This window comes from Rhinolophus sinicus, linkage group LG07 (genome assembly GCF_036562045.2).
Source record: "Rhinolophus sinicus isolate RSC01 linkage group LG07, ASM3656204v1, whole genome shotgun sequence".
NCBI lineage: Eukaryota > Metazoa > Chordata > Mammalia > Chiroptera > Rhinolophidae > Rhinolophus > Rhinolophus sinicus.
The window spans coordinates 64,633,344-64,904,918 of NC_133757.1; the positions used below are offsets into that span (position 1 = coordinate 64,633,344).

The following is a 271,575-nucleotide window of genomic DNA, read 5'->3' on the forward strand; positions in this document are numbered from 1 at the left end:
CTGTATACAGCGTTGCTGAAGGAATCCTAATGCCAATCTAATATTTATATCTTTGCTATTTAGTAAGGTGGGTTCTTTTGGTGGTTTGTTTCTAAAGACTTTAAAGCTGTTTCTCTTAGGTTGTGGACATTTGATATTTCATTGATTTTTATCCATTTTCTTAATATTAGGTGTGTCTATTTTTTCGGAAGTCTCAACATTTTCTACAGCTCAGGGATTTTTTTCATTAAAAAAAATCGATCTCTCTATTGCCTCTGTTCTATTATTATGGAAATTCTGTTAGATGTTTGGTCCCCTAGAAAGATCCTCCATTTGTGATTTTTTTCTTATTTTTAACCATTTAAAAAATTCCAAATACACATGCAGTAAAGTGAATATGAGGTCGGACAATTAAGTTCCCGAACTCATCCTAGAAAAAGTGCTACATACCTCATTGCTGAATATCACTATGGTCACCTTCAAAGTTCTCCCTTTGGGAAGCTATGCACTGACGCCACCACCTACTCCACCCTTCAAAGCAAGTTTGGAACTCTTTCTGGAATGGCCATCAGAGCTGTCGTTGTATTACCCTTGAGGTCCTGAATGTCATCAAAATGTCTTCCTTTCAATACTTCCTTTATCTTTGGGTAAAGAAAGAAGTCATTGGGGGCCAGATCAGGTGAGTAGGGAGGGTGTGCCACTACAGTTATTTGTTTACTGGCTTAAAACTCCCTCCCAGACAGTGCCATGTGAGCTGGTGCATTGTCATGACGCAAGAGCCATGAATTGTTGGCAAAAAGTTCAGGTTCTCTAACTTTTTCATGCAGCCTTTTCAGTACTTCCAAATAGTAAACTTGGTTAACTGTTTGTCCAGTTGGTACAGATTCATCATGAATAATCCCTCTGATATCAAAAAAGGTTAGCAACATTGTTGCAACAAGTTGGTGAACTGAGTTGTCAGACCTCGTATACACAAAATATGTACAGCTTCGTGACTTACCACAAAAGCAAATCTCTGTCACCATTGTTCAGGTTAAGAAATATGAAACATTGCCAGCACTCCAGAAGCCATTCCTGCCTCCTCCCCTTTCCCAGTCACTACTCCATCCTCTATGATGGTAATCACCGTCCTACCTTTCTGTGATAGTTGTGTTTTTTTTTCCAATTCTTTATGGTTTTATGACCTAAGCATGTATCCCTGCAGTTTTGCTTTACAAAACGAAAACCTTTACCTATTGGAATTGTATAGTATGTATTACTCTTTGTATGGCTTTTTGCATTCAGTGTTGCTTGTGAGATTAATTTGTGTTGCATGTAGTTGTACTTAATTTTTATTGTGGTATTGTATTCTTTTCTATGGCTGTGCCACTATTTATCCCTCCATCCACTGTTGATGGACATTTGAGTTGTTCCTAGCTTTGGATTTGCATTTAATGCTGCTGTGCTGTAAACATTTGTGCACATGCTTCTCAGAACATGTATATACACATTTCATTTGAGTCTATACCTAAGAGTAGAATTGCTGGATTACAGTATGATCATTGTGTTTGTTTAGCCTATAAGATAATACAAACAAATTTTCAAAAGTGTTTTTCTTTTTACCAACTTATCTCTACCCATAACAGTTTAAGAGGCTTCCTCTGTTTCACATTCTTATCAGTACTTCTATCTCTAGTGTAGTCATTCCAGTGACTGGCTTTTGTTTACAACTGCTCACATGTTCCTGCCCTCTTCAACCTCTCTCCTTACCAGCTCCAAGGTGGCTTTTATTTTTTTATTTTATTTATTTTATTTTTTTTTGCAGTTTTAGGGGTTGGGGAGTGGAGTAGGATCCTGGCTTTGGGGAGGAGAGGGTCTCCCTTGAGTGACATTGAACTTTGATTTCTGTCTCCCTGGCCCTGCCAGGCCATCAGAACCAAAGTTCCTATCAGCCTGGTTTGGCATATGCACTTAGTACAGACAGGGTTTCTGTGCTCTGCTTACCCCTTTGGAGGCATGCTTTCACTTAGATTTTAGCTGTGATTCTTTAGCATCTTGCCAGTTCTTTGGTTCTTTAAGAATATATACACTTTAAAATTTTTTATCCAGTAGTTTCAACTTGAGGAGTGGCTTAAATAACCTAGTCAGCTTTATTTCTGGAAACTGAAATTTTTGTTTTTAATTGCATTTTTTTCAATTCATTTCTTCGATTATTTGTCAGTCTTAAATCTCTTTCTTTTGTGCTGTTGATTTTCTACAACTATTTGATGATGTTGTACATGGCTAAGAAGAATGTGACTGATTAGCATGGGTAGGGGCCAAGGATAATAGTGGAACTACTGCTTAATGTATGTGTACGTGGCCATTGTGCTTTATGAGATAATCCTCTTTTGCAAACTCATTCATTCAGATATTCATTGAGTGCCTCCCATGTGCAAGGAATTATAATTAGTTGTTTGGAATATAAGTGAACTAGACAGGGAGAGTTTACATTGCAATGTAGACAGACTTTAAACAACTCACCATGCCATTATTATAATTTTGATGAATAATATAAAGGAAAAGTGCGTGGAGTTGTGCAAGTATGTAACAGGCCACTGATCGAGCCCAATACTCTTTTAGGTGAAACCTCTCAAAGAGTAACAAATGATAAATAGCTAGGGAAAAGGGGAAGTGATGAGGGAGAGGCCTAGGAAAATACACATGTATACATTCGCACAAAGATGTTCTTTTCTAGCGGGATTTTACCTCTTTATTCAGGAAGGGATGTCCTGCTTAGAGACGTTAGCCTACATTTCATTGACTAGAAGAACCCTATTACAAGACTAACTGGAAGATCAAGGTTTCAGCCTTTCCATTGTAGCAGTTTCAAGCAAGGAAGAAAGAGGTTGAAAAATGGAGATTTGGGTCAGCTACACAAGAATGATTAGATTCCAAAAGGGATGAGAATTTAAGCTTTGTCGGGATAGAAGGAAAATATAAAGGACAAAATCCTAATGAAGAGAATTCATGTACACTAGATCAACCCAAAGCTCATATGTAATCTCAAGAAGAGAATCAAATATTTTATTATACACCTAGAATAGGAAAAAAGAATAAGGTTGAGATTTTAGTCTATATATTTTTTGTTATAATCACATCCTTAATGTTAAATATATTCAGTCCTATTTTACCAAAACCCGTGTTTACCAAACCAATGTTTACCAAACCAATGTTTACCAATACTTATAGCAGGCGTTTAAAACAGACATTAGGGGAAGAAAAGTTGATAAAGGATGGAATGAATACTAATAAGTCATCAAAAGGAATATTTACAAGTAGGATCAAAAAGTAAAGTTCAATACCTTGCTATATAGGAAACACCTGAGTAGAAAGATACAGACAAATACTAGGTCAATCTTTTACTTTTAGCTCATTTCTTTTTGCTTGATATTTCGTTGCAAGGATATATTTCATTACTCTGTCAGCTGAACAGGCCTAGAAGCAACAACATCCTGGTAGCAGTAAGTACACTTAGCCCCCAGATCTTCTTATACTAAGTGTAAAAGGATGATCCCATACTTCCTTGGAGAAATGGCTGATTCTAAGATTGGGACAGGAGATTTCTTGTAGTGCCAGAAAGTAAGGAAGTGCTAAACAAATAAGCAAAAAACAAGCACACTAAAAACCTACAGTAACGATATGTCAGAGGGATACAGCAGCCAACTAAGAGTTCCCAATGACCAAACCTGGAACAATTTGAGCAATAAGATATGTATTGGATTATAACTCAAAGTGCAAAGTAAATATCTATGAGTCTACATTTATATAAATAAATAAATAAATAAATAAATTTTGAAACGTCAGGGAAGAGCTATCCCCCTTGAAGAATTCTGTAGATAGTCCTTCAAAGAGGGTATAACTCCCCATGCCTTAATGTAGTCTGTGCTTACTGATTTCCTTCAATGAATACTGTATGGAAAGAGTAACTTTATAATGGAGAAAACTGACAAACACTACCTCAGCTAGGTGATCAAGGTCACCATCCACAATGATATGTCATGTTGATAATATGTAATGAAAATGGCAGTTTACCTCTGTGGTCTTCCTCTCAAAAACCCACAACCCCAGGCTAACCATAAGAAAAACATTAGGCAATTTCCAATTGAAGGACATTCTGCAAAACACCTGCCTTGAACTCAAAATTGTCAAGGTCATCAAAAACAAAGTCTGAGAAACTGTCACAGCCAAGAACAGCCTGAGGAGATGTGGTGACTAAATGTAATGTGGCATCCTGGATGGGATCCTGGAACAGAAAAGGGATAAAACTTAGGTTAAAACTAGGGAAATCTCAGTAAAGCATGGACTTTAATATACCATTCTAATATATTAATATAGGGAAAACTGGGCGTGAGCTATATGGGAGCTCTGCACTATTTTTGCAAATCTTCTGTAAATCTAAAGCTAGTCTAAAAAATAGTTTATTAAAAAAACTGAAAAAAAGATATGCAAAAAGAAGTAGAAGAGACTAGGTAGTAAACGCCTTACTACCCACTGTAAACATAATATAACAAGTCAAGAGTGAAAACCAAGATGGATTTAACGTTTTTGTAGAGAATAAAATGAGCCGCATAGCAGGAATGTATGTTTTCTCAAGATCAAGTATTGATTCCTTTATAAAAAATTCACTTGGGGGAAAAATCCATGTAAAATATAAAAAGTAAAAATTTTAAACACTAGTAGAACTATTGTAAAATGCTGTCATTAAAATGTGTAACAATAGAAGACTAAAATTATTCACACTTAAATTTTAAAATTCTAGACTATATTATTTTATACATCAACATTTATAAATAGTACTTATTAAAATTTGCACAACATAGTCAAAGATGTAATTTACCAGAAAAAGTGCTGTATTCTTTATTCTAGCAGAAATGTCTATGTTACCAAAAAAGAAAAACACAAACTGGAACTAATGTAGGACTTGGGAAAAGAACTCAGAAAATCAAAAGAAAAGAGAAAATGGAAATCGGGAAAAGAAATACTGGAAATTGAATAAAATTGCACTTATCCTGAAATATTTCAACCAAATTCATATCAATATTACCTTAAGAAAGTAAAGCAAATCAGCAAAATTAGAAATGAAAAGGGAAGGTTAATTCATAAGAATCTAGAAAATATAAGGGAAAGTTAGCAAAATGAGTGGAGCCTCAAAGATTTTCTTATTTTACCTTAATTACCTCTTTAAAAGGCCTATGTCCAATACAGTCACATTGTGAGGTCCTGAGACTTAGGACCTCAACATATAAATTTTGTGGAGACAAAATTCAGACCATAACACAAGCTATATTATGCTGTGGTAACAAGTTAACCCCCAAAGCTCAGTGGTTTAATACAACAACATTTATTTCTCACTGATGTAAAATCCAATGAGCCAGGCAACTTCCCAGGGCAGCTGCCTGATGAGGTGACTCAGTGATTCAGGTTGTTTCCATGTGTGGCTTTGCCAAGGCAACATGTGGTCTGCAAGATTGCTGCAGCAGGAAGGAGAGAGCTGGAAGGTTGCACATTGGCTTTTAAATGCTTTTGCCTACAGTGTATATGCACCCTTCTGCTCGCAGCCCATTGGTCAAGCTAGTCATATGGCATGGGGCTGGGGAATGCATATTTAATGAGTTGTAAATGTCTGTCACAGATGGTAATAAGTGCTAAGAACAAAAACCAAACAGAGTAGGGTGACACAGATAAGACTGTTGTTTTAGAAAGGGTGGTCAAAGACAGCCATTTATGAGAAAGTTACATTTCAGTAAAGTCACAAAGAAAATGAGAAAATGGGGAAATGTGTTTGTCACGCAGAGTGTCAAGCGGGGTCTCTAGTCCCGCTCCCCGCACAAGAACGCAGGATATGGCAAGGCCAAAATGGAACACCCACGGAGCCATAGGTAGGGGAGTCACACCACTATAGTCTCGCTGGCAGCTGGGTTGGAGACACAGGAAGCAGGAGCCACACGATCCACAACCCGCTGTCCACTTGTCTCTGCCAACCAACCAATCCCACTTGCTAGCTGCAATCCGCCTCTCTGCAATCAGCAATCCACACTTCGCCACGCCACGACACCACACCTTGCCAGCTTAGCCATGGCAGTTATATCAATGGCTAATGGCTAACCAGTAACACCCGGTGGCCAACTAGGCACAGCTGATGACCATCTATTACCTGAGCCAGCACCTTTCCACGTGAGGCCGAGAGCCTGGAAACTGCTCTCTGGGGCTCTGTCCCCACAGTGTTATATACCTGAGGAAACCAAGAAATAGCAAGGAAGCGAGGTGGCTGGAGCAAAACAAGTGAGGGGGACTATAGGACATAAGGGCAACATCATAGATGTGAATTCTTTATAGACAATAACTTTGGATTTTATTCTGAATTGGGAAATATTGGGGGTTTACATAATTGAACTTAAGTTTTGAAAAATTGTTACTGAAACAAAGGCCAAAACTCAAAATATCAGAGATTGGAGTAAGGAAAAGTTACTATCATAGAACGTGCCAACCAACAAGATGGGTGACCTAATGGTGCCACAGATCAATCTTACTCGCTGGACTAGGTTAGGAGTTTTAAGGGGCCAGGGGAACCGGTATGCAGAAATGCTGGTGGGGCAAGTCTAATTGGAGGACCTTGAACTTGGCCATTTATGGTAAAGGGGTGCTAATACCAGATTCCTGGACAATGGACCCTTGGCTTCTGAAAGGGATCTGGTGTTCAAGTTCTGGTTATGTTCTGGTCCTTTGGTTCGGGGGTGGTGGTAAAGGGGGGTTAGACTTTGATTCTGGGTGTAGCTAGAGATCAAAGTTCTCTCCTCTGCATATGTCTTGACTGCCTGACTTGTGGTTTTAGTCTGTTGTCTCTGAAAAACAGCTCAGTATCTCGTTAAACAGGATAGGGCCATTTTGAGCTGGTTCTACAGTTACAAAATCACTCTGGTGATTGTGTGGGGAAAAAAGACTATAGGAGACAAGGATGGAAGTCAGGAGACAGATACAGCGATCATCTACGTGTGAAATCATGGGGCTGGGGCTAGGGCTGGGCCTGGGATGCAACACTTTCCGAGATGATTTTCATCCTTTCTTTCACCTCCTCAAACTACCAGCAACTCTCTCCCTCTCTTCATTCTCAGCTTCTTATTTTATTAAACTATGAACAATTAAAAAAGAAATTCCACATGCATTTGTTGCCGGGAAATGGGTTCTTGGTATCATTACAGGAAAGAATTCAAGGATGCACCAAATAAGCCAAGCCAAGCAAGCACCAAATAAGAATTCAAGGATGCACCAAATAAGCCAAGGATTTATTAAAAGAAGATATTATACTCCCAAAATAGTGGTGGGAGTGGGCAGGCCAGGACTACAGCAACTGCCCCAAAGAACAAAGAGGCTTAGGATTTTATTAGAACTAGGGTGTAAAATATGCAAGATCTAGGAGTGTTATAGGCCTTCCCAGGCTGTCCTCACTGACCACTCCTTCCCATCGGGAGATGGGATTCCTTTGTCCTTATCTGGCCCTTGTCAGAACTGTCATGGCGACATGGAGGTGGAGACTTTTCCCTGCCTGCAATGCTAGTACTATAATTCATTACAATTAGTTAAAGTTCACCTTGAGGGGCAAGATGGCCTCCTGAGTCTGTTCTTGGCCACCAAAATCGAGTTCTGGTGAGTCCGGTAGCTGCACTTTTTCTTTAGAATGATCTCATCTCTTCTCCTTCATCTCTACTTCCTTTCTCCTTCCTTTCCACTCCCCTCTCTCCCCAGGCCCTATTCTTCTTGCCTATGATAACATAACAACAAATCTGCCACACTCTGTATCGGGTGCCGGCCCACTTCCTCATTCACTTATCTATGGATGACCCCTCCAGCCTACTCACGATTTCCTTCTTATAGTTGTCACTCTCTATTTCGCCAATATTTTCTCATTACTGGACCATTTCTATTAGCATATACATATTGAAACAGAAAACCTACCCCCCCAATCTCTTGCTTGCTGTTGTCCCATTCCCCTGCTCCTCTTTATAGCAAAAAGAAATGTACCTATTTGCCGTCACCATTTATCTCTATAATCACAGTTGTATCCCCACCAGTTTATCTTACTCTGTTCTCAAACTCTCAACAATCTCTACACTGCCAAATCGAAAGGTCAGTTCTCATTTTACTCAACCTCTCAGTAGCAAATGACACACTTAGACACTACCTTCTTTAGGACTTCTCTGTTTTGTTTCTCCTCTTACCTCTCTGGCTGCTGTTACCGTGTTTCCCCGAAAATAAGACCTAGCCAAACGATCAACTCTAATGCGTCTTTTGGAGTAAAAATTAATATAAGACCCTGTATTTAGTATAGTATAGTATAGTATAGTATAGTATAGTATAGTATAGTATAGCATAGCATACCCGGTCTTATATAAGACCCGGTATTATATTATATTATACCTTGTCTTATTCTAAAATAAGACCAGGTCTTATATTAATTTTTGCTCCAAAAGACGCATTAGAGCTGATGGTCCGGCTAGGTCTTATTTTTGGGGAAACATGGTAGTAAGTTTCCTTTGCTAGGCTTCTTATCTCTGAAGTGCCCCATGACTAGCCCTTGGATTTTTTTCCCTGCAATTATGCAATTAATGTTCTAGGTCAGCAACTTTCAGTGATTTTCAAATTGTAGGCCACAACTGGTTACTTGGTTAAAAAAATCAATTGACTTAGGAGCAGAAGTTTTTAAAAAATGAAATGGATTAAGTAGGAGAGAAAGGAAATAATGCATTGCGTACAGGGAGGGTAAATTTGCTTCTTGAACCTTTTAAGTTATGTACATGTATTTGGTCAGTATGCAAAATATATTTTGTATCTTGTATTGAAGTCAGAAGGTTTGAAAGTTACTGCTCTGTGTGATTTCATTCCATCCTGTGGCTTTAAATACCACTGACCAATCTCTCTCTCTCTCTCTCTCTCTCTCTCTCTCTCTCTCTCAGAATTCCAGTGTTTTCTATCCAGTTGCTAACAGTACATCTTCATTTGGATGTCTAATAGGAATGTAAAATTTAGCATGTACAAAATCAGATTCTTGATTCCGCCCCTCGCCCCCAAACAACACACATCCCCTTTTCTTCATCTGAATGACAATTCCATTGTTTTGGTTGTTTAGGCCATAAAACCTTACAGTCGTCCACCCAAATCAAGATATAGTCAGATATAATGGAACTACATCTTTATGATTATTAATAAAAAGAAAAAGGCACTTAGACTTGGAATCAAGAAACATAAATTCAAGGCTGGCTCTACCATATTGTAGCTTTATAGCACCTTAGTAGGCTATTGTTCACTTATTTCTTTGTTTGCAAGTTCCACATTACTCCTGACATTTGTCATTCTAGTGGAACACTGGGTTAGATGAAATGCCACTATAGAATCAGACATTTTCAGTACATCTTATCATACATAACAGTACATTTTTTTTTGTTTGCAGTGAAACTCTAAAAAACAAAAAATGGCTAGATATGTTTCATCACTTGGTGGACAATTTTGTCTGGCTCTTGGGGTAACACTGGTTGCTTGGCTCAGGCCTGACTTCTTTCTTTCCCACAAACTCTAGGAGAGGGCAGGCACTTTCCCTATGTGGGCTGAGGCAATGGAAAGGTAGTACATTAGTTGTCCCCAATCACCACAAACGGGATTTAGAATTAACCTGCTGCTATAAGGCCAGTGCTCCCCTTGAAGTGACCAATTCCCTTCCTGGCAGCCTTCCATTCTAAGTGCAAAGACTTCCCAGTTGTGCTTAATTCCCTTGCTGGTAATCTTATCCTCAACTCCAGTCCAGGTGGCAAGAATCCAGATCTGGGACCTGGACACATTCCAGTTGTCAACTCCCTTTCCCTCCGGACTCTGACTTCCTATCTACCCTCTTGCCAAAGGCCATATATGATTAACATTTATTGAACACTGTATATGTTGGGCACTTTAAAGTGTTGTGCCAGTATTATTTCATCTTCATAACTATTCAGTAGATATTATCTTTCTTTTAGATAAATGAAGAAAGAGGTTCAGAAAGGTTAGATAAATTGCCTAGATAGTAATGGCTGAGCCAGGACCACCCCCTAGCGTTGCCTCTATGAGTTCTGCCTAAACTCACAGATCCTTCTGGATCTGTGAAGGTTCTTTGCCATTTCCTACAGAAGGATGGCAGGATTTTACATCCACAGATCAACTTTTTGCTTCCCAGGCATGGTTTAGGCATAAGATATAACCAATGGAAGATACTGTTGCTGCCTTCATGGATCATCTGCTGCCCAAAGCAACAGAAGAAGTCAACCAGGTTGTGGCAACTGGCCTTGTAGCCTATTTTCCACAGTAAAAGATGAGCGTGGAGAAAATTCATCACTGTATTTTGTACTCTACATAATGTTGTTACATTCTAGGTGTGTTATAGAAATGAAGAGGATGTTTAACCTCCTTGTATTGATTTAGAGGGTATGCTGAGCCCACTGTTTTGAGCCTGTCAATTTGATCTGATAGACAGCCAAGAATGGAAAGTGATCAGAACTGTATGGAGAAACCCAATTCTCCAACAGATCACTCCTGGGTAACAGAAAGATTCTGGAGTATTTGCGGGTATTTGCTCACAATTCACTCATAAATTTACTAAGAAATAATACAAACTATTAGTGTTTTATGCAACTTATAATGAATAGTATGGGAGAAATTGGCAGTGGCTGAAAGTTCTGCAAAGTTTGATCTGGGAAAACTGGACTTGGTAGAAATAGTCACTAAAAATAAAATGACAAAGTTTAACAGGGACAAAATCTGAATGCTGAATCAAATATTTACTTAGATATGTTTGTATTGACACATACAAAGTCTAATTCCTATAAAAATTATAATAAAATATAATTTAAAATAAAAGTTGAAAGATCCATAAGCCCATCCTTACACCCTTTCCATGATGGGGGTGGGTAGACTTTGCACGTAGCTGTTCACTGCAGATTAGCGAGCGAAAGCAAACGAAAGTGTTCGTTAAGGCAAAGAAAACTATTACTGTTTATTACCTTGCTCTCCCTTCATTTGCTAGCTTTGGGTATTTTCCATTTTTTTCTTGAAGTTCTACAATATACTGCTGGAACAAATTCCCCCTTCTTCCGAAACACTAATAACATATGCGCTCAGGCCCAGGAGTCACTGAAGGACGAAGCCCGGGTGGTGGGTGCCTTCCCCGTCTTCGCCAGGGCTGAGCAGGGCGTCTGGGTCTCGTCCCGGCACCCGAGACGTGCGAGCGCAGCTCCAGCGCGCCGAGGCTGCCACCTCCGCCAGCCCCAGCGCGCCGTCGTCGCTGGGCAACGCCTTCCCCCAACCCCGGCGAGCACGTGACGCGCGCGTCACGTGACGAGCCCGTCGGCGTCCTCCTGCAGAGCCGTGTAAACAGGCCCGCAGCGCTTGATGCGGCCCTGCTTGGTCCGCGTCTCCGGCATGCTGCAGGCGGCCCCGGGCAGCCTGGTCGCGAGCTCAGCGCCCACCTGAGGTAACTCCCGCGGCGTCGCGACCGCTGGATCTCACGCCGTGAGCAGCCGCCGTCACCCGCCGCGGACGAGGCCGGCGGAGCCCCTGGCCCCGGTAGGGGGTGTGGCTGCCCGCTGTGAGGTCCGCGACAGGTGGGCTGGGCGGGGGCGGCCGTCAAGGCCTGGGTTCTGTGCTGTCCTGGGCCGGGGTCCCAGCTCCCGGCTTCCAGCCGGCGGAAAGGCTGCAGCGACCTCGAGCCGTGGGCCCTTCCGCCCCCGCGCTCGACGCTGCGCTGGGGGCCCGGTCAAGCCAGGGGCCGCAGGATCTGTCGGGCGCCGGGGCCCGGTGGGCTGCCTGCGGGGAATCCCAGATGAAGTCCTGCCCCTAACGGATCCTGAGACCTAGGGCAAGTCAGCCCTCGCCCTTGGTCAGAGTTTCCACATCTGTAAAATGAAAGTCTGGACTAGGACCTTCCACTTCTGACCTGTGTGATCTGGAGAGACCTGCATACATTGGAAGCTGCCAGAAAAAAAGCATAGGTAGATAATTTTCTTTTAATTGCTCAGTTTTTGTTCGTCCTGAAATCTTTCATCTGACAATGTATGGATTCTTGATCACCTCGGTGAAGTTTTTCATAGAAAATTTAAGAAAGTCTTAATGGTTTATGTTACTGTTTTGTCAGGCTTTTGTTTTTTAATGCAATGTAACCTCCTTTCTTAAAACCTCATTTAGAAGCCCAATTTGCAAAAAAGATCAAAAGAAACCTTTATCTACCTCACTGTCTCCTCTCCTCCCCATACTCCCTAAGAGTCCCTAGAGATCACAGATTGAAAAGCGCTGTTATATAGAGTTGAGGAAAGATTTTGTGTTTTTGTTAATTTGATGGGATTCGGAACATGAATCCTGGGCGTATTTGTTCGACTGCATGTCATGGAGTTAGACAATATTTCCAATATATACTGGAAAAAGGCCCCAAAATTTCCAATAAAGACTTTCTCTTTACATCTTTTTTTGCACCCCAGTCCCAAGAGAAGTAAGTGTATGCTTATAATCGTGAGACCTCAGACCTCACTGCTGGTTTAGTTTAGGCACAGAAGGGGAGTAGAAGACTTTTTGCAAGTCTTTTATTTGAGACCAACTGAATGGATTAATTAGAACATTTCCACTGAAAAGTGTGAAAGGTGGGAGAGTCTGAACTAACATCGTTAGAGTCATGGAATAATGTGAATGTTTCCAAATTTTGAGACTCGAGCAAGAGAATGTGGGGTTTGAGAGGACTGGCTTTAGGAGAAATGGAGGTCCTGCTTCATACATGTAAACAAAATGTGAGGTGGTGGTGTGTAGGCAAAAAAATTATCAGTAGGATTTTTTTTTTTACGTTAAGAGAAATGCATAGTTTCCTAATTAGTTGGTTTTTTAATACTAGAGTTGATAAGAGACTTACTGAAACTTGAAGTTAGATATTGAAAGAGGAAAACCATACACTTTTACAGCTTGTCCACTTGGTGCTTCTGTGAGGTGAGCCAGAATTGGGGGTTGAATGGACTATGAGTGGATCCCAAGGTGAGCTAGTAAAGTATGTTTTCTCTCTTCAAAGCAAACTCACTTCCTTGACCCTTTTTTTTTTTAATTTTTAAATTTTTTAAAAACTTTTTTTTATTAGTTTCAGGTGCACAAAGCAATGTAATAGACGTTTATCATTTATATCCCTCACACAATGACAACCTCCCCCCCCATCCACTACCCCTCTGACATCGCATGCAGCCATTACATTTCCATTGTCTCTATTTCTAATGTTGTACTCCGCTTCTTGTAACTATGTATATATAAAATTGACATTCATTATTGTTCAGCTTTAGCTTCAGGGGTACAGTGCACTTCCTTGATCTTTGATTTAGGTTTTGGCAAGTCACTTCCCTTCCTCTAGTCTCAGTTTCTGTGACAAAGTTAGGAAATTGGATTGATCACTGCTCCACCTTTTGGCTTCAGTTAAGGTTGTCAGGTAAAATACAGGAAACCCAATGAAGTTTGAATTTCTGATTAACAGTAAATAAGTTCTTAGTATAAATATTGCATAGAGTGTGCTTTACTACATAAGAACATTCATTATCTGAAATTCAAGTTTAACTGGGCCGTTTTTATTTGCTAAATCTGACAACCATAGCTCCAACATTTTTGACTTTTTCAAATTAGCTCCAGAGAGAAATTATGGAGGCACAGACAGGAGTGAATTGATTCAACCAGTCAAGACCCCATATTTGTTAATAGTAGGAGTGTCTATTTCTTGAGGAATAGCTGTTTTACTTGTGGTCTCTCTCTCTTCTCCCATTTACAGCAGTTCCTTTTCTGCCATAATTACATAATGTTTAGATTTATACTTTTGGTGCTAAACAATTTAAATATCTAGAAGGAAAAGAAAGGCTGCCAAATGTCTAAAAGTAACAAATTTGAGTCTTGAAGTGGTATGTGCCACCTACTGTGTTTCCCCGAAAATAAGACTGAGTCTTACATTAATTTTTGCTCCAAAAGATGCATTAGGGCTTATGTTCAGGGGATGTCATCCTGAAAAATCATGCTAGGGCTTATTTTCCGATTAGGTCTTATTTGCGTGGAAACACGTTTTTGTTTTTTCTATAAAAGATGCTTTATAACGCTACTTGTTCTCCAGTTGTGTAATTGATTTTAAGACATTTTCTAAAGCAGTGGACTGTTCTGATGGTAAATAATCTTCCAGAAAGTTCTTATGACTTTTGATTTGGCCCGCTGTGAATATGGAAGATGATCAGTATATGCATTATAAACATTTTATATATTAACTGACTTGTCAATTTTGTCTTTGGTATATTTTGAAGTTGCAGTGTTGAAATTCTTTTTCAAGGAATGTAATTTTAAATTCCTCATTTTTTGAGTTTTTTTTTTTAAACGATGCCAGATCCAGTTTCTTAACTCACTCTGAAATGCCTGAATTTTCTAATTCATTTTTCATTCAATAGTCAACAAAAAACTGAGTGTGCTTTCTATGTACCAGCTGATGTGGTCAGTGTAGTTCATCAGGTGCTTGTCTCATTGAGGATGTAAATTACGTGCAATTCAAGGAAATATGATGAGGGCCTTGAAATGCTATGGAAATTGAGAGGAGGATAAGTGCCCAAGATGGCTGAACTTCCTGGAGTAAGTGGTGTTTCATGCAGTTGTGGTAGTAAAGGTGGGGTCAGAAAGACAGGCTTACAGAAAAGTGGGAAGAAGCAGGAAAGGGCAGGAAAGCCATTTCTCAGTTCTACAAAGCATACACTTGGTTGGATTAAAAATAGTTGATGATAATTGTTTACATGTAGTTTTTGGTTCACTGTGATGCTCCTTATCTGCATTAAGTGTGTTGGAATGGAACTTTTTCAGGGTATATATTAGAAAGACCTTCAGGTGTCATTATAGTACTTTGAAAACATGTTTGTGTCATACATATAAAAATGTGTAATTTGCATATGTAAAGTTCAAAAACTAGAACATTACTCATACTGTTGAAACCTGTGTGCCCCTTCCTGATTAGGCTCCCCTACCTTCCCCTCAGAAGTAACCACCACACTGAATTCTGTGTCTTCGCTTTTCTTGATAGTGTGGCTTGATATATCCCCCTGCAAACATTGTTTACTTTTACATATTTTTGAACTTTATATAAATAGCCTCATACTATGTGAATATTTTTCTGTGACTTTTTTCACTTATAACTAGGTTACTATGTTTCATTCATGTTTTTTTCCCCCAAGGTTCATCCATGTTGATATTTTCCAAGTACAGCCATTTCCTTGAGGTAAACAGCTAGGATGGGAATTGCAGTTTGTAGGGTGTCCATATCTGTGGTTTTACTAAATACTGCCAAATTGCTCTCCTACGTAGTTGTGCTGTTTTACTCTCCTAGCAGCAGGTATGAGACTTTCTGTTGGTATGCTGTCTACATGCTCCCCCATGTTTGGTATGGGCAAAATATATATCTAATAATAATAAACGTCTAGTATCCAGAGTATGTCAAGAACTTTTACAACTCAACAATAAAAAGAACTCAGTTAAAAAACAAAGGATTTGAATAAACATTTCTTTAAACAAGACGTGCAAATGGCCAATAAGCACCTGAAAAGATGCTTGACTTCATTAGCCACCCGGAAAATGCAAATCAAAACACAGTGAAATACCATGTCTCACCCATTAGGATGGCTATAATCACAAAGACATATAATAAGTGTTGCGGAGATGGTGGAGGAATTGGACTCTTCATACACTGTTGGTGGGAATGTTACATGGTACAACTACTTTGAGAAACAGTCTGGCAGTTCTTTGAACAGCTAAACATGGGGATACCAAATGACACAGCAATTTCACTCCTAGATATATACCCAAAGAAAAATGAAAACAGCTATCCAGTCCAAAACTTGTACATAAATGTTCACATTAGCAGTATTCATAATAGCCAAAAGGTAGAAAAAACTCAAATGTATCTCAATGAATAGATAAAATGTGGTTTATCCATACAAGGGAATATTCAGCCATAAAAAAGAATGAAGTACATACTCATGCTGAAACTTAGATGAACCTTGAAAACATTATGCTAAGTAGTAAAAGCCAGTTACAAAGGCCACATATTGTATGATTACATTTACATGAAATGTCCAGAATACACAAATATGAAGAGTCAGAAAGTAGGTTGGTGTTTGCCTAGAGCTGGGGTTGGGGTTGGGGAACATGGGGAATTTGACTGATCATGAATAATGGATTTTTTTCGATGATAAAATGTCTGGTGGCACAATTCTGAATATGCTACAAACCATTGAATCGTATACCTAAAGAAAGCTGTTGGTGGAAAGAAGGAAATTGAAAAACGAAAAACAAAACTACCCTGCTGTGAGAAGCCCTGTGGAGAAGTTCATGTGGTCGGAACCAAGACTTGCTCACTGCCACATGAGTGAGCTCGGAAGCAAAGCCCTCCTTTCCCCCTTGTACACACACAGCCGAGCCTTCAGATGATCCTGCAGCCCAGCCAGCGGCTGGACTCATGATAGACCATGAGCCATAGATACCCAGCTAAGGTGTTTCTAGGTTCTTGATCCTTAATAACTGTGATATAATAAATGTTCATTGTTTGAAACCAGCATCTTGGGGTGACTGATTATACAGTAAATAACTAATATATGGGCGTTAACATTGCATTATATATTGCCTTTAATTTTGGTGTTGTAGAAAACTATAATTTTTTAAAAAAATCCATCATTTGTTCACTATAGTTTATAACTAATAGGTAGTAATACATGTCTTAAAGTATCCTTTAAATTATTGGGGTGTATCTTTAGAATAGTTTAAATTATTTTTTAAAAGTTGTAATTTCTGTGTGATGCATTATGAATCTTTATCAATCAGAACAGGCCATTTCCAGACCATATAGCAGTACAGAACATTTTTCATACTGCCATGATATTCCGGTAACCGTTTTATACTTAAAAGTTATGGATGGTATTAATATAGCTTAGGCAGATTTATTATTTATGACTTTAGCAAAGGTACTCAAAAATTATTATTCAGGCAAAACTTAGTTTCCTAGAAGGCATCCTCTTCTTACTGTAACCATACAGAAGGAAGTTAAAGAAGATTTTTGTTCTTTTCTTTTGAATATTTCTGTATTTCAGTTGAAGAAAGATTGTATGACTACATTAGATGGATAAGGAACTCAGTGAGTTATGAAATTTGATTTTAAAAACGAAGTCACATTTCAAAAGTTTGTAAGGATTCTCTGACCTTTACTTTTTTTACCTTTTTAAAAACAGAAGATGTGTATTTATTAACATACAAAGATACATGTAGTATCATGTATGAAAAAAACAGACCATAGAAGTTTTCCCCTATGTTTTCTTCTGAAAGTTTTGTAGTATTAGCTCTTATACAGAGGGTGCCAAAAAAATGTATACACATTTTCAGAAAGGAAAAAACTATTAAAATTACACTGATGGTAACTACTTTGAGCACCTCTTGTAATTGCAGAAATCAAACGTGACTTGCATTCTTTTGTTATCGGTTTGTATTATTACAATTTTTTTTAAATGGGGTGACAATTGTTACTAAAATTACATAGATTTCAGGTGTACAGTTCTGTATTACATCATCTATAAATCCCATGTGTGTTCACCACCCAGAGTCAGTTCTCCTTCCATCACCATATATTTGATTCCCCTTACCCTCATCTCCCACCCCCACCCCTCTTATCCTCTGCTAATCACTAAACTATTGTCTGTGTCTATGAGTTTTTGTTTCTCATTTGTTTGTTTTGTTGTTTTTGGTTTATATACCACATATCAGTGAAATGGTTCTCCGCTTTTTCTGTCTGACTTATTTCGCTTAGCATTATACTCTCAAGATGCATCCACGTTGTCACAAATGTTCCTATATCATCTTTTCTTACTGCCGAATAATATTCCATTCTGTATATGTACCACAACTTCTTTATCCATTCATCTATCGAAGGACATTTTGGTTGTTTCCATGTCTTGGCCACCGTAAACAAAGCTGCAATGAACATTGGAGCACACGTGTCTTTATGTATAAATGTTGTCAGATTTTTTGGGTAGATACCCAGGAGAGGGATTGCTGTGTCATATGGCAATTCTAGTCGTAATTTTTTTTTTTTTTTTTTTTGCCGGAACAAGACACCTGTTTATTTCCTAGGAAGGGGAGTACAGGGTCTGGGGAGTTCCCGCTACAGTCTCGTCTTCACACTGCGGGCCAGCAGACATCACTTGCAGAAGAGCACATTCCAGAAGAGCAGCCAGCAGGGGTTATTCGTAATTTTTTGAGGACCTCTACACTGCCTTCCATAACAGCTGCACCAGTCTGCATTCCCACCAACAGTGTATGACGGTTCCTTTTTCTCCACAGCCTCTCCAACACTTGTTACTATTTGTCTTGTTGATGATAGCCATTCTGACTGGGGTGAGGTGATAGCTCATTGTGGTTTTTATTTGCATTTCTCTGATAATTAGTGATGTTGGGCATTTTTTCATATGTCTATTTGCCATTTGTATGTCCTCTTTGGAGAAATGTCTCTTCAGGTCCTCTGCCCATTTTTTAATTGGGTTGTTTGTTTTTTTGTTGTTGAGTTTCATGAATTCCTTGTATATTTTGGATATTAGCCCCTTATCGGAGGCACTGTTTGCAAAAATCTTCTCCCATTCAGTTGGTTGCCTCTTTATTTTGTCGATGGTTTCTTTTGCTGTGCAGAAGCTTTTAAGTTTCATATAGTTCCATTCGTTTATTTTAGCTTTTACTTCCATTGCCTTTGGAGTCAAATTCATAAAATGCTCTTTGAACCCAAGGTCCATAAGTTTAGTACCTATGTTTTCTTCTATGCAGTTTATTGTGTCAGGTCTTATGCTTAAGTCTTCGATCCATTTTGAATTAATTTTGGTACATGGTGACAGATAGCAGTCCAGTTTCATTCTTTTGCACGTGGCTATCCAATTATCCCAGCACCATTTATTGAAGAGGCTGTCTTTTCTCCATTGTATGTTTTTTGCTTCTTTGTCAAAAATTATCTGTCCATATTCATGTGGTTTTATTTCTGGGTTCTCAGTTCTATTCCATTGGTCGATGTGTCTGTTTTTCTGCCAATGCCATGCTGTTTTGATTATTGTTGCCCTGTAGTACAAGCTAAAGTCAGGGAGTGTGATACCTCCAGTATTGTTCTTTTTTCTTAAGATTGCTTTGGCTATTTGGGGTCTTTTGTGGTTCCAAACAAATCTGATGATTTTTTTGTTCTATTTCTTTAAAAAATGCCATTTGGATTTTGATGGGGATTGCATTGAATCTGTATATTGCTTTGAGTAATATGGCCATTTTAACTACGTTGATTCTTCCAATCCATGAGCCCGGAATGTCTTTCCATTTCTTTGTGTCTTCTCAATTTCTTTTAAAAATGTCTTATAGTTCTCAGCATATAGGTCTTTCACATCCTTGGTTAAGTTTATTCCTCGGTATTTTATGCTTTTTGCTGCTATTGCAAAGGAATTGTTTTTGTTTTTTTTAAGATTTTATTGGGGAAGGGGAACAGGACTTTATTGGGGAACAGTGTGTACTTCCAGGACATTTTTTCTTTCCCAAGCCAAGTTGTTGTCCTTTCAATCTTAGTTGTGGAGGGTGCCGTTCAGCTTCAAGTTGTTGTCCTTTCAGTCTTAGTTGTGGAGGGTGCAGCTCAGCTCCAGGTCCAGTTGCCATTGTTAATTGCAGGGGGCACAGCCCACCATCCCTTGTGGGAGTGGAACCAGCAACCTTGTGGTTGAAAGGGTGCATTCCAACCAACTGAGCCATCCTGGGGGCAGCTCAGCTCAAGGTGCCCTGTTCAATCTTAGTTGCAGGGGGCGGAGCCCACCATCCGTTGTGGGACTCGAGGGATTGAATTGGCAACCTTGTGGTTGAGAGCTCACTGGCCCATGTGGAAATCGAACTGGCAGTCTTCGGAGTTAGGAGCATGGAACTCTAACCGCATGAGCCACTGGGCCGGCCCAAAGGAATTGTTTTTTGTATTTCTTTTCCTGAGATTTTAGTCTTAGTATATAGGAATGCAATGGACTTTTTGTACGTTGATTTTGTAGCCGCCAACTTTACTGTATTCGTTTATTGTTTCAAATAGTTTTTTGGTGGAGTCTTCAGGGTTTTCTATATATAGCATCATGTCATCTGCAAAGAGTGACAATTTAACTTCTTCATTCCCAATTGGGATGCCTTTTTTTTCTTTCTTTTGCCTGATTGCTCTGGCAAGGACTTCCAACACTATGTTGAAAAGCAGAGGTGATAGGGGACAGCCCTGTTGTGTTCCTGAACGTAGAGCAAAGGGCTTCAGTTTTTCACCATTAATTATGAGATTAGCTGAGGGCTTGTCATATATGGCCTTTATTATGTTAAGGTATTTTCCTTCTATACCTATTTTATTAAGTGTTTTAATCATAAATGGATGTTGTATCTTGTGAAATGCTTTTTCTGCATCAATTGATATAATCATACGATTTTTGTCCTTTATTTTGTTTATGTGATGTATCACATTGATGGATTTGGCGGATGTTGAACCATCCTTGTGCTCTGGGGATGAACCCCAATTGGCTGTGATGAATAATCTTTTTAATGCATTGTTGCATTCGATTTGCTAGAATTTTATTTTGGATTTTTGCATCTGTATTCATCAGAGATATTGGTCTGTAGTTTTCGTTTTTTGTGTTGTCCTTACCAGGTTTTGGTATCAGGGTAATGTTGGCTTCATAAAATGAGTTAGGGAGTACTGTCTCGACTTCAATGTTTTGGAAGAGTTTGAGCAGGATTGGTATTAGATCCTCTTTGAAGGTTTGGTAGAATTCACTAGTGAAGCCATCTGGTCCGGAGTTTTGCTTTTGGGAAGGTTTTGGATGACTGATTCAATTTCGTTACTGGTGATATGTTTGTTTTAGATTTTCCAGTTCTTCATGGTTCAGCCTAGGAAGGCTATATGTTTCTAAGAACTTGTCCATTTCTTCTAGGTTATTAAATTTGGTGGCATATAGTCTTTCATAGTATTCTTGGATGATTCTTTGTATTTCTGTGGCATCCATTGTAACTTCCCCTTTTTCATTTCTGATTTTGTTAATTAGTCTCTTCTCTCTTTTAATCTTAGTGAGTCTTTGTTAATCATTTCAAAGAACCATCTCTTTGTCACAGTAATTTTTTCTGTTGTCTTTTTGGTCTCTATTTCATTTACCTCTGCTCTAATTATTGTTATTTCCTTTCTCCTGCTGACGTTGGGTTTCATTTGTTCTTCGTTTTCTAGTTCTTTAAGGTATAACATGAGGTTATTTATTTGGGATTTTTCTAGTTTCTTGACATAGGCCTGTAATGATATAAATTTCGCTCTTAAAACTGCTTTCGTTGCATCCCAAAAATTTTGGTAGGATATATTTTCATTGTCACTTGTTTCTGTGTATCTTTTGATCTCTCCTCTAATTTCTTCTTTGACCCGGTCATTCTTTAAAAGTATGTGGTTTAATCTCCATGTATTTATGTATTTTTCCTGCTTTCTTTTTGCAGTTGATATCCAATTTCAAAGCCTTGTGATCAGAGAATATGCTTGGTATGATTTCAATCTTCTTAAATTTGCTGAGGCTGATTTTATGTCCCAATATATGGTCTATCCTTGAGAATGTTCCATGTACACTAGAAAAAAATGTATAGTCTGATGTTTTAGGATGAAGTGCTCTATATATGTCAATTATGTCCATTTCATCTAATGTGTCATTTAGGGCTGCTATTTCGTTATTTATTTTCTGTTTGGATGATCTATCCATAGCTGTCAATGATGTATTTAAGTCCCCTAGTATAATTGTGTTTTGGTCAATTTCTCCCTTTAGTTCTGTTAGTAGTTGCTTGGTATATTTCGGTGCTCCCTGATTGGGGTCATAAATATTGATGACTGTTATGTCTTCTTGTTGTATAGTCCCCTTACCATTGTGAAATGTCCATCTTTGTCTCTTGTTATCTTTTTCACCTTGAAGTCTGTTTCATCTGATATCAGTATGGCTACACCTGATTTTCTCTGGGTACCATTTGCTTGGAGTGTCAATTTCCACCCTTTCACTTTGAGTCTATGCTTGTCCTTGTAGCTGAGATGTGTCTCTTGGAGACAGCATATGGTTGGGTTTAGTTTTTTGATCCAATCTGCTACTCTGTGCCTTTTTATTGGTGAGTTCAGTCCATTTACATTTAGGGTGATTATTGATATGTGAGGATTTCCTGTCATTCTATCTTTAGTTTTCTGGTAAGGCTGTGTCTCCATTGTTTCTTTGCCTTTTTGTTGTTGTCTATTATTTCTGTGTGGTGGTATTCTATGATGTTTCCCTCTGTTTCTTCTTTTATTACAGTATATATTTCAGTTCTGGATTTTTTTGAGTGGTTACCCTTAAGTTTATGTAAAAGAAATTTTGATATTTAGAGTATTCCATTTTATTCATCATGCTTACTTTCTCTATTCCCATAATCCGGTTCAAGCCTTTACTCTTTTTATGTTTGGTTGCCACAAATTGTCCCTGTTGATGGTGGTCGAATAGCCTCCTTTAGTATTTCTTGTAGTGCAGGTTGTGTATTAGAAAATTCCCTCAGCTTCTGTATGTCTGGAAAGGTCTTTATTCCTCCTTCATATCTAAAGGATATCTTTGCTGGATATATTATTCTTGGCTCATAATTTCTCTCTTTCAATAGTTTGAATATTTGGTTCCACTCCCTCCTGGCTTGTAGAGTTTCTGCTGAAAAATCTGATGATAATCTAATGGGCTTTCCTTTGTAGGTTACCGTCTTCTTTTCCCTGGCTGCCTTGAGGATTCTTTCTTTGTTGTTGATTTTAGACAGCTTCAATACAATGTGCCTTGGAGAAGGCCTGTTGGGATTGAGGTAATTAGGTGTTCTATTTGCTTCTTGGATTCGAGGATCCAGTTCTTTCCACAAGTTTGGGAAGTTCTCATCGATGATTTGTTTGAATATATTCTCTGTTCCCTTCTCTCTTTCTTCTCCTTCTGGTATGCCCATTATTCTTATATTGCTCTTTCTGATGGAGTCAGAAAGTTCTTGTAGAGTTCTTTCATTTCTTTTAAGTCTCAAGTCTCTTTCTTCTTCCATCCGTGTCATTTCCAGGTTTCTATCTTCGATGTCACTGATTCTTTCCTCCATCTGGTCAACTCTACTACCTAAGCTGGCTATTTCATTCTTAATTTCTTCTATTGAGTTCTTAATCTCCAGAAATTCTATTTGATTCTTTTTTAAAATTTCAGTGTCTTTTGTAAAATGCTCATGTTGTTCTTTGTGTTTCTGAGTTCATTAAACTGCCTTTCTGTGTTTTCTTGCATCTCGTTGAGTTTTTTCAGAACTGCAATCTTGAATTCTCTGTCATTTAAGTCACATATTTCCATATCTTTAAGTTCCTTTTCTGGAGACTTTTCACTTTCTTTCTGAGCTGTCTTGTTGCCTTGGTTATTCATGGCAATTACTGATTTATTATTTCTCTTCCTAGACATCTACAGGAGTGGCTTCTGCAACAGGTTGATAGGAAGAGGTCTTTCTTTTGTTTTCCAGTACTTGTTGGTAGAATGTTTTATTTTCTCTCTGACTGCAGCCTTTTTTTCTCTCTCACACTGTAGTGCTATGTTTTCTCTGCACTATTCCAGCTTCTCACACAATGGGGGGATTCCCTGGGAGACAGGCTTCTCCTCTGTTAACAGTTCACTTGGGTCACAGGGCACAGTGTCCGTGTGGGTATGCGGAGAGCTTTTGAAGTTGCAAAGCTCTTCCTGCACCAGATTCAGAGCCCGTATGTTTCAGCAGTTCTGTTTACTCCTTCAGGGATCTGCCCACATAGGTAGAGATGGGTGGGGTGAGTTGTGAGAGGTGGCCCAGAGCAATGGCAGCGACCACCACCACAGCTGGTCCTACTTCCACAGCTCCCTCCCCTTTGGCAGAACTAGTTGGGCTGCGAATGTGTGTTTGAGGACCACAGTTCTCAGAACAGCAAATATTCTGTTCTTTTGATCTGACACCGCTACCGTTCAGCTTCTAGCACTGGGCTGATGGGGGCATGGTGAGCTCTGGGAGGATAGGGATGGGGCGGCGGCTAGTCTCAGTGCCTAAGGCTTCCGTTCTCTGCTTGGCAGTGAGCGCTTAAACCACCGTTTTCAGCCTTCTTCCCTCAGTCTTTGCTCCAAGGTCTCTGCCATGAGCGTTGGGTTCAGCCGTGTTATATGCTGTCCCTTCAGCCCTGTGGGCCATATATGGAGCCCTAGCAGTCCGAGTCCTTCCCTCTCCCGCAGCTGCGGTAGTTCCTGGATGCAGCAAGCTTGGAGCACTGAGCTCGGTCTGCGTCCTGCGCCCACATGGCTCTGTCTCCACACTTACGCCTTTCCTCCTCCCCCCTCGCATGATTCGCCCACCTTTAGGTGAATTCAGTAGTGGGCCTCTTCGTCTTGCCTGTCTGCTGTGCAGGGAGTCCTTTGTGGAGTTATAGTTGTTCGATTAGTTGTAAATTCCAGGGGAGATTTACAGAGGCTCACCTCACGCCGCCATTTTGATGATGTCTCTCTATTATTACAATTTTAATACAGTTTTTTCCTTTCTGGAAATGTGTAGGCACTTTTTTGGCACCCTCTGTATTTAGGAGTATGATCTGTTTTTAGGGGTTGATAGGATGAGTGGTATGAGATACGTTCATTATTTCTGTTTATTGATACGTAATTCTTTTGGTATTAGTTGTTTTAAATTATCCTTTACCTATTGAATTTTTTGCCCGTTATCCTTTTCCCATTGAATTTCCTTTGGCATTTTTGTTGCAAATCATCTCATACATGTGTGGGTCTATTTCTGGACTCACTCTTCTGTTGATTTATATGTCTGTCCTTACGTCAATATCATACAGTATGTCTTACTGTAGCTTTATGTATGGTTTGAAATTGGTTAGTATAAATCCTCTAACTTGGTTCTTTGTTTTCATAGGTCCTTTGTTTTTTCATGAATATTTTTAAATCAGCTTGTTATTTGAAAAAAACAACAACAAAAAATCTTGGGATTCCAATTGCAATTGTTTTGAATCTCTTTATCAATTTGTAGAAAATTGCTATCTTACTATATTACCTTCTAATCTATAACGAGGCACATACCGTGTTTCCCCGAAAATAAGACCTAGCCGGACAATGAGCTCTAATGCATCTTTTGGAGCAAAAATTAGTATAAGACCCAGTCTTATTTTACTATTACATAAGATATAGAAGAGAATAGAGAATGGGGAATGGGGAATGGGGAATGGGGAATGGGGAATGGAATGGAATGGAATGGAATGGAATAATTTTTGCTTTAAAAGATGCATTAGAGCTGATTGTCCGGCTAGGTCTTATTTTCAGGGAAACAGGGTATTTCTCTATTTAATTCTTTAATTTCTTGCAACTTATTTTTAGTTTTGTAGTATACAGGTCCTATGCATATTTTGTCACATTTACATCTCAATGTGTTTTTTTGATGTTATAAATGGGATTAAAAAATCATTTTCCACTTCTTCATTGCTAATATATAGAAATACAGATGGTTTTGTATACTATGTTTGTATATTGTAGTCTTTCTAAATTGACTTATTTGTTTCAGTTAGGTTTTTAGGATTTTCTTTACCTACAGTTTTTGAATAAAGAGTTTTATTTCTTCCTTTCCAATGAGTGTACCTTCTCTCCCTCCCTCCCTCCTACCTCCTCCTTTCTCCCTCTTCTGTCCCCTCCCCCATCTCCTCTTTTTTCTTTCTTTCCCTTATTGTGCTGACCAGGACCTCAAATCCAACATTATGATAGAAGTGGTAAGCATACATTTATGTTTTGTTCCCACTCAGTGGGAAAGCATTCAGTCTTATACAAAAAGCACTATCTATAAACATTCTTATTTTTTAACTTTTTTATATATTTTAACTTTTTAATTAGTTTCAGGTATACAAAACAACATAATGATTAGACATTCACACCCCTTACAAAGTGATACCTCCCAAGTCTACTACCCCTCTGACACCATACATAGCTGTTACAATACCACTGTTTATGCTGTGCTTTACAAGTTGACATTCAATCTTATTTTATACTAGTTTCAGGTGTACCGCGCAGTGGTTAGGCACTTATGTAATCTATGAGGTGATTCCCCCTGGTAAGTCTAGTATGCATCAGACACCCTACATAGTCTTTTGAACATTGTTGGTTATATTCCCTATACTGTATTTCACATCCCTGTGATTATATTGTGACTACCACTGTGTACTTTCTAATCCCTTCACCTTCTTCCCTATCCCCTAACCCCCTCTCCCATCTAGCAAACATCAGTGTTTTCTCTGTATCTATGAGTCTATTTTTGTTTCGTTTGCTTGTTTATTGTGGTTTTTAGATTTCACATATAAGTGAGATCATATGGTATTTGTCTTTCTCAGTCTGACTTACTTCACTTAGCATAATACTTTCTAGGTCCATCCATGTTGTTGCAAATGGTAAGATTTTATTCTTTTATGTGGCTGAGTAATACTCCGTTGTATAAATGTACCACAGTTTCTTCATCCAATCATCTATTGATGAGCATTTCAGTTTTTTCCGTATCTTGGCTGTTGTGAATAGTGCTGCATTCAACATAGGGGTGTATAGGTGTTTTTTTTGTTTTGTTTTTTTAATTAGTGTTATGGATTTCTTTGGATAAATACCCAGGAGTAGAATTGCGGGTCATAAGGTAGTTCTATTTTTAATTTTTTTGAGGAACCTCCATACTGTTTTCCATAGTGGCTGCACCAATTTGCAATCCTACCCACAGTGTAGGAGGGCTCTCTTTTCTCCACATCCTTGTGGTTTGTTGATTATTGATGATAGCCATTCTGTCTTTACCCCAATGTAAATTCTTGCTTCCTTTGTCATAGATTAAATGACCATATAGGCATGGATTTATTTCTGGGCTCTCTATTGTGTTCCATTGACCTATGTGTCTGTTTTTATGCCAGTACCATGCTGTTTTGATTACTATAGCCTTGTAGTATAATTTGATATCAGGTAGCGGGATACCTCTAGCTTTGTTATTATTTCTCAGGGTTGCAGTGGCTATTCAGGGCCTTTAATGGTTCTATATAAATTTTAGGATTATTTGTTCTAGTTCTGTGACAAATGCCATTGGTATTTTGATAGAGATAACATTGAATCTGTAAATTACTTTGGGTAGTATGGATATTTTAAGGATGTTAGGTCCTTCTATCCATGAGCACGGTATATGCTTTCATTTTTTTCTTTTTAACTTATTTCTTAAATGTCTTACAATTTTTTGAGTACAGGTCTTTTATGTCCTTGATAAGTTTATTTGTAGGTTTTCTGATTTTGATGCAATTGTAAATGGGATTGTTTTCTTAATTTCTCTTTCTGATAGTTCGTTATTGGTGTATAAAAATGCAACCGATCTCTGAATGTTAATTTTGTATTCTGCGACTTTACTAAATTCATTCATTAGTTCTAATACTTTTTTGGTGGAGTCTTTGGGGTTCTCTGCATATAGTATCATGTCATCTGCAAATGATGACAATTTTACTTCCAACTTGGAAGCCTTTTATTTCTTTTTCTTGTCTGATTGCTGTGGCTAGAACTTCCACTAAGTACTATGTTGAGTAAAAGTGGTGAAAATAAGCATTCCTGTCTTGTTCCTGATGTTATGGGGAATGCTTTTAGTTTTTCTCCATTGAGTATAATATTAGCTGTATTCCCTGTGTTCCCACTTTCCTGAGAGTTTTAATCATAAATGGATGCTGGATTTTGCCCACTGCTTTTTCTGCATCTATTGTAGGACCATATGCTTTTTATTTTTCATTTTGTTAATGTGTATCACATTAATTGATTTGTGGATATTGAACCTTGCATACCAGGAATGAATCCCACTTGATCGTGGTGTATGGTCTTTTTAATGTATTGCTGAATTCAGTTTGCTAATATTTTGTTGAGCATTTTTGCCTCTATGTTCATTAGGGCTGTCGGCCTCTAGTTTTGTATTTTTGTAATGTCTTTGTCTGGTTTTGGAATCGGAGTAATGGTGGCCTAATAAAACGAGCTTGGGAGTCTTCTTTCCTCCTGGATTTTTTGGAATAGTTTGGGGAGAATAGGTGTTAATTCTTTTTTAAATGTTTGGTAAAATTCACCTGTGAAGCCATCTTGTCCAATACTTTTGTTTGTTGGTTGCTTGTTGATTACTGATTCAATTTCATTGATAGTAACCGGTCTGTTCACATTTTCTATTTTTTCTTGATTCAGCCTTGGAAGATTGTATGGTTCTAGGAATTTATCCATTTCTTCCAGATTATCTAATTTGTTGGCGCATAGTAGTATTTTTCTAATTTTCTTTCTTTTTTTTTGTATTTCTTTGGTGTTGGTTGTCACTTCTCCCCTTTCATTTCTGATTTTATTATATTTGGGTCCTCTTTTTTTCATGATGAGTCTGGTTAAAGGTTTGTCGATTTTATGTATCTTTTTGAAAAACTAGCTCTTGGTTCATTGATCTGTTGAATTTTTTTTTTAAATCTCTATTTTGTTAGTTTCTGCTCTGATCTTTATTATTTCTCTTTCCTTCTACTTACTTTCGTCTTTTTTTGTTGTTCTTTTTCAGATCTCTTAGGTGTAAATTTAGATTCAGATTTTTCTTGGTTCTTTAGGTAGGCCTGCATTGCTCTGAAATTCTCTCTTAGGACTGCTTTTGCTGTGTCTCATAGATTTTGGGTCGTTGTGTTTTCATTTTCATTTCTCTTTGGTATCTTTTGATTTCTTCCTTGATCTCATTGTTGACTCATTCATTATTTAGTAGAATGTTATTTAGTCTTCTTATGTTTGTGTGTTTTTCAGGGTTTTTTTGGCTTTGTTGGTTTTGATTTCTGGTTTCATACCATATGGTCAGAGAAGATGCTTGCTATGATTTCAGGCCTCTTAAATTTATTGAGACTTGTTTTGTGAACTAACATGTTGTCTATCTTGGAAAATGTTCTGCGTGCACTTGAAAAGAATGTATATTGTGCTGTTTTAGAGTGAAATGCTCTAAAGATATCAATTAAATCCATCTGATCTAGTGTGTCATTTAAGTCCACCGTTTCCATGTTGATTTTCTTTCTGGAAGATTTGTCCACTGATATCAGTGGGGTGTTAAAGTCCCCTACTATGATGTATTACTGTTGATCTGTGCTTTTATGTCTGTTAATATTGGCTTCATATAGTTAGATACTCTTATGTTGGGTGCATAAATGTTTACTAGGGTTATGTTCTCCTGTTGGATTGATCCCTTTATTATTAAGCAATGTCCTTCTTTGTCTTTTATTATAGTCTTTGTTTTAATGTCTATTCTATGTAAGTATTGCTACCTCAACTTTTTTTTTTTTTTTTCATTTGCATGAAATATCTTTTTCCATCTCTTTACTTTTAGTCTGTGTGTCTTTCAATCTGAGGTGGGTCTCTTGTAGACAGCATATGCAAGGCTCTTGTTTTCTTATCCATTCAGCTACTCTGTGTCTTTTGATTAGAGCATTTAATCTACTTACATTTAAAGTGATTATTGATAGGTACATAGTTTTGCCATTTTATTGTTCATATTTTTGATATTTGTTGGTTTGTTTTCCTCTGCTTAAAGCAGTCCTTTTAACATTTCTTGTAATACAGGCTTGATGGTAATGAATTCCTTTAGCTTTTTCTTGTCTGGAAAGCTCCTTATTACTCATTCAATTTTAAATCATAACCTTGCTGAGTAGAGTAATCTTGGTCCTTGCTTTTCATCACTTTGAATGTTTCCTGCCACTCCCTTCTGGCCTGCAAAGTTTCTGTTGAAAAATCAGCTGACAATTTTATGGGAGCTCCGGTGTAAGTAATTAGTTGTCTTTTTCTTGCTGTTTTTAGGGTTCTCTCTGTTTTTAAGCTTTGCCATTTTAATTATAATGTGTCTTGGTGTGGGCCTGTTTGGGTTCATCTTGTTTGGGACTCTGCACATCCTGGACTTGTATGTCTGTTTCTTTCGCATAGTGCCCTGAGAATACTACAGCCAGCCACCACTCACCTCAGGGCAGTTCCTAGCCTGCGATCACTTTGCAAAATGCCCTTAGAATGCCACAGCCAGTCACCACTTGCCTTGGGCTTGCAAATCCTTGAGAGATGCTGTAGAGTGGCTGCGGCACAGGTGTTGGGTCACTCGACCATCAGAAGCTCCCTGGGTTATCATGGGCCTTCTGCTGGAAAGACTTCTGGGGCTTGTAGGGCGGGGCTTGCCACTCAGACACTGAGAGTGCCCATGGCAATGCAGCACTAGGTGGGTGGGGTGTCGTTCCAGGGAGGTGAGGGCTATGGGTAGTAGTTTCTGCATAGTCAGTGCAGTTTCGGCTCCTGCATCGATGCTGGTCCACAAACACCTTGCAAAAATGCCCCCAGAATACCACAGCCAGCCACTGTCCTCCTCAGGCCAATAGGCCCCCAAGAGATGCTGTCACCCAGGGCTTGGGTCACCATCTACCACCAAACATTTCCCAGGCTGCCACAGGCCATCTGCCACTGCAGTAAGGCTTTTGCATCCTCTGGGGCAGGGCCAGCAGCCCAGCAGTCAAGAGTGTCTTGGACAGTGCAGTATCAGCTGTGTGGGATGGGGACCCAGGGTGTCACCAAGGCAGTGTGCACACGCGGATTCCACCAGACCATTGTTGTCCCTTTGGGAAAGGGCTCAACACAAAAGATGGCGCCTTCCTTTAGACTATACATGGCTTATGCTCCACACAGGGCCAGCAATGGCTCCTGACCCTCCAGCCCTCACTCCGAGCCACACAGCTCAGTCCTTCTTGCACACCTCTGGCATCCTCCAATCACTGCCCCTCTGCCAGAGACCAGGTGAGTGTTTGCAAGTGAGTGAGCATGTGTGTGGGCCTCGGTTTTCAGCTGCTTTCAGTCTCGCTGGGAAGGGCAGAGACCTCACTGATTTTCACTTCCAGATGCTGTGGGAACTTCTCTTCCTGGCACAGGATCCCTGGGCTGAGTAGCCCAGTGTGGGGCTGGGGCCCCGTCCTCTTCAGCGGGATCCCCCACCACCGGGTGTCCCTCTTGGTGTTCAGTCACTATCTGTGGGTTTTGGGTCAGCCCATTTTGCATCTTCCCCTCTCCTTCCAGTTTCAATGTGGCCTCTTCTTTATATCCTTAGTTATAGGGGTTCTGTACAGCTAGTGTTCAGATGATTCTTGAGTTGATTGTTTTATAATTTATTTGTAATTTCAGTGTGATCCTGGGATACAATAGGCATAGCATTTACCTAATCCGCCATCTTGGGGCAACTCCATACAATGATTAATTTTTGAAAATTGAACAAACCTTATATCCTTGGAATAAACCTCACCTGGTCATGATTTATAATTCTTTTTATATTTCCTGAATTCTATTTTCCAGTATTTTGTTAAAGATTTCTTTTTCTTTTCTGTTTTGAGGACTTCTTGTAGCCATTCCGTTCTTCTAGGGTATATATTTTGCTGGTGATGCAGTCTCTTAGTTTACTTGACCTCACAATGCCTTGATTTTTCCTTCCTCTCTGAAGGCTATTTTTGTTGTATATAGGGTTCTGAGTTGACAGTTTTTCCTTTTAGTCCTTGTAAGGTAAGGTGTTGTGTGTCTTTGTCTGGCCTCCATAGTTTTTGATGAAATATTTGTTGTCATTTAAATGATTTTCCTTTATAGGTAAGGTGTGGTTTCTCTCTCACTGCTTTCAGGTTGTTTCCTTTGTTTAGCATTCAGAAGTTTGACAGTGATATGCCTTGATGAATATTTCTTTGAGTTTATTCTGTTTGGGGTTTGCTCAGAATTCTTAGCCGTTATTTCAAGTACTTTTTCAGTCCAGCCCTCTTTAATAACATGAATGTTAGATCTTTAGTTACAGTCATACAGGTCCCAGAGGCTGTATTCATTTTTCTTTTTCAGTCTCTTTTCTCTCTGTCATTCAGATTGGTTAGTTTCTATTGTTCTGTTTTCTGGTTCACTGATTCTTTTCTCTGTCCCCACCATTCTGATGTTGAGCCCATCTGTTGATTTTTGTATTTTTGGTAATGGTATTTTTTCAGTTCTGAAATTTCCTTTTGTTTCTTCTTTGTAGCTTATATTTCTTTGCTCAGACTTTTCTTTTCTTTTCTCTTCTCTTCTCTTCTCTTTTTTTTTTTTACTGAGGCAGTGGTGGGGATGAAAGCCCCAGCTACCTACTAGGCCTTCTCAGATACTGTTCTGATGGGCATGTTTAGATGCTTTGTTACATCTTGGTGAGAGCAGGGTCTAGTCTACCCTCAGTGTTTGCTAACATGAGTGGGACCATGGCCACAGTTTTTTCTGGAGTGTTTGACTCGAGTAGGGTGTCTGAAAATGTGGTCTATAAGCTTTTTTGTCTCTCTAGGTTGACCCTTTACCAGTCATTTGTTCAGAAAGAGCAGACTTTTTGTTGTCAGCACCCCTTGGTGTTTCTGGGTTGTATGAGGTGAAAAAGAAAACCCAGGGAACTCAACACAGTATTGTTCCTTCAAGCTTAAGGTCCCTAGCTGGTCTGCCTTTCAGAGTCTTATATTTTATATATAATGTTTTTAGCTGTACTTAGTGGGACAAATAGGGAAAAGTACAGTTAACTCTATCTTCCCAGAAATGTAAGCTGCTTTTTCCTTCCTTCCTTCCTTCCTTCCTTCCTTCCTTCCTTCCTTCCTTCCTTCCTTCCTTGTTAGTTTCAGGTGTACAGAACAATGAAATAGTTAGACATTTATACCTCTCACAAAGTGATAACCCCCCTCCCCCAATTTACTACCCCTCTGACATTGTATATAGCTCTTAAAATTCCATTGACTATTTCCTATGCTGTATGCCACGTCCTGTAACTATATATATATTAAATTGTAGTTGACATTCAATATTATTCAGCCTCAGGTGTATAGCGCAGTGGTCAGGCATCTACACCATCCATGAAGTGGTCTCCCTAATAAGACGTGCTCATTTGACACCCTACAAAATCTTTACAACATTAATTGATTATATTCCCCAAACAGTTTTTCATATCCCCGTGGCAATATTGTGGCTACCAATTTGTGCTTTCTAATCCCCTCACCTTCTCCCTCATCCCCACCCCCCTGCCATCTAGCAACCATCAGTTTTTTCTCTGTCTCTGAGACTATTTTTGTTTAGTTTGCTCATTTATTCTGTTCTTTAGATTCCACGTATAAGTGAGATCATATGGTATTTGTTTTCTTCGTCTGACTTATTTCACTTATAAGCTACTTTTTAAAATATTCTTTTACTGTCATTTTAATAGTCTTGGTGGAAGAGGAACTGAACTTAAGTGTTCAATCTACACCTTTATATTACTCTCAATTGTGTTATTACATTTGTATGATTTAGGCAGATGAAATAGTTTACTTAGTGATTATTTTGTTCATGGTACACAATCTTATGTGGAAGAGCCTTTTGGAAATGATTGAGAGCATGAAACTCTACTTGGCTAAGGTTTCTCAAAAAAAACTCCATGCCATAAATGAATTCCTTCTGTGTCATTCCCAGAAGGATTAAATTGATTTTAGGTGAATTCAGAGTAGTTGATGTAGAGCTTGATGTTTTAGTACTATAGCCTGATTTTTAACTTAAAATGGCCTTTTAGTTTAGGCCAGGAGCCTATATATTGTAAACCTTTACATTTATTTTGATTTGTTAAAAAATAAACATATAATCTCAAAAGGATAACTTCTATATTAAATTCTGTCAAAGCATTAACATTTTAAGGAATTACTGCAAGTCTTTAAGTTTGTTAATTCAGTTGTGAATATGTTAGGAATGTTCCAGCACTTACCCAGGAGCCATACTGGTTAAGAATATGGGCTTTGGAGCCAGCTTCAGTGCTTACTGTATGACCTTGGGCCTGGGTTTCTTCATCCATATAGTGGAAAAGACAACAGTTATACTTTTTCATATCACGGTTGTGGTCACGTGAGTTTTCTTTTAACTTAATACTGTGTCGTGCGGGAGACCCTGCTTGCTGCGCCATTTGTCAGGCAGGGCGGCCTGCGGGGTCTCTGCTCCTGCTCCCCACACAAGAACGCAGGATATGGTGAGGCCAAAAAGGAACACCCACGGAGCCATAGGTAGGGGAGTCATACCACTATGGTCTCACTGGAGGCTGGGTTCACTGGACGTGCGACCTGCTGTCTGTTTTTCTGCCAACCGACTGACGACTCTCCTCCACTCTCCTCGACTCTGTTCCTCTTCTCTCCTCGGCTTTCCTCGGCAGTCCTCGGCTCTCCTCCGTAGCTGCAGCAGTTATTCCAGCGGCCAATCGGCTAACTGGCCACAGCCGACGGCCAACCAGCCACAGCCGAGCCAGCACCTTTCCACGTGAGGCCGAGAGCCTGTAAACTACTTTCTGGGGCTCTGTACCCACACTCCACCCCTACAGGGTCTTGCCTCATAATCTATGCGACAAGCGTCTTCTGCGAGGTTCCCTGTGCCATATTAGCCTACTGACACCTACGGACAAAAAGAAACAGTAGTCTTTGGAACCAACAATGGCAAATCCCTTCCATCTGGGAGGATACATGCTAGCTTTTTGTCCTGGGAAAGGAGGGTCGCTGCCACTGGCACCTTTCCCGGTTTGTGGTACCAGACCTTTATGGCAGTACTTGGGGTCCCTTGCATAGTTTCAACATGTAACAGAACAGGGGACCCCATAATAGGCCATAGTGAGAGCACATAGTTTCCTCGCAAAATCATCCCGGTATCGGGACCTCTGTATACTACAGTCACTTGCGGTGGCCACTCAGCCACCACCCCTGGCGTGACTTGCAAATCATGAGTCAAACAGGCCCCCCATGCGGCTATCAGGCCCAACCATCGACAGTGGGGGCTTTTGACCTGCCAGGGCCAAGTCCATTGCTGCTGTTCCCCTGCTTTCAAGCATGTGGGTGCTGGCAGCAAAATGTTTCCATTTCTGCCATAGCCTGGCTTTAACAGAGTCTCACTGGTGGTAACTTGTAATTGAATGGGAGCGGCCGTTCGATGTAGCAGAGCTTCTACTGGTGCGGGCCCTCCCTTCCGTGGTCTCTCATTCAGGACTCTCAGGACGTCCCATAGACGCGAGGCCCAGTCACGCATCGTGGGAGGGTGTTTTGATACCAGGAGATCTTGCTTCAAAAGGCCATTGTAGCGTTCAATCATGCCAGCTGCTTGTGGGTTATATGGGGTATGAAACAACCATTGCATGTCCATCCTGGCAGCCCAGCGCTGCACTTCTTGCCCTGTAAAGTGGGTACCCCTGTCACTTTAAATGACTTGGGGGCGCCCATAGAGGGCGCACAGCCGTGTAAGGGCGACCACTGTATGCCGCTGATCCGCAGCCGGACAGGGCCAAGCAAACATCAACCCGTAGCAGTGTCCACTGCTGTAAATGCGTATATCGCATTGCAGGCCTTAGACAGGGGTCCAATGTAATCCACTTGCCAGCGAGTGAGGGGCACCCTCCCTCGCATAATCTGCTGTGTCTCCCAGAGGAGCCTCCGCCTTTGGGGGCTGCCCTGGGCACAGACGGCACAGTCATAGCAGGCATCTGCTATCTCCTGCCATTACAAAGGCAGACCCCAGCGTCTGCTCACCTGCCACATGGTTCGGCTTCCAGCGTGCTGCAATTTCCTGTGCAGCCAATGGGCCACATCAGTGGCAGGAGCCCGTTCTAACTATCAGACCCGTGCTAGGGCATCTGCTTCATCATTACCTGGGGACACTAAGGGGGAGTGACCTGTGACATGTATTAAGGTCACCTCCTTTCTCTGCCCTAGGTCCCAGAGGCCCTGCCACATGGCTTGACCCCACAGTGGACGGTGTCCCAACAACCAGTTTTGGTGTTTCCATGTAGGGAGCCACAACGTTAGGCCCCGGAACACCGCCCAGCTGTCAGTGCAAATAACTAGGGGCCCAGGCTCGTGGCTGATTACCATCCACACAGCCCGTAATTCAGCCCACTGGCTACTCTGGCCCATCCCAGTATCAGACCAAATGGTGTCTGTTTTGGGCTGCACACCAATAGCCGTCCAAACAGCTGCAGCCCCTCGGCTAGAACCATCGGTAAACCAGGCACCCTCAGGTACTGGGGACTGTCCTTCTTTGTAGGGCTAGGGCTCCAAGTCCTCCCCTCTAGGCAGAGCACTTGGCTCAGCCTGGGCTACAAGCTCCACAGGCCCCAGGACCTGTTGTAGCTCTGTGCTCAAAGGGCTTGAACTAACGGTGCCACGTTGCTCCAAGTAGGCACCCCACTTGGCGAGGGTGGTGGTCTGTGCCACCCCCGTTTTGGGTCCCTGGGTCCACGTACGGACCCACCCCTGGACAGGATAGTTTGTTCAAACCAACACATGTGCCGTTCCTGTGATGGCTTCTGTGGCCACTAGGGCTGCATACACAGCAGCCAGCTGTTTCTCTATTAGAGAGTAGCAGACCTCCGCTCCTTTCCATAATTGGGACCAAAATCCCACTGGCAACCAGAGACGCTCCTGCCATTGCCAGAAGCCCCATCCGTACCCCTCTTGGGTTACGTGAACATCAAGTTCAAATGGGCGGCCGGGGTCTACTACTTGCAGAGCCTGTGCCTGCTGCACTGCCCGTTTCGTGGCAACGAACCCTTGTTCTATAGCCTCTGTCCAATCCCATGAGGCCCCCTTTTTTATTATATTGTACAAGGGCCTTGCCGTTTGTGCTAAATGGGGTACAAACGCCCGCCAATATCCTAGCAGACCCAAATACGCCTGCATTTGAGAGACCTTGGTCGGCTGGGGAAAGGCTTGTATCTTATCAATGATTACCTCAGGTGTAACCTTTGTCTTACCCGACCACACAACACCCAAAAACTTGATGGATAAGCCAGGGCCTTGGACCTTTTCCTCATTGACCGCCCAGCCGCGTGACTTCAGGTGGCAGAGAAGAGAGGGAGCTGCTTGCTCTAAATCAGAAAGAGAATCTGAGGTTAACAGAATGTCATCAACATAATGAAACAAGGCCACAGAGGGTGGGCGATCCCACCGTGCTAAATCCTGGGCCACGAGCCCGTGGCAGATAGTGGGGCTGTGCAAGTATCCTTGCGGACGGACTTGAAAAGTCCACTGCCGCCCATCCCACGTAAAATCAAACTGCTCTTGACACTCAGAAGCAATGTCAATGGAGAAAAAAGCATTGGCCAAGTCCACTACATAGTGATATGTCCCCAGGCGGACAGTCAGACAATCCATTAAATCATGAATTGAAGGCACTGCAGCGTGCAAGGGTGGCGTCACCTTATTTAACTCCTTATAGTCCACAATCATTCGCCAGGTCCCATCTGGCTTCTTGACAGGCCATACTGGGGAGTTAAAGGGACTGTGCGTTGGCCTCACTATATGTGCCTTTTCCAATTCCAATATTGTACGACCAATCTCCTCCTATCCTCCTGGCAGGCGGGACTGTCGCACTGTAACCACGCGCCAGGGCTGTGGCAACACTTGAGGAGGGTGGTGAGTATGCCCGCGTGTCACCGCTTTCACGACCCGGATCTGGAGACGGAACTCTCCTACCGACATCTGTAAGCTGAGGCCATGTAGCATGTCCACCCCTAAAATATACTCTGGAACGGGGGAGACTTAAACCTTGTAGGTACGAGGAGGAAGCCTTTCTATACCCAGTGGTAAGGAAACGGCTTTCACAGTCACAGTTTTTCCCCCGTAGCCATCAGTGCAGATTGCTGGTCCAGGGAACAGTTCTGGGTTCCCATAAAAGAGACTGCAGTCGGCGCCAGTGTCAACTAGAGCCAAAACCCTCTGTACATTTGAAGGGGACCAATGTATGCACAGTTCCACGTGGGGCCTCCGGTCTCTGCTCGTCCCCTCTGACCGGGTATCTTGGCCCCACCCCTAATCAAGCTGAAAGGAGTCGGCCTCAAGCGGCTGCATGAAGTCCTGGAGGGACACGGGTCGTGCTTTCCCAGACTCCTCCTTTATGCTTCTCTGGAATTGTTGTTCCGGACGCAACTGTTTCCAAAGTTCCAGCAGGAGTGCATTGGGTTGTCGGCCTATTTTCTCCCTATCGACCCCTGCTGCCACGAGATCACGCCACATCTGTGCGCGTGTTACTCTCTGAGGCCCGCGACCTCGCCCCTTTACCTTTGGTTTGGGCTTCCAGGTCTCAACTGTGCGGATCTCTTGTCTTAACTTCCTTCGCCTCCGGCTTTCAACATCCCCTAGGGTGGCCATGGCAGTTGTAACTTCATGGATCCGTCGCCCTACATACGGTGTAAGAAGAGCAACCAAGGATCCAAAAGCACTCGCAGGTGCAGTATCCAAAACCAGATCTCTCATGCTGGCAGTAAAAAGCTCGTCATCTGGTCCCCGCATGTTGAGGTTAAAAATAGCATGTCTCATACCCATTTCACGGATTATTTGCGTAAGTTCTGTATATGACTGCCATTGACTCAGTGTCTGGCAGCTCGCCAGCCTGTTCCCATACGGTGCGTACCGCAGCAGTGAGCCACGCCATTAGAGAATGGTTGCCCTGGTTGTTGGCCAACCTATGGCAGTTTTGTAACCTTTGTTGCAGGGACGGATGCACTGTCACGAAGGCTAGCTTTTCCATCTCACCTGGGGAATAGAGAATGTTGTCTGCTCCCTCATCCCATAAACGTAATAGCCAAGCCGAGACTGGCTCTCCAGGGCGCTGTCTGTACCGCCTCCCCAGCTCCTGCAACTCAGTGGGAGTGTATGGGGTGTAGGTCGTGAACTCAGTCACAGCTGGGTTGCCGGCAGCAACGCCCCCGGGCCCAAAGGTTGCTCATGTTTTACCCTTTGCTTCAAGATTGGCCGGGATTGGGGGTTGGGAGCTACATTGTCTCCACTTGCTTCCTCTGCCTCTGCCTCAGAGTCTCCACCCTGGGGCTCCTTCTCTAACAGGCGGACCCGGGCTTCCAGCGCTTCCAACCGGGACACCTGGTCCAGCACCCGGGCCATTTCATTAAGCCCATTTTCCGTGTTGAGACTCAAGGCCGTGAGGAACATCTAGCCCACGTGGCCGGCTGTAGCCTTCTCCTCCTCCGGCAACCGCTCAGCCAGAGCCTGCAGGGCCCTCTCCACACTGGCCGGAGAACCGTCCATGTCCTCCCACCCCTCCTTGGGGGTCCAACTCCTGAGAACAGTGGCCACCGGACACCATACACTGTGTGGGGGCCACACGTCCTCCTGCCCAGAGTCAGACGCCATTCCTATCTGGTCGGAATCTTGCTCACCATGCCAGGTGTCTGAGTGGGTGGAGACCTCCTTGTAAGATGTCCACCACCCTCGGATCCTAAGGCCGCAACAGATCAACAAAAGGAGGACAATGCCTTCTATAACCAAGTAGGTGGTGTGCCAGCTGGAGGCTTGAGTCTCCCAGGCAGACCGCGCCTCCCGTTCCCAGTGTCGCTCCTCATGGGCCTTCCGAAGCTGGGCCCTCACACGCACAAACCGCTCCACCATGCTTTGGTAGGTTTTGGCCAGCACCGTACCCTGCTCGCTGAGCCATTTGTCGTGCAGGAGACCCTGCTCGCTGCGCCATTTGTCGGGCAGGGCGGCCTGCGGGGTCTCTGCTCCCGCTGCCCACACAAGGACGCAGGATATGGTGAGGCCAAAAAGGAACACCCACGGAGCCATAGGTAGGGGAGTCATACTGCTATGGTCTCAGTGGAGGCTGGGTTCACTGGACGTGCGACCTGCTGTCCGTTTTTCTGCCACCCGACTGATGACTCTCCTCTTCTCTCCTCGACTGTGTTCCTCTTCTCTCTTCGGCTCTCCTTGGCAATCCTCGGCAATCCTCGGCTCTCCTCGGCTCTCCTCCGTAGCCGCAGCAGTTACATCAGCGGCCAATTGGCCTACCGGCCACAGCCAACGGCCAATCAGCCACAGCCGAGCCAGCACCCCTCCACATGAGGCCGAGAGCCTGTAAACTACTTTCTGGGGCTCTGTCCCCACATACTGACTGAAAATATTTTTTTATTTTGTCATGGAACTTAAATGATTATGTCAACTCGAGTACTAATACAGCATCTTATACAACTTAGTATAGTTCTGAGGGCATTAGACTTAAGAGTTAGGAAGTCTGAGTTTCACTCCTGACTTGATTGAGTAGCTGCTGATCTCTGGCAAGCAGCCTTGCTTCATCTCTCTCTGCCTGGCTTTATACCCACTTATAAAAGTGGGGTTTGGTGGGAATTGGTTGCTCTCAAAGATTCCTTCTCGTTCTTCCATTTTGGTTTTTTGTCTCCCACTGAGTCATAGCAGAGTTAGCTATAGCACAGTTCATTAGGAGAGCACATTTTGCAACCTGGAGAAGAAAAACACTTGGGATGGGGTGGGCAAGCTAATTTTACAGAAGCATTGAGGAATGACACATTGGGAAAAGGTTTGTTTCTTGTGATTCTAATCTGGGCAAAACTGACAACAGGAAATGGAAAGGAGGCATTCTTGACTCAGCATAATGGACACATTTCTAACAGTTATTTCTGTTCAACATTGAAATGGGCCACCTTAAGTGCTTTATACTTCCTAAAGGACAAAGGTCAAGGCAAACTGGCAAATGATGTTTTAGTTAGGTCCACTGTTGTTTAAGCCTCAGCTAGGGATGGTGTTGGATAACTTCTCTATAACCTTATGGCCTCCCAGGGGTGGAAATCATGGCATGATAAAGTCGTTAAAATAATCAAGAAAACCCATATTGCAGTGTATGGTACAGTGGTCACCGACTTTAACTGAATTATAATGATGATTCATATACTACACTCTTTTTTATCTGCAACTTTTTTGGTTGAAATGCATACTGAGTACTATTTGCTCTTAAGTCTTGTTGGTTTTGATTATTCATCTGGGAAAAGCAGCACTCTTCTTCATTTTGAGTGATCTTTGAAGGTTTGCTACTTTTCTTTTAAGCAAAGCTGGGAACTGTGAGTTTGGGTTCTTAGGTCCTGTGGAGATACACAGCTAAATTTGTCATCAGCTGTGTGGGTGCATTGCAAGCTTTTCTGGAGATATTTACCAGTCTGGGCGGTTTTGATAGTATTATCTTCTCACAGTTTCTGCTGTGAAGCAGTCTTTGACGAAGTATGTGATATATGGCGGGGAGCAAGCCCTTGGGGAAAAGGTATGTTTATTTTATTAAATCATAATGCTCTTTCCCCCCAGTTTCTGAGGTAGAATGTTGGTCAACGAAGGAACAGTTCTCTCACCCTTTCTTAGCATCTGGTTGAGGAGGTTTTGTGTGTGTGTGTGTGTGTGTGTGTGTGTGTGTGCACATTTCCTAAACTTTCTCAGGTCTTCTTTATCCACTGGGTATCCCGTTTCTGCTGAGTTGGGGTTAGACTCTACTGTGCTAGTAGATAAGTCATTTTATGGCAGGCTTCTCAACCTTAGCACTGTTGACATTTGCAGCTGGGTAAGTCTTTGTCGGTGGGGCCGCCCTGTGCATTGTAGGGTGTGGAGCGACATCCCTGGCCTCTTCCTACTAGTGCTGGTAGCACCCCCAACAGTTATGGCAACCAAAAATAGCTCCAAGACATTGCCAAAAGTCCCCTGGGTGGCAGAATCACCCAGTTGAGAACCACTGACATGGACGCCTCTCAGCTAGTCCTCTGCCACAGTTGTGGTCCTACTCTCATCTGGTTTCCCCATGTTGCCAGCCTTGCTCCCCCCTCCTCCCCCCCACAGCTAATTAGATGGAAAGTTGCCAAGTGGAAGGTGGACTCAGTGGGGAGTAAACAGAGCAGAGCTGGAGTCAGGTGGGGCCCTGCTTAGTGGCTTAGCCTGCAACACACAGATGGGTGTGTGTTTGGGTGGCAGATAATGATTAGACTTACAAACAAATGTTCTTTGACATGAAAGTGAGCTGGTGATGGCATGGTGGTCCTAGCACACAAACCTAATCAGGTATGTAGCGTCGTCTTCTTGTCTGAAGCCTGCCTGAGAGTCTGGGGTTTTGACAGAAAGCTCAGGGATGTTTTCTCCTTGATGTTTTTATTTTAAAGAAGCAAGGAAAAAGAGAAACTGCTTATTCATGAACTTCTGTGTTCGATGTAGATTTCATTTTTGAGGTGACTTCAGTAGCTAGATAGAGTCAGTAATTTTTTTACATGAATTATGTGAGGCGGGAGAGTTTGTAGATATAAAGCAGCAAATATGTAACGAGTGCAACTGGGGATGGTACCATACCCTCAAGAAATGCTCAGTGCTGAGGGAGCGAGGCAGGTAACTGCTCTGTGCTGGGTGGGGGCAAGTGATGGGGGGGGGGCAAAGAGAGATCTCAGACAAACTCAAGACTTGGAACAGGTGTTCACAGGCCTTGTTTATATTTCTTTTCAAACAGTGTTATTAATACTTCTATTCTGGGCTTTATGAATTGTTTTTTACATAGTCAAGGTTATCCTGAATGCCTGTTTTTATAAACTTTATTCTCATCATTTGTTGTATAACATTTCCTATTTTAATTTTACTGACTGTATATTGCATTTCATGGTTACATTCTAATGTACTTAACCATTTCCTTATTGTTTAACATATAGCTTATTTTAAAGAATTTTGCTATTGTAAACATCCTTTGATGGATGTTTTTAGGCATATGTTTATATCCACAGTTCAGATGATTTCTTTAGGAGAGTATCATGAACTCGAATCTCTGGGTGAGATGGTATGGATATTTTTAAGGCTCTTGGTTCTTATTACTGAACCACTTTACTGAACGGTTCTAATTCACATTCCCACTAGCACAGTGTGAGTGCCCCTTTTAGGGCATCCTTACCAAATGTTGGGTGCTATTAAAAAAGAAAAGAATTGATTTAACAGGTGGAAAACACCTCGTTTTTGTCTTTCTTTGCCTGTTTAAATTATTAAGCTGATTTTTTTTTCCTTTAAGTTTGTTAGCTTCTTTTGTAAATTGGCTGTGCATGTCCTTTTCCCATTAATCTTTTGGGATATTACTGCTTTTTTCCCCCGATTCCTTTATACAGTTTCTTTATGTATTAAATGAAGTAACCTTATGTCTGTCATGTTTGTCAAAAACACTTTTCTAGTTCAATTACGTCTTTTGCTTTATGTGTAACTTTTGATGCTCTTACAGAAAAGCTATAAGAGTACAAAGAATTCCCACATATCCTTAACTAAAATTCACCAAATTTTTATATTTTACCCATTTTATCACACTCTGTGCATATATAAATGTAAGTCTAAGAACCAGGGCCTTCTTTTAATAAACATAGAAAAATTACTTGTCAGGGAATTTAATAATTGATCAGTATTGTTATCTAATTCACAGTTCATATTACATTTTCAACACTTGTTCCTATAATATCCTTTATCACACTTTTGTTTTCCCTGCTCACTATCCTACTTAGAATCACACAATTTTTTTCAATCTGCATACATCATTTTTATTGCCTTTGCCAAGAATTACGTGACTGTATGCCAAAATGAACACCACTGTTTGGCATAGGTGGAGATTGCAAACTCTTGTCCATACAGTATGGCCACATGATGTCTGTTTAGATGATGTAAAAATAAGTTAGTATAGTCAATAAAATGAGCTGTAAGTGGTAGTTAAGAAGTCAAGATACCTGAACGAAACATGGCTGTGAGACAGCTGAGTAACCGACCTTGCTTCAAAATGGACTAGTGAATAACAGGCATGTGGGAGCTCACAGTTTTTAGTCTCCTTTAATGTGAAATAGTTCTTCAACCTGTCTTTGTCGTTCTCAATGTTGACATTTTTGAAGAGTACAGACCAGTTATTTTCTAGAATGTCCCTCAATTTGTGCTTGTCTAAAGTTTGTTCATGGTTAGATTCGGGTTATACATTTTAGACAAGGATAACCCAGAAGTGATTTTTTATTTTTCTTAGTGGAACGTATTAGGAGCCACTTGATGGTACTTAGTTCCAATATTGGTGATAATATTTGACACTTGGTTAAGTTGTTATCTGCCAGACTTCTCCACTGCCAAGATACAGTTTTTCCCTTTGAGATTAATAAGTATGTATTGACACCAGATAAATATCCTGTTCCTCATCAAACTTTCACCTACTAGTTTTAGCATCCAGTGATGATTTTACAACTCCATACTTCCTTCTGTTTTATTACTTGGCATTCTGCTGTGGAGAAGAGTCTTTCTTTCTCCCTCCATTTCCCACCTTGCACCCATCCATCCATATATCCACCCATTCATTCATTTGATTCATAGATATATTCTTATCTAGTGTTCTATGATTTGTTATTCTAATTATTTTGATACTCAAACTGTCCCAGATTTGGTCCATGTGACCCTTTTCAAGCTTGTTCCTGTGTCCTTTTTTATATGTCTCCACAATTCTTTGAGCACCTATTTGCTTTCTGGTGCAACAAGATGCTCTGGGCTCATTTTGGGTGCCTCAGCCCTGGAATCAGCTTTTCTCCAAGGAGCCTTGTACCTATTAGTGAGGAACAAGGTCTGGGTGCATGATGTCCTTATCGTGACTGGGGTGTCTTACTTGTAGGCTGTCTTAGTGGACAGAGCTAGGATGTGTTTGTGTGTGTATATATATTTTTGTTGCTAGTGTACACACACATACATGTGTCTGTATTTTATATGTGCACGCGTGTGTGTGTGTGTGTAACTGTGATTTCATATTGATACTACCACTGTTAATCCAACACCATGGGGATACATTGTAGTATCCTTCCTTATGCTGAATTTTGTCAAATGCTTTTACATCTTGCTTACACTCATGGTGCAGATATTCTCCTGTTTATTTTTAGGAGTTTTACAGTTTTGGCTTTTACGTTTAGATCTATGATCCATCTGAAATTATTTTTTGTTTATGGTGTGAGATAGGGGTTGAAGTTCATTTTTTTTTTTTTCCTATGTGGATATGCAGTTGCTCCAGCACCATTTGTTGAAAAGGCTTTCCATAACCCATTGAATTGCTTTGGTGCCTTTTTTGAAAATCAGTTGGCCATGTACGTGTAAGTCTATTCCTGGACACACTGTTCTGATCTATTTGTCTGTCCTTAGGCCAGGACCATATTTTGATGATTACTGTAGATTTATAATAAGTCTTGAAGTCAGATAATGTAAGTCCTTCAACTTTATTCTTTTTCAAGATTGTTTTGGCTGTTCTAGATCCGTTGTATTTCCATTTAAATTTTAGAGTCAAATGGCCAATTTCTATAAAAATTCCTGGTGGGAATACGAATGAAATTCTGATTTGGGCAGAATCAACATCCTTACAGTATTGGATCTTCCAAATTACAAACCCGGTGTATGTCTCCATTTATTTAGATATTTCATTTCTCTCAGCAGTATTTTATAGTTTTCAGTATATGGAGCATGCATGTCTTTTGTTAAAATTATTCATAATCTGTTTTCTGATATTTTAAGATAAAGTCTTTTTCATTTTCTTTTTGGTGCTAGTATATAGAAACAAATGCATTTGAATTTTGTATATTGACTTTGCATCCTGCAACCTTGCTAAATTAGTTTAATCTTGCTAAACTGACTTAAATTTCTTAGACATTTCTTTGTTAGCAGTTATGTAGCCTGTGAAAAGAAACAGTTTTACATCTTCCTCTTTAATTTTCATGCCTTGTAATTATTTTCCTTGTCATATTGCACTGGCTAGGATCTTTTGTATATTGTTGAGTAGATGTGCCGAGAGTGGGCTCTTTGCCTTACTGCCAGTCACAGAGGTGAAATCCTCAGGACTTCATTATTAATTATGTTATTTGCTGTCGGTTTATATGATTGAGGAAATTTCTGTTTTTAGTATGCTGAGGGTTTTTAAAAAACTCAGAATGGATGTTAATATTTTTCAGATGCTTTTGTTGAATCTGTTATTATGTTAAATGACATTGACTTTAAAATGTTAATTTAACTTTATATTCCTGGGATAAACCCCTCTTGGTTATGATACACTACTCTTTTAAAAGTTACTGAATTTGATTTTTCTATTTGCCAAGGATGTTTTCATTTGGGTGCATAAACTATGTTCATGATTTGTAGTTGTTTTTGTAATTTTTTTTAGGTTTTGCTAATAGGTTTATGCAAAGCATCTAAAATGAGTTGGGAAGTGTTTCATCCTTTATTTTCTTTCTCATATGTTTGATAGAATTAACCAGTGAAATAATTTGAACTTTGAGTTTTCTTTTTGCAAAGGGTAGGCTAACCAATTCAATTTATTCAATAGATATATGGCTATTCAGATTTTTTAAATTTCATTTTGTTTCGGTTGTAGAAAGTCGTGTTTTCCTTATTATTAGTGTTTGTATGGTATAGCTTTTTCCATCCTCTTACTTTTAACCTATATCTTCATAGTCAAAATGTATTTCTTATAGACATGATATAGTTGGGTCTTGGTTTTGTTTTTATTTTCTTTCTCCCCAGTCTGACAATCTCTACCTTTCAGTTGGAATAGGTAGTCCCTTTTATATTTAATATACTTACTGATACACAGTTGATCCTCATTGTTTATGTATTCTATATATGCCAATTTGCCTGCTTGATAAAATTGATTTTGTAACTCCAAAATCACAGTGCTGCCAGAGTCATTCAGAGACATGCACAGAGCAGTGAAAAATTTGAGTCATCTGACATGCACTCCCAGATTAGGATAAACAAGTTGATACTCTGCTTTCTTTTTTCAGCACTCATACTGTAAACGTGTCTTTTTTGTGGTCTACTCAGTGCCAGGTTTTTCACATTTTTTCACTTTTTTTGTTGATGATTTCACTGTTTATAATTGTCTCTAAGCACAGTGCTGAGTGTTCCTAAGTGGCTGTTCCTAAGAAAGCTGTGATGTGCCTTACAGAGAGAAATAGTCATGTAGATAAACTAACTCAGGCATGAGTTACAGTGCTGTTCGTCATGGTTCAATGGTAATGATTCAGCAATATGTACAGTTGACTCTTGAACAACATGGGTTTGAACTGGGCAGGTCCACTGATACATGTTTTTTTAAAAAATAAATACAGGTGGCCTTTTGTATCTGCAAATTTTGCATCCATGGATTCAACCAACTGGGGATCGAAAATAGTATTTTCCCATTCCCAACCACGGTTTGCCAACTGTGAATTTTTAGCTTCAGATCAGAACAGTAATTAAAAACAGTAATTTTTGACCCATGGTTTGTTGAGTCATGGATGGGAAGGGCTACAGTCAAAAGTTATATGTGGATTTTCAACTGCGTGGGGGTCGGCATCCCTGAACCCGGTGTTGTTCAAGGGTCAACTGTATTTGCTCAATAAGGTGTCTTTAAACAGAAGAAACCATAAAGCAAGGTTATGTATTCATTGGTTGACTGAGGTGTTGTAACCAGAGACTTGCAGGAACTTAACCCCGTATTTGCCCCAGGAGCAGTAGTTCCATATTCACTAATTAAGGGCTTGTGACAACTTTATAGAACGTAACTACTGCAAATAATGAGAATTGACCGTAGTTGGGTTTAGATCTCTTTTTTACTCTTTGTATTACTCTTTTCCTCCTTTACTCTATAGGGCTAATTGACTATTTTCTTAGTATTTCATTTTACAACATTTTATTAGTGATTGCATTTGCAGTTACAACAGGCATCCTTGATTTACCACAGTTTATCCTACTCTTAGACTTAATATTATACCACTTTCTGTAAAATGTAAGAAACTTGCAACAATGTAAACAGTTTATTTAGCCACTCACCTACTGAAGGACGTTTTGGTTTCTTCCAAGTTTAGGCAATTATGGATAAAACTGGGTAGATACTTATACCAGACAAAATAGACTTTAAAACAAAAGCTATAACAAGAGACAAAGAAGGACCCAGTAACCCCACTTCTGGGTATCTTATCTGAGGAAACCCAAAACACTATTTTAAAAAGATGTGTGCATCTATATTTTCACTGCAGCATTATTTACAACAACCAGGATACAGAAGCAATCTAAGTGTTCAATACAAAATGGACAAAGGAGGTGGTATATATATTCAATGGAACATTACTCAGCCATGAAAAAGAATGAAATCTTAACCATCTGTACAGCATGGATGGACCTAGAGGGTATTATGCTAAGTGAAATAAGTCAGACAGAGAAAGACATACCATATGATTTCATTACATGTGAAATCTAAAAAGCAAAATAAATGAACAAACAAACCAGAAACAAACTCATAGATACAGAGAACATTTTGATGTTGGCCAGATGGGAGGGGGGTTGGAAGGGATGGGTGAAGGGAGGAAGGAATTAAGAGGTACAATTGGTAGTTACAAAATAGTCATGGGGTTGTAAGGTGTAGCATAGGGAATTTAGTCACTAATATTACAATAACTACTGTATTCCCCCAAAAATAAGACCAGGTCTTATATTAATTTTTGCTCCAAAAGATGCATTAGGGCTTATTTTCAGGGGATGTCTTATTTTTTCATGTACAACAATCTACATTTATTCATGTACAACAATCTACATTCATTTATTCATGTACAAAAATCTACATTTTTTCACATACAGTCATGCCATCTTCTGGAACATTGTCATAACGCCCAAACCCCAAATTCTGGCTTGACTTTCTTGCGACTCCATTTCCTGTACAACCATTGGCCCCAATCTCTCATGTCCAGCAATAGAGCTCTCCTTAAATGAGCACTTCTTGTCCATGTAGCCTGCTCGTGGTGCATTGGTAACACAGCTGTCAGTGATTTTATCCCATGAATTCTTCACCCAAGTCACGACCTCTTGCAGGCCAGGCTTCACAAAGTTTCCACGCTGATTTCTTTCCATTCTATTTTCAATATAGTCATTGATTTCCATGTGCAAATGGTCCTTGAATAGCTTGTTTATTGCAATATCAAGAGTCTGGAGATAGGCAGTCATTCCTGTAGGAATCATTATTTGATCTATTCTTCTCTCTGCAAGGAAGTTCTTCATGTCTTTAGCTTGGAGAGTACTGGCTGAATCCCAGACCAGCAGACCTCTTTGGCCACCTTGCAAAACAAGTGGCAGCATTAAATCGACCCACTTCCTTATAACTGCTTGTGTGCACCAGGCTTTTTCGGTTTCAAGAACATAAATGCCTGAAACACGTTCAACCTTATCTTTCTTGCCTTTAGTGATGATTATATCTTTCTTGCCCTTAGAGGTGGGGCTTTCTTTCCATCCAGATGAATTGCCAAAATACAGGTAACACATGAACGTTCATAACCAGTGGAGGGAATGTAGATTGACAAGGCACCCCTCTGATCAATTGTCGTTTGAGATCCTTGGCCCAGAAACACTGCAGTTTCATCCATCGCAATCATGTTTGGGAGTTGGTATTTAGAAAAGTCGATGCCATCAACAAAGGAATTGAAAGCAAGTGCACATTGAATAACTTCAGTATCTTCCAGCTTGAACAGTGTTGTCGATCTTAGAGACAGTTCATATCGCTGAAGGAAGCCATCCAGCCAGTGTTGTGATGCTTTGAATTCTTCTGGGGATATTTCTAACGGGTGCCATTGCAAGGGCAAATGCTTGAATATCAGTCCTGCGCACAACCAAAGCCTTTGCTCTCCTGTCAGCAATCCATTCACAGATGATGTCTTCCAGCTCAGGAAATAATTGTTGCTGACCTCATCCATACTTGCTCCTCTTAGCATTTCCCTTGTCCACCTGTTGACTGAGTTTATCATACTCTGCTCACCATTTTCGGACCATTCGGAGATCCAATTTCTTCTCTTTGCAGAAAGAGGTAAGATTCTTGCCCCAGGAGTCCTCCACGATTCCTTTCTTGTACTCGACGGAATAGCTCTTTCTTTTTGCACTTAACTTGTCTGGGGGTCAAAATATTATTCCCTTTAAATCTACCATTAAATCAAGTTAACTGAAGACTTATGAGACGGAAATAGCAACAAAAATTATGACAGTTAAGATGATGGTCCACACAAAAGCGACGAAAAATTGCAGGCACCAAAATTCAGAAAACGTTTCTTTATTTTACATGAGTGCATTAAGTACATCCATTACAACACATGACGTATTGAATTATGAAGATTCATGTTAGACACAACCATGTCCATTGGTTATCGAGTGCGCACGTTAGTCCTGTGTTGTGTCTGTACTCCGATTGGTCATTCGGCAATAAGTCTCGAGTTCATCTGTTTACATAGGTGTTTATCTCTCGTCCAAAGGCGCCCGCTTGGTATTTACAAATACTTAATTATAATTTAAGTTATTTTAAGTATTAATGTCAACAATATTATTTATTTATATTTAATTATATATTAATATTATTATTTTATAACTCAATACGTCCGTCGTGTGTTGCAATGCACATACTAAATGTGTCCGTCTGCTGACGATCTTAACTGGGGCTTATTTTTTGGGTAGGGCTTATATTACGAGCATCCTGAAAAATCATGCTAGGGCTTATTTTCCGGTTAGGTCTTATTTTCGGGAAAATATGGTATGTATGGTGTCAGATGGGTACTAGATTTATGGGGGAATCACTTCGTAAGTTATATAAATGTCTGATCAATGTTGTATACTTGAAATTAATATAATGTGTGTTTAATTGAAAAATAAAAAAATTTTAAAGTGATTTTGGTTTATTTTATATTATCATATTTTGTCTTTATGTATGCCATATCATCTGTACCTCTAAGAAGATATTGATTGATTTATTTAAAAGGATTAAAATCACTTTAGAAAATTAACATTTTATTTTCCCCAGTTTTCTTTTTGTATGTATTATTTTTGTTCCTTTCATTTGAAGCTCTTGTACATTTGATCAATAAATAAGAAAGGCCAGGAATGGTTTCTGTGAAATGGGGAGCAGATTGAGTTGTGGAAGACGAGAGACGAGAAAATGGATACAATTGTAGACAACTTAGAATGCTTGGTTATAGAGGAAAAGGGAGTAGGAACACTGAAAGCATTTTTATTTTTGTTTTTAAAAGTGGGAAACACATAAAGCACCTTAAAATTCTGTACTAATACAGAATTTTGAAATTTTTTAATTGCATCTAGTGACATAAACTACTTATTCTATGCATTTACTGTGGAAAACTGATTCTGTTACTTTGTTGATGTGAAGGAGTCTTTAGGAAGGAGAGGTTAAAAATCTGGGTAGGAGGATGTCTGCTAATTGGAGGCCCCTGAGTAGTCAGGGGAGGGGGAGGACACAGATCCCAGGTACATCCCCCGAGCTGGAGTTGCCTCTTCCTTCGAATTGCATAATAAAATTTACATAATTCGTGAAAGGATTGGGGGCGGTAGGTAAGTTTATGTGATTGGTTGCAGGAAGTTGAGCTTTTACAGTAAATATTCAAACAGTGAAAGCACCTGATCTCATGGTCAGATCCTGGACACATGGGCTTCTGGCACACGAGGAAATGTTAAGAAAGAAAATTCATTCTTCTTTTGTGGAAAGATGGCTTTTAGTATTTTGCAATAAGAGGTTTCTTTTATAACCATGATTAAAAGAAAATAAAAACATTTACTAATAGCCTGTGTTTATTATTTTCTGTGTTCTGTGAAAGATGGTGGTTTTTGCCATAGATATGTTTCGGCCACAGTACTAGGAACAAACATACTGAAAAAAGGCAATGTAAGGGACAGGTAGCCTCCTAAGCGCTGGGCACTCAGACTTACTGATAATAGACCAGTCCTAACTTCCCACGGTCTGCAATGTTATAATGCTAAGAGTTTCGTGTTCTGAGCCTCCATTTCTGCTGGTGTGTAAAGGCCATTCCACTGCCGTCACTTTCTGTGAGATGTATGCAAACTGGAAATAGTATGACATGAAAATGTTAATAAAGTCTTACTATGTGTGAAATATGAAATAATGTAGTCTCCAAAATCAGTAACTTTGGAATGAAAGTCAGATGTAATAAAAACACCACGAAGAAAGGCAAACTATTTCCAGGATGTGCTATGCTGTTTTTTGAAGGGAAATGATTATCTGTGCAAAAATATTAGAGGAAATGCTGAAAAAATTAAAAAGGAGCATAAAGCAAACACTCGGATGGTTGTAAACATCTGCATCCTGTGAATGCATCCCCTTTATTCCTGTAGTAAACTTAGGCTTAAATTCTGAGGCCATAAGAGTGTTCTCCTCTCAGAAAGTGACCTTTTTTATGGTTTGTTAACATAAAATTATGACTATTACCAACCTATGTGGAATGACTTGAGCTTTTAATTTTAGCTCTTTAAAAATACGTATTTAAACTATAAAAGTAATAGATCATTACTAAAGGTTTAGAAAATAGAGAAATGAAAATTCATCTATACTGCCACATTTTTTAAATCATTAGCATTTTTATGAATTCCCTTTTTGCTTGTGTGTATGTAACATAGTTATAAGGTGTGTATAATTTTATCACCTGCTTTTTATCACACCCATGCTTCCCTTGTGTCTAGTGCCCACCTAAGATTCCTTTGATTGTACTAACACTAGAGTTTACTTAGCTCCTCTTCCCCTATTTGGGGAAATTATGGGTACTTTCTCTTTTGTTTTTTTTGTTGTTGTTGTTGTAAATAATGTTATATTGAAAATCTGGGAGCTTGTAGATTTTTGAATATGTATTTTCTCAGGCTAAGCTTCCCAAAGGTAAGCTCTTCCACAGTTTCTGAGTGCTGTTGCGCATAGGTTTCCCTGGTGGGCATTCTGAGTGTATGATGCTACCATAAGAAGATCGTGAGAACACAGCCTCAGTACATATTGGTCAATGATAGATTTTGCCATATTTTTGTAGAATTTTATAAAATTTAAAATTTTATGTAAAGGAAAAAAATTGTTCCCTGAACTGTTGCCTTTCCTTGATTATTAAAATGTGTTAAGTGAGGATCCATACTATGTCCTCATTTGTGAAGTGGCTGTTCCTAAGCCCTGCCCATTTATCTGTTGGGATTTTAATGTTTTTTAAAAGCTATTTGTCTTAACTTACATAAATAAGATACTAACTTTCTGTCCTATGTGCTACAAATATTTTCCAATCTTTTTTGCCTGTTCGTTTATTTTTGCTTTTAATTACAGAACTGTATCTACAACCCTTTTTCTTTTGTGATTTTTTTTCCCTGTTAATTCTAGGCTCTAAGTCAGTTTCCCTTTAGTTCCTTAATATATTAATTTGCAATTGTATCTTGTTATTGTTTTATATTTAACTTTTATATCCATCAGAGTTTATTCTGATGAATGAAGTGTGAGTCTTAATAGTTATTTTCCCTCCAAATTGTTAACCAGTTATCCCAACACCATTTATTGAGTAACTTGTCCCTTTCTTACAATTTTGTGTTGCTTCTTCTGTTGGTTATAATATGCTATACAATTCAGTCAGTTTCTGGACTGTCTTTTTTGTCTTGTAATTATACCTTCCTGTTTAATAATAATCATTGCTTTGTAATGTTTTTTCATAGGACTCATCTACCTATAGCTTCTTCCCCAACATTTTTATTTGATCATCTCATTCTTATGTATAATTTTCGAATCATTTTGTGATGTAAAAAAATCTTGCCTAGACTTTGATTATAATTACTTTGAATATATGCTTTATTTTGGAGAAAACATCTTATTATAGTATTCAGACATACTCGAAAATCACTGAATGTTTTTCATTAAAATTTCTTGAGTAGCTTTTACATCATTTATCTCTAATTATTTTTTGCTTTTTGTTTTGTTGGCATACAGGAATGTTGGTGAAATTAATATGTTTTGTTGACCTTAAAAATAAAACAGCCAGTTGTTTTACCAGCAAAAGGGGTTTATTTAGGAATAGCAAAGAATTGCAATTAGGGACAAGGAAGCTTTAGGAAAACCTCAGGCAAGTCCCACAAGAAAAGGAGAGGAATGTTACTTTGTAGAGAAAAAGGAGGCGGTTGGGAGGGGTTGTTTTGAAGGAAAGTATTGGAGGAATGAGAGGGTGCAGTGTTTCTCATTGGCTGGGCTTGTTGCTGGGCAAAGAAAATTCTTCCCTATTGAGGCCTGTAACTCACATAGAGTGGTAGTGCATGAGGGCTCCCCTTGCTGGCCTCCCAACTTCATTTTAAATGAGGTTTCCTTAATTCTGTTTCATAGTTTATGTACTTTTTTCTTACACTAGAATACATTACTGACTTTATACAGATGTTTGTTTTTAACTGATTCCAGTAGTTCTTAGAAAATTCCTTTGGACTTTTAGCTCTTCCATTGTACTATAAGTTCTCTTTTTAAGCCTTATCACAGCAGAAAAATCCGTATATTAAATAATAGCAGTGGTAACATGCTTATTTTGCTTTTTAGTTTAATTAGAATGTATCCAAGAGTGTGAGTGTAATGTTAAATTTTGGTTCAGTGAGGTGTGTTTTGTTTTTTAAAGTTAGGGATCCTCATTGCTGTTTTCTAAAAAGTTTTAAAATTGTGTATTATCATTTGTTTATAGCACCTAATGACATAAATGACTCATCCTGCAGGTTTTCCCTGGAAAGCTGAATCTATTTCTGGGTGTTCAGGTCCCGGTGTGCTTGTGAGTCCAGTGCGCACTCTGTGCATATTTTGGGTTTTGAGATGTTACTGGCACAGGGGTCCTTGCCTCTCTCAGGATAGAAATCAAGAGAGTTGGGTGAAACAGTTTTGCAGAGAGAAAGGTTTATTAAAGTGAAAGCTTGATGCACTGAGAGGGTGCACTCCAGAGAAGAATGGATGTGGCTCCCCAAGGTTTACAGGCACAGCGGTTTTATGCGCTCTTGAGGTTGGGGGCCACCTCTTCCTCTTTCCTTTTTCCCTCCCCAGAGTATGTTGAGGTGGGTCCTACACCATGCCAGTGCAGTGTACCTACATGCTGCTTCGTATATTGCACGTCTCATTAGCATCTTAAATCTCCATGCAGGGGTGTGTTTTTCACTATGACAATGAGGAAAAAGTTAACTATAGTTAGCTCTTTTAACTAAATGCACAAGCGTGACTTTAGAAACTTTCCCTGGGCTTGCTTATCTCTCCTGCAATTAGGGTTCTGTTCACTCATTGTGTCTTACTGGCCGAGGGATGTAACTCAAGGTAGTTTTCCCCTGCTGCAAGTTCCACTCCGAGACCACCGACGACCACGCCACAGGCATGTCAAGCTCAGTGTGCCTATCTGTGGCAGCCCCACCTTAGCCCCCGTCCTTGCACTGCGGTCTTGTCAGTGCACAGCTAGAAACCAGGGTGTGGTTTAGACCCCTGCCTGGGTGATGTCAGTCCTCCTTTGCAGATAGTCCCTCTCCTTCCTCCATAGTCGCTGCTTTAAAGCCGGCCACCATCATTCAGTGTTGTATATTAGAACTGGCCTCAGTCCTGCTGCTTTCTTTCCTTCTGTGTCTGCTAACTGCTGTGCACAGGCTTCTCATTTTTCACATGAAACCTGTTTCTCTTAGAAACAGGCTTGACTTAAAGTTATTTATTCTGAGTGCCAGTCGGGGTGTCAAGATTCAACAGCTCACAATAGGGAGGTGCAGGGCACTGCTGGAGCCTGGCACCCTGTGAGCAAGGGTACAGGGAGGCATGCAGACCTGGGGTGACTGTCCCTCAGGGAGGCTGCGACTGGCATCTTTGTCTCCTGGCTGCTGCTTTGTGGTCTCTGTTTGTCCCCAGCATTGTTGGAGTGGGCAGAATCCTTCATTTGTCTTGGCCATCTGGAAAGCACATAGAACAGCGTGACTGTGAAGCCCCGCTGGTCGGCTTAGGGTCCGGGCCTTCCTATGCCTTACAGAGATACCATTATCAGCCTGGTTCCCCTCAGTCATGCTGCTAGAGGCTCTAAGTAAAGGCCAGAAAGCATTGAGGTCCCACTTGTATGACCACAGTGTCAGACAGAGACGTAGGAAGACAGAAAATAGTACTGGAAAGACAAGGCAAACAAACGGGCCTCTGAGGCTGGGACAGGAGTCGCCGCAGGCGCCTGGCAGGGCAGGCACAGACGCCCTTCTGCTTGTGCACATGCGCACAGGCCCGTGGGGCCACTGCAGTGACCTTGGGAATGAGGAGAGGGTCTTACCTTTCTGTTGTAGAGATGAAGAAACACAGTCACTGAAATTTATCAGTTTGCATAGTTAGTATTTAATAGTCAATACTTAGTTTCTGATTGCTGATTTTGCACTCCTAACCTTTCTCAAAACTGGAAGAGTGATAGGGTAACAGTGGCCATCTCTATTTTTTCCAGATAAATAACATTAGGGATAGCACAAAGCAAAAATAAAATTTATCTTAATCCATATCAATTATTTCCATATACTTTTTAAAAACAGCTTTATTGAGATATAATTCACATCCATTATAATCCACTCATTTAAAGTGGACAGTTCGGTGGTTTTTAGTATACGTAAGAGCTGTGTAATCATCACCATAATAAATCTTAAGAACATTTTCATTACCCTAAAAAGAGATACTTTTAGCCACCCCACCTCTATCGCTAACCCTTGGCAGTCATTAATTTTTGTGTTTCTGGAGATTTGCCTGTTCTGGACATTTCATACAAACGCTATCACACAGCATGTCATCCTTCTGTTACATAGTATGTTTCCAAAGTTCATCCATGTGGTAGCATGTGTTTGTACTTCGTTCCTTTTTACTGCTGAATGACATATCATTGTATAGATAACACATTTATCTGTTCATTACTTTATGCACATTTGTATTTCTGCTTTTGGCTATGAACATCCGTGTATATGTTTTATGTGGGCATATACTTTCATTTCTTGGGTGTGTGTATATGTAAAAGTGAAATTACTGAGTCATAAAGTAACTCTCTATTTAACATTTTGAGGAAAAGCCAGACTTGTCCAAAGCAGCTGTGTACATTCCCACCAGTGGTGTATGAGGGTTTCAATTTCTCCACATCCTTGCCTACACTTTCTGTTTTAATTACAGCCATAATTGAAAAGAGTGTTCTTTCCCCATTGAATGGTCTTGGTACCGTGCTGAAAAATCAGTTAACCATAGACAGTTTATTTCTTGACTCTAAATTCTGTTCCATTGATCTATATATCTATCCTTATTCCAGTGCCACACTATCTTGATTACTATTCCTTTGTGTTAATAGTAAGTTTTGAAATTGGTAAGTGTGAATTCTCCAACTTTCTTCTTTTTCAAGATTGTTTTGGATATTTTAGATCTGTTGAATTTCTATCTGAATTTTAGGATTAACTTCTTTAATTTCTATGAAGAAGTAAACTGAGTTTTTGATAGGGATTTCTGTATCTGTAGATCAATTTGGGATAGTTGCCATCTTAACTATTGTAAGTCTTCTGATCCATGAAAATGGGGTATCCATTTCCATAAACTTAACGACCAGCTTTGTCAGTTCAGTTCTTCTTGCTATGGATGTTCATATTAGTTGTTACATTTTGCAAGTTAGCATTAGTGGAATTGAAGACCTCATGCCTGGATTGCCAGGCAAGTGCAGAGGTTTAACTAGTGCTCTTAATTAAAGATGATATTTGGAAAGTATGCAAAGAAAGTTGTATGAGTAACATTTGATTTATGCTTTTCATGTGAACCTTCACATTATTTTTATCCTAAATATATCTGGCATAGGAGAGGGATTGCTTCAGGAAAACTTTCAGGTCTATTGGAGATCAGGGTGCATATCAGAAGAGTAGCCTAAATGACTGTAAGGAGGGAAGTATTTCAAAGCTGCAGAAAAATTAAAAACCCTCTCACATTTGTTTTTATGTGGCGTAAATAGTCCTCCCCAGGCTTGTCATTGACATGTAGCAGTGATGTAATAATGATGATTATGCAAGAAGCAACAAAGGCAGTTATTGACATGATATGTGGTGGGACCAAGTATTCCAAGAGGACAGATGGATTTTTGTCATCTGCGACAGAGGACTTTAATGCATTACTGGTGAAAAACTGCTCACCACTGACTATTATGACCTCCTGGAGAGTGTAAGACAAATTAGCATAGCAGTAAGTGCCTCTTGTCTTATGTAATGTGAACACAAATAGACCGTTTATTGGAAACAGTGGTCCATTTTGTCATCATCAAGGGCTTTGAAATAGGGTAGGTGATGTATAACATCCAAACTTGAACATTTTATTTATTGTACTATTTAGACACTAAGATCACCTACTGTATTTTCCTGTTTTGTTGGTTATCAATGGTTACCCCCATTATAAGACTAGACTTTTAAAAACAGTATTATTTTATTTTTATTTTTAAATTATAGTTGACATTTAATATTATATTAGTTTCAGATGTAAACATACTGTTTAGACATTTATGTAACTTACAAAGTGACTTCCCTGAAAAGTCTAGTACCTCCTTGGCACCATACATAGTTATTGCAATATTACTGAATATATTCCTTATCATGTACTTTACATGCCCATGACTGTTTTATAACTGCCAATTTGTACTTCTTAAATCCCTTCACCTTTTTCACCCTGTCCCTCAACCTCCTCCCATCTGGTAACCATCAGTTTGTTCTCTGTATCTATGACTTTGGTTCTGTTTTGTTTGTTCATTTATTTTGCTTGTTAGATTCCACATATAAGTGAAATCTTATGTATTTGTCTTTTTCTGTCTTATCTCCCGTAACATAGTACCCTCTAAGTCCATCCATGTAGCTGCAAATGGTAAGATTTCATTCTTTTTTATGGCCAAGTAATATTCCATTGTATATATGTAACACATATTCTTTAACTAGTCATATATTGATGGGCACTTAGGTTGCTTCCATATCTTGGCTATTGTGAATAATACTGCTGAACTTAGGGGTGCATATATCTTTTTGAATTAATGTTTTGGATTTCTTCGGATAAATACCCAGAGGTGGACTTGCTGGGTCACAAGGTAGTTCTATTTTTAATTTTTTGAGGAACCTCCATACTGTTTTCCATAGTGGCTTCTCCAATTTGCAATCCCACCCACAGTGCACAAGGGTTCTCTTTTCTCCACATCCACACCAGCACTGGTTTGTTGATTTATTGATGATCGCCATAATGACAGGTGTGAGGTGGTATCTCATTGTGGTTTTAATTTACATTTCCCTGATGATTAGTGATGTTGAGCATCTTTTCATATGTCTACTGGCCATCTTTGGAGAAGATGTCCTCTTTGGAGAAATGTCTATTCACATCCTCTGCCCATTTTTAAATCAGATTGTTCATCTTTTCATGTTAAGTTATATGAGTTCCTTATATATTTTGTATATTAACCCCTTACCAGATGTGTCATTGGTGAATATCTTCTTCCATTCAGTGGGTTGTCTTTCGTTTTATTGATGGTTTCCTTTGCTGTGCAAAAAGTTTTTAGTTTGATGTAATTCCATTTGTTTATTTTTGTTTTGTTTTTCTTGCCCAAGGAGATGTATCCGAAAAAAAATATTACTACGAGCAATGTCAGAGAGTTTATAACCTATATTTTCTTCTAGGGGTTTTATGAGTATGTTTTTGCATCTTACATTTAACTCTTTAATCCATTTTGAGTTTTTGTTTTTCGTGGGGTTTTTTTGTTTTTGTTTTTGGTATATGGTGTAAGAAGGTGGCCCAATTTCATTTTCTTGCACGAATCTGTCCAGTTTTACCAATACTATTTGTAAAGAAACTGTCTTTACTCCACTGTGTATTCTTACCTCCTTTGTCATAGATTAATTGACTGTATAAGCTTGGGTTTATTTCTGGGCTTTATTTCTGCTCCGTTGATGTGTATGTCTTTTTTTATGCCAGTACCATGCTGTTTTGATACTATAGCCTTGTGGTATAATTTGATATCAGATAGCATCAGTGATGCCTTCAGCTTTGTTCTTCTTTCTCAAGATTGTTTTATCTTTGGGGGCTTTTATATTTCCATATAAATTTTAGGATTCTAGTTCTGTGAAAAATGCCATTGGTATTTTGATAGAGATTGCATTGAATCTATAGCTTGATTTGGGTAGTATCGTCATTTTAACAATGTTAATTCTTTCTATCCATGAACATGGTATATGCTTCCATTTATTTGTTTCTTCTTTATTTCTTAAATGTCTTACCTCCTTGGTTAAGTATCTCCTTGGTTAAATTTATTCCTAGGTATTTTATTCTCTTTTTGAAGCAATTGTAAATGGGATAGTTTTCTTAATTTCTCTTTCTGATAGTTCATTATTGGTGTGTAAAAGAACAGCCAGTTTCTGAGTTTTAATTTTGTTCCTTGCTACTTTTATTGAATTCATCTGTCAGTTCTAATAACTTTTTTTGGTGCACTCTTTAGAGCCACGATGCCTAAAATATTTACTATCTGACCCTTTACCGGAGAAGTTTGCCAACAACTGGTGTAGCCAGTCTAGACTTTTGGAAGGTTACACATGGATAATAGATATTTAAATTTATTTTAGACTCCTTAATCTTTATTCTTATTGTACGGATTCAAGGGCAGCAGTTAAGGAAAGATCGCTCCTTATGTCAGGATGAATGCTTGCTTATTCAAGAAAAAACATTTAACTTCATAAATATTCTTATAACAAAGGATGATACTGCTGTGTTTAAAATCTAAGTAGTCAATGCACAATTAGTATCTGATTATATGTGTACCTGATCCACCAACCTCTTTCAGGTGCTCCCATCTTCTTACTACAAGAAAAAAATGTTACAATTTCCCCCATAGGCATTCACCTATTATTTTTGAAGACCAAGTATTTATGCCAGACATTGCAACTTATTTAAATATAAATATAAAATGCTAATTTAACTGTTGAAAATTTGAAATGTTTTAGCTCAGTTATGTCTTGTCTTGTCTTCTTTCTCAGCTGTAAGTCCATGGCCCAAAATGACTCTACCACTGCAGACTGTCTTCTGTGAAGAAGACGAGCAGACAGGAGGCTGTGATGAGCATACCACTGCATCAGCTCTCGGCCATTCCATCCCAGGATGCCACCTCCGCCAGAGTCTACAGAATTAAGACCAAAGAAAAGGAGAGAGAAGAACAGGTAATATTCCTTTTAGTTTCTTACTTTTGTGGTTTTCATTAAATATGGTCTAGAATGATAATTCTGAAGATCAAGGTTTTCTTCTAGTATATTACCGTATACTACCATATATAAAGTATATTACCTACCATATACTAAAAATCATGTGATGTGCTCAGAATTTGTCTTTTTGTAAATTTTGTAGGTTTTCAGATTTTGCTATCAATTTATTCTGCCATGGTTATACATGACATTTATCTTCATTGGTTAAATCTACCTGATTATTTCTGATAATTCACTGAGAAAATGTTCTTTGGATTGTTAGACCATGATGCAAAGGATAAATTTATTTGAACAAAAAAGTATGAACACCTTGTACATACTAGTCTCTGCTTGTTGCAAGGGTATGGTTAACATCACAGAGCCTATCTCTGTCCTCGCGTGGCTCTTCATTTGGCCTGGCAATGAATTAATTATGCATTAGAGTTTAATAAGGTGATGTAGAAAGCTTGGGACCATCTAATCCCAGCCCAGGGAGTCAGGAATGGCGTCTTGGAGAAAACAACATTTACAGGGAGAACCTGAGCAGTGACCTGGAGTTAGCTGGGAAAACGGAAGAGTGTCCCAGTTGGGGGAAATAGTACATGCCGAAAGCCCAAGGGTAGAGCAAGATAAATTTAAGGGATTAAAATATAAAGTATAAGAAATGGAACATAAAGTTTGACTTGGATAGTGGCAAGATGGGGAATGGTAAAAGGAGTTACCATATTTTGCTGTGTATAATGTGCACTTTTTGGCCCAAATTTATAGGGAAAAATAAGGATGCTCATTATTCATGGGTAGTACTAATTCCATATCTATATAAATATTTTTCAGTCTTTTATTTATTTATGCTTATGAGTTAAAAATGTAACTCTAGAAATCAATAACGATATCTGTATACAAAATAATACACTGGAATACGATAATCAGTTTTGTTGCACTTATGACAAACCTGCAATGACAAAGAGTTCTTGGCTTTCTATGATACGTAAATATCATAAATTTGTTACCGGTTCATACAATTTCTTGTACTTTGTATCTATTCTTGTGTTTTGTAATTATTTGTTACATAAAAATTGTGGTACCATAATATGTTAAAAAAATGCTAAAATTCCTTTATAATACAAAAAACAAGTATTTAAAGGTAAACAAATAAAATTTTAAATTAAAAAATTAAAACAAAATATTTTTTCCCTGAAAATTTGGGCCAAAAGCGTGAGTGCACATTATACATAGGAACGCATTATACACGGCAAAATACAGTACCTTCAGGAGTTTGGGATTATCTTTGCAGAAAAATGAATTATCAGATTTGTGTTCTTAAAACTTTCACTCAGGTTGCAGTTTGGAGAATGAATTGAATGGGTGGTAGGGAGACTAGTGAGAGATTATTTAATAGCCTTCTTAGGCCAAGTTTGGCAAACTTTTTCTGTAAAGGGTCAGATAATAAATATTTTAAACTTTGTAGGCTAGATAGTTACATCTCCTCAACTCTGCCATTGTAGCATGAAAACAGCCAAAGACAATATATAAATGAAGGGACATAACTGTGTTCCAATAAAATTTTATTTACAAAGACAGGTGACAGGCCAGATTTGGCCAAATGTCTATATAAGTTTGCTGATCCCTGGCCTAGAAAAGGTGGTAGTGAGCTCGTTTAGGATGGGGTAGTGGGGAGGTACTTAGTTTATCAATCTAGTGGGCTTGCTGAGTGCATATTGGGGGTGGGGGGCAGGGGAGAATCAGGGCTGACTCCTTCCTTCCTTGCCTTTGCAACATATTTTACAAACATTTGTTCTCGTAGCATTCCTCTTTTATAGTTAAACTTAATCTTTGCCCAAGACTCTAAAAAATTTTTTGTTAAGTCAAGAATCAGTAAGTCTTGTTTAAAGTGAAATCATTATAGTTTATGGGATACCATTGTTTCTACTATTTCATAAAGAATTAAGCAGAACAAATTTATATCATAGCTCTTAAAGTATGAGGTGTGATCAAACAATACAGTGAATGTTTAAATAAAAAAAACTTATTACAATAAAAGACACACTGCCATTAATCCCCTTCATAACACTCCTCCGGCTTTGAACACACTTATCCCATCGTTCTTACCACTTTCTGAAGCAATTCTGGAAGTCCTCTTTTGTGAGTGTCTTTAGTTGTGTGTCGCGGCTGCCCTAATGTCCTGAATTGATTCAAAACGTTTACCTTTCTTGATCATTTTGACTTTGGGAAAGAGCCAGAAGTCGCACGGTACCAGATCCCCTGAATAAGGTGGATGAGGACACACCATAATGTTTTTATTTGACATAAATTGCCATACCAGAATCGATGTGTGACATGTAGCATTGTCACGATGGAGGATAATTTACGGCACACTTTAAAACACAACTTCTCTCAACCGTAACTCACATCAAACAAATTGAAACTTGTCACACACTGTTACTAAGGTTCAATGAGTGGCTTCCCATATTGAAGATTCCTGCCTTTCCATTGGATGGCACTCAGCAACAGCATTCACCGTATTTTGTGATTGCAACGGATGGCTGCGTGTCTCACATCACTTCTGGTACAGCAATTTCTGTCAAATAAAAACATTATGGTGTGTCTTCATCCACCTTATTCACTAGATCTGGTACCATGTGACTTCTGGCTCTTCCCCAAAGTCAAAATGACTCAGGACATTGAGGCAGCCATGGCAGCGCAACTAAAGACACTCATGAAAGAGAACTTCCAGAACTGCTTCAGAAAGTGGCAAGAACAATAGGATAAGAGTGTTCAAAGCGAGGGGGAATATTTTGAGGGGGATTAATGGCAATGTGTCTTTTACTGTAATATATATATTTTTTTAATTTAAGCATTCACCATAGTTTTTGATCATACCTCGTACATGGACTATGGAAAATGTAAAGGTACCATATAAATTAAGAGGTTTCTGTATTCTTAGTGTGTGTTTTATTTTCTTCAGTTGTTTGAGTTGTCAGTCTGCACCCTTTCTATTTTGCTGTGCTCTTAGGAGAAGTATAACAATACTGGTTCAAATGCTGACTTGGGTGGTGGTGGGATAGATGGTTTCTGGATGTAGTATGTTCAGTATTTTAGTTTTTCCTCAACTTCTAGGGGATGGGAGAATACCCTAGAATATCTTTCCTATATTCTATCAATTTGCATTTAATAGTCTTCACTTAAGAGTCATTTAAGTTAGGAGTCTTTTTTTGTAATCCTTCTTAGCCCAGATGGATTTTTAAATACCCTGTCCCTAATTTATACCAAGTTGAGGCTGCTAGTTCCTATTTATTGTAGTGTTGAACTTGGACACCAGATGGCAGGAATTTCTTAGAATGTATGTGAGGAAGTTGTAATACTTGTTTGGAACAGAGAAAGGAAGATGACTCAACATTTTAGACCAACAAGAGAGATTCTTTTTGATATAAAATCCTGCTGCAGATTTGTTGGAGGTGAGTATTCAATAAATATTAATCTATTTGATTTGGTTCTTAAGTATTAACCAGCTGTATGCATGAAATTGGGATTTTGATTCGTGTTGTCACGAGGAACCCATCCTGTCCCACTTAGTGTGAAGAATAATTCGAACACCCAATTCCCAGTTCAGGGAATCCTGGTACCAAGTTGAGGCAGCAGGTAATGGAAGAACAACTGAGGTAGGAGCTTGAAGGTTCCAGCACTAAATGTGGTTGTAGGTTTCTAAGCATCTGAAATGTAGTATCAGGATTAGTTTGGAAGGGGAATTTTTGTGCAGTGGAGCCTATTTTCCTTTATCCAGTTTCTCTGGCCCAGTGAATTCAAAACAAAATCCTTTGATACAATTTCTGATCTTCATGTGCTTGGGGAGGAGGAGTGGAGGGAAGAAGAAGCTATGTTGAGGCACCCCTTCCTCCTTCCGTCCCATCCACTGTTCTCCGAACAGCAAAGGGAAATTTACATCACAATCTCTGGGGTAACAGGAGACAATTCATTACATCAGTAACCATTTTATTTCTTCTGAATCTTGTGAGAAGACAGGAGCATTGCAGTTTACCCAGAATCAAATCATCCAACCCTTAACAATGACACTGTTTTACCTGTTAGGATCAGATGCATGATTCTATCTATAGCACTCATGGCACAAGCCCATTTCTACAGTTCTAAGAAGAGTGAATGACTTTTACACAGTAGTTAATACCATTGATGAAGAAATGAATGAATTCAGTTTTGGTGGTGTGGGGACCACTGTGGAAGTAAGAGGGATGTTTTATAATCCATTAAGGGATTTTTGCTGGGTGAATGTTTCTTAAAATAGGATTTTTTTTTCCTTTAGCTCCTTCTAAGTATTGATTCATTGCTGTCCAGACTTTGGTCTGCATTTAGAAACCTGATGTGGTGGTTAGTTGCATTCTTTTAAAAGAAATGTATTCTTTATAGGGTTTTTTTGAGACTGTTTTCTTTTTTTCTTACAGTTTAAGGAGTTATTGGTTAATGTCTTACTAGTTTTACTAGTGTTGGGGCGTTTCTTTGGTTCTTGTGGGGGATTTTAGAGCCTTTCAATCTTCTTTCAATTCTTTTAATTAATTTCTTATCTGGGTTTACTCTTTGTCCTGTGGTTCATAGGTCCCTTTATGTTTTTCAAGATCACATTTTGTTTTAAAATAGCTGTGTTGAGGTATAATTAACATGCAATAAACAGTACATACTGGGGTACCAAAAAAATGTATAAACATTTTAAGAGATGGTCAACATTGCTCAAACAGTACTTTGCGGTAATCAGAAGTGTCTGGACATTGATGGTAACCACTTTGAGCACCTCTTGTAATTGCAGAAGTCAAACGTGACTTGTATTCATCTTTTGTTATTGGTATATATTGAGTATTACAATTTTAATAGTTTTTTCCTTTCTTAAAATGTGTATACATTTTTTTTAGCACCCTCTGTATTTGAAGTGTACATTTTGGCAAGTTATGACATCTGTGTGTATGCACACCTATGTACACACACGTAACGCTTCACAATCACGATTATGAATGCATCCATCATGCCCAAAAGTTTCCTCCTGCCCCTTGGTTATTCCTCCCTTCCACTCCTCTCCCACCTCTTTTTCAAGCAACCATTGATCTGCTTTCTTCCACTATAGAGTATTAATGTACTTTCAGAGTTTTAGGTGGATGGAATCATACATTTTGTACTCTTTTTTTGTCTAGCACTTCACAGCTTAGTTCTTTTGAGAGTCATCTAAGCTGTGTGTATCAGTAGTTCACTCCTTTTCTTGCTGAGTGGTGTCCATTGTTTGGACATACTACAATTTGTTTATCCATTCTCCTGTTGATGGATATTTGGATTGTTTCCAGTTTGGGGTTATTGTGAATAAATAGCTGTGAACATTCGTAAACCCTTGTATGAACATACATTCCTTTCCCGTGGTATAATACCTAGGAATGGAACCATATGGTAGATTATGTTTAACTTGTTAAGAAACTGCCAAACTGTTTTTCAAAGTGATTGTACCATTTTATATTCCTCCCACAAGTATAACAGTTTCAATTCTACACCCTCATCCCCACCAGCACTTGGTTTGGTCAGTCTCTTCAATTTTAGCTATCTAATAGGTATATGCTAGTATCTTCTTGAGGTTTTAATTTGCATTTTCCTCGTGAGTAATTATGTTAAGCATCTTTTCATGTGCTTTTTACCCATATATTTTTGTTAGTCTATTTAAATCTTGTCCATTTGAAAAAAATTTGGTCTTTTATTTTCTTATTGCTGAGTTGTGAGCATTCTCTGTATAGTCTAAGTACAAGTTTTTTATCGGATACATGCTTTGCAAGTATCTCTCTCTCAATGTCTGGATTGTCTTTACATGTGCCTGCCAGTGTCATTCAAAGACCAGTTTTAAATTTTGGTGAAATCAAATTTACTTATTTTTTTTCTTTTATGCATCATACTTTTGGTGTTCTATTAGAATTCTTTGCCTAACCCAGTGTTGCAAATAATATCTCCTATGGTTTCTTCTAGAAGTTTTATAGTTTGGGCTTTACATGTATAAGATCTACTTTGAGTTAGTTTTGTATATTGTGTGAGTTAGACTCCATTGCATTACCTTTAATTAGTTGCCCGTGTGTGTGTGCTTATTTCTGGACTCGCTTTTCAGTTGCATTGATCTATTTGCTTATCTTTACACCAATATCTCACCGTTGTGAACACTCAAGCTTTGTAATACATCTGGAAAATCAGATAGTGTTCTTTTTTTTTTAGTTTTGCCTATTTTAGGGTTTTGTTTTGTTTTTGTTGTTTGTTTTTTTTTGCATTTCCATATGAGTTTAAGAATAAGATTGCCAGTTTTTACACACAAAAAAGTCTTCCGGGATTTTTGTTGGAATTAGAGAATCCATAGTTCAATTTCAGGGAGAACTGACATTTTATTGCAGTATTGAACCTTGTAAACTATGTCTCCTCTTTAAGTCTTATTTAATTTCTCTCAGAAATGTTTCATATATTTCATTGTATAGGTTTTACATATCTTTTGCCAGATTTATGCCTAAGTATTTTGTATTTTTGATGCCGTTGTAAATATTGTCTTTTAAATGTTAATTTCCTATTGTTCATGGCTAGTACACAGAAATAAAATTGATTTTTGTGTATGATTCAGCACAGCTGTGGAACAGCATGACTGTAAAACACCTCAGGTGAGGTGTCCCAAGTGAAGTGGCCCAGGCAAGACGACGCCCAGTGTTACAGATCTGGTATTACAGCTCTAGTGTAGTGAGACTGCTCTGTCTGATATCACTCTGGCAATGTTGCTGCTCCAGCCAGGGAAACACAGTCTTTAATGGAAACTGAAAGTGTGCTCTACCAGAACACAGGGGAGGATGACTTATATAGAGAGAAATTCCTGCCTCTGGTCCTTGATTGGTCCATTTCTATGCAAATGAGGACTCCAATTCCTCACAGTTTTATTGGTTCAAATAGCACTATCCTGAGTGGTCAGAAATGGAGCTGCTCTGATTTGTTGTTGAAGCTGCACAGCTCTGGTTGGACAGGGAAAGTCTCAGTCCTATTGGTCAAATTTCAGTCCTAGTTGCTCTCTTATAAGGGTCAACTCAGAGATAGGAGCCCCGTGCTGGAGGCTTGGTGGCCCAGTCTGTGGCTTTTCCCTGCAATACCTACCATGTGTGTGAGAGTCCTGTAAACAATAACTGCTAGACTGGTTGTGAGTTTGGGCCTGATTAACTGCAAGGAGTCCTTCTTGGCAGGTATATTATTCTCAGGGTCAACAATTAATATAAGGTTATTCAGATTATCTGTTACTTTTTGAATGAACTTTGATAATTTGTGTCTTTCATAGAATTCGTTGATTTCATTGTTGAATTTATTGGCATAAAATTGTTTATAATGTTCTCTTGTTGTCTTAGTCTGCCTATGCTGCTATAACAAAATACCTCAGACTGGATAAATTACAAACAATAGAAATTTATTTCTCACAGTTCTGGAAGCCGGAAGTCCCTGATCAGAGTGCCAGTATGATCAGGTGTGACCCCACTTCTGGGCTACAGACATCTCATTGTAGCCTCACAGGGCAGAAGGGGTGAGTTATTATCTCTGGGGCCTCTTTTATAAAGACATTAATACATTTCTGGGGCTCTGCCCTATGAGAACCCAGTCACCTCCCAAAGGCTCCACTTCTTAATACCATCACATTGGGCATTAGGATTTCAGCATATGAATATGAATTCTGGGGGTCACAAACATTCTTCCTATAGCACTTACACTTTTAATGTCTTTAGAATCTGTAGTGATGACTTTCATTCTTGGTACTCTTAATTTGTGTCTTCTTTCTTTTTTTTTCCTGACCCTCTTGCCAGAGTTCTATCAGTTTTATTGATCCCAAAGAATTCTTTTGGTTTCATAGATTGTTCTCTATTATTATGTTTCCTTTGAGTTTAACTTGCTGTTCTTTTTCTAGCTTCTTAAGGGAGAAGCCAAAGTTATTTATTTGAGAACTTTCTTATTTTCTAACATAGGTGTTTAGTGATTATAAATTTCCCAAGTTCTGTTTTCATGGCCTTTTGCAAATTCTGCTATGTTGAATTTTATTCAGTTCAGAATACTCTGTAATTTCCCTCTGATTTCTTTGATCCATGGGTTATTTTTAAGTGTGTTATTTAATTTCCAAAATTTTGGGACTTTCCAGACATCTTGTTCTTACTGATTTCTAATTTAATTCCATTTTGGTCTGAAAACATATTTTGGATAACTTTAAATCCTTTAAAACTTTGAATCCTTTAAAATGTATCAAAGCTTGTTTCAGAATTTGGTCTCTGGTGAATGTTCTGTGGGCATTTAAGAAGAAAATGTATTTCACTATTTTGGATGGAATGTTTTGTAAATGTCAGTCAGGTCAAGTTGATAGTCTTTTTCAAGTCTATATTCTTGCAGTCTAGTTGGTCTCTTAGTTGCAAGAGTGGTAATAAAATTGCTGACTCTAACTGTGGATTTGTCTCTTTCTCCTTACAGTTATACCAATTTTGGAACATGTATTCGATGCTTGCTCTGTTATAAGCTGTTCATAAACATTTAGGATTGTTTAGACTTGGTAAATTAACCCCCTTATTATTATGAAATGATTATCTTTATTCCTGATGATGATATTCTTTGTTCTGAAGTCTACTTTGGTAGTAATCCAGGTACTCCAGCTTTCTTTTGATTAGGATTAGTATGGTATCACCTTTTCCATCTTTCTACTTGTAACCTATTTGTGACTTTGAAGTGCTCTCCATGTAAGCAACATATGATTGGGTCTTTTATATCCAGTCTGACAATCTTTCCTCTTTATTTAAATGTTCAGACCATTTATATCTAATGAGATTATTGATATGGTTAGGTTAAGTCTTCCTATACTTTTCTATTGGACCCATCTGTTCTTTGTTCCCCTTTTCAGACATTTTGTACCTTTTAAAAAATTGAATACTTTTAAGATTTAATTGTTTTCTTTTTGTTTTTATTTGCTATAACTCTTTATTTTTTATTTTGTTTTATTTTTTTAGGATTTATAGTATACATCTTTAATATTTCACAGTCTACTGTCAAGTGGTATTATACTACTTCAAGCATGCTATAAGAACCTTACAATAGTATACTCTCATTTCTCCCCTCCTGGTCTTTATGCTATTGTTGTCATACATTTTTTTTGTATATATGTGATAAACCCAAGAGTACAAAGTTATTATTTTAAAACACTTTTCAAAGAGATTAAAATAAGAAAATATCTGTTTTACCCATGCAATTATCATTTTTGGTGTTCTTGATCTTTTTGAGTAGATCCAGTAAATCCATTTCATCTGTGATTTTTCTTCTGTATTAAGGAACTTCATTGAACATTTCTTGTAGTATGAGTCTACTGATAGTGACTTGTTTCAGCTTTCTTTTTTTTTTTCTTTCTGTCTTAATTTCTTATGTCTGGGGTTTGTTGAACTTTGTATATCTGTGGGTTTACAGTTTTCATTGAATTTGGAATATTTTCAAACATTTTTTTCTGTCCCTCACTTTTTTGGGGATTCCATTATGCACATCAAATGGCTTGAAGTTGTATTTTTAATTTTTTAAATTTTAATTTTTCTTTCTGTGTTTTAGTTTCGATAATTCTAATTGCTATGCTTATAAGTTTATTAATCTTTTGTTTTGCAATGTCTAATCTGCCTTTAATTCCATTTAGTATATTTTCCATATCAGACATAGTGTAGTTTTTATATCTTGAAGTTCCATTTGGATCTTTTTTTACATCTTCCATGGATCTAATCAACGTTTGATCATAAGATCCAAATAGACCTTCTAAAATTGATTTAAATATTAAACTGACAAGATACAAAGTGGTGGATATCTTTGGTATCTTTGTAGACTTCTTTTTTTCCGATTTCAGTACAATTATAGTATATTGAATACATTTCCATTTGATTATCCTGAGATTTTTCTTCATTTCATTCCCACTTCTCTTTTTCATACAAATAATTTTACCATTTAAAAGTTTCCTGTGTTTTATTTTTCTGTCTCCTTTCCCCATTATTTAATGTCTTTGCTTATCTGTAGGCCAATTTTAAAACATCCTGCTGTGCATTTAAATAGGATTATTACTGTGTATTTTAAAAAGTTGACATAATAAAGGCTATATACGACAAATCCTCAGCTACTATCGTACTTAATGGTGACAAAATGGAAGCTTTTCCTCTAAGATCAGGAACAAGAAATACAGGGCTGTCCCCTCTCACCACTGTTACCAATATAGTGTTGGAAATCCTCACCAGAGCAATCAGGCAAGAAAGAGAAATGAAAGGCGTCCAATTGGGGAATGAAGAAGTTAAATTGTCACTTTTTGCAGATGACATGATTCTTTATAAAGAAAACAACAAAGACTCCACCAAAAAACTGTTAGAAACAAACAAATACAGTAAAGGTGCAGGATACAATTTCAATGTACAGAAATTCATTGCTTTCCTATATACTAACAATGAAATTTCAGAAAAAAGAAATAGAAAAAAACAAAACAGTTCCTTTTGCAATTGCAACAAAAAGAATTAAATACCTAGGAATAAACTTAAAGTATGTGAAGGACCTGTACACTGAAATCTATAAGACATTACTAAAGGAAATTGAAGAAGACATAAAGAAATGTAAAGACATTCTGTATTCATGGGTTGGAAGAATCAACCCAGTTAAAATGGCCATATTACCCAAAGGTATATACAGATTTAATTCAATCCCCATCAAAATCCCAATGGCAATTTTTAAAGCAATAGAACAAAAAAATCATCAAATTTATGTGGAATCACAAAAGATCCCAAATAGCCACAGCAATCCTGAGAAAATAGAACAAGACTGAAAGTATCACACTGCCTGATTTCAATTTATACTACTACAAAGCACCAATAATCAAAACAGCATGGTATTGGCAAAACAACAGATACAGAGGCCAGTGGAATAGAATTGAGAGCCTAGAAATAAACCCACATATATATATATATATGGGCAGATAATTTTTGACATAAACATACAATGGAGAAAACAAAGGTTCTTCAGTAAATGGTGCTGGGAAAATTGGAAAGCCACATGCAAAACAATGAAGCTAGACTGCTATCTTGTCACCATGTACCAACATTAACTCAAAATGGATCCAAGACCTAAACATAAGATCTGAAGCAATAAATTGTGCAGAAAAAAGCATAGGTACTAAACTAATGGACCTTGGGTTCAGAGAGGATTTTATGAATTTGATCTCAAAGGCAAGGGAAGTAAAAGCGAAAACAAATGAGTGGGACTAAATCAAACTAGAAAGCTTCTGCACAGCAAAAGAAACCATCAACAAAACAAAGAAGCAACCAACTGAATGGGAGAAGATATTCGGGAACAACACCTCTGATAAAGGGCTAATCTCCAAAATATATTAAGAATTCACATAGCTTAACAACAAAAAAACTAACAGTCGATTAAAAAATGGGCAGAGGACCTGACCAGACACTCTCCCAAGAAGACATACCAACAGCCAACAGATCTATGAAAAAATGCTCAGCTTCACTAGCTATTAGGGAAATGCAAATCAAAACCACAATGAGATACCACCTCACACCTGCTAGAATGACTATTAACAAGACAAATAATAACAAGTGTTGGAGAGGCTGTGTAGAAAAAGTAACCCTCACACACTGTTGGTGGGAATGTAAACTGGTACAGCCACTATGGAAGACAGTCTGGAAGTTCCTAAAAAAATGAACACGTTGCGTACGGCGGGGTTTAAATCCCTCATACCCCTCTGTTTGGCATGTTTTTAAAAGAAACTACTTTAAAATGTATTCTTCTCTTTAAAGCGTAAATGCTTCTATGTCATTTATTATTTTTCTATAAATAATAGATTCTACAAATAAATTATTCTATAAATAATTATTCTACAAGTAATTCAATAAAATATGCAAAGTAAAAAGAGTCAACAGTAAAAACGAGAATTCTTGTTATCCGTCCTTAACGCATGGCTCAGAAAAAAACAAAGATTCTCGTGATCCGTACGCAACGTGTTAAGTATAGAATTACCATATGACCTAGCAATTTCTCTTCTGGGTGTATACCAGAAAAATCTGAAAACATTTATCTGTAACAATATATGTACTCCTGTGTTCATTGCAGCATTATGCACCGTGGCCAAGACATGAAAACAATCGAAGTGTCCTTTGATAAATGATTGGATAAAGAAGATGTGGTACATATACATAATGGAATATTACTTGGCCGTAAGAAGAGATGAAATACTGCCATTTGAAACAACAGGGATGGATCTTGAGATTATTATGCTAAGTGAAATAAGTCAGACAGAAAAAATCGAGAACCATATGACTTCACTCATGTGGGATATAAAACTGAAAGCAACAAAAGAACAAGACAAAGAAACAAACAAAAACTCATAGACACAGACAACAGTTTAGTGGTTACCAGAGGGTAAGGGGGGAAGAAGGGGAGAAGAAGATAAAGGGGGTCAAATACATGGTGATACAAGGAGAACTGACTTTGGGTGGTGAACACACAGTGCAATATATAGATGATGTATTATAGAATTGTACACTTGAAAACTATATAATTTTGCTAACCAGTGTCACCCCAATAAATTTAATTAAAAAAAAAGAAATACAAATTGTTAGTTACAAAATAGTCACAGGGATGTAAAGTACAGCATAGAGAATATAGTCAGTAATGTTTCAACAACTATGTATAGTGCCAGGTGGGTACTAGACTAATCAGGGGGATCAGTGTATAAATTATATACATGTCTAACTACTAGGCTGTACACTTGAAACTAATGTAATATTGAATGTCAACTGTAAGTGAAACAAAATAAATAAATAAATTCAAAAAACTATAAAAGTCTAAAAGACAACTTTGTATCTGGCCATCAAATTAGTGTTTAGAAATACGTATTTCATTTGACAGTATTTGTAAATTACTTTCCATGTCAGAATGATGTCCATTTTACCGTGTTATTAACAGGGTTCCAGGGTCCACTGTAAATAACAGCATCATTTCCAGTGAGTTGAAGGAGAGGGATTTAATACAGGGAAGTAAGTAGTTGCTTACAAAGTAGTTGGAAGGGTTAGGAGCAGGCCTAAGTTTCCAGGAACAGCTAACTCCCAGCACCCCTGGACTGCTCTGCTGAGATTAGGAGCTGACAAATCAGAATGTTGCTATTGCCACTTTTGGTGAAGAAAAGTCACTTATCTGTACCATGGTTGGCAAAGCTGCCATTGCTGCTGTAGACTTTGCTGAGTTAGGAGGAAGCTGCTGGCTCTAGAACCACATCACTTTGCCATAATCTGGACAAGCCACTTGAACGCTCTGCCCTCTGCTTTTCAAATCCCCAATGTCTCATCTCTAGATCAAAGCTTTGAGTGTGAGGGCGTTGGATTCATGCTACCTAATGTCTGAAACCCAAATTGTAAGGTTGCCTGGAAATTCCATTTTTAAACTTTTGCTCCATAACCTTAAATTTACAATTAATTGGTATGGATATTGAAAGAATCAATTCACATTACTGTATCCCTTGAAGAGGAAAAATTTAAAAGGTACTGTGTTTTCCCGAAAATAATGGGGAAACCTAGCCGGACCATCAGCTCTAATGTGTCTTTTGGACCAAAAATTAATATAAGACCTGGTATTATATTATATTATATTATATTATATTATATTATATTATATTATATTACACTCTGTCTTACATTAAAACAAGACCAGCTCTTATATTAATTTTTGCTCCAAAAGACGCATTAGAGCTGATGGTCCAGCTAGGTCTTATTTTCAGGGAAACACGGTAATTCAGTGATTATCTTACATTTAACCAATAAGCTTCATGGAAAATGAAAGTGGTATTTTCTTTGAATGTTGGCAGCTAATACTGTACTCATCTTTACTTGACATCTTCTGAAAAGATGGCCTCACAATTGTTCAAGTGATAATAGTATTTTGAGGCACAGTCACCATATTTTTACAACTCTTAATAATTATTTTCTTTTCTCTGCTAGATAAATTACTCCCTTTAAAATCATAAAAACCTAATACAGTTGACCTTTAAACAACACTGGTTTGAACTGCGCAGGTCCACTTATATGCAGATTTTTTTTCAATAAGTACAGTTGGCTTATGTGAATTAAACAAAGTAGGAGGCAAATAATTTTTCAAATTTTCTGTCAGTAACCCTCTTGAAAATACAAAAACACCCAAATTTGTTTTCCTAATGCAGAGATTTCAAGAAATAATACTATTGTTAAAATATCCTGCGATAGTTGTTAGGTGGCTTTTATGTCTGATATCATCAATATGACCCCTTTATTTTACACAAATGAAGAAACAGATGCAAAGAGAAATGCCTTACCCATGGTCACTTGAATTTGTTATTTTGTTTCCGCTTAAAAATTACTTTCACGTGACTATAAATATATGGCACACATTTATTCTTTCATTTGTTTATGCATCAAGGAGATACTAACAGTGTATTATGTACTAGAAAGAATCCTGCCCTCAGGGATCCTGTATTCCCGCAGGGAAACATGGAGGAGCCATGTCACAGAGGCTTGGATGGCAGCCTCCCCATGGATTTCAACTGGAACTTTTTTGATCTGTGATGTGGCTAGTTGCGCTTTTGTTTTTGTTTATCCCATTTCTGCTTGGGATTTAGGTGTGCTTTTTCAGTTTTTGAATTTGAGGGCCCATGCCTTTCTTCACTTTTGGAAAATTATCACCCATTATTTCCTAAAATTGCCTCTCCCCCATTCTCTTCATTCTCCCTCTGGGATAACGTTCATTCTCTCTTCTGCTATGTTTTCTGTCTCTTTCTGTGTGCTGCACTCTGGGTGAGTTCTTCAGTATTCTCTTTCTATTCACTAACTCTCTCCTCAGCTGGGTTTAGCCCTGCCATTGAAATTTTAATTTTAATGTCTTCATTTTTTAATTGACATGTAGTTGACATACATTATCCCATGTATGAAGCATTATAGTGATGCAATATATATATACCTTATGAAATGTCCCCACAATAAGTCTGGTTATCATCTGTCATCATACGGTTATTACAATATTATTGACTATATTCCCTATGCTGTACATTACATCTCCATGACTTATTTATTTTATAACTGGAAGTTTGTACCTTTTAATCCTCTTCACCTATTTCGCCCTGCCTGCAACCCCTACCCACTCTGGTAACCATTAATTTCCTGTATCTGTGAGTCTGTTTCTATTTTGTTTTGCTTGTTTGTTTTGTTTTTTAGATTCCACGTGTAAGTGAAATCATACCGTATTTGTCTTTCTCTTTCTGCCTTATTTTACTTAGCATAATTTCCTCTAGATCCACCCATGTTGTCACAAATAGCAAGGTTTCATTCTTTTTTATTGTATGTATGTACCGTATCTTCTTTATCCATTTATCTATCAGTGGACACTTAGGTTACTTCTGTATCTGGGCTATTGTAAATAATGCTTCAATGAACATGGGGTGCATATATCTCTTCCAATTAGTGTTTTGGATTTCTTCGGATAAATATCCCAGAAGTGGAATTGTTAGATCGTATGATAGTTCTATTTTTAATTTTTAGAGGAACCTCCATACTGTTTTCCATAGTAGCTGTACTGATTTACAATTCCACCCACAGTGTCCGAGGGTTCCCTTTTCTCCACATCCTCACCAACACTTATTTTTTGTCTTTTTGGTAATAGCCATTCTAACAGATGTGAGGTGGCATCTCATTGTGGTTTTGATTTGCATTTCCCTGATGATTAGTGATGTAGAGCATCTTTTCATGTGTCTGTTGGCCATTTGTATGTCTTCCTTGGAAAATATATCCTCTGTCCATCTTTTAAATTGGGTTGTTTGTATTTTTGATGTAACGTTGTATAGTTCTTCATATATTTTGGATATTAACTGCACATCGGGTATGTGATTTGCAAATATCTTCTCCTATTCAGTAGGTTGCTTGTTCGTTTTGTTGATAGTTTCCTTCTCTGTGCAAAAACTTTTAGTTTGATATAATCCTGTACATGTTTTTATTTCATAAATTTTCATGTTTTTTTCATAATTTTCTGTCTTTGCATTATGTTTTATTTTTCCTTTACCTCAGTTAACATAATAATTCAAGTTTTTTTCCTTTAGCTTTCGCCTCTTATTAATGCTCTGACTTTAAATTTTTCCTTGCTCATGGATCCTGGGGATTTTTCTTTGTTGCTTTTGATTTGGGCTATATATTAAAAATTATTTTGCTATGTTTTATCCAGTAGTGTTATGTGTTCGGAGATGGGAATGGGGTACTGTATTGTTTGCCACAGCTCAGCAGTTCCAGTTTCCCCAGTGTACTATGAATTGTGTGTATATGTATAAAAAGAATTGTGTTGTAAATATTACCTAAAACTCGAGGTATGAAAATTTCTCACATTTTTCAGTAATATGCTTGATGCATTTCCCTGTAGTAAGTGGAGGTGTGCAGTTGTTCATGAATCAATTATTCTCTTCACATGTGGCCATTTTTATAACATCCAAATAGGTGAAGTGGGGAGAATTCAGATGTATCTGAATCCCTAGAGAGAAATCTATCTAAGCTAGAGATAGATGTTTTGGAGTTGGTAGCATATAGACAGGAAAGGGGACCCTAGGAATAGATAAAATTGTCAGTTAGAATGAACAGCCTGATAAAAAAAAAAGGAGTGTGCCAGGACACTGATGCAGAGGAGTCACCGTTTCACAGATAGCCCTTCTCGTGGCAGCAGGTACCACATGCTGGCCGGTACTTTGGTTGCTTGCAGTATTTTGGAATAGTTTATGTCTTTCTTTCATGTCACTTTCGTGTAAGCAATGGAGTATCACCTTTCATTCAGTCATCCTAGTGCTGAGTTTGTGGGTTTTTTGTGTTTGCTTATGAAAACTCTGTTTATCCCATTCCAGAAGCCTGTCTTTTTTTAAACAGCAGGGAACTGTTGGAGTCACAGTATTTGGGTAATATGTAAGCAACTAGTAGTGGGTGTGGTGATAAGGAGTCTTGATGTCTTTGCTTTGGTTTTGAATTAGGTTTAGGCTGGTTAAGGCATAATGTTTGTGTATTATTAGCTGGGTAATCAGCACTTAGAAGCAGAGTCACACACCCAAATTGTGAAAGACATTCTCCACTGATTCATATTGTACCCGAGATTCACTGATGTCTGTTCCCTGAGAGCACAGGTCTTTTTTTCAGATTAGCTGTGTGACCTAGGATTCTGCTTACCAGCACGGTTCTGTGGTCACTCAGTGTCACCATCCTCCTTTCTTGGCCTCAGTGGCCCTCCTAAACCAAGCCACTGATAGCAGTTGTTACCCCAAATCTAACTCACAGGCACAGAGATTAGAATCTTCTACCAAGTGAACTAGTTTTCTTAGAAGTAATAATGGTACATTACAGGGAAATGTCCTTATTCTTAGGAAGTACCTACAGAAATAGTGAGGGGTAGTATGCATAATGTCTGCAACTTATTTTCAAATGGTTCATCCAGAAAAAGAAAAATAACAAGGAAAAATATATACGCGTGTGTGAATGTGTGTATGTGTGTGGGAGAGAGAGAGAGAGAGAGAGAGAGAGAGAGAGAGAGAGAGAAAGCAAATGTGGCAAATTTTGTAATGGTTGATGCATCTAGGTGTGAAAGATGTAGGGTATCCATTGTACTATTTTTTCAACTTTTCTGTGTATTTAAAATTTTTCAAAATAGAAAGTTTTGGGAAATAAAACAATATGCTGTTGTCTTATGTGAGTAAAGCCAGGGTTGCAGTAAACAGTAATAAACAGTAAATAATAATAAATAATGTAAAGGCCTGTAGTTACCTGGAATGCTTCTTAGGTATTGATACATTTTAAAATCTGATTCTAAATATTTTATATCTTAGGATTATGTGGCATTGGTTGATGTTTATACTCAGTTGTTGACATAAAAAGTTCTGTTTTTAAAATGTGGTTGTTGATCATTGATGATGTTCCTTACCCATGACATTACCAGAATATCCAAAATGAAAGCTGTGACTAAATAAGGTTTCCTTTATGTTGTATTTTAGGAGATTTTCTTCCTTTGTTTATTTAGGTAATTGCAAGTTGTGCTATCAAATATCCGTACTTTAGGTGTTCTCAAATGCATGGCTCACTCTGTGTCCCGTTGCCCTTTCTTCTCTGATGTATTAGGAATAGACTGCAAGCAGGCGTTCCCATGTCTTAGATGTGTGTGCAAACTTTCCAAAGGGCACGAAGCATTGGTAGACTTATGTGCATCTGTATTTGGATCCCTCCCCTTCCACGAGTACTTGAGCCTGAAACTTTTCCTGCCAGTTGTCCACCCGCATCTCCTCTCACAGGAGCTCTCCTTCTACTCTGAAGACAAACATACCGCTTAATTTTATTCTGTTTCATTGTATTAGGAATAAAAATCTCATGTCATCAAACAAAAGGACAATTGGAATTACTGGTTTTGGGAAATCTTTTAATAAGCAAGTCACTGTATACTTGCCTAGGTAGTGAATCTTTTTCTGTCTTATACAAACTGTATTTCTGAAGCTTCAGGACTAAGTTCTGTTGGCCGGTGAGCACGTACTGAATTCAGACCCACAGAGGTTGTTAAAAGTGACTTCACCTCTTCCGTTCTTCAGCTACTATTCTTTTTTTGTTTTTTAATTAAAGTGTATTGGGGTGACAATTGTTAGTAAAGTTACGTAGATTTCAGGTGTACAATTCTGTATTACATCATCTATATCTCACATTCTGTGCTCACCACCCAGAGTCAGTTCTCCTTCCATCACCATATATTTGCTCCCCTTTACCCTCATCTACCACCCAGCTACTATTCTTCAGTGAAGAACTTTGGAGGGAGAAACGTTTGAGAGCTAAGCAAAATAAGTTTCAAGTGATAAAAATGGCTTTTAAAATGTCATTTAAAGATAAGCTAGTTTTTCAGCTCTCCTTAGTTCTTAGTTGCTAGAATGGGTCCTTAGCACCTTTGAACAGCTGAAGCAGTACCTGTTAGTGAAGACTATTGTTTTAGACATGATTTGGGTATTTTTCTGGACAATACAGTTTTTCAAGATATTCTAGGTAAAATATGAGGATAAAAATATTTTGTGACTTCTTTCAGATAAAAATATGTATCATTCAACAAAGTAGTTAATGACTTTTTATTGAATTATATCATGAAGTATTTATTCCAGTTATATTTAATCCTCATAAAATGTTTTGTATTTTCTACCTCCAATTAATAAAAAATGAAATTATATTCTTGCTGCCAGACTCATTTGCTTTAGCAACATAGTAATTGTAGTAGGTTTTGGTAATCTCTCCTCGGTATTTGCTTTACATCCTCTCATGTGGTAGAATGGAATTCATAGCCTAGATAAGTATTTAGAACATAACAAGGCACAGGATTGGGTTCCCTCTGAAACCTGGTGACGGGCTCAGGCCAGAATCCTACTTGACACATATTTTAGACCCTCCTCCATTGTGAGTCTTAAGTCTGACTGCTGTGACAAAACCACACATATCTTCCTTCATTTGTACTTTTTATCCTGGTCAACAATACTTCAGCATTGTTGTTTTCTAGCATTGAAGGAACTTGGTCTGATTATAATTTAGATTAACTATAATATATGTCAAGTACTCAAGGATTGCTTAAATGTTTAAGAATGTTACTATTGTGAATACTGTTTTCCCTTTATTTAAGTAGGTCCACCATAGGTATTTATAAGTTATCTTTCTAGTTTATATGTCCAATAAGGAATCCATTCTTCCTCTCCATTCTCCATTCTCTTGCTCCGTGGGTGGGTGGTAGTGGGTGGATATGTGAAAGAGAGAAAGAGAAACTAACGTCGTGTGTATCTCTGATGTGGCATTTATTTACGTCTATCATGTAGTTGTTACCTGTTAGTTGTTTACTTGTTTATACCCCATAATAGAGTATGAATTCCTTACTGGTAGGGATGATATTTTTGTTCATCAACATAAATCCCTTCCCTTGTAGCATATAGGATGGCAATATCCATGTTTAAATGAAGACATACTCAATCTTTTATAAATGGTAATTGTAATTTCTACTCAGATATTTATATTTTTGTTTCAAAAACAGGTCAAAAAAGTATAAGGTGGCAGTTGGAAAAACCTGGCAAAGGTTTTCTTGTACAGACTCCTGCCAGCACATTAGAGCCTTTGTAGATATGGGATCCCTGATGCTTCTGTTATAAAACTGGCAAGATCCCAGGTCCTCTGCCACGTACAGTGGTTTGAAAGCTAAGTCGTTTTAATTAGTGTATCACGCACACTTTATTAGAAGGATTCTGGTCTAGAACAGTGATATGAGACTGGTAGCTTTGGGAATGCTCTTGAATGTGGTATATAAGCGAGAAGAGGGCTCTCTAGGTGGGTAGCAAACTATCCCAGTGTCTGAAGGTGTGGTTTGCTGCTGGGCTGGGACCAGCAGACCAGGCCAGGACTGGCATTTCAGAGACAATGTGGAGGGATTGGCTAGGTTTCCACAGGGTGCTTCCTTGAGCAATCTGTTAATCACTGAGGAAGTCCTAGGCTCCGGAAAGGCCCACAAAGCATATAGTAAAGATCAGAGCAAACCAAGGTCTCGTCCAGAGTATTGGGCAGCGTTGGAGGGAGCAGGTTTCAAGATCATGGGCAGCTTGAGTTCAGCAGGTCAGGGCCTTGAGAGCAGTGGGCTGGCAGAGAAAATCCATGGAGGGCATTTGACTGCAGGCGTCCAGGCAGGGACTCGGCATTTTCTCGCACTCTCTTCTGCATTTTGTGATCGTAGAATTGAAAGTGTTCAGGGCAGTCCAACTTTGATGCAGAGTTTTTATGAGCGTTGGAAGGACTTGCCTGACAACCATTACCTTGCCCTATTTCAGAATTCTTCCGAAGGCCTGGCCCTGGCCTTTCACCTCAGACACTCAGAAGGAATCAGAACTCTTTATGAGACACCTGGAAGATGGTGTGAGTCCATCGCCTGAGATAGCAGCTGCTCCTTGAGAAGTACCTCTACCAGTACATCTGCAGGCTTTAAGGGCTTCAGGAATGAGAAGTTCTGTCTGTGGGAATTTGAAACCCAGATCACAGACACCCTTGAAAAGAGGATGTAACAGATGACAGTAGTTGAGATACAATAAGAAACAAATTTCAGTTGTAATTTAAAATACAATGTATCCCTGGTTTAAACAGTGCGTGACAGTATATAAAAAGCAACAGATTGATGAGTAAGGTGATGATTGTTTTAAAATTGGAGAATTAGTTTATCACTTAGAATTAATGTATTACCCAGCAATCCCTTATGCTACTCTGATGGTTTGTCATGGAAAAAAATGTTGAGAACCCTTGTTTGTATTACATATTTAAGATGTGTTTACCCCAACTTCAGTCTGCTAAGGAGGGCATGGAAAATCTTCCCTTGCATAATTTTAGTTTCTTACAATAATTATAAGCACTTCTTATAGAAGAGGCTCTCCTCTTACATATGTTCATATTATTCTCAGAGTGGGGAGTGGAAGCAGGCCCTGAATAACACAGGGTGGAATTGTGCGTGTGTATAGTTGGTAAAAAAAGAGTCTGCATCACCTGGCTAAACGCTGATGGGTTCACCGTTCTGCCACCAGCTCCTGCTGCTCGGCGTGTCCATGGTGTGCCTTGTCGATGCCATCACTCTGCTGCTGCCGCCACCACGGTGCCAACCTGCCTGTCCTCCTTTTAGTTTGCTCTTACAATCCAGTGTTCTCATAGACATCCCAAGCCGAAGAATGAGGCTGACAGAAATAAGGATACCTTTTTTCCACAGAATGAATAGAATTGGCTGCCTTGGAAGGTGGCTGGAGAGCTCTCTATTCTGGGATCCCATAGGAGAAACAATAGAAGCTGCAATTTTATATGAAGAATAAGGCTCTGGATTAGGTTGGACCAGATGAGCTTTACGTCTCTGTTAATTCTGAGAATCACTGGTTTTTTTTTAAGATCGTAAGACAATAATCAGTTTGAAGTTCTATGTTAATTTAAAAAATATACATGCTAACATAAAAGGGCTTAATATTGTAAATAGATAGTACACAGGCCACCTGTTGGGATGCTTTCAGCTACAAGTAACAGAACATCAACCCAACCTGCCTTAAACAGTGAAATGTTTTACTAGGTCATGTAAAAGGCAGTCCACATGAAAATGAGGAATGGGCTTGGGGTGGGAGCTGATCCAGCATATCAGAGACATTCTCAAGGACCCGGGTTCTTCATGTCTGTCTGCTCCACCATTCATGGTGTTTGCTTTATCTCAAGGCGGATTTCACCTAGCGTGGTAGGTAGGCAGTTGTCAGTAGCACTCAGGGTTTGTGCAGGGAGCAAGAGGAAGACGGGCTTATTTCTGTCTCTGAGGGGGGAGGTGTTTCCTAGATGCCTCCTGCAGAACTCAGGAGCCACAGGTGAGCTTTTGCCAGTAAGCCTGCTCCAGCGACAGGGGAAGGTCAGCATCCTGAGATAGGTGGTAACTCTGGGGAGAGGAAGACTGAAGAGAATTGGGGTTCGGTTGCGTAGGCGGAAGAACAACCAACAATATCCACTGTAGTCATTTTGCTACCATTTTGCCATCTATTATGCCAAAAGTCACTATTTTTAATGTGACTGATATGTCAGGTTTGTTTTTTTGTAAGTAGTGTGATTTCTGTTTTAAGATGGCAGAGTGAAGCCAAATTTCAAAATATGCATCCTTTTGTACCTAATGATATGAACAGCAAATGGATAAAAACTGGCAGATATATACCAACAGCAAATTCAAAGGAAAATAGCTGATGGTCAGTGAGAGAAATGAAGGTTTCCAAGACTTCAGATGCTCTATGAGAGAAAAGAATGAGGGACAAGATGCTGAAAACTGCCTAATGGCTGTGGCTGGAGAGTGGGTCCTGAGGGAGACTTGGGGATTCCAAGTGATCAGAAGCCCTTCCCTGAATGCTTCTCTCACGTGACAAAAGAAAGCATACTGGAGATCACTATTTTGGTATGTCTAGGCTGGAATAGAAGTAGATAAGAAAGGCAGACTAGTGATAAACCCTAGAGCTGGTTATCTTCGTCAGTAAACTGGGCGTTAGCAGAACACCTGTCAGAAGGGCACATCCATAGAGCAAGTGTCTTTGGAGAGCAGTAAGTGGAAGAAGGGGCACTTGGTGAGCTGCAGGGGCAGAGTTCCCTAATCGCTCACTTCCGGCTTGGTTGGAGGTAGGGAATGAATAGTCAGAATTTGGAGGAAAAGAAATTGACTGCAAAGGAGGAAGAGAGCAACCTGGGCTGAGTCTTTCTGATGGAAATAAAACCTCACAAGGATTTAGGGGATTAAAGAATGTTGAGGAGAAAAGACTGTCCTGAAAGAAGAGCAGAGGGAGGCAGCTGGTCGCCCCAATCCCTCTAAGCTGGTTCCCTCTCACTTTTTCACACTGCATGGACCTCCCTCCCTGCAATGCACGTGCACAAAGCTCCCAGCGTGCGACACACATAGACAAAGCTCCCAGCATAGACAAAGCTCCCAGTGTGTGACACGTGCACAAAGCTCCCAGCATGCAACACTAGCTCAGAGAGTAAGCTGGAACGGGAGGGTCCCCAGACGTCCCTGTGAAACCTGAGTGAATGAGAAGACATGGAGGCCTCTGCGCTCATGACTGCATGGAGACAGGACAATGCTTGCCCACGATGGATTCAGAACGTTTTGGAAGAAGTACTAATTGCTCTTCAAATCAGGAGAGAATTCCCAAGTAAGTTAAGTTATTAAGTAGTAAACTATAAATAACCTGAGTTTTATAAAACACAGGCTCAGAAATCATATAAGAAAATAACAGAATGAGGTGAATAGGGAAAATTACAGGGCCAAGGAGACATAAAGAACTGGTTTGCAGAACAAATACATTAGAAGCAGCTAGGAACAGAATAATAATGGCTGAAAAATTAATCATTGACAGCAGAAGGTTGAGATACAGTAAGTGCAGGAGAAAATGAAAAGGACTGAAGCAGGTAGAAATGACAGGTGTGGGACTGGCCTTCCTGGAGTGGAGCTGAGCCAGCGCAGTGTGAGCCTCTGTTGTTCAAGTTCCTTTTGGAATTATGTGTTTGGTTGCAGAGAATTAACTACTTTAGACATCACTCACTTGGAAATGTGTAAGCACTGACAGATTGGTGACAATGCGTGTTCGTGTTCTTCCTAGAAGACTACCAAGGAGATAAAGGTTTATTTACAGCCTGAGAGACCAGGAAAATCCCCCTTTGAAGCAGCTTGCTCCCTGGCATTGGTACTGAAAGCATCCCTCCCCCACCACACGATGCTTTTCTGTGCTTTGCAGGCACTGGTCTCTTGCTAAATGTAAACTGACCGCTCATCTCAGGGCCAGCACTTGGCTGCTTGTCCTGCAATCAGAAGCCACTTGGTAGGACGGGTTCTATGGAGGAAAAACTGTTGTCCTGTTAGACATCTGTGGTTAATCATTTACTTTTTGTGCATTTTTTAAATCTCTCAAGGAAGCTTGGGTGATAGGTTAGCATGAGAAAAGAGCAAATAGATCCACTAACATTTACTGTCACTGACTAGAAAACTGCACTTTTATTCCTAGCCTGCCAGCAAGTGTGGGTTAGAGTTTTTACATTGCAAATTGCAGTGGGGAGCACGCATACAGCAGAAAGCGGTTGCTGCATTGTACTAGTCATGAATTATTCATTCGCCACCTAGTTCCTTGGAAATCAGCTGGAGGAAGTAGTAGTCAGTCCAGTTTGATCACAGCACTGGCACACTGAGGGCTCCAGCAGCCTCTGCGAGCCAGCCCTGCAGGTGTGCTTCTGCTGGCTGCTGGGAGCAGCCGCAGCTTGCAGGCTGAACCCAGGAACATGCGCTCACAGGGGAGGGCTGCACTGAGGACGCACGTCCGCATCGCATCTTGACAGGAAATGAAGCTTCAGGTAGGAGAAGTGTCTGGTCAGCAGAGGTCTGATTCTCATCGATTTTAAGATGCCATTAGGCCTCGTGGAACAAATAGAGAGAACCCGAGTTTGTCAAGGGCGTCTCAGTATTAAGGTTTTCAGCCAGAGAAGCTTAGCACTTTAATTCCATTTTCAAGGATGTACTTTGTTTCTAACAAAACTGATTGTGAAAAGTATTCTTCAGCCAAATAAGCATTTCAGTATATAAATTACAGCATTTTTTCATGATATCCTCCTACTGCTGGTGTAAAAAAAAAAGAAATCTTTTTTATTGACATAATATTGCCAATATAATTTTAAATCATGGAATTATGGGTTTGGAAAAATCCTGACAAAGACAATTTATAATTGGAATGAGCACAACCTCAGGCTCCCTTTTATATTCTAGAGGAAGTATTGTTTTCACAAGGCACCTTGGCTCTTTCTGCTGGAATATTCATTCTGGAAAGATATTTTAGCTCTTTGTAGGATGGACAATGTGTAAAAGATGGAACAGTAACAAAGGGCCTTTGTTCTGTTGGTATTATTTATCGTGTGTGTGTGTGTGTATCTAAGTCAGGCATGTAATTTCATTTGGCAGGGACATCTTAATGTTGCCATTTGCATGTCTGTCTTATTTTGTTGGATGCTGTCTTTGTGAGACTAAGAGATGCTTTTGAGCTGTAGGGACAAAAAATGGAAAGATGAAAAGAATCAGCCTCAAGGGATCTGGGCCAGATTGAATATATGTATTTCATCAGGAAATAATTACAGTTTTGAAGCTCTTAAGTAAAAACAAACATTCCTTGAACACGTACATGCAGAGCTCTGAGATAGTCCTGGAAGACTGATAATCCCCTATAACATTTTCTTAAGATCCACAGGAGAAGCCACTTTTGTTTGTTCACTCATCATTCTCAAAGGCCTAGAACAGTACCTGTCCATAGTAGGTGCTCAATAAACGTATTTCCTGAATGAGTACAATCTATACTAAAAAAAATTGAAGTCTTTCTGCAAAGGTTACTTGCTTATACAGCACTATAGGGAGTAGTTACAGTGTTATAATTTTTATAACTTTTATAACAAATGTGTTGATTTGTATTGATAAAGATTTTTCAGCTAACTGGATCTATAAAGTATTATAAAATGGCAGAAATTAAAATCTGTTCATTTTACTGTTTATATAATTAAGGTTTTTAAAGACCTTTACTTTTTTTTTTCAGCATAACTTTATTTCATATTCAAAAATGAAAATGGCTTAATGGAAAGTGCATTTTAAAAAGATTGTATTCATCAGTACATTACTAGGTAAATTGTCATTCTAATCATACCATGTTACATGTAACATTTCATAAAGCATTTAATTTATTAGTCTGTGTAGAAGGGTTTTTGGAATTACAAACCCATTTATTCATAACTTCACAGGTAGGTTTGAAACCACAATGTGTGTAGTGCTGAGGACCCAAAGAGGTCGTATCTGGTAACTTCTCTTCCTACCCACAAGTTCACTCTATAAAGAACAAAGTGAAATCTAGAGATTACAGATGAATGGCCCAAAAGCAGATGGTTTGCTGTTAGGTCTGATGCTTACTTGTCGTGTGTATTTTCTAGTTGTTTGTTACTTCATTATTACCACATTAAAGCTGAAAAAAAAGAAGCAGATAATAACATTACTATTTGGACTGTATTGTTTTAGTGAAAAACAACTATTGATGCACTTTGTATTACTTTAAATAAATTGCCATAGTCCATTTGTTGAAATATAGTTGTATAAATTGTAGGCATTCCCTCTAATTTCTGTTTTTTCCCTGAGTTAAAATTGTAGTAACTAAATGTTATTTCAAATTTTATTTCAAATTGGAACTTGTAAAACGATATTTTTGTGCCATTTTTTTGCTCTTCCTTAAAACTACGTGAGATTTGCTTTTATTTGTGAGATAGATGTAGATTATTTCGTAATTTTTCTGAATCTTTTTTACCGACTGGACAATGGGTTACCATAACAAAATGGTGTGTGTGCTTGTATGTAGACAGAGATCTCTCTTTCTCTCTTTTCTCATAAGGCCTACCAGTGGGGTCCTCAGACCCTACCCTAATGAGCTCATTTAACCTTAATTACTTCCTAAAGCCCTCTCTCCAAATACAGTGACATTGGGGGTTAGGGCTTCAACATAGGAATTTTGGGGGTGAGACAGTTCAGTCCATATCACTGACCAAGGCAATATTTTCTAAAGTAAGATTTCTAGTAAGTTTTTTTGCTTCATCTTTTTTCAATCAAATAAAATTTTAAACAATTCAAACATAAAGCTCCAAGCTATATAAAGCATCTGTAAATGGAATAATTTTAGTTTTTAACCTTCCTGTGTTAAAATTTATTTAAAATGTGAGACACTGTACTACTCCCGCCTATCTTCTCCATACCCTCCCTCCTCAAATCAAGATTATATGAATGTTCAGTCTGCCCTCCCCAGAATCAGTGGTTACACAGGTAGGGTCCAGTTAGAATTTTCCCAGGGGATAGCATAGGCCTGAAATCTGTGTTTGAATTCCAAGTCTACCATTTGCTAGCTGGGGGTCTTGGGAAATAACTGAATTTCTCCGAGTCTAGGTTTCTCCATTTTACAAATGGTGATTACACTTTCTTTGAGGGAGTGGCTAGTTGGCTGTCCAAATCCGTGTATTAAAATATCATTTTCATAGCCAACAAACACATGAAAAGATGCTCAACATCATTAATCGTTAGGGAAATACAAATCAAAATTACAATGCGATACCAATTCATACCCACTAAGATGGAAAATAACAAGTGTTGGTGAGGGCATGGAGAAATTGGGAGCCTCATGCATTGCTGGTGGGATGTGAATGGTGCAGCTGCTGTAGAAAACAGTTTAGTGGTTCCTCAATAAGTTAAACATCGAACTACCATATGACCTAGCAATTCCACGTGTAAGTATATGCTCCAAAGTATTAAAAACTGGTGTTCAAGCAAAGCATGAACGTTCATCACAGCACTATTCATGGTAGCCAGAAGGTGCAGACAAGCCAGACGTCTGTCAGCAGATAAATGGATAAGCAAAATGTGATACATTCATCTAATAGAATATGACTCAGCCACAGAAAGAATGAAGTACTGACACGTGCTGATACAAGCATCAGTGGACCTTGAAAACATTGTGTTAAGTGAAGGAAGCCAGACACAAAAGGCCACATTTTGTATGATTCCATTTATATGAAATATGGAGACAGAAGACAGGATTTGTGTTTGCCAGGGACTTGGCAGAGTGGAATGGGGATGACTGCTAATGGGTCTGGGGTTTCATTTTAGGATAATGAAAATGTTCTGGAAGTAGATTGTAATGATGGTTGCACAACATTGTAGGTGTACTAAATGTACACTTTAAAATGGTTAATGGTTGAAACAGTAAGTTTTATGTATGTTTTACCACAAGAAAAAAAAAGACGGGAAAAAAAACAGAAAAAAGTATATTTTCAGGAAAAGGTAAAACCATGATCCCTATGAACATATTTTAAGGAATTTATTTTACTCGTGATATGAGAGAACTAGGCAGATGTTTAACTAGTTCAAGGGAAAAGTTAAAACAGCACCAATTTATGTAGACTAAAGGACTCTTGAGACAATTGCAAATGGAGACAAAACTTTTTTTATAGGGGGTTGTGGCAGGGGGTCTGGGGGTGGCCCAGTGGAAGTCAGGCAGTTAACAATCACTCTCAGGCAGGACGTCATTTACGGAGCTATCAAGTACCTACAGTAGACAAAAAATTGCAAATAGCTCGTACTTTTCCGTTGAAACTCAACATTTTTCCCCCTATAGGCTTTCTCTTTGATCAAAAATAATCTCATAGAAAAATTATTCTTGATCACAAAATAAGATCATTTTAGATTATTAGCCTGATGATTTACATGTGCATAACAAGAATGTTAATTGCCCTTATGGACCTTCTTCTTAAGTTTGCTTTGCTGAAAGTTTTTATAAGGAATCTCAGGTTGGATTTTTTAAAGCCTCTTATTATTTGTGGTAAATTTAGGAAGCCATGCTGAGAACTTGCTATCAGATTTCACCTGTAGTACCTGTAAGGATTCCTTCAAATTTTAAGTTTTGGGGGCCTGCCAAGAAGTGGCTTTCCTTACTTGACTGTAAGGCTAGGAATCTTTTATGCCAGTTTTCCCAAGAAAGCTTTGCAAGCATGGCTCTGAAAAGTTAATCTGAGTTCTTTAAAAGTATCTGGTCATATCTTTTAATGAGCCCCATTCTCAAATGTGAGCTTGGTTACAAAACCAATGTTTCTAATACATACTAGTAAAAAGAAGACATATTCTTTGAACCTGTGCAGATAACTTTATTGCTATGAAATAAGAATATTCAGTAAGAGTTTCCAAATTCTGGAGGGCCCACTCAGAGAGAATAAGATACCGTTTACAAGGGTTGCATTTCAGTTTACAAAAGCAGAGTGTACTGTTGTTGTGAGTTACAGATAGTTTTAAGAGGTGAGAGGAAGGTCTTCTTTATATATATGCCAAGTAAAACCTGTAATCATTTCTCATTTAGCTTTCTTTAATGAATTCTTACTCCGTTGAGGCTGGGATTAGCAGATGAATCCATCTGCTTCATAAGAGTCCTGGAAGTCCTGACCTAATCCTAACCCTGGTCTCAGAGGTGTTCAGATGGCACCATCAGAAACCTGTACCCCAAAGTACCTGGCATAGTCCTTTCCCACGAGGCTCTGACACAGCCCTCTGACCTGTAGCTGACTGCAAAAGCTTTCAGGGAAGCATCAGGCTAAAACAAAATATCTGTAGATGACCAAAGACTCAATATGGCTGTGATTAATTTATTAGTGATAGTGTTATCAAACCAAAATCCGTGTGCCTGACATTTCGAAATGCCAAAACTCAAAACGTCAGAGTTTGGAATAAGGAAAAGTTATTATCAAAGAACGTGCCAACCAAGAAGATGGGAGACCCAATGGTGCCTCAGATCCATCTTACTTGCTGGATTAGGTTAGGAGTTTTAAGGGGCCAGGGGAACCGGTATGCAGAAATGCTGGTGGGGCAAGTTTAATTGGAGGACCTTGAACTTGGCCATTTATGGTAAAGGGGCGTTAACACTGGGTCTTCCTGGACAAGGACCCTTGGCTTCTGAAAGGGATCTGGTGTTCAAGTTCCGGTTATGTTCTGGTCCTTTGGTTCTGGAGTGGGTGGGGGAGGCGGGGGTTAGACTTTGATTCCGGGTGTAGCTGGAGGTCAGAGTTCTCTCCTCTGCACGTGTCTTGGCTGCGTGACTTGTAGTTTTGGTCTGTTGTCTCTGAAAAACAATTCATTATCTCATTAAACAGGATAGGACCATTTTGAGCTGGTTCTGAGGTTACAACAATTTTTAAAAATGGAAGATCTGATGAGAGTTTATTTCATGAAAAACGTAACTGACAAAGAGAAATTTGGTGGTTTCTGTAACATGCAAAACAAGATAATAATGTGAAGCCAAAAAGAGTTTTAGACAAAATAATTATAAGAATTAACTCTGTATTCAAGGAATGCAATGAGCATTACATTTGATTTATAAAAATGAATGAGCATAAACTTAACAGAAAAACATAAACTGAACAGAAAAAATCTTGAGATATAATAATCATGAGACATACAGGTACCATTGTATATACCCGGAACATATCAGAACTATCAAATAAAGTCAGCCAGCAAGTCTGGAGTAGTTCCTAAACTTCTGTATTGTAATGAAACTGTAATAAGTTACATGAATCCCCAGTTGAAAACCATTGACCTAGAAGATGTTAGATTCAAATTTAAAAAGTAAAGTTGTGACTAAGTTAACATTTTTTAAAAAGTAAACAGGACTCATGACCGATAATGACTACAGAGTAGCATCAGGCCTCTGAGAAGTAGAAATGTATCATGACAGTGAGGGTACTGACTCATGTCTTCTCGTTTCATAACTCTTCCCATGCAGTTTATCAAGAGTAACAAATCAAGTCAGCCTAGTTATTTCAAGTACCTCTCCTAGTTATTTCAAGTACCTCTCCTTTTACAGAATGAAAATATAAATCTTTGTGATTTTTTTAGGGCCTTCTGGGAAATCTCAAAGACACTTTTAACTGCAAAAGCTATCCCGAAATGTTCATTTTATTTTACATTTAGATTTGATTTTGTGAAGACAAGAACTAGAAGTTGTCAAGAGATTTGAACACTTAAGATAGAAATTGTATTAATATTTGACTTCATTTTTTAAGTGACAACTAGACATTTGAAAATAAACATAGAAAGTAACATGATTGTAAAGAATTTAGCTCTTTCATCAATGAGGAACCTTTATTTTCTAAATTAAGGACATAATAAAGGCAACATAAAACACACAGAAAATTAATCCAATAAAGCAGAATCTTTGTTACCTAGGGAGATGCAGAGAAAGTGAGAGTAATCTTACAGCCTCATACTGAGCATGCACCAGTCATTTAAGCAGAGAAAACAAAATTCTAGTTTTGCATCAGTGTAGTATTTGGTACTAAAGAAACTACAAGCTTTTTTATAAAACCTTATTAATTAACCCATCAAAACTGAGCCAGCTTTGGCCAAAGCAAATAAAATTTCCTTTCCTTAAATCTTCTACAGCTTTCTTGTTTTCTCCTTCACAAACCTTTTTCTCATTCTGGAATAACCAGCCCTTTTATTTTAGGACAAAACTATTTTTTTCCCCCTTTAGTAAACAAAGCTCATCTCACTGCTGATACACAGAAAGTTGTATCTTTCCTTCACCATTGCTTCTAGTAGTCTCATTTTCATACATCAGTTATAAAGTAACACAGAGAGCATTAGGGAATGGATGATTGTGGTCACACACCACCATTTCAGCAGACTAGCAGACTAACACAACTTTTTGTAGCTGCACCTACCCTTGTACAAGTCTTACAGTGGCATAAAATGAGTATGTTTTTAACAGATTAACAGATCCAAAGACACAGACTCTTGGTAGCATATAGAAATAAGAAACAAAAGTATATACATTTAAAATTATGCTTACTAATAAATGTTTTAGTGTTCTGTCTTACTTAGAAACCGTCTAGGCATCCACTGAATATCCATTAATTAATTTGAATTATAAAAGTTTTTAAGTTACCTACAGATCTTGGAACTTTATCTTCAAGCTGACATAGTATGAGACATATTTACTGTTGAAATACAAGTTTATCAGAATAATGAATGGGAATGGTTAAACCAGTTTAGATTTTTCATAACTTTAAATAGAGTAATGCTAGTTTACTTAATCAAAAAACTTAGGAAAGACATACCCAAATAGAATAAAAATCTATGCTTATTTTGTACTTAACTCTTATAAATCAGAGAAGGCATAGGTATTTTTATTATACTATAGATAATTAAACCGATCTTATTTGCCAAAGATTTGCCTAAATTATGTTAATCTGATTTCTTAAGACATGTCTGAATTGGTTTCTGTAGGGATATTTTTAAAATCTAGTACACTATGTTAGAATTTCAGCTTCTTTATTTTCTAGGAATTTTAGGAATATTCTATTTATATAGGGGATTATCTCTGTAAATCAATTAGAATAGACTCATTTAAGAGATTTTATAATCTAATGAATTTCATAATACAATTCATTAATACCATGCCAAGTCAGAAAAATATTACATCCTCACGCATTGAAAGGCAAAACCTTTCTGAATTACAGACACATAGACGTGCAGACACAGATAGCTTCAATTCTAAAATTTCAGCCGTTGGTTAAGAGTAAACACAGGATTACAAAACTCTTCGGTCCATATCAAAGAGCTATTTTTTCCCATTGGATTTGAGTTCTTAATTGATTTGCTCAGGACAAGCAGACAAACAGAAAAGACTAACAAACCAGATTATCTGTAGTCTCTCAGCCATTAACCCATTTACAGAAAATACAGAGGCTATAAAAATGGTGAGACCAAAAAACCAAATTCTCAATGTAGAATTATTTATTGGAGGTGAAAAAAAAAAGAAAAGAATTTAGTAGAGAGCAAAAATTCTCCTTCCAAGCAGATCCCAATTTCCCAGCCAGAAGATTTGAGTAGGATAGAACCATGTGGTTTGAATAGACTAGCTCTAAGAGGTGGCTCTGCTTGGTTTAAAACAATGTTCTGTCCTTCCACCAATCTCTATGGTAAGTAAGGATTAGGGGCAGAATGTTGCTATTAATAGGATATAGCAGTTGCCTGGCTCAGACAGTGGCATTAGCTGCCACTAGTCCTCCACTGAGGAAAACACCCCTTCACAAGCCAATACTAGTGATAATAACTAGGGAGTTGCGACTAGCAAACCCTAATGTGTAGAACTGACCAAATGGATATAAGTGGGGATAGACAGACAGTCTCTTGTCTAGTGATTGTTTTAGGCCAGTCAGAACCAACCCCTAGAGCTGGAAGTGGGGCTTAATCCTGCTGAAAAGGGCAACCCTGGGAAACTCAGAGCTTTGTGCACAGGGAAAGGAGAGAATGTGTCTTGGAGTCTGATTTGTGAAATGTGAGAGTGAGCTCTGGACGGAGCCCTGGAGGCCAGTCTCCGGCCCTGGGCTGTCAGGTTGGTAGTCCTTGGTAAGCCATTGTGAGCACCTTGTGTTGGGTCGTATGCCAACCAAAACTAGCATTACAGGACTTGTTAGGAAGACTTCAGGATATTAGATTGTATTGTGCACACCTTGCAGTCTGTACTAAGAGCCTATGAAAAAAGAGATTAACTAATCCCGAAACCTCCTGTCTAAATGGGAGAGAGGGAAAATGTGGCTTTGCTAAGAAAAATCTCAGTTTTTGTAATCCAGGGACCCAGAGTTTTGTAGAATTGGAATAACCAAATTATTTGCTCCAAGGTTAGGTTAGTTTGTGCAAAGGCACGAAGGCCCAGGGATATAGTAGGGGGTATGAGTGGGCCTGTGACAGCCGGCCACCTTCCTCTCCACCCCTGAATTTCCCGGGGACCTGTGGTTAGGTCCCCATCTGCCCGACAGAGGGGCAGTCATTTCTCACTGTGGACATGACCTGGCATCCAGGACAAGTTCAGGAGGCAGTGTTTGATGCCCCTTGCCTGGGGCTGTAAGCAGCTAAATAGGGGCTGTATGTGTAGAGCCTAGTAAATTGATGCCAAGAGACAGAAGTGCCAAGACTTAAAGATGAAACTGTCTAGGAGTCCAAGGAATTGACCAGAAGCAAATAAACATACTGATAAGTGGAGATCCCAAGCTAACATAAGACAAAGATGGCCAGTTGAAAGCAAGTATTAGGACTTCCTAATATTCCCCCTTTGCGGAAAATTCCAAATAAATATTAAACTTGGGGTTTTCTTGTACTCTCGTTCCCAAATCAAGCTCTGTGAGCTAAATGGAACAAATCCTATTCCACACTCAGAAATTCCTTTCCATTATTCTGTAGTTCATTGGATGAAACTGTGAGGTTGGCTATGAGAATGTGGATTTTTTTTTATTCAGTGGGATTTGAGTGAATCCCAAGAAGGTGTGTATAGTGCTGTGCACTTCTGAGGAGGGTTCCCAAGCACCATTCCTCAGAGCATAACAGGAGAAAAATCAGACCACTAAAAGAATGTTTCATTTAGCTTCATTGGTAGTGAAATGGCCTTTTTATGACATGATGGCACTTATTTTTACTGCCCTAATTTGACAGAGTAAAAGTTAGCATTCTTATGTCCACTCCCAAATGTTTTTTGAAATTCGATTAGTCCATGAAATCCAAAAGTCTAGGAGTCACTGATTTAGGGACTATAGTAATAGTATACCCTTCAGATTTGCAAAAACCCTAGCAGCCTAACTACCAACGTTCAGGAATCTATTCTTCTGCATCCATGACAGACAGTTGTCAACATCTGCTTGGATATCTGGGGATGGAAAGCTAGGCAGTCCTTTGCGTTTCTTTTCTTAACATTACTCTTTCTTTTTTAGATGCACTTTCTAGGAAGTCCCTTTGCATTTCAAGTCACAGGCTGTGCTCCATTTTTTTCCGTGTGTGGTATGTTTTAAAAAAACAAATATTTAGTCTTTGTCACCTGTTCCTGGCACAGAGCTTCTAAAATTGGAATTTCCTGAGTTCTGGGAGTATCTTTTTTTATTCATAATGAGCCCCTTTCATAAAATCTGAGTCTATGCTAATGAGATGACTCTTGGGGGCCCCTAGAAACCTTCAGAATGGGGGCTGGTCACCAGAAAAACCAACCATGTGAATAAAAGGGTGGTACTTTCAGTTCTACCGTATTTTCCCGAAAATAAGACCGGGTCTTATATTAATTTTTGCTCTAAAAGATGTATTAGGGCGTATTTTCAGGGGATGTCTTATTTTGTCATGTACAACAGTCTACATTTATTCAAATACAGTCATGTCATCTTCTGGAACATTGTCATAACATACTAAATGCATCCGTCTGGCTGATGATCTTAACTGGGGCTTATTTTCAGGGTAGGTCTTATTTTCGGGGAAACACGGTTTTCCCTCACCTCCAGGGAGTGAAGAGGGAGAGGCTGGGGATTGAGTGTAGTCTCAGTGGCCAATGATTTGATCAGTCATGCCTATGTAATGAAACCATGATTAAAATATCCTAAGCAACAGGAGCGGGGGCCCATCCCACAGAAGCTCTCGCCCTCAGGATGTAAGTGCATGTCCCCACAGCACTCACTCAGCCTTCCCTCCCCCAGCCCTTGGCTACCACTCATCTGCTTTCTAACTCTATACTTTTATCTCAACGTTTTATATTAATGAATCATGTAATATGTAACCTTTCGTATCTGCCTTCTTCACTTAGAATAATGTTTTCAAATAATAAAATTGCAGACTGTATCAATAATTAATTACTTTTTATGACTGAATAATGTTCCCATTATAAGGGTGTACCACATTTTGTTTATCAATTTATTCATTGATGGACTGCCTTTGGGATGGTTTTCATATTTTGGATATTTTGACTTTGTTTCCATGGTATTTCTTTTTTCCCTGTTTTTTTTAACCCACCTATATCATTGAAATGAATTTCTTATAGACAGCATATAAGTGGGTTATTTTTTTAAAATAATTCTACACACCTGTTTTTCACTTGTGTTTACGTGTACACTTAATGTAATTATTGCATGTTTATTTTGGTTTTGACTATATCTCTTTGTATTTTTTAAGGTATTATAGAATACATAATTTTCAATCTGTTTAGAGTCAATATTTTGCTACTTCATTTGGAATGTAGAAACTTTACCACAGTGTGGAAAACATACCATAACATTCACCTTCCCCCTTTATGTTATATATTACATCTACATACTTTGAAAACCTTTCAGAGTGTTTTTTTTTTTTTTTTTTTTTTTTTGCTTTCAACTATCAAACATGTTTTAAAGCAATAAAGATGAGAATAATAGTCAATTGTTTTTACCCAATTATTTAGCCTTTCTGTTGCCCTTCCTTTGTTACTGATATTCCTTATTTTCTTCTGGTATCATTTTCTCCTATATGAAGGACTTCCCTTTACCAGTTATCTTAGAGTAGATATGTTGGCCAGAAATCCTCTTGTTCTTCACTGTCAGTGTCTTCATTTCCCCTTCATTCCTGAAGGATATTTTCACAAGATACCCTATTCTGAGTAAAAAATTTCCTGTCAGCATTTGAATTCTTCCTGAATGCCGTGATTTCAGATGAGCAGTCCAGTCATTTGAGTCATTGGTTCACTAGGTGATGTGTTTTTCTCTGGCTGCTGTCAAGATTTCTTCTTTGCCTTTAATTTTCAGCAATTTGATTATGACACGTGTGGGCATGGATTTCTTTTAGTTTATCCTGTTTGGAATTCAGCTTCTTTAGTTTGTACACTTTATGTCCTTTTCCAAGCTAGGAAATTTTAGCAAGTATTTCTTCAAGTATTTTTCAGCATTGTACTCTTTCTCCTTTACTTTTTGGATTCCAGTGGCATGACTCTTAGGCCATTTGTTTTTGCTTCCCAGGTCCATGAGATTCTGGCCATATTTTTAAAAAATCTCTTTTTCTCTCTGTTGTTTAGATAGAATAGTTTATATTTTTCTATTAAAGATGGAAAGGGACCACAGGTTAAACCTGACAAGGTCAGGAGACTGAAAATAACCACGTAAGATGGCGTGAACATAAAAACATTCATAACTAAGGTGGGCGCTGGTGGGAAGTCACATCTTTAGCCTAAAGCTTCCTTCATATAGTCAATCTTCACCTTAAGTGAGGCTGTCTGTTGTCTTTTTGCACCTTAGGTGACATCCTTGGAAACTCAGTAATCGCTTTTCCCAGACCAGAGCAGGAAAGTATAGAACCCCCATTATTCTTGTCCCTTGATTAACACCTATATGTGAACTATTAACTAGCCTGTACCCACCTATGTGAAAGAAGTACCTCTCTTGTTATATTAGTGTCATCATGTCATCCTTTATTTTTAACCTGTTTGTATTTATATGTTTAAAGTATTTTTCTTATAGGCAGCATATAGTTACTCTCTTGCTTTTATATCCAGTCTGAAAACCTCTGTCTTTTAATTAGTGTTTAAATCACACACACAAACATGCACATATATGTTACACATATACACATGTAGGTGTATAATAGTTAATTTTGTATATTATGAGATAATTGTACATTCATGTTAAATTGGTTCTGGTACCAGTTCCAATGTGGATGTGGGATGGGGTTCCCCACCCAGTACCACGCAATTCTTGGACCACCAGAGTGTCTGACAATTCAACTCAATTCTGACACTGTCAGATTCCAAAGGTTAAGGGTTCAGTCCTACATGACTGTCCCCACCCCGTCAGACACCAGTTGCAAGCCTACGCTGTTATCTGTGTTCTGGCTGACTGACTGGCTGTAAATCAGAGGTTCCCACAACCCCCTCCTTGGTTTCGATTAATTTGCTAGAGTGGCTCAGAGAACTCAGAGAAACATTGTGCTTACGAGATCACCAGTTTATTGTAACTGGATATAACTCACGAATAGCTGCATAGGGCAAGGTGTGGGGGAAGGGTGCGGAGCTTTAGCTTGCCTGTCCTCTCCAGGTAGTCACTTTCCCCACACCTCCATGTGTTCACCAACCTGGAAGCTTTCCAAACTCTGCTGTTTTGGGTTTTTATGTAGATTTCATTTACTAGGCATCATTGATTAAATCATCCACGTTGGCAATTGATTCAACCTCCAGCCCCTCCCCCCTCTTGGGAGGTTAGAAGGTGGGACTGAAAGTTCCAACCCTCTAATCACATGGTTGGTTCCAGGGCAATCAGCACCCATACTTAGGTGCTTTCCAAAAGTCACCTCATTAACATAACAAAAGGTACGTTTATCACTCTCAACAGTAAATGGCAAGGATTTTGGAAGCTTTGAGCTAGGACAGAGACCAAATTCATACATATACTGGGGGTACCAAAAAAATGTATACAAATGGACACTTTGTTCAACGTTGCTCAAGCAGTACTTTGCCATAGTCAGAAGTGTCTGGATGCTGATGGTAACCACTTTGAGCACCTCTTGTAATTGCAGAAGTCAAACGTGACTTGTACTCATCTCTTGGTATCAATATATATTGAGTATTACCATTTTAATAGTTGTTTCCTGTCTTAAAATGTGTATACATTTTTTGGCACCCCCTGTATATCTATTTCTTATAAATCAGTGTCACATAAATAGTGTTAGGAAATGATATAGAAAGATCTCACGTACCTACTGTCAACCAATGATAACATCTTACGAAGCCATAGTGAGATACCACGACCAGGATCTCGACGCTGATGCAGTCAAGACAGAGCCCATCTCAGGGACCCTCAGTTGCCTTTTACAGACACACCTCTCCCCTCCTGTCCTTCCTCCTCTTCAACCACTGACAACCCTAGGCTGTTCTAATTTTAGATAATTTTGCCACTTAAAGAATGTTATATAAATGGAATCATACAATTTGTGACTTTTGGGGATTGGCTTTTTTTACTAAGTACAACTCTCTTGAGATTCCTTTTTACAGTGAGTAGCATTCCATGGTATGGACGTACCACAATGTTTGTTCACATGTTGAAGGATGTTTGTTTAAACTAAACTGCTGTAAACACCTACGTTCAAGTTTGTGTGTGAACATATGTTTTCATTTCTCTGGGATAAATACCCAGAAGAGCAATGGTGGTTGTTTTTATATGGTAATTGCATGTTTAATTTTTAAAGAAAACTTCCAGAGTGAATAACATCTTATATTCCTGCAAGAATGATCTAGTTTCTCTGCATCCTCAACCAGAATTTGGTGATGTCATTTTTTTTAATTTTAGCCATTCTAACTGGTGTGTAGTGATATCTCATGGTTTAATTTGCATTTCACTGGTGGCTAATGATATTGAACATCTTTACATATGTTTATTTGCCATCTGAATTCTCTTCTTCATTCAAATGTTTAATTTATCAGGTTTTCCTTCTATGGATCATTCATGTTTTTGATGTCAAGTATAAGAACTCTTTAACCCTAAATCCTAAAGGTTTCCTCTTATTTTTTTCCTAAAAATGTTGCAGTTTTACATTGTACAGTTAATTAAGTCTGAGGTTTTTTTGTGTTAATTTTTAAACAAAGTTTGAGACTCAAGTTAGAGTCTTTTATTTATTTATTTTTTTTTTGCTTATTGTCCAATTGCTCTAGCACCATTTGGTGAAAATTTTCTCTCCAGAATCAAATGGGCATATTGTGTGGGTCTATTTCAGAATTCTTTATCATGTTCCATTGATCTGTATGTCTGTTTCTTTACCAATACCACCCAGTCTTGAATACTGTGGCTATTTAATAATAGATCTTAAAATCGTGTAGACTTATTCTTCCCACTTAAATCTTCCTTTTATAAAGTTGCTTTAGCTGTTCTAGTTCTTTGCTTACATGAATTTTATAAATTTTAGAATAATCTTATCTATATCTACAAAAAACTTGCATTTTGCAGTTTTAGCATTCAAGTCCTATTTTGTTAGATTTGCTAAATACTTTAGTTTTTTAGAATGACTTATAAATAGTAATCTTTGTGTCTTTTTGTTCATTGCTATATATCAAAATGCAGTTAATTTTCCCGTGTTTATCTTATGACTTTGCTGAACCTACTTGTTCTAGGATGTTTTTATTGCTGTTGATTTCTGTAGATCGTCTGTATAGGCAATCATGTCATTTGCAAATAGACCATTTTCTTTCTTCCACTCTGATGTGTATGACTTTTATTTCCTTTATTTCCCTTATTGCACTGGCTAAAACTTTCAGCACGGTGATAAATAAGAATGGTGAAAAACACTGAGCAAAGTAGGAATACAGAGAAACTAGTTCAGTGTAATAAAGGCCATACATGAAAAGCCTGTGGTCAACATCATACCTGGTGGCGAAAGCCTAAAAGCTTTCCCTCTGGGATCAGGGACAAGGATGCCTGCTCTTGCCACTACTGTTCAACAGGGAGAAAGAAACAGAAATAGAAGGCCTCCGAATTGGAAAGAAGTAAAATTATTTCCATTCACAGATGACATGAGTTTATATGTAGAAAACTTAAAGATTCTAACAACAAGAAAACTGTTTGAACTAATGAATAAATTCAACAAAGTTAAAGGATACAAAATCAATATGCAGCAATCAGTTGCATTTCTGTACGCTAACAATGAACAATCCATAAAGGAAATTAAGAAAACAATCCCATTTTTAATATCATAAAAAATAATAAAATACTTAGGAATGAACTTACCCAAGGAGATGAAAGACACAGTATTGAAAGACATTAAACAAGACATAGATAAATATAGAGACATCTTGTGTTCCTGGATTGGCAGACTTAATGTTTATAAGAAGTCAGTAATATCTAAACTAAAAAATTCATCCTAAAATTCATATGGAATCTTAAGGGACCCCAAATCTTGGGGGGCAGAAAGGAGTAAGTTGTAGGTCTCACACTTCCTGATTTCAAAACTTGTTACAAAACTACAGTAATCAAAACGGTGTGGTACTGGCATAAAGACAGACAGACCAGTGGAATAGAATAGAGAGACTAGAATGAAAGCCTCACATATGTGAGTAAGGTCAGATGGTTTTTGAGAAGAGTGCCAGGACTGTTCAATGAGGAAAGGACAGTCTTTTTAACAAATGGTGTTGGAAAAACTGGTATCCACATACAGAATGAAGTTGAATCCTTACCTTGCACCGTACACAAAAGTTAACTCAAAATGTATCAAAGACCTAACTAAACCTAAACTATAAAACTCTTAGAACAAGAAAACATAGGAGGAACAACTTTGTGACTTTAGATTTGGCAATTATTTATTGGATATGACACCAAAACATAGGCCACAAAAGTAAAAATAAACTGGATTACATCAAAATTAAAAACTATGGCGCATCAAATGATACAGTCAACAGTGAAAAAGCAACCTATGGAATGGGAGAAAACATTTGGAAATCATATATCTGATAAGGGGTTAATATTTAGCATATTTAAAGAACTCCTACAACTCAAAAATGACAAATAATCTAATTAAAATGAGCAAAGGACTTGAATAGACATTTCCTCGAAGAAGATATATAAATGGCCAACAAACACATGAAAAGATACTCAACATCACTAATCATTAGAGATCGCAAATAAAAACCACAGTGAGATACCACCTCCTACCAAAGTAGCTACTGAAAAAAAAAGTGTTGGTGAGGATGTGGAGAAGTTGCAATCGTCGTGCACGGTTGCTGGTGATGTAAAATAGTGCAGCCGCTATGGAAAACAGTATGATGGTTCCTGAAAAAATTAAAGATTGAATTAACATATGATCCAGCAATTCTACTTTTGGGTATATATCCAATCGAATTGAAAGCAGGGTCTTGAATAGGTATTCGGACACTTATATTTATAACAGCATTATTCTCAATGCCCAAAAGGTAGAAGTAGCACAAATGCAAAATATGGTATATACGTACAATGGAATTTTATTCAGCTTTTACAAAGGATGAAATTGTGACATATGCCACAACATGGATGAACCTTGAGGACATTATACTAAGTGAAATAAGCCAGTCACGAAAAGACAACTATATGAGGCATCCATTTATATGAGGTATCTCCGGTTGTCAAATTCATAGAAACAGAAAGTAAAATAGTGGTTGCTAGGCATGAAAGAGGAAAATGGCGAGTTGTTGTTTAATGTGTATAACGTTTCAGGTTTGCAAGATGAAAAAGTTCTGGAGATTGGTGGCACAACAGTGTGAATATACTTAGCAATACTGGACTGTATAAGAATGGTTAAAATAGTTTTACGTTATGTTTTTTTTAATTTCACCTAAAATTTTTAAAATGGTAAGAATCAACATCATTGCCTTGTTCATAATCTTAATTATGTAAGTTTACCTGTAGGTTTTTTGTAGATCCTCTTTATCAAGATCTCCTGTATTACTTCCCTGTGTTTTCGGCCATTTTTACATATTTTTTAGAGTAATGTCTGTTCAGGTCCTTTGCACATTTTATAGTTGAGATATAATAATTCTGAGACATTAGAAACACAATTGATTTTTGTATGTTGTTCCTGTCCTCTGCATTCTTTTGTATACAAGATCATGATTGTAAGTGAATAGAGATTGTTTTACATCTTCCTTTTCAAGCTGGATGTCCTTTTCCTTTTGCTGCCTAATTACCCTGCCTAGAACCCTCACTGCAATGTTGAGTGGAACTTACAAGAGTGGACATCTTGTTCCTAATCTTACTGTGAAACCATTCTTTGATCATTAAGTGTGATTTAACTGGGTTGTTTGTAGATGCACTTTATCAGGTTGAGGAAGTTTTCTTCTGTTCCTGGTAATGTAAAATGGTGTAGCCATGTGTTTGTTTGTTTGTTTTTTCAGGAAAGGTGTTAGATTTTTGTCAAATGTTTATTCTGTGTCTTTTTCCCCTCCTAGGGTAAAGATGTTCAATTTGTTTTTGTTTTTTTCCTTTATAAAAATTATTTTTCAATTAGAGGTGATATTCTATATTATTTTATATTAGTTTCAGGTGTACAGACATTTATATAATTTATGAAGTGATCCCCTGATTTGTCCAGTACCCACCTGGCACTACACATAGTTACCACAATATTATTGACAATATTCCCTATGCTGTACTTTACATTCCATAACTATTTTGTACCTGCTACCGTGTTTCCCCGAAAATAAGACCTAGCTGGACAATCAACTCTAATGCGTCTTTTGGAGCAAACATTAGTACAAGACCTGGTCTTATTTAACTATAAGACCCAGTCTTATATAATATGATATAAGACTGGGTCTTATATTAACGTTTGCTCCAAAAGACGCATTAGAGCTGATTGTCCGGCTAGGTCTTATTTTGGGGGAAACATGGTAATTTGTGTTTCTTACCTTTACCCTTTTCACCCTGACCCATCCCCCTCCCATCCAGCAACCATCAGTTTGTTCTCTGTATCTGAGTCTGTTTTTGTTTTGTTTGTTCATTTATTCTGTTCTTTAGATTCCACATATAAGTGAAATCATATGGTATTTGTCTGACTTATTTCACTTAGGTCTGTCCATGTTGGTCTATCACTGTAGGTCCATCCATGTTGTTGCAAATAGTAAGATTTCATTCTTTTTTATGGCTGAATAATATTTCATACTGTTTTCCATAGTGGCTGCACCAATTTGCAATTCCACCAACAGTGCATGAGGGTTCCCTTTTCTCTACATCCTCGCCAACACTTTTTGTTTGTTGATTTATTAATGATAACCATTCTGAGAGGTGTGAGGTGGCATCTCATTGTGGTTTTGATGTGCATTTTCATGATGATTAGTGACATTGAGCATCTTTTCATATGTCTATTGGCCATCTGTATGTCCTCTTTGGAGAAATGTCTATTCATGTCCTCTGCCCATTTTTTAATTGGCTTGTTTGTTTTTTGGGTGTTGAGTTGTATGAGTTCTTTATGAATTTTAGATATCAACCCTTATCAAATATATCATTGGTGAATATCTTCTACTCAGTAGGTTGTCTTTTCGTTTTATTGATGGTTTCCTTTGCTGTGCAGAAACTTTTTAGTTTGATGTAGTCCCATTTTTCATTTTGTTCTCTTGCCTGAGGAGATGTACCAGAAAAATTTTACTAAGAGAAATGTCAGAGAGTTTACTGTCTATGTTTTCTTCTAGGAGTTTTATGGTTTCAGGTCTTACATTTAAGTCTTTAATCCAGTTTGAGTTTATTATATATAGTGTAAGAAGGTGGTCTAGTTTTATTTTTTTTGCATGTGTCTGTCCAATTTTCCCAACACCATTTATTGAATAGACTGTATTTACCTCCCTGTATATTGTTGCCTCCTTTGTCATAGATTAAATGACCATATAAGCATGGGTTTATTTCTGGGTTCTCTGTTTGATTTCATTGACCTATGTGTCTGTTTTTTATGCCAGTACCATGCTGTTTTGATTACTATAGACTTCTAGTATAATTTGATATAAGGTAGCATGATACCTTCGACTTTGTCTTCTTTGTCTTCTTAACATTGCTTTAGCTATTTGGGGTCTTTTGTATTTTCACATAAATTTTAGGATTATTTATTCTAGTTCTGTGAAAAATGCCATTGATATTTTGCTAGGGATTGCATTGAATCTAGGGGTTGCTTTGGATATCATGGGCATCTTAATGATGTTAATTCTTCCTATCCATGAGCATGGTATATGCTTCCATTTGTTTGTATCTTCTTCAGTTTTTTTTCTTCAGTGTCTTATAATTTTCCTAGTACAAATCTTTTATCTCTTTATTTTTAAGTATTTTATTTTTTGATGTAATTGTAAATGGGATTATTTTCTTAATTTCTTTTTCTGATAGTTCATTATTGGTTTATCAAAATGCAACCAATTTCTAAATATTAATTTTGTATCCTGCTACTTTACTAAAATTCATTTATCAGTTCTAATAATTTTTTTGGTGCATTCTTTAGGGTTCTCTCTATGTAGTATCGTGTCCTTTAGAAATAATGACAGTTTGACTTCTGCCTTTCCAATTTGGATGTCTTGTATTTCTTTTTCCTGTCTGATTGTTGAGGCTAGGACTTCCAATACTGTGTTGAATAAAAGTGGTAAAATTGGCTGTCATTATCTTGTTTCTGATCTTATGGAAAATACTTTTATCTTTTCACTATTGAGTATGACATTAGCTGTAGATTTGTCATGTATGACCTTTGTCATGTTGAGATATGTCCCCTTTCCTCCCACTTTGCTGAGAGATTTTAGCATAAATGGAGCCTGGATTTTGTAAAATGATTTTTCTTCATCTATTGATATGTTCATATGATTTTTATCTTTCATTCTATTTAAGTGGTATATTACATTTATTGATTTGTGAATATTGAACCAACCTTGCATTCCATGGATGAATTCCACTTCATCGTAGTGTATGATCTTTTGAATGTTTTGCTGAATTTGCTAATATTTTGGTGAGAATTTTTGCACCTGTGTTCATCGGGGATAGTGGCCTATAATTTTCCCTTTTTTGGAATGTCTTTGTCTGGTTTTGGAATAAGGGTAATGGTAGCCTTGTAAAATGAGCTTGGGACCCTTCCCTCCTCTTCAATTATTTTTTTTTTAAAGATTTTATTGGGGAAAGGGAACAGGACTTTATTGGGGAACAGTGTGTACTTCCAGGACTTTTTCCAAGTCAAGTTGTTGTCATTTTAATCTTAGGTTTGGAGGGCACAGCTCAGTTCAAGGTGCCGTGTTCAATCTTGGTTTCGGGAGGCGGAGCCCACCATCACTGGTGGGAGTCGAGGAGTCGAACAGGCAACCTTGTGGTTGAGAGCCCTCGCTCCAACCAACAGCCATCTCCAACAGCCATCTGGCTACCCAGGAGCTGAGTGACAGCTCATTGACTTCATTTTAGTTGCAGAGGGCGCAGCTCGCTGGCCCATGTGGGAATCGAACCGGCAGCCCTGTTGCCCAGAGCTCGCGCTCTAACCAACTGTGCCACCTGTCCGCCCATTAATTATTTTGTTTGGTTTTGAATTAAGTTGATGTTGTGCATTACATTGAGTTTTAGTTGTTTGTCCAAAGTTGTGTTCCTGTTACAAATCCCAGTCATATCAGTATATCTTTTGTATCTGTTACTGGATTTGTTATTTTGCATTTTGTTGAAAATTCTTGAGTCTGTATTACAAGGAATATTGGTGTATAGTTTTCTATTCTTGTGATATCTTTATCTTTTGTTCGTTATGTTTTTGCTTTAGTCTTTTTTTAGTGTAATACTGGCTGCATAGAATGAGTTGGATAGTGTTCCTTTCTCTTATATTTTTGGGATGACCTTATGAAGAATTGGTATTTTTTTCATCTTTAAATGTTTGATGGCATTAACCAGTGATACTGTCTGAATCTAGTCTTTTCTTTGAGGGAAATTTTAAAATTACTAATTCAATCTGGTTTAGTCAGATTTTCTATTTTCTCCTGGAGTCACTTTTGGTAATTTGTGTCTCTGAGCAAATTTTCCTCTTTCATTTTAGTTATTTAAGTTCTTGGTTACAGTATTGTTCGTAGTATTGTCTTATAATCCTTTATATTTCTGTAGTGTTGGTAATACTCTTATTTCTAATTTTAGTAATTTGAGTTGAATTTCCTTTTTTTTTGTGAAGCTAGATAAAGATTTCTTGATTTTTTTTTTTTTTCTTTAATCTTGTCAAAGAACCAACTTTTGGTTTTGTTGATTTTTTTTTTTCTATCAATTTTTCATTCCTTATTTCATCCCTGTAAATCTTTCCTTCTGTTTACTTTAGGTGTAGTTTGCTCTTTTCTTAATACAGTGTCTTGTTGTGGAAGCAATTTATTTGATATTATTATTCTTTATTTCTGTCAGCATTTACAGCTATAAGTATCTCTCTGAGCACTGTTTTAGCTACATTGCATACATTTGATATTTTGTGTCTTTATTTTTATTAATCTCATATTTTTCTTAATTTTTCTTGTGAGTCTTTGACCCACTGGTTATTTCAGATTTTATTGTTTAATTTCCACATATTTGTGAGTTTTACCTAATTTCTTTCTGTTACTGATATCTAATTTAACTCTGTTATTTTCAGAAATCATACTTTGTATGATTTCAATTCTCTTAAATTTATTGAGGCTTGTTTTATGGTCTACCATATAGTCTCTCCTGGAGAATGTTACGTATACATTTGAGAAGAGTATTATTGTTTTGTTTTAGGTTTAGTGTTCTATAGATACCTGTTAGGTCAGGTTGGCTTACAGTGCTGTTCAGTCCTCTGTTTTGTTGGTCTTTTACCTACTTTTTTTGTACATTGTTGAATATGGGGTATTGAAGTGTCCCAGGATTTTTGGAATTGTATAGTTTTCAGTTGGTTCTGTCAGTTTTTACTTCCCGTAATTTTTGGTTCTCTTATGAGGTGCATATATATATATATATCTTCATGATGGATTGACCCTCTTACAATAAATACCCCTCTTTATCTCTAGTGTAATTTTCTTAAGTCTACTTTTTCTGATATTGGTATAATCATTCCAACTTTCTTATGGTGGCTGTTTTGGCAGTTTATCCCTTTCCTTCTTTTAACTTTAATCCTATTTGTAATTTTGCTTTAAAGTGTGTCTCCTCTAGACAGTGTACCATTGCATTTGTATTTTTATCCACTGTAATAACTCTTCCTTTTTATTGCATTGTTAATATATAATGCTGTTAATAGGGCTTGATTTGTCTGCCATTTCATTCTTTGTTTTCTATACATCTTAAACTTTTTTCTGTGTCTTTCCTTTGCTGCTTCTTTTTGCATTAAGTGAATTTCTTTTTTTCTTAGTGTTTGCTCCAGGGTTTATATTATATATATTTTTCTTAACAAAATCTACTTCAGATTCACATTAATTTAATTGCACTAAGATAAAATCATTTCTCCTATGTATCTGTATTTCCTCTTTCCCTTTCTTTGCTAATATTGTTATAGGTATTACATCTATATATGTTACAAACCCAATAATACATTGTTGAAGTTATTACTTTATAGAAGTAATAATAACTTTTAAAGAAGTAAAAGAAAGAAGAACATGCATGTATGAGGTGTGAACAAAAAAATACAATGAATGTTTAAGTAAAAAAATATTATTACAGTAAAAGACACATTGCCATTAATTAATTCCTCCCAAATACTCCCTGTCGCTTCAAACACACCCCATTGTTCTTGCCACTTTCTGAAGCAATTCTGGAAGTCTTCTTTCCTGAGTGTCTTTAGTTGCACAGTTTTGGCTGCCTCAATGTCCAACGTCGGTTCAGAAGATTTACCTTTCACGGTCATTTTGACTTTGGTGAAGCGCCAGAAGTCACACAATGCCAGATCCAGTGAATAAGGTGGATGAGGATACACTGTAATGTTTGTATTTGACAGAAATTGTTGTGTGACACGGAGCCTTTCCATTGTGATCACAAAATACGGTGAATGCTGCTGCGGAGTGTCATCCAACGGAAAGGCAGGGATCTTCAATATGGGAAGTGGCGCTACGAACATTAGTAACAGTGTGTGACAAGTTTCAACTTGTTTGGTGCAGTGAGTCAGGTGTTAGCTACAGTTGAGAAAAGGTGGATTTTTTTTTCTTTTTTTTAGTTTCAGGTGCACAAAACAATATAATAATTAGACATTTATCATTTATATCCCTCACACAGTGACAACCCCACTCCCCCCATCCACTACCCCTCTGACATCGCACACAGCCATTACATTTCCACTGTCTCTATTCCTAATGCTGTTCTCCGCTTCTTTTACCTCTCTCTCTCTCTCTCTCTCTCTCTCTCTCTCTATATATATATATATATATATATATATATATATATATATATAATTGTAGTTGGCATTCATTATTGTTCAGCTTCAACTTCAGGTGTACAGTGCAGTGATCAGGCATCTACACCATCCTGGGGTGGTCTCCCTAATGAGACAAGTGTCCATCGGATACCCCACAAAATCTTTACAACATTATTGATTATATTCCCCAAATTGACTTTCGTATCCCCATGACAATCTGGTGGTTACTGACTGTGCTTTCTAATCCCCTCACATTCCCTCTTATCCCCACCCGCACTCCCATCTGGCAACCCTGTTTTTCCTCTGTGTCTCTGAGACTGTTTCTGATTAGTTCATTCATTTATTCTTCTCTTTAGATTCCACACATAAGTGAGATCATATGTTATTTGTCTTTCTCTGTCTGACTTATTTCACTTAACATAATGTTCTCTAGGTCCATCCATGTTGTTGCAAATGGTAATATTTCCTTCTTCTTTATGGCTGCATAATACTCAATTGTATAAATGTACCACAGTGAGAAGGTGTATTTTAAATATTTGTTGTTGTTGGGGAAGGGGAACAGGACTTTATTGGGGAACAGTATGTACTTCCAGGACTTTTTTTTTTCCCAAGTCAAGTTGTTGTCCTTTCAATCTTAGTTGTGGAGGGTGCCGTTCAGCTTCAAGTTGTTGTCCTTTCAGTCTTAGTTGTGGAGGGCGCAGCTCAGCTCCAGGTCCAGTTGCCGTTGCTAGTTGCAGGGGGTGCAGCCCAACATCCCTTGCGGGAGTCGAACCAGCAACCTTGTGGTTGAGAGGACGCGCTCCAACTAACTGAGCCATCTGGGAGGCAGCTCAGCTCAAGGTGCCATGTTCAATCTTAGTTGCAGGGGGTGCTCCCCACCATCCCTTGTGGGAGTCAAGGAATCGAACTGGCAACCTTGTGGTTGAGAGCCCACTGGCCCATGTGGGAATCGAACCGGCAGCCTTCGGAGTTAGGAGCACGGAGCTTTAACCGCCTGAGCCACAGGGCCAACCTGAGAAGGTGTGTTTTAAAGTGTGCCGTAAATCATCCTCCATTGTGACAATACTCCGTGTTGTAGATCGCTTCTGGTATATAGCAATTTCTGTCAAATCAAAATATTACAGTGTGTCTTCATCCCCCTTATGCACTGGAGGTGGCACTGCTCAACTTCTGGCTCTTCCCGAAAGTCAGAATGATTCAGGACATGGAGGCAGCCACGACAACGCAACTAAAGTCGCACACGAAAGAGAACTTGCAGAACTGCTTCAGAAAGTGGCAAGAACGATGGGATAAGTGTCTTTGAAGTGAGGGGGAGGATTTTGAGGGGGATTAATGGCATTGTGTTTTACTGTAATAATTTTTTAAGTTTAAACATTGACTGGATCATTTGATCACACCTCGTATTTACAGTTTGTTATTTTAAAACTATTTACCATTTCTTGTTCTCATCATTGATTTGCATGGATTTGAGTTGCCCTCTGGTGTGACTTCCTTATGCCAATACAGCTTTGTACACACCCACGTCTTTTGTTTGTTATTGTCAAATATGTTGATTTATCCGTGTTACAGATCCAACAATACAATTATATGTATGTTTTTATTATAAGTCCTTTTAAAATAAGAGAAGAAATATATATATATGTATGTACACACATATGTATACATATATACACATGTACACATATAAAAATACACATATAAATATATCTTCATATATACATATGCACTGGCTTTCATAATTATATAATTAGCTTTACTGGCATTTTTAAATGTGGTTTCTAATTATTATTTAGTATTACTTGATTTCAGCCAAAATAACTTCTCATTAATATTTTTATTAGTTTCAGGTTCATTAACATTTTTTTAAGGTGTGTCTTCTAGCAATGAATTCTCCCTAGTTTTTGTTTTTTCTGGGAATATCTACATTTCACCTTCATTATTGAAGATAGGTCTGCTGGAATAGTATTCTTGGTTTTCATTCTTTTTCTTTCAGTTTTCTCTATATATTCTCCTACAGGCTTCTGGCCTCCATGTTTCTGATGAGAAGTCAGCTGTTAATCTTTTGGAAGTTTCTTGTACATAATGAGTTATTTTTCTCTTGCTGCTGTCAAGATTTTCTCTTTGTCTTTCAGCATGTTAATTTGACGTGTCTAGATGTGGATTCCTTTGCTTTTATCCCACTACAATTTTATTTAGCTTGTTGGATTTGTAGATTAAAGTCTCCATCAAATTTTGAAAGTGTTCAGCTATTATTCCTTTTAATATTTTTCTCCTTCCTTTCTTCCTTTCCCCTGGTACTTTCATTATGGATATGTTGGTGCACTTAATACTGTTCCTCATTTCTCTAAGGTTCTATTTAGTTTTTCTTTATCCTTTTTGATATCTGTTCTTCAGATTGCTTTTAATCTCTTAGGATTTATCAAGTTTACTGACTCTCCTCTGACAGCTCAAATCTGCTATAAGTGCCTATAATGAATTTTCATTTCAGTTATACTTTTCAATTCCATATTTTCCATGTTGTTCATTTTGCACAATTTTTATTAATATTGTTTATTAGATAGTATGACCATTGCTTATTACTGCTGTTATCTATTGGAAAGACGTTGTCATCACGTCTTCCTTTGCCTCTTTAAGTATAATTTCCTTTAGTTTTATGAACATAATTATAATAGCTATTTTAAAGCCTTTGTACACTAAATACAATTTCTGGGCTCTCTCAAGAGAGGTTTCTGTTATCTGCCTTTTTTTTTTCTTCCTATGTATAGGTTATACTTTCCTGTTCCTCTGTATGTCTTACAATTTTTTGTTCAACACTATACATTTTAGGTAATTCTTCTTAGCAACTCCGAATTATAATGATTTCATCCCCTACCCCGTGGGATTGTTCTTTGTTTAGTGACTTGACCAGACTGTGTAGTGAAACCTGTTTTTCTCCAGAGGGCAGACAGAGCCTTGACCTGGGATGACTGTTTCTAGCAGTGCTCTTTTTGACAGTCTCCCTGATGTTTCTGTTAAGCTTTCTTGTATCTGTTGATTTCACACTCAATTTTTAGTGTCCATTAACTGCTGGCTGATTGCTGTGCTATTTTGGACAATTCCGTGGAGCGTAAAATGCTCCATGGTCTGATCCAAGTATATTCAGGTCCCTTTGCTGCATTTGTTTTCAAGGCCAGTATTTTTGTTTTTTTCTAACCTCAGGAGGACCTTCTTAGCTGTCTCTCTCTGGTTTTCTGTGGTATACTTCTAGCTGCTTTATGGTTTAGCTTGTTGCTCTTGTCAGGCTACCTGTCTTTTCTTAAAATGTCATCATTTTTGGGAGCACCCATAGGCTTGAAGGTCTACATACTCCGTTCCAAATAATGCCCTTTTCTTTGGAGACAGCTTAGGAGCTCTCTGTTTTTTTGGCCTGCCTTTCCACTCCTGCAAATTCTAAGCCTGTGCTCCAGAACTGTGAGCAGTGTGCTAGCAGGAGCGCTGCCTGTGGTTTTTTAAGCTTGCTTCCCTTGGTGTGGAGCTTCCACCCCAACAGCGAATATCTTGGGGCCCCATTCCTCTCATCCTCTCATGGCTGGGGTAGAGCTCCTGCTCTGCCAGTGGACCCCATGCAGGAGAAGAGAGTCCAGGCCTGCCATTATGTTGCTTTTGCCTGGAACATGGCTTCTACAGCATGGAGTTGGTGGAGTGGGTGTGTCATGCTTAAAGCCTGGCCCTCTCTGTGGGATGCCATCCTATTCTATTGGGAGCTGGGGAAAAGGGAGCCTTTGTTTCTTGGCTGAACCTGCCCGGACTGGAGCTTCTGTCCACCTGAGGAGGGACTGGGTTGTGGCTCAAATGCCAAAGGTTCTCACTGTTGCTACCAAGGTGTACTAGACTTTCCTGGATGAAATGTTTCTCTGTTTGCTCTATGTCCTTAGGATACTTTTGATATCTTAGGAGTTAAGTGTACCATTTTGTTTTTTGTTTTCTGTGTGTTCTCTCCCTCTCACTCTTCTCCTTTCTATTGCTTCCTTCTCTTTTTCCCACCTTCTTATAGGCTACTTGAACTATTTTTAAGAATTCCTTTTTTATCTGTGGTGTTAATGAATATATCTCTTGCATGGCTTTTTTTGGTGTGTGCTTATCTTTGAAAGCAAACACTGTATCTTATATTTCTTATATCTCTAACTTTTTGGACATTTTATATCTTATATCTCTAACTTTTTGGACATTTGGAAAACAGTTACAATATTTTGGTGTTATTTTTTGCTAATTTTAACATGTGTGTCAGTTTTAATTGACTCATTATAGATTATGTGTTATTTCTTCTTTGCATATCTGGTGTAAATAATTTCTACTGCATAACAAAGTGCAGTGGTTGCCTCAGGGCAAAGCATTTCTATGATTGAGTTGCTAACTGAACTAATCACTTTTCTTTAATGGAATATAATTTTTATTTGTAAGAACAACTGACAGACAGTGAAGCCATAGTTATTCTGACTTGGGTAATTTGCCAGACATTTTTTGAAATTGAATGAATGAGCCAGTCTTTCACTTCAAGAAAAGCCAGTAACAGTTTTTCTTACCAATGATAAAATTTGAGGTTTCTAAGCAAAATTGGAATTTCGGGAAACTTGTATCCACCACTGTGGGCATGGTAGCTTTTTTAATAATTAAGGACTCTTCTGATGCAATTGATGGTCATATTAACGTGTGTGATCTTTTTTATATTGAATAACGAAGTGTATCAATCTTGGAAGATCTGCATAACTCAGTGAGCCAATAATTTCTAAATGGCCAAGGTATGATATTATAAAGGCATGTATGGTTAAGAGATCAATTCAAAGTTAATAGAGTATTAAAAGTTCGTTAATATTGTTTGAGTTCACGTCACAGCTTGAATTTTGTGCAATACAAAGAATAATATACCCAGTTGTCTTAAATGGTTATTAAAATACATATTCCTTTTCTAACTACATAACTATATACCGTAGTCCCCCTAATTTGCAGAGGATATGTTCCAAGATCCCCAGTGGATGCCTAAAACTTGTAGATAGTACCAAACTGTTTGTATTATGTTTTTTCCTATGCACACATACTTATGATAAAGTTCAGTTTAAAAATTAGGCACAGTAAGAGATTAACAACAACTAATAAAAAAGAACAGTTATGGCAGTATACTACATTAAAAGTTACGTGAAAATGGTCTCTTTCTCTCAAAATACCTGGAATTTTCCATTTAATATTTTCAAGCATGATTGCCTACAGGTAACTGAAAACACAGAAAGCAAAACTGCAAATGGGGGGGGGGTGTACTGTAAAGGCAAATATTCTTCATTTACTTCAATGAAAACAACACATCAGAAGAGACTGAATGCACAATCTGACATTAAAATACAGCTGTCTTCTATAACAAGACTGAGAAAACAAGATTTAGAAATATCTGTAGATTTAGAAATCTTTAACAAGAGTTACAAAAATGTAAAATCATGCAACTCTGCTCACAGTTTTTGTTTGGAAAAATAGTTATTTTTCATATAAATGTTTATATTAACTGGGTTTGTTGTTAATTCTAAATGAATTAAGGGATTCATGTTTTTAGAATAGTTTGTTTTAATTTCAAATATGGTAAATATCAATGGATAGAACCCACATAAACAAAAGGTTTTAGGAATCCTCAATTTTTTTACATTGTAAAGGGGTGCTGAGACCAAAAAGTTTGAGATTTCTGGTGTATACTTTCTCTCCTCCTGGTCCCAAGGTGACTGCTTGGGAGGACATCTGTCTATATTCCAGGGTGAATGAGAAGAGGAATGCTAGAGAAAGGAGCAATGGCTATATCAGGAGAGCAAAATATTTTCCCAGAAAACCTCGAGGTTAATTTTTTTACAGAGAACTTTCTTACATATTTACCCTGAACTGCAGAATAGTGTGTGAGAGAGAGAACTTTTAGTTGGGTCCATTGCTGCTCAGAACAAAGTTGGAGTTCTGTTGGTGGGGGTGTTCATTTTCTTGTTTGTTTATTTAATGACTGGTCCTGGTCAGTTTCTGGGAAATTCCTAGATGGAGTTCTATTGTTTGACTCCTTTATGCAGAATCCCCAAAACATGCTTAGACATCTTATCTCATTGTCTTGTTAATTTTTGGCTCCTACTTTCCCAAGCACATTTGGCCTCTGTGGGCTCTGTGTCTTGGTTCTATGCTCTGGTGTATTCTATTGGAGCTACACTTGGACTTGCAAAACATTGACAGGACTTGTGAAATGTCCCTTATTCTTCAGCAGAGCTCTTTATCTTTGTGATTTGATAACTTTTCACATTAACAAAACTTTTTTCATATCCTCAAACTTAGTCTTTCCCAGTCTATGTATCAATCTGTTTTCTGGTTGATTTATTTGTATTAACTCAATTGTGAGCTCACTGCCATCTTTTACACAGAAATTTACTTTTACAATAGTTATGATTTGCATTTTAAAAAATGAGTCATTCAATTATACCTCAGTTTTTAAAAAATGAATCATAGCCATTATGAATTATTCTGGCCCAGGATTTGGAATGAAATTTGCATCTGAAAGTGTGGGTTGGGGACCATGGAAGTAGCTGGAGTTTATTGGAAACGCAGAATCTCAATCCACCTCAGACCTAGAAAATTACAATCTGCATTTTAGCAAGATCATCCCTAATTGATTCAAGTGTAAAACCTTTCAGAAGTACTGTCTCCGGGAGAAAATAAATGAGAAGAGGGCATGGAGCTGTGTTCTGAGGAGCTGTCATGTTCAGTGCAGAAAAAAAGAGCCCACCAGAGACATGGCGAAGTGTAATTCCACAGTGTGGCACCTCCTGGGGCCTCCCTTCTCTGAGGCTGGAGGGTAACAGTGTTGGTGTCCAGCAGTGAGTGAGGCTTCCTCTCTCCCTGGGTTACAACGTGATGGGATCCACTGAGTGAGCAGTGACATATTAAAGATTGTGTGAAAATAATTTGCCAGGGTTTTTTCATCACTTAGTTATTAAAGCTTAGTTTGGGCTTGAACTGGAATGGAACTTTTTTTTCCTTTGGTATGCCTAATTCCAGTTCTTGATATTTGGTAAATTTTCCTTCTCATTCAGAAACATGCCTGTCTGATCATAGGAAAGAATGGTGTCAACCACTCTACCTGGATATAATTTATATATGTGCTTTTTTGTGTCATTTTTCAACTTTTCCTTAGTTGTACATTCCTCATCAAAACACTATTTCAAAGCAGCTCTGTGGTAACATCATGGAACAGGCCTAGGGGCCAGATTTATTTTTGTCCATATTCTGTGACTGATACAGTTGTTTGCATATGGTAGTCACACAGTAAAAAAGTATGGAATTTATAAGTAACTTGACTTAAATTAATCCTGAGATTTGCTTCCTGAAAAATAGGTCTGTTATAGTCCTGAACTTCTTAGAGTTTTCAGTAAGTTCAAATAAATGTAGCAATATTTAAGGGAAAAAAATGTCTTTTGGAACTGAATTGTTAATTTCCTGCCAAGTAGTGGAGAAGCCATCTAAAATATCAGTGGGTTTCAGGCTTTGAAGCATCTGTATCTTCTGGAGCTAGTTATTTGTTTGATTTTACCAATGTGAAATACTGCATTGTTCTAACAACACAATAAAGGCTTATATCATTAAATTGATTTCTCAAGTTCGTAAGGTAAACTTCTAGTTCTCAGTCTGAGTTTATAATGTTATCTACCTGAATTTCCAGGACTCTCCGCACCCCAGTGTTCCTTCTCTATGGAATAATGAATGTCAGAAAGGTCTAGGACATGAATTATTGCTTCTCTTAGTACCTCAGCACTTGTAGTTTTCTAGATGGTGTTAAACTGGCCATTTCTTGCCATTGTGGTTATAATTGGTTTTCTGTACAAATAATCCAAGGCATATAGTAAATTTAGTTGACTAAATCCAAATTTAGTAGTGACTCTCCAGTAGCTGAACCATAAAGCGTGGATCACAACAGTACCCTGTATTTGTCCATAATACATTCTTGACACATGAATGAAATTTAAGTGGCTGTAGATTTACCTCTTGTGTGGATAGAGGGACTCTCCATTCCTGGTGAGTGGATGTGTCAATAAAATGACTGAACGAAATTCCTGATTAAGTCTGATCTTTTAGACACAGTGTTTGGTAACATATTGCCAACACTGAGTATACTTTATAATTTTGTTCTTTTCCTTTATAACTATCCAATGGACTAACTTAAGACCAAGAAACTTGCCACTGAGGCAAAACACTTAATAGCATTGTCTGTATTGTATTACAACTTAAGAAGCCTGAATTTCTCTTTCCACTGAGATTTATAAAATAAGGAGAGAATGTAATAAAAAAATATTCCAGAAATTGCACAAATACATTGGTGTGAAGACAAAGAAGACAACACTGGTAAACATGGGCCAGCTGGCAGGCCATGTGGGAGAGCGTGAAAAGTTTCTTCAGCATTTTAGGGATGTTGGGTGTTCAGAAGCCAAGTATACAAAAGTCAAGGCAGTCTGTGATTTCGTGGGTTGAGAGGAAGGGGAAAGTTCTAACTTTCTAGATCGCTAGCTCTTTAAGGAGAGACTTGGAATGGAATCAAGTCTTTCTCAAAGGAGTTTTTAAATGACCCAGTAGCTCCTTTGCATTTCTGACTGATCAAAGGATTTTACCTGCTAATTACATCTCAACCTTCTTTAGTCTTCCCCATGGTTATTGCATACCATGTGAACTGAGTAGAGAAAAGATTATCTTAAAAATACAAGTAAACAAGTGAGATCATGCCTTCCATTTGTTATAGTCCCCCCCCCCCCCCCATTTGGGTTTAGAGCAAGGATGAAAGGATGAATGGATTCAGAGAGAGTTACCTTCTTATATTTAAACACAGATTTACATTTGGAATGGTTTTTTTTAAAAAGAAAGTTATAATGTAGAAGATTATTGTATTCATTTGCTAGGACTGCCGTAACAAAATACCACAGACTCAGTTGCTTAAACAACAGGAATTTTCTCATGGTCTGGAAGCTAAAAGTCTGAGATCAAAGTGTCAGCAGGTTTGATTTCTTCTGAGGCCTCTTTCTTTGGCTTGGAAATGGCTGTCTTCTCCCTGTGTCCTCACATGGTCTTCCCTCTGTGTGTATCTATGTCCTAATTTCCCCTTCTTATAAGGACACCATTCATATTGGGTCAGGGCCCACACTAATAACCTGACCTCATTTTAACATAATTACCTCTTTAAAGACCCTATCTCCAAATACAGTCATGTTTTGAGTATTGGGTGGGGGTTAGGGCTTCAGCATACGAATTTTAGGGGGACACAATTCAGTCCATAGCAGTTGTGTCTCAGGAAGGTCAACTTAAAAGCAGAGAGACCAGGGAGAAAGTTATTCAAGAATCCACGTGAGAAATGAAGAGAAGCTCATCCAAGGCCTTGGCAAGAGAAATGGAGATGAGGTTAAGGAGGAAGAATTTGGTTTAAGACTCTAGGACTGGAGGTGGAGGAGTGTGAAAGGGAGGAGGTTAGCACGACTCAGATTTCTCTAATTCAAGAGGAGAAACAGGCTTGAGGGAATAGATGTGAGCTGTGCTATGTCCTTGTTGAGTAGCCAGACGCCCTGGATGGCTGAGCTGTCCTGTTTCTCTGTCCCCATCCTACAAGGGCTCCTCACCACACACACCTGAACGTTCAGTTTTTGCCTCTGAATCTGCACTTCAATGTGTTATAAGACACTTTTCATCCTCTTATTTTTACAGTTCATTCCAAATTCCTGTTCTTTTCTTGTTAACTTAAGTGCCTTTGGGTCAAGGACAGTTATTTTATTCATCTTTGCTAAATTCTCCAGTATCTCAGTGCTGGCCCAGTACATAGTAGTTTGTGTTCAGCTAATTCTAGTTGAAGGAATGACTTGTCAGTAGGATTGCTAGGATCAATTACTTGTTCTTTTCACATTTTAATCCCCCGTTTGGTTTTCTTGACACTTAACACCTGTTTGGTTTTGTTGCAGAATGAGAAGACTTTGGGACATTCCATGAGTCATCCCAGTAGCGTCTCTAAGGTAGAGTGCCACTGAAATGCGTTGTTTTCATAGCTTGGGTTTTTTATGTTCTTACACCTTGCATGTGTTTATACTCTTTTCTTTTAAAGACATAAAGTTACTTTTTTTCTAGTGAGGCAATTCTGGGTGCATGTTGGGAGCAGTGACTAGTAGGAGAAAACCCTATTTCTTCCAGTAGAAATCATTGCTTTCAGGTAAAAGAAATCTCAAGCCAGTCTCAATCAGGGGTGCATCTGACTGATAGTAACAAAAATCCAACTCTGGTGACTTAAATGGTTACAATTTAGGTGGTTCTGCTGACATGTGGAGGCCGATGGTCCCAGGCTGATGCACTTGCTCACAGGTGCTGCCAGGGTGCAGGCACTTCCTGTTCTCCCTGTGCCCCCTTCCTCCGCATGTTGTCACCCTCACGCTCATGTGGTCTCGAGGTGGGGCTGGGCCTCCACGTACCAGCTGTGGTTCTGGTGACCATAGGACTGAGAATGACGGAGGATGGAGGGGTCTGTCAGCTGAGAGTGACCCTTTTCAGCAGGAAGGCACAAGCTTCTCAGAAGCCCTACCCAGCTGCCTGACTTCTGCTTATATCTCATTGGCCAGAACTGGATCATGAGGCCACCTCCAGCTGCCAGGTGGCTACGAAAGGGAGGGCCGAGTGGGTGCACCTGATGCACCTGTGGGGCAGTCACTTCTGTGGCGTGCCAGGATCATGTCAGCTGCTGGGGTGGCCCCGGGGCCAGCACAGGGTTTCACATGCAGGGAGCTAGCTCTGTGTACTGCTCTCTCAGCCTGGACCTGGGCTTGTCTGTCCATAGAGATTCCTGTAGAGATTGACCTTGTCCACGTCTGTGTCACTTGGCCAGACGCTGACACAGACAGTGACTGGAAGGCTGGAACAACATAGCAGATATTGTCCTGCTGTGTCAGGCCTCAAATACTCTGAAATCAGCAGTCACATTATGTGCCATTTTAATTTGCAAACTGTTAGGCACAGCCGGAGGAATGAGTCGCAGGAGACCAAGATTGGTCTATTAGAATTTATTTGGCGTGTTTGAGCTACACGAGGTCAGGCCAGAAAAGACCATCACCTCCCTGAGCAAAGAGGGGTATGGAGTTTTATAGGAGGGGGTAAACGAGGCTGTTCCCCCTTCAATGACAAAGGGTTCCAGGGCACGACGAAGCCCTCCAGCTCGACACCCCGGCCCCAGGTCGCCGTCTGGACCCCCCAGGCCCCTGATCACAAGCCCTAAGGAGATAAAGCAACACAGGATCAAGATAGCTTTTAAGAGAAGGTTTCTCCTGACTTAACACAAACTACACAGATATTTTCATACACATCACCCTATTTTTTTTTTTTTTAAACCAAAAGCAGTATCTAGCAAATCCTTTACGACATTAATCAGTCTGTTCTTAGGCATATTTGTGGTCTAACCATATCATCAACCCACTTAATTTCGTGTAAAAAGAGAAGCCCATAGTGCTCAGTGTGACACCAAAGGCCATTTGCAGAGTGCTCCTCGGTTCACTCCTGCCCTGACCTCCCCGCAGACCGGTTGGTCACTCAAGCCACGGCTTGGCCATCTCACGTAAATACCTTTCCCTGAATGCTCCCTCCCATTCCTAACTCCATTTCTTTCTTCTGCTGTCCTGAAGCCCAGAATGCTAGAGCTGCAGAACTGTGCAGTGGTGGGTCATTCCTGAGCCAAAAGGCAAGCTCTGACTCCCGCCCTGTGGAGGAGCTGTCCAGCGTTTCAGCATCGAGAAAGGCGAGAGGGTGCAGACCCAGATGGCCTTTGTAGTTAAGTTGAAGTAAACGTTTTAAAAGCATACAGTAGCTCTCGCTGCCTTGTCCCGATGGCTAAGGGCAGTTCTGAAAGAGGGCGTCATCCTGTGCCTCAAATACGCATGTTTGTTTATGGTTTTAGTAAGATTTTATTTAAAGCAAAGTTTCCTCCTATAATTAAAAAGGAAAAGTTTGTGAACCCCTGGCTCACGGTGTCTTGAGGAACATTTGATGGCCTTGGCGCAGGCCTGGGGTAGGTATTTGGAGTTGCTGTGGGAGGGTTTTGGGGTTAGACAACGGGTTACTTGTCATGTGACTTTGAGGAAGGACTCTTCTCTGAGTTTTAATTTCCTGATGAGTAAAATCAGGGCAATAATACAGCCTTTGGGATTGTGAGTCTTAAGGAAAATGTTCAAGGAGACCTGGGGCAGCTCCCTCATCGCCGTGAGTCAGTAAACTGACTCTTGTTAAACCTTGTCGAACCCTGGTGACCTCCGGTTGATTAGGTCAGGATGGTACTTGATGGTAGCTCTTATTATTTTATTACTGATCAAAGGCAGAACTGTACGCTTTAAAATAACTTTCACTTGGGTGTGAAAATTAAGAAATCTGTTCTCTAAAAGTTCTGTTCTTCCCTTTCTTCCTACTTGCCCACATTTTTCTTGTGTGTTCTTTGTGCCAGGCACTGAGCTCTAGGTACTGGCATAAAATGACGAGCAAAACAAACATGGCCACTGACTTAGAGCTTCCTTGTAGGCAGGGCTGAGATTTTTCTTTAAAAAGCGATTTTAGCTCTACCCTGCCACTTTTAGGAACAGGGGAACTGTAAAAGCCTTAAAGCTTTCGGCCATCACAGAGCAGGGCCAGGAAGACCAGGTCTCTTCCATTTTCAAAGCAGGAGTCCTGCACAGGTAACTGGGGTCAAAGGAAGATCCCAGGAGTGGTGTGTGCTCACACAACTTTCCAGTGTGGAATTTTGTTGCGTGTACCCCTCTTCAAGTAAGCAAGGTCATACCATATGGAGTCGTTATGGGGCTGTGGGGAGGGCAGGACTTCAGTGAAAGATAACTTTGTTTTTGAGAATGCAGGTCTTCGATGCAGTATTTGTGAAGTGAGCCTGTTGTTTGTGGCTGCCCTTAGGCCAGGAACATAAAAGTCTAGCTTCAGTGTATCAGACATTCTTAAGCAGATGCTCCATACCCTTGAGATAGAGGATACAAAGAAAGGTCAGCCTGCAGACTTGTTTTATGTCACCTGAAAACTCCCTTGTCTCTGTCAGGAGACTTTTTCTGCCCACCAGCTTCCAGCAGCCGGGTTCAGTGCTGGTTTGCGCTCACTCAGTCCCCTCTCATCGGCCTGTGCTGCAGTTTACGGCCAACTGGTCTGGCCCATGACCTTGGAGGTTGAGAACAGGTAAAAAATAAGCCTCTGCCTGCCTCACAGTCTACCATCTAGAGTTTTAAAATTTTTATTTATTGATTTATTTCAATTACAGTTGACATTCAGTATTATATTATTTTGGGTGCACAGCATAGTGGTTAGACATTTATGTAATTTATGCAGTGATCCCTCTGATTAGTCTAGTACCCACCAGGCACCACACATAGTTACTTATCACAATATTATTGATTATCTTCTCTATGTTGTACTTTACATGCCCGTGACTATTTTCAACTGCTAATTTGTACTTCTTGATCTCTTCACCTTTTTCACCTCCTCCCCTTCTGACAACCATCAGTTTGTTCTCTGTATCTATGAGTCTGTTTCTGTTTGTTCATTTATATTGTTCTTTAGAGTCCACATATAAATGAGATCATATGGTATTTGTCTTTCTCAGTCTGACTTACTTCACTCAGCATAATACCCTCTAGGTCCATCCATGTTGTTGATAATGGTACAATTTCATTCATTTGTCTGGCTGAGTAATACTCCATTGTATAGATGTACCACATCGTGTTTCTCCAGTCATCTGTTGATGAGCACTCGGGTTGCTTCCATATCTTGCCTATTGTAAATGCTGCAGTGAACAGAGGGGTGCATATATCTTTTTGAGTTAATGTTTTGGATTTCTTTGGACAAATACCCAGAAGTGGAATTGCTTGGTCATAAGGTAGTTCTATTTTCAAATCTTTGAGGAACCTCCATAGTGTTTTCCATAGTGGCTGCACCAATCTGCAATCCCACCAGCAGTGCACAGAGGTTCCCTTTCCTCCACATCCTCGCCAACACTTGTTTGTTGATGTACTGATGATAGCCGCTCTGACAGGTGAGTGGTGGTATCTCATTACAGTTTTAATTTGCATTTCTCAGATGATTAGTGACATTGAGCTTCTTTTCTTATGTTCATTGGCCATCTGTATATGATCTTTGGAGAAATGTTTCTTCATGTTTTTGCCTGTTTTTTATTGGATTGTTTATTTTTTATTATTGAGCATTATGAGTTTGTTATGTATTTTGGGTATTAATCCCTTATCGGATATATCATTTGCAAACATATTCTCCCATTCATTAGGTTTTTATTTTCATTTTGTTGATGGTTTCCTTCACTGTGCAGAAGATTTTTAGTTTGATGATGTTCCATTTGTTTACCTTTGCTTTTGTTTCCCTTGCTCGAGGGAACATATCCATAAAGATACTACGGAGACCAATGGCAAATAGTTTACTGCCTATGTTTTCTTCTAGGAGTTTTATGGTTTCAGGTCTTACATGTAAGTCTTTAATCCATTTTGACTTTATTCTTGTATATGGTGTAAGAGAGTGGTCCAGTTTCATTTTTTTTGCATTTATCTGTCCAGTTTTCCCTATACCACTTGTTGGACCCTTTCACTGTGTTAATTGAATTCAAGTTTTTTCCTCCAAAATGTGTCAAATAGCCACAGAAAATAATTACAGTATTTATATTTTTAGGTAAATACAATTAAGGTGTTACATTTTATTAAAATAAATGATTACTTTAAAGTATAAAAATTTCCTGTTATTCATTCTTGAAAAACACAAAAATATAGAAAAATGTACATCTACTTTCCTAAACTTCCTTTCTGGAACACTGAGCTCGTGGGATCAAGTTGAACGCTGCAGTCAGCAGCATGGAAATATCATTCGACTATAGTTGAATGTCGCAGCAAAAGTGTGAAGAGACTGTCATTTCTCCAGTATATATTCTTGCCCCTTTGTTGTAGATTCGTTGGTCATACAAGCAAGGGTTTATTTCTGGGCTCTTTATTCTATTCTATTGATCTGTCTGTGTGTTTGTGTGCCAGTACCATACTATTTTGATTATTACAACTTTGTAGTATAGTTTCAGATCAGGGACCATGATACCTCCATCTTTGTTCTTCTTTCTCAAAATTGCTTTGGCTACTCATGGTCTCTTGTGGTTTCATATAAATTTTAGGATTATTCTAGTTCTGAGAAGACTGTCATTGGTATTTTTGATAGGGGTTGCATTGAATCTGTGGATTGCTTTGGGTAGCATGGTAGTTTTAACAATGTTAATCCTTCTAACTCATGAGCACATCCTTCCATGTATTTGTGTCTTCTTCCGTTCCTTTCTTAATGTTGTACAGTTTTCAGAGTATAGGTCTTTTACCTCCTTAGTTAAATTTATTCCTAGGTACTTTATTCTTTTTGATGCAACTGAAAATGGGATTGTTTTCTTAATTTCTCCTTCTCATCATTGATTATTAATATATAGAAACACGATGGGTTTCTGTATATTAATTTTGTATCCTGATATTTTACTGAATTCGTTAACTTTTTGGTGGATTCTTTTTTTAACGATATATATACATATGTATGTGTGTGTGTGTGTGTGTGTGTATATATATATATATATATATATATATATATATATATATATATATATATATTTAATTTTATTGGGGAACAGTGTGTTTCTCCAGGGCCCATCAGCTCCAAGTTGTTGTCCTTCAATCTAGTTGTGGAGGGCACAACTCAGCTCCAAGTCCAGTTGCCGTTTTTCAACCTTTAGTTGCAGGGGGTGTAGCCCATCATCCCATAAGGGAATTGAACCAGCAACCCTGTTGTTGAGAGCTCACATTCTAACCAACTGAGCCATCCAGCCGCCCTTGGTGGATTCTTCAGGGTTCTCTCTCTATAGTATTATGTCATCAGCAAATAATGACAGTTTTACTTCCTCCTTTCCAATTTGGATGCCTTTTATATATCTTTCTCTTGTTTTGTTGCTGTGGCTAGGATTTCTAATAGTATATTGAAAAGAAGTGGCAATAGTGAGCATCTTTATCTTGTTCCTGATCTTAGAGGAAAAGCTTTCAGCTTTGAACCGTTGCGTATGATGTTAAGCAGTTTACTTGTCATATACAGCCTTTATTATGTTGAAGTTTTTTCTATATCCACTTTGTTGAGAGTTTTTATCATAAGTGAGTGTTGAATTTTATCAAGTGCTTTTTCTGCATCTGTTGAGGTGATCATGAGTTTTATCCTTGTTTTTGTTGATGTGATGAGTCACGTCGCTTTGTAGGTGTTGAACCACCCTGGCATCTCTGGTATAAATCCCCCTTGATCATAGTGCAGAATCCTTTTAATGTAGTATTGGTTTCGGCTTGCTAGTATTTTGTTGAGAATTTTTCATATGTTTCCTATCTATGTTCATCAGAGATACGGACTGTAATTCTCTTTTTTTGTATTGTCTTTGTCTGGCTTTGGTATCAGGCTATTGCTAGCCTTGTAGAATGAGTTTGGAAGTGTTCCTTCAGCTTCATTTTTTGGAGTAGTTTGAGAAGGACAGGTACTAATTCTTCTTTAAATGTTTCCTAGAATCAACCTGGGAAGCCATCTGGGCTTCTGTGTTGGATGCTTAGATATTTACAATTGTTATATCCTTTTCTTGGATTAACCCCTTTATCATTAATGTCCTTCTTTGTCTCCTTTTATTAAAGTCTATTTTGCGTGATATCAGTATTGCTACCCCAGCTTTCTTTTCATTTCTATTTGTGTGGAATACCTTTTTCCATCCCTTCACATTCAGTCTGTGTCTTTTGATCTAAGGTGAGTCTCCTGTACGCAGCATTATAGATCTTGTTTTTTTAATCTGTTCTACTATCCTATGTCTTATTATTGGAGCATTTAGCCCATTTACATTTAAAATAATTATTGATAGGTATATGTTTATTGTCATTTTATTGTTTTTTGGTTTTCTTTTCTGTTCCTTCTTCTCTTGGTCTTTTTCCTTTTGATTTTCTGGTTTTCTTCAGTGTTTTTGGTTGGGTTCCTTTCCCTTTATTGTTTGTATATTTTTTGTAGGGTTTTGGTTTGTGGTTATCATGAGGTTCATGTATATCCATCTGTATCTATAGCAGTCTGTTTTAAACTGATAGGCATGTAAGTTCAAATGCATTCTAAAAGCACTACATTTTTATTCTCCCCTCCATTGTTTATGTTTTTGACATTGTTTTCTATCTTTTTGTTTTGTGTGTCCCCTGAAAGTTATAGTTAATTTTATTATACTACTTTGTTTTTTAACCTTCATATTAGCTCTTTAGGTCATCGAAGCACTGTGTTTATTAAATATTTGCGTTTACCAGTAAGGTTTTTTTCTTTCCTGTATTTCTTATTTCTGGTTTTGGCCTTGAAAGAAGACCCGTTAACGATTCTTGTGAAGCTGGTTAGTGGTAGTGAACTCCTGGTTTTGCTTGTTCGGGAAGCTCTCTTGTTCAATTCTGAGTCATAACCTTGCTATATATTATTCTAGGATGTAGGTTCCTTTCTTTCAGCACTTTAGATATTTCTTGCTACTCTCTTCTGGCCTCTAAAGTTGCTGCTGAAAAATCAGCTGGTAGCCTTAGGGCCCAGGGGCTGAAACCTAACTTAGGTCAAGAGGACTTCAGCCTGCCAGAGGTTCGGATCATGTGACCGTTGGTCAGGTCTGGGCTACTGTCTTCTGCTGACCCGGGGGTTGCTGATTATCCCCAGGAGATGCGAGGTCTCTGAGGGATGCATAGATAGAGAGGGGTATGATTTCTAGAGCTAGGATTTAAAACTAAATTTAATTAAAGTCATAAGGATCCTCAGTTACACTATTGTTTGGCAAGCAAATCTCAGTGAATTTGAGCATTGACTCTACTTGACCTTATGACTATTTCCCAGTTACTGTTGCTGTTCAGCCCGAATGAGGGACAGCAGATGCCATGTCAGACCTCAGGACAGCCTGAGCAGGGAGGCCCTGCACCTCGGTTTCTCAATGCAAAGTTGCCCAGTGACAGACTTAGTTACGCAGACTTACGGGTTAAGTGTAAGGCAGAATATGCCTTTCTTACGTTACACTGAAGAAAACAAGTATGCTGAAGACAAGGCACTTACTTTCTTGCAGCAAAAACAAGGGAGATTAATTGGAGGAGGTGAATGGCGTCTGGTAGTGACAGCCTGCTTCATACTTGTCACCAACACAGTGTAGCCTCACTTGGGTCCTGATGGTCTGCCATGGGCAATATTTTGCTATTTGGCTTCCCTTTTGTAAAGTTTGACCGTATATTCATATTTTTTCTTCTTCTGACTTGTCACAGTTTCATTTTTGGCTAAAACTTTAGACCAACAATTTTCAAAATTTGGTTCTGATTCTCCAAGGTGGGAGCGGGGGGGACATGACAAGGTTAAAACCAGTTTCATAATAAGACATTATATGGCTTTTCACTCTCATTCTCTCACAGGTGTACAGTGGAGTTTCCAGGGGCTAGGTGCATCCAAGATGGCTTCTTCTGTCTGACATTGGTGGCCTTTTGTTTTAAAATTTTCTGATATAGTAAAGATTGATCAGTGTAACACATATAAACACAAGCTCTTTGGGGCCTCAATAATTTTAGAGTGTAAAGGGATCTCAAGACCAACAAGTTTGGGAACCTGTGTTTTAGACATATCAATAGAGAGACAGTCACTCCAGAGTGTACTTGTTTTAGTCATTCAACAAGTGTTCATTGAACACATGTTGTATGCCAGGCACTGACTGTGCTAGGCTGAACAGCAGTCGTATCTAAGCTAACATATTGTTCCAGAAACATCTCTTTATAAACCTTGCTAAGTGCTATGAGAGAAATGAGCAGGGTGCAAGGGCAGTGGCTAGTACGGGTGAAAAGCCCTTCCTGAGGAGAAACCTGAGGGAGGGCCAGTCACGCCAGGTGGGGTGTGGGGCTCCCTGGCAGGAGCCAGAGGCTGTGGAGTGCTGGGTGCCAACACTGTGTGGTTGAGCTGGGGTGCTGGGGGCAGTGCCTAGGTAGGAAGCAGGTCTCTGAATGTTTCTTTAGGTTGTCGGGGGGAGGGTGTGTGCATGAAAAGGTTACTGATTTCACTTGTCATTTGGCTTTAGAGGAGGCGCCTTAACATTAAGTGTGGGGTCATCTGTCTTGTCCCCTGTGTCCTGTCAGTCACATTGTCCCAGGTTCTAGGTTCACCTGCCGGATGGGCAGCCTGGGCAGAGTCTCTTTCTCCCAGTGAGTGGACTGTGTAACTTTTCTTGGGACGAGGACATTTCCTAGCAGAGATCCCTGCAAGTTGAGTCTGCACTTCATCAAGCAGTGGTTGCCCACATGGAAGCCTCTGCAGGGAGGCCTTCCTGGAATAGGGGGAGGCAGTGGGGGGCGCTCCTGGCCTTATTTGAGCCTTGCAGCAGCCCTGTGGAGTACTGACCTGACTTTTCAGTGCTTAAACTCCTGCTCCAAGGGGTGAACCCTTGACAGATGGTGTGCTCGGCGGAGCAGCCCCAGAACCCAGGAGGAGGACAATGGAGCCAAAACCCAGTGCTGCTGCCACCACTCCGGAATGTTTCAAGGGAGAATTCTTGGAAATAAAATATATTTTGATTGTATTTGAAAAGTTAAATATTTAAAGGAAGTCTGTAATAGTAAAGGGTCCTTTGGCTGCTAAATAGCTCAGATACACAGCCCTTTCACCATGTTATTTCTGTGATTTTGGATCTTTATGTGGTTACACTTGCAGTTTCTGGGAGTGTGAAACCATCTCTGCTCAGAAATTATTGCCTTCAATGTAATTGGTTGGAAACAAGTCATATTTACAAGATCCCCGAAGTAGCTGAAAGGCCTGCTTTGGAAGATGAGCCCTGAGCCGTCCTCTCAGCTGTTACCGTGCCTCCAGGTGCTAATGCTGTGCGCCCCTGGGCATGTGTTACTTGATGACAGAATTCGAACTCTCTCCAAAAGGCACCAGAGAAAACTGTTACTGTTAGCACTACTCATTTAGGCAATGCGAGGGGCATTTATAAGGAGACTCATTTTAGAATTCAGTACACTCCTCCATACATCCTGTTCTGTGTGTGCTCTGTGTTTACGTTTCAATGGCCAGTTTTAATTAATTGCTGTTGTGTAAGCCGTTCTTGGTACAGCCCTTTGTCAAGATTCAACGTGTATTTATCAGAGCAGACACAGAGCTGGTCTCTCCTTTATTGTAGCTCGTTTTCAAAGTTGAATACAACTGGTTTAGGTATAGAAATCAGAGCCTCTCATAACTAAGCATGTGTTCACAGAGTAACTTCTGTGCTAAGCAGAGAACTTCCTGAAATGCCGTCTCAGTCTGTCCATCGCAGTGTCTGAACATCGAGTGAGGCTTTCTTGGCTTTGTGATGGGAGGCCAGGGATGCCGAGCGAGCAGTGAGAGGCAGATTACTGTCCCTTGGTTTGGGAGTGGAGGGGCAGAAGGCAAACGTGAGGTGGCCTGGGAAGCAAAATTCTCAAGTGGCCCCCAGAGATGTCCCAATCAGTGCCCAGAACCTGTGACTCCCTGATTGTGTTGGAGTGATCGAATGGAATCACATGAGCTCTGCAAAGTGGAAGGGTTTCTCTGGCTGGTGTCTAGTGGATGTCAGGGGTTGGAAGCAGGAGTGAGCTTGAAGACCGGGGGATTGATGGGGCACGCGGGCAGCCCCGGGCTGACAGCCAGCAAGGGGACGGGTTCCTCAGTGGTGAAGCTGCAAAGAATTGCATTCTGCCAACCCCCCGAATGAACATGGAATATATTTTCCCCAGGGCCTCTGGAAAGGGAGAGACCCGAGCAGAGGCTTCCATCCCACTGTGTGTCAGATGATCAACTTGTGTAGTTTTGTGCCACTAAGTTTGGGGTAATTTGTCACACAGCAGTAGGTGGCAGATGCTGTCCATGTAGAGGAAAGACCCGTCTGGGAGCTGTCAGCCCTTCACTTTGGAAGCGCTGTGCTGACAGTGTAACATGCTCTCCTCACTTAGCCATCTTCTTTTACCTATTTTAGTATTTTGTGTTTTCTTTGTATAAACACAGTCGTGTAATGACTTTTAAATTATTTTGACCATCATCCTTCACAAGTTGTCGTTTTTACATTGAAACTCCCGTATTCTCACACATAAAACTGAAAGAAAACATTCTCCCTAAAGACTTAGTCCTTATGATGTCAGGTGTGCTCTGACATCCTCTGGGTTTCACTTTTTTAGATGTTGGTTAGGACCTACTAAACTGATTTCTTTACTGGCTTTCCCAGAGTTGGAAAATCATTACAGTTGGTTGTACTTCTGTAGTTTTATTTTACTTCTTCAACTTTCAATCAAATGTTATTTTTAAAATGAGTTTGTGTTGAGGAAATACCCGTTCATGGTAGAAGTGGTGTAGTGGTTGGGAAGGGTCTCCATGAAAAGGCAGTGTCCTCCCACCCAGGCTCCCTGCTGTCCTTCCATGTTTCAGAGGAGCCTTGGAAGCGTGCAGCCTTCCCTTGCAGATGGTCTGCATGTACCGGTGCTCAGGACGTGGCTTTCCCTCGGCCTGTCCCTCCACGTACCATTACCAGGCACACGCTTCCCCTTCCTGTAAAGACTGCCTGGCACTCCTTTCTGTTGGCATACCCCATACCCATCTTGACTCAGCTCCCAAGCTCATGGCATTGAGGCGTTTACAGCTTTGCCGCAGTAAATGATGCTGTGCAAACTTTTGTGCATATGTGTGAGGATGAATTCCTACAAGAAGAGTTGCTGGATGTGTGTACGTGCATTTGTAATTCTGACAGAAATTGCCAAACTGCCATCTTATGGTGGTTTCCCAGTTTGCTTTCCCACCAGCAATGTATAAGCATGCCTGTTTTCCTACACTTTTGCCAACACAGGTATTATTTGATTTAAAAACAAAACAAAACAAAATCTTGTTGTTAATGATGGTGTATTTCATTATAGTTTTATTTTTCTCACTGTGAGAGAGGTTCAGCATCTTTTCGTATTTTAAGTTCCTCTGTACTTTCTTTCCCATTTTTTTCTGAGTCACTGGTTTGATGTTCTGCCGCCGGTTGTAAACATGAGCCCTACTTGTCTTTTACCCTTGTGATCCCGTCCTCCTCCAAATTCCTCCTGGCTTAAAGCAGACAGACCAACCAGACCATTTCTTGTAGCCCATCACCTGTTGATGTAAATCAGACGGGCTGATTCACTTTTTTTAGGGGCCTGAGACTCCAAATGTGTGAAAATAGCTTTGCTGGTAAAAGAAAAGAAGGCCCAGTAGGGGTTGCAACCGAGAAGGGGGAGGTGGTAGAGGGAGGTTGGGAGGTAACCCCTTGGAAGAAGGAAACAGGAAGGTAAGACTGGTGTCCCGAGTCGCTAAGAAGCAGACTCCATGAGTCTGTTACAGTAACTCTTCCTGTGGCAGTAAGTTCTTGACGAAGGAAACAGAGACGAAGGAATGCCAGCTTCTGCCAAGGATATGCGGGAAGTTTTCTGTATGTTTTTGGCAGCCTTGATAAAAATCATTTGAAGCAGCAAGTCTGATAGGCAAGACAACCCCTGACTGACTTGAGTACAGCAAAACAACATGTCTGGCAGTATTTGTCATTCCTAAGAAATAAAATCAACGGAGATTTGGGCCTAGACAGAATCCGGAGGTTTGTTTTGGCATCATTGATTACAACTTCTTACGAAGAGGGGATTTTTGCAAATATTTTTATTATACTGAGATCACTTTAGATTCCTTGTCATGACTGGAAAGTGTCTGGTTTGAGAACCAACAAAGCACTTGAGAAACACAGAGCCTTAAGTTTTCTGGACACGTTGGAACTTTCTGATTAGGGTCATTTACACTTTTTATCAGTAGCGGTGCTGTGGTCGGACCCTACGGAGGGAGAGAGTTCGCTGGAGTGCTGCGTGGCAGGGTCTCCCTTTCCCATCACCAGCACGGCCCCACAGCCTCCCTCGGCGCCCTGCCCACTGCTGTCGGAGAGCAGGAGACCTGTGGGTGCTGGGAGAGTGGACAGCTGCCGGGCCTGCCAGGACACTGCTGGCACCTCGACTCACCTGGACATTCGGCCGCGGAACTGCACTTGGAGCTGTAGGCTTCATTTTGTTGCTGTTGGTGATCAGGCGAGAGTTTTAAATGCGCATTGGTAGGTTGATAGGTTTTATTGCCCTTGACACCAGCAACAAGTTAAGCTCTTTAAAGTTGCTGAGCTGTGCTTCCGTCAGCATTCCACATGTGGACGGTCCTGAATGCAACACATGCTCTTCCAGCTGGTGACAGAAGGAGCCTCCTCTGGGAGCTGCGATGGCCCCCACAGGTCTTGCTCGTTTTCTCTTTTTCAAGAAGGAGTCAGCCAGGATAAAGCATTCGTTGGTTTGTATTTATGTAAAACAACAATAAGGGGATTTTGAAATTTCCTTGAAACCTCATGATCTAATAAGAAGAGAGACTTTTTGTCTGTTATTGCGGGGCTTATTGAAGCCTGGACATTACCTGCTGGGAGAGTCTCATGAGGTCGTTTGTGAGAGTGGAGAGGATGAAATGAGGGCAGGAACGTGGATAGAGGATGCTGAGACTATTCCTGTTTCCTGATGAACAGAGAGGAGGGGCTTGGGACAGCTGCCATGTCTCCCAGGCTCGATGCTCTGTCTCAAGTACACGCACAGCTGTGTCTGAGTTCCCCGGGAGACACCTGACGGGAAATTCGCAGAGAAGTGGTCTCAGGCCCTGTCGCATATGTGGGCAGCCTGGCTGCTTCCTTGATCCAAGCTTTGTTCTGCCCAGAGGCTCTTCTATCTTGAGCTCCGAGCAGCCCCCGATCACGGGCATGGGACTGTTCCCCAGACTTCGCTTTTGGACATGGAGTACTTGAAGATCAGAACAGGAACGAGAGGCCATTTTCTCTTTATTTCAATTTCCCATCTGACACTTGCCTCCTCCTAGGACGCTGACCCTGGGGGAGCCTCATTCTGCAGATAAGACCACACATTCCTCCCACAGGGTTTCCCGTCCCTTCGGGATATAGGAAAGTACACGTGGTTTCAGGAGATGATGTTTTTACAGAGATAACAGGGAGGGAGGTGTAATAATTGGGTAATTCCCTTTGTCTGCTGGGTGAGCAGTGCATCTTCCATCCCTCCTATGAGAAGGGGGCTTCCCTCCATACCTCAGTCTGGGCTACGAAACTTGACCCAGCAACATCGAGGAAGGAAAGCTGACCTCCTGGCAGTGAGGGGACAAGGGTGTCCCCTAGATATTCCTGTCCTCCTTTCCTCCAGGGTCTGCTGGGGAGGCATGGTGACGACACTTCTCCCCAAAACGGTGCCCAGCGGTGGCCTTCATGATGCACTTCCACCCTTGCCTAGCAGAGCTGTCAGCCTCACAAGTAAGGGAGGCAGCAGGCAGGTCAAGAAAGCTTCCTGTCTCAGAATGGGGTTAGGGCTGAGTATCGGCAGGCGGCTGAGGAGTGTGGGACCTTTGCGTTGCTGCCCCTCAGCCCGCTTCCTTCCGCAGTGACTAACAGCGCAAGCTCGTGTGCTCAACCCAGTCTAGATGGTGGGGCCTGGGCCTGCTGTCTGGCCAGGCTGGCCGGGCAGAGGAGCCCCGGGTGGGGCCTGTGATGGCTCCCTGGGGAGAGGGTGCTGAGAAAGCAGACGGATGGGAATGCAACAGCATGGTGTCCCCAAGGGTCCTGAGACGCCCTCATTTTGTTTTACGAAGACTCGTGACAAGGTAGTGGCAGGTTATTTTGGGGGTGTCATTTTCATATGTCCAAATAAATTAAACATTAGAATCCTAACAACTTTGACCAGTAATTCTTTCAGAGAAAATATACCCAGTGTTTCCGTGCACATTCTGTGGGAGAGGAAACGAAGGTCCTTGGAGACTCGGCAGGGGTGCTAGTCGAGGAAGTGCTGCGTGATCTTCAGCACGGGCAGCATGATAGCATGTGACTTCTTGGCTCAGGTTTCCGCAGGAACAGTTGGGTTTAAAATGCTTGCTCCCTGTGCTGAGGAGCGGGAATGGTGCTCCAGTAGACCTGTCCTCTCCAGGCTGGTGCATTTGCCGGGGAGGGGAAATGGGGAGGTGGGGAGAACTTCTGGAAAGGGGTATTGCCTGTCTTGGTGGCCCCACCCATGTCTGGGGGTCCCGTAGCAGGAGTGCCAGAGTGAGATTACGCCCTTAGGGGTGCCAGGTCTCAGCTGGGAAATTGTGGACCTGAGTGGGTCTCCCCAAGGAACCAAGGAGAGGGCTGAGGGCCACTGAGTGGTCCTGGGGAAGGTGGGGTGGTGATGTGGGCATGCTGTTGATAACAGACTCACTACCGTTGGCCCTCTATATCCAGGGCTTCACACCTGTGGATTAAGTCGACTCTGGATTGAAAGTATTCAGGGGGAAGAACATCCCACAAAGTTCCTAAAAGCAAACCTTGAATTTGCCAGGCGCTGAGCACTATGCTAAATCCATGCAAATGCAGTGCTGTGTGTTCACACCCTGCTGTAGCCTGTGTGCAAATACAGGTCATGTGCAAATACTGTGCCATTGTATGTAAGCGACTTGAGTATTCCTGGAGTTTGGTATCCACGGGGTCCTGGAATTAATCCTCCCCCCCGCCCCCCCATACGCAGGGACAACTGCTGTTTTCGTGTGGTTATTTAGGTTGCGTGGAGCAGACGCTCACTAAGGCTCATTGTCCTAAGGAGAAAAGGATGCATTTACATGCTTACCCGTGGTGCTGTGAGGCCTGGAAACGCAGTGAGCGGCCCCGCTCCCTAAGGCCTCGCAAGGGCCCCATAGGCTAGATGGGGCCTGCAGGGCTCTCTGGTGTGCTTTTGTATTCTTGGCCTAGCCACACTTTCTCTTGCTATTTCTCTCCTTCCCTTCTCTTCCCAGGTGATACTTCCTCACTCTCCTAGATTTTTTTCTCTAATTTTGGCTTATTCACGACTTTTCAGAGCCCCTGCTCTCTCTCTTGACCTCTTCTACAGTTTCTTTCCAATGTAAATTTTCTCAATCATTGGTTTTGGTTAGAACTCTGGGAGCCTTCTGGGCTCAGACCCCTCCTGGGCCGCAGGTTGAACTCTGGATCAGTGGCCCCGTCATCAGGTAGTCTCCCTTTTGTAGAAAGAGCGCTGGCAGGATAGTAAGGTTTGGGGGCCCAACCATGAGGCTTTGAGGGGACAGGTGCAGACAAGGTCCTGCCAGCCTTGGTGGGGATTACCGCAACATAGCCGGCATGTGCCACACATTTCTTGTGCTTTTGTTATACACCTTGCGGTACATGGTTTCTTGTGTATGAAAAAGCTAAATGTAGATGCTTAGGAAATAAATGAGCATCAAGTTTGCAGGACACCTGTGCTGCTGTTCCAGCCTCAGGAATTTCCTGGTACACATCTGCCCACTTCCAAGAGTGCTCTTTGATTTGTCTTGTCTCAGCTTGTGGGGACCTAGTGCTTGTTACTCCCCGAGCATTAGGAAGTTGCAGGCATTCTCCAATTTTCTCCTCATTGCCGTTCGGAAGGAGAGTGTGTTCTCTATCGCCTGGACTCTTTTCTGAACACTGACTGAGGTGTGTCGTTGCAGGCTGGGGGTCCTCCGCTGGCATCCGCTCCAGTGTCTGCCTTCTCTCGCACTTCTGTCACGCCTTCCAATCAGGACATCTGCAGGTAACAGTCGCTTCCTGTGCATCCCAGAAGTAAGCACTAGTGTGTGTGGGTCCTTGATTTCCCATGAGTTTGGTCAGAACGCCTTTGCTCCAAACAGCTGGCCCAATTTTATGTGCTGTTTGCTCACCAAGTACCATGAGTCTCATTTCTTCACGTGGATGTCTGTTCTCTTTTAAATTGTTTTTACTTTCTGTGCTTTTATCCCACTGTTCTCTGCATGCAGTTCCAGTGCAGTGTTTTCTGAGTGTTGTCACCACAGTTCCGTGCAGTCTGCTGTTGTCTTGAAAGCTGCTCAATGCCAGAGTGCTCTGACACAAGGGCTCACTGTGACAGTTATCTGTAAGGACACATTACAGGCATCAGACAGAAATTCCTGTGGTTCAGAATGGGCCCAGGCCTCGAAGCCTGCTAAGAATACCAAATCCAGAAGAACACTAAAGTTCTCAAAATCCCTAAACGATATGGGTGAGAAGGCCCAGGATACTTTGGAAAGCTTTGACTATGTGGAAAGAACTTGCTCTGAAGGGAAATTCGTGCTCTTTCAAGATCCGTGTCTCAGAATGAACAGGTTCCATTATAAAGAAAAAAGAACACTGAATAGCAAACCTCTGGGCCATTCCAAACAGTCTTGTGTTTCATCCCTGTCTGCCAATCATCCAGCTGCCTCAGAGGTGGGAGGTGGCAAGGGGGGTGTGCCCGTGCCTCTGTGGGAGGAGAAGGCGGACAGCGCTTCCGTGCCCCGAAGCCACCGGCTGCTCCGGTACCTGCTCTCGCTCTCGCTCGGCTCAGGCGCCAGCAGCCTGCACAGGCCCCACGAGAGGGAGGGCTGTGCCGCGTACCTGCATGCTGCCCAGTCCTCCGGAGGGCTGGCCGGGAGCACGGGCTTCTGCTCTGATGAAATGGGAGACGATGACGTCTTTGAGGACAGCACTTCCGCACAGTCCAAGAGCAAGGTCCTGCGGGCGCCCCTCTGCTCAGTGGAGAAGGACAGTGACCTGGATTGTCCTTCTCCTCTCTCTGAAAAACGCCCCCCCATCTCTCCTGTGTCCACGTCAGGGGACACCTGCAGGTTGGTCAGCCGAGAACCAGCATTCTGGCACCTCTGCTCCACACCTGTGTGTAGCCTCAGCTTTAATATGTGAGGTCTCAGGAAAATGAGTGAATAGGCAGTTGTAGACAACTGTGGTTTAAGAGTTTTCTCCAGAAGAGCAAATTGTTGATATGGTTTGAAAAACCAGTTTCTATGACATGGGTCCCAAGATAGTTTCACAGGTGATAAAAGAGGAAGAAGTGACACATAGTAAAGGTCAAGCTGACTCTTAGCAACTAAAACTAAGTTGTTTTTGCACAAAGAAATTGGGAGAGAAAGTTTTCTGGCTTGTTGGTCTAGTCTGTCAGCACTGGCCGCCCCTCTCTGCCTCGTGTGGACCCCTCGTTCCCCCTCCACGCGAGGTGTGTGTGGAAAGGCTGTTCTCCCTCCTCCTTTTTAACCTGGAGGCAGCCTCTCTACCCAGCTCTTAGCTCCACTGCTACCCGTTTCTCCTCCCGTGGGCAGTGTCCTTGTCTGGCCCCCAAACTCTTTCAGAATTCACGTTTTGTCACCACTCTCAGGCCTTGCCCATTCCAGCCTTGCCCCAGTCGCTCCCCCTCAGGGCCAGTGATCATCATTTCTGACAATTGGACACAAAACCCCTGTCACAGAAACAAACAGCTGACAGGCTGGCCAGGGGCAAAGCTCTGCTCCTTTCAGGCCGGGTGTCCCTACCTGCTCTCCAGCTGCTGGAAAAGACCCTTTGTTTCTCAAAAATGTATTACGTTTCCTGAGGTTAGTAGCTATATCCTGTTGCATGTACGCTGCACCTTTAGATAATAATGAATGATTTGAAGTTCTCCCTTATTGCTGTGAGGGGTCCTGCACAAAGAAATGAAATTGCAGTACCTTATAGTGGTTTTATTTTAGGTCTGGGGGAGGCACTGGGATTTCTCTGTTTACTCTCAGAGAGAGGCCAGAGATAAGTGAGGTCAGTGATTACAGCTAAAAAGCAAATTCCATCATCTTTTTAAGTCATTGGTAATTTTGGAAGGTAGAGTGCTGGTTTTGTTTTACACAGAAAATTTTTTTCTAATTATTTTAACATCTTAAGTTCTGGAAGATGCTTGAAAGACAAAGTTGCCTGAAATTCGTCTTTCCGTGAAGTTCTTAAATCTTACCAAAAGTGACTGCTTTGTCATTTCTTGTATCATTTTTTCCTCTCTGATGCCCAATGCCATCCAGACTTTCCATGTCGGTGCGGTAAGCTAGAAAGTTTTAGTTTGTCGTAATTACCCTCATTTGTGTTTGTATGTTTTCGTGCTTGTAGTCATTCTGTGATGTTTGTTTCTGAAAGTTTTCTTTGGGGGATTGACCTTCCACTGAAGCGTCATCTTCCCTGTCATGTGGCCCCCTCGCACTAACTGCTGTCCTCCTGCCCAGGATCTGCCACTGTGAAGGGGATGAGGACAGCCCTCTGATCACCCCCTGCCGCTGCACAGGGAGCCTCCACTTCGTGCACCAGGCCTGCCTGCAGCAGTGGATCAAGAGCTCTGACACGCGCTGCTGCGAGCTATGCAAGTACGAGTTCGTCATGGAGACCAAGCTGAAGCCTCTGAGAAAAGTACGTGTCCAGGCCCCGGGAGGGCTGCAGCCTCGCTGGGATGAGTGCGGGAAGGCTTAGCACCATGGCCTGCGGGAATGACGCCTTAACTTCCTGTGTGCATTTCTCCAAAAAGGGGGGCGGGGGGTGGAGGCTGCTGCGGACATTCATGCTGTAGAGATGGCTGCTTCTGGTGTGATCGCCAAGTCCCTCCTCGCAGGCAGAAGGAGGCGAGCTCTTGCCCTTGCCCTTCACCCCTAGTGCTTGTTTGTTTTTTCCCTTCCGACAAAGCCTGCTTGCTTGTCTGTGTCAGTCCTTTGGTCCTTGACCACAGATGGTTTTGTGACATTTTAGTTAGCATTTAACTTGATATGTGTTAACTCTTTGTGTCTTGCCTCTCATTAGGACCATGGGTTAGAGATTAGCATGCCTCCCCAGCACAAAGCGCAGCATAACAGTAACTTGATTTGTATATTCCTGTGGGAAGTATTTCCTAGACGGGAGGTAGGAGAAAGGAGCTGCGTTACTGAATCACAGCTCTGCTTGGCCCTGCTGATGGCTCCCTCTGAGAGGACCCTGGTCCTGCACTCATGTCCTTTGTAGACGTTGTTTGTTCAGTGTGTCTCTGTCTGCCCAGAACATAAGGTTTTGTCTGGAACAGTAAAACCTTGTTCTTATCGCAAACCTTTAACATGTAAATTGCAAGGGGAATCAAGTTGTCAGACAGCAGCGCAGAACAGTGCCAGGTAAATGCTAGCCCCGGGCAGTGGAGCGAAGCAGATGTCAGAGAGGGAAGTAACCCTTGGCGAGAGCACTGGGGAGTAGAATGGCGGTAGCATCATAGGCTGTTTGGGTGTTGAAGCAAGTCTGGAAGGATCAGTAGGATTTGGAGGTGACGTGAAAGGAGTTGACAGAAGCTAGGTTGTCTCTGGATAAAAGCACGCACCAAGTAGGTGAGGGTGAGCATTTCAGGGCATGTGAGAGGCTTGAACCGAGTGACTTAGGACAGAGCAGGACGTCGGGGAGCCGGGCAGCGAGCCAAGGAAAGATGCACCTGCCACGTAGACAGCAGTCTGGGCGTTAGAGAATGCAGCGCAAATGGCTTAAAAACGGTTTCGCACCATAAAAGGCTTTCAATTCATTGGGTATCTAGTCTGTGCTGGCCTCCCAGGTGAGTCTTATGGCACTTTGACCAGTACAGACAATCCATGAGGCTCTGCTTTCATCTTATCCTGTTTAGACCCATGGAAACGGCTGTGACTAGAGCTGGTGGAGGATATGCAGTGTTTACACTTTGTTCTTTTTCTCTATCTTCATGTGTTTACTTCCAATTCAGAAAGCAATAAATGAACAAAGGAAATCTGGCTCTTGGGAGGAATTAGTGAGCTCCTGAAGGAGGTGGGGCTGGTAGAGGCTGCTTGTACCAGGAACTCTTAGCATCGGCTTCACGCTGTTGCTGTCAGAGGAGGAGAGGACCAGAGAGGGAGACCTCTGCCATCACCGTCACGATGTGGTGTGCCCATCTGCTAGTGTGTTGTGGCGTCATCACCTTTCTCTTCCCCTTGCCCATGCCACTCAGCAAGTCAGGGAGACGTACAATGTGCCACCATGTCTGCGGCCAACATGCCGTTTTCAGCAGGACAAACCACACAGTCCCTTCTCAAGCCATTTGATGTCTGCTTGCAAGAATAAGCAGATGGGGTGCTGGTCGTGGGTCATAGCTCATTTCGAGCTCAGCTTCTTTTCATTGCACAGAAAGTTGGCTCTCGACAGAATACCTGTAGCTGGTACCTGGCTGAAACCAAGTGGTTTAAAGAGAATGACTTGGGTATTGGGGGAAATCCATCTAGTTTGGGAACAGGGGAGGGGAAGCCATTCTTACCCACCAAGGTGCTCACCCCCTTGGTGTCCTGTATTCCCCGAGCCTGAGCCTCACGCTCCGCGTCCTGCCTTTGCAGTGGGAGAAGCTGCAGATGACGCCCAGTGAGCGCAGGAAGCTCATGTGCTCTGTGACGTTCCATGTCATCGCCATCACCTGCGTGGTCTGGTCCTTGTACGTGCTCATCGACCGCACAACCGAGGAGATCAAGCAAGGCCAGGCAACAGGTACGTGCTGGGAACCAGAGGGGTCGCCGCATGGAGGTCCTGGCAACCCCCGTGGGTCTCTGGGTTGGGTGGTCCCGCAGGTTCCCTCTCAGGTCAGACCTCAGACGTCTGGGGGTCGAGGGGCCATCAGCTGTCAGGCACCAGGCTCCTATTTGGATGAGGTGTTTTTTTTTAATTAATAAAACCCTGTCAGAAGAGATCAAATCATGGGGAGAGAATCTCCATGAACTGCCTCCTGTAAGAGGCAGTGGAGACCCCTCCTTCAACCAAGCAGGCTTTGATGAGGAAAGCATCGTGGGTTATGGGAAGCTCCCAAGTTGTGTTTTATTTACTTCTGATCTTAAATAAGGTCAGCTGATAGGCTAACCCGGTTTCCCCTTGCAGGAATCCTAGAGTGGCCCTTTTGGACTAAATTGGTGGTGGTGGCCATCGGCTTTACCGGAGGACTTCTTTTTATGTACGTTCAGTGCAGAGTGTATGTGCAGTTGTGGAAGAGACTCAAGGCTTATAACAGAGTAATCTATGTTCAGAACTGTCCAGAAACAAGCAAAAAGAATATTTTTGAAAAACCTGCACTCACAGAGCCCAACTTTGAAAATAAAGATGGACGTGGACTCTGTCATTCCGACACAAACTCTTGTTGCACAGAACCTGAAGACACTGGAGCAGAAATCGTTCACGTCTGATTGTGTGGAGGGTATAGTGTTCCTGGACATCCACGGACAGCTGAAGGAACTTGTTTACTGCCAACTGTGTCCCTTTTCTTGCGTGCTTCAATAGCACAGACTGGGCAGGTGACTCATTTTAATTGCTTCTCTTTTTCTAAACCCTCCTCAGTGAGTCTCCTGGAAAGCTCTCCCATCGGCTGTGCACAGCTGGGTCCACTTCTGCCAGCATGTCTATGGGAAGGGAAGGTGGAAGAGCCCCAGGACACCAGGATAGGGGGAGCTGGCCCATGGTCTGGAGCAGAATGAGAGAATCAAATGCCAAACTGAAACCTGAGGGCAGGTTAGGAGCAGGGTGGCACCCGGGCCCTGAGGCTCAGCCTCTGCCAGTTGGCAGCAGTCCCCACTGTGGAGCGAAGTGTTTGGGAAAGTCTGGTCACGATGGGGGAGTTCCCTCCTCACTAAGGAGAACCGGGAGATGAGATCCGGCTGCCGACACTGCCGAGCAGCCGCCTCGGTGCTCTGTGCCTGGTGGCCAGTGGTTCACTAAGCAAACAGCACTTTACAAAAAGAATCTTTACTTTATAATATGTGTCCAGTGAGACTGACATTCAAAAGAATGTCTCGTTTCAAACCTTCTCTTCATGAACGTGATTCTCTCTTTTGTGTTATGACTGCCCTAAAACCCCTTTTGCCTTATGTATTCTAAGAAACATGACGTCCATTCTGTGTGCATTAAAGGGACTTGTGACTATAAAACAAAACAAACAGATATGAGGCTTTTCCATAACACTTCATGGGAATTAATGGATTCTGGATGGCAATTTGAGCGTATTTCCTATGGTTTCAAGCCTGTTTTATGACAAGTCTTTATAGGCCTGCCCTGAATGTCTCTCATTTGTCAACAATGAAAAGGAAGGGTTTAGAGGTCTAAACAAAAGGAAAGGAAGTGAGTAATTAGAACAAAAGTGAATATTTAAAAACCATTTGAAAACAGACAAGCCTCTGTAGTTTGTGCCGGCGTCACCCTGACAGAGGAAGCACGCACCGCCCTGGTGTAGGGTGCTGCTCCTGGCTGCCTGCCACCTCCGCCAGCTTCTGCTCCTGGGAGGGTCCGTGGATCACGTCAGAGAGGCAGACTCTGGGATGAGGGCCAGGAGTTAGCAGCAAGCTGCCATGGTCCACTGGTCAGTGCCCCAGCCACCCCACCCATTCGTCGCCTTAACTGGACTGAGCAGAGAGGACACTTAGGGGCCCCTGGCCCTGCGATCGGTCCGTTCTGTCATCAGGGATTATCTCCTGTTCCATTCTGCATGAAACAAACAAAACCAAAATCACTACCATCAAATGGCCTTTGTCCCTTAAAAAGTCTGCTTAAAATTGTTTTTTAAAACCTGTTTTATCGCACCAGGCAAAAGAGTCACCTCCAGGAAAGCAGGCCAGGAGGGTCTGCGGTGTGACGTGCATGTGTCCAGGGGCATGTGCAGAGCCTCCTCTGGGGGTGAGGTGCCCAGGGTCCTCTGTGTCTTAGCTGCCTCCTGTCCCATTACCAGGATGAAGCAAACACAAGGTGATTCCTTTGCTTTCCAGACTGGAAGCCCTGCGGCTTGAGTCAGAAGGATGAGGGTGTCTGAGCAGCTCTCAGGGAGGCGTGTGGTAGCAGACTGCTCTGCTCTCTTCTCTCACTCAGAGTCTGACTCTGGGCTCACGGGGTCTGGTCTGAGGAGCTGCTTTGCCGTGGTCTTTCTCTGGCCAAGCAGGCACTGTCTAGATGCAGCCACCCCTTCACCCCTTTCTCTGGTCAGACGACCCTCCTGTCTCCCAGGCCACCTCCCGCCCATGCCTGTGATCACTGTGCCCCAAAGTGCAATTATCCACCTCACCCCTCTCAGCCGTGTCAGCCCTGCCTCTGCCCCTTGGGGACTGCTTCAGCAAGGCGCGTGTCTCTACCACCCTCTGATAGCCAGGAGTGCTCAGGTAGACAGCGGTAGATTTTTAAGTGGGAATCCTTCCGTCTCCCCTGATGGAACCCCTTATGCTGAACTTGAAAAGTACCGAGGCTTCCTGTAGAGGTAAGTGTGCTTCGGTAGTGGCAGCCCCTGGGCAGGGCCCCCCTCCCAGCCCCCTGTAGCTGGCACCCCCTATGGCAAAGGTGCCTTTGTAACCATAGCTGTGTGTTGCTCCCATGCCCAGCCACATTCTCCCGTGAAGCCCTGTCACTTGTTTTCAGGAAGCATAACGCCATCTCATCACCCCACACCATGCTCCTACAGCCCCTCTGCCAGTAGACGTCTGTCCCATGTCTTCCTTTCCTCTCTCGGAACAGTGCACAGATGCCCCCTTGCCGTTCTCTTTTCTGACAGGTTCCAGTTGAGCACCTCTGACCCAGTTCTTAGTCCCAGCTCTCACCTCTTCCCGCTGGGTCCCACAGTGAGGCACATAGCCCTGGCCAGGCTGTGCTATACTGCCATCTAATGGGGATGGCAGATCTGCTGTGTTCCGTCAGTCTGTCAGCTTGCCCTCTACGTGATTTTAGGGCTTAATTATTCCCCAGTTTCCCCTCATTTTGCACCTGGCTTTAGTGGGAAGATGGCATTTGGCTGAACCATATAGAAACAAGAGATGAGCATGCAGGTCTCAGGGCCAGGAGGGCTGGTACTTGTGGGCCAGGCTAAGGGGAGACAGGAGCGGCCTTGGGTGTCACCAGGCACCCTGTCTGATTTGGCCTTTACTCTCCCAAAAGCTTCAGTATGACTCAAGGGTTTCTGACTTTGGCTTCCAGCAGTAATTTGGTTTTGTGCCCGAGTTTATTTTAAGAATTTCCTGAAAACTCCTTGAAAGGTCTTGTCCTACTCTAGGCCTCTAACGAGACCTCGGTTTTTTTTCCTGCTTCAATTCCCTTTTCAATCTTAGAGGTCTAGTTTCCAAACCTGCAGGCATGCACTACCTGGCTGCAGATGTACAGACCCCAGGTAGTCGGGCCAGTGCAGGAGCTTCAGGTAACCCTGAGCAGGTTGGAGCTGCAGCTGCTGCCTGGTGGTTGGCTGCAGGGCTGGAGGAGATGGAACAGACGGGTGAAGATCCGTGATGCTGTCGATTTGGCAAATACCCGTTTGGATCTGATTTAAATCTGCAACTTCCCTCTCTAGCCCAAGGAACAACCTGTACATAGGGAAATGAAGGCCTTTATCTTTGTGTAGGAAGTAAGTTGTGCAGCTCCTCACCTATTTAGATGCAATGTTTCTTGAAAGTTGATTGTTAATAAAAACCAAATTTACACTGGCATGTGTGGTGTAGTTTCTAACAGGCACTTCACATTTGAAGTTTTTCTTAGGAAGTTTCTAGTTATCTAAATGTCTAGTTTTGTATCCTTTTGTGTATGTTCACTGTTTCTCAGTATTACCACTTGAATAATTCTCTGTACAGGGGGCTTGTTTGTGCTATACACAGGGGTGTCTAATTGTAGCAATAAAGCATTTCTTGAAAAAGGAGTTTTTCCATGAAAGTGTTTTCCTGCAGGGAGGCTGGGGACTGTGACATTCACTCAGGGTCCTGATCCCCTTTCCAGGTTCCTCTGCTCATACATCAGGGAAAGGAGCCACGCACCTTGTGCTGGTGTCCATTTTCCTCAGAGGGGGGCAGCTCCCGGACACTGGTCATGGGAGGGGGTGGGTCCCCCTGAGTGGGGGGCAGCTCCTGGACACTGGTCATGGGAGGGGGTGGGTCCCCCTGAGGGGGGCAGCTCCCGGACACTGGTCATGGGAGGGGGTGGGTCCCCCTGAGGGGGGCAGCTCCCGGACACTGGTCATGGGAGGGGGTGGGTCCCCCTGAGGGGGCAGCTCCCGGACACTGGTCATGGGAGGGGGTGGGTCCCCCTGAGGGGGCAGCTCCCGGACACTGGTCATGGGAGGGGGTGGGTCCCCCTGAGGGGGGCAGCTCTCAGACACTGGAGGGTGTGTCAGCATGGCAGTGAAAACTGAAGTGTGCTTGATTGAAACATCCAGGCTGTACCTGCACTCAGCGCCCTAAAGAAGCCAAGCTCAAGTTCAGGGTGTGTATGGCAACATGACCGTTGGAGCAGTCCATTGCTCAACTATCCTTATCTGTTGAGACATTTACTGAACCACAGCCCAGCTGAGTGAGAGAAGCGGGGGGCCAGCAGGATTGCTGGGGATAGGCTAGCCTGCTGCATCTCCTGGCCTTGGAAGGGCTTCCCTGACTAATGGCAATGCCACCAATCCCCCACTTTGGAGACTGCAAGCCTTTGCTCACAGAGCTTTTACCTGAGTGTGTGAAGTGAGGTAGGCCACGGTGGTCGGGGACATACTGTCCCCTAGGGGAGCCAGAACTTGTCCGCACGTTCAGGGCAGCACGGTAGGCTTCCAGGAGACTTGGGAGCTAAGCAGGGTCTTTCTTGCCTGAGTTCTGCGGAGAAGAGGTCCCCAGAACTGAGTGGAGCTGTTGAGTCTTCCAGAGGAGCTTATGCAGCAACAGCGCCGCTGAATGTGCACTGGTGTGTGCGTGCTGGGGGAGGGCAGCCAGGGCATGTGAGCGTGTGCTCAGCTGTGGTTGAGGTGGAGCTAGATGTGAGCTGGGGGCTGCCAGAGAGGAGAGGATGGGTTTCAGGAGCTTGGTTGCAGGCTGGCTTACGACAGTGCTGCCCCAGGCCTTTCTGCTCTTTGACACCAGCCACAGTGAGAGGTGTAGGCTGCTGCATGACCGCCTCTAGGGGGGCACTTTCAATCCTCCCTGTTATGGGGTGGCACTGAGGTTTGCAGGCCAAGCTCCTGTTTTTGGAAATAAAGTTAGGGGCACAGGCCCACTCATTTACATATGATTTCAGCTGATTTCCTGCTACAGTGGCAAAGTTGAATAGTTGGGACAGATCTTATGGCCTGCAGAGCCTAAGATACTTCTTTACATGGTCCTTTATAGAAAACGTTTTCCAACCCTTGGTCCGTGTGAATGGTGTCACAGCCCATGTCAGAGGTGTGGACGGCCCCCTCCAGGGCCTGTCCTGTCCCCCAGCCTCAGAAGTGCTCCAGGGACCAGGAGTCCTGCTACGCCTCTACATGGCTGGTTTTGGAAAGAGCTGAGAGGTGTAGTTCCAGAGGATAAGAAGGCAGGGGAAGAACACGCCTTCCTGAGGTGGCAGGGCCCAGCCCCTCGGCTCCGAGAAGCCTGCATCTTCCCTGCTTCGCCCAGGCTGCCTCTTGGAGCTGAAATGACAGGAGCAGAGTCAAGGCTGCACTGGGATGACCTCAGTATCCCCCGCACACAGGGCAGGGGGGCGGAAGTTTGGCGGTGTCGGGGGGCCAAGCCTGGGCTGCACTGTGGGTCCTGTGACACCTGCCCTCTGGGTAAGAGAGTGCCAGTCAGTCTGTAGAGGTGAGCTGGCCTGGCTGTGGTTCTGCTGCTGTAGCATAGTCTGCAGCAGGGGCCGGGGGAGACTGTGAGAGGCCTCATGGGCTGGTGTGTGAAAGGGGACTAGTCCATTTCACTACTTACCCTACTTTTCTGATGTTGAACGGCCCTGTTATGAAATGATGACGATAGAGGGAATCGCTTGGTGCGGGTGCTTTTTATTGATTGGTTGGTTAATGCTGGGTTTATACCAACAAAAACTTGGTAACTCAAATGTCCCTTCAGACTTCTTTTCAAAACTTTTCTGGTGCATGAAATCAGGTCTGGGAACCCTGGTTCAGGGACTCTTTCCTCAGCCAGCAGATGGGTGGGCCCACGACGACTGTGAGTGCCTGTGTCATGCTCCTGGGGGAATGCCCATAGCTTTTACCCAATTTTCAAAGTGTTCCATGCATCTCCTCCACATCTCCCCCTGACACTAAAAACAGCGACTTTAGTCTAACCCAAGGGCATTGCCCGGGGTCACACTGAGGCAGCCAGAGCTCCGCTGACTCAAGGCTCTTCTCCCTCCCCACCTCTGAGGGGTGTCTAGGAGGAAGTTCAGCCAATTTCCAATTCTCCCACCCTCTCCGACAGCCCTGCAGAGGCCCAGGCCCAAGAGACAGGGCTAGGATCTCTGACCTCATCCCACCATTTAAGATGGAGGAGCGACAGAAGTCCTGGGGGCAGTGCTGCTGTCGAGAGAAACAAGCTTTCTTCTGCCCTCTGATTCTTCTGGCTGGTCTAACAGTCAGGTAGGCATGAGACAGAGTAGAAAGAGAGAAGGACCAAATTCAATACATACACATGTATGGGAACCCCACATGCAGGAGAGGTTCTGATACAAAAAGGGGACATGGGTGTGTATAAGACATTCTGAGCTGGGGATGAGGGAAGGTGCCTGGGGTCTTCAAAGCGTCACTGCAGGATGATGCAAGATGCTTAGTAGATAGAAGTTTGTCCTGCCTTATAGATCGGTCAAAAGAGGTTATGATAATTGTTTATGATGGCTTATTAGGGGCATCAAGTTCTTCTAGGTAGTTAAGAGAGGGGCAGACGTTTCTCTTGGGCCTGAAACTAAAATTGCCTTTAGCCTACAATAATCCACATACCAGAGGCACATCAGGGGTGGCTCCAGTGTGCCGTTTAATGAGTTTTGACAAATGTATCCACCTATGTAACCCAAACCCTTATCAAAATACAGAACATTACCTCAATCCTAAAACTTCTGAAGCCCCTTTCAGTCCACTCCTGTCCCTGTACCTCCGAAAGCAAACATTGTTCTGATGTCTTGGTTTTAGCTCATCCGAGAACTTAATTTTAATGGAGTCATACAGTATATATGATTTTGTGTAAGAGTTCTCTCAGTTCTCTCAATCAGCACAATGCTTTTGAGTTTCACATATGCTCTTTTTTTTTTTTTTTTTTTTTTTTTACTGGATCAAAATATTTGAATTTTTTTAATTCTTAGAAATATTTTTTTCCAGTTTTATTGAGAAATAATGACATACATCACGGTATAAGTTTAAGGCATCAGCATAATGGTTTGATTTACATCTATTGTGAAATGAAAAGTATTTGAATATTTTTAAAGCTTTTGATGCTTACTTGCAAATTGCTTTCCAGAGAGGCTTTTACCATTTTATTCATTTATCATCTGCAAGAGCCCACTTACCTCATCCATATTAACAGTGCATCAGCCATAGGCTGGCATCAGCCATTTCATTTTTGTCAATTTGACGTATTGAAAATGGTGTTTAATAGTCAAATTTAATTGGCAATTTCTTTGATATACCAGGGAAGCTAAACTGTTTTGTATATATTAACAGGTTATTTTGTATTTTTGTGAATTAACTTTTTGTTCATTTTCGATTAGTATAGCCATATTTTTCGTATAATTTGTAAATTATGTAATCTGTCTTTTATTGTTGTTCTGTTTCCCAACTTCTGTATTGGATAAAGAATCACCTATATTCTCTTGTTCTTTGTTTTTATTTTTACATTTTAAACTTTGTTCCCTCTGGAATTTATTTTGACATATTTTTTTCTTGAATAATTAATTGTCCCTGAACCACATCTGTTTCTCACTTACTTGAAGGACCATCTGAATGAGAGGTTTCTCTAAGTACTGGGGTAGAGAAGGGACAGCAGAACAGTAAAGTCAGAAGTGGCCAAAATCTTAGGAGATGGCAATGGCTCAGGACTGTCAAGAATGTTCCTAAGAAAAAATACAATATGAGAACCAAAAGTAACTAATGTTGAACTTTGCTTGTTTGCAATAGCCACATTTGTAAACTTTTGGAACATCTACAACTCAAAACCAATTAATGACAGTTATTTATAATATACATCTCATTTTATTCTCAAGACAACCCTAGCAAGTATCCTCATTCTTTGGGGAGAAGGGGGTGGGGAAAACTGAGACTCAGAGGACAAGGTCACACACACAGTAAGTGGCAGAGAAGGCATCAAACTCAAGGCTATCTAGTACTGAGTCTATTTCCTTAACTTTTAGTACACACTGACACTTGCTCAACATACAAAACATTCATCCCAACTGAACACTGAGTCTTAAATTAAACTCCTAAGAACTTAGAAAAAACGGCATTTTCATACAAGTGTTTCCACTCTGGTTATAGCCCAAGTTTATTCTCCAGCATGGAGCTTCTGATGTCGCACAAGTGCTGAACTGTGCCTAAAGGGTTTCCCACATCTGACACACTCATAAGGTCTTTCTCCAGTGTGAATCCTGTAATGTTCACTAAGGTTTGCTTGCTTGCGGAAAGTTCTTTCACACTCACTGCACTTATAAAGTTTCTCTCCAGTGTGAGTTCTCTCATGTTCAACAAGGGAGGAGTTCTGAGTGAAGGCTTTACCACATTTATTGCATATGTAGGGCTTCTCTCCTGAATGAATTCTCTGATGCTGCAGGAGGCATGCACTCTGATTGAAGGCTTTCCCACATTCATTACACTTATAAGGTTTATTTCCAGAATGACTTCTCTGGTGACGAGTAAGGCATATGCTCTGGCTGAAGGCTTTGCCACATTCGCTGCATTTATAAGGTTTCTCTCCAGTATGAATCCGCAGGTGTTTAATAAGGGATGGGCTCTGACAAAAGGCTTTGCCGCATTCATTGCATTTATAGGGTTTCTCGCCAGTGTGAATTCTCAAATGCTGGACAAGGATTGCTCTTGTTTGAAAGGCTTTCTCACATTCATCACATTTATAAGGTTTCTCTCCTGTATGAATCCTCAGATGTTGAGTAAGATTTGACTGTTTACGGAAACAAGTTCCACATTCACTGCACACACAGGGCTTCTCCCCCGTGTGAATCCTCTGATGCTGAGTAAGAGATGATCTCTGAGTAAAGAGTTTTCCACATTCACCACACTTGGAAGGTTTCTTTTGCATGTTAAGTCTCTGATGTTTCATTTGCTGTGAAATCTGGCTGGAACTCATGCTACTTGTAACACGGTGAAGGGGCATCTGTCCAATAGACACAGGTTTAGAGGAAACTTGCTCTCAAATTCATGATACTAACAAGGTACTTTCCAAAGATGACTACCGTTAAGATTGGTTAATGCTGGGTTTATACCAACAAAAACTTGGTAACTCAAATGTCCCTTCAGACTTCTTTTCAAAACTTTTCTGGTGCATGAAATCAGGTCTGGGAACCCTGGTTCAGTAACTCTTTCCTCAGCCAGCAGATGGGTGGGTATGTGTGCAGTGCCTCTCACTCATCTCCTGCAGGATTGCCCATAGCTTTTACCCAATTTTCAAAGTGTTCCATGCATCTCCTCCACATCTCCCCCTGACACTAAAAACAGCGACTTTAGTCTAACCCAAGGGCATTGCCCGGGGTCACACTGAGGCAGCCAGAGCTCCGCTGACTCAAGGCTCTTCTCCCTCCCCACCTCTGAGGGGTGTCTAGGAGGAAGTTCAGCCAATTTCCAATTCTCCCACCCTCTCCGACAGCCCTGCAGAGGCCCAGGCCCAAGAGACAGGGCTAGGATCTCTGACCTCATCCCACCATTTAAGATGGAGGAGCGACAGAAGTCCTGGGGGCAGTGCTGCTGTCGAGAGAAACAAGCTTTCTTCTGCCCTCTGATTCTTCTGGCTGGTCTAACAGTCAGGTAGGCATGAGACAGAGTAGAAAGAGAGAAGGACCAAATTCAATACATACACATGTATGGGAACCCCACATGCAGGAGAGGTTCTGATACAAAAAGGGGACATGGGTGTGTATAAGACATTCTGAGCTGGGGATGAGGGAAGGTGCCTGGGGTCTTCAAAGCGTCACTGCAGGATGATGCAAGATGCTTAGTAGATAGAAGTTTGTCCTGCCTTATAGATCGGTCAAAAGAGGTTATGATAATTGTTTATGATGGCTTATTAGGGGCATCAAGTTCTTCTAGGTAGTTAAGAGAGGGGCAGACGTTTCTCTTGGGCCTGAAACTAAAATTGCCTTTAGCCTACAATAATCCACATACCAGAGGCACATCTGGGGTGGCTCCAGTGTGCCGTTTAATGAGTTTTGACAAATGTATCCACCTATGTAACCCAAACCCTTATCAAAATACAGAACATTACCTCAATCCTAAAACTTCTGAAGCCCCTTTCAGTCCACTCCTGTCCCTGTACCTCCGAAAGCAAACATTGTTCTGATGTCTTGGTTTTAGCTCATCCGAGAACTTAATTTTAATGGAGTCATACAGTATATATGATTTTGTGTAAGAGTTCTCTCAATCAGCACAATGCTTTTGAGTTTCACATATGCTCTTATATCAGTTACCTCATTCCTTTTTATTGTTGATTAAGAGTCCATTATATGAATATATCCATCACTTTGTCCATTTCCTTATTGCTGGATACTTGTGTTTACAGTTTGGAGCTACTCTGAATAGAAGTGCTGAGAATGTATCTGTGAACATGTTTTCATTTCTCTTTGGTAAACCTGGGAATGGAATGCTGGTTCAGAGAGGGCAGTTTTATAAGAAACTAAACACATTTTTCCAAAGCAGGTGAGGCACTTTATATCCCCACCCACAATGTGTGAAGGTTTCAGTTACTTCATGTGCTCGCCAACATTTGGTGGTGTCAGTCATCAAGATAAAATACAAGCATTCAGCCATTCTCATAGATGTGTAGTTGTACTTCATTGTAGCTTTAATTTATAGTTTCTTAATGACTAATGATGTTGAACATCTTTTCATGTGTATCTTGTCTTGTGCTTATTAGCCATTCACGAATCTTAGTCTTTTTGTATAACGGGCTGGCAAACTATAGCCTACTGGCCATATCTAGCCCATGGCCTGATTTTGTAAGGCCCCTGAGCTAGGAATGTGTTTCACATTTTTAAGAGGTTGTTTTAAAAAGTGCAACACATTGTATGTAGCCTGCCAAACCTAAAATATTTAAAGAAAAAATTTGCTCACCTTATTATTTAAAGTGTGTCTCTTATATATAGCATATTGTTGGGTATTGATTTTTAAAATCTATTCCAATAATCTCTGCCTTTTTGTTGGAGTTTTTTAGTCCATTAACATTTGATGTAATTATTGATATGGTTGGTTCTGTGTCTACCATTTTATTATTTGATTTCTATTTGTCCCTATTTTTATTTCTCTCTTTCTCTTTTCCTGCTTTCTTTTAATTATTTACATAGAATACCATCTGTTGGTTTTTAGCTATACTTATTTCTTTACATTATTTTTAGTGGTTGCCCTAGGGATTATAATCTACCCACTTAAAATTTCACAAACTACTTAGAATTAATATTGTGCCACTTGATAATAAGATATAGAAACCATGTGACTGGAAAAAGTCCATTAAATACCCATTGTCTTTTATGCTATCTTCATATGTATTATGATCACATATATTATAAATGCTACATGATAATGCTATAATATTTGCTTTAAATAGTTGTATATATTTTAAAGGAATTAAGAGGGGGGAGAAAAGTCTCTTAATTTAGCAAATATTTACCATTTCCGATACTCTCTCATCCTTCCTGAAAATCTGAGTTTCCATCTAGTGTTATTTCCCTTCAGCCTGATGAATTTCCTTTAACATTTCTTATAGTATAGATCTGCTGGCAATAGATTCTCTTAGTTTTATTTTACCTGGAAATTTCTTTATTTTGTTTTCATACTAGAAGGATATTTTTGCTGATTACAGAATTCTGTGTTGGTGATTGTTTTCTTTTAGTGCTTTAAAAATATTGTTCCAATGTCTTCTGGCCCCTTCAGTTTCTGAGGAAAAGTTATCTATAATTAAAATCTTGCTATTGTATATGTGCTACCACTTTCAAGAGTATCCCTTTAACAATGGTTTTGAGGAGTTTGGCTCTGAAATATGGGTTTCTTTGTATTTATTCTGCTTGGGTTTGACTGCGCTTCTTGAAGCTATAAATTTATGTCTTTCACCAAATTTGGAAACATTTTGAACTTTATTTCCTCAAATATTTGTTGTGTGTAGGAGACAACAGATAGCCATGCCCAAGTTTAGCTTCCTGGACCTGGGGAAAGAAAATGCATATTTTAAGCCAAGTTGAGGCCTCTGCTATAGAAGAAAACAGCCCCCAGCTCCTGAGACAATTCCTGGAATCTGTCAGTTAGGTGCCCTGCCAGGAGAGAGCAGCACGCTGGAGCCTTATGCCAGCCCTGGGCCAGTCCTTGGGCACAGGTATATGTCCGATGGTTTCCCTGTCCTCCAGGGGCTGCAGGGACCACATGGCAGGACAACAGAGGTTTGGACAAAGCCCGGGGAGAAAAATGAGCTCTATCTGCAATCAAGGAGGCCTCCCCTGATGAGATGACATTTGCAATGTGTTCTGAAGAAATAGTAGGAGCTTTCTGGACAAAGAAAGAAAAGCACATTCTGCCCAGGCAGGGGTGTGTGTGGGGGGAGATCGGGGGGAGGGTAGCTTTTGCCTAGACGGAATCATGATTATGGCATTTTGCTTTTTTGTGGGAAGGGGGGATATGAGCTGTTCGAGTTGGTTGGACTGCAGCATGTGGAAGGAGACCTGTTTTAAATCAACTTTATGACAACTACTTCGTTCAATAAGAATTTATTTGGGCATCTGCTATATGTAAGAAATTGAACTAAGCATAAATAGAACAGAAAATAATCATTCCATGTCTCCAATAAGAAGACACATCTATCGGTTATCCTGATTTACTGTTGCCCCCTGGTGTGGAAATTCGAGCTGGCAGAGGACAGGAAGCTACAGTACCCTGCTCTGTGCAGGAGGGGTCCCTGCAGTGTCTACACTTTGATCAAAGTATGGGATTCACTAAAGACAGGAATAAAACACGAAGCTTCGCTATACTATGGCCCAACCTGGGACAGCCAGTCAGCCTGGGACCTCGGGGCAGAATTCCCAGGAATCCTGGGAGGCCCAGGGGCAGCAAGCTGCTGGCAGCCTGCCCCGTAGCCGCCCTGTGAGCCCCTCCCTCAGGGAAGGCCGGAGTCTGGGTGCCGAGCAAAGCCCTGAGCAGTGGCCATCCTGGAGGGCGGGAGGCAGGCTCAGGCAGCCACTCAGATGGCCACGCTGTTGGGAATCCGGTCTGGGGACAAGTAGTAATACGGCAGCTTCTTGTTCTTGTTGCGCTCAGCGATCACGCTGACGATGGTGTCGAGGTTCTTGCGGAATCGGGCCATGGCCTCCTTCACAGGCTTCTCAATGAAATGCTCTTCTGGGTACATGCCCAGGAACAGCTGAGGAACCAGACACAGACAGATAGATGGACAGGTTAATCAGCAGTGCGGCGAGGGTAACTGACAGGCCTGGTACCACCCAAGGAGCTCATCCTTTGGGAGTCACCTCTGCTGCCTGCCCAGAGTGCCCTGAGAATGCAAAAGCCACACCTACCCTGGCTTTCCCTAAGGAAGTTTCCGGAGCGGGAGGGGGCTTACAGATAAAGGGGACGGATAACTGCCCGGCTGCTGGGTGGCCACAAGGACGCGTACTGGTGCAGGAGAATGGAGGCTGGTGGCCCCAGCTGGTGGGCGTGTGGCTGTGGGGTCCTGGGCCTGTCCTGTCCAGCACTCCTGCCCTCCCATTGGGCTCCAGGCAGCAGGGCCATAGGGGCCACCGCTGGCCTTCTCTCGCCCTGTGGAGGCGGGGTGCTCATGTACATACTCACAGAGATGTCGGCAAATTAAAACTAGACCCTGAAAAAAACCCAAAACTACTGGATTGTTAAAACTGGAAAGTTTCACATCCAGGGCTGCTAAGGGTGGGAGACACATCATATGCTATTATTGACGGGATTCTGGATTTAGTCTGTGAAGGGCAGTTCAGTCTCAACATTCTTTGACCAAGAAATCCCTCTACAAGGAGTGTACCCTCTGGTCCTGTTGAACACATGTGCAAAGACACATGTGCAAAGATGTTAGTGAGAGACAAGCATGTTAGCAAAGGCCCTGAGCAACTGCAGTGTCCCGGAGCCTGGGCTGGTGCAGTCATTCTGTGCAGCCCTGAGCTGGCGCTGTGGAGCACGACCACTGAGATGCCCAGCTTTGAGATTAGGTTAAACAAGGGGTGTCTGGAAGGATCCCCAGGACAGTCTTAGAAGCCCACATGAGAAAGCTTTGTCACTGTTGGGTTGCTGGGTGTGCCCTTGTGGAGAATGTTACCAGAGGAGCAGAGTCCCCCATGCTTTCCTGCCCCAGGCACCTGGAGTGCCCTCATGGCTCAGGCCTGAGGACCTGGAGGGCCTCTCCAGCCCTGGGAGTCAGGATTCCCGGAGGACAGATGTCCACCCTGGGCCCTGAATCACAAAACCCTGAGGTTGAGGAATGGGTTACACCTGGGGCGGCCTGCCTGCCAGAAGGGGAAGAATGGCCTCACCTCATTTTCCTGGAACTGGCTTAGTGCCCACACTGCTCCCAGATGCCAACAGGAGCGGCCACGGTCTGGCAGCGTGTCCACGATCTGCTCGATGGTGACCACACCCTTGGCCGTAGGCGGTGGGGCCCGCATGGTTGGGGGAGCATTGGGGATCCAGGAGCACCAGTCATACTGAAGGGAGAGCCGGGGACACACAATCCAGCCACCGCCCACCTGCACCTCCCGCCTCGCCCCTGTGCATGCCTCCCACTCCAGCAGGACCCCAGGCAGTCCGGCTACAGCCCCCTTGCCGCATTGGACCCTTCGCTGAGTGGGCAGAATCCACGATCACCCAATTCAGGTCCCGAAGCTGCCTGAGGTCTGCCTGGCTTTCTTCACGCCCCCTGCCCCCCGCCACTCCCCTACCCCCGCCCCCCAGATGGCTGGAAGACTAGGAAGTAGAGCAGCCCCTCCCACAGGTCTGTAGGAATGAAGATCAAGGTGATCTTGGTGATTTCCAACTCACTGCTCGCCCTGCCCTTGCCCACCTGGCCAAAGTTCACCGCTGCATGCTGGGCTGAGGCCGTAAAGATCACTACGGTCAGGTACTCAGACAGCTTGTCCCTGGTCTTGACGGACTTGGGGAAGCCTAAGGGCCAGTGAGAGACAGGCTAAGGCCCTGCCTCCTGGAAGGGGCACCCACCCACAGCGCCAGCCCCACCCCCAGATCCCCTGGGTGATCCCATGCCAGTGCTGTGAGGCCCAGCATGGATAAAACATCCTGGTGGGGACAGAGGCTTGGTCCAGTGTCCTGATGTTTCTAACCTGGGCTCTCAGAGCTGTAGAAAGCCCCTAAAATGTCCCCATGAGGCTTACTGGTGGCCCAGAGTCCCTTGGGGGGCCTACCCCCAGCACCCAGGTGCTAAGGTGAATGCCACAAGCCAGTGTAGCCCAGGGAAAGTCAGGTGCTGGGAAGAGCAGGACAGCGACTGCAGGAGGGGCCGGCCCTACCTGAGGCCTTCTTTCCTCTCATGCCGTACACATAGACGTCGTTCACGAAGTCCTGCAGCTCTGAGTCGTCTGCCACCACCTCGTCACTCTCGTAGTAGATGCCCACCACGTCAGCCGTGAACCTGACTCACGAGGAGGGGCCCAGCCAGGAGTTACTGACCCAGCCAGGTCTGCAGAGCTGTGCCTCCCGGCCCCTGCCAGGGCCCCTCAATGCCTGCCACTGACTCCTAACGCCCAGGTCACTGAGGCCACCCTGCCCGGTCCCCGCTCCTCCACCAGCGCCTACATGCACTCCTCCGGCAGGACCTCTGCTCCCGCCACGTGGGGCGCCCCACAGCTCCGCTCACACTCACGTCCTGATCGCCTCCCACACCAGGAGCCCGTCGTCCCGGTAGAAGTAGTAAGGGATGTCCTGGGTGCTGTCCATGCCCCGGGCCTTGATGGCCTCCGGAAAGCACAGGGAGGCGTAGGTCAGGTCCTGCATGGCCCTCTGCACCATCTGCACGTGCCCGCCGCCCCCTGTGGCGTTGGCCTTGAGTGGCAGTGGAGAGAGAACACTGTGAGCTGAGGCCCCTTCCCTCTCTCCAGCTTCCAGCCCCAGGGCTCGCCAGGAGAAAGTGTGATTGGTGGTGCAGCGGCCAGGGATGCAGGGGGTCCAAGCCATGTCCTGGGAGAATGCCAGGGCAGCCCAGTGAGGTTACAGGGAGGAGCCTCTGCCTGGTCTGACGCAAGGGGCTGAGGTGGACAGATAGGTGCAGAGACTGGGGGCAGCTGCAGAGGGAGTGGCGAGCTCACTCTGGGGAGGGCGGCAGGGTCAGCTGGCTGCGTGGGGACTGGGCGGCTGCATCCTGGCACCTGTTCTGGTTCTGAGCACAGACTGCTCAGAGTCTGAGCATTGCTCTCAGTGACCCATCTTTGGGTGAAAGAAAGGGGCAGATATTAGCCCCCAGGACCCACACAGCTCTGAGGGCTTGTGTGCTTAGGTGAGGGCATGGGAGATGCACAAGGAGGGCCCTGGTCCTCCCCCCGCGGCTGAAACACAGGCCCACATGCTCGCCAGCATGCGCACACAATGGGAGTTGAGCTGTCAGGCCACAGAGTCCTCCAAGGAGGATTAGGGTGCAGGGTGCCAGACATGGGTCCGCTAGGGCCATCTGAGCCAAGTGGGACCCATCAGAGCTGCTCCCCGGTATTGCCTCTTTGGATGGGAGGTGATGGTCACTGCATGGGAACACGAGCCTGGAGCTCCCTGGGCTGGGGTCCTGCTCCCCCTCTGGGGGGAGAATGAGGCCATCAGAGTTTAAAGAGAGGAGAAGTGTAAGCCAGTGTGCTTGGGCCCTGGGGACACTGAGTCACTGGGTTCAGTATGCTCTGATGTTCCCTCACCCCTGTGTATCCAGATATATGAGACAGTACATTTCCTTCCCGGCTTCAGCTGGTTTGAGTCGGGTTTTGTCTTTTGTAACCCAAACAGGGGTTCAGCCTTAGTGAGCATCTGGCTGCTCACTAAGGGGAGACAGGAGAGGAGGCATGTCAGGGGCCAGGGCTCAGCGCTGCCAGGAGGGGCTTGGTAAGGCTGGTAAGGCTCTGACAGGGAGTCGAAATGGAGTGGGGTGCTGCCTGTGACAAGTAGTAGGGACTGAGCCCCGCTGAGGAGAGTGGGTTGGGAGCCCTGATGGCCTGGAAGGGAAGACAGTGGGGGCTGTGCTCAGTGATGGGGGGCAGAGTGGGAAGGGACACCCAGGTCCCTCGTGTATGAGGTGAGGAGTGGGTGCCAGGAGGCAGGGTCTGCCAGAGAATGGGAGACAGGAGGAGTGGGACAGGTGACAGGCAGCGGACATGGTGAGGAAGAGCTGGTGGTGACAGCAGGTACTGCACTCAGCAGACAAGAGCTGGCCCAGCGGCCCGGGGAAGGGGCCAGTGAGTGGCTACAAACTGGGAGCCTTCACTCCGCATGCTGTGCCGCCAGCCGCCCGACTCCAGCTTTCCCAGGCCTCCAGCCACGAGGTGGCTCAGGGCCTGGTCTTCTGAGAGGACATCTGGGCCTGAGCTGGGGTGCAGATTTTGAGAAGCAGGCACCCACCTTGTCAAAGAGGCCAAACTCGCAAATGAGCTGCTCGCGGGCCTTGGTGTTGATGGCGATGGTGAAGCGCACGTGAGCCACCAGGAGCTGGGGAGGAGCCAGGGACACGTCAGGGAGCCCAGCAGGGCCCTAGTGCTGTCAGTCCACTGTGGACGAGGATTCTAGGGCTCAGGGAAGAAGCAGAGGCTGGCGTGCTGTCTTCACTGCTGGCAACTGCCAGAGGCCTGGGGGTGCAGCTTCGATGCTCAGCAATAACGATCATAAGAATGGTACTAGTCAATGCTGACAGAGCTTAGCTACGTGCCAGGCACTGTTTCAAGCTCTCTGAACTTGTGAACTATTTTAATCCTCACAGTAATCCTACGAGACAGCTGTACTATCTGATCTCTGTTTTACAGATGGGGAAACTGAGGCACATAGAGATATTTTTAGCCTGCAGTCACCCTAGCGGTTGGTGCCTAGAGGATTCGGGAAGAGAGAAGGGCAGGGATAGTGGGGGCTGCTGCCTGGGCTCAGACAAGGGTCACACTGAACTCATTTGCCTCTTCAAACTCTGTCCTCCCTCCTTGGGCCACCAGGGTCTGTGTCAGGCCCAAGCCCCGTGTCCTTGGGAGCCAGCGGGCTTTCAGCAGATGTTACTGCCCCTGAATGTCTCTCCAGGGATCCTTATGCCCTGACCACTGCCAGCCACAGCCCTGTGGGAGGTCAGTGCCCCTTCCTCCCACCTGTACCCTCCACGTCCAGATGCCCTCCCCAACCGGTGAGGCAGGAGCTTGCTGCACCTTGAAAATGGGGTGCACGGCAGGCAGCTGGCGGTACATGGCGATGCCAAAGACTTCAGACACCAGGTGTGTGCGCAGGAGGTGGGTGACAGTCTGGTGGACATGGAAGTCACTGGAGCGCACCCAGATTTTGGCCAGGAGCCAGTCGTATTTTGCATCCGAAGGAAGAAAAATGGGGTTCTCTTCTCCTGGGACTTGATTGAGCTGACACATAGGAGAAAGAAAAGAAAATACACTGCAGTCTTTCGCTCCAGACTATAGGAACCTGGTCTCAGGATATTCCAGAAGAATCCAACTTTCTCAAACAGTGACTTTTGAATCATGGGAGAATTCTGGTGGAAGGCAGAGGGCGCAGGGTTTGTGTTTCCCCTCCAGCCACATCGCTGACTACCTGTGGGACCCTGGACAGCTTACGGAGCCTTCCTGAGCTCCGCTGTCCCCATAGGAATAAGGGGACAGTATGTACTTACCCCACAGAGCTCTTATGAGAATGAGTATGAGGGCAGGAAGGCAGCAGCAGGGAGTGAGCAGGGCAGGTGAGCGGGGACCCTGCTGTGGCCCCCAACACGCTCTTGTCCCACTACCCGCTTACTCCCTCCTGCTTCTGGCTGCCTTTTGGTCTCTAGCATTTTTTCTTCCTCTGTTCTTTCCTTTAAATGCTCTGCCTTGGTGCTCCTGACCAGCACCCCCAGGTCCCAGGCTCTAGGGTCCTCAAGATGCAGTGTCCCAGGTGACCACCCCTTGAGCCCAGACCTGAGGCCAGGTGTAGAGGCTTCTCTCCCCTCTCCCGTTTCAACTCCACACTGGGCCAAGGTGATTTTTTCCTAAGATGGAAATCATGTCATGCCAATCCCTTCCTTAAAAACACTCAGCCACTTCTTAATGTCCAAAAAGAAAGCCCTCAAGCTCCGTGGTCTGGCGCTGAGGACGGACCCCCACCTGCGTCCCTCCCACTCACCGAACCCCTTGTCCCTAGATTCGTCCATGCCAACAGCCATTGGCATTCATCCAACTAGCATGGTGTCAGGACCCACAGCCTGAAGTCGTGTGAGCCTGTGAGGGCAGCACTGTCATTGCCCCATCTTCAGAGGAAGACACAGCATCTTCATCTTAGGGGGTGGACATTTAGGGTGACAATGAATTATCCAGACCAGAGAAGCATGAAGGAGCTGCAGTCCAGCCGCAGGAGCAGGCCAGGGCTGGGGCTGGGAAGGGCTGTGGGCAAGCAGGTGGGTGGGTGGCCCTTCAGAGACCAGTGTAGCCACAGCACAGTGACTAAGGAGGAAGGCTGCCTGAGATGGAAGGCCCGACCCCCTGGGCTCTGCGAGGTCATGCTAAGTGTTCTGGAAGGTAACTTCCCTGTCTCTCTCTTGAAAACAGCAGTGCCAATAGGAATATAATGCAAGCCACAAGTAGACTTTAAATGTTCAGGCAGCCATAATAATGAAAGTAGAAAGAAATAGGTGAAGTATAATTTTATTTTATAATTTTATTTTACCTAATATACCTAAAATATTACCATTTCAACGTGGAAATAATGTAAAATTGTTGAGATATTTTACATTCTTTTTTTCTCATTCTAAGTGTTTGAAACCAGGTGAGTATGTTGCCCTTACAGCATGCCTTGGTTCGAACTAACCACAAGTGGAGTATTCTAGAACCATGGGTGGTCAGTGGCACCTGCACTGGACAGGGCAGCTCTAGACAGCCAGCTCTGTCCTGCCCACCCAGGATAGACAGTGCTGGGAGGAAGGGAGAGCAGGGCTTGGCCTTCACAATATTCTTGCTTATTTGTTTATTAATGCAGTTAGTTGTCAACCTTTAAATATCAGATAATTTCACATAAAAACTTGGATTACCAGGTTTTCTTGAAAAATTAGGTCAGAACTCTGAATAATTGTCATAGAGCAGCTCTTGGCCCCACCCCACCCCCATGTCAGCTCTCAGGCTCCCCACTGGCCCTGCCCCTTGCTGGTGCTTCACTCACTTGCACTAACTGCCCAGCCCCATGGACATCTGACCGCCTGGCCTCCCAGAGCGCGTGGGAAGTCGGGCTCGCTCTGGGAGATGCTCTGAGTGGAGCAGCCCCTGCTGTGTGCTGGGGCCCCACTCGTGCTCGCCATGGCCCTGCATTGCGGATGTCCTTGCCATCTCCACTTTGCAGAGGAGACCTGAGGCTCAGAGTGGGAAGCACCTCTCCTAAGCTGAACGGGGATGGGACCCAGTGCCCTGCCCTCCCCTTTCTCTCCTCCCTCACTTCCTAGTTCAGACCCTCACTGCCTTTCTCCCTTGAACACTTACCGAGCCTCACAGACCACCCTGATTTGGGGGTGCCCCTCCTGATATCTGTTCTTTCCATCCTGCCCACTTCTGTCCAGGCTCTTAGTGACACTGTGGGACTCCAGAATGCGCCCTGAGTGGCTTGGTGTTTTGGTTTTTTAAATTTGTTTTTTGGGTAAGGAAGTAGATTTTCGTTTCTGATTAGAAAATAATATATACTTATTGTAAAAAAATTGTAGTTATATCAGAAGATCATAAGAAAGAAAACATGATCTACCTTATTTGCACATGTGCATGTGTATCTGTTCAATGCTCCATAAATTGAACGCTATCATAATGAAAGTCCGTCTCTTCTTTCTGCTGCTCACCTGTGCCCCACCCAACCAGCCCACCAGTATTCTTGACCTGGTGCCCCTGTGTCCTGCACCTCTGCATATCCACAGGAGTCTGTGCTTACATCTGAAGTGTGCTGCTTCCTTGCATTCAGTTTACATAGAGGAGATCATATAATCTCTACCTTGCATCTTTTCCGATTTGTTAACTCATTGTGGAAATCCCTCATGGTAAGCTGGGAGAGAGCTAAGTCATTCGTTTTAATGGTGGTAAGACATTTCACGGCCTGGACATAATAAGTTTCATCTAGTCAATCCTCTGCTACCTTCAGATTGCCCTCAGGGTTGTTTGTTTCCCCACCACAGACAGTGCTGTGATACCAAGCTCTCACATGGCCCCCTCGTATTAGTGCTTTCATTTCTGCTGATTGGGCACTAGAGAGCGCCTGCTGTACCTTGGGGAAAGCCTACTTCTGTCTGACAGGCAGTGCCCACTGCTTGGCTCCTTCAGAGGGGACGCTGCCTGTCAGAACACTTAAATGGTCTAGTCGTGGTTCAGAGCCCCTGAGTGTCCTTCCGATTGCCCTGGCCATGCCAGCCCTGCCTCCAGGACCCTCTGACCACCCACTGAGATCCAGAACCTCAAGAGGCACACCTGGTATGGCAGGTGCTGCAGAACCCGCTGAGTTGCAGGCCCAGGTACTAACTGCAGACTCCCCAGGCCCACCCCTCCAATTAGTGCAGAGTGAACCATCCCCGGCTGCAACTCAGGCCTGTGTGTAGAGACCCAACCTTGCTAGACATTGGTGCTACCACTTTTTCTTCCCCAATCGGATGGGGCAGAAGTGAGATCTTATTGTAATTTTAATTTGCATTTCCCTAACTAATAGTGAGTTTGAGAATTTTTCCATATATTGATTGTCCGTTTACGTTTCCTCTTCAAGCAACTTCCTATTTACACTCTGCCCGCTTTTCTATTGGGATATGTCTTTTCTTTATCAACTTAAAGGAGTTATTTGTGTTATAGATATTCATTCTTTACCTGCCACTGTGTAGCACTTATTTTCCCCAAGCTATTATTTGCCCGTTGGCTTTGTTTATGGTATATGTTACTATTCAACTTTTAAAACGTCACATAATAAAATACGCCTCTTTTCCTTTATAATGTTTTGGCTTTCTGTTTTTACTTTAAAAAGTTTCCTTGGCACTCATGTTATACAATATTCTCCTAAATTCTCTTTTACTTTTTTACACGTTCATCTTCAATTCATCTGGAATTTATTTTTTAAAATAGTGTGACATACGGGCCTAATTTTTCCCGTTTGCAAAGGCAGTTGTGATAACGGCACAGAAATACCATCCCTTTTTACTCAGTTGAAAACCACCCTTGTCATACAATAAATTCTTATTTCTGGGGGTTTATTGCTGGACTCTTTATCTATATACTGTCTCCCCAGTCTGTCTGTTCTCATGCATAGCCTCTGCTTTGAACAGTGATGTATGGTATTCCTTAATATCCAGCAAGGAAAATCCTCCCTGTTTTGTTTTGTTGTTTTCCAAAAACATTTTGGCTATCTTTGAGCATTTCTTTTTTCATATAAATCTGTAAATTCTTTTATTCAGTTTTCTCACTTTCCTATCCTCACTCCACACACAAAACAAAGAGAGAAAACCTGATTAGAAATTTAATTGGAAGTGCATTAGGTTTATATGATAAAATTTAGTAGAACTAGCATTTTTATGACAAAGTTTTCTTATTCACTATGAAAGCACATGTTATGATTTTGTTTTGCATCCTTTAAAATGATTTTATACTTTTCTTTATATGGCTATTATATTTTATATAATTAGTATAGAGAAAAGCTAATGGTATTTTTGAAAAGCATATTTATTGACACCTTGCTAAATTAATTTATTAATTCCAGTAGCTTTTTAAAAAATTAAGAGTCTTAGGTTTTCTAGGTCCACCATCATAGTATTACCGAAGCATACTCTTTGCTGTTTTCTTTTACATGTTTATTATTTTATTTTCTTATCACATCTAGTACAATGCTGAATAACACTGGTAATGTCAGCATTCTTAGTTATGATTCAATGGAAATGGCCATAGGATTGCCATTTTTGAATGATATTTCCTGTCTTTATCATACGTAAGTAGATTCCCTCTATGATTATTTTAATTTTTACTAGTTGTGGCTACTAAATGTTATGAAATTCCCTTTCAATTTCCATGGATACAACTAGAAGATTTCTTCCTTATCGGTGTAGTGAGTGAATCATGCTGACAGTTTGCCTGATACTGACACATCTGGAAAAAACTACTTGGTTATGACATATTAGTCATTAATTACACTGCTGCATTTACTTTGCTGATATCATATTTAGATTTCTCTTAAACCTACATTTGTAACTTAGAGCGGACTTGGGCTTCCTTTTGGAGCTTTCCCACATGGGTTTTAGCACTGAAGTTATGCCAGCTTCACAGAATGAATCTTGGGGATGAAACACCTTACAGAAATGTCTGCTGTCTCCAGGCTGCCAAAAACTCAGCTGCCCATCATATGGGGCTCCCACTAGTCAGACATTTAAGCAGTTTTCTAATCGCTTATGTGGGAATTGGTCTATGATCTACAATTTCTTCTAATAATTTATATTTTGCTAGGTTTTTATCCATTTCCTCTAGTTTTTCAAATTTGTTGCCACATTATTACACTTTTTTAAAAAGCTGTGATTATGTCTTTTTTCTTATGCATAATCTTATATATTTTTGCTTTTTTTCTTTCATTAACCTCATGAGGGGGTTATTTATTTTCTTGGACCTTTTAAAGCACCAAAGTTTAGATTTATTATCCTCTGGCTTTCCTTCAACAGTTCTTTATAGTTTGCAAAGTTTCCAGTTTTCACAAGAGGGAAGAGATTCAGGAACATTCTGTGACTTGCCCAAAGTCCCACATTACAAGTGGCAGAGCTGGGACTTAAGCCAGGCCCCAGACGCCAGGCCACTCCAAGAGGTTTCAGAGCACAGGCAGCTTCAGAGGCATGTGCCAGTGGTAAACAGCCCCCCAACGTGGGTCTCCTAGCTGCTGACTTTGCTTTCATCACCTATCCTTTTAGCATTGGCCTCAGTTTCCTAAGCACAGGGCTTCTCTCTGATAACAGGCCGGAAGTCCTCAGGAGGAGACACGCCCTGGAGACTGGGTGACTGCGGGGGACATGGACTCTGGAGCCAGACAGCCCAGCATGAGTCCAGCTCTGCCGCTGACGGTGTGCACTTGTGCCTCAGTTCCTCCATCTGAGGAAAACAATCCCTAGCAGTAGAGACTGCCTACTTTGCAAGGTTGTAGTGACATTACATGAATAGACGCAGGTCCTGACTTGAAACCCTGTTGGTCAAATGTTTCAGAAATCAAGGATTTTCAAGATTTTAGCAGTGTGTATACTTCATTATGTGACACCTCTCTCTCCTGCCCTGGGTCTGGGGCAACATACTATTTTACAATCAAACACATTAGTATTTCTGCAGTGACACACATGCATTTCACATTGAATGGGACAAAGCCTTTTATAGTCTCACCTGTTGGTTCAGAGCGGGTTTTGCTGCCCATAAATTTGCTACCAATTTGTGAAAAACCCAGCAGTATTAGAAGGTTTCAGATTTCAGAACTGAGGGTAAGGGTCTAGGACTCTGCAGGCTAACACTTAGGATAGTCTTGGTATGCGGTTGGCATCTGGCAACTGGCTGCTAAGATATCCACAGCACCCATGCCCGCTTCACGGTTGGCTAAAAGTACTGTTTCCTGAATGCCTGCCTGCCTGTCCCCCACGGGGTCCCTGTGCAGACCGCCCCATGGACCAACAGATACTCCTGTCCTGCTGTCTGCATAGCAGCTCCCCCAGTGTTGCAGCTTCCTGCTGCTCTGAGGAAGCAGAGGGCGGCCAGGACAGTGGACAGTTGAAATTCTGCCTACACCTGCGTCCCCCCAAACTGCTCCACTCTTTCCTCCTCCGCTGTCCCTGGCGGAAACAAGAACCCGTGGGTACTCGAAGGCAGCCTCCTAGGACTGGCACATTACCTGAGCAGCCTCCATGGTGCCTCTGGGGGCTTCAGTCTCCAGCTCATTGCGTAGCTTCACCTGCCTGGTCCCTGTTGGTGTTTTGATTTGGGACCCCTGCTCAGGGTGCTGGGGTGGGGGGTGGAGTATGATTCCCCAGTGCAGGTGCTCTGCAGGGCACCTTGCTTTGCCAGGAATTTCTCAAGTATCTTGGGGAGTGGAGCCCTTTCGGACCCTGTGGACAGCCCTCCCGACTGCTGGCCAGAAGCCTTAGGTTCTGGTTTTTCCTGTCTACCTGGTAGCACCCTCAGCACCCTCCTCAGGAGGTACAGGTAGAGCTGCCTCCTCTTTCTGGAGGTTTGGGTGGAGCGACTCAGGAAAACTCCTCCCTGGCTGCTGAGGGTGGCGCCACCCAGGAAGAGAACAGGCCACAGCATACCTGGATGGCGATGGGGACCATCTTGTTGGCCAGGTTCTTGTACAGCAAGCAGATGGGTGCCGCCAGGAACTGCAGCGTGCAGGGGTCTGTTCTGTTGGCATCGACGCCGTCCAGAAGCTCAAAGTCCACGATGAAGATGTTCCCTTGCTGCAGGAGGCAAGAGGACACGTGTCCCAGTCAGTGTCAGCCAGAGACAGCCCAGAATGCGGCCCAGAGGGAGCAACAAGCCCCTCTGCAGCTCAGAGTTTCTAGATCTTTTGTTATCCGACTCAAAGGCTGATTCACATCAAGAGTTTTCACAGGTTGTAGAGGTTTTTCCACAAGGGGGAGAATGGCAGCGGCCAGTTTCGTTGTTGTATCTGAAATCTGCCTAAAGTTTATGAAAGATTTTGAAAGACCACCCAGAGTGACCGTTTAACAAGAACACGGAGTTTAGATGAAATAGATGAGAGAAATCAAACAGCAAAGAGTGACGCTGCAGGACTCCAGTTACCTGAAGTTCAAAACTGGGCAAACTCCAGTCAGTCACCCTTGGGGGAGAGAGCCAGAAGGGGGCGGGTCTTCTGCGGTGGGAGGTTCAGTAAGGGGCAGGGTCTACAGAGGCAGGGGTCTCCAGGATCCAGGTGGGTCTTCAGGTGGGGGGGGGGTGCTCTTCTGGGGCGGGGAGAAACTGCAGGGGCTGGCGGTGTCTGCAGGAGTGCTGTGCTCTGCGTGCTGGTCTGAGGCTGGTGGCACAGCAGAGTTGAGCACTTGGTTTGCTGAGTTTGTTGACACTCCCGATTTCTGTAATTAGGCTCCACTACAGGACGAATGTGCCTGTGACTTGGGGAGAGGGGGGAGAAAATGGCCCTTTGCAGACAACACAGAGTCCTCTAGAGGGGGCCCCGACCTGAGCGCTCCAGGCTTCCTTTCGCACGGTTGGGGTCAGCTCAGGCCAGAACATGCAGTTTGGGTAGAGGACAGGCAGTGCTTCTTAAACCTTTGTGTTTTAAGTGAGTGATGGAGGCAGAGGTTGAGGGCCAGCTGGGGAAGGGTGTAGGATTTCCCCTGTGACAAAGACGGGTCCACAGGAGCTCAGGAGAGATGTGTATCCACAACTCTGCCTGCAGAGGGCGCGCTTTGGTCACTGCCCACGCGGTTCACGAACCCCGGCTGAGAGGGGACCAAAGACCGGCTTGTTCAGCGACCGGCCACCTTCTTCCTCCTTTTTTGGACACGGGGGACCACGGCAGTTGTGTGACACCAGTGATGAGCTCTAAGCAGTCTGCCCGCGATGCGTGCGAGGCAGGGGTGGGACAGGGTGGGGGGTTGTTTCCTTGGCCAGCCAGGGCAGAGAGAGGGTGGGAAGAGGCTGATTCCAGAGGGCATGAGACAGGGCCCCTTAGGATGCCTGGACAAGCAGGCGGAGACGTGTGGGCCGGTGGGGCTGGACAACTGGCCTTTCGGAGAAGATGTGAGCATCACTGACTTCTGCGCAGAAGGAATGGCTGACAACAGAATCTTGAGAGGACCCGGGTTAGTTAACGTGAAGAGTGGCAGACTAAAGGGAGGCCCTGCAACCCAGGCCTGGGAACCAAGAGGCCTGGAATTGGCGCCTGCGCCTGGGGCATTTCTCTGTTATCCCAAGCCACCTCCTCTCTCTGGCCTTAGTGCCGTCCTGCTGGAAAGTGAGGGGCCAACCCCATCCCTCACTTCTGACATGCTGGGATTCTACTGTACACACTGGTGTCCTTGCCTGTCTGGCGTTCCTGGCCTCTCCTTGGGGTCAGCGTCCTTCTCCCAGCCATAGTGACTGGTTCAGGGAATTAAGAAGTGTGCTGTAGGATATGGATGGTGCGTCTGTGCAAGACTCCAGTCAGTGGTGGCTATTAGATGATTGCTTCATGACCAAAATCACAGCTGAGCATCTAGACCAGGGGTGCCCAAACTTTTTTCAATGTTTTTCACCAAGGGCCACATGCGGTAAAATACACAAACAGCCAGGCCACTCACTTGAGGTGAAGTACATATTGCCTCACCTGGTTTATTTAAGTAAACTAAATATATTTTTGGAATTTGCTGTGGGCCAATTAACAATGTATTGCGGGCCGCAGTTGGCCCGCAGGGCTGCAGTTTGGACACCCCTGGTCTAGACCATTGCTCAGAAGAAAGATACCCATTGTGACAAAGACAGCTGCTGGGGGTGATAAGGATACTGAAGCAGAGTTGTCCCCTGCCAGGGTGACTAGGTGCACAGATGGCTGCTCAGTCCCTGCCATTTCTAGGATTCTCTGGCTTTTAAGGTTCTGTGAATGTCTGATTTGAAGTTTGAAACCTACAGCACTGAATCAATACGTCCAGCAATTAATCAACAGAGGAAACTGTGCTGCCTGCATGGGGGCACATGTTGTCAGCTGTCCATATAAACAGGTAGTGTCCAAGGGCCTGGATAGGTCAAGGTGGGGGTGGGGGCTGGTTAGGACGGCCTGGCCTGGTGCAGGAGCCTATCCTGGGGACTTCAGTTGGGCAGGTAGCCCTCCAGAGTCAGGTGAGCAGGGTGTGGGGGCTGGGATCTGTCCACAGATCTGACACTGACCCCTCGCTTCCTGCTGGAGCCCCAAAGCAAAGTGAGCAAGCAAGATGGGGTGACTGGAAACAGCAGAAGGCCATCTAGACACCTAGGGGCAGGTGGCAGGAGGCCCAGCCATCCTGGCTCTAGTGGGAAGAGGCCATCTGATGGGAGACCAAAGTCCATTCCTAGGGCCTCAGGACACCAAGTCCCCCCAGACCCACCGTGGGGGTGTGTGAACCCTTTCTGTCTGAAGACTAACTTAGTCTTCAACTGGCGAGGGCTGACCCTGCAGGTGAGCGCCGGGCAGGGTGGGAGAGAGGGTAAGGACAGAAGCAGATGCTATCAACGTTTCTAATTAGAAAGTCAAAAATTCCATCAGTTTTCTCTGTTGTTTTTTTGTTGTTGTTCTGCTGCTGGGTTGCTTCTTTCTCTAGTTTCCTCAGCTTTGCAAAGTGGGTGACAATTTGATGGCCATGTGTGTACGGCATCTCTCACGATGCCTGGCCCAAAACAGAGGGAGCTCTTTGAATTATTGAGATTAATATTGATATTATGCTCCTAGACCCAATCATCATTGGGAAATGCCACAATCCATTCTTTGTCTCACATTGGACAAGACAGATTTCATAAATGCCCAGGAAAAGGAAGAGGCTGCTTCGCCGATGGCAGTTGACCTTGCCATCAACCTGAAGGACGAGCCAGGAGATGGCCTGGGGGCCGGTGAGCACTGGCCAGCAGAAAGTGGTTTCCGCCCACCAGAGTGAGCCCAGCCATCTGAGTTGGGCTTCTGGCCTGGACCACCATCCATAGCCACACAGGTCTTACCTCGACCTCCTGCTCCAGGGTGAGCTGCCTCTCCAAGCTGCACTCCACCATCTCCGTGGTCACCGGGAGCTTCTCGGGCAGCTTCGTGCATCGCTGGATCAGTACGGGGTTGCAGCCGTTCAGGAACTGGTACCCGAACATGAGGTCTTCCTGCCAGTGATTCATGACCCGCTCTGTGGGGGACAGAATGGTGGCAGCCTGAGTTCTCAGTGCAGGGAGTTCAGGCTATGCTGGCTCCCCTCTCCCAGGCAACCTATGCAATGGGAGGAAATATTGGAAAAGCCTATATCTGATAAGGGGTTAATGTGCAAAATATCCATAGAACTGCAACAACTCAATAGAAAAAAAATCTAATAACTCAATTCAAAAATAGGCAAAGGACTTGCACAGGCATTTCTCCAAAGGTGACATACAAATTGCTAGCAGGTATATAAAAAAATGGTCAATGACACTAACCGTCAGGGAAATGCAAATAAAACCCACAATGAGATATCACCTCACACCTGTCAGGACGGCTATTATAAAAAAATGAAACAAAACAAAGGACAACAAGTGAGGGTGTGGAGAAGCTGTGGGTAGGAATGCAGAATATGCAGCTGCTATGGACATAGCACATGGGGTGCAGGGGTGGTCTCCACGGCACCAAGAGAGCCCCAAGGCACACTCACCAGAAATAGTGTTGCTGATCTTGACGAAGATTTTCTCGAAGTCGGCGAAGTCGCTCCAGGAAGACTGGAACATGTGCATGAAGCGGTTGATGAACAGGTTCTCCATCCTGCACATGGCGACAGGCAGCGTCACCCTGTGCGCTCCAGCCCTCCTCCCTCTGCACAGCCCCTCACATCGTGCTCTCAGAGCCTCTAGATACCACGTGGGCAGCGGGGACCTGAATGCAGGGCAGCTTCTTGCGGCAGCTGATTGGCTTTGTGGAACCAGGACGGAAACTGGCACCTATGTCTGACGCTCTTCCTACTGCACCTCCCCAATGAAAGAGATTGGCCGCCTGCCCTGAGGACCATCTACGGCACCTCCCATCCCTTCCATGCACGCTTTCATCCACACGTTCATTCACTTATTTATTCTCAGTGTGAGTTTCTAGGGACAGAGTTCCACATCTCTGATGCAGCTGCCTTGCCAAGTCTGCTGGATTTCAGAGGGATGAGTCATTCAGTTGAGTTTAACCATCATTTACTTTCTGCCTAACCCTGGCTCTGTGGCTGGTGCTGAGGACACAGTTTCCGAATACTCCTTACACAGGATAGCAAAATAACCCAGGACAGGAGCTTGGTAAATTCAAAGTGCAGGCTGCAGGCAATAAGGAATGAGATCTGAGTGGCCTGAGCAATCCCAGGGGCTTCCTGGAGGAGGTGGATGTGGGATGGGTCTGGGAAAGGTGGAGAGGAAGGGAAGAGGCTCCCCAGGCTTCCCTACAAAACCCAAGGCACAGGACAGAAATGTGGGCATTCTGGCCAGTGCTCACCGTGACACACTCTGCTTCAGTTTCTCTCTCTGGCACACACATGGCTGAAAATAACAAGCAGTTACCTATTTCCTCCCCACTGGTAGTGCTTGCTGCCCACTCTTCCAGTATTCAGGCCTACTTACCTGTTCTGTCTTTTGTATGTCCTGACTTGGGACCTTTGCCTGTGTGGTTCACTCTGCAATGTCCTGTATCCCTTTTTCTTCTCTTGAGCATGTGGGGTGAGTGTATCTTGAAGGTTCACCCAATGTACCACCCACTCCTCCTTCAATTTCAGAGAAGCTGCCTCTTCTCCAGACCACGCCAACCCTGTGATGCTGTCTCTGCAAGGCTGATGGCAGATTACGTACAAACCCTTTTGTGTGACTGCCTGCCTGCTGCCTCAGATGTCGGAATGCAAAGGCATGTCTGCGTTGCTCAGCTCAACCCAGGCCTCCCAGCACTAGAGGGGCTCAGGCAGCACTGCTCGTTATCAGAGGGGTGGCAGATGCTTGGGGCAGGGGACCTTGCCAGAGGTGCTCCTCCAGGAGGCTCCCCTTTCTGCACCCCCCGCCTCAAGAGTGCCACGCAGAGCCAAGCCATTCCCCAAAGAAGGAGCCCTAACTGGCAAGGCCCAGCCCCCTCCAAGGACTCTTTTCTTCTGTGGTGGGTTACCTTTGGCTGAGCATTGTCACAGGAAGGGTTGAGAGTCCCAAGCTTCCTCATGCCATCCCTCACCGGCAGAATCAAAGGACTGAACTTTGAGTGAACCTGGCTGATGGGACAGAGGTGTCTGTCATCCCAGGGGAGCCACCTGTGAGCATGCATGAGGGCACCAAGCCCGAGTGACCAAAGACACGCACTCAGCACATCAGCAGGAGATGCCAGGGCCTTCCTGGCCCTGCCAGGCAGGGGAAAGGCACCGGAGGCAGAACCCGACACACCCCCTTGCCAGACTCCCCTTCCAGATCTGCCTCAGTTTAGCAAATGCTTCTCTCCTTTGTACTGATGACCCTGGAGCCCTAAGAACACACACTACTCAGGAGAGGGTCCTGGGGCCACAAGGCTGGTGACCTCTGTGAGTGTCTATTTCTCCTCTGTAAGTTGGACCCACCAGCTGCCCGCAGGTTACTGACATGCTGTAATGCCTGGAAGGTGCTGGAGTATAGCCTGGGCAGTGGGGCTGCACATAGTAGGTGCTCAGTGCCTCGGAGCTGGGGAATAGCGCTGGCGTTGTCTTCCAGCCCATCGCTGGGATCTTCATCACTTTTATTCTAGCCCCTCGTGGGGAAGGAAGAGCTTTGACACCCAGGCTTATTTGACATGCGTGCTTCTTGCAGCCTCCCCACCGGCAGACAGGCCACCGGGGCCCGGGAATACTCCCAGCTAAGCTTCTTTCAGCCATTTACCTCATTCTTCCCCCATCATCCATGACCCTCCTCCTCCATCTCCTTTGTTAGCTGAGTCTATGGGGACAGAAACCCTTGTTAAGCTAGAGGAGTATATCCTGTGTCAGTCTGTGTGTGGAGAAGACTTGTTTCTAGGAGAGCAGAGGCCTTCCCGGACCCCTTCTCTCCCTGTAGCTCTGAGGGTGGCCCAGCAGCAGATGCTGCCCAGGAAAGAGGTCCTAGACCTTGTGGGGAACTGGGAGTGAGTCACAGTCCATAATCGAGTCACTCCCTACTGGGAGGGGGTCACCGTCTCTCCAGCTGGGTCTCTTTGACCTCAGAACAGGACGGGGCATGGCAGTACTTAGAGGAAGCCACAGATCCAGGAAGAAGGGGAATTAGGAAGAAAACATTTGCATGTTCTCTAGGGGCGAAATATTTCTGCATACTTATAGACAACTGGATATAAGGGACTTTTAAAGATCTGTTATTGTACAAAGAGGAACCTGTAGCCCAGAGAAGGCACCTGGCTCATTCAAGGTCACACAGCTAGGTAACAACATGGCCAGACAACAGTACAGCCAGGTAATGGCACAGCCAGGCAAGAACCTGCACCGAGCTGCTGGCCTGGGCTGGAAGAGGCGGGAGCTCTTACTTCCTCTACTTCCCCTGCTACTTTCCTTCTTCTGACAGCTGCTCATTTTCCATCTCACAGTTCTGCTGTCTGGGGTGGCAGGCACAGCTGACTGAGGACTGGCCTCATTCCAGTCAGAGCAGGTGGCTCGGAAGAAACAAGTTACCAGGCGCGATGCAGAAAGCGAGCTGCCCAGTGGTGGAGGTTCAGTGGGGAAGGCCTCTTTGGTGACTTCAGCCATGAGTTTCACTTTTCTAAAGGCAGGACTGGGTTTAGTGGAGAGAGTGGTACTGCTATGGTGTGAGCTGCAGGGACTCAGGCCAGGCCCTGGGTCAGTGGATTCCATCAGGGACCTTCAGTGCGGAGAAGGCTGCCAGGCGTGGGGTGGGCGCCCTTTCCCCATCAGACCACGAGGGGGCTGGACCAGACGGTCTTGGAGCCCCCAACCCATGTGGTGGGGTTCTGACAAGAGAATCCTGTTTGGGCCTGTGAGTCTACCTGCAAGCCAAAGCCAAGGAGACAGAGGGTAGCTGACAGGGTTGCAGGTCTGCCTGGGGGTTAAGGACCTGACCTGAAATCGCAGCCCCATTGCTTCGCAGCCATGCAGCCTTGCGTAAGTCCATAACCTTGCTGCGCCTCAGTTTCCTCATCCTTGAAACGGGCATAATGATCATTGCTGGCTCACAGGTATGTACACAGAGTTCAACAAATATTAGCGACTAGTGCCATCTGCAGCCTTAGGCCACCATGGTCTGAGGGGACTAGGGGTCAGACCCTAATCCAGTGTGCAGCATAGCATTTTGCTCTCCCTCCCCCAGGGCCTCCTGCCTAATTTACTCATCCCCTTTCTTCCTCCACACCCAATTCATGGCAGAATCTTCACCTGCTGACTCCTCTTCATGCCTCTCCTCTATGTCCCCCAAAAGTTCTCACCCAGGATACTGGTGACCTCTGAGTGGGTGCATCTGAAGGGCCCTAAACACCCCTGATCTCTCTGAAGCATCTGACAACCACCCCTTTTCTTCTTGACACGAAAATGCAGAATGCTGAGCCCCCTGGACCTTGTCCCTGCTTCAGACCCCCCTGGTTCTGCCCCGCCTTCTCCCCAGGTAAAGGCTGGGCTCCTTGTCCCCTTCCTGCCTTGGCAGCCTCAGTCCCGATTCCCTCCACGTGTCCCAACACCGGTCCTCCTGGATCACCAAGGTTGTCACTGCCCAGAACGCCATCCCCTCTGCACCTCCCATCAGTGCGGTGAACTCCTATGAATCTTCGAAACCCAGGTGAGGCTTCTGTCTTAGAAAGAGACGCTGTCCCGCAACAGCGTTCCCTCCTGTTTCCCCCAGTGCTCTTTCCTAAGGAACATCTACCACGTGCTATTGTGATGAGCTCGCCACACTCTGTCCCCACTGGACTGTGAGCTGCTTGGAGCTGGGGCCCAGGGTCCACTTTGCATACAGCTCAGGTCCCCACTCACCAGGAGCTCATTAAGCATTTGTCAGAAGAGGAGGGGCAGGTAGCTTCCTCCTCCAGGCCTGCCCCCCCGGGGGTGGAGGAGGCCCAGAAGAGCTAGCAAACAGGCAGGGACAGCACTGAGAAGGCAGCAACCTGGGGGGCCTTGTTTTTTGGGTTCAGGACTAAGGCGAAAGTCCTCCTGAGTACTCAGAATGGAGATACTAGAGGGCACTCACCGTCAGCGTGCCAGATGCCACCAGGGGGACACTGCATACGTGAGTTCATTTAAATCTCATGACGCTTCTAGCAGCTAGGTATGATTGGCCTCATTATCAGAAGGAAATTTAGGGTCAGAAGACTTAACTCTCCCAAAATGGCGCAGCTAGGGCCTGAATCAACTCCAGCTGGCCAGGCTTTAAATAAGGAACCTTTCGCTTTTAAAGGGTAATTACAGATGAGTTGATAATTGTTGCCAATTTGAATAGATTTTTTCCCCCAGGAAAGCAACGGGGTAACCTGGTCCTGCGAGTGTGGTCCAAGGACTAGCAGCATCAGTGTCAGCTGGGGATCGTTCTTGGCGCGTAGACTCCTACCCCATGGGGACACACTGATCAGAACCTGTGGCCCGGTTTTCCACAGTGGCCCACTTGCACAGGAGTGTCTGAGGGATGCTGTCTGGACCCAGGTTTCCTCACTGGGAAGCCGACTTCTTGTCCTCAGCTAGGATGGCGTGGTGCAGTGCCCAGGACAAGCCCAGCTGCCCTGAGATGGGCCCACAAAACACAACCATGTTAGGTTAAACCTGCACCGTCCTTTACTGAGTTTGTGTCAATGCAGGAATCAGCATTTTCTCTTTCTGTCCCAGGGCAGGCTTAAGGCTGGTGTGGTGGAGGGGTGCCGTAAGAAGAAAAGGCAGATTGCTGGGACCTGAACAGTCCTGGAGCCAGCCATACTGTCGGCACTCCATAAATGCCAGCTGGGCTACACTGAAGAGCAGAGAAGGGTGCAGGAAGAGAGGAAAATGCAAGGGGGGAATCGCGAATGCACCTTTAACCCCAGTTCCCCACAGGAGCACTGAGGGATGCCTGAGACCCTCTGAGGAACCCCGAGAGCACCATCAAGGGATGTCTTCATGTCAGCGTTTCTCAGGCTGCTACAGTCCTTTAGCAGGGTTTCTCGGTGTGGGCCCCAGACCAGCTGCATCCAAACCCCTGGACTTTGTTAGAAATGCAGATTCTCAGGCCCCACCTCTGGCCCCCTGAATCAGACACTTGAGGGGCGGGTCCAGAAATCCAGGTTTTAACAAGCCTCCAGGGGAGTGTGACCCAAGCCATAGTCTGAGAACCACTGCTGAAGAGGCTGCTGTACTTTCCAATTTAATCTGACCCCCTTTTAGGGAAACACTACTTTGTGCTTTGTGTTAACTCATTCTATGACTAAGTTTTTCTTAGTTTCAGGTGTACAAACAACACAGTGATTAGATGTTTGTGCACCTCACAGAGTGATCACCCCAATAACGTCTAGAGCTAATCTGACATTGTACATGTAGTTACTACAACACTGTTGACTATATTCCCTATGCTGTACTTTACATCCCTGTGACTATTTTTTAAATTATACTTGACACTCAACATTTTTTATATTAGTTTCAGGTGTACAGCATAGAGGCTAGACATTTTATATGGTTTATGAAGTGATCCCCTGATAAGTCTAGTACCCACCTGACACCATGCACAGTTATTACAACATTATTGACTATATTACCTGTGCTGTACTTTACATCCCCATGATTGTTTTGTGACTACTAATTTGTATTTCTTAATCCCTTCACTTTTCTCACCCAGTGCCTCAACCCCCCTCCAATGTTTCTTCTCTGTACCTATGAGTCTAGGACCCATTTTTAACAAGAAAAAAATGCTAGTTTCATAAATATAATTTTAAAAATTCCAGGTTTGTCTAACTTTTAGGTGGAATTTTTCCCCCTACATTTTCCCAACAAATTTCTTTTCCAGTGGGACAGAGCTCTGATTTGATAATAAAATTCAATACAAGTGAAGAGGGTTGATATACAGACATACAGGCATCAGTTAGAAGGAGACTACTTTCACAATTTCCAAGAAGATCAGGGACATTTGGGGTAACAGTTGTGAAGTTAAGGGGGAGAACCCTACTTTGTGTGAATGCTTTGGTGATGTTGAGCCAACCTGCTTCTGAACTGGAGCGACAATAAGAGGGGGTGGAGGTGGGGTCTTCTTCCCTTACAAACTCACGGCTTTTGAAAAACTAAAGCCAAGAGAACGAGCTTCCTCAGCTTCCCTCCTCTCCACCCCTCATCTTACCCACTCTTGGGCATCTAGCCTCTGAGGGCCCCACCCCTCAACCACAGAGAGGGAGCACAGAACTCTGGTCTCTGCCATTCAGAAGCAGGAGCCTTGGGCAAGGTATTTGACTTCCTTATTCCCCAGGTTTCTCAGCTGAAAATGGGGATAATGACCGCCTACCTCATGGGTTGTTGTGAGGTATGAATGGTGACAGGTCGTGCACGCCAGGGACCAGCGAGGCACAGCAGCCATTATTAGCGCAGAGCCCTGCCATCTGGGTGACAGCCTGGACGCTGTCTACCCTTGCGTTGGCCATGAGGGATTGAGATGTGGGTGGAAATGAGACATTCCAACTAAAGATCTCCATTTGGGGCTGAAACACAGCTATGTTTTGTGTCCTCCAGGCTGTAACTTTGTTTAGATACAGGATATCCTGTGATTATGCATTGGGAATCCACTCTACAGCCAAGATATAATCAAATGCATTAGGGAAGAGGTGCTTGACAGAGCCGCCCCCCAGCCCCAGTCCCCGCCCCAGGCCCCCACAAGGAAAGGAGAGTCCCACTCCCAGCCCTGGCCACTGGAGGAGCTGCTCAGTGTCTTCGAGTTGCCATAAACTTACGCTTTGGAGTAGTTCAGAACGAAGTCCACACCTTTCTCACTATCAAACTGGATATCGCGAGGTAAGTCCCTGTGGCACTTGGCATCGATACTCAAGGGGAAGCCAGGGTTCCATTCCATCCATCTGAGCATGAAAAAGAAGAACAAAACTGGGTGAATGCCTCTAGGTGGGGACCCTCAGGCTGAAGGCTGCCTGTGTGGTCTGAGGGTGTGCTTGCCATCTGGTCAACACGTTACAGCTGCGTGTGTGTCCAGCGAGGTACTAGGACCCTTCCCGAGGTCGGGCGGCCACCCACTTTGCTGTTCCCTGAGCATCGCAGTGGGGGGGCCTGTGGCTCCCTGATCCTGACGCTGGGCTTACAACACAGAGGTAGCGGATGGTAGGTGTGCACCAGTGTGTAAAAAGGAATCGAGAAAGGCAGTGTCAGAAGACCTCATTTATTTGAGGCGACATTCAATAGCAATGTCTCCCAACATTCTCCCCAGCACAGAACTGCCCTGCAGGTCACCGGAGTTAGACTTGGTTAAGGCTGCCCCACCACGTCTGACCTGGACAGCCACTGTCCCACCATCTGGTCAGTGCACCGTGAACTGCATGTGGTGGTCAGGGGAAAGGGGACAGTTGTTATACCTGTGTAGTAGGGTGCACAAGGCCGCAGGGTGTCTGAGTGAGGCCCCTGCTCCACCAGGCACAGACAGCTGCCAATAACAGGTTTAGAGATTGTTACAATCCAAATAGCTCCCCCTAAAGGCAGGCCATACGCTCCATCCTGCCAAAATAATTAGATCCTAGTCCCTTGAAACTTAACCCGCAGCATTGGACATTAGTATTTTGTTTTTCAAATTTTACTTTTCTTTTTGTTTATTAAAAAAACAAAACGAAACAAACTCTGTCAGTTTCTTAGCGCAAGGAGAATGATCTAGTATTTGTTTAAAAACCAAAATTTACATTCTGATATTTCAGCTTTTGCATTTATATTCTTTTTTTTTTTTTAATTAAATTTATTGGGGTGACAATTGTTAGTAAAATTACATAGATTTCAGGTGTACAATTCTGTATTACATCATCTATAAATCCCATTGTGTGTTCATCACCCAGAGTCAGTTCTCCTTCCATCACCATATATTCGATCCCCCTTACCCTCATCTCCCACCCCCTACCCCCCGCCAACGTTACCCTCTGGCAACCACTAAACTATTGTCTGTGTCTATGAGTTTCTGTTTCTCATTTGTTTGTCTTGTTCTTTTGTTGTTTTTGGTTTATATACCACATATCAGTGAAATCACATGGTTCTGCATTTATATTCTTAAATTTGATCTTTCTTCTGAGAGGAAAGTAAAACATTGAGATTTTTGGTCATTAAAATATCTTGCGTCCCTGCATCCTCATGTTCATTGCAGTACTATTTACAATAGCCAAACATGGAAACAACCTAAGTGTCCAACAACAGACGACTGGAAAAAGAAGTTGTGTCACATATACACAATGGACTATTACTTGACCATGAAAAAAGAATGAAATCTTACCATTTGCAACAACATGAATGAACCTACAGGGCATTATGCTAAGTGAAATAAGTCAGGCAGAGAAAGATAAATAACAAATGATTTCACTTACATGTGGAACTTAAAAAACAAAATAAACAAAACAGAAACAAACCCAAAGATACAGAGAACAAATTGATGATTGCTAGGTGGGAGGAAGCTTGGGGGCCTGGGTGAAAAAGGTGAAGGGATTAAGAAGTACAAATTGGTAGTTACAAAATAGTCATGGGATGTAAAGTACAGCATAGGGAATATAGTCAATAATATGGTAATAACTATGTACAGTGCCAGCTGGGTCCTAGACTAGTCAGGGGGATCATTTCTTAAATTATACAAATATCTAACCACTATGCTGTACACCTGAAATTAACATAAAGTAATATTGAATGTCAACTGTAATTGGAAAATTAAAAATTTTTTTTAAAAAGTCTCGAGTCCCTTTAATATTATCTTGTGGTTTTACTGTCACAAAAATCCCCACTGTTTCTCGTGGCATTCTGTTGGCCCAGTAAGCCTCTCAGTAGGACCATAAGAGGTGATCACTGTTAGAGCAAACACATTTTGGAAACCATTTTCTGTTGCATAGCACCTTACATTTCTCAACTTTCTGAGTATATGCTAGGCAGGAAAAAAAAAAAGAGAAAAGGCAGATCTAGATATATACTGATTAATTTTTAAATATCAGAGGTGTGTGTGTGTGTGTGTGTGTGTGTGTGTGAGGGGGCGGGGTGGGGAATGAAGGGAGAGAGAGAAGAGAGATATGCCCCCACAAGTTCACAAACTTCTGAGAGAAGAAAAATAATCAAACTATCATTAAGTTTTTCGTTTGTAACATTGAAAATAGGAAGAGAGTGTCAAGTGTTTACAGACTTGTTTTTTAGATCATCATCTAAGTCTCTTATGTCAAGTCAAATAATTGGCGAGGTCAGGAGAATTTTTTTGTGGGGGGCGGTGTTGGGGATAAGCACATACCCTTTCTGAGGAAACTAAATGAACAAGTTCATCAAGACAAAAATGAAATTAGGATGAACCATTAAGTTCCTAAATATAGTAGAGAGTGTTCATCTGAAAACAATAGCAAGTATAATTTTAAATAAACAAAAATATCAAAGCCATTTTCTCAAAAATCAGGACGCAGAGAGGATGTTCATCACTGCTACTATTACTTGTTTGGGAATTCCAGCCACTCAATAAGAAAAAAATATCCGTAGTGTAAATAATGGGTAATAAGAGACAAAATTATCATCATTTAAATAATATGATCAAATAACTAGGTAACTAAAAAGACTCACTGACTAGATTAAATGATGTAGCTTAACAACCACAACACTATACGTTGCTCTGGCTGCGTGCATGCGAGTCCCACAGAGTTACGGTAAGTCACGGTGAGAGAACACGGGTTGTGGGTGACGACCTGTGTTGGCTTCTCCGTCTCTCTGCCTGGCTGACTGAGTCATGAGGGTCAGCTGGACTCACCAGCTTTCTGGCAAATTAGAGACTAGTTTTACTTGTTACTTTACTTCCAAACTCTAATCTGGAAGCTTGAGAGTTTTTATGAAAGAGGAACTCTGAGATTATGCAGACGGTGCAAAGCCCAGTGTTTCCTGAACGGAAGCAGAGGAGGGTGTGTGAAAAGAGCAAATTAGTAGGAGGAAGAAAAAATGATGATTAGACCTATGAAAGGGGTAAACTGTCTCACCAGAAAACCTCTCTGACCCATCTCCTAGACCCTGCCAAAGCCCCACTCATGTGAAAACACCACTGAATCCACCTCTCCCTGGTAAAGGGCTGTTTCCCAAAAGGTGTTCCATAGAGCACTTGTTCTGCAGGATGCTAAGAGTCATAGGTCAAATTCTCTTGGGAAACACTGGGTTAAAAAGAAATTAACCATGGTCCATTACCACAGAACTTCCCAGAATCCTTAGTGCTTATGGGCATTCTGAACCTCCAGGAGGGAGATGTGATAAACAGTTTCCCAAAGTTGTTTTACCATAGGACATTTTTCCAGGGAAAAAGTTTTGGGACCAGTGCTCCAGGGCACACTTTGGAAACTACTGGATTAAGAAAAATGCTTGTAAAACTAATTTATCTATCAGTCATTAACATCTTAGTCTGAACTAGTATGGACTGGCTAAGACCTGCTGTCCATTCCCCTAACAGGACACAACTAGCCTGATTCTCTGGGAGCTGTTTGGTTTGATATCACTACAATCTAGGACTCCTTCCTTCCCCAGAGACAGAAGCAGGTGGGGAGCCCACTATAGGGGGCTTTGCCACAGGTGGCTGAAGGGAGGAAAACCAAGAAAGGAGTGTACAAATAATCACCCTTTCAGATGGGGATGGATGGTGCAGAGCTCTTGGACCATGCCTTGTCTATCGTACCAAGTACAAACGTCTCAAAAAACATTTATGGTATCTGAGCTGAGAGGCTTACACACAAATATTCTAAAACAAATCACAATTTCATAAATCCCTAACATTACCCACAGTATAATCAGATTACTCTCCTCCATCTGGTATAAACACAAAAGTTTTATTTAAAAATTTTATTATGAAATAGAATATATAAATACAGAGGGTGCCAAAAAGATGTATATGCATTTTAAGAGATGTTATCTATGTGGCAGCAGTTCGCCATAATCAGAAGTGTCTGGATGCTGATGGCAACAACTTTGAGCACTTCTCGTAACTGCAGAAGTCAAACCTGACTATATATTGAATATTACAATTTTAATACAGGTTTTTTCTTTCTTAAAATGTGTCTACATTTTTTGGTACCCTCTGTATATGTATGTATGTATATGTATGTATGCACACACACACTCACACCTGCAGAAAAATGTACAAAACATCTGTATAACCAACATGGAAATCAAGAATCAGAACATTGTTGGTACCGTGAAACCTCCTTCTCACTTAACCTCACAATCACCATCCTCCCTTTTATTTTTTCACTTTCTTGCTATTGTTTATTATTCCATGGCTATACAGCTTTCCCTAAACAATGCAATTCCAAATGTTATGGAGTGGCCAGACTTGTGTCTGGCTTCTATTCCACACTGTAGTTGTGAGGTTCGTCCACGCTGCTCAGTGCAGCAGCTGTTTGTTGATTTTCTTTGCAGGGTAGAATGATCACAGTTTATGTATCTGTTCTATTGTTGGTGGACACGGGTGGTTTCCATTTTTCATGTCTCATAAATGATGCTGTGGCAAACATCTGTGTACATGTATCCAGTACACAGGCACACGGATTTGGTCCAGGAACAGAATGTCTGGGTCATAGATTATATGTAGCTTCAAGTTTATTAGATATTGAAAAATTGTTTTCTTCAAGGGATGTATCAATTTATACTCCTGCCTGCAGCTCAGGAGCCGCCCCCACCTTAATGGCGTTCTTTAACACTTGGGTCTTGTCAAGTTTCAGTTTTGCCCATGTGGTGTGTGTGTGTGTTTGTATGTGTGTGTTAATGTAGTAGTGCTTTAATTAGTACATCTTCATTGTGTGTTACTTCTGATTTTCTTGGTTACAAATGAAGCTGAGCACCTTTTCTGGGTATTTGCTCCTCATTTTATGCAGCGACTGCTCGAATCTCTTGAGTATTTTTCTACTGAATTGACAACCCTCTTCTTATAGATTTGTTGGGGTCCTGTGTATGCCATGTTTCCCCGAAAATAAGACTGGGTTTTATATTAAGTTTTGCTCCAAAAGACGCATTAGGACTTATGTTCAGGGGATGTCCTCCTGAAAAATCATGCTAGGGCTTCTTTTCTGGTTAGGTCTTATTTTCAGGGAAACAGTATTAGGGATCATAAATCTTGTCCATCACTCTGTGAATTGTCTCCTCCCCCTCCTTGTGATGTCTTTCAGTGAACAGAAGTCCCTCAGCGTCGGGTAGGGGAACTTAATCTTTCCTGTAAGGTTAGTGCATCTTGAGTCTTCTTTGAAAAATCTTTTGTCCTTAAGGCCATGAAGAATAATCTATAGCCTAAATGTTTTGTAGCTTTGCCTTTAACATTGAAGCCCATTCAACCCCAACCTGAGTTTTCTGAACGACATGATATAGAATCCAAGTTCTCCCCCTCCTCGCTTCCCGGTCTGTGCCCAATAGCCCCGGCTCTTCTCCTCATGCGCCCTCTGCATACATCAAGTATCCATGTGTGTATGTCCCTGTTTCTCATTTTTTTCATTCTGTTTCATGGATATATACGTTTTTATGGGAAGAGGATAGACTTAAAGGCAGTTCTGAGGCTGGCGCAACCAGTGGTTTCAGTAGGGGTTTGTCCTGCATTGGACCCCACTGGGACCCTGAGAGTGGAGCAAGGATAAAGAGCTAAGAGATGAGAGACACCTTTACAAATGAAAAAGTTAAAAAACAAAAAAGATGCTACCTTCCTATGGTAAAAATTAGTGAAATGGGTACCCGTACACTGCTTGTGAAAACTGGTTAAAGATTTTTGAAGAGAGATGTGCCAGTACATATTAATAACTTACACTGTTTGCTTTAGTACTTTCATTTTTGGGCACCTACCGTATGGAGATACTTACAAAGGCACAGAAAGTTCCACACAAAGGTTTCTCACATTGTTTATAAGAATAAAAAACTGGAAACCTCCAAAATGTCCAGTCAGACTGGTGTTTAAGTAAATGATGGTGCATCCATATAATGGAATATTATATAAAACCCAGGATAATGTTTGTGGTGAGATTTTTTTAAATGTGGGGAAATGTTTCTGTTACACCTCTAAGAGAGAGAGAAAAAAAGATGTCAAGTCATATACAGAGGGTGCCAAAAAAATGTACACACATTTTAAGAAAGGAAACAACTGTATTGAAAATGTAATGCTCAATATACACCGATTACAAAAGATGAATACAAGTCATGTGTATAAGTATACATTTTTTGGCACCCTCAGTATAGAGTACCATCCCAAATAAGTGAAAGGAGATGAATTACAGGTATTTTTCTGCTTCTACATTATTCCCCTTCCTTTGCTTTGCTGGATTGAAAAACCCTGACATATTACAGATTCCTTATAAGCAGTTAAACTAGAGATGACTAGGTAGAAAAGAGTAACAGTCATTGCTCTCCCAAAGCCCCTCCACAACCCAGGAAACCATGCTGACCATTTAGTACGATTCCTTTCACTCCTTTCTCTTGGAAGGAAACTCAAATGTATGAAATGAAATTAAAAAGAAAAAAGCTCTGCTATGGACATAAACAGGTGTGGGCTGGGGAAACCTGGAGGATAAAAGCTCCATTTGCTCAAAACCCCACAATGACCCCTCAAACCCATTTAGGGGCTGAATACAGCCTACTGGCCACCAGGTTCCATATGAGCACTCAAGATCATGTGTTAGAAGCACCTGTTTATTATTTTTAAACAGTTTTATTGAGATATAATTTATATACCATAAAATTCACTCCTCAAAATTAATCAAAAGGTTTTTAATATATTTACAGAGTTGTGCATCCATCACCATAATCTAATTTTGGAATATTTTCATCCCAAATAGAAACCTTGTACCATTAATAGCCACTCCCCATTCCCCAACTCCAACTTCTAGCCCTAGGCAACCCCTAATCTACCAATCTCTGTCGGTAGATTTGCCTATTCGGACATTTCACATCAATAGAATCATACAATATGTGTTCTTTTGTAAATGACCTTTTCTCATTTAGCAAAATGTTTTGAGGTTTAGCATGTATCTACAGTTCATTACTTTTTAATGCCAAATAATATTGCATTGTATGGATAGACATTTTGTTTATCCACTCATCAGTTAATGGAATTTTGGTTCTTTCCATTTTGGGGTTATTATGAATATTATTGCTATAAATGTTTGTGTACCATTGTGTGTGTGTGTGTGTGTGTGTGTGTGTGTGTGTGTGTAGAAATACGTTTTCATTACTCTGGGTAGACACCTAGGAGCAGAATTGCTAGGTCATATGGTAATTCTGTTAAAGATTTTTGAGGAGCTGCTAAACTGTTGTGCAAAGTGGCTGCATCGTTTTCCATTCCCACCAGCAGTGTGTGAGTTTCTCCACATCCTTGGCAGCACGTGGTATTATCTGTCTTTTTTATTCTATCGATCCTAGTGCATGTGAAGTGGTATCTCATGGTGCTTCCAATTTACACTTTCCTGATGACTAATAGTGTTGAGCATCTTTTCATGTGCTTATTGGCCATTCATACATTTTCTCTGGAGAAGTGTTTATTCATTCCTTTTTATGGCCGAAATATCATATATTCCATTATACAGAAACACCACTGACATTCATCAGTTATTGGACATTTGGGTTGTATTCATCTTTTGGCAATTATGAATAATGCTGCTATAAACATTCATGTGCAAGTTTTTGTGTGGACATATGTTTTCATTTTTCTTGGGTATATGTCTAGGTGTGGGATTGCTGGATCACATGATAACTCTCTAATAGCCTGAGGAACTACCAGACTGTTTCCCAAAGCAGCTGCACCATTTCACATTTCCACCAGCAGTGTACGAGGTTCTGAATTCTCCACATCCTTGCCAACACTTGTCATTTTATTCCATTCTGTGGGTTGGCTTTTCGTTTTCTTGAGGGTATCCTTTGAAGCATAAAAGTTTTAAAGTTTGATGACATCAATTTGTCTATTTTTCTTTTGTTGCTTATGCTTTTGTTGTCATATCTAAAAATCCTTTGCCAAATCCAAGTTCTGAAGGTTTACCCATGTTTTCTTCAAAGTTTTATAGTTTTAGCTCTTTCATTAGGTATTTTATCCATTTTAAGTTAATTTATGTATGTGGTATGAGGTAAGAGTCCAACTTTATTCTTTTACATGTGGCTATTCAGTTGTTTCATTTGTTGAAAAGACTAGACTTCCTCCAATGAATTTTTTTACTACCTCTGTTGAAAATTTATTGACCATAAATATAAGGGCTTATTTCTGGACTCTCAATAATATTTCGTTGATCTATACAATGTCTATCCTTATGTCAGTATCGCTTTGTTTCGATTACTGCTGCGGTATAATAATTTTGATACTGAGAAGTATGAGTCCTTCAACTTTGTTTTCTTTTTTCAAGATTGTTTTGACTATTCTAGGTTACTTGCATTTTAATATGAATTTTAGGATCTGCTGGTAAATTTCTGCAAAAAAGTTGGCTGGGATTTTGATACGGATTGTGTTGAATTTATACATCACTTTGGGAAGTATTGCCATTTAAACAGTACTAAGTCCTCTGGCCCATGAACATGAGATGACTTTCATCTTGTTTGGATCTTCTTTAATTACCTTCAACAGTGTTTTGTAGTTTATGTTGTACAAATCTTGGATTTCTTTTGTTAAATTTATTCATAAATATTTTATTCCTTTTGATGCTAAATTGAATTGTTTTTTATTTTCATTTCCAGATTGTTGATTACTACCATATAGAAAAACAACTGAATTTTGTAAATTATCTTTTATCCTGCAACCTTGCTGGTTTATTAGTTCCAATAGTTTTTTGGTGACTTCCTTAGAATTTTCTATATATGAGATCATGTCATCTGTGAATGGCAATAGTTTTATTTATTTATTTTTTGTTTATTTTTTTTATTTGGGAGACATTTATTTACTTTCCCATATCACCATTCATTGATAAATCTTCCATCTCCTCAGGAAAACAGCACTATTGAGTGACTGTTACATCCTATGGAGAACTTCGATCTTTGGTCACAGCGTTAAGAATTCCTGGTTTTGATCCCATGATTATTTATTGTTCTTTAATGTGGCTTCCTTTTTATTTCTCTTACCTAACTGCCCTGGCTAGTCCTTCCAGCACGATGTTGAATAGAAGTGGTAAAAGCTGACATCCTTATCTTGTTCCCAGGTGTTAGGAGGAAAGCATGCAATCTTTCCCCATTAAGTATGATGTGAATTGTGAGTTTTCTGTAGATGCCCTTTATCAGGTTGAAAGAGTTCCCTTTAATTCCTTTTTTTTTTTTTTTATCACAAAAGGGTATTGGATTTTGTTAAATGCTTTCTTGTGTGTCTATTGATATGATCATGTTTCCTTGTTCTTTACTCTATTGACAGGTATATTACATTAATTGATTTTTGGACGTTAAACCAGCCTTGCATATTTGGGATAAATCCTACCTGGCCATATTATATAATGCCTTTTATGTGCTGCTGAGCTTGGTTTGCTAGCATTTTATTGAAAATGTTTGCATTTATATTCCTAAGAGATATTGGTGTATAGTTTTCTTTTTTAATGATGTCTTTGACTGGCTTTGGTATAATACTGGTCTCACACAATGAGTTAAGACTTGTTCCCTCCTCTTCTATTTTTTGTAAGATTGGGATTAATTCTTTAAATGCTTGGTAGAATTCGCCAGAGGAGCCATCTGGGCCTGGGCTTTTCTTTGTGGGAAGTTTTAAGATTACTAATTCAGTCTCGTTGCTTGTGATTGTTCTATTCAGATTATTTTGTCTTCAGTCAGTTATGAGTCAATCTTTCTAGAAATCTGTCCATTTCATCTAAGTTATCTAATGGTTTAGTATATAGTAGTTCATAGTATTCTCTTTTGTTCATTTTAATTTCTGTGAGTTGGTATTGATGTTCTCTCTCTTATTTCTAATTTTAATAATTTGTGTCCTCTCTTTTCTCTGTTGGCTAGAGATTTGTCAATTTTGTTCTGTATTGTGTATCACTTTTATAAGCAAATTATTATCAGAAGACATAAAAAGTGAGGGGTAATCCCTGCAATAAATGATGGGATACACCAAGATAAATTCAAACTTTTGCTGCCCCATTTCTCCTAAATGCCAACATAGTTGATCCCAAAGTTTTCCCATAACTCCCCTTACCATCTCTGCCTGGAGGGGTGGTCAGATGGAGCTTCTGGACCACAGGGAGCTGGTGCCTTGGTCATCGCTTATCAACAGTGACAGGCCAGAAGCTGTGGGCAGGGAAAAAAACATGGACCCGTGGCCACGTGGCCTGATGTCATCACTCACCTATATTGTTTTTGCCGTGTTTCCAGTTCTTTACATCTGTGCTGCTTGAGAATGTGAATTTGGTCATCGCGGGCCAACTTTGCTGTGAGGAAAGGACACATGTGAGAAGAGCCTCAGGAAGAAGGATAACAATGTCCAACACTTAGGTTTCCCTCAGACACGCTGCCTATGCCAAGTGCTTTACATACATCATTTTATGTAAGCCTCAGAACACTCTACTATTTGTTATCAAATGGCCCTCAGGGACGTTGAATGGCTTTGCCCTTGAATTTCACTGAAGGTCATACACCCAATGAATGGATTTTCAACACAAGACTCAAATCCCATGTTCTCAGTCACTCCTTTTATGCAAGACAAATCTAGTTCCTCCACCCCACCCCACCCCACCTGCTCACTCAGCAGCCTGGGGACCCTGCACCTCGGCTGAAAATTTCCAGATGCATGAGTCAGGCGTGGTTCTCATCAGGCTTTACTGGGACCAGACAATGATTCACTGCCTCCCTCCTGCAGGGACAGGGTGTGTCCACCTCTGGCCAGCAAGTAGATTTCCACCTGGGGGCTCTAACCTTCTGCTCAGCCCCCAGGACACTGCGTCTGTCAAGAATCCTGGGCCCCTAGTGCAGAGCTGCCATTCCTCTCTTTATAGTCCTTGGTGGATTTATTTAAACCACGGCAGAGTACTTCACTGCTGTTCCCCCTGCAATTCTCATGCAGAGCAAAAATGACAGCTGACTAAGGCTTCCCTGTTGCCTAAGAGAGCAGCAGAGACTCACGGCTCTTGTGTTTCAAAGTGCAATTGGCTGCTTCCTGGATAAATGTGTAACTTAAGATCCAACATACAGAACCCGACACTGTCCAGTTCCCTGTGGTGCCCACACAGAGGACTGAGAATGTAGCTTAATTTGAAAATAGTATGTAGTGTCCTAGTGTGTGGGCTTTAGAAGAGACACACCTGGGTTTGGGTGTCGACTTGGGATCTGTCACTCACAGCTGTGTGACCTGTAGCAAGTTGCTTTGGCTTCCTTACAGCTGAAATGGAGATAATAATGCCTATTTCTAGGGTTATGGTGGGGAGCTAGTGAGAGAATGCAATAAAGCATTCCATAGCGTTTGGCACCCAGTAACTGCCCAATAAATGGGAACAGTGGTTATTGTCCTAATAATCGTAATAGACTTGAGCCTTTTCTTCCTCCCTCTGAGCCGGGGCTTCAAAAGCATCTCATCTCTCGTTTCAGGAGAGGGGCAGGTGACTAAGGGCAGGGGTGGGAGGGGTGGGATCATGATTACCCTTTACACTATTGTTTAAGACAAAGCCTGTGAACACGGTTAAGGGAGCCTGAGTGGCAGGAATTCCAGAGCTTCTCTTGAAAAGCGGCCTAGAATAGTGCTTCTCCAGCTCTCTGTGGTAAAGGACCAGTTTTTAAAACCCATTCCTTCACAGACTGATAGTTTTGTAAAATACAATAAAAATGAACTACTGGAAAAATGAAATAAAAGCAAACCAAAGACTTTCAAAATACAAGTGCTGTTCTTATTATCAGATGCAACAGTCATAGAATTATTCTGGCAAGTTGCTCTAAAACTGTTCTGTCTCTCTACTTGCCTCACTGCAGAACAGCCCGCTACAGTTCTTAGCCCACACTCCCGTCGAATGGCCACCACAAGACAGAGTAAATTTTGTGACCTTTTTCCTGATTGAGGTCAGGGGACAAAAGTCCTTTCAGCTCCAGTCATTCAATTCTGAAATATTCTTGGAATTTGGTTTCCTTCCTTCCTTCCTTCCTTCCTTCCTTCCTTCCTTCCTTCCTTCCTTCCTTCCTTCCTTCCTTTTCCACAGTATTAAATTTATTGGGTTTATTTACTAAATAATTCATATATAGCCAACATCACTGAATGAAAATAATGTTGGTTAAGTTTTAAAGAAATAGCAAGGCTTCCACTGGGGTCTTTCAAGAAAGTGAAAAACTTGTTGGTGACTGTATCTTTAACAAATGGAATGACCAAACTAGGGAAGTCAGATGTATCTTAATTAGCTCCTAAACTCAACAATGCCAACATATTTTTCTACTTAAAAAGCAAACAAAAAGCAAAGCTTCATAATTTAGTAATTACTATGTCCCTTGGGTTTTGTTTTCAAATGCCACAGGAAGATATTTAATGAGAGGAAGGAAAGCACCTAATCTCAGCAGTCTTCTTAAAAACTTTAAGTTGAGGTTGCTTTCACAATATCAGTATAAATATTGAGATCCCCATCTGATGGATTTCTTCACTTATGTGAGTAGGAATGAACTTACAATCTTAAAGTCTTTACTCCTGTTTCATACTACAGCTGTTTGATTAAATTACCAGTAAAATCCCTCTGTATTGGCTGGACTGAATCATTAGATAAGAATTCACTGCAATCTCTTCCAAGAAACCAAGCTACTGTCAATACAAATTTTGGTGTCTAATATGTTACAGTACTATGGATACTTTGTTTTCTAATGGCAAATATGTTGAAAATTCATCATTAATACATGAATTTCATAACACACATAGAAATAAATGTATTTATTATAATATAAGACATCCATAAATTGTCCTCATTATTCCCAATGGCTTTAAATATAAAATCTAATTATACAAAGTCAAAATTTCTTGTTCTGATTTAACCCTATAAACCGAAAGTACATGTGGTGAAGATGAGAAACATTTTAATCTCATAAGAACCTGGGATACCACTTTGCACTAGTGATGGCAGAAAAAGATAAGAAGGAAAAAAACATTTTTTTTCCAGAGATTTTAAAAGAAAAAATAGATTTAAGAAAAAATTCCTTTGGACTTTATAGCTTTTTTAAAAAAAATTGTGCCTTTCCATGCTTCAACATCGTGAAAAAAAATTTTACTGAATAAAAGTAGTCAGGAAGGGAATCAAACATTTATAAGATATATTTATTATTTTCTAACCAAAGTGCAATGATTTTTAAAACTTCTTTAATAAATAACTATGAAAAAAATATTCAAGAAAGTAAAATACAAATGGGAAATTTAACCATTAGATTTCTTCTCCTTTATACTAACTTTATATTTAGTCTAGAAAACAAACAAACAAACAAAAAACCCATTTTACCATAAATCTAGCACATGAATTTCAAGGTTCCACTGCTAAGAATTCTGTTAAGATCAGTTTAATCATTAATAACACTACATAATAGAGCATAAGGAACACATGTCATTAGATGTGATCCTTGCCCCTTATCCTTAGATTTGTGTCAGAATAAAGCTGACAATTCTGCCAGATTCTGAACCCCCAGTGCCCCCATTCCAATTCCTGGAAGCAAAGACTATTCCCTGTCACACAATTTTGTACAAGTTGTAGTCAAATGAAGCCTAAGTTTTCTTACCTTTCTATAGGAAATGATCAGTTATTTGATAAATACTAAAACATTTCTAGGAATTCACTTTATGAATTTGTTTACAAAACACGTTGTGCCAAGAACTGACTACACAAGAAGCTTCTTTGGAAATTGGTCCACAAATTCACTTAAGAGGTTGGAAATTTAAAACTTGCAAGAAAAAGAGGAAGTATGGAATTCCTAATCATGACATGTTGTAATTACTAAAGGGATATACACATATATAAAAAGTTTTGCTCAGAGCAGACACAAATTATCAAAGGGATATTCTTTTTGAATAAAAACAAAGAACTAACTAATACTATTCTTTGTTTTATGAGCACCATAGCTAGGATGAAGTTAGACTGAATTCACTGACTACTCCTGTGACAAAAAAACAAAAGATTAAAATAAAATGGAAGATAAAAAGTTTGTCTTATTTTCTAGCCATTAATTGTGATGTAATTATACTTTACAATGTTATAAGCATTGTTCCATTTTATTGTGTTTGATTTTTGATGATCCCCATAACACACTGGTAAAACAAAGTAGACATGTTCTTAAGTATTACTCAAATACATTTTGAGCAATAAGATTATATATATACCTTAAAAAGGGATTGTGATAGCAGCTATGTCAGAGCAATATTCAAGCATGATTTCAAGGATGCTTTCAGGTTTCAAGTTAGCCTTCTTTGTCACAAATTTTCACAACTTCATCAAAAATTTCAACAGGTTTACAAGCACCTGTTTTCTTGACTTTCCCCATTTCTTCACATAAGTCAATAACCGGTTTTGTTGACTGGAGATAGGTTTGAATTCTCTTTTCCAAGCCATCTCTGTTGTCTTCACTCCCACCACTGCTCTTTCCCCCCTCAAGACATGTTCAATACAGATCTCATTGTTACAACCAAAAACAGAACGACAGATACTTTTGCCTTCTCATCTATGGTCTTGTTCCAACCTTGACGGTTGTCGTGATTTCCTGGAAACCCATCAATCAAGAATTTGTTCTTCTGAGCACTGACAGCCCTGGTCTGATCCATTTTCTGCTTTAACAAATGGATGGTTAGCTCAGCTGGCACAGTCCTTCCATCTTTAATGTACTTTTGAATGGGTTCCACATATTGTGAATCTGGGTTCTTCCTTTCATCAAGTTCTTCTGTAGAAAGGTGTGTGTAGTCAATATTTATCGACGCTTCGGGCGCCCTGAGTCCCCTTGCCGGCGCCAGGACCGCCGAGGACGAACACGACCAACGGCTTCATGAGGCGGTGACAGCAGAGGAAAAGCGGCCGGCGGGTCAGCGGCGGGAAACTAAGGACCAGGAGGTGCAGCCGCCGGCGGCTGCAGTGTCTCAGAAAACCCCGCGCTGGGTCGGACGCTGGTAGGTGACCACAACCAGGCGGGCAGAGGCGCGGGGCGCGGCGGCGAGAGGGGGCGGGCCGAGGGGGGGCCTAGTCGTCGTGCCCTGGAATTTGGTTTCTTAAATTCCGTGTCAGAAACGATGGAGTTTAGGACATCTGGTAGAGAGGAACTGTTTTCCCCTTTGTCTTGGCTTCCTTGGCTAGTTGGGGGTAATAATCATTCTCCTTTTATCTGCCCTGCCGAACTTCTGTGAAGAACAAACGCACTATAGGAAATGCGCTGTAGCTAGGAATTGCCAACCCGTGCCGCTGATAGAAGCAGCTGTCCTCCCCCTCCTCGTTCTAGTGCACGCACAGCATCTGACGGTTTATGTTCCCGTTTAGAGTGTGAGCCAACCGAAGCGCAAGGACTTGAAGTCAGGTAGACTTGCTGAGGCAGGGATGTGACTTATGCTAAAAGGCTGGTGTGCAAGGGGGAGCCGTTCAGAGAGCTAGCAGCCTTGCCTCCGCCCTCGACTTCTCTTCTGTGCCATATCATGCCAGTCGGGTCTCTTAGGAAGAACGGCTTCCTGAGGAACTGCCAGACTGGGGTATGCACATTTGAGGGTCTTGCTTAGCAGGACAGATTTCAGGTTCTTTTCTCTTTCAGCAAAAGGTGGGACTTTAGGTTTAACACCTGGTGACTGTGCAGACCAGGCCTGCCCAGAGCCCCTCTGCATGGGGGGCCCTGGAGCCCAAGCCCCACTAAGGGCAGTGTGGGCCTTTGTCTGACATCTGAAGAGCTGCTCACTTAGGGGTACGCCTCTGGGGTATTTGTTACCAGGGAACCTAGTTACCTCTGACAAAAAGGGGTCATATTCTTCCCCTAGAATGACTGTAACTCAGAGAGGGGACATGGCTGGCTGTGTGCCTGGGGCCTCTCACCCCACGCTCTGAGCCTGGGGCTTTTTAGTACTAGGAGGAAGGTCACACCTCCCGCAGGTGCTTCCAGGCACAGGGCAGTGCCCAACCACTGACTGTGACATTGTTATATTCCCATGGATACAGTTTTCTGAGGAAGGGGAGGCCTGCAAGCCCTCTCCATTCCTGGGAAGCTCATGGAGTGGAAGGATCTAAGCCACTCACCTCGGCCATCTCTCAGGATGATCTCGCCCTCACCGGTGATCCAGCGGTAGCAGGGGAACTCGATGTAATCCCCATAGGGAGTCTTCAGCGTGACATACTTCAGGTACCAGTCGTCATGAAGCCAGTACTTGCGCTTCTCAATTTTGACCAGCTGTATGTCACCCAGTTCATCATCCACTGTCACATCGTAAGAATCAACCTGAGAAGGAGAAAAGGCCAATTAGACCCTCCGAGGTCTCCCGAGTATGTATCACCCTGAATTCATTTAGAGAACATGTCTGCCCAATGCCGGCCTTTGGCAAGGCTGTGTGCTGCACCTGTGTGGTGGCTACGCGACGACCTGTGAGTCTGCAGCTCTTGCTGGTAGATGGAAGGAAGGGTGAAGGGCTGGAGCACTGCACTGGGCCTTGCAAAGACCAGCAGGCTTGTGAAGCCCTAGACTCCATGCTTTTCCAAGGCACTTTCGAAGCCAGATTTCAGCAATCTTTGAGTTTTTTCCTTGGTGGCAGAACCTACAGTTCTCAGCACGCTAATGAAGTGAAGGGAGGGCAGGCATGTTCACTCTGCATGTGACCCCAGGTGTCCCTATTTCCATTCTTCTTCCACCAAAGCTGCCAGCACAGAGGACTTCATAAGGGGAATGGGAAGTGGGGTATTTTCAGCAAACTTCTTGGGTTCTGAGCACAGTGAGCAGATTGCATGTCGTGGTTGCCACAGATGCCAGATGCTTGTGGTTAGAAGGCAGAAGCCTCTTCCTTATGCCCTGTGGTCTGCACCTGGGTCCTGAGGACTGAGGAGCCAGGTATGTGTGTGGAATGATACTTCTCAGTCCCTAACATGTGTCCGAGCACATCTGTCCTGCCAGAATGCCTCATCTTTCAGGGTGAAAGAGCCCTCCTGCCCCAGAGCATGTCCTATGGGAGAACAGGGGCCCAAGACGAGGTCACAGAGAACACTGACCCTCAGGGTCTGAGAGACCTGAGGATGGGGCCTGTCTGATTCCTAGGGAGTAGCCATTAGACCCTGGTGCAGAGTTGGGAGAGGAGTCCCAATGGGGGCTGGATGACCTGAGGTGCTGGGAAGAGGGGGAGGAAAGGAAGGATACATCTCTGATTGGGTGGCTTATGGAGGTGGGAAGAGGAGAGGGATCCCTGAGCTGAGGCATCAGTGGGCCAGAGCAGAAGGTTCCGATGGGACAAGAAGCCCACTCTGGGCCCTGCCTGCCACGAGTGGGGGTCTGCAGAGACCTCAGCTCTCATGTTAGGCCAAGGCAGAGATTCCCACAGGAACGGGGGGAGTGCAGTGAGGAAGAGAGAGTGAGGTGAGCCAGGTGTCAGGGCAGCACGGCCAGCCTTAGTGGGTGCCAAAGTGACTGACCCTGGGATTCAGCAAATTGCATCACTGAGGCTCTGTTTCTTCATCTGTCAAGGGGAGATAATGCCTACCTGTCAGGACCATTGAGAAATCCGAATGGCGTGATGCTGGGCTCCTTTCTTCATGGCACAGGCCGCTGGCGGCTGTGTGCATCAGACCACCTAGTCCTCCTTCCTTGACTGCTGGGGGCAGGGGGGGGGTCACAGGGGAGCAGGCCGCACACTGCCTGTGAGCAGTCATGAGCTAGCATGGGCCCCTTCACTGAGGTCCATCCTGACTACATGCCAAACTGAGTAACTGGAAGTAGATGTGGGAGGAAGCATTGAGCCCATGATCTCAAACTTCTTGGCTCAAACCTGGGAGGGAATTCCTGTGAGGGAAGAGAAGGGGCTGTGAGCCAGAGGGAGAATGGGAGGCACTTTCAGTGCTGGCAGTATAGGCCGAGCAGAGGGAAGTCAGCATGTGGTGAGGCCTGGGTCTGGGCCGGAGGTGGCTGCTGCAGGGGAAGTGGCTTTCTTGTGGCTCTGAAGAGCTAGAGGGGGCTGAGGGTGTCGGGGGTTGATGCCAGGAAGGCTGAGCTGAGGGAGGAGGGAGGCCATTCTAAAGGAAAAGGTTCCATAAGCATCTGGGGTGGCCACTCTCATGGGAGGGAGGATCCCAGCACCTTGGAATGGAAAGGGAAGGGAAATCAGGCTCAGGGAACCTCGTCAGGACTGGAAAGGAAGGGCCAAGTGTCCAGCTGTGGGTGGTGACTGACAAGGAAGAAATGGAACAGCTTCTCAGAGGGAAGGGAGACCACGGTCACCCTTCAGCACACCTGTGGTGCAATCACAGGAGAAAGGGGCCATCCAGGTCCCCCTCTCCCACCTAGCACTGCAGACCTGGCAGAGGGCTTTGGACTATCATCTGGGAGAAACAGACGCAACATGCTATTTGACAGGGTGAAGGACAGACCTCCCATTCTGGCTTGTCTGTGGCTGGCCCTGGCTTCAGGCCCAGAGTTACAGGAAGTGAACGAGGGTCCGAGTAGTTCAGCCTCACCTGAATCAGGACAAAGTCTGGTGGCTGTGACTCTGGCCAAAGGAGCCACTACTGGAGAGTCACAGAGGATAGAGAAAGGCTCTGTGCGTCAAAGCAAATTCAGGTCCCAGGACGGTGCCCAGACCACACGGTGTGCCGATCTTCCTGCCGATCCTCCTCTCCACTGGCCGCTGCTGTTTGTTGTCTGTGTGCCCTGACACATTGAACTCTCATGTCCATTCTGCACAGTGGACACTATCAACAGTGGATGGCCCATAACAGGCCCTCAATAAATACAGGACATGTGCATGGCTGCATGCATGGGTCCCATTTTACTGAGACTCAGAGAGGTCTGGCAGCTACCGTGCCAGTGAGTAATTGTGGCCCCGTGATTAGAATCCACACCTGTGTGACGACCAAAACCAGGTTCCTCCCACCATTCCCCATGGCTTCATGATGGGAAAAGCCCTGGACTGGGAACCAGCGACCTGTCTCTGAGCCTGTGTTCAACCCATTGATGGAGTATGAAGGGGCAACCTGGATGGGGTGGAAACCTTCCTAAGATATGGCACTTGAAGCTGCTCTTGGGAGTTGGTAAGACTTCAGAGGTGAGGTGAGTGGGAGAAGGGTGGGCAAGGCATTTTGGATGCCCAAGTTGGGGACGGGGTGGCTGGAGCACGGAGCTCCTTGGGGCAGAGGGGGCAGGTGCTGTAGTCAGATGCTGGGAAGAGACATGGAACCAGGAAAACATGCGACTCACCAGCCTCGTTTCACAGCAGGGTTACTTTGCTGATTTCACTTGTTGTTCTCAACTCTTTTTTGAATATCTCAGCAAAATGTTAGCTAGCCAGTTTTCATTTGATCTTTATATCAGCATTTTGAGAAAGCTTTCATTTGTCTCTGCCCCAGATCCCTCGCTGGAGAAGGACAGAGGAAAGTCAGGGTGTGGCCCAGCCTAGGATGCCTGTCTTAGAGGGCGCTGATAAGGGGCTGGTGGGGGTGGGAGAGGACAGGAGGAGGGAGAAAAAGGGGTGGACAATGGAGAGACTGAAGCAGAGAGGGGGAAAGTGGGCAGTGGTTAGGGAGGTTGAGGGGGCAGGGAATGGGGGAGCAGGGGAAAATGGGAGATAGAGCAGAAGGGAGAAAGGAGTGCAGAAAAGAAGAGAGAAATGGGGGACTTTGGGGGACTTGGGAAATAGGAAGTAGAGGAAGGAAGAGAAGGAGGAAGAGGAGGCTGAATGTAGGGAAGAGAGGGGACAGAGAGCGAAGACTGGGCAATAGAGATTGAGGGTCAAAGTAAAATGTTTATTCTTTATTCATGTATGCTGAGAAGGAGGTATGCTATTAAAATGTATTCTCCATTAATATAAGAATATTCACTAAATGTATTTAAGAAGTATATGTAGTTGTAATAATTGTTTATACTCAGTGAATATAGTCAAGGACAATTATTAAACATCACTCTATTGCCCTTAGCTTTCCTAACAGTGCTGTCATGGAATGAGAATGGGTCAAGTTAGATTTCCCAGAAATCTTCAGATCTGTTAAAGTCATCCCATCTGACCTGAAATTACGTTAAATTGACAGAGTTAAAGAAACACATCAATTTGTTAAATTTGCCTAGACTTGGACTAGTCTATGGGCTCTTGGGGCCACCAGTCTGGCTTTCCGCAACTGACAGTGGGAAGCCAGTCCAGGGGTGACTGTTTACAGGAGAAGCTCACCTGCAAGGACTCTGCCCCCCAGGCCTGTTCTGAGTCACTATGCAGAACCTGCTGAGAAGAACCAGGCATCTGTGACTTGAGGAAAATCAGTCCTGTCCATCATTTGACTGAATTGCACAAGGAAGAGTGGGGGTATTGACCTGCTAGTGACCAGGAAATGATTGAATTGGTGGCCTGGAAATAGTCTTTACTGTTACTGTTATTAACCATGATGATTGTAACACTTTTTGAGTAAAATGAGATAGCTTTACCTTCTCAGCTAGTATTTCCTCTAAGTTTTCTCCTTCACCTTTACCCAAAAGGGACGGACTGTCCTTAAAGACCATTGGCTGGAGAATGAGGAAGTAGGTCCTGGGCACTGCAAGACAGTGTGGAGTAACTGCATCAACAGGAACTTTCTCAAAAACTGTGTTTTTTCCAGAGCGTTTCAGAGCCGGCTGGGTCCCTGCAGTACAGCAGCCCCTCCCCGCTTGCCCCTTTCACCCCGTGGAAATGGGACATGCAAATCTCTCCTGAAATTTGCTTCTGGGCCTCTCACTGAGGTGTTTAATCACCATGTCATTTGAATGAATTCTCAGGGCTAGGAGGACAGAAGAGAAGGAGGGAAATAAAGAACAGGAGAGTGCTTTCATCCCTCTTCCAAAAATTCATTATGGCCACACCACAGTGTCTCTTCCGGGGAGAAGCCACACGTGGGGTACCGCATGGGACACAGTTAGCACACTGGTGTGTGTGGCGTGTAGAGGGGAACAGGGCCCACTGTGGCCCCCTTATAAAGAGGAAGTATCTGTATCCTCTACTCCTCCCTAGGTGTTGGGGGGGAGCCATGAAATAACAGAAATAAATGAAGGTGCTTCAGAAACAACAGAGGGTGTCATCATCCCAAATGGTGATTCCCAAGCTTTGCCACACCACTGTCCTTGGGACCAGCCTCCTGATCGGGGAAACCGAGTGACAGGAGGTTGTTCTTATACTCACTCCCTAACTCCTCTTGAAGGGGTCTCAAGCCAGGCTAATGTGCTGAACTCAACTGAGTGCCGAGCTGGCTTACAGCCAGGTTCTGAAGCTTTAGGGCAGGAATCAAACCCACCTTGAGTTTGGAATCTGGAAAAGGAGTGGACTTTAGGCTCTACAGACCTCTAACACACTCTATGAATTTTATCCAGGAAGTGTTCAGTTGAGCCATATAAAATTGCTGTTTTGTTTGTCAAACATAATCAACAGTATGAGTAATTTTATATGGTTTGCACTTATAATCAACTAAATGGTGAGAAGACAGCTTTGTGAAGTCTCCATCTTTTTGGTCCAGTTCAGGGGCTGGGGTGGTAGAAGGGAGCACATAGTCCCTGGGCACCTGCAGTGTGTCCAGACTTTCACAAGTCATTTACCGAGCACTTCCTGTGCTTGCCACTGGGCTGGGCACAGCACTAAACCTCAGTGACAACTGTGACCTGCCATGTTCACAAAGAGAGCCACAGGGCTAGATCCATGGCTAGGCCAGCATCTGGAGGCCACCTGTGCATGGCCTCACACAATACCTGGCACCACAAAGAGGTGCCGTAAACATGGGCTCCATTTGCTTCTTGCACTCCCCCAGCTCCGGGGTCTCCAGTGAGGAGGGGCGAGGGGAAGTCCTCCTCCCCCCTCTTCCTGCACTGAGCCCACACCTCAGGTGGAATTCTCCCTGGTGCATACTCTGCTGGTAGCCAGTGACGACTTCCAGATCTGCAAGTCTTCTCCTTGCTTGGGTTCTCTTGTCCCCGCTAAATTCCTCTGGTGATCTGTCCTGAGAATGGAGCTGCTCAGGTGTGGAGACATCTGCTAGTGTCACTCTAGGTCACTAACAGGCCTGGGCTCACCCAGGACTCCTGGACCCTCCTGAAGCCAACTCTTCCATTTTACATTTGGGGTAACTTGGTCCAGAGAGGCAACAGAGTGAGCTAGTGGTCTGGCCCAGATGAAATTCAGGCCTCTGGACCCCCAGACCTACACTTCTCCCACAGCTTGTGGCTGCCCTGACGTGCCCTCTGTGCTTCAGAGAGGGCAAGGCTCATAGTATGACTCCCTCCCCTCACCAGCCGCGGAAGGAGCCCTAGGAAATGGGGCACCAGTAACGCTGCCCACAGCACTTGCCCAGTTAAGGGGCCTCTCAGAACCTTGAGTCCCCATCTGTGAAACAGCAAACCTTGCATCTTCTCCTGCTTCCTGGGGAGAAGAGCCTCATCCTGGAAGCCTCCGTCCCCGACTTCGGGTCCCAGCCGCCCCGACGAGGTCCTGGACGGGTTTCCACCCGGTCCGGGTCTCCAAGAGGGGTTGCTGGACGCCCCCCGACCCCCTCAGCCGAGTTCCGGCAGCCCCATGGTTCCTGGCTCCCCCTGCTCGGTCCCGTCCCCCGACCCGCCCCGACTGGGACCCAGGCGCCCCCAACCCAGTTTGGCCGCGCGCTCTCACCGCGCCGCGCTCGAAGTCGTTGTAGAAGGGCTTGTCCAGCAGGTGCTTCTCGCTGCAGCCCGCGGAGCCCACCAGGCTGAGGTAGATGTAGTCGTCGGTGCCAGCGAACCACTGGCTGCCGGTGGCCACGGTGACGGTGTAAGAGGGCATGGCGGCGGACAGCGAGCGCCACGGCTGTGAGTGCAGTGAGCTCTGCGAGCCTCCGCGCGCGGGTCCCCGCGCGTCTGCACCTAGTCGGGCCGCGCGCCGCTTCCTCCCAGCGCCCCGCCCCGCCCCGCCCGCCCTCCTGCAGCTCCGGCCTCGCGGTGACCGCCTCGGACACCGCCGGAGTCAGCCGCTCCTTATTGGCTTGGCGTCTGTTTCAGCATTCAGGGGACTGGGGCAACCTCAGCTGCCATCCCCTCATCCATCCTTCCGTCCGTCCGTCCGTCCGTTCACTCAGTCGCTCATTCACTGTTACCCCTCCTTCCTGCCCCAGCTTCCCCCACTGCCAGGCTCCAGGGATGGGATAGGGTTGGGCTCGGGGACCCCTAGACAACGAGACACACTCGCTGCTCTCACCAAGTTCCCAGCGTGAGTGGGAGGCTGCGCGACCGTGACAATCACCCACGCTGTGTGTTCTGGAGGTGGACAGCAGGAAGAGAAGCCCACCTGGGAAGTCAGGAAGGCTTGCGAGAGGAGCCCACACACGAGCTAACACTGAGGGTGAGCTGAGACTTCCGTCAGAGTTGGCTTCCTTCATAGGCTTCACTGAAAATGTCACTCTGGGCCTGTGCAGGTAGGCACCTAAGTGAGTCAGATGCCAGCAGCGCTCAGGCTATGAGGTTGTCAGTATATAGTGGGAGGAGGGCAGAGAGCGAGAGGGAGGCCAGAACAAGAAAGCCCAAATCGCAACACCTAGGGCTTGTCTGGAGGAAGACAGAGCTTTCAGAGAGGAGGAGCTGAAGAAACTCGGTCAGATTTCAGGGCGGCTGGCTTTGTTCATCGAAAGACAGGCATCCAAAGGATTCTCTGGGAATCAAATTGGACATGAAAGGTTCTGGGCACTGTTGAGATGGGAGCATATGAAGACAGCATAAAAGCCAGGCAAGGTACATGCTCCAGGAAACCCTGGAGGAGGTACGAAGGATGGCTATGGAATTACCCTTCATATCTAAGAACAAAATGACTATTGTTTTTCTTTAGAAAGGAAATACAATCTATTTTTTGACAAAAGTAATGAACTATCATTGTAGAAAATATAGAAAAGTTTGGTACACAATCAAAATTCTTAACATACATAAAAAGCAGTTAGTAAAAATTACATTAGACGTTTTATACCATTAAAAGCACATACGTGCAATTTCATGTCATATTTCCATTTTCCTTAATATTATAACATAATTTTCTATGGAATTTCACTTTTGAAATATTTTTTAAAATTGCATAATGTTTAATTTTATGGATATACCACCATTTCTTTAATTAGACCACTATTATAGGACATTTACGTTGCTTCACCCATAAATAACTCTATGGCACATATTTTGTGCTTAAAACCTTTTTTAAAAAGGTTTTCTTAAGACAGGGACTTAGAAAACAACCAAAGTGTATGAACATTTTGAGACTTTGTTACATGTTAAGATATTTTCCCAAGGACTGTAATAATTTACATTTATGCCATTTACTCTCATGCAGAACATAGAATCTTTGTTTCACAGGAAGTTCGTGGTAATGGGGTAGTTTCCAAAGTTATCTCAATCTTTCTCTGCCCTTATTCAGGCTTTCAGCATCTCCTGCATGGATTGTAATGACAGCTTTCTACCTAATAACCCCTCTGCCTCTAGTCTAACTGTCAACCCCCCACCTCATGCCCTAACTCTCTAGCCAGAATTATTTCCCTGTGACGTAGATGGGATCATCTCATGGCCTGTCTTGAAGTCCATCATTGCTTGCTTGCTTTCAAAAATTTTACAACTTTATTGAGATGTAATTAGCATGCCATACAATTCACTCAGTGTACAATTTTAGTAATATTCAGACTTGTGAGGCCATCGCCACAGTCAAGTTTAGAACATTTTCATTACCCCATTAGCAGTCACTTCCCATTTATTTGCCCCCTCATCCTCTAGCCAGGGAAAACACTAATCTATGTTCTGTCTTTATAGATTTGCCTATTTTGGACATTTCATATGAATGGAATAATACAATATGTGACTTTTTATTACTGGCTTCTTCTACTTAGAACAATTTTTTCGAAGTTTATCCATGTTGCAGGACATATCAGTATTTTATTCCTTCTTGATGCTGAATAATATTCCATTTTTATGAATATACCATATTGTTTCTATCCATTCATCAGATGATGGAAATTTGAGTTGTTTCCACTGTTGGGCTATTATTAATAAAGATGCCATGAATTTTTGTGTGGATGTATGTTTGCATTTTTCTTGGGGAGATAACTAGGAGTGGAATTGCTGGACCATATGGTAGCTCTATGTTTAGCATTTTGAGGAAATGCCAGATTGTTTTCCAAAGTGGCTGTACCATTTTACATTTACTCATGAATATTTTATATGGTTTTTTGAAGAAAAGCTATTTATTTATTTATTTATTGTTTTTTCCTCCCAGCTTTATTCTGATACAAGGATATTTTTATTTTGTTGACAAATAAAAATCATATATATTGAAGGTACACAAGGTAAGGTTTTTATATACAGATACATTGTGACATGATTACCACAATCAAGACATTGAACACATACATCACCTCACATAGTTATCCCCCCCTTTTTTTTTTTGGTATGGTGAGAACATAAGATCTACTCTACTAGCAAATTTCAAGTATACAGTATTATTAATTATAGTCACATGCTGTATATTAGATACCAAGAACTTATAACTGAAAGTTTTTACCCTTTGACCAACCTCTCCAGATTTTCCCTACTCCCAGACCCTGGTAATCACCACTCTACTCTCTGGTTCTGAGTTTGACTTCTTTATGTTCTACGTATACGAGTGTAAGTGAGATAATACAGTACTTGCTTTCTATGTCTGGCTTATTCACTTAGCATAATGTCCTCTATGTTCATCCATATTGTCAGAAATGGCAGGATTTTCTTTTTTATGGCTGAATGGTATTCCATTTGTGAGTGTGTGAGTGTGTGCATGTGTGTGTGTGTGTGTGTGTCATTTTTTTTGTGTGTGCACTCATCCATCAACAGACACTTAGGTTGTTTCCATATCTTGGCGATTGTGAATAATGCTGCAATGAACACCGAAAGGCAGATATCTCTTGAAGATACTGACTTGATTTCCTTTGGATAAATACCCAGAAGTGGTATTGCTGGATTATATTGTAGTCCTGCTTTTAACATTTGATGACCCTCCATGCTGTTTTCCATAGTGGCTGCACCAATTTACATTCCCACCAGCAGTGTACAAGGGTTTCCTTTTCTCCACACCCTGGCCAACACTTGTTATCTTTTGTCTTTTTGGTAATAGCCATTCTAACGAGTATGAGATATTTCCTTGTGGTTTTGATTTGCATGTCCCTGTTGATTAGTGGTGTTGAGCACCTTTTCACGTACCTGCTGGCCATCTGTATGTCTTCTTTAGAAAAATGTCTACTCAGATCCTCTGTCCGTTTTATAATTGAGTTGTTTCTTTTTGCTATTGAGTTGTATGAGTTCTTTACATATTTTGTAGATTAAACCCTTATCAGCTATTTAGTTTGCAAATATTTTCTCCCATTCAGTAGGTTGCCTTTTCATTTTGTTGATTGTATCCTTTGCTGTGCAGAAGGTTTTCAGTTTGATATAGTCCCACCTGTTCACTTTTGCTTTTGTTCCCCGTTCTTTTGGGGTCATATATAAAAATCATTGCCAAGACTTAGCTCAAGGAGCTTTTCCTTCTAGGAGTTTTAGGGTTTTAAGGTCTTACATTTAAGTCTTTAATCCATTTTGAGTTGCTTTTATATATGGTGTAAGACAAGGATCCAATTTCATTATTTTGCTTGTGGATATCCAATTTTTCCAACATCATTTAGTGAAGAGACTATTCTTTTCCCATTGTGTATTCTTGGCACTCTTTTCATAGATTAGTTGATCGTATATATGTGGGTCTATTTCTGGACTCTCTATTCCATTCCATTGGTCTATGTGTCTGTTTTTATGCCAGTAATACACTGTTTTGATTACTATAGCTTTGTAATATAATTTGACATCAAAAGTGTTATGCCTCCATTTTTTGGCCTTCTTTCATAAGATGGTTTTTGCTATTTGTGGTTTCATATGAATTTTAAAATTGTTTTTTATATTTCTGTGAAGAATGCTGTTGGAAGTTTAATAGAGATTGCATTAAATCTGTAGTTCACTTTGTGCAGCATGGACATTTTCACAATATTAATTCTTCCAATCCAAGGACATGGGATATCTTTCCACTTTTTTCTGTCATCTAATTTCTTTCATCATTATCTTATAGTTTTTAGTGTATAGAAATTTCACCTTGGTTAAATTTATTCCTAGTTATTTTATTTTCATTGATGTTACTGTAAGTGAAATTTTCTTAATTTTATTTTTAGATTGTTCATTGTTAGTGTACGAGACAAGACAATTAAGTTCATGAACTCATCCTAGAAAAAGTGTTACATTGCTGAATATCACTACGGTCACCTTCGAAGTACTCTCCTTGGGAAGCTATGCACCGATGCCAGTGCCTAGGCCACTCTTCAAAGCAATTTTGGAACTTTTTTCTTGGAATGGCCATCAGAACTGTCACAGTATTACCCTCGATGTCCTGAATGTTATCCAAATGTCTTCCTTCCAATATTTCCTTGATCTTTGGGCAAAGAAAGAAGTCATTGGGGGCCAGATCAGGTGAGCAGGGAAGGTGTTCCAATATAGTTATTTGTTTGCTGGCTAAAAACTCCCTCACAGACATTGCCGTGTGAGCTGGTGCATTGTTGTGATGCAGGAGCCATGATTTGTAGGCAAAAAGTGCAGGTCGTCTAACTTTTTCACGCAACCTTTTCAGCACTTCCAAAGAGAAAATTTGGTTAACTGTTTGTCCAGTTGGTACAAACTCATAATGAATAATCCCTCTGATATCAAAAAAGGTTAGCAACATTGTTGCAACAAGTTCGCGAACTTAATTGTCTGACCTCTTATAGATAAAAATTTGATTACCATATATTAATTTTATACCCTGCAAACTTGCTGAACTCATTTACTAACTCTAGTGGTTTTGCATTTGATTGTGTGTGTGTATTTCTCTCATGTCACATGAGAATAGAGATAGTTTTACTTCTTATTCATCTGTCTGGATATTTTTTATTTCTTTTTCTTGCCTAATTGCTTTGGCCGGAACCTTCAGTACAAGGTTAAATAAAAGTAGCAAAATCAGGATTCCTTGTCATGTTCCTGATTTAAGAATTAAGAATCTAGTCTTTCATCATTAAGTATTATGTCAGCTTTAGGTTTTTCATAGCTTCCATTTACCAAATTGAGAAAGTTCCTTTTACTCTTCTTATTTTTTTACTGTTTTTATCATGAAAGGGTGTTGGAGTTTTATTAAGTGCGGTTTTTTTCTGCATCAGTTGGGACATTGTGCAGTATTTTTCCTATATTCTATTAATATAGAGCATTACATTATTGATTTTCAGTTAAGCTGACCTTGCAATCCTAGATAAATCCCATTTAGTCATGGTGTATACTACTTTTTTGTGTGTGTGTTGCTGAGTTCAGTGCTATGTAGTATTTTGCTGACAATATTTCTATAATAGTGTCTACATATTAATGAGATATTGATCTTTAGTTTTCTTATTCTATATTTTTCTGGTTTGGTATCAGGGTAATACCAGCCTCATAAAATGAGTTGGGAAATATTCCTTCACTTCTATTTTTTGGAAAAGTTTGTAAAGAATTTGTGTTAATACTTCTTTGAATGTTTGGTAGCAGTCAGTAGTAAAGGCTTCTGGACCTGGGCTTTTCTTTGTGGGTAGTATTTTCATTATTGATTACATTTTTTCATTTGTTATAGGTCTATTCAGATCGTCTATTTCTTCTGGAGTCAGTTTTGGTGGTTTATGTTTTACTAGGAATTTGTCTATTTATCCTAATATATTCTTATATAATTCTTTAGTATACAGTTGTTCATAGTATTACCTTATAGTCATTTTTTTATTTTTATAAGGTTAGTACTGATGTTCCTCTTTCATTCCCAATTGTAGTCATTTGTCTCCCTCCATTGCCTGCCCCACTCCAGTCTACCTCTCTCTCTCTCACGCTCTCTTGTTATTCTAGCTAAAGTTTTCTCAGTTGTGCTGATCTTTTCAAAGACCAACTTTTGGTTTCATTGATTTTCTCTATTAATTTTCATTCTCTATTTCATGCATTTCCACTTTGATTTTTGTTTCCTTCCTTCTGTTACTTTAGGTTAGTTTCCTCCTCTTTTGATAGTGTCTTAAGGTGAAATTTAGGTTATTTATTTGATATCTTTTTTTGTTTTTAATATAGGTGTTTACAGCTATAAAATTCCCTCTAAGTAGTGCTTATAAATTTTGGTATGATGGATCACCAGTTTCATTCCACTCAAAGTATTTTCTATTTCCCCTTGTGATTTTTTCCTTTGAACTATTGTTTATTTAGGAATGTATTATTTAAGTTACACATATTTGTGAGTTACGCAAATTTCTTTCTGTTATTGATTTCTAATTTCATTCTATTGTAGTCAGAAAACATAGTACTTTGTAAGATATCATTGGTTTAAAAATTTTGAGGTTTGTTTTATAAACTATCATATGATTTATCTTGTGTAATTTTTAAAATGTTTTTGAGAAAAATATGTATTCTGCTGTTGTTGGGTGGACTGTCCTATAGTTGCATGTTAGGTCTAGTTGTTTTATATTATTTTTCAAGTATTCTATATCTTTGTTGATCTATTGCCTGGTGTTCTATCCATTATTGAAAGTAGGGTATTAAAGACCTCAAATTTTACATTTGAAATGTCTATTTCTCCCTTTAATTCTTTCACGTTTTGCTTTATGTATTTTGAGATTCTGTCTTAAGTACATATATGTTTACAATTGTTATACCTTCCTGACCATTTTATTATTATGATATGTCCTAGTTTATCTCTAAGTACTTTTATTTCTGTCATAAAATCTATTTTGTCTGATATTGGCATAGCCACTCCAGCTGTCTTATAGTTGCTCTTTGTATGCTATATCTCTTTCCAGCCCTTTACTTTCAATCTATTTGTAATTTTAAATTTAAATTGTGTCTCTTGTAGAAAACATATAGTTTATCTTGTTTCTTTTCAAATCCAGTCTGACAATCTCTTCCTTTTGATTGGATTGTTTAATACATTCACTTTTAATGCCATCACTGGTATAGTTGGATTTATGTCTTCCATTTTACTCCTTCTTTTGTATAAATCATGTCTTTTTTGTTCCACTGTTTTTCCTTTACTGCCTTCTTTTGTTTAAGTGAATATTTTTTAATAGCATTTTAATTCTTCTAATGATTTTGTTGCTCTATTTAGTTAGTTTCTTAGTGGTTGCTATAGGGTTTCAATATATATTTTAACCTATCAGAATCTATCTCAGATTTACATAAATTTAATTTCAGTGAGATATAGAAAAGTTACTCCCATATAGGTCTATTCCCTTTTTCTTTTTGTCTTATTATAGTTATGCATATTATGCATATATATATATATGTATATATGTACATATATATGGTGAATGTTTAAATAAAAAAATTATTACAGTAAAAGATATATTGCCATTAATCCCTCTCAAAATACTTTCCTTCACTTCAAACACACTTATCCCATCATTCTTGCCGCTTTCTGAAGCAGTTTTGGAAGTCATCTTTTGTCAGTATCTTTAGTCGCATTGTTGTGGCTCCCTCCATGTCCTGAATTGATTCAAAACATTTACCTTTCGTGGTCATTTTGACTTTGAGGAAGAGACAGAAGTTGCACAGTGCCAGATCCGGTGAATAAGGTGAATGAGGACACACTATAATGTTTTAATTTGACAGAAATTGCCATACCAGAAGTGATGTTTAAAACATAGTATTGTCATGATGGAGGATGAAACCGTTTGCCCATTTCATGTTAACGCGTTGTTCGTGATCCATGATTTATGCACACTTTAAAACACACCTTCTCTCAACCGTAGCTCACACCTGACTGACTGCACCAAACAAGTTGAAACTTGTCACCCACTGTTACTATGGTTAGACACACCACTTTCCGTATTGGAGATCCCTGCCTTTCTGTTGGATGGCACTTGGCAGCAGCATTCACCATAGTTTTTGATATATATATATATATATATATATATATATATATATATATATATATATATATATATATCAAACCTGATAATATATTGTTATAATTATTACTCTATTTAATTTTATGTCTTTTAAAGAAGCTGAGAGAAGAAGGGAGAGTATTTATAGAATTTGTGTTCTTATTTACTATTTCTGGCTTTCTTCACTTCCTTTATATATTTGAATTGTCATCTGGTGTTGTTTCCTTACTTCAATACAATTTTGCTCTCTCCTACCTCCTTTGTGATGTTATTGTAAAATATGTTACATTTGTAATATATATATATATATATATGGTGATTGCCTTTAAGTCAATTAAGAAATGAGAAAAATACACATTGTACTGTCTTTTGTAATTACATTTACTGGTCCTCCTTTGTTTCCTTTTCTTTCTTTCCTTTTCTTTCTTTCTTTTTCTTTCTTTCTTTCTTCTTTCCTTCCTTCCTTCCTTCCTTCCTTCCTTCCTTCCTTCCTTCCTTCCTTCCTTCCTTCCTTCTTTCTTTCTTTTTGGTGGGTTCAATTTATTGTCTGATGCCACTTGCTTCATCCTGAAGAACTTCCTTTAGTGTTTCTTTTAAAGTTGGCCTGCTAGCAACAAATTCTCTCAATTATAGTAATCTTGGAATGGTTTTGATTTCACCTTTATCTTTGAAAGGTAGTTTTGCTGGGTATGATACTTTTTATTATTGTGGTAAAAATACATAAAATAAATTATCATTTTCCTTTTCTTTTATTAATTTTCCTAGTAATTGTATTTTACAAAACTTTTTTATTGGGTAAATTATGTATAACATAAAATTTTACTACTATTTAAAAAATATTTAAGTATACAGTTTGGTGACATTAAGTACATTCATAGTATTTTCCTACTATTACCACCACCATCCATATTCAGAACTTTTTTATCTTCCCAAAGTGAAACTTTTTATCCATGAAAAAGTAACTCTCCATTTCCCCCTGTCTGCAGCCCCTGGCAGTCACCAATTTATTTTTTGTCTTCATGAATTTGACTACTCTAGGGACTTTATATATGTTAATGATACAGTATTTGTCCTTTTGTGTTTGGTTTACACTTAACATAATATATAACATGTTTCATCCATGTTGTAGCATGTGTCTGTTTATTCCTTTTTAAGACTGAATAATATCTCATCGTGTGTATATATAGGTTTTCCCCGCCTTTCTGAAAGTAGAGTGTGTCTATGAAACCTTTAGTTAGCTGAAATAGCATAAAGTGAAGAGTAGCCCCTGATTTCTGCAAGTTCACATTATGCCACTTTTCTTTTACGAAAGACCTACATTAGTACCTGTTTTTGCTAAATGAAAGAAATCCAAAGAAGATATAGCTTTTACGAAAAAAGTCATTATCTTACTCATGTAGGTTTTTCGTAAAAGTGAAGTGGCGTAACTCAAACTTTCAGATAGTGGGGGACAACGTTATGCCACATTTTGTTTATCCATCCATCCATTGATGAACATTTGGGTTGTTTTTACATTTTGAATTGTGAATAATGCTGCTATAAACATTGGTGTAAAACATCTGTTGAAGTCCCTGCTTCAATATTTTTTGTGTATATACCCAGAAGTGGAATTGGATCATATTGTAATTCTATGTTTAAGTTTTTGAGGAATCACCATACTGTTTTCCACAGTGGCTGCAAAGTTTTACATTTCTACCAGCAATGCACAGGGTTCTGAAGTCCCCAGATCCTCACCAACACTGTTGTTTTATGTTGTTGTGATAATAGCTATTCTAATAGGTGTGAGGTTGTATTTCATTGTGGTTTTGATTTGCATTTTCCTAGTGATTAGTGCTACTGAGTATCTTTTCATGTGCTTATTGTCCACCTGTATATTTTCTTGGGAGAAATTTCTATTTAAATCCTTTGCTCAATTTCGAATTGCATTGCTATTTTTTTCTTTTGAAGCAGTTCTTTATATAATCTGGATATTAATCCCTTATGATCTATTTGATATTTAAATATTTCTCCAGTTTCGTAGATTGTATTTTTATTATTTTGACAGTGTTCTTTGATATTCAAAAGTTTTAAATTTTGATGAAGTCCAATTTATCTATTTTTCTTTTGTTGCCTGTGCTTGTATCATATTCAAGAAATCATTGTCAAATCCAATGTCATGAAGATTTTCCCAGTTTTCTTATAAGAGTTTTAGGTCTTGAGTTTTAGTCTGATCTATTTTAAGTTAATTTTTGTATGTGGTGTAAGATAAGTGTGAACTTCATTCTTTTGCACGTAGATATTCAGTTTCCCAGCACCATTTGTAGAAAACATTCTTCTTTCTTCATTGAATGCTCTTGGCACACTTGTTGAAAATTTTCTGACCATGTATGTGAGAGTTTATTTCTCAACTTTCTATTCTGTTCGTTGGTTTATAAGTCTGTCTTTATGCCAGTAACATATATATTGCTATAGCTTTGTATAAGTTTTTATATCAGGAAATGAGATGTCTACAGCTTTGTTTTGCTTTTTCAAATTTATTTGGCTATTCAAGGTATCTTGTCCTTCCATATGAATTTTAGGATGGAATTTCTATTTCTGCAAAAACATCATTGGGGTTTTGATAGGGATTGCATTGAATCTGTACATTGCTTTTGGATAGCACTGACATTTAAACAACATTAAATATTCCAATTCATTAACATGGGATGTCTTTTCATTTATTTATGTGTCTAATTTTTTAAAGCAATGTTTTGTAGTTTTCTGTGTACAAATCCTTTGTCTACTTGGTTAAGTTTATTCCAAAGTATTTTATTTTTTCAATGCTCTTGTAAATGGAATTGTTTTCATAATTTTCTTTTCAGGTTGTTCATTATTCATGTGTGGAAATTGAACGAGTTTTGTGTATTTATTTTATATACTACAACTTGTTGAATTTGTTTATTTGTTGTAACAGTTTACATAAGATCATATCATCTGTGAACAGAGATAATTTTACTTCTTTATTTCTATTTTGGATGCCTTCTCTTTCTTTTTCTTGCCTAATTACTTTGGCTAGAACTTCTTATACTATGTTAAATGGATACAAGCTTCTTACTTGACAGTTTTTTTTCCTTTCAGTACTTTGAATTTCCATCCCACTGCCTTCTGGCCTCAATTGTTTCTAATGAGAAAACAGTTGTTAACCTTATTGAGGTTACCTTGTATGTGACAGTTGTTTTCTCTTGCTGTTTTCAATTTTTTCCTTTGTCTTTCAACATTTTGACCACGAAGTGTCTGAGTGTGGATTTTTCTATTTACGCTTCTTGGAGTTCATTAAGGTTCTTGGATATTTAGATTAATATTTTTCATTAAATGGGAGTCTTCAGCCATTACTTCTTTGAGTATTTTTTTCTGTAAATTTCTCTCTTCTCTCCTTCTAGTGCTCCAATTAGGTATATCCTGGTATGCTTAATGGTTTCCTATATTACTCTGAGGTTCTCTTCATTATTCTTTTTTCTGTTCTTCAGATTTCATAGTCTCTATCAAAGTGTCTTCAAGTTCTTTGATTATTTCTCCTGTTATCTCAAATCTACTCTTGGTTATTGCATTTTTTAACTTCAGAATTTTCATTTTATTGTTGTTAGTTTAAAAAAATATTTTACATGTTTTATGGATAGTTTCTAATTGACAAGACATTTCATCATAACTTCATTTTATTTATGCATGGTTTTCTTTAGTTTTATAAACATACTTAAATAGTTGATTTGAAGGTGTTTTCTTGTTTGTTTGTTTTTGTTTTTGCTCTCTGACATATGGACTTCTTCAAAGACAGTTTCTGTTGTTTGCCTTTTTTCTTCTGTATGGGTCACACTTTTCTATATCCCTGCATGTCTCAATTTTTTTGTTCAAATCTGGATGTTTTAGATAATATTTTTTAGTAAATTTGGATACTCATTTCTTCCCCTTCCCCCAGGTTGTTGCCATCTGATTGTTTATTCATTTTTTTATTTACTTGGCTGTACTATATGTGAAGTCTATTTCCTCTGCGACATAGGAGACCTCTGACACCACTCCTCAGGTGCGTAGCCTTGGACATGTGTATTCTTAAGCTGGTATGACAAGGTTTTTAGCAGTGCTGTCTTTGTTTCTTCCCCTAATCTATTAAGTTTTCTGCACTTTTGGCACCATGCTCCACAATTATCCTCAACTAATTGCTGACTGATTCCTCTGTTGTGTTTAACAGTTTCCTAGGGCATAATTTGCTCCACAATCTGCCAAATGAATTTGGACCATTTACAGGAGGAGTTTTTGAGATCTGTCTTTGAAGTTTGTTTTAACCTAAGAAGGCTCTTCTTAGTTGTCTCCTTCCTTGGTTTATATTGCACATTTCTAGTTGGTTTATCATTTAGAATGTTGCTCTCTAACAGATTAAAATATTAGATTAAGCTGTCATCCTCCTCTTAATTGCTTACCACCAAAATCTTCACTGTTTTTGACAGTGAAGGGTTATACTGCCCCATGCTCTTTGAAGTAAAGTCAGTCCCCTTAGGAAGACCTAAGGAAATATTTTCTTATGGCTTTCCTCTCTCCCTGAGTAGGCCTCCATGACACTGCTCTGGAGCTGTTGGACAGTGGCATGCTTTTCTCAGATGACTTTCCTTCTCTATGACTGAGGCAGTAGCTTCCGTTCTTCTGCCTCTTCTTGCATGGAACCTCCTCTCTTGGCATGGAATTTCCACCCTATGAGTGATCGGGGGTGAGGACATTCAGGGCCCAATATTATTGGCCTGCCACACCTAAGATAGAGCTTGTGCCCTAAGAGTAGAGGCTGGGTGGAAAAAAGAAGCATCAGACCTCTCAGCCAAGCTTGCCTGGAATAAAGCTTCTGCAATATAGAACCAGATGGGATGAGAAATGGTGGTGGTCTCACCCTCCCAGGGTGAAACTATAGCCCTAGCCTGGGAGTTGGAGGGACAAGAGAGCCCTATGTTCTTGGCTGCACATCACCCGAGTAGAGTTTCTGTTTTGCTGAGATGGATGGAGGGGACGGAGTAAGTGGGTCAAGGCTTAAATGCCACAGACTCTCTTACTGATATTAGTAAATTTTCTTGGATAATTTTTTCTTCATTTGCTATATGTCTTTAGGACAATTTCCACTCACTTAATATTTTTTGTTTTGTTTTAATTTTTACCAGTTATGGTTGTTTCACTCTGGAGAATGTCTGTGGAGCTCCTCATGCCATCATTCTTGAACTGCTTATTGCATCATTGCTTCCTAACACCTGAAGAGTGAACCCTAGAAGGAACAGAAGAGGTGGAGATGCTGTGGTTGAATTACAGTGAACTAATACAGGGGCTTGAAGTGCTGGTGCATTGGCTTTTCTCTTGTTTCATCCCCTCCCTTCACTCCTATCCTCCAAGCCCTTACAAGACAACACTTTTTGAGGCTCATTTACCTTTATGCAAAAGCCCTAACACTTTCCCTTCACAGTCTTGCCCTCCCTGCCCTCATCCACTCACTCCTACATCCTTCCCATGTGAATCAGTCAGGGTTCCATCACAGAAACAGAAACAGAAGGTACATGTACCTATGAAGAGATTTATAGCAAGAATTGCCTTTTGTGGTGGGAGCTGGGTAATCAAGTCTGAAATCGGTGGTTCAGGCTATCAGGAGGGGCAGGGTGAAAACTCTCAGATAGGAGCTGCTGCTGCTGTTAACAACAGAAATTGCTTTTTCCTCAGGGAAAACTTAGTTCTTTTCTTACAACCTGGGATCAGGCTCACCCAGGTAATCCAGGGTAATCTCTTTTACATAAAGTCAACGGATGTTAGATATTAATCACATGTACAAAACATCTTCACAGCAACACCTAGGTCAGTGTTTCATTGAATAACTAGGTAGTGTAGCCTAGCCAAGTTGACACGTAAAACTGACCATCACACCCTGCTTCAGCCACGGTGTTCTTTCCTGAACACTACATTTTCTTATATCCATGAAATCTCGTCCTATTTCCTTTCCTTGGTCTGGAATAGGCCTATCCTCCTTCTCTGTCTCCTGACCTCCTTTTCCGAGAAACTGAACAAGTGTTGCTTCTTCCATGGAGCCCTCCTTGAATCTTCCAAGCAGAATTACTTGTACCTCTTCTGAGCTCCCACAACTTTTGCTCTTGCCCATATTTTGGCATATTTCCACTCTGTCCCATCACTGTTTACTCCTGCCTTCATTTCTCCCAACGTATTCTGAAGTATTTGAGGACAGGGATGGGTTTCATCCATCTCTTGGTCTCCAGCACGATGCCAGACACAGCGAAACTGTAAATAGACACTAGGTGAGTGCAGTTACTAGCGAGCCTGCAACTTGCTAAGGAAGTGGTTGGCAAGCAGATAGGCAGCATGAGCCTAAGCTCGAGAGAGCAGTTCTAACTTCCCCTGTAGCTGGTCGCATGATCTCTGACTCATGGAGTGGGACTTGTGGCATGTCCACAGGAAGCCCTGCAGCCACTGCACTTATAACTGCAGCAGGAAAAGTGTGACCCTCCAGCAGGACAACATGGCCCTGGTGCCCTGGCTGGCCATGGAAGTGACTGGGGACAGGTTTGTCTGGGGAGTCACTTTCCTCTGGTTTTGTAGGACCACAACTTCTTTTGGTCAGTTTCAAACTTTTATAGTCCTTTTCAGTTTCTCCCGCACAGTTAAACAGAATTAAACATTGTCTACCACTAAGCACCAAAGAAACACTCATCTACTGGGGACTAAGAAAGAAAAAAACCCAATTATCTAGCATCCCATCTCCCCACCCTGCCTTGGGGTAGACAACCTCAGAGTCCTGGCTGACTGCCCTTCAGGGTGACTGTCACCAGCTACTTCCAGCCCATTGCTTGTTTAGGCAGGTAAAGACTAACTCTTCAGAAGTCCATGTATCTTTTTAAGGATCCTGCTGAAGGATAATGATGAAACACTTACTGCAGCTTCTTCAGTCTATGATCACAGCTCAGACACTTCTGGATGGGGGCCCCCTCCCCGCCGTCTTCCTCTTTGTGCTTTTAGAACAAGACCAGGCTTTATGGTTTGTTTCTACCCTCCCAAAGCTATAACATAAGAGTGGGGTGGGGTAACCCACACTACCTGACCTTGGTTTATGCTCTCCTAAGACCCAGATAGGTTTAACATCTGTGGCTCAGTTCAACTACTCTATTCTACTTAGGAAGATAAGGTTAATGAATGTTCTTCCCTTTGAAATGTATTAAATATAAAGATACTTTTCAATCCATGAAGGACAATATTCAAATAGACTTGTTTAACTGTTATTACTGCTTTTTTTCAAAAGGGAAAATAATTTTCATAGGCTGATTCATATGTTGGCTGGTGAAGGCCACACTAGACATTGGATGAGGATTGCTGGATGGGAATATCCTGAAAAGGATTTAGAAAACCAAACCTCCAATTATTGGAGGAAGCCAGGGAACTTGCTCGAAAGCTACATCGAGCAATTCCTGAGGCTTTTCCAAGGTCTATCGATTGGAGCAAAATTCACACTAGCTCACAAAGCCCTGACAAATCTTTTCATGACTATTATAATAGGTTTCAGGTGGTTTTTAAGGAAAATTCTGGTCTTCCTTCAGATATCGACTCCACACGTGTAACTTTTAATTCTTTGTTTGTCAATGGGCTAAACAAACACCTTTTCCCTCCTGGTTAGGAGATCCAGGATGGGATGGGGAACTATGCCTACCTTAGACTTGGTGAATTTAGCTAATGAGCTTGCCAGTACCCCAGATGAGACGGCTAAAAGCAAAATCGCCAAAACATTTGACTTTCAGTCGTGGTAAATGGGAGGCCCTGTGGGAAATCAGAGAACTCCAACTTTTTGCCATTACTGCAAGAAGCAAGGACATTGGCAAAGGGATTGCCATAAGTTGAAACATACAAGACACTCTCTGCCAGGGCTCTGAGGAATTACAGGGGCTTTTTTCCAGTCCTTCCCCTTAATCATCTTGGAGAAACAGGTTTACGCATCTGAACCTAGTCCCTTTCTGTCTAGGTCCCTTAAGAGATGAACGTTAGCATTGTTTTCTCCTTAGTTCTTCTGCCCCTACCCATTGATTAGGCAGAGACTTCTTAAAGAAGTATCATGCTGGATTTCTTTCCTCCTGAGACTGAGGAAGCCCCTCATGACTGCCTGACAAGGACAGGAGTCATTTTTTGACTCCTTTGCAGGAGACTCCTCTGGATAAAGCTGATTTCTCATGGTTACCGATGGTTCGTACTTAAAAAATGACAACGGTGAGTACTGTGCTGGCTACGCTGTTGTAACTCCTTCTGAAGTCATTGAGGCAGCACTGTTGCACCTGGCCACTTCAACACAGCAGGCTGAATTATATACTCTCACTGGAGCTTGCATTTTAGCAAAGGGTAAAGCTGTCAACATTTATAGTGACAGCAGATACGCCTTTGGGGTGGCCCATGACTTTGGAATGATATGGAAACAACGTGGTTTCCTTACCTCCATTTGAGGTCTGGCAACTAGACTTCATGCAGCTTTCCCCGTCTTATGGATACAAATATGTTTTAGTCATGATATGTATGTTTTCTCACTGGACTGAAGTTTTCCCTTGCAGACAAGCTAAAATAACGTGCTGTTAGAGATTATTCCCATGTGGGGAACTCCTCTTGAACTCCACAGTGATTGAGGGACCCATTTCAGTGGGCAGGTGCTGAAGTAAGTACGTGCTTGGCCAGTCCTACAACATTTTCACTGCTTACCATCCCCAATTTTCAGGGTTGGTTGAACACACTAATGTTATAATTAAGACTCAACTGGACAGACTTACAGAAACTCTTCAAATACCTTGGCCAAAAGCATTGCCATTAGTCCTTTTAAATCTCGATCTACCCTTTTTGGGACTCATAAGCTCTCACCCTTTGAGACAATTACAGGATATCTTATGCATTTAGCCCCTGCTACATTAGCTATGTTGCCATGCTGTTCTAATTCTACCTTTAACTTAGATCTTTTTAAGCTCTGCTTCTGAGGCTGGTCAACACTGGACACCAGCTGTTTTCTGATCCATGCATTCTTCCCCATGATGGAAGAGATGACACCCAGAAGAGGCCCTTCTGACATCGAGAGAGGAGAGGCTGAACAGACATTGAGGGACAATAGACTGGACACTGGAAAACTTGAGACTAGAAGACCTGACTATTGATCAATGATCTTTTAGAGAAAAGGCCCACGGGGGAGCTGAGCCCCTTGTTAACTCTCTAGTCCTGACTTCCTGTTAAAACTTTGTGGTAACTTCCGGGGGAGGGATGCTACTAAACAGAATAGCCATCTTGGAGTTGGGGCTTTTTTCTTTTTCACGTGTGTGTGTGTGTCAGAAGTGTGTATTTGTACAGTCCTGGGGTGATCTTGTTTCTTTTTCTTTTCCCGAATAACCATTCTCTAGGTGGATTTTCTGGAGATTTATTTTTGTCAGTCGACACAGCAGATTCAGTGTATGGTGAGAGCCCACTTCCTGTTTCATAGATGACCATTTTTTTGCTATGTCCTTACAGGAAGGAAGGGGCAAGAGAGCTCTCTGGGGTCTCTTTCATAAGGGGACAAATCCTGTTAATGAAGCCGCTCCACATGACCTAATTATCTCCCAAGGCACTACCTCCAGATACTATCACATTGGGGATTAGGTTTCAACATAAGAATTTTGAGGAGACACAGTCTATAGCAAAAATTTTCAGATATAATATGGCTATGAATACTTTGTTGGCAATATGTGTTGTAAAAATCTTCTTTCTGTTGAGGCTTTATGTTTTTACTTTCCACGTGGCATTTTGTTTTGTGAGAAATATAATTTCCCAATTTTAATCCATCAATCTCTTTCTTGGTGGTTTTGACTTTTTTTGGTTTTAACATATCCTCCCCTACCCCAAAGATATAAATACTCATATTAGCTTATAAAATGCTATAATTTAATTATTTAAAAAATTAAATTAGAATTGATTTTTGGCATATGGTGTGAGGTAAGGATCCAATTTTCATTTCTATCCATAGTGATGCCAATTGTCTCAGAACAATATGTGTAAGTCATCCTTTCCCACTGTTATGTTCATCATATTAGATCTGCAATAACTAGAATTATATAGTCTGTTGCAAAAAAAAAATTCTTGGTGACTTTGGGTTAGGCAAATACTTTATTTTAACTATGACACCAAAAGCATAATCCATAAAAGAAAATAATAAATACCATGTTTCCCCAAAAATAAGACCTAGCCAGACCATCAGCTCTAATGCGTCTTTTAGAGCAAAAATTAATATAAGACCCGGTCTTGTATAATATATATAATAATATATACTATATTATTAATTATATGAATTCTATTAATTATAATATAATATAAGACCAGGTCTTGTATTAATTATTGCTCTAAAAGACACATTACAGCTGATAGTCTGGCTAGGTCTTATTTTTTGGGGAAACACGGTATTAGACTTCACCAAAATAAAAAACATCTGCTTGTCACAAGAAATTGTTAAGAGAATGAAAGGGCAAGTCCCAGACTGGAAGAAATATTTGCAAAATCATATCTGTTTAGCACAATAATATCAAGACCCATCCATGTTGTCGCAAATGGCACTATTTCATCTTTTCTTATGGCACACTAGTATTCCATTGTGTATATATACCACAACTTCTTTATCCAATCTTCAATTGAAGGACACTTTGGTTGTTTCCATGTCTTGGCCACTGTAAATAAAACTGCAGTGAACATCAGAGCACATATATCTTTATGGATAAATGTTTTCAGAGTTTTTTGGTAGATATCCAAGAGAAGGATTGCTGGGTCATATGGTAATTCTATTTTTAATTTTTTGAGGACTCTGCCTTCCACAGCAGCTGCACCAGTCTACATTCCCATCAACAGTGTATGAGGGCTCCTTTTTCTCCACAGCCTCTTCAACCCTTATTATTTGTCTTGCTGATGGTAGCCATTCTAACTGGTGTAAGGTGATATCTCATTGTGGTATTAAATTGCATTTCACCAATGATTAGTGATGTTGAGCATCTTTTCATATGTATATTGGCCATCTGTATGTCCTATTTGGAAAAATGTCTATTCAGGTCCTCTGCCCATTTTTTAATTGGATGGTTTGGGGTGTGTGTGTGTGTGTGTGTGTGTGTGTGTCTGTGTTAACTTGTGTGTGTTATTTATATATTTCGGATATTAACCCCTTATTGAATGTATCATTGGTGAATAACTTCTTTCATTCAATAGGTTGTCTTTCTGTTTTGGTTTGGTTTCCTTTGCTGTGCAAAAACATTTTAGCTTGATTTAGTCACATTTGTTTAATTTTTCTTTGTTTCCCTTGCCCAAAGAGAGATATCATATATATATACACACATATATATGTATCTTCTTCAATTTCATATATATGTATGTATATATATATATATATATATATGAATAAAACTAAGAACAATGTCAAAGAGTTTACTTCCTATGTTTTTTTTCCTAGGAGTTTTATGATTTCAGGTCTTACATTTAAGTCTTTAGTTCATTTTGAATTTATTTTTGTATATGGTGTAAAAAGTGGTCTAGTTTCATTTTTTTTTGCATATATTTGTTGCATTTTGTCAACACCATAATTGAAGAGACTGCCTTTTCACCATTGTATATTCTTGCCTCTTTTGTCATAGATTAATTGAATATACAAGTATAGGTTTATTCCTGGGCTCTTTATTCTGTTCAATTGATCTATGAGTCTGTTTTTATGCCATTGTCACGCTATTTTTGTTTACTATAGCCTTGTAGTATAGTTTGATATCAGGTTGAGTGATACCTCCAGCTTTGTTTGTCTTTCTCAAGATTGCTGTGGATTTTCAGGGGTCTTTTTTTGGTGCCATATAAACTTGGGATTATTTTAGTTTTGTGAAAAATGCCATTTGTATTTTGATAGAGATTTCATTGAATCTATAAATTGCTTTTGGTAATATGGACATTTTAATGATATTAACTCTTCCTATCCATGAGCATGATATATACTTTCGTTTTTTTGTATCTTCTTCAATTTCTTTCTTCAGTATCTTATAATTTTCCAAGTACAGGTATAATGCAGAGTCTCAGGTCCTCCTCCCAGCAGGTGAACACAGGAGATGTTGAGGCCGAAAAGGAACAACAACGGAGACACAGGTAGGGGGTTCATACCACTATACAGTGGTATCTTGGTTTTTGAACATAATCCGTTCTGGAAGACTGTTTGAAAACAGCTGACAGCTAGGCCTCAGGATCTTGCACTCAGTGGAAGCCATGTGACATGTTCGACTTCTGAGGTGTGTTTGAAAACTGAAGCATTTACTTCCAGGCTTACGGCGTTCGTAAACCAAAATGTTCATCAACGGAGACGCTCGAAAACTGAGGTACTACTGTATTCTCCATGGCGGCTGGTTGAGACACAAGAAGCAAACATCCACCAGTACCCCAACAAGGGATTTCTCTGCACCAGTCTCTCTGGCAGCCGGGCTAGACACAGGAAGTAGGACCATTTGCAATCTGTGCTTGCTACCGTATTTCCCTGAAAATAATATCTAGCAGGACCATCAGCTCTAATGCGTCTTTTGGAGATTAATATAAGACCAGGTATTATGTTATGTTATGTTATGTTATGTTATGTTATGTTATGTTATGTTATGTTATGTTATGTTATGTTATGTTATGTTATGTTATGTTATATTATGTTATGTTATATTAAAGACCCGGTCTTATATTATAGTAAAATAAGACCAGGTTTTATATTAATTTTTGCTCCAAAAGATGCATTAGAGCTGATGGTCCAGCTAGTTCTTATTTTTGGGGAAACAGGGTAACCACAATCCGCGCTTGCTAACCACAATCTGCACTTGCTAGCGTAGCCATGGCAGTTATATACAAAACAATAGCCAACCAGTGGCTAATAGCCAACTGGTTACAGATGGTGGCCAACTGGTCACAGCTGATTGCCATCTAATAACCAAGCCAGCACATTTCCACATGAAGCTGAGAGCCCGGAAACTGCTCTCTGGGACTCTGTCCCTACAACAGGTCATTTCCTTCCTTGGTTAAATTTATTCCTAGGTATTTTAATTTTTGATGCAATTGTAAATGAGACTATTTTCTTAAATTTTCTTTCTGATAGTTCATTATTGGTGTGTACCTGATTTCTGAAATGTACCTGATTTCTGAATATTAATTTTGTATCTTGTTACTTTACTGAATTCGCTTATCAATTTTCATAGTTTTGTGGGGGTAATCTTTCAGGTTCTCTAAATATAGTATCATGTCATCTGCAGATAATGAAAGTTTTAGTTCTTCCTTTCCAATTTAGTTGCCTTTCATGTCTTTTTCTTATCTGATTGCTATGGCTAGGGCTTCCAATACTATGTTGAAGAAAAGTGGTGAAAGTGTATATTTTTGTCTTGTTTCTGATCTAAAGGAAAATGCTTTTAGTTTTTCTCTGTTGAGTATGATGTTAGCTGTGGGTTTGTCATATATGAACTTTATTATGTAAAGAGGTATGTTCTCTCTATTCTCTCTTTGCTGTTTTTTTTTAAACCTTAAATGGATAATGGATTTTGTAAAATGCTTTTATTTCATATATTGATATGATCATATGGTTTTTATTTTTCATTTTGTTTATGTGGCATATCATATTAATTGATTTGTGGATATTGAATCAACCTTACATCCCAGGAATAAATCCAGCTTGATCGTGGTATGTGATCTCTTTAATGTATTGCTGAATTCAGTTTGCTAACATTTTGTTGAGGAATTTTGCATCTATGTTCATTAGGCAAGTAGACCTATAATTTTCTCTTTTTGTAATCTCTTTGGTTTTGGAATCAGGATTATGTTGGCCTCATAGAATGAGCTTGGGAGCATTCCCTTTTCTTGAATTTTTTGAAATAGTTTGAGAAGAACAGGTGTTAATTCTTCTTTGAATGTTAGGGAAAATTCACCCGTTAAGTCATCCAGTCCAATACTTTTGTTTGTTGGGACTTTGACTGCTGATTCAATTCTGTTAGTAGTAATCAGTCTACTTAGATTTTCTGTTTGTTCTTGACACAGTCTTGGAAGATTGTATCTTTCTAGGAATTTATTAATTTCTTCCATTGTCTAATTCGTTGGAATATAATTGTATTTTCTTATAACCCTTTGTATACCTGTGGTAAGAGTTGTCACATTGCTTTCATTTCTGATTTTAGTTATTTCAGTCCTCTCTCTTGTTTTCTTGATGAATCTGGTTAAAGATTTATCAATTTTGTTTATCTTTTCAAACAAACAGCTCTTAGTTTCATTGATCTTTTGTATTTTTTTTTTAGACGCTATTTCATTTATTTCCACTCTGATCTGTATTATTTCCTTCCTTCAACTAATTTTGGGCTTTGTTTGTTCTTCTTTTTCTAGGTCCAGTAGGTGTAAGTTTAGATAGTTTGTTTGAGAGTTTTATTTGTTTGTTTGTTTGTTTCTTGAGGTAGGCCTATATTGCTAAGAATTTTCCTCTTAGATCCACTTTTGCTGTGTCCAATAGATTTTGGGTCACTGTGTTTTCATTTTCCTTTGCCTCAAGGTATCTTTTGATTTCTTTCTTGATCTCATTGTTTAATAACATTTTATTTGGCCTCCATGTGTTTGTGTGTTTTTCAGGGTTTTTTTTCTAGTAATTGATTTCCAGTTTCATAACATTGTGGTCAGAGAAGTTACTTGGTATGATTTCAATTTTCTTAAATTTATTGAGACTTTTTTTGTGGCCTAACATGTTGTCTATCCTGGAAAATGATCCATGTGTGCTAAAAAAGAATGTATAGAATGTATATTCTGCTGTTTTGGGGTGAAATGACCAAAAAATATCAATTAAATTTATTGGGTCTAGTGTGTCATTTAAGGTCACTGTTTCCTTGTTCATTTTCTTTCTGGGTGCTCTATCCATTGATGCCAATGGGGTGTTAAATTCCCATATAAGTACTCTATTACTATCAATCTCTCCCTTTATATCAGTCAACATTTTCTTTATGAATTTAGGTGCTTCTGGTTGGGTGTGGAAATATTTAGAAGAGATTTATATTCTTTTTGGAGTGATCCCTTTATAAATATGAAATGTCCCTCTTTGTCTCTTGTTTTTGCCTTTGAGGTAAAGTCTGTTTTTATCTGACAAAACTATTACTATCCCAGCTTTTCCTTTCATTTCCATTTGCATGAAATATCTTTTTCCATCCCTTTACTTTGAGTCTGTGGGTGTTTTTTTAATTTTAAATGGTCTCTAGTAAAAAGCAAATGTATGAATTTTGTTCTGTTATCCATTTAAATACTCTATATCTTTTGATTTGAATATTTAATCCATTTATAATTTAAAGTGATTATTTGCTGAGGCAGCATATTCAAGAAGATGGAAATCAGACCAAGCATATTATTTAATCACAGTGCTTGAAATTGGAGATCAATAGCAAAATGAAAGAGGAGAAACCACACATACATGAAGATTAAACAACATGCTACTAAAGAATGATTGGGTCAAAGAAGAAATAAAAACAGAGATCAAAAGATACATAGAAACAAATGAGAATGAAAATGCATCATGTCAAAATTATTGGCATGTAGTGAAAGCAGTATTAAGCAGGAAATTTATATCATTACAGGTGTGTCTCAAGAAACTAAAAAAAATCCAAATAAAAGACACAATGTTACATCTATTTTTTTAAAAATTAAAGTTTATTGAGGTGACAATTGTTTGTCAAGTTACATAGGTTTCAGGTGTACAATTCTGTAATATATAATATATAATCTATATATCACATTGTGTGTTCACCACCCAGAATCAGTACTCCTTCCATCATCATATATTTGATTCTGTTCACCCTCATCTACCACTCCCCTCTGGTAACCACTGAACTATTGTCTGTGTCTATAAGTTTTTGTTTCTTCATTTGTTTGTCTTGTTCCTTTGTTGCTTATAGGTTATATACCACATATCAATGAAATCATATGGTTCTCGACTTTTTCTGTCTGACTTATTTTGCTTAGCATTATAATCTCAAGATGCATCAATTTTGCTGCAAATGGCACTATTTCATCTTTTCTTATGGCACAATAGTATTCCATTGTGTATATATACCACATCTTCTTTATCCAATCATCTATTGAAGGACACTTTGGTTGTTTCCATGTCTTGGCCACCGTAAATAAAGCTGCAATGAACATCGGACACATACATCTTTACAGACAAATGTTTTCAGATTTTTGGGGTAGATACCCAAATAGGGATTGTTGGGTCATATGGTAATTCTATTTTTAATTTTTTGAGGAATCTCCCTGTTGCCTTCCATAGCAGCTGAACCAATCTTCACTCCCACCAACAGTGTATAAGGTTTCCTTTTTCTCCACAGCCTCTCCAACACTTGTTACTATTTGTCTTCTTAATGACAGCCATTCTAACTGGTGTGAGGTGATATATCATTTTTTATTTGCATTCATCTGATTGGTGATGTTGAGCATTTTTTCATATGTCTATTGGCCATTTGTATGTCCTCTTTGGAGAAATGACTATTCAGGTCCTCTGCCCAGTTTTTAATTGGATTGTTTGTTTTTTGTTGTTGTTGAGTTGTATGAGTTCCTTGTATATTTTGGATATTAGCCCCTTATCAGAGTCACTATTTGCAAATATCTTGTCCCATTCAGTTGGTTGCATCTTTATTTTGTCGAAAGTTTCTTTGACTGTGCAGAATATTGTTAGTTTGATATAGTCCCATTGATTTGTTTTAGCTTTTACTTCCCTTGCCTTTGAGGTCAAATTCATAAAATGCTTTTTGAGCCTAAGGTCCATAAGTTTAGTTTTGTTTTCTTCTATGCAGTTTATTGTTTCAGGTCTTCTTCTATGCAGTTTATTGTTTCAGGTCTTATGATTAGGTCTTTGATCCATTTTGAGTTAATTTTGGTACACAGTGACAGATAGCAGTCTAGTTTCATTCTTTTGCAGGTGGCTTTCCAATTCTCCCAGCACCATTTATTGAAGAGGCTGTCTTTTCTCCACTGTAAGTTTTTGGCTTCTTTGTCAAAAATTATCTGTCCATATTTATGTTGGTTTATTTCCTGGTTCTCAATTTTATTCCATTGGTCTGTGTGTCTGTTTTTCTGCCAGTATCATAATGTTTTGATTACTGTTGCTTTGTAGGACAAGCTGAAGTCAGGGAGTGTGATACCTCCAGCATTGTTCTTTTTTCTTAGTATTGCTTTGGCTATTCATGGTTTTTTTTTGTTCCATACAAATCTGACAATTTTTTGTTCTATGTTTTTTAAAAATGTCATTGGGATTTTGATGGGGATTGCATTAAATCTGTATATTGGTTTGGTAATATGGCCATTTTAACTGTGTTGAATCTTCCAATTCATGAACACAGAATGTTCTTCCATTTCTTTTTGTCTTCTTCAATTATTTTTAAAACTGTCTTACAGTTTTCAGTGTGTAAGTCTTTCACATCCTTGGTTAAGTTTATTCCTAGGTATTTTATTCTTTTTGTTGCAATTACAAAAGGAATTTTTAAATTTCTTTTTCTGAGATTTCATTGTTAGTATATAAGAATGCAATGGACTTTGGTACATTGATTTTGTAACTGGCAAATTTACTGTATTTGTTTATTGTTTCTAATAGCTTTTTGGTGGAGTCTTTAGGGTTTTCTGTATATAGCATCATGTCATCTCCAAAGAGTGACAACTTAACTTCTTCATTCCCAATTTGGATGCCTTTTATTTCTTTGCCTTGCCTGACTGCTCTGGCAAGGACTTCCAACACTATGTTGAAAAGCAGAGGTGATAGGAGACAGCCCTGTCGTGTTCCTGAACGTAGAGCAAAGGGCTTCAGGTTTTCACCATTAATTGTGATTTTAGCTGAGGGTTTGTCACATATGGCCTTTATTATGTTAAGGTATTTTCCTTCTATACCCATTTTATTAAGTGCTTTAATCATAAATGATGTTGTATCTTCCTAAATGCTTTTTCTGCATCTATTGATATAATCATATAATTTTTGCCCTTTATTTTGTTTATGTAGTATCACATTGATTGATTTGCATATGTTGAACCATCCTTGTGTCTGTGGGATGAACCCCACTTGGTCATAATGTATAATCTTTTAAATGCACTGTTGCATTTGATTTGCTAGAATTTTGTTTAGGATTTTTGCATCTATATTCATCAGAGATATTTGTCTGTAATTTTCTTTTTTTGTGTTATTTGTATGAGGCTTTGGTATCAGGGTAATGTTGGCCTCATAAAATGAGTTAGGGCATATTGTCTCTTCAATTTTTTGAAAGAATTTGAGTAGGACAGGTATTAGATCCTCTTTGAATGTTTGGTAGAATTTACTAGTGAACCATCTGGTTCTGAACTTTTGCTTTAGGGATGGTTTTGGATGACTGATTCAATTTCCTTACTGTTGTTCAGTCTGTTTAGAATTTCCAATTCTTTGTGATTCTGCCTAGGAAGGCTATATGTTCTTAAGAACATGTCCATTTCTTCTAGGTTATTGAATTTGGTGGCATACAGTCCTTCATATTATTCTTGGATAATCCTTTGTTTTCTGTGGCATCCATGGTAACTTTCCTTCTTTCATTTCTGATTTTGTTTACTTGTGTCTTTTCTCTTTTTGTCATACTGAGTCTAGCCAAGGGTTTGTCAATTTTATTAATCTTTTCAAAGAACCACCTCTTTGTTGTATTAATTTTTTCTATTGTCTTTTTGTTCTTTATTTCATTTAGTTCTGCTCTGATTTTTATTATTTGTTTCCTTCTGCGGACTTTGGGTTTAATTTGTTCTTTTTCTAGTTCTTTGAGGTGTAATGTGAGGTTATTTATCTGGGATTTTTGTTTATTTCTTGATTTAGGCCTGTACTGATATAAATTTCCCTCTTAAAACTGCTTTCGCTGCATCCCTAACATTTTGGTAGGATGTATTTTCATTCTCATTTGTTTCTATTTATTTTGTGATCTCTCCTCTTATTTCTTCTTTGACCCAGTCATTCTTTAAAAGTAGTTGTTTAATCTGCACATAGCTCTGTTTTTTCCTGTGGTTTTATTTGTGTGTGTGTGTGTGTGTGTGTGTGTGTGTGTGTGTGCCATTGATATACAATTTCAAAGCCATGTGATCAGAGAATATGCTTGGTATGATTTCAATCTTCTTAAATTTGCTGAGACTACTTTTATGTCCCAAAATATGGTCTATCCTTGAGAATGTTCCATGTACACTAGAAAAGAATGTATAGTCTGATGTTCTAGCATGAAGTGCTCTATAAATGTCAATTATGTCCATTTCATCTAATGTGTCATTTAGGGCTGATATTTCTTTATTCATTTTTCTGTTTGGATGATCTATCCATAGCTGTCAATGATGGATTTAGGTCCCCTAGTATAATTGTGTTTTGGTCATTTTCTCCCTTTAGTTCTGTTAGTAGTTGCTTGGTATATTTCGGTGCTCCCTGATTGGGGGCATAAATATTGATGACTGTTATGTCTTCTTGTTGTATAGTCCCCTTTATCATTTTAGTCCACCTTTGTCTCTCATTACAGTTTTTTATCCTGAAGTCTGTTTCATCTATATATCAGTATGGCTATATCTGATTTTCTCTGAATACCATTTGCTTGGAGTTTCAGTTTCCATTCTTTCACATTGGGTCCATATTTATCCCTATAGCTGAAATGTGTCTCTTGGAGGCAGCATATGATTGGGTTGACTTTTTTGATCCAATCTGCTACTCTGTGTCTTTTTATTGCTGAGTTCAGTCCATTTACATTTAGGCTTATTATTGATATATGAGAATTTCCTATCATTCTATCTCTGGTTTTCTGGTAGGATGATGTCTCCATTGTTTCTTTGCATTTTTGTCACTGTCTATTATTTCAGTGTGGTGGTATTCGATGATTTTCCCTCTGTTTCTTCTTTTTTTGTGTGTTATCTATTTCAGTTCTGGAGTTTCTTTTTGTTGTCATTGTTGTTTTTGGTGTGGTTACCATTAAGTTTATGTAAAAGAAAGTTTCGTATTTAGAGTATTCCATTTTTTTCAGCATGCTTACTTTCTCCATTCACTTGTGCTGGTTCAGGCCGTTACTCTCTCTACTTTTATGTTTTTGTTGTCGCAAATTATCCCTGTTTATGCTCTGAGTTGATTTCTGTACTGCAGTAGCAAGTTGTCTTTTCTCTCCTTTTTTTAACTGTCTTTTTTTTCTTCTTTACCCTGTATGTTATGTTTAAATGTATAGTGTATTTGGCATAGGGATTGCCATTTCCTGCTTCTGTCTGTTTGTAATACTACTGATGGTTTTGTATTCTATTGCTTTTTTGTTTCAGGTCAAATTTGTCCTTCAGTATTTCTTGTAATGCAGGTTGTGTATTAGAAAATTCCCTCAGCTTCTGTATGTCTGGAAAGGTCTTTATTCCTTCTTCATATCTAAAGGATATCTTTGCTGGACATATTATTCTTGGCTCATAATTTCTCTCTTTCAATAGTTTGAATATTTGGTTCCACTCCCTCCTGGCTTGTAGAGTTTCTGCTGAAAAATCTGATGATAATCTAATGGGCTTCCTTTGTAGGTTACCGTCTTCTTTTCCTTGGCTGCCTTGAGGATTCTTTCTTTGTTGTTAATTTTTGACAGCCTCAATACAATGTTCGTTGGAGAAGGCCTGTTGGGATTAAGATAATTAGTTGTTCTATTTGCTTCTTGGATTTGAAGATCCAGTTCTTTCCACAAGATTGGGAAGTTCTTGTTGACTATTTGTTTGAATATACTCTCTGTTCCCTTCTATCTTTCTTCTCCTTCTGGTATGCCCATTATTCTTATATTGCTCTTTCTAATGGAGTCTTAAAGTTCTTGTAGAGTTCTTTCATTTATTTTAACTCTCAAGTCTCTCTCTTTTTCCATCCGTGTCATTTCCAGATTTCTATCTTCGATGTCACTGGTTCTGGTTCTTTCCTCCATCTGGTCAGCTCTGTTACCTAAGATAGCTATTTCATTCTTCATTTATTTTATTGAGTTCTTAATCTCCAGAAATCCTATTCAATTCTGTTTTAAAATTTCAATCTGTTTGGTAAAATGTTCATTTTGTTCTTTGACTGTGTTTCTGAGTTCATTAAACTGCCTGTCTGAGTTTTCTTGCATTTTGTTGAGTTTTTTTTTTTTTTCCCAGCTGCAATCTTGAATTCTCTGTGATTTAAGTCACATATTTCCATGTCTTTAAGTTCATTTTCTGGAGACTTTTCATTTTCTTTCTGAGGTGCCTTGTTACCTTGGTTATTCATGGCAATTAATGAATTATTATTTCTCTTCCTAGTCATCTACAGGAGTGGGTTCTGCAACAGGTTGGTAGGAATAGGTCTTGATTTTTGCTTTCAGTGTTTTCTTTTCTGTCCAAATGTTTTCTTTTGTGTCCAAATGCAGTCTTTTATTATCTCTCATGCTGTAGTGTTATATTTACTGTTCACTGTACCGGCTTGTCACATAATGTGGAGAGCCCTAGAATGTGCACTTCGCCTATGTGAGAAGGTTGCCTGGGTCTCAGGGCACTGCCTCTGTGGGATGATGTGGAAGGATTCTGAAGTTCTGCAGCTCTTCCTGCACCAGTTTCAGGGCCTGTGTGTTTCAGTGCCTGTGTTTACTTCTGCAGGGATCTGCCCAGACAGGTGGGGGCAGGGGTGGGGTGGGTTGTGAGAGGTGGCTGTGAGCAATGTCGGCAACAACCAGCACAGCCAATCCTGCACCCAAGGCTTCTCTCCTTCACCAGAACTAGTTGGGCCGCAAGTCTGTGGCTGCTGGTTGCAGTTTTCAGAACTGCAAATATTTGTTTATTTGATCTGACACTGCTACTGTTCTGCTTGTAGCACTGAGAAGGTAGGAGTGGGGCAAATTATGGGAGGGTAAGGAGGGGTCAGCTTTGCTCCATGCTTATGTCTTCCATCCTCTGTTTGGCAGTAAGGGCTTAAACGTTCTTCTCTTAGGCTTTGCTTTGAGGTCTCTGCCATGAGTGTTCGGTTCAGCAGTGTTACATGCTGATCCCTTAGGAAGGACTGTGGGCCATAAAGGGAGTGCTAGTATTCCAAATTCCTCCCTCTCCCATGACTGCTGTAGGTTTGGAATGCAGAGAGCTGAGGGCTCCAATCTGTCCTGTGCCCAAGCAGGGCCCTTGTCTCCACACTTTCCCCTTCACTCCTCCCTTTCTCACCCAATTTGCCCACCCCTAGATGAATTCAGTTGCGTACTTCATAGTCTTGCCTGTTTGCTATGTAGGGAGTCCTTTGTGGAATTATAACTGTTCAATTTGTTGTAAATTCCAGGGAGATTTCAAGATGCTCACCTCACACTGCCATTTCTATGACTTCTAATGTTACATCTCAAAGAACAAGAAAAAGAAGAACAAATGAAATGCAAAGTCAGGAGAAGGGAGGAAATAATAAAAATTAGAACAGCATTAAACAAACAAGAGAACAAATGAAAAACAGAAAAAATTAACGCAACTAAGAACTCATTATTTGAAAAGATTAATAAAATTGACAAACCCTTAGGTAGACTCACTAGGGGAAAAAGAGAAAAGACACAAATAAAATAAAAAATAAAAGAGAAGTTAAGACAGATACCACAGTAATGCAAAGGATTATCCAAGAATACTATGAAGGATTATATGCCATCAGATTTAATAACATAGAAGAAATGGACAAGTGTTTAGCAATATCTAACCTTCCTAGACTGAGTCACTGAGAAATGGAAAATCTAAATAAAAGGATCAACAGTAAGGAAATTGAAACAATCATGCAAAACTCCCCAAAAGCGAAAGTGCAGGACAAGGTGCCTTCACTAGTGAATTCTACCAAACACTCAAAGATGATTTAATACTTTCCCTCCTCAAAATTTTCCAAAAAATTAAAGAAGAGGAAATATTTCTAAACTCATTTTTTGAGGTCAACATTACCCTTAAACCAAAACTTGGTAAGAATAACACACACACAAAAAGACTACAGACCGATATATCTGATGAATACAGAGGCAAAATTTTTAAACAAAACACTAGCAAATCAAATAAAACAACACATTAAAAAGTTGAAGGAAGAGATTTGGAACTTCAGAAGCTTTCCACATCCCCCCATAGAGGTGGCACCGTATGACCCAGGCAAACTTCACAGAGGAGAAGCCCGCCTTCCAGGGAATTCCTCCATTGTGTCAGAAGCTGGAATAATGCAGAGAAAACATAAAACTACACTGTGAGAGAGAATAAAAAGGCTGCAATCAGAGAGAAAATAAAACATTCTACCAACACCTACTGTAAAACAAAAGAAAGATCACTTTCTATCAACCTGTTGCAGAACCCACTCCTGTAGATGTCTAGGAAGAGAAATAATAAATCATTAATTGCCATGAATAACCAAGGCAACAAGCCAGCTCAGAAAGAAAATGAAAAGTCTCTAGAAAATGAACTTAAAGACATGGAAATATACAACTTAAATGACAGAGAATTCAAGATTGCAGTTCTTTAAAAACTCAACGAGATGCAAGAAAACACAGACAGGCAGTTAAATGAACTCAGAAACACAATCAAAGAGCAAGAAGAACATATTACCAAAGAGATTGAAATTTTTAAAAAGCACCAAATAGAATTTCTGGAGATTAATAACTCAATAAAAGAAATGAAGAATGAATTAGCCAGCTTAGGTAGCAGAGTTGAACAGAGGGAGGAAAGAATCAGTGACATCAAAGATAGAAATCAGGAAATGACATGGATGGAAAAAGAGAGAGATTGAGAGTTAAAAGAAATGAAAGAACTCTACAAGAACTTTCTGACTCCATCAGAAAGAACAATATAAGAATAATGGGAATACCAGAAGGAGAAGAAAGATAGAAAGGAACAGAGAGTATATTCAAACAAATAATCGTTGAGAACTTCGCAAACTTGTGGAAAGAACTGGATCGTTGAATCCAAGAAGCATATAGAACACCTAATTACCTCAACCTCAACAGGCCTTCTCCAAGGCACATTGTATTGAAACTGTCAAAAATAAACGACAAAGAAAAAATTCTCAAGGCGGCCAGGGAAAAGAAGATGGTAACCAACCACAGAAAGCCCATTAGAATATCACCAGATTTTTTAGCAGAAATTCTACAAACCAGGAAGGTGTGGAACCAAATATTCAAACTATTGAAAGAGAGAAATTATGAGCCAAGAATAATATGTCTAGCAAAGATATCCTTTAGATACGAAGGAGGAAAAAAACCTTTCCAGACATACAGAAGCTGAGGGAATTGTCTAACACATGACCTGCACTACAAGAAATACTGAAGGAGGCTATGCGACCAGCATCAATAGGTTCAATTTGTGCAACCAAAACATAAAAGGTGGGAGAGTAAAGGCCTGAACTGGAATATGGTAATAGAGAAAGTTAGCATGCTGAAAAAAAGGAATACTCTAAATATCAAACTTTCTTTTACATTAATTTAATGGTAACCACTCAAAAAAAAAAAAAATCCAGAACTGAAATATAATGTAATAAAAGAAGAAACAGAGGGGAAAACCATAGAATACAACCACACAGAAATAATAGCCAACAAAAAGGCAAAGAAACAATGGAGACACAGTCTTACCAGAAAATTAAAGATAGAATGATAGGAAATCCTCACATATCAATAATCACCCTAAATGTAAATGGACTGAATCACCAATAAAAAGGCACAGAGTAGCAGATTGGATCAAAAAACTAAACCCAACCATATGCTGCCTCCAAGAGACACATCTCAGCTACAAGGACAAACATAGACTCAAAGTGAAAGGGTGGAAATTGACACTTTCAAGTCAAATGGTACCCAGAGAAAAACAGGTGTAGCCATACTGATATCAGATGAAATGGATATCAGATGAAAGAGACTTCAGGATAAATAAGGTATCCAGAGACAAAGATGGACATTTCATAATGATAAAGGGGACAATACAACAAGAAGACATGACAGTCATCAATATTTATGCCCCCAATCAGGGAGCACTGAAATAAACCAAGCAACTACTATCAAAACTAAAGGGAGAAATTGACCAAAACACAATTATAGTAGGGGACCTAAATTCATCATTGACAGCTATGGATAGATCATCCAAACAGAAAATAAGGAAAGAAATATCAGCCCTAAATGACACATTAGATGAAATGGACATAATTGACATTCATAGAGCAGTTCATCCTAGAACATCAGAGTATATATATGGAACATTCTCAAGGATAGATCATATATTGGGATATAAAAGTAGCCTCAGCAAATTTAAGAAGATTGAAATCATACCAAGCATATTCTCTGAACACACGGCTATGAAATTGGATATCAACTGCAAAAAGAAAGTAGGAAAAAAAACTAATTTGTGGAGATTACACAACATACTTTTAAAGAATGACGAGGTCAAACAAGAAATAAGAGGAGAGATCAAAAGATACATAGAAAGAAATGAGAATGAAAATACATCCTACCAAAATGTTCAGGATGCAGCGAAAGCCGTTTTAAGAGGGAAATTTATTATCAGTACAGGCCTATCTCAAGAAACAAGAAAAATCCCAAATAAATAACCTCACATTACACCTTAAAGAACTAGAAAAAGAAGAACAAATGAAACCCAAGGTCAGCAGAAGAAAAGAAATAACAATAATCAGAGCAGAACTAAATGAAATAGAGAACAAAAAGACAATAGAAAAAATTAAAGTGACAAAGAGCTGGTTCTTTGAAAAGATTAACAAAATTGACAAACCCTTGGCTAGACTCACTAAGATAAAAAGAAAGAAGACACTAATTAACAAAATCAGAAATGAAAAAGGGGAAGTTATCACGGACACCACAGAAATACAAAGGATCATCCAAGAATATTATGAAGGACTACATGCCACCAAATTCAATAACCTAGAAGAAATGGACAAGTTCTTAGAAACATATAGCCTTCCAAGGCTGAACCATGAAGAACTGGAAAATCTAAACAGACCGATCACCAGTAAGGAAATTGAATCAGTCATTCAAAACCTTCCCAAAAGCAAAAGTCCGGGACCAGATGGCTTCACTAGTGAATTCTACCAAACCTTCAAAGAGGATCTAATACCAATCCTGCTCAAACTCTTCCAAAAAATTGAAGAAGAGAGTAATCCCTAACTCATTTTATGAGGCCAACATTACCCTGATACCAAAACCTGGTAAGGACAACAACAACAAAAAAGAAAACTAAAGACCAATATCTCTGATGAATACAGATGCAAAAATCCTAAACAAAATTCTAGCAAATCGAATACAACAATGCATCAGAAAGATTATTCATCACGACCAAGTGGGGTTCATCCCTGGGGCACAAGGATGGTTCAACATCCGCAAATTCATCCATGTGATACATCACATAAACAAAATAAAGGACAAAAATCATATGAGTATATCAATTGATGCAGAAAAAGTATTTCACAGGACACAACATCCATTTATGATTAAAACACTTAATAAAATAGGTACAGAAGGAAAATACCTTAACATAATAAAGGCCATATATGACAAGCCCTCTGCTAATCTCATAATTAATGGTGAAAAACTGAAGCCCTTTGCTCTACGTTCAGGAACACAACAGGGCTGTCCCCTATCACCTCTGCTTTTCAACATAGTGTTGGAAGTCCTTGCCAGAGCAGTCAGGCAAGGCAAAGACATAAAAGGCATCCAAATTGGGAATGAAGAAGTTAAATTGTCACTCTTTGCAGATGACATGATGCTATATATAGAAAACGCTAAAGACTCCACCAAAAAGCTATTAGAAACAATCAACGAATACAGTAATGTGGCCGGCTACAAAATCAATGTACAAAAGTCCATTGCATTCCTATATACTAAAAATGAAATCTCAGAAAGAGAAATATAAAAAACAATTCCTTTTACAATTGCAGCAAAAAGAATAAAACACCTAGGAATAAACTTAATCAAGGATGTGAAGGACCTATATGCTGAAAACTATAAGACATTTTTGAAAGAAATTGAAGAAGACACAAAGAAATGGAAAGACACCCGTGCTCATGGATTGGAAGAATCAACATAGCTAAAATGGCCATATTACCCAAAGCACTGTACAGATTTAATGCAATCCCCATCAAAATCCCAATGGCATTTTTAAAAGAAATAGAACATAAAATCATCAGATTTGTTTGGAACCACAAAAAACCCTGAATAGCCAAAGCAATCTTAAGAAAAAAGAAAAATACGGGAGGTATCACACTGCCTGTCTTTAGCTTGTACTACAGGGCTACAATAATCAAAACAGCATGGTATTGGCAGAAAAACAGACACATCGACCAATGGAATAGAATTGAGAACCCAGAAGTAAAACCACATAAATATGGACAGATTATTTTTGACAAAGAAGGTAAAAGCATACAATGGAGGAAAGACAGCCTATTCAATAAATGGTGCTGGGAGAATTGGATAGCCACGTGCAAAAGAATGAAACTGAACTGCTCTCTGTAACCATGTACCAAAATTAACTCAAAATGGATCAAAGACTTAAACATAAGACCTGACACAATAAACTGCAGAGAAGAAAACATAGGTACTAAATTTTTGGACCTTGGGTTCAAAGAGCATTTTATGAATTTGACTCCAAAGGCAATGGAAGTAAAAGCTAAAATAAACAAATGGGACTATATGAAACTTAAGAGTTTCTGCACAGCAAAAGAAACCATCGACAAAATAAAGAGGCAACCAACTGAATGGGAGAAGATTTTTGCAAACAGTGCCTCCAATAAGGGGCTAATATCCAAAATATACAAGGAACTCATGAAAGTCAACAACAAAAAAACAAACAACCCAATTGAAAAATGGGCAGAGCAGAGCAATCAGGCAAGAGAAAGAAATAAAAGGCATCCAAATTGGGAATGAAGAAGTTAAATTATCATTCTTTGCAGATGACATGATGCTATATATAGAAAACCCTAAAGACTCCACCAAAAAGCTATTAGAAACAATCAACGAATACAGTAAAGTTGCCGGCTACAAAATCAACGCACAAAAGTCCATTGCCTTCCTATATACTAACAATGAAATCTCAGAAAAAGAAATACAAAAAACAATTCCTTTTGCAATTGCAGCAAAAAGAATAAAATACCTAGGAATAAACTTAACCAAGGATGTGAAAGACCTATATGCTGAAAACTATAAGACTTTTTTGAAAGAAATTGAAGAAGACACAAAGAAATGGAAAGACATTCCATGCTCATGGATTGGAAGAATCAACATAGTTAAAATGGCCATATTACCCAAAGCAATATACAGATTCAATGCAATCCCCATCAAAATCCCAATGGCATATTTTAAAGAAATAGAACAAAAAATCATCAGATTTGTTTGGAACCACAAAAGTCCCCGAATAGCCAAAGCAATCTTAAGGAAAAAGAACAATAATGGAGGTATCACACTTCCTGACTTTGGCTTGTACTACAGGGCTACAATAATCAAAACAGCATGGTACTGGCAGAAAAACAGACACATAGACCAATGGAATAGAATTGAGAACCCAGAAATAAAACCACATAAATATGGACAGATAATTTTTGACAAAGAAGCTAAAAACATACAATGGAGCAAAGACAGCCTTTTCAATAAATGGTGCTGGGAGAATTGGATAGCCACGTGCAAAAGAATGAAACTGGACTGCTATTTGTCACCATGTACCAAAGTTAATTCAAAATGGATCAAAGACTTAAGCATAAGACCTGACACAATAAACTGCATAGAAGAAAACATAGGTACTAAACTTATGGACCTTGGGTTCAAAGAGCATTTTATGAACTTGACTCCAAAGGCAATGGAAGTAAAATCTAAAATAAACGAATGGGACTATATGAAACTTAAAAGCTTCTGCACAGCAAAAGAAACCATTGACAACCAACTGAATGGGAGAAGATTTTTGCAAACAGTGCCTCCGATAAGGGGCTAATATCCAGAATATACAAGGAACTGATGCAACTCAACAACAAAAAAACAAACAACCCAATTGAAAAATGGGCAGAGGACTTGAAGAGACATTTCTCCAAAGAGGACATACAAATGGCAAATAGACATATGAAAAAATGCTCAACATCACTAATCATCAGAGAAATGCAAATAAAAACCACAATGAGATATCACCTCACCCCAGTCAGAATGGCTATCATCAACAAGACAAATAGTAACAAGTGTTGGAGAGGCTGTGGAGAAAAAGGAACCCTCATACACTGTTGGTGGGAATGCAGACTGGTGCAGCAGTTATGGAGGGCAGTGTGGAGGTTCCTCAGAAAATTACGAATAGAATTACCATATGACCCGTCAATCCCTCTCCTAGGTATCTACCCAAAACATCCGAAAACATTTATACATAAAGACACGTGTGCTCCAATGTTCATTGCAGCTTTGTTTACGGTGGCCAAGACATGGAAACAACCAAAATGTCCTTCGATAGATGAATGGATAAAGAAGTTGTGGTATATATACACAATGGAATACTATTCGGCAGTAAGAAAAGATGATATGGGAACATTTGTGAGAACATGGATGGATCTTGAGAGTGTAATGCTGAGCGAAATACGTCAGACAGAAAAAGTAGAGAACCATGTGATTTCACTGATATGTGGTATATAAACCTAAAACAACAAAAGAACAAGACAAACAAATGAGAAACAGAAACTCATAGACACAGACAATAGTTGAGTGGTTGCCAGAGGGTAAGGGGGGCGGGGGGTGTGGGGTGGGAGATGAGGGTAAGGGGGATCAAATATATGGTGATGGAAGGAGAACTGACTCTGGGTGATGAACACACAATGGGATTTATAGATGATGTAATACAGAATTGTACACCTGAAATCTATGTAATTTTACTAACAATTGTCACCCCAATAAATTTAATAAAATAAAATTAGAAAAATGGGCAGAGAACCTGAAGAGACGTTTCTCCAAAGAGGACATACAAATGGCAAATAGACATATGAAAAAATGCTCAACATCACTAATCATCAGAGAAATGCAAATAAAAACCACAATGAGCTATCACCTCACCCCAGTCAGAATGACTATCATCAACAAGACAAATAGTAACAAGTGTTGGAGAGGCTGTGGAGAAAAAGGAACCTCATACACTTTTGGTGGGAAGGCAGACTGGTGCAGCCGTTATGGAAGGCAGTGTGGAGGTTCCTCAAAAAATTATGAATAGAATTACCATATGACCCAGCAATCCCTCTCCTGGGTATCTACCCAAGAAATCTGAAAACATTTATCCATAAAGACACGTGTGCTCCAATGTTCATTGCAGCTTTGTTTACGGTGGCCAAGACATGGAAACAACCAAAATGTCCTTCGATAGATGAATGGATAAAGAAGTTGTGGTATATATACACAATGGAATACTATTCGGTGGTGAGAAAAGATGATATAGGAACATTTGTGACAACATGGATGGATCTTGAGAGTGTAATGCTGAGCGAAATAAGTCAGACAGAAAAAGCAGAGAACCATTTCACTGATATGTGGTATATAAACCAAAAACAACAAAAGAACAAGACAAACAAATGAGAAACAAAAACTCATAGACACAGACCATAGTTTAGTGGTTACCAGAGGGTAAGGGGGTTGGTGGGTGGGAGATGAGGGTAAGGGGGATCAAATGTATGGTGATGGAAGGAGAACTGACTCTGGGTTGTGAACACACAATGGGATTTATAGATGATGTAATACAGAATTGTACACCTGAAATCTATGTAATTTTACTAACAACTGTCACCCCAATAAATTAAAAAAAAAACCCAGATATTGACTGACATAAAGACAGACATCAACAGCAAGACTATCATAGTAGGGGATTTCAACACACTACTGACAATAAGGGACAGATCCTCCAGACAGAAAATTAATATGGAAACAGTGGCCTTAAATGACACATTAGACCAGTTGGATTTAATCGATATTTTTAGAGTATTTTACCCCAAAGCTGCAGAATATACATTCTTTTTAAGTGCACATGGAACATTTTCCAAGATAGACCACAAAAGAGGTCTCAGTAAATTTAAGAAAATTTTTGAAATCATTTCAAGCCTCTTATCTGACCATAGTGCTATGAAAATAGAAACCAATTACAAGAAAAAAACTAGAAAACATGCAACTACATGGAGCCTGAATAACATGTTACTAAATAATGAGTGGGTCAATAATGAAATCAAGGAAGAAATCAAAAGACATCTCAAGACAAACGAAAACGAAAACATAACGACCCCAAATCTATGGGATGCAGCAAAAGCAGTTCTAAGAGGGAAATTCATAGCAATGCAGGCCTACTTAAAGAAACAAGAAAAATGTCAAATCAGCAGTTTATCCTTACTCATAAGAGAACTGGAAAAAGAACAGAAAAATAAGCCCAAAGAGCATACAAGGAAGGAAATAATAAAGATCAGAGTGAAAATAAATGGGATAGAGACCAAAAAAATTACAAATGATCAATGAAACCAGGAGCTGTATTTTTGAGAAGATAAACAAAATTGACAAACATTTAGCCAGACTCATCAAAAAAAGAGAGGACCCAAATTGAGAAAATTAGAAAGTAAAAAGGAGAAATGACAGCAGACAGCACAAAAATACAAAAAAAAAAAAAAAAAAAAAAAAAAAAATCAAGAAAATACTATGAGCAACCATATGCCAACAAATTCGACAATCTGGAAGAAATGGATAATTTTCTAGAAGCATACAACCTTCCAAGGCTAAGTCAAGAAGAAATGGAAAATACACTCATTACATCCAAGGAAATTGAACAGTAATCAACTAGCTCCCAACAATCAAAAGCCCTGGACCAGATGGCTGCCCAGGTGAATTTTACCAAATATTCAAAAAAGAATTATTACCTATTCTACTCAAACTATTACAAAAATGCAGAAGGAGGGGAGGCTCCCAAACTCTTTTTACGAGGTCACTATCACCCTGATCCTAAAATCAAACAAAGACATTACAAAAAAGGAAAACTACTGACCGATATCCCTAATGAACATAGATGCAAAAATCCTGAACAAAATATTAGCAAACAGAAATCAGCAATAAATTAAGAATATCATACATTATGATCAAGTGGGATTCCTTCCTGATATGCAAGGTTGGTTCAATGTCCTCAAATCAATTAATGTGATACACCTCATGAACAAAATGAAAAATAAAAATCACATGGTCATATCAATAGATGCAGAAAAAGCATTTGACAAAATCCAGCAGCCCTTATGATAAAAACTCTTAAGAAAGTTGGAATAGAGGGATTGTATCTCAATATAATCAAGGCCATATGTGATAAACCCACAGCTAACATCATACTCAATGGGGAAAAGATAAAACCATTCCCCGTAAGATCAGGAACAAGACAAGGTTGCCCACTTTCTCCACTTTGATTGAGCATAGTTTGATTGAGGAAGTTCTAGCCCAGCAATCAGACAAGAAAAACAAATAAAAGGCATCCAAATTGGAAAGGAGGAAATAAAATTGTCATTACAAGCAGATGACATGATACTATATCTAGAGAACCCCAAAGACTCCACCAAAAAAGTATTAGAACTGTTAAATGAATTCAGTAAAGGAGCAGGATACAAAATTAATATTCAGAAATCAGTTGCATTTACTATCAAAAGGAGAAATTAAGAAAACAGTCCCATTTACAATTGCTTCAAAAACTATAAAATACTTAGAAATGAATTTAACCAAAGAAGCAAAAGACCTGTACTCAGAAAAGTATAAGACACTGAAGAGAGAAATTAAAGAAGATACAAATAAATGGAAACACATAGCATGCTAATGGATAGGAAGAGTTAATACAGTTTAAATGTCCATACTACCTAAGGCAATATATAGATTCAACACAATTGCTATCAAACTACCAAGGGTGTTTTTTCACAGAAATAGAAAATATAATCCTAAAATTTTATGGAATCATAAAAGACCCCAAATAGCCAGAGCAATCTTGAGAAATAAGAACAATGTGGGAGGTATTACGATACCTGACATCAAACCATACTACAAGGCTATAGTAATCAAAACAGCATGATACTGGCATAAAAACAGACACATAGAACAATGGAACAGAATAGAGAGCCCAGAAATAAATTCATACTTACATGTTCATTTAATCTATGACAATGTAAGCAAGAATTTACATTGAGGTAAAGACCAGTCGATTCCATAAATGGTGCTGGGAAACCTGGACAGACACATGCAAAAACCTGAAGTTGGACCACCTCTTTATGCCATATACAAGAACAAAGTCAAAATGGCTTAAAGACTTAAATGTGAGATCTGAAACCATAAAATTCCTAGAAGAATACATAGGAAGTAAATTTGTAGACATTACCCTTAGTAATATTTTTACTGATATATCCCCTCGGGCAAAGGAAGTAAGAGAATAAATGAATCTATGGGGTTACATCAAACTAAAAAGCTTTTTCACAGCAAAGGAAACCATCAATAAGACAAAAAGGCATCCTACTGAATGGAAGAAGATATTTGTCAGTGATACATCTGATAAGGGGTTACTATTGAAAATTTATTAAAAAATCATTAAACTCAATCACAAAAAACAAACAACCCAATAAAAAAATGGGCAGAGGATATGAAGAAACAATTTTCTAATGAGGACATACAGATAGCATATGAAAAAATGCTCAACCTCACTAATTATTAGAGAAATGCAAATAAAAACCACAATGAGATACCACCTTGCTCCAGTTAGAATGACTATCACCAATAAATCAACAAACAACAAATGTTAGTGAGGTTGTGGATAAAAGGGAACCATAGTGCACTGCTGATGGGATTGCAGACTCGTGCAGCCACTATGGAAATCAGTATGGAGGTATCTCAAAAAACTGGAAATGGAACTACCTTATGACCCAGCAGTTCCACTCTTAGGTATCTATCCAGAAAAATCCAAAATGCTAATTTGAAAAAATTTATGCACCCCTATGTTTATTGCCACACTATTCACAATAGCCAAGACGTGGAAACAACTGAAATGCCCATCAGTAGATGACTGGATTAAGAAATTGTGGTACATTTATACAATGGAGTATTAGTTGGCCATAAAGAAGAATGAAATCTTACCATTTGCAATGATATGGATGGACCTAGACAACATTATGCTAAGTGAAATAAGTCAGATGGAGAAAGAAAAATACCATATGATCTCACTTACATGTGGAATCTAAAGAGTAGAATAAATGAACAAACTAATCAGAAACAGTCTCAGAGATATAGAAAAAAAACTTATGTTGCTAGATGGGAGGGGGTGGGGATGAGGGAGAAGATGATGGTATTAGAAAGCACAAATTGGTAACCACAAGATTGCTATGGGGATATGAAGGACAGTTTGGGGAATATAATCAATAATGTTATACAGATTTTGTAGGGTATTTCATGGATACTTTTCTTATTAGAGAGACTACTTCAGGGATGGTGTAGATGCCTAACCACTGCACTGTACACCTGAAGCAGAAGCTAAATAACAATGAGTGTCCACTATAATTGTATATTACATTATACAAGACCTGGTCTTATATTATAGTAAAATAAGACCGGGTCTTATATTAATTTTTGCTCCAAAAGACGCATTAGAGCTGATTGTCTGGCTAGGTCTTATTTTCAGGGAAACACGGTATCATGCGAAGTGAAGTAAGTCAGACAGAAGAAGTTGAGAAACATATCGTTTCACTCACATGTGGGATATAAAACTGAAAACAACAAATAAATAAGACAAATAAGCAAAAACTCATAGACACAGACAAAGTTTAGTGGTTACCAGGGGACAAAGGGGGAAGGAGGAGGTGGTAAAGGGGCCGAATATATCTTGAGAGAAGGAGATTTTACTTTGGATGGTGAATTCACAATGCGATGTATAGATGATGTGTTATAGAATTGTACACTTGAAACCTATATAATGTTATTAACCAGTGTCACCCCAATAAATGTAATTAAAAATAATTTTAAAAAATGAATATGACATTGATTTTGCTTTTATAAAAAAATACATAGGGTAGACAAATGGATAAAATAGAAGACCCATCTATATGCTACCTAAAAGCGATTCACTTCATTGTCAAGGACATACATAGATTGAAGGTGAAGAACTGGAAAAAGATAGTCCATGCAAATAGAAACCAAAAGAAAATAGGAGTAGCTATACTTATATCAGACAAATAGACTTTAACAAGCCAAAGACTGTAACAAGACACAAGGGAGGTCAATCCTTCAAGAGGATACATTTGTAATATCTATGCACTCAACATATGAACAATTACACATATAAAGCAAGTATTAACAGTCCAAAAGGTAGAAATAGACAGCAATACAATAACATTGAGGGAATGTAACGCCACATTTTCACCAATGGGTAGATCATTTGGATAAAAAATCCATAAGGAAACATTGGACTTAAACTACATTTTAGATCAGATGTATATTACATACTCACACACACACGTACACACACACATGCACATGAAGGTCGGACAATTAAGTTCACGAACTTTCCACTGTGCTCAATATACATTTATTGAACATCTCATACAATAGCAGTAGAATGCACATTCTTCTCAAGTGCATATGTAGCCTTCTCCGGGATAGATCATATGTTAGGCAGCAAAACAAGTCTTAATAAATTTAAAATTAAAGCTTGATCAAATGGTATTAAACTGGAAAATTTAACCATTTTCCAGTTAAATTTTTTTTAACCACAATGGTATTAAACTGGAAATCAATTACAAAAAGAAAACTGGGAAATTTACAAATAGGTGGAGATTATAAGATGCAGCAAAAGCAGGTCAAGAGGAGAATATATGGCAATGAACACCTACTCTTAAAAGAGAAACCTCTAGGGAGGTGACAGATTAGGTAAATGCTATGCCTGCTGTGTGCCAAGATCACATCAAAATTCCAACTAAATTATAGAAAAAACAACCCCAAGAATCATCTGAACATTAGCTGAACAGAACCCCCATAACTAAGGATATAAAGAAGAGGCCACATCAAGGCTGATTTCAAACCCTTGGATAGTGGTTGAACAGTAGGAGAGACATCTCAGTGATGAAAGTCCCCACTGAAGAGGGACGGGCTCCAGACCCACACCCGGCTCCACAGCCCAGGGGTCCTGTGCTGGGAAGAGGAGTCTCCACAGCATGTGGCTGCGAAAAACAGTGAGAACTCTTTCTGTCCATCCTGGTGAGATAGAAGGTGGCTAGAAACCCAGAAATCTTCTTCTTTTTTTATTAGTTTCAGGTGCACAAAACAATGTAATAGTTAGGCATTTATCATTTATATCCCTCACAATGTGTCAACCCCACTCCCCCCATCCACTACCCCTCTGACATCGCACACAGCCATTACATTTCCACTGTCTCTATTCCTAATGCTGTACTCTGCTTCTTGTAACTGTATACATTATATATATATATATATACACATTATATATGTGTGTGTGTCTATATATATATATATATATATATATATATATATATATATATATATATGTATGTATATATAAACTTGTAGTTGACATTCATTATTATTCAGCTTCAGCTTCAGGTGTACAGTGCAGTGATCAGGCATCTACATCTTCCCTGAGGTGGTCTCCCTAACGAGACGTGTCTATCAGATACCCTACAAAATCTTTACAACATTATTGATTACATTCCACAAATTAACTTTCATAACCCAATGGCAATCCTGTGGTTACTGACTGTGCTTTCTAATCCCCTCACCTTCCCCCTTATCCCCACCCCTCCCTCCCATCTAGCAACCCTCAGTTTTTCCTCTATGTCTCTGAAACTGTTTCTGATTAGTTCATTCATTTACTCTTTTCTTTAAATTCCACATATAGTGAGATCATATGGTATTTGTCTTTCTCTGTCTGACTTATTTCACTTAACATAATGTTCTCTAGGTCCATCCATGTTGTTGCAAATGGTAAGATTTCTTTCTTCTTTATGGCTGCGTAATACTCCATTGTATAAAAGTACCACAGTTTCTTAATCCAGTCGTCTACCGATGGGCATTTCGGTTGTTTCCATGCCTTGGCTATTGTGTATAGTGCTGTAATAAACATAGGGGTGCATAAATTTTTTTGAATTAGAGTTTTGGATTTCTCTGGATAGATACCTAGGAGTGGAATTACTGGATCATAAGGTAGTTCCATTTTCAGATTTTTGAGATACCTCCATACTGTTTCCCATAGTGGTTGCATCAATCTGCAATCCCACCAACAGTGCACAAGGGTTCCTTTTTCTCCACATCCTCACCAGCACTTGTTGTTTGTTGAGTTATTGATGATAGCCATTTTGACTGGGGTGAGGTGGTATCTCATTGTGGTTTTTATTTGCATTTCTCTGATGGTTAGTGAGGTTGAGCATTTCTTCATGTCTGTTTGCCATCTGTATGTCCTTTTTAGAAAAATGTCTCTTCATGTCCTCTGCCCATTTTTTAATTGGGTTGTTTTTTTGGAGTTGAGTTGAGTGAGTTTTTTTTATAAATTTGGGATATTAATCCCTTATCGGATATATAATTGGCAAATATCTTTTCCCATTCAGTAGGATCCCTTTTTGTTTTATTGATGGTTTCCTTTGCTGTGAAAAAAATTTTAGTTTGATGTATCCCACATGATTATTTTTTCTCTTACTTCCCTTGCCCGAGGGGATATATCAGTAAAAATCTTAGTCCTGGTAATGTCTGTAAAGTTTCTTCCTATATTTTCTTCTAGGAATTTTATGGTTTCAGATCTTACATTTAAGTTTTTAAGCCATTTTGAATTTATTTTTATCTATGGTATAAGGAGGTGGTTCAGCTTCATTTTTTTTGCATGTGTCCGTCCAGGTTTCCCAGCACCATTTATGGAATAAACTGTCTTTAACCCACTGTAAATTCTTGCTTCCATTGTCATAGATTAAATGACCACATAGACATGGATTAATTTCTGGGCTCTCTATTCCGTTCCACTGATCTATGTATCTGTTTTTATGCCAGTACCATGCTGTTTTGATTACTGTAGACTTGTAGTATAATTTGATGTCAGGTATCGTTATATCTCCCACTTTGTTCTTATTTCTCAAGATTGCCGAGGCTATCCGGGGTCTTTTATGGTTCCATATAAATTTTAGGATTATATTTTCTATTTCTGTGAAAAACACGTCATTGGTAGTTTGATAGGAATTGCATTGAATATGTATATTGCCTTAGGCAGCATGGACATTTTAACTATATTAATTCTTCCTATCCATGAACATGGTATGTATTTCCATCTATTTGTATCTTCTTTCATTTCTTTCTTCAGTGTCTTACAATTTTCTGAGTACAGATCTTTTACTTATTTGGTTAAATTTATTCCCAGGTATTTTATAGTTTGAAGCAATAGTAAATGGGATTGTTTTTTTAATTTCTACTTCTGATATTTTATTATTGCTATATACAAATGCAACTGATTTCTGAATATTAATTTTGTATTCTGCTACTTTACTAAATTCATCTATCAGCTCTAAATATTGCAACTCCAGCTTTTTTCTCATTTCCATTTGCATGAAATATCTTACTCCAACCCTTCACTTTCAGCCTGTGTGTGTCTTTGATCTAGATGAGTCTCTTGTATACAGCATATACAAGGGTCTTGCTTTCTTATCCACTCAACCACCCTATGTCTTTTGATTGGAGCATTTAATTCATTTACATTTAAAGTGATTATTGATAGGTACATAGTTATTGCCATTTTTAAAATTTGTAGTTAGATTGTTTTCATCTTTCTTCTGTTTACAGAGGCCCTTTTAATATTTCCTGCAATGCTGGCTTGGTGGTAATAAATTCCTTTAGCTTATTCTTTTCTGGGAAGCTCTTTATCTCTCCTTCAATTTTAAATGATAGCCTTGCTGGATAAAGCAATCTAGGTTGCAGGCGTTTGTTTTCCATCACTTTGAGTATCTCCTGCCATTCATTCCCGGCCTGCAATATTTCTGTAGAAAAGTCATTTGATAGTCTTATAGGAATTCCCTTGTATGTAACCCTCTGTCTTTCTCTTGCTGCTTTTAGGATTCTCTCTTTGTCTTTAACCTTTGCCATTTTAACTATAATGTGTCTTGGTGTGGACCTGTTTGGGTTTATCCTGGTTGGAACTCTCTGCACTTCCTGGGCTTGTATGTCGGTTTCTTTCACCAGGTTAGGGAAGTTTTCAGCCATTATTACTTCAAATATGTTCTTGATCTCTTGCTTCCTCTCTTCACCTTCTGGTATTCCTATGATGCGCATGTTGTTGCGCTTGATGTTATCCCAGAGGTCTCTTAAACCATCTTCATTGCTTTTTATTCTTTTTGTTGTTCTGTTTGGGTGAGCTCTGCTAACTTGTCTTCTAAGTCGCTGATTCAATCCTCTGCTTCATATAACCTGCTGGTAATTCCTTCAAGTGTGTTCTTTATTTCAGTTATTGTATTCTTTAGTTCTAACTAGTTGTTCATTATGATTTCTCTATCCTTCTTTATGTCATCGCTAAGCTCTTTAAACATTCTTATCGTCAGTGTTCTGAACTCTGTCTCTGATAGGTTGGTTACCTCTATTTCATTTGGTTCCAATTCTGGAGGTTTCTTTTGTTCTTTTGTTTGGGACATGTTTCTATGTTTCCCCATTCTGGCTGACTCTCTGTGTTTGCTTTGATGTATTAGGTAGATCCCCTAGGTTTCTTAGTTTTTGCTGGGTTATCTTATGTAGTATGTGTCCTTTATATTTGATTTGCACCACTTCCTTCTTCTCCTCTGCGTGTGCTCCAAAGATGACTCTTGTGTTGTGTATATTGTCCTGTTAAAGTTGATCTTTAATTGCTTTTAGCTTGTGAGTCGGTGGGATTGATTCCTAGGCTGACTGGTTGTGAGACTTGGCTCTGCCCACTGCAGGATGTTCTGCTGCATGAGGGTTAACTGCTTAAATGAGGCTTGGTCTCTGTGGGCACTTGTGCCTGTAGAGAATTCCCTCTGGGTGTGTTACTTGTAGGTCAAACCCAGTAGTACTCTGGTTTGGTCTGGAGTTGGTCTCTGGGTGTGTTGAATCTTGCGCCTCTTAAGCTGGGCCCTGGTAGAGCAATTTCAGAACAAAGCAAATCACCAAGCACAACAACAACAAGAACAACAAAGAAAAAGCCAAATACATTCACATGTAAAAACAACAGATAACCCACATTCTACACAGGAAAAAATATTAAAGATATAAAAACAAAACAAAACAAGAACAGCAGTGCCAGTCTTGGCTTAAGCCCACCAAGTAATTGCCAGGTTATCCTCTGCTGTACCAGAGTCCTCTGCATATTGTGCAGGCAGAGCTGGTCACCTGGTGCCCACAGTGACCTTGGGACTGGCAGATTTAGATGCGTGGGGCTAAGGGGTCTGGATGGTAGCTTCTACAAAGTCAGTGCAGTTTCTGCTCTTGCCTGCACATATGCGCACTGAGAGTAGCACCACCAGCCCTGTGTCCAGTTCTCCTGAGTCCTAGGGCACTTCTTCCATGTGTGCCAGGGAGATTTCTGAGTTGCTGAAAGCCCAGAACTGTGTCTGCCACCTACTGCTGATCCCTGGAAGTGTCTCTGCAGTTGTAATTGCCCTGCACTAGGCAGGCCAGAAAAGGTGGGGGCTGGGGGTGGAGGAGTCTTCTATCCCACAGGCAGTAATATCACAGTCTTCCCAGCCTTTTCCCTGGGTCAGAGCTGCGCTGCACTCCGGGTCTTCCCAGAACCTGAGCACTAAGGCTCCTCTGCAATCTGACACCACTCCTCAGTTCAGGGGCCAGTTTAAGTCTCTGGAAGGGCAGGGGTAGGATTGGGAGAGAGTGGGGAGGGGCCTAGGTATGGAGTTGATGTCCTTTGTCTGACCTAGGGCCCAGCTAGAGGTCTCAGCTGAGGTTCCTGACTCAAATGCTGGATATGCTGCCCTCTCGGTGGGAGAGATCAGCTGTGAGATGCAGGGAGAGAGCCCACCTCCTGTTCCGTCCTGGGATCCCCTGCATCTCTGCAGCTGCGGATGCGGCTGAGCCTCCACTCTGCTCCCTTCTTTATTCCCCTGCTCGCCCAATTTACCCACCTTCCAGTAATCCTCGTTCGAGTCTCTTAGCTGTTCTGTGTGACGAGCAGAGAGTCCTTTGATGGGTTATAGATGTTCTGTTTGTGGTAAGATCCGAGAACTCAAGAAGTCTGCCTCCCTGCAGCCACTCCTATGATGTCACTTGTTGTTTCAGTCTTATGTTTAGGTCTTTGATCCATTTTGAGTTAATTTTAATACACTGTGACAGATAGCAGTCCAGTTTCATTCTTTTGCAGGTGGCTTTCCAATTCTCCCAGCACCATTTATTGAAGAGGCTGTCTTTTCTTCATTGTATGTTTTTGGCTTTGTCAAAAATTACCTGTCTAGGGGTTTTGAAAATTAATTTGGGGAACATAATCAATAATGTAAAGATTTTGTAGGGTATCCGATGGACATGTGTCCCATTTGGGAGACCACCTCAGGGATGATGCAGATGCCTGATCTTTGCACGGCACACCTGAAGCTGAACAATACTGAATGCCAACTATAATTTTATATAAATAAATAAATAAATAAATAAATTATATATATATATATATATATATATATATATATATATATATATATATATATATATGAAAAGAAAAGAAGGACACCACTGCATGACCCCAAAGTACGGGCACAAATCAGTTAATTTCATTCTTTCTTTCTCCCTTCCCTTCCCTTCCCTTCCCTTCCCTTCCCTTCCCTTCCCTTCCCTTCCCTTCCTTCCTTCCCTCCCTTCCTTTTTCCTATCATATCCTTCCTTTCCTTCCGTTTCTTCCATTCCTTCCCTACCTTTCTTTCTTTGTTCTTTTTTGTAACAGCTTTATTGAGATATAATGAACACAACATGCAGTTCCCTCATTTAAAGTGTACAATTCAGTGGCTTTTAGTGTAGTCAAAGCTTTATACAGTCAACATCGCAATCCATTTTAGAACATTTTCGTCACCCTAAAAAGTATTCCTATGCCTTTTAGCCTTTACTGTGTGCAGTAACTTTAAAATTGTTATAAACCACCTCCAACTGAAACCGATTAAGAAGCAAGCAAAACATCTCACAGCACACCATTGGTTATTAGGCAATGATGTGTAATTTCTAAAACCGAACTTAAAGGCAGCTTTTCAAGAAATTTAAATGTATCACTTTAGCTACATTTATTAAATAGTCAGTGATAAGTAACTCTTAACACATGGGAGATTCAGGGACCTAGAACAGATTGTAAAATTTCTGTCTCCTTTCTTTGTATATTAGCACACATCTTTATGATTTTTCTGAGTGTGCATTAGGCAATGAAGCAAGTCAGAATTTCAGCAAAGACAAACAAACAAAAACTCATAGACACAGACAACAGTTTAGTGGGGGAGGGGAGAGGGGAGTAGTAGAAGAGGGAAAAAGGGGACAAATATATGGTGATGGAAGGAGAACTGATGCGGGGTGGTGAACACACAGTGTAACATATAGATGATGTACTATAGCAATGTACACTTGAAACGTATCTGATTTGACTAACTAATGTCACCCCAATAAAACAAAACAAAACAAACAAACAAACAAACAAACAAAATTACCTGTCTACATTAATGTGGGTTTATTTCTTGGTTCTCAATTCTATTCCATTGGTCTCTGGGTCTGTTTTTCTGCCAATACCATGCTGTGTTGATTATTGTTGACCTATAGTAAAAGCTGAAGTCAGGGAGTGTGATACCTCCAACATTGTTCTTTTTTCTTAGGATTACTTTGGCTATTCAAGGTCTTTTGTGGTTCCATACAAATCTGATGATGTTGTGTTCTATTTCTTTAAAAAATGCCATTGGGATTTTGATGGGGATTGCATTAAATCTGTGTATTGTTTTGGGTAATATGGCCATTTTAACTATGCTGATCCTTCCAATCCATGAGCACGGAATGTCTTTCTATTTCTTTGTGTCTTCTTCAATTTCTTTTAAAAATGTCTTATAGTTTTCAGCATACAGGTCTTTCACATCCTTGGTTAAGTTTATTCCTAGGTATTTTATTCTTTTTGTTGCAATTGCAAAAGGATTTTTTTTTTTAATTTCTTTTTCTGAGATTTCATTGTTAGTATATAAGAATGCAATGAATTTTGTACATTGATTTTGTAGCCTCTAATCATCAGATAAATGCAAATAAAAACCACAATGAGATATCACCTCACCCCAGTTAGAATGGCTATCATCAACATGACAAATAGTAACAAGTGTTGGAGAGGCTGTGGAGAAAAAGGAACCCTCATACACTGTTGGTGGGAAGGAAGATTGGTGGAGCTACTACGAAAGGCAGTGTGGAGGTTCTTCAAAAAGTTAAAAATAGAATTACCATATGACCCAGCAATCCCTCTCCTGGGTATCTACCCAAAAAATCTGAAAACATTTATCCATAAAGATATATGCACTCCAATGTTCATTGCAACTTTATTTATGGTGGCCACAACATGTAAACCACCAAAGTGTACTTTGATGATAGGATAAAGAAATTGTGGTATATATACACAATGGAATACTATTCTGCCATAAGAAAAGATGAAATAGTACTTTTTGCGACAACATGGATGGAACTTGAAATTATTATTTTGATCGAAATAAGTCACACAGAAAAAGTCGAGAACCATATGATTTCACTGATATGTGGTATATAAAACTGAAAACTATAAAAGAACAAGACAAACAAATGAAGAAACATAAACTCATAGACACAGACAATAGTTTAGTGGTTATCAGAAAGTAAGGGGGGAGGGGGGTGGTAGATGAGAGTAAGGGTGATCAAATATATAGTGATGGAAGGGGAACTGACTCTGGATGGTGAACACACAATGGTATTTATAGATGATGTAATACAGAATCATACACCTGAAATCTATGTAACTTTACTAATAATGGTCACACCAATAAACTTTAATTGAAAAAAAACAAACACTTGTTCTTTTTGTCACAGTGGGTGTCTCTGTGCTTATGCCAAGTCTTCTCCAGGCAGAACTCATATGTATTCCCACTATAGCAATAATTCTTGTGTTTATATTTTAAAACAGCACAATTTCACTAAGTATGATTTATAATTGCAAAGGGAACTTTTGAAATGGCAAAGACAATACATCTTGGAGTAGCTTCTGGAGAGAAGAAACACAGAAAATATTCAGAAGGCAGCTTTTTTGACTGGTGCACTGAAGGCGCAAAACAAAATTCTGATTCCATTATAGTCTTCCTCAAAGATTCTCTGACAGAGGCAGAAATTAGGAAGACATTTAAATCATCCTAAACCTTTCTTCACTGTACCTTCATCATGTTCGACCTGCTGTGATTCACACCATTCTTTGACCATTCTCCTTGAGGTGTTCCCCAGATAACTATTGATTTAATGGGTTAGTACTCATCCAAGATTACTATGCCAGAAGGGAAATCAATGGAAGTGAATACAATCTGGGGCATATTAGAGCCATAATAAAAGATTTCCAAAACCACAGAAGAGACAAAACATTGCTTATGGTATTTTGAATTCTGTTAAAGACCTGCAAGACAAGGATTCTAGATCTAAAACAATTACTCTTCCACAGGAAAAACAAAAAAAAAATCATTAAAACCTATCCGGTGGGAAACTGAAAAAGATTTTAAAAATTCCATCATAGAAAAGACTTAATAAGGACTAGACACAGTAATAAATATAGGTCATTTCTGAAACCTTTCCATAAAAACTAATATCTAAGGTTATAAACAAACAAACAAAGACAAATCAATAGGAGATTCTTAACTTCTGAGACTTGTAAACAATAATTTTGGGTATACTCCAAAGCTAATGTAAAAGGATCCCTGTCCTCTCTGTGTAAATGGACTAAAACTTGAAATAGAAAACTTGGTCAGACAATTCAATGGAAAACTATAGATCTGGGGATCTCTGATATTTGGCTAGACATTTTCAGGTGAACTTAGAAATACTGATAAGCTTAGGGGCAAGATCAAAGTAATGGCCCTTCAGATAAAACAACTCATCCCTGAAACAGACACTGAATTGAAAGTCCCTCCATCATCTAAGAATTAGAGATCTATTAATGAGGATATGTGCAGTTATTGCAAGCAGAAAGGTCAAGGGAAGAGCCAATGTCTCACGTTATTTAGAAGCAAAATATACTATCCCTTTCACTGGTCCCTGCACTACTCTCGTGTTGTCTGAAAAGGCCAAATGAATGTGATCGTGGCTCTGTGTTCAATTAATAAGACAGTATACTTTGCTTTTTGATATGCCTAATCCAAACACCACAGTTTCCTTAGTCCTACCTGAAGATAAATTCTTCTGTAACAGACTTTAGTCAACATTCCTTACTATTCCAGTAGATAAAGATGGTCAATATGTATTTGTCTTTATTGGGAAAAAGTTACAATACACATGAACAATGATGACTCTGCGGTGCTTTATTGAGGCTCTGTCTTATATTTCCCAACTTTTAGATCAGGATGTCTAAAATAGTGTTTTCATTTTGATCTTCCTTGATATAACACATAGATGATCTCTTTCTATGCCTCACTTATTCCAATTCTTCTAAAACTGATTCTAAATACTGACTTTAATGGTTTAAAAAGGATATAATATTTTTAAAGAGAAGCTTCCCAGTCCTAAAAGGCAATAGTTGATTACCTTAATCTTGACTTGTCAGCTGACGGTAAGAGTTTTTTGGGAAAGATTGTTAACTATTCAAAGTTACCCAAAAACAATTTTCTAAAAGACAATTGAGAACATGTCTTGGATTTACTGTTTCTCCCAGATGGAAGAACCAAGGTTTTTGGAACTAGCAAGGCCTGTACACAAGCTTCTCTTCTGTGGAACTCAAAAGTTAAATATGCCTTCAGTAACATCTAAATGGTTCTCCAACAACCACCTTTGTTGGGTCTTCCAGATCATAAACCTTTCTTCTTGACTGTCCAGGAAAGTTCAGGTCATGGTCTAGGGGCATAAATGTAAAAACATCCATCAATGACATATTGTATATAGCCTGTCTCTTTATCCATTAGCCAAGGTATATTCTTCCTGCCTCTGAGCAATTGCAGCTTTACCTACATTCTACTAGAGACAGAGTTCAAAACAATGGTTATAAGGATGCTCAAGGAACTTAGTGAAAACTTCAACAAAGAGATTGCAAGCATAAAAAAGGGCATAGAAATCATAAAAAAGAAGTGGTCAGAAGTGAAGAATACTATAACTGAAATGAAGAATATACGAGAAGTAATCACCAGCAGACTAGATGAAGCAGAGGATCAAATCAGCGATTTGGAAGACAAGGTAGCAGAAAACACCCTATTGGAACAGCAAAAAGAAAAAAATAATTAAAAAATGAGGATAGTTTGAGACCTCTGTGACAACTTCAAGTGTAACAACATTCACATCATAGGGGCACCAGAAGGAGAAGAGAAAAAGCAAGAGACTGAGAACCTATTTGAAGAAATAATGACTGAAAACTTTCCTAACCTGGCAAAGGAAATAGACATACAAGTCCAGGAAGCGAAGAGATTTCCAAACATGATGAACACAAACAGGCCCACACCTAAATGCATTACAATTAAAATGGCAAAGATTGAAGACAAAGAGAGAATCCTAAAAGTGGCAAGAGAAAGACAACTAGTAACTTATAAGGGAGCTCCCATAAGACTGTCAGATGATTTCTCAATGGAACTTTGCAGGCCAGAAGGGATTGGCAGGAAATATTCAATGTGATGAAAAGTAAGGAACTACAATTTAAGATTACTCTACCCAGCAAGGCTATCATTTAGAATCGAAGGACAGATAAAGAGCTTTCCAGACAAGAAAAAGCTAAAGGAGTTCATCACCACCAAACCAGGATTACAAGGAATGTTAGAGGGACTTCCTTAAAATGGGGGAAAAAATTAAAGTAATGAATAATAAAATGGCAATAGCTACATATCTATCAACTATTACTTTTAATGTAAATGGATTAAATCCTCCAATCAAAAGACATAAGAAGGCTGAATGGATAAGAAAACAAAAACCTTACATATGGTGCCTACAAGAGACTCACTTCAGATTGAAAGCCACACACACAGACAGAAAGTAAATGGATGGAAAAACATATTATATAAAAATGGAAAAAGAAAAAAAAAACTAGAGTAGCAATACTTATATCAGACTTTAAAACAAAGGCTATTACAATGAAGGACCCAGTAATCCCACTTAAGGGTATTTATTCAAAGAAACCCAAAATGCTACTTCGAGAAGATGTGTGCATCCATATGTTCATTGAAGCACTGTTTACAATGGCCAAGATGTGGAGGCAACCTGGGTGTGCATCAATGGATGAATGGATAAAGAGGAGGTGGTACATATATACAATGGAATATTGCCCGGCCATGGAAGGGAATGCGTTCTTACCATCTGTGGCAGCATGGATGGACCTGGAGGGTATGGTGCTGAGTGAAGTATGTCATACAGAGAAAGACGGATGCAATATGGTTTTGCTTATATGTGGAATCTAAGAACTAAGTTAAGAAACAAAACAGAAACAAACTCACAGATACCGAAAACATTGTGATGGTTGCCAGATGGGAGGGGGGTTGGGGATATGGGTGAAATAAGGGGAAAGTATTAAGAAGTAAAATTGGTTGTTACAAAGTAGTTATGGGGATGTAGAAGGAGCATACAGGATATAGTCAATAATATTGTATTAACTACGTGTGGTGTCAAATGGGTACTAGATTTGTTGGGGTAATAGATGGGAGGGGGTTAGGGGCAGGGTGAAAAAGGTGAAGAGATTAAAACCTACTAATCTGTAGTTAAAAAATAGTCATGGGGATGTAAAGTAAAACAAAGGGAATGTAGTCAATAATGTAGTAATAACTATGTATAGTGCCAGGTGGGTACTAGACTAATCAGGGGGATCACATCTTAAATTAGAGAAATGTCTAACCACTATGTTGTACACCTGAAATTAATATAAAATAATATTGAATGTCAACTGTAATTGATAAATTTAAAAAGGGGGAAAGGGGAAAGGTGAAAGGGGAATAAGAGTCTTAAATTTTCAGGTATAAAACAAATAAGTCATGGAGATGTAATGTACAGCATAGGCAATATAGCCAATAATATTGTGATAACATGGTACAGTGTCAGATGGTTGCTGGATTTACCATGGTGATCACTTCCTTAGCCATATAAATGTTGAGTAACTATGGTGTACCCCTGAAACTAATACAATATTGTATGTTAGCTATATTTTTAATAAAAATATAAAAAAGAATTTTGAAATAAATAACATTTTTTTAGGTTTGATAGAAGTGCAATTTCCTTTAATAAATAGCTGTACAATATCCTATTGCATGACTGTACCATACTTCTTAGACAAGAGAAGAAACTCAGAAGCCATAAAGTTAATTATTAAAGAAATTAAACTAAAACTGCATATTCAACTATACAAAAGATTAAGATTACATAATATATAATATATATGTATATATATTATACACACACAAATCAAATGCAAAATGATAGATTGGAAGAAAATATTTACATCACAGATAAAGGTTAATATCTTTAATATATGAACTACTCCTAAGAGAAAGACAAACAATCCAATAGAAAAATCAACAAACAATTTAAAGGGACAATTCTCAGGAGAAGGAATGTGCATGTCAAATACACTGGTAATCAAAACAACAACAACAAAGTAAACAATAAGTAGTAGTGAAGTATTTTATCTATCATATTGGCTAATACTTAAAAAAATTACAACACTCAGTGAAGCAAAGGATACTGGGAAAAGGCCTCATTCCTCTGCTGCAGATGCATGAATTGCTACAACATGCGTGGAATAGAAGTTGGCAGTACCTAGCGACATTTAGAAGATGCATGCCATTTGATCCAGCATTTGCACTTGGGAGATCCATCCTATAGAACTTAAGCCCCAGTATATAAGTATCCCAGACTTAGCCTCCACACTGATAAATTGTTAATCATGATGTGTATGAAAAGTTGGACAATTAAGTTCCTGAACTTTCCACCATGCACTTACACCATGAGCTTACAAATTCCGACATTTCATACTTCCTGAAGCCATTATGGGAATTAAAGCTAATGCATAGAAATTAATTTTGCAAATTAGTTACTAATAGCAAAACATGTGGCAATGTGGAAACATTGTGGGATTTCCAAAAGAGAACCCTAGCTTTCCTACTCTGATTCCTCACACATCATCGTTTGTACTTGGTGTATCCCACAACACAGTACTCCACAGAAGCAGCAGGGAAATAGAAGAGACAAATGTGACAGTCCAGAAGAGAAGCCTGTGCTTCCTTGGCTCAGAATGGAGCCACCCTAAAGGGTCACTTCCTGGAACTCTGGCTCAGTAGTCTATTGCTATCTCTCCTGAGTATTAATTGCTCCCAGAAAGTTTGGGGTGAGGGCAAAAAGAAATATCTCTGGATCTTGGCCATGTCTGCAGGGATTCTGGGGCCTAGCCATTATCTGCCTTTCTCTGAGGGCTTTGTTATCTCATGGAGGCAGGTCTACCAGTAGGTGCTTCCAGGAAGCTCAGAGGCTCTGGGGCAAGTTTTCAGGTACCACTTCTGGCAATAGATGACTCTGGGAGCCTTTGTTAGACACATCCTAGTAGCTCAGAGACAGATGGGCTCCAGGGAAATTATGATAACTACGAGAAAAGTCTAGAGGCTGGAGTCAGTGCATGTCAGGGGAAATTTATGTGAGGAATCCTGTGCCTTTGTGCTAATAATGCCCCAAGTTAGTGAGCCAAGCAAATGAGTAGGAAAACTAGAAAATTAATCAGACTATATGCTGTTTACAAGAGGACACCTCGTTGTGGGGATAGGGTCTCAGAGAGCAGTTTCCAGGCTCTCGGCCTCCCGTGGGGAGGTGCTGGCTCAGGTAGGATTGACCCTCGACTGTGATTGGTTGGCTGTCAGCTGTAACTGGTTAGCCAATTGACTACTGATGTAACTGCCAAGACTATGTTGATTGGTTGGTTGGTTGGCAGGCAGAGAAGTGAATGGCGGACTGCGTGCGGATCGTGTGGATCCTGCGTGTGTCTCGCCCAGCTGCCAGCGAGAATATAGTGGTATGACTCCCCTACCTATGGCTCCGTGGGTGTTCCTTTTTGGCCTCACCATATCCTGAGTTCTTATGTGGGGAGCAGGACCAGAGACCCCGCATGACACCCTGCATGACACTCGTTAAGGATATAAAGTTTGAAGGTAAAATGATGGAAAAGTGTATACTCTAAGTTTAAAAAAAAGTAAAGTGGTATAGTATAGTAACTCACATCAAAGCATACTACAAGGAAAGAAAAATTACTAGAAAGAAAGGAGATATTTCATAATGACAAAGGCATCAGTCAACCAGGAGGATTCAGCAGTTCTCCACCTGTATACAGCAAATGACATAGATTCTAAAGATATAAAAACAAAATTGACAAAACTGAAAGGAGAAATAGACAAATCCACAATTAAAGTGGGAGACTATAATATATCTTTCTCAATAAGCAATGAAATAATCTTAGAAAAGATACAGAGTAAAGATAATAGATATTCTGAAAAACTTAGCTAACAAATATAAGTCAATTAATGATAGAAGCTTGCATCCCATAATGACAGAATATAAAACCTTTTCACTGTACATGGAACATTCATCAAAATTGGCCATATTCTGGACATAAAGCAAATCTCAACACATTTAAATGATATAAATTATTCAAAGTATGTTGTCTAACCATAATTCCTAGAGAAAAATTTATGGTCTTCAATGTATACAGGGGTGTCAAAAATGTATACACATTTTAAGAGATATTATCTATGTAGCAGTAGTTTGCTGTAATCAGAAGTGTCTGGACGCTGATGGTAACTACTTTGAGCACCTCTTGTAATTGCAGGAGTCAAACGTGACTATATATTGAGTATTTGTCATGCGGGAGACCCTGCTCGCTGCGCCATCTTTCAGGCGGGGTGGCCTGCTGGGTCTCTGCTCCCACTCCCCACAATAGAACGCAGGATATGGTGAGGCCGAAAAGGAACACCCACGGAGCCATAGGTAGGGGAGTCATACCACTATGGTCTTACTGGAGGCTGGGTTCACCGGACGTGCGACCTGCCGTTCGCCTTTCCGCCAACCGACCGACCGACGACTCTCCTCCACTCTCTCGACTCTCTTCCGCTCTCCTCGGCTCTCCTCTTCCACTTTCCTCAGCTCTGCTCGGCTCCTCGGCAATCCTTCATAGCCGCAGCAGTTATACCATTGGCCAATCGGCTAACCGGCCACAGCCGACGGCCAATCAGCCACAGCCGACGGCCATCCACCACCCGAGCCAGCACCCTTCCACGTGAGGCCGAGAGCCTGTAAACTACTCTCTGGGGCTCTGTCCCCACAGGATTACAATTTTAATACAGTTTTTTTCCCTTTTTAAAATGTGTATACATTTTTTTGGCACCCTCTGTATATTAGAAAAGAAGCACATCTGAAAATTATGTATTTTTGCTTACATCTATAAACAAGCTAGAAAAAGTAAAGTAAATCAAACCTAAAGAAAGGAAAAGAAAGGATAAAGCAAAGAGCAGAATTTTGTGAAAAAACAAACAAAACAAACAAATAAACAAAAAACCAAAAACAAATGCATTCTGGTTCCACATGTAAGGAGCTTGAAGTAGCCACTCTGACCTAACAACAGGTAAAAAGCTGAACAGACTGAAAAATCAATAACTGTTCTTGGACCTGTAAGAGAGGGGGAGAACACAGGAAAAACCGCTGCTTCTGAGGTTGGAGAGAGAAGAAAATATATGTCATCACAGCTTACTGAAGCAGAGACTCACAAGTGGATATCTCTCCGGCACCAGTGCCTGTGTAGGAAAATCTGATGAATTACTGGAGGGTCAGTGTGGATGACTCTGAGGGTTAAAAACTCTAGGGTGACCCAGCCATAGAGGAACCCCCTCAATTTATGAGATTTATCTCGAAGAGCTTGACCAGATTTCCACAGTGAATATTGGAGAAAAATTATCTCGTGCTTCTGGCAGGAGGAGAGGAAAAAGCCATTCTGAAATAAACCAGAGCACTCTGTCCTTAACAAGGCCTAACATCAGGAGAAACTATTTAACTAGAGCCTAACATGCTGTGGTATCATTGAAGACTAACTGAACTGGGAGAAGGGAAATATCTAACTCCAGCTGGCGGTAGCCATCCTGTCCCATCTACAGAGGTAGGAAAAAACTAAAAAATCATTATAAAGTTCACAGTACAGAGTCTATTGGACTCACTCAAAGACTGAGACTTAACCGTAGGACTAGAGAATGCTTCCTCTCCCCTGACACATTACCATCACATTACTAAATGTCTACTTACAGCAGTTCTTTGTACCCAGTATATCATGTCTAGCTACCAAGAAAAAAAATTCTAAGGCATACCAAAAAGCAAGAAACACAGTTTGAAGAGATAGGGCAAGCATAAGAACCAGACATGGCAGGGATGTTTGAATGATCAGATTAAGTATTTAAAACAACTATGAGTACTATACTAACGGCTCCAATGGATAAAGCAGACAGCGTGCAAGAATAGATTGGCAATGTAAGCAAAGAGATGGAAATTCTAAGAAAGAACCATAATAAAATTCTAGAGGTAAAAAAACAACAACACTGTAACAGAAACAAAGAATGCCTTCAATGGGCTTATTAGACTGTACATGGCTGAGGAAAGAATCTCTGAGCTAGACTATACATCAATGGGATCCTCAAAAACCAAAAAGCAAAAAGAACAAACACTGGGAAAAACAGAACAGAACATTCAGGGGCTGTGGCAGAACTATAAAAGGGTAACATACATGTAATAAGAATATCAGAAGGTGAAGAAAGAGAGAAAGAAACAGAAGAAATATTAGAAACAATAATGACTGAGAATTTTCCCAAGTTAATGTCAGACACCAAACCACAGATCCAGGAAGCTCAGAGAACACAAAGCAGGATAAATGATCCCCAAACTACACCTAGGCATATTATTTTAAAATGACAGGAAATCAAAGATAAAGGAAAACTCCTGAAAGAAGCCAGAGAAGGGAAAAAACATCTTATCTGCGGAGGAACAAAGACAGAAATTACATCAAACTTCTCCTCAGAAACCAAGCAATCAAGAAGAGAAGTAAGGTGAAATATTTAAAGTGGTGAGATAAAAAACCCACCAACCCAGTTTTCTGTATCCTGAAAAATTATCCTCCAGAAATGCAGGAGAAATAAAGATTTTTTCAAACAAAAATTAGGAAACTTTGTTGCCAGTAGACCTGTCTTGCAAGAAATGTTAAAAGAAGTTCTTCAGAGAGAAGGAAAATAATATAGGTCATAAACTCATTTCTACATAAATTAAGGAAGACCATCAAAGAAAAAATAAGTGAAAGCAAAATAAACACTTTCATTTTTTGTATTCTTTTAAAAAAGATTTTTATTAAAATGTAGCTAACATACAATATTATATTATTTTCAGGTGTACACCATAGTTATGCAACATTTATATACTTAGAGAAGTGATCACCACGATAAGTCCAGTACCATCTGACTCCATAGTATGCTATCACAATATTGACTATATTCCACATGCTGTACATTACTTCCCCATGACTTATTTGTTTTATACCTGGACATTTGAACATCTTATTCCCCTTCACCTTCTCCCCTTTTTAAAATTTTCAATTTCATTGACATTCAATAACATTTTATATTAATTTCAGTGCACACCATAGTAGTTAGACATTTATATAATTTAAGAAGTGATCCCCGCCTGACTAGTCTACTACCCACATAGCACTATACATAGTTATAACCATACTATTGATTATATTCTCTATCCTTTACATCCTTATGACTATTTTGTAACTACCAATTTGTACTTCTTAATCCCTTCCCCTTTTTTACCCACCCCACCCCCCTCCCATCTGGCAACCATCAAAATATTCTCTATATCTATGAGTTTGTTTCTGCTTTGTTCATTTTGTTCTTTAGATAAGTGAAATCACTTTTCACCTGTCTTTCTCTGTCTGACATACTCCACTCAGCACAATACCCTCCAGGTCCATCCATGCTGCTACAGATGGCAAGAATCCATTCCCTTCCATGGCCAAGCACCTCCTTTTTATCCATTCTTCCATTGATAGACTCCCATGCTGCCTCCACATGTTGGATATCATAAACAATGCTGCAATGAACATATGGATGCATGCGTCCCCTCAAAGTAGTGTTTTGGGTTCCTTCAGATAAATACCCAGAAGAGGAATTACTGGGTTCTTCTTTGTCTCTTGCTATAGCCCCTTTTAAAAATTATTTTCAGGTGTACAAAACAATGCAATAGTCAGACATTTACACACCTCAAAAAGTGAGAACCCCCTCCCTCAATCTACTACCTCTCTGAGGTCGTATATAGCTGTTACAACTCCATTGACTCTATTCCCTATGCTGTAATCCACATCCTGTGTGTGTATATATAAAATTATATTTGATATTCAGTATTATTCAGCTTCAGCTTCAGGCGTACACTGCAGTGGTCAGGCATCTATTCCGTCTGTGAAATGGTCTCCCTAATACCGTGTTTCCCTGAAAATAAGACCTAGCTGGACCATCAGCTCTACTGCATCTTTTGGAGCAAAAATTAATATAAGGCCTGGTATTATATTATTATATTATATTATATATATTATATTATATTATATTAATTATATTATATTATATTATATTATATTATATTATATTATATTATATTATATTATATTATATACCTGGTCTTATATTATATTAAAATAAGACTGGGTCTGACATTAATTTTTGCTTCAAAAGACACATTAGAGCTGATGGTCGGGCTAGATCTTATTTTTGGGGAAACACAGTAAGACAAGTGCCCATCTAACACGCTACAAAGTCTTTACAATATTATTGATTATATTCCCTAAACTGTCTTTCATATCCCCATTATACCGTTTGTTGTAAAGTCTATTTTATTTGGTATAAGTACTGCTACCCCAGTTTTTTTTTTTTTTTTTTTCGGTTGTTCCCATTTTCATGAAATATCTTTTCCCTATCCCTTTACTTTCAGTCTCTGTGTGTCTTTTGATCTGAAGTGAATCTCTCTGGTAGGCAGCATATGTAAGAGTCTTGTTTTCTTATCCATTCAGCTACCCTATGTCTTTTGATTGGAACACATATCTATTTACATTTAAAGTAATTGTTGATAGATATGTAGTTATTGCCATTTAATTATTCATACTCTCTTTCTCATCTTAAAGAAATCACTTAAAGGTTCCTTGTAATACTTATTTGGTGGTGATGAATTTCTTTAGCTTTATCTTGTCTGGGAAGCTCTTTAGTCTTAGACTCTAAATACAGCTTTGCTAGGTAGAATAATCTTGTTTATAGGCCCTTGCTTTTCATCAATTTGAATATTTCATGTCAAATCCCTCTCGCCTGCAAATTTTCAGTTGAGAAATCAGCTGACAGTCTTATGGAAGCTCCCTTATAGGCAACTAACTGCTTTTCTCTTGCTGCTTTTAAGAGTCTCTCTTTGTCTTTAACCTTTGGCATTTTAATTATGATGTGTCTTGGTGTGGGCCTCTTTGGGTTCATCCTGTTTGGGACTCTGCACTTCCTGGGCTTTTATGTCCATTTCCTTCTCCAGGTTAGGGAAGTTTTCTATCATGATTTCTTCAAATAGGTTTTCAATTTATTGTACTCTCTTCTCCTACTGGTACCCCTATGATGTGAATGGTGGTATACTTGCTGTTGTTCCAGAGGCCCCATAAACTCTCATTTTTTTTTTTTAAGATTTTTTTCTTTTTGCTTTTCTGTTTGGGTGTTTTCTGCTTCCCGATCTTCTAAATCGTCGATTTGATCCTCTGTTTCATCTAATCTAGTGTTGATTCCTTCCAATGTATTCTTCATTTCAGTTATTGTATTCTTTATATCTGACTTGGTCTTTTTAATATTTTCTATCTCCATTTTTGTTTCCTATTATTTTGTTGAAGTTCTCGCTGAGATCCTTGAGCATCCTTATAACCAGTGTTTTGGACTCTGCATCTGGTAGATTGTTTGTCTCCATTTTCTTTAGCTCTTTTTCTGGAACTTTGTTCTATTCTTTTATTTGGGACATATATCTTTGTCTCCCCATTTTGGCTGTCTCCCTAGGTTTGTTTCTGTGTATTAGGTAGGGCTACTATGTCTCCCAATCATAATAGAGTGGCCTTATGTAGTAGGTGTTTTGTAGAGTCCAGTAGTGCAGTCTTTCTGGCCACCAGGTGCTTCAGATGTGTCCCTTGTGTGGGTTGTGTGTGCCCTCCTGTTGTAGTTGAGCCTTAGTTTCTGTTTGCAGATCAATGGGAGGGGTTGACCCACAGGCTGACTTGCTGTGAGGACTGACCGTGACTACAGTGGAGGAGCTGTGGGTCAGGGACTGACCCTACAGAGCAGGATTTGCTTTAGTAGGGCTGTGGTGCATGGTCAGTCTGCCCTTTGGGTGCATCGTGCTTGGAGGTGGCCAGGTGATACCCTGGCTCAATCTAAAGCCTGCCACCAGGCATGCCAGCACTGAGTCCTCCTGGGAGGGGTTCTGCTCCAGGACAAGTTCAGCAGCAACCTGTGCCCTGCCTGGGCCACCTTGTATGAGCCACAGAGCAATTCACAGGTACCGCCACCCATGCTGGGCTTGCCTCCAGAGGCCAAGCCATGAATCATATCTGGCTTTCACTAATTCTGGGTTTAGGGCTGCTCAGCCTGAAGTACAGGACTACTGACACCAGATGCTGCTTGTTTGGATTTTGTCACTTTTGAGGGATTTTAGGAAAGTTTGCAGCATGAGCCAAGACAGTCCCTTTTTACAGAAAAGCCCCTGGAAGCAGCTTGGGTGTGCCTGAAATTTGGGTGGGGTGGGGTCTCAGGGAATCATCAGGGTGGGGAAAATAATCAGTACTAGCCAGTTGATGGAGATTCAGATATGGCAGCTGCCTGTGTCTGCACACTGGGATGGATGAGGTTTCAATAAAGAACAATGGCTTCTGCCAGCAACTCCATCTGGGAGAAAGCTGCCCCTCCAGCCGTCACCCTAAGGCCAAACAATTCAGTACCTCCCCATATATCTCTGGTGCCTTTTGAGCTGTTGCCCCAGTGCTGGAGCACAGAGAGAGTTAAGTCTGTGCATGAGCCCATTAAGAGTAGCGTCTGGGACTGCAGCCACCCTTGTCTCACTCAGCCACAATCTCCACTGGTTTTCACAGCTGAAAATTATGGCGACTTCTCTTCCTGACAGTGGAACCCTAGTCTGGGGAGCTTAGTGTGGATCTGGGACCCCTTGCTCCTCTGGAGGGGACCTCCACAGCTGAGACATTCCTCTCATATTTCAATATTCACACACAGGTGTGGGACCAGCCTGTTCTGTGTCTCTGCCCCTTGTACCAATCTTGAAGTGGCTTCTTCTGTATGTCCTTAGTTGTAGGGCTTTGGTTCAGCTAGACTTCAGGCGATTCACAATGATGGTTGTTCTTATTTTTTGTGTCATTAATTAATCTGACAGATAACAGTTTGTTAAAAATAATGACACCAGTAATGTATTCAGTTATGTATCCTTATGTATGTTTAGGTATATATTATACATTATAATATATATAATATATATTATATACATTATATATAATATATATAATATACATATATATATATAAATATAATATATATATTATAAATTATATATATATTATAAATTATATATATTATAAATATAATATATATATATATATATTATAAATAAATAAATAAATATATATATATATATAAAATTATGTATAAGTGTAATGAATGACAACAATGATACAAAGGACAGGAGGAACGAATTAGGATTATTTTGTTATTATAAGGTACTCACACTACCCATGAAGTTGTATATGTTATTTGAAAGTGGACTTTGATTAGCTGTAGATGTATAGCACTAACTTCAGACAACTACTAAAAAAAATTTTAAAAGTACAAATAATATGCTAAGAAAGGAGAGGAAATAGAATCGTATGCTCAATTAAAACCACAAAAGGCAGAAAAGAGTGGAAAATTAAAAATAGGAACAAAGAACAAGGGCAACAAATAGAAAACAGTAACAAATAAATATGATAGATAATAATCCAACTATCTTAATAATCACTTTGAATGTCAATAGTCTACATGTACCAATTAAAAAAGAGATAGAGATAAAAAAACAAGATGTATGTTGTCTGCAAGTAATCCACTTTAAATATAAGATATGTATAGATTAAAATTAAATGGATGAAGAAAAAATATGCCATGCTAACACTAATCAAAAGAAAACAGGAGTAGCTATATTAATTTCAGACAGATCAGACTTCAAAGGAAGGAAAATTTTCAGGGATAAAGGACAATCCATAATTCTCCAAGAACAATCTTTAATGTATATGTGCCTAGCAACAGAGCATCAAGCTATATGAGGCAGAAACGAATTGAACTGCAAGGAGAAACAGATGAACCCACTATCATGGTTGGAGACCTCAACATGCCTCAATCAGAAATGGACAAATTCAGCAGGCAGAAAATCAGTAAGAACACACATAGTTGAACTCAACAGCGCCATCAATCAACTGGATATAATCAATATTTATAGAGTACTTTATCCAATAACAGCTGAATACATAGTCTTCTCAACCTCACATGGAACATTCACCAAGACAGACCATATTCTGAGTCATAAAACACACTTTTAACAAATTTAAAACAATAGAAATTATAGCAAGTCTGTTCTTGGACCACAGTAGAATTGAACTGGAATAACCAAAAAATTAAATTGAATCCATCATTAATAACCTCACACTTAGAACATCTCGCCTCAGAAATGTCCTGTATGTCTTTTGCCCTCTATTTTGGGGTATACCTGACATCATAGACTACAGCCCACTGTCTAGCACATAGGCACCATCACAATCTGGAAGTGGTGATAGATTTAATGCCCCAGACAGCAGCCCTATCAGGATCGATGGATAAAAGCCTCTCCTGGTGGCCCTCAGACAGACAGCTGGGAAAGAGACTCTACATGCCCCTTTCAGTGTCCTCATTGGATCAAGTTCCAGTTGTCCTCAGCCTTTTCTCCTTCTAGCAGTTTTGTCTTAAGTCTGTTTGGATTGCTATAACAAACTAACACAGACTGAGTGGCTTAAATGACAAACATTTAATTCTCACATTTCTGGGTGCTGGGAATTTCAAGATCAAGGTGCCAGCAGATTCAGTGTCTGGTGAGGGCCCATTTCCTGGTTCGTAGGTAGCCACCTTCTGGTTGGATCCTCATGTGGTAGAAGTGACTGGAGAGCTCTCTGAGTCTCCTTCATAAGGGCACTAATCCCTTTTGTGAGTGCTCTACCCTACTCCCTAATCACCCTACCTCCAAATACCACCATACTGGGTGGGAATTAGGCTTCAGTAAATAAATTTTGGGGATCACAAACATTCAGTCCATAGCAGGTTTTCCAGGGGCCTCCCTTATATTCTCTGGGATTTCCTCCATGTAAATCACCTGTATATGCATTCTTGCTCGGGATCTACTTTTGGTGGTATCTCAACTCAAGTTTACTTACCTTTTTTAATTCCAGGAAAATATTTCTGTTCCATTACTCTGCAGAATTTGCCAAAAACTTGAATGACTTAGAAGCAGTTTATTTCCCAGACCCTCCACATACTAGCCCAGCCTGAATGACACATTGATTTTGGTCTTGTGAGACCCTAAGCAGAAAACCCAGCTGAGCCCACCCAGACTTCTGACTAACAGAACAGGATTGTTTTCAGCCACTAAATTTGTGGTACCTGGTTTTCTCACTGATCTTCAGTCATAGGAGCAGTACAAGAGACAGAACTTGTACTCAGTTCAACAGCATCCTCCCAAAATTCATGTCCATTTCAGAACCTCAGAATGTAACTTAATTTGGAAATGGGGTAATTGTGGGTATAATTAGTTAAGATGAAGTCATACTGAAGTAAAGTGGACCCTCAATCCATTATGATTGGTGTCCTTATAAAAAGAGGAGAGACACAGACATAAAAACACACAGGGAAAATTCCATGTGAACATAAAGGCAGAGTTTGGAATGCTGTGTCTACAAGCCAAGAAACACCAAGGATTTCTAGCAACATCAGAAACTAAGAGAAAGGCATGGAACAGATTCTCTCCTAGAATGAGAGAGCGAGAGCGAGAGAGCGAGAGAGAGACAGAGACAGAGACAGAGAGACAGAGAGAGACAGAGACAGAGAGACCCTGCTTACACTTTGATTTCATACATTTAGCCTCTAGAAATATGAAAGAAAAAATTTCTGTTGTTGAAAGTGACCTAGTTTGTGGTACTTGGTTACAGCTGCCCTAGGAAACTATTATAAGACTTAAGTGTTTTTCTTAAGTGGTCTTTGTTTCATCAATCAAAGCGTTAGCATGAGGCTAAATGAAGCTTGGGCTGAATTTTCCATAATCCAGCCTTATTTGCCAAAAAGTTGTCTATCATTCTGCAGCCTTAGTGAGATTGTGGGGTTTTATTCTCATGTGTGTTTCGTGAAGATTTCAGTGGGAGGTAAAAAGAAACTACTAGACACTGCTATGTAGTATGGCCATTCTATTAATATTGTTGTTGTTGTGTATTTTTTAAATCTACCATCTTTTCTGGAATCAGGTGAGGTATTAAGTAATTACTTATCAAGGTAATAAATATTAATAGAAGGCAAGAGAGTCCTTCAATCCATTATATAAGCTTTGCTTGGGTTATGGGGCTTTGGAGGTTTAAAAGGCCAGCTTCAGAAAACAGACATAAGCCAGTCAATTTCCCTTCAATCACAAAAAAAAAATAAAAAAATTTATGACTTTTCAATTGGTATTAATATCATCATTTGGAATAACATGACCTCAGCATAAGAAAGTGGTCAAGAAAAGGAAATTGAAAAGAATCTGTGAAACATGCAGTTGACTACATGCTTGAGACATTCTTCTACCAGGCTGCCAGAAAAACCCATAAAAAATGCAAATCTGGGTCTACCTTGCCCCTACTTAAACCACTCTGATGCTGTAGAGTGTCTTTAGGACATAATTCCACACTTGATCTGTTCCCTCCCTACTTCCTCCTCCTCATCTTCACGCCCCAGCAGACATTCTAAGCAAGAGCCACACTGGGCTATGCACATCCCCCTGAATATTCCATGCTCCTTTACCCCTCTGTACCTTTACACGTTGTTTCCACCTTGGGGTGGCTTCTCCTCCCCTGCACCCTTGTACTGTGCTGACAAATCCTTCCCTGTACCACCCAGCCTGAGGTGGTCCTCTTCATCCCTAGTGCCCTGCTGTAGCCAGTGCAGGTCTCTATTTTGTACATACCCCCATCTTATGCAATCCTTTGTTTCATGGTTGACTTTTCTGTTATGCAGAGAGCGCCTAGGCAGGCCCAGTCAACCCCATACTGGCAGTCCTGGTACAGTGCCCGTCAGTGTTTGATGATTAAAAGATACAAAGAGGGGCACAGACTGCACATTTATGGTTGCATCTGCGAGCAGCAGCTCAGTGTCTACAAAGTAGAAGTTGTAGAGGTGGATAAAAGTACTTGTTGAGTAGGACGTGGCTACATAACTTTTTAAACTGAAAAAGACAAACCAGTGCGAGCACAGAACCTTAAAAGGCATGCCTTCGCCAGTTTTGTGACTTCCAGGTGCACTATAGTAACCAGATTTGTATCTCCAATATTATTTCCCAGGAAAAGAAACCAGGACCCCTTGGAGGACAACTGATCCCATGGCTCAGGAAAAGTCACCGTTGGTCTGGTCCTGAGTTACTGGTAACAGAAAGTGAGGATGCTTTCAAGATGTCGGGGGAAATGGTTTCCACTACGGAG

At 40.6% G+C, this 271,575-nt stretch overlaps 3 protein-coding genes and 1 pseudogene across 10 annotated transcripts; 1 reads left to right on the forward strand and 3 right to left on the reverse strand.

Annotated features, from left to right (window-relative positions):
• The first annotated feature begins 11,339 nt into the window (after positions 1-11,339).
• MARCHF8 (membrane associated ring-CH-type finger 8) lies at positions 11,340-145,356 on the forward strand. 8 transcript variants are annotated; one of them, XM_074337297.1, is made up of 8 exons: positions 11,346-12,008; positions 60,752-60,931; positions 119,737-119,787; positions 136,379-136,461; positions 136,685-137,530; positions 138,935-139,115; positions 141,053-141,200; positions 141,585-145,356. In XM_074337297.1, the coding sequence occupies exons 2-8, from the start codon at positions 60,830-60,832 to the stop codon at positions 141,884-141,886; spliced, it is 1,713 nt and encodes a 570-aa protein (XP_074193398.1). In that variant the 5' UTR covers positions 11,346-12,008; positions 60,752-60,829; the 3' UTR covers positions 141,887-145,356. The 8 variants fall into 8 exon arrangements, with proteins under 8 accessions (XP_074193394.1, XP_074193398.1, XP_074193391.1 ...); XM_074337293.1 differs by lacking the exon at positions 136,685-137,530 and having other exon boundaries at positions 11,340-11,491; XM_074337290.1 differs by lacking the exon at positions 136,685-137,530 and having other exon boundaries at positions 11,352-12,008.
• A 3,934-nt stretch (positions 145,357-149,290) lies between these two features.
• LOC141566960 (uncharacterized) lies at positions 149,291-150,838 on the reverse strand. Its single transcript, XM_074337300.1, has one exon. It carries the CDS (start codon positions 150,755-150,757, stop codon positions 149,915-149,917), a length of 843 nt encoding a protein of 280 aa, XP_074193401.1. The 5' UTR covers positions 150,758-150,838; the 3' UTR covers positions 149,291-149,914.
• A 3,492-nt stretch (positions 150,839-154,330) lies between these two features.
• On the reverse strand, positions 154,331-201,556 carry ALOX5 (arachidonate 5-lipoxygenase). Its single transcript, XM_074337298.1, has 14 exons — positions 201,303-201,556; positions 194,734-194,932; positions 188,871-188,952; positions 178,342-178,464; positions 171,134-171,240; positions 170,466-170,638; positions 167,090-167,236; positions 159,987-160,190; positions 159,205-159,291; positions 157,475-157,653; positions 157,122-157,243; positions 156,659-156,759; positions 156,132-156,302; positions 154,331-154,996 (listed from the first exon to the last, which is right to left on the reverse strand). The coding sequence occupies exons 1-14, from the start codon at positions 201,450-201,452 to the stop codon at positions 154,817-154,819; spliced, it is 2,025 nt and encodes a 674-aa protein (XP_074193399.1). The 5' UTR covers positions 201,453-201,556; the 3' UTR covers positions 154,331-154,816.
• On the reverse strand, positions 191,926-193,841 carry LOC109433781 (UMP-CMP kinase; annotated as a pseudogene).
• Positions 201,557-271,575: the final 70,019 nt, after the last annotated feature.

Excerpts from the sequence above, each read along its gene's own strand:
- MARCHF8 (XM_074337297.1), top strand. The coding sequence starts at position 60,830 with ATGAGCATACCACTGCATCAGCTCTCGGCCATTCCATCCCAGGATGCC. Across the intron at positions 136,462-136,684 it reads TCCAATCAGGACATCTGCAG|TTCCAGTGCAGTGTTTTCTG; the intron begins GTAACAGTCGCT and ends CTCTGCATGCAG. Across the intron at positions 141,201-141,584 it reads CAAGCAAGGCCAGGCAACAG|GAATCCTAGAGTGGCCCTTT; the intron begins GTACGTGCTGGG and ends TTCCCCTTGCAG.
- LOC141566960 (XM_074337300.1), bottom strand. The coding sequence starts at position 150,757 with ATGCCCCTTCACCGTGTTACAAGTAGCATGAGTTCCAGCCAGATTTCA.
- ALOX5 (XM_074337298.1), bottom strand. The coding sequence starts at position 201,452 with ATGCCCTCTTACACCGTCACCGTGGCCACCGGCAGCCAGTGGTTCGCT. Across the intron at positions 171,241-178,341 it reads GTTCTGAACTACTCCAAAGC|GATGGAGAACCTGTTCATCA; the intron begins GTAAGTTTATGG and ends CGCCATGTGCAG. Across the intron at positions 156,303-156,658 it reads CAGCGGTGAACTTTGGCCAG|TATGACTGGTGCTCCTGGAT; the intron begins GTGGGCAAGGGC and ends CTCTCCCTTCAG.